The 288,358-nt window shown below is 40.3% G+C and overlaps 4 protein-coding genes and 1 pseudogene across 8 annotated transcripts; 4 read left to right on the forward strand and 1 right to left on the reverse strand.

The window, feature by feature from the left end:
* Positions 1–27,403: 27,403 nt before the first annotated feature.
* On the reverse strand, positions 27,404–32,586 carry LOC112615282 (annotated as a pseudogene). The gene is made up of 2 exons (XR_003117313.1): positions 32,500–32,586; positions 27,404–29,444 (listed from the first exon to the last, which is right to left on the reverse strand). The product of XR_003117313.1 is annotated as a serine/threonine-protein kinase 24 pseudogene (transcript).
* ADGRG4 (adhesion G protein-coupled receptor G4) lies at positions 31,067–142,653 on the forward strand. Of its 2 annotated transcripts, XM_025373020.1 has the most exons (25): positions 31,067–31,141; positions 31,771–31,938; positions 35,678–35,756; positions 49,785–50,399; positions 69,538–75,612; positions 76,952–77,046; positions 78,870–78,934; positions 81,663–81,702; positions 83,263–83,315; positions 84,855–85,018; positions 87,015–87,147; positions 89,035–89,153; positions 96,947–97,163; positions 98,535–98,697; positions 113,846–113,980; positions 118,347–118,466; positions 119,634–119,679; positions 121,534–121,637; positions 124,233–124,354; positions 126,205–126,473; positions 129,608–129,686; positions 132,078–132,358; positions 138,849–138,950; positions 139,921–140,088; positions 142,215–142,653. In XM_025373020.1, the coding sequence occupies exons 3-25, from the start codon at positions 35,687–35,689 to the stop codon at positions 142,250–142,252; spliced, it is 9,273 nt and encodes a 3,090-aa protein (XP_025228805.1). In that variant the 5' UTR covers positions 31,067–31,141; positions 31,771–31,938; positions 35,678–35,686; the 3' UTR covers positions 142,253–142,653. The 2 variants fall into 2 exon arrangements, with proteins under 2 accessions (XP_025228805.1, XP_025228806.1); XM_025373021.1 differs by lacking the exons at positions 31,067–31,141; positions 31,771–31,938; positions 49,785–50,399 and adding an exon at positions 32,935–33,075 and having other exon boundaries at positions 142,215–142,426.
* Positions 142,654–205,162: 62,509 nt separating this feature from the next.
* Positions 205,163–209,575, forward strand: BRS3 (bombesin receptor subtype 3). The gene is made up of 3 exons (XM_025373366.1): positions 205,163–205,745; positions 207,305–207,656; positions 209,098–209,575. The coding sequence occupies exons 1-3, from the start codon at positions 205,312–205,314 to the stop codon at positions 209,509–209,511; spliced, it is 1,200 nt and encodes a 399-aa protein (XP_025229151.1). The 5' UTR covers positions 205,163–205,311; the 3' UTR covers positions 209,512–209,575.
* Positions 209,576–214,103: 4,528 nt separating this feature from the next.
* HTATSF1 (HIV-1 Tat specific factor 1) lies at positions 214,104–229,837 on the forward strand. The gene is made up of 10 exons (XM_025372959.1): positions 214,104–214,597; positions 214,782–215,028; positions 216,755–216,935; positions 217,315–217,362; positions 217,821–217,975; positions 219,943–220,106; positions 221,551–221,650; positions 226,584–226,673; positions 227,579–227,716; positions 228,302–229,837. The coding sequence occupies exons 2-10, from the start codon at positions 214,843–214,845 to the stop codon at positions 229,502–229,504; spliced, it is 2,265 nt and encodes a 754-aa protein (XP_025228744.1). The 5' UTR covers positions 214,104–214,597; positions 214,782–214,842; the 3' UTR covers positions 229,505–229,837.
* An 18,235-nt stretch (positions 229,838–248,072) lies between these two features.
* On the forward strand, positions 248,073–280,336 carry VGLL1 (vestigial like family member 1). 3 transcript variants are annotated; one of them, XM_025372448.1, is made up of 6 exons: positions 248,073–248,083; positions 248,856–248,882; positions 252,542–252,780; positions 265,338–265,757; positions 267,508–267,561; positions 269,807–270,163. In XM_025372448.1, the coding sequence occupies exons 3-6, from the start codon at positions 252,567–252,569 to the stop codon at positions 269,893–269,895; spliced, it is 777 nt and encodes a 258-aa protein (XP_025228233.1). In that variant the 5' UTR covers positions 248,073–248,083; positions 248,856–248,882; positions 252,542–252,566; the 3' UTR covers positions 269,896–270,163. The 3 variants fall into 3 exon arrangements, with proteins under 3 accessions (XP_025228233.1, XP_025228232.1, XP_025228231.1); XM_025372446.1 differs by lacking the exons at positions 248,073–248,083; positions 269,807–270,163 and adding exons at positions 278,528–278,655; positions 280,228–280,336 and having other exon boundaries at positions 248,738–248,882; XM_025372447.1 differs by lacking the exon at positions 248,073–248,083 and having other exon boundaries at positions 248,732–248,882.
* The last annotated feature ends 8,022 nt before the right edge of the window (positions 280,337–288,358 follow it).

A 288,358-nucleotide genomic window follows, 5' to 3' on the forward strand; every position in this document is an offset into this window, starting at 1 on the left:
ATCTCTTGAGGTCAGGAGTCTGAGAACAGCCTGGCCAAGATGGCAAAATCCCATCTCCACTAAAAATACAAAAATTAGCTTGCCCTGGTGGCGCACACCTGTAGTCTCAGCTACTTGGGAGGCTGAGGTGGAATAATTACTTCAACCTGGGAGATGGAGTTTGCAGTAAGCCAAGATGGCACCACTGTATTCCAGCCTGGGTGCCAGAGTGAGACTCTGTCTCAAAAAAAAAAAAAAAAAAAAAAAGATTTCTGAGAAGTGGGTCCCTGATTATGGTTACACTATGATATTTGCAAATGCAATGCTTACTTGTATGAGACTCACTTGTATTGATGTTTCTGTTCATGATGGTCTTGGGCATATTTTAAGGGAGCCAAAGTACCAGGTATGGTACTCAGAGACTGTCCTAGAATACTCAGAGAAAATCAGGGAAAGCTGACTATTCTACCTCAGGTCTTTGTTGTAGGTGGGCTATTGAGGCAATGTGATAGCAACTGATGGAGGCACTTTCTCTCCCACTTCCTCTGCTAAGAGAGAAACCTGGAGTTAGACACATTGCATTCAGAGACTGTTAACATTGAAAGAGACCTTGAACATCCTCTCATTGGACATCAGTCCCCCTTTCTCATTTCTTATTTTTGGAATATAGCTTAAATGTGTTTGTTAAAAATGCATGCACTGTCCTGTATGTAGAAAAAAGAAGGCAAACTGTGGGCGGAGGGGTGTTGTATGAGACTCTCTCAAAGAAAGCTGTGGTCCAAAATGCCATCAGGCGTCCCTGTGTATGCTGCCCGTTCCTGTGTGTGACACACCTGCCTGAGTATGACATGCCTTCCTGCCCCTTGCAGGCATAGTCTCATTTAATTCTCATAAAATCCTATGATGTAGCTAGTATCATTGTCCCCATATTACAGACAAAGAACTCGAGGCCTAGAGAGGTTAACGAATCTGCTCCAGGGTCCATAATTACTCCATGAAACTATTGGGTGTATTCACCTTCCAAAAGAAAAAAATGGGCAAGAGATTGGGGTTGACAGTTGAGACAGATTTCTAGTTCTCACTCTTCTACTAACTACCTGTATGACTTTGGACAAGTCATTCCAGTTCTATTTCATCATCCATTCATCAGTTACTGTGCTGGTTGTTTCCTGGTTTTACATTCAATTCCTTTTCCTGAAATCTGTACAGTTATTTGTGATTACTTGTAACTGGAATTAAACTTTAGTTGTCCATCAAAATAAAAATAGAAATACAAAATATCGAGGTGCTCCCAAATCAAAGATACAGATGACAGAGATCATCACAGAAATGACAATAAGGACCTTTTTTTCCTATTTGGCAAAACTGAGTGTTGCTGCCACCTAGTGAGTAAAAGGAAGATGGCTATCATGCAAGGTCAGGTCCTTCTGTGGAGGCCCAGGGAAAAAGACCAGAAATCATCCAGTTTACCAAATATTAATAACTTATGAGATTTCGCTAATACGTTAAATTTGAAACGTTTGCTTCGGTATCTGCAAGCCAATATCTCTTCCTTTGAGAAAAATGGGATCAGGAGAAGAGCTACTCTGGGCAGTGTTAAGTAGGAGTTATTAAAGAGGAGGTCTTTAAGTAGGAGGTCTTTAAAGTGCTAAGTAGGAAGTTTTTGGTTTCCTCCAAACATCTGCTTACTCTGTGTCCTTTCCTACTGATCCTCTTCCTCTCCCAGCTGGAATCCCAGAACCCTAAGTCTGAGCAGGAAGGAACCATCATCAGAGAATTTCTAAGGCAGCCCGGGTCATAGCACAGAAAAAAACGGATTTGACCATTTCACAAAGATAGTTGACATAGGCAAGACTGACAGGAGACTAGTCTCAGAACTCTGAAATGTGATCTGATCAAATCCATCCGGAATGGATGAGATTAGATATTTGCAAAATCACCTTCAGTCTGGAGCAAGATTAGGAGATACCATCAATGATATGAACACATATAAAGGAAGCCAAGTCGTTCTGGTAGGGAGAGATGGGTGGTCTGGCTGGAAACCTGGAGAAACTGAAGCTGATGGGAGGGGCAGGCACTAGAAAATGCTCTCTACCAGGATGAGGGAAGGAATCTCTCATCAGGACTCATAGAGGTCAGGCTGAGTATAAAGGCCCCCCAGTCAACAGATCTCAATCTTCATCAAATACATTCCCACCCATCAGAGAGTGCCCAGGGCTCCCAGTGCACCAGATCTAATCTTACGGTTTCCTCTGCTATCAGGAAAGAATATCAGAAGTGAGGTGAGAAGCAAAGCTTATTGCAGGATAACTTGAATCTACTAGAATGTATTTTTAAAAATCAAAATATTTCATTATTATTATTATTATTGTTAATCATTTGCAGCAAACTCACAGCTCCTAGTTTGGATGGCCCACATTCTTGCTTCTTTTTTTTTTTTTGAGACAGATTCTGGCTCTGTCGCCCAGGCTGGAGTGCAGTGGCACAATTATGGCTCACTGCAACCTCCTCTGCCTCCCGGGTTCAAGCGAGAGGCTCATGCCTCAGCTTCCCAAGTAGCTGGGATTACAGGTGCATGACACCATACCCAGCTAATTTTTAAAAACACTTTTAGTAGGGATGGGTTTTCACCATATTGGCCAGGCTGGTCTCAAACTCCTGACCTCAAGTGATCTGCCTCCCTCGGCCTCCCAAAGTGCTGGGATTACAGGCTTGAGCCACTGTGCCCGGCCTGGAATGACTCTTTGCACTGTCAACAACCTTAGTAAAAACAATAATGATGATAATAATAGCTGATATCACCAAGGGCATTCATTGTGTTAGGGGCTTTTCAGTAGTTGTCTCATATATCTGACAATAGCTCAATGAAGTCATAATTATTATGACCCCTATTTTATAGCTGAGTAAGTTGAGGCTCAGAAAGCAGTTTGCCCAAGGTCACATAGCTCTCCCTGATCATCTCGGCTCTTAATCACTGCCCTATACCACTTCCTTCCTGAAGGCTTGGCTTCTGAGATGCACTAATACCAGGAGGCAGGAGGTGAGTATATCCTCTAACTAGTGGACATGTATATTTCTAACTCTAGGAAGAGATTCCGTCCTTACCATCCCTAGACTTTGTCGTAAATTAACACATAGGCATTCCAGGATTACAGCCTCTCCTCAGGAAACTGATGGATCGCTTGGTAGGCTAGTTGCCTGTAGGGGGAGAGATTACCTCTGGAAAACATTTTCCCTAATGTACAGAAAATTGTTTGCTGGGTGGGAGACAGACTCCCTCTTTGTAGAGAGGGAGACAAACTGTAGGAGGATAGGTGACTAATTAAGGGGAAGAATTTTTGATTATCTGTTGTTTCAGATGATCAGAGTAATCACTTCTATTAACATGGATAATTAAGAATTGACTGTGTAGTTAAGTAATTCAAACCTTCCTTTCTCACACACAAAATTCTCTTCAGTAATAAACAAGCATGCACAGAATTATTCACTGAAATAAATGGACTTCCTTCTAGCATTTGTCAAATACAATCCCCTCTTCCTCTCACTGAATTACCAATTTAGATGAAGAGGTTCCTTAAACAAGAATCTATGTATGTATGTGTGTATGTATGTATTCATCTATCATCTGTTCTATATCTATGTAATATGAACAGGATATGCACTACAATGATTTTACTCTTGCTCTCACTGCCCCCCCGCCTTTTTTTTTTGATACAGAGTCTCGCTCTATTGCCCAGACTGGAGTGCGGTGGCACGATCTCGGCTCACTGCAAACTCTGCCTCCTGGGTTCAAGCAATTCTCCTGCCTCAGCCTCCCAAGCAGCTGGGGTTACAGGCATGTACCACCACACCCGGCTAATCTTTTTTTTTTTTTTTTTGTATTTTCAGTAGAGACAGGGTTTCACCATGTTAGCCAGGCTGGTCTTGAACTCTTGGCGTCAAGTAATCCACCCACCGTGGCCTCCCAAAGTGCTGGGATTACAAGCATGAGCCACTGTGCCTAGACCTCTCACAACCCTCTTTTGACATTTTTTTTTTTTGGTTCCTTAGGCAGATAATATATGCTAAATCAAGTATAATATTTTATGTTTTTACTCTATGGTTTTTCTTAAGGCAGAGAATAATAAACAGGGCAGTTAGAAAATGTGAACAGGAAATAGTTGAACACAAGCTGAGAATGTTGTTAAAAAAGAGGAAGTGAGTTGGAGACTAAAGGAAGCTTTGTGTTTGGAGGGTCATTAAAGGAGAAAAGGTCTCTTAAAAAATAAAATAGAGGACTCACCTCATGCCTAGACTCCATGTACTAAGTCTGGAGTAGAAGCAGAATTTTCAGCTGTTTCCGGAAACAAGCCTGAGGGGCACATAGACCACAAGTTCCTCTCCAGGAGTTGAGAGAATGTCTTATTTATCATGAAATTCTCCCATGTTTTCTAGCCTAGTGCTTGGCATGTTTTAGGTACCCAGCAAATATTTGGTAAGTCAAAATGAACTTTGTAATCGAGTTCCAGACTTTGAGAATCAAGTTGGTGATTAAAAAGCAAATCAAAACAAAACAAAACAACAGCAAAAGAAATGAGAAATGATGGAGACTTCATTTTAGAGTGTGAAGGGAAAATTGCAAGGATAGTAAATGTTTTCATTTTATATGAATCATAACTGTAATAATGCAGGACATGTGGGCAGGTTTTCAGCGACTTGCTACAGCTCCCCTACAATCTAGCTATCTGCCTTTACTGTACAATTCACTCAAAAACAATTATTTAATTTAAAAAAGCTGCCTCTGATCATGTGCGTGTGTGTGCATGCATGTGTGTGTGTGTGTATTTGTATATGTAATTCAGAGAAGCTAGTACTAAAAGTAATTTTTAGAATTAGAGCAATTAAAAATTTATTTATTTATTTATTTATTTATTTACTTTGAGACAGGGTGTCACTCTGTCGCCCAGGCTGGAGTGCAGTGGTGCAATAATAGCTCACTGCAGCCTCAAACTCCTAGGCACAAGTGATCCTCCCGCCTCAGCCTCTAGATTAGCTGGAACTACAAGTGTGTGCCACCACGCCCAGGTAGTCTTTTAAGTTATTTTGCAGAGACAGGGTCTCTCTATGTTGTTCAGGCTGGTCTCAAACTCCCGGCCTCAAACAATCCTCCTGTCTCAGCCTCCTGAGTAGCTGGGATTATAGGCATGAGCCACTACACCCAGCTAGAATTAGGACAATTGTTCCCACCAGAAGTCTGTGGTCACTACACAGTGTGCTGTGTGAGAAGTTTCAGGAGAACTTCTCTTCTCTCTAGCTCCCCCATGCCTTTCTCCCCAAACACGCAACTGGAACTTAAAATCCTTGTCTCTAGATGGCCCCTGTTGAAATTATATATTTGGGAAGCAGTGGGTAGAAACCACCCAAAATCTTGGAAGGGAGCATTTATTATGTGCCAAGCATAGTGCTGGCAAATAAGCACAGGAAAAGATGCTCAACATCATTAGTCATTCGGGAAATGCAAATTAAAGCCACAGTGAGATACCACTGCATACCTATTAGGATGGCTACAACTAAAACAAAGACAAAACTGTTCACATGAAACGCTGGCAAAGACGCAGGGTATTTGGACCTCTCATTTATTTCTGATGAGAAGTGAAGTCTTCAAGGAAAGTAGGATGAAAATGTGTAATAATTTGGTCTCTTGTCTAGAAGGGAGCTTTTCTCATCAAGAGTTTTTTAAAAAAAAGTGATATGCTGGGCGCAGTGGCTCACGTCTGTAATCCCAGTAGATTTGGAAGGCTTTGGAAGGCTTTGGAAGGCTGAGGCAGGTGGATCACTTGAGGTCAGGAGTTCGAGAGCAGCCTGGCCAACATGGCGAAACCCTGTCTCTACTAAAAATACAAAAATTAGCAGGGTGTGGAAACGGGTGCCTGTAAACTCAGCTACTCAGGAGGCTGAGGCCCGAGAATCTCCAAGTGAGAATCGCTTGAACCCGGGAGGTAGAGATTGCAGTGAGGCGAAATTGTGCCACTGCACTCCAGCCTGGGCAACAGAGTGAGACTTCATCTCAAAGAAAAAAAAAGTGTTATAGAAGCAAGTCCTGACAGGGCCAGTAGCTAAAAACAGTAGTGGCCACGTGTTGTGTGGTGACTAAGTCATTCCAGAGTAAAATAAAGAACCCTGGAGAAAGACAAGTTCATGATCTCAGCCTGAAGCCTGGTCTAAAGAGAGAAGTTTATTTGATATTATTTCTATTAAAATTAGATACTTCTGGGAACAATTTCTACTAGTAAGAGAATATCCATTTTCTCCAATTTGAAGAAATTGATTACTTCTTTAGATCTCTCCTAGTAGAGAGGAATTTGTAGAATAAGAGGGTGAGAGAGAGAGAGAGAGTGTGTGTGTGTGTGTGTGAGAGAGAGAGAGAGAGACACCTTGGTGGCCATTTAGTGTAACACATTTCCTTTTGCAGGTGAACCTAGTGAGGGCAGAGGAAAGGAAGGTCTTGCCTAAGGTTACACAGTGTGGAGTGAAGACAACACCCTGGCCTTCTGGTGCCCAGATTAATTCAATGACTATATCATGCTGCTTTTTAGCTAATAAGTTTATGTACAAATTTGCTGTGCTCCAAATTAGTCACAACCATCTGAATTTCCCAGGATTGGTGACTCCTGGAGAATATTTCCTGATAATGGGATACATATGGTCATAAGATTTACTGTACCTTTCATAATCAATACTGATTACTCTCCCTCATTAATGACTTCTGCTTTCAGCAAGAGTAGGGCACCTCCCCAGTTCTGTCAGTTCCCTGACAACTATAAATGACAGTCAAGGTACTCTCTTATCTCCACATGACTTGCATCACTCTCCAGCCTTGGGAGCTCTGGGCAGCTTACTACACAGATGTTGCTATGGTTGTGTTTGCCTGACTACCTGTCAATTTGGTTAATATAGGCAAATAAACTTAGGCTCTCTGCCTTTTGCTCTGGGAGGGATTTGTCTAGAGTTAATTGAAATCAAGAGTATTGAGTAGTCTGAATAAACATATATTATATACATGGGGCAATTAAATCAACATGAAAAGTAATCTAAAGTGATGGCTACTACATATTAATATAAGCAAGAGTCTGTGTTGTTATCACATGTCTGAAGTGCTCATTGGAAGGCCATTTTTTTGGACTCTAAAATGATCCATGTTTGTAAAATCAATGGGATTGCCATCTGGTTGATTTCATTCTGGTTAGTTGGCCAAATACCATTAACCAGAAAACAATCCATCTGACTGGGGTCATTTCTAATTGCTCTGACAGAATTGATTGATTGAGGACTTTTCCAGCCATAGAAATAGAGTTGTTTTGTATGGTTTGGTATTTAGGAATTTGGAAGACTTTTTCCTCTATAAGGGATTCAAAAGTTCAATTTTCTAAAAAAAAAAAAAAAAGAAAAAGAAAACCCACAAATCTGCCTAAAGGCAGAAGGTTTATAATATAACATGTCACCTATTACTTGTATAATGAAACCACTAAACACTCTGAAAATGATCTTCCCCGTCTTCTCAAGTCCTGCATCATCTTGGGGGTGACTTTGATATCTGCATCCCTTTCCACCTAGAACATTCTGTGACTCCCAGCACTTACAGGGGCCTATTCAAATGAGGGGCCCTGAAATCTACCTGAAATGGAGCAGGTACTCTTTTTTTTTTTTTTTCCTAACATAGTGCCCGATGGGACTCACTGCTGAGGTGAATGAAACAGTTAAAGAGAGTAAAAATGTCCTACCCTTCCCAAATTTCTATAGGCACAATGCCAACTTCTAAACAATCAATGTAAACACAAGTGTCTGAGCATGCTTATGTGACTGGAGGAATGGGAAATGAAGCAAACAGCATGCTTAGATTGGCTGAGACTGTGAAGTCCAGGGTATTAGAATGAGTGTTTAAGGCTAGCCACACTTTCGTGGCTACCATGACCCCTCTGAACTTTGCAGAGAGTGGGCAGGAGGCTGCACATAACTGCAAATAGAAGAGAAAAGGAGGAGGGAATCAGAAAACAATCAGTAAATAGCATTAGAATGAACTAGAAACAATTGTAATAACTGCCACTCACTAAGTTTCAGTCCATGTGCTCAGTACTTTCCCATACGTTATCTGATTTCCTCCTCGTAATATGTCTGTGAGAGAGATGTTATCTCCATTTTATGCTGTGAAAACCAGGGCTCAAGTTGGTACAGAACTTGGCAATGTTCGCACAGTAGTACAAGGCACCCAAACCCTGCTTTCTCTGTGTTCAGAGTGAGAACTCCCTTTTAACCACTACACTGTTAGCTAGAAGAAGAGTCTAGAAACATACAGAGCCACCTGTGAGGGGTCAGGGCCAAAGTAACTTCCAGGATGCACTTTGGTCTGTTCCTAGGGAACTGGAGAGAAGATTTATTTACCTATTGGGCAGGAGACCTGTGGGAGCAGGATTAGCTTGGGCTATGACTAGGGTGGGACCAGGCCAATAATGAACAGAAACAGCTAGCACAGAGGAGAGCTCCAGGCTTGCTTCTCCTCAATGGGGCAAAGCTGAACTTTGCAAAGCTGTTGGCTTTCTCATTTGCTGAAAGAGACTCCCCAAGTCAAGCAGTCTATTCTGCAGCGTGGCTGGGTGCTATGTGCTGCTGCTCCTGCTAGAACCTCAGAAGTGTGAGCAGTGTGTCAAGGAGATGAGGGACCAGGCTTCTAAGTTATAGCCCAGCTAAGCCCCCCAGTGCCAATCCGCCCTTAATTCTTGAGCAGTGGAAACAGCAGTGGCAGTTATGAAAACAAGCAGCCTTTCTTGCTCATCTTGGCATTGAGTTACAGAACACATCATTATTATAGACAGAATCAGTAACATCTGTCTTTCCTGGCCCTTATTTAACCTATTCTAGTTATGAAGCCTCTCCATGTTTCCCTCTCTGTAACTACTGTAAACGAAGCAAACGAGGAATGAGAGATAGAGACAGAGAGAAAGAGGGAAGGAGAATTAATTTACCACTGGGTAAAATGAAAATGTACTGAAGTGTAATGGAATTTCATTAACTTCGGAAATGATGATGAATGCTGTCCAAATAATTCTTACTAATGCATAATTCACAGCTGAAAATAGAGCCAAATTCTCCTAAAAAGCACATCCATTTATGCCCCCAAATTAATTTGGTATGTTATTCAGGATGGTTGACAGGATAAAAGATCTACTATGAAATGTAATCATCTATTAAGATAGGGAATCTATGAGTCTTTCTGGTTTAGTAGATGATGGTAGCTGATAACAAGTGGCATCTTGAGAGGCAGACACCCACAGTCCTCATCCTCATAATTTGAATCTCCCCAAAGACATCATTTCAGACATAACCACAGAGAAGTTTGGATGATCTTTGAGATCTCCATAGCAACCATGGCCCAATTCATATATATATCCCAAAAGCAAATTAAAATCAGTTTCAAAAGATTCAACTGGGGTCAGGAAAAGGCCCATACTTTTGCTAACTGACAATATCATTATTAATTAATTGATCATTATTATATATTTATGTAGCATATAAATAATATAGACCAGATATTATATACATTTACATATAATCAGGTTATAATCAGGTTGAGAGATTTTAAAATATCTTTCCCACTTTGTGTAAAATAGTCTATCCTACTCCACAAACTGAAGTGACATTCATCACTTAATGTCTCAAGACTATGAGCTTTTAAATAATCTCTTCATAAAAACTCATATATGCTTTTTGTATACTCTGGAGAGTGGTAATGGGAGAGAGACCTTTTTACCTTTAGATCTGACACAAACCCCATCTGTGGTTGGCAGAGAGAGAAGACTACTATTAAGTAGGAGGCTAGCCATTGGCCCAGCTTCCACCAATGAGAATCTGTAGATTGAGAGGTCAGTCAACACCATACAAGCATCATGGCTCTTCCCACCCATGGGCCCATTCAGCCATTAGAGAGGACTTTGGTCAGACATGTGAATAGTGCAGTCAGGGGTGACTTCTGCAACCTACTGAACTCCTTCCCTAGGGCAGGATAATTGGGTTAAAGTAGAAGTGGTATGAGGAAGCAGAGATATTCCAGGGTAACCCTTATTGCTTCTAGTGCCCTATGACATGAGGCACTTTGGTGAAATTCAAGCATGCTGACTGCTGATATAGAGGCTGTGATTAAGTAGGAGGGCAGCCATTAACCAAGTTTCACCAGTGGGAAACTTTAGTAGCAAGGACATCAATGCCTCACAGTGGAGGCATCATGGCTCCTCCCTCCCAAAGGTCCCTTTAGCCACTCAGAGAGCACTTTCTGCAGACATGTGAATAGTAATGTTAAGAATGAGTTCTGCAACCCTCTGATCTCCTTCCCCTGGGTAGAGGGCAGGGTATGGATGTGGAGGTGTCATGTGGGGAGTTTTACTTTCTAGGAACAACCCTGTTCCTCTTAATGGCTCTACCCTATTGATTGGAGTCCTGGGGTGTGAACAAGCACATTGATTGCTAACACAGAAACTGTGATTAAGTAGGAGGGCTGCCATTGGTCATCTTCTACCAATATGAAACCTTAGAGGAGCCATCGATGCCTCTATTGAATCCCCTCTCATGAATCCCCTCAACTGGTTAGAGAGAATCTTGCACTGAAATGTGAATAGTAATATATAGGTAATGTATTAATAATAGTATTGGTAATAGAAATGATGGCCTCTGCAACACTCCAAAGTCCTTCCCTTAGGGAGGGTACTATGTGTGGAAGTGCAGATATCATAGGGGGAGCATTAACTTCTGGGCCACCCCTAATACTTTTGAAAGGTTCAACCTTATGATTTGGGGTTCTAGGAGTCAAATGCATTGGCTAGTCATACAGTGGCTTTGAGTAAATAGGAGTGCAGCCACTGGACTGCCTCCACTAATGGGCAACCTTAGTAGAGAGGACGTCAGGACCTCATGATGGAGGCATCGTGACTCCTTTCTCCCAAGGGGCCCTTCAATTACTCAGAGAACAGGTTCTTTAGATGTGTAAATAGTAATGTCAGGGATGAGTTTTGCAACCCCCTGACCTCCTTCCCCTAGGAACGGGGCAGTGTATGGATGTAGAGAAGTCATGGGAGGGAGAGAACACTAATTTCTAGGGCCACCCATGTTTCTTTTAATGGTTCAACCCTATATTTTGGAATCTGGGGTGTTAATCACTTTGTGCTGTTACAGAGGATGTCATTAAGAAGGACCGCAGGAATTGGCCCACCTTCCACCAATGGGAAGCTTTAGCTAGAGACGATATTCTGGCTCACAATGGAGACATCATAGCTTTTCCCTTCCTTGGGCCCCCTCAGCCTCTGACAGAAACTTGTGCTGAAATGTCCTTAGGAGAAGAACTTGAGAGGGCTCCAGAAGTTGTCACTTCTATTACTAGTAGTATTACTAATACATTATTATTTACATTTCAGCAGAAGGTTCTCTCAGAGGCTGAGGGGACCCAAGGAAGGGAGGAGCCATGATGTCTCTATTGTGAGGTATAATGTCCCCTCTAGCTAAAGCTTCCCATTGGTGAAAGGTGGGCCAATGGCTGCCCTTCTTAATGACATCCTCTGTACCAGTAGCCAATGTGCTTCTTTAACACCCCAGAACCCCAAATCATAGTGTCAGGTCTTTAAAAACAATAGGGTTGGCCCTATAAAGTAGTGCTCCCCCCATGACACCTCTACATTCATACACTGCACTCTACCAAGGAGGAGGAGATCAGAAGGTTACAGAACTCATCCTTGGCATTATTATTAGAATATCTGCAAAAGGTGCTCTCTGAGTGGCTGAAGGGAGCCTGGAGGGAGGAGCCATGATATCTCCATTATGAGGTATTGATGTCCTCTCTACTAAGATTTCTCATTGGTGAACGCTAGCCAATTGTTGCCTTCCTACTTTTCCAAGGTCACCGTATAAGCAGACAATGTGCTTGACTTCCCCCTCCCAGAACTCCAAATCATAGGGTTGGACCATTCAAAGGTATGGGGTGGCCCCAGAAAGTAGTACTCTCCGTATGATATCTGCATCGCAAAACACTGCAAAGTCCTTCCTAGGGGAAGGACTTGAGAGTGTTGCAGAGTTTATCATTTCTATTACTAATACTGTCACTACTACAGCACCAATATATTACTATTCAAATGTCATCACAAAGTACTTTTTGAGTGGCTGAAGACACCCTTTGGAGGGAGGAGCCATGATGCCTCTATTATGAGGCATTGATGTTCTTCTCTCTACTAAGGATTCCCATTGGTGGAAGCTGGCCAATGGCAACCCTCCTGCTTCATCATAGCCTCTGTGTCAGCAGCCAATGTGCTTGTGTTACCACCCTAGGACCCCAAATCATAGGATAGAGCCATTAAGAGGAATAGAGGTGACCCTAGAATGCAATCATTTCCCTATGACACCTCCACATTCATACCCTGCACTCTACCCTAGGGGAAGGAGATCAGATGGTTGCAGAACTCATTCTTAACATGACAATTCACACATCTGCACAAGGTGCTCTCTGCGTAGCTGAAGGCACTCTTAGGAGGGAAGAACTATGCTGCCTCCATTGTGAGGCATTGGTATCCTCTCTACTAAGGTTTCCCCATTAGTGAGAGCTGTCCAGTGTCTGCACTTCCACTTAACCAAGGCATCTGTGCCAGCAGCCAGTGTGCTCAATTCCCACCCCAGAACCCCAAGTCATAGGGTCAGGTCGCTAAAAAGTATTGAGATGGCCTTAAAATATGGTGCTCCCCATATAATATCTTAATAAAGGGGACATCAATGCCTCACAATGGAGGCATTGTGGCTCCTCCCTCCAGTGGGTCCCCTTAGCCTTTCATTGACAATATTGTGCTGAAATGTGAATAGTATTGTGTTAGTAATAGAAGTGATCACTTTTGCAACCCTCTCAAGTACTTTTCTTAGGTGAGTGCAGTGTGTGGAGGTGCAGATGGCATATAAGGCCACTCCTCTAGCTTTACTGGTCTTGCCCTATGACCTAGAGTTCTGTGGTAAAAATCAAGCACATTGGCTAGTCAGAAAAAAACCTTGGTTAAACAGGAGGATGGCTATTGGCCATCTTCCACTAATGGGAAACCTCAGTAAAGAGGACATCAATGCTTCACAGTGGGGGCATCATGGCTCCTCCCTACAGACGATCCCTTCAGTCACTCAGAGAGCACATTGTGCAGACAAGTAACTAGTAATGTCAGTGATGACTTCTGAAACCCTCTGATGTCCTTTTCCTGGGTACAATACTGTGTGTGTAGGTCAAGGTGTCATGTAGAGAGAATTACTTTTAGGGCTACCTCGTTAAAAAAAAAAAAAGAAAAAAAGACTTGACCCTATCGTGTGAGGTGCTGGGGGATAAGCCAGCACATTGATTGCTGTTACGGAGGATGTCATTAAGAAGGAAGTCAGCCATTGGGCCACCTTTCACCAATGAGAAACCTTAATTAGATGCTCCACAGGGGAGGCATCATGTCTTCTCCCTCCTATAGGTCCCTTCAGCCAGTTAGAGAGCTGAAATGTGAATAGTAATATAGTAGTAATATAAGTAATGGCTTCTGCAATCATCTCAGGACCTTCCCCCAGGGCATGGTGCAGTGTGTGGAGACAGAGATGTCATTGAGGGAGTAGTAGCTTCAGCCAGCTAGAGAGAATATTGTAATAACATGTGAGTAGTAATGTCAGGAAATGTGTGCCTCCCTCTGAACAGCTTCCCTTAGGGCAGAAGTGCCCCTACAGAAGGCTGTTTTCACCAGGAGTTCCCTAAAGTCTCTCTTGATCCCATTTTCTCTCTCTCATCCCCAACTGTTCCCACCTAGTCTTGTGGTGTCACAGACTCCTCACATCACATTAACCTGGTAACTTTTGTTAAACACTCATCCCTGCCCCTCTTCCCAGACTTAGACATTCATGTGTAGTCACCTTGAGACACATCATTTACCCTATTATCCTGCATATTTTTCTAAGGCATATCTCTGATTAAGTTTTCCATTCTTCAGAACTTGTGAGAAGTGCTGAGTGATTGCAAAGGAGCCCAACCCAGCTCCTTAGCAGGCATTCAGGACCTTGTAAGATTTGTCACTTGTTCCCCTCCAGTCTCATTCACCTACCATGGCTCCTCCCCATCATTTCAGTTCCAGGCACTTTACTCAGGCCTCAGTGGAGGAACTACAGTTCTTCCTCTACCGGAGGTGTTGATTCCTTCATCTCCACCCAGACAAATGCCACTTACCTTTCAAATTTGGGTCCATTATCATTTTTGAAGCCTTCTTTCACCCTCTAGTTTTTTTTTTTATTTTCAAAAACAACTTTATTCATGACACGTATTAAAAGAAATTCCCACCCCCTGGAAATGAGTTAAAAAAATAAACAAAATCCACCTCCCACTTCCCTGTTCCCACTTTCTCCCATTCCCTCCAAATAAAAGCAAAAAAAAAAAAAAAAAGGCAAAGAAACAAAACAACAACAACAAAAAACTGAAAAAGAAAAAAGACCCCTAAGCCCCGCAAAACAAGCTAGTGCATTTCCCCAGGGGGAAGGGGAATTTACACTGGAGCCACTGGGAGTGGAATGCAGATCTTCTGGCTACAGAAACCTGCAAAGAAAGACACTCAAAACAGAAAAAGAAGACAGGGCTCTGTGGCTCACGCCTGTAATCCCAGCACTTTGGGAGGCCAACGTAGGCAAATCACCTGAAGTCAGGAGTTTGAGACCAGCCAGACCAACTTGCTGAAACCCCATCTCTACTTAAAAATACCAAAAATTAGACAGGCATGGTGACACGCACCTATAGTCCCAGCTACTGAGGAGGCTGAGGCAGGAGAATCACTTGAACCCAGGAGGTGGAGGTTGCAGTGAGCCGAGATGGAGCCCTGCACTCTGGCCTTGGTGACAGAGCGAGACTCTGTCTCAAAAAACGGAACAAAACAAAACAAAACAGAAAAGGAAACACAAAGGAAAACAAAATAGATCACCAGGCAATCTGGAGAGTCGGAGCTGGAAAAGAGGGATGCAGTGAGTGGTAGACCTGGCTTGACAGGAGCAGGCAGGATCACCCCCTAGTTTAAATGATCCCTTTTGCTGGTAATCTGAATTGAGACCCTGAGGCAAAGCTGGATCTTTGTCTTACTGCTGGACTAGGTTACTTGCTTAGTAACTTTATCCTTTGCCTTTTTTTAAAAAAAAAACTTTATTTAAAATATGTTTGGATTGGATGAATCCTTGGAAGCTGTCTCCAATTCTCTTTGGAGGAAAAACAATCAATAGTAAAGAAATAATCTTTCTTGGAGAGTTCTACCCTTAAGCCTTAGCTTGGTGACTCTACCCTGCTGCTTGTCCTATGTGCGCCATCGACTGCATCTCCCATCACCTTGTTCTCTTCCTGCTGCTTCTTATGGGCCTTGATTGACATGAGATGTAGCTGCTTGCCTAGTCAGTGGGTGGTAATCTTCTGGAATGAGCCTAACTACAGATGTGGGATTCTGATGTTTTCATCAGGCTCTTCTTCAGTGCCTGAGCTGTCCCAGGGAGTGAGTTTGCATTTATTCTGTGGTCCCGCTTGCACTACAATATTGTGTCCTACTCGACCAACTATGACCTGGTCTGAACTATAACATTAAGTGGAGCACAGCTAGGTTGTATATGAATATATTTCAGTCATTGAATACTTTACAAAGTAGAAGAAGCATGTTCATGTATAAGCACAAAAACTGATGCAATAATTGTTCACCACAAAATTTTTCCAGGATTTTAGATTCACAAACTCACTTACCCTTTTGTTCACAAAAGGTCTGAACAGGAACTAGGGAATACTGCCTCTGTTTCATGGAATCATTAGAGGCCTATTGTTTATTTCGGTCTTTCATTAGGCTCAGTGGCCAACACATATCCCTCTTATTTAAGAGGTGTAACAGCAATAGAAAAACATGTGAAGACTTCAGTTAGTTTAATTTCTGACTAAAGTTGATGTTTCTCCATGCTGTGAAAACTCTTGTGTTTTTTTTTAAAAAATACTCACTACTTTTGTTTTTTATTTCTTTTTTAGAGGCAGGGTCTTTCTCTGTCACCCAGGCTGGAGTGCAGTGGTGCATAGCTCACTGCAACCTCAAACTTCTGGGCATGAGCGATCCTCCTGCCTCAGCCTCCAGAGTAGCTAGGACTCTAGGCACATGCCACCATTAATGGCTAATATTTTTAGTTTTCTGTAGAGACAGCATCTCACTATATTGCCCAGGCTGGTCTCAAACTCCTGACCTCAAGTGATCCTTCTACCTTGGCCTGTCAAAGCACTGGGATTACAGGCATGAGTCGTTGAACCCAGCCAATACCCACCACTTTTTACCTCCTTACCTAACATACAAAGCATTGTTGCTTTCTCTTTCACACATCACTGCCCATTGCTGCAACTCTATAAACCCAGCCTTTTTTCCTCAACCTGAAAAAGGAAAACCCTTTAATTGCTTACCTCTTAAAAACAAAAACAATAACAAAAAATGATCCATACAGTGCACAGACCTTCTAGAGACTCCCTTGGGTAATGCTAATTTTATTTTGTTTGTTAATTGTTCACACATAAAGAGTAAGACCAAAAATTGTCAAATAGGATATGCTGTCACACTCCTAAATTTCCTTTAAGGTTGGGTGTGGTGGCCCACACCTGTAATCCCAGCACTTTGGGAGGCTGAGGCGGGTGGACCACTTGAGGTCAGGAGTTCCAGACCAGCCTGGCCAACATGGTGAAACCTCGTCTCTACTAAAATACAAAAATTAACTGGGCGTGCTGGCCTGTGCCTGTAGTTCCAGCTACTTGGGAGGCTGAGGCAGGAGAATTGTTTGAACCTGGGAGGTGGAGGTTGCAGTGAGCTGAGATCATGCCACTGCACTCTAGCCTAGGTGACAGAGCGAGACTCCGTCTCAAAAGAAAAAAAAAACTCTTAAAAGGAAAACTTCTCGCAGACATTAAGTCAGTTTAGATGGTTTAATTGATTACCTAGACTTACTAACTGGCAAAAATTAAAAGAATAAATACTTATGCTGATACTAAGTACATGGTTTTAGGTTAGTCTGACTTCAAAATACCTTGAAACCAAGAGGTTTTCTGACCTTGACAGAAACACCTATAACAATTGACAAATTGAAGAAGTCTTGGATGTTTTCAGATGCTGTTAACTTAATTGCTATAGTAAAAGTGGAGCATCATTCAAAGCACAAGGACCCAGAAGCTTGTGATAAAACCTTAGCTGACTACTAAACTAAATAAGCAGTTTTCACCGAGAAAATTAGCCCTGTAACCACTCAGAAAAGAGACTCTTCGGAGGAATTCAATGAAATTGTTATTAACTGTCAGAGATTGGCCTCATTTTGAAAACAAAGATTTTGGAAAAATCTTTGAAGGCTCATTGCACAAAAATAATATTGAAGATCTTAAGATGGCCAACCGGCAGCACCAAATCTATTAAAAATGGAATTCATTAGCCAGGCCTGGTGGCACGCACGTGTAGTACCAGCTAATCAGGAGGCTGAGGCAGGAGAATCGCTCGAACCTGGAGCGATTGCCGTGAGCCGAGATCGCCTGGTAACAGTGAGACTCCGTCTCAAAAAAAAAAAAAAAGGAATTCAGCAAAAATTCTTCATGGCATTATACAAAATAGGAGAGATAAGTTGATAAGTTGGCCACAATATTAAACTGATATTGGTGGGGTGATTTTAGGGGTATTGTCAAAGGTGTTTCTGAAACATGTCCTATCTGCTAACAACATGTTCCTGCATAACTTGTAAAGATGGGGCACAGACAGGAACCAAAGCCTTGATGGCCCTTTGAACACCTCCAGATGGACTTCATACAAACGTCCCCTCAAAGGGCTGATACATATGCCTGGTTATTGTTTATTTTCAGAATGCGTTTAAACTTTTCCTGTCAGAGAACCATGGTCCTGTATTTGTTTGCTAGGGCTGCCAGAATCTAGCATCACAAACTGGAGGGTGGGAGGGGGAAGTTTTAAAACTACCATCCTTGGCCAGGCGTGGTGGTGGACGCCTATAATCCCAGCTACTCCAGAGGCTGAGCCAGGAGAATTGCTTGGACTCAGGATGGGAGGTTGCAGTGAGCCCAGATCATGCCTCCGCATTCCCACCTGGGCGACAGAGTGAGACTCCATCTCAAAAAATAAAATAAAATAAAATAAAATAAAATAAAATAAAATAAAAATAAAACTACCATCCTTTAAGTGGCTCATGTCTCCTTGAGAAGGATGCTCAGAAGTGTTCAAAATGACGCAAACACAGATTATTCGAGAGAACTTGTTTAAACAACAGAGATCAATTGCCTCACAGTTCTGGAGCATGGAAGTCTGAAATCAAGGTGTTGGCAGGGTTAGTCCTTTCTGTTCTAGGCCCCTCTACCCTGGGCTTGTAGATGGCTGTCCTCTGCATTTCTTCACATCAATTTCCCTTTATGTGTGCCTGTCTTTGTGCCCAAATTTCCACTTTTTATAAGAATTAGGGACCACCCTAATGACCTCATTTTAACTAATTACCTCTACAAAGACCAGAACTCTAAATAAGGTCACATTCTCAGGTACTAGGATTAGGCTTCAACATATACATTTTGAAAGGATGCAATTCAACCCATAACAGGCCATTGCCAAAGCAAAAAATGAAATCTTGATCTCATTTTTCCAACCTGGGGAATTCCATCTTCTCTCTTTAGTGACAGGGAACTCAATTTTTACTGGGACTGTTATTAAGGAGCTCTGTAAAGTTCTGTCTTTTACCCAGAAACAGCACTGTTCTTATTGCCTACAGGCCTCATAAAGAGAAGAGAACTAATGCAATTCTAAAACTAAAACTAAAACTAGCAAAGCTCCAGAAACCCTACAACTTCCATGGCCTAAAGCAGGGGTGTCCAATCTTTTGGCTTCCCTGTGCCACACTGGAAGAAGAACTGCCTAGGGCCACATATAAAATACACTGACACCAACAATAGCTGATAAGTTAAAAAAAAATCACAAAAAAACTCATACTATTTTAAGAAAGTTTATGAATTTGTGTTAGACCTCTGTATTAGTCCGTTTTCATGCTGCTGATAAAGACATACCCAAGACTGGGCAATTTGCAAAAGAAAGAGGTTTAATGGCCTTACAGTTCCATGTGACTGGGGTGGCTTCACAATCATGGGGAAGGCAAGGAGGAGCAGTCATGTCTTACATGGATGACAGCAGGCAAAGAGAGAGCATGCGTGCAGGGAAATCCCCCTTATAAAACCATCAGATCTCGTGAGACATATTCACTGTCAAGAGAACAGCATGGGACAGACTGGCTCTCATGATTCAATTACCTCCCCCTGGGTCCCTCCCACAACATGTGGGAATTCAAGATGAGATCTGGGTGGGGACACAGTCAAACCACATTAGCTGCATTCAAAGCTGTCCTGGGCCACATGTAACCCACAGATCAGAGGCTGAACAAACTTGGCCTAAAGTGTTAGATTAGCTTTAATGTCTACAAGATCACCCCCATCTGGGACAGACACACAAGTTATCTAATGAATTAATAACAAGTCACCCTATGTATTTGGTAATTTCATCCTCAGTCTTAGAGTCTGTTTGATTGTAAGTAGACATGACCAATTAACGTAAGTGACCCATACCATAACTCCAGCTCTATTACCAAGCCTCTGTATGATCTGCAACCTGGAGGTTTAGTCTTCTGGAGAAGACACTAGAGAAAAACTGCTCTTGAACCTTGAAGGCGAGGACCTTATCAGGTACTGTTAACAATTGACACAGCAGTAAAACTCCAAGGTGTTGGTGCTTGAATTCATGTTTCCCAGTTCAAAGGGTATGCATAGTCTCATCCTGATTACTGGATATCCATTCTATCTGGAGACCTTAAACTTTGGATTCTTAGAAATCTTCCAGAAATTGGCTGGGTGTGGTGGCTCATGCTTGGAGGCCGAGGCAGGTGGATCATGAGGTCAGGAGTTCAAGACCAGCCTAGCCAGGATGATGAAACCCCATCTCTACTAAAAATACAAAAATTAGCCAGGCGTTGTGGCAGGCACCTGTAATCCCAGCTACTCGGGAGGCAGAGGCAGGGAATTGCTTGAACCCGGGAGGCAGAGGTTGCAGTGAGCCTAGATCTCACCACTGCACTCTAGCTTGGGTGACAGAGCAAGACTCTGTTTCAAAAAAAAAAAAAGAAAAAATTGTAACAATAATAAAAAAAAAATCCTCCAGAAATTGCTGGCTTCAGAGGGTGAGTAGCTCCCACCCAATATGACAGAACAAGATTAATTTTATGATTCTTCATCTCCCTTTTCAGTTCCTTTACTCTTCTACTAACTTTGCTTATTATTCTACTTAGACGTCTTCTAGAACAGTAATGCAATGATCCCTTATTCATCCTATTATTATTACTATTGTTATTATTTTGAGATGGGATCTTGCTGTGTCACCCAGGCTGAAGTGCAGTGATGCAATCATGGCTCATTGCAACCTTGACCTCCTGGGCTCAAGCAATCCTCCCGCCTCAGCCTCCTGAATAGATGGGACCACAGGTGTGTGCCATCACACCCAGCTAATTTTTAAAAAATTATTTGTAGAGATGGGGTCTCACTTTGTTGCCCAGGCTGCATCCTATTATTTTTGTCTCCTTATGGTCTCCCACCACTTAACTTTTTCCCATAACTATGGCTCTGAAGTTAACTGATTGCTACTTATGTCACCCCCACTCCTGCCTAATCCTGCTGACAAAAATGTAATAGCTCTTCCTTTAAAAACTTCAGGAGGTAGATTCCCTTTTACAGGTCTCTTCTGGTACTCGTTTCCCTCACAGCATTAATCCCAATTTTTAGTTTTGTAAAAATTGGATCTGACCTCACATCAACAAAATGCTTCTACTGAAGTCATTATAATCCTATCAGCAAGGTGTAGTCAATCAGGAGTGGACACTAACATTGGGAATATCTGGGTGCAATGATCAGTTTGTTCTCTTCAACCTTCTTTGCAGGAGCTGTTTAATTATACTAAAATTATACTAAAGGGACTTGTCTATCTCAGAAGCCACAAATTGGCTCACTTCTATTGCAGTAAATGATAGTTATACTCCAAATATAATCTGTGCTCCACTCAGGTCTTACTGCTTATATATCTCCTTATATACCTTTTTAATATAAGAAGACCTTATACCTCCTGCCACATACCACCTTATCCTGTGTTTTCAGGGTAATCATTAAAGGTTTAAAACTACCATCCTTTCTGTGACTGTGTCTCCCAGAGAACACCCAGAAGCCTCCAAACTGAGGCAAACACAGGTTATTGAAGAGAATTTCCAAGGGGATAATGGATTCCCTTTTTTTTTTTTTTTTTTTTTTTTTTTTTGAGACTGAGTCTCACTCTATCACCCGGTCTGGAGTGCAGTGGTGCGATCTCAACTCACTGCAACCTCTGCCTCCTGGGTTCAAGCGATTCTCCTGCCTCAGCCTCCCAAGTAGCTGGGATTACAGGCATGAGCCACCACACCTGGCTAATTTTTGTGTTTTTAGTAGAGACAGGGTTTCTCCATGTTGGCCAGGCTGATCTCGAACTTCTGACCTCAAGTGATCCACCCACTTTGGTCTACCAAAGGACTGGAATTACAGGCGTGAACCACCGCCCCTGACCTGGATTCCCTCTTTATGCTTGCACTGGAAACTGCAAATCCCATAGTGGGCGTAATACAACTAGAACGGTGGTCTGAAACTTGTCTCTAACACTAGTAAAAGTCATAAATGACACACTCCTGCTCTGAAAGCCCAAGAAACTACTCAGAATTCATTAACTAGAGTTGTCATGGGCAATCACATAGCCCTTACTTTCCTCTTCCAGCCAAGAGGAGTTTGTGTTGTAGCAAATATTACTCGTTTCACCTATGTAAGTACTACAGGGAAAGCAGAACTGTTTGTGAGTGTGCTAAAAGAAAAAGCCATCTGGTTGTCTCAAATAGACCTGGTTGCATTCTGGGATATATTTTCATTGCCTGGGTTTCATAATCTAGGTCCATAACTTCGAGACCTTTTACCGATTATTTTATTTTATTTTATTTTATTTTATTTTATTTTAAGGCGGACTCTCCCTCTGTTGCCTAGACTGGAGTGCAGTGGCGCCATCTCGGCTCACTGCAACCTTCACTTCCCGGGTTCAAGGGATTCTCCTACCTCAGTCTCTCTAATAGCTGGGATTACAGGAGCCCACCACCACGCCTGGCTAATTTATTATTATTATTATTATTTTTATGTTTAGTGGAGACAGGGTCTTGCCATGTTGGTCAGTCTTATCTCAAACTCCTGACCTCAAGTGATTGACCTGTCTCGGCCTCCCAAAGTGCTGGGATTACAGGTGTGAGCCACCATGCCTGGCCACAATATCCATTTCTGATAGCTGCTTTTCTTAATTACAATTAAGATTGCTGATACTATCTTCCCAGAGTCCTTTTATATTGAATTTTTACCATACAGCCATTTTCATATCAGGGAATGCAACAACTCATCCTGCAGCAAGCTGGAGGGACTAACCTCAGTCCAAGTACAGACTACATTCTCTAAACCAGCTCCTGATCAGCAATGGGGAAAATCTGGGTATCATGGAGTAACATCCTGCAGCCTGACTTTGTCTGCCTTTGACCAAAAGAAGCAGAAAGAAACAGCCCCTCACATCTGGGAACTAGTGAGATGTTCACAGCTAGGCCTCAGCATTGGTACAAGCTGGCCTGGCACTCAAAGCTAGACTCAAGTTATTCTCCTACTGGACATTAAGGATCTTACAAAATATCGGTGCCAGATAAGTTGACTCTAAGATCGTGATAAAGTAATACAAAACAAGGCCATTTCATAATTATGTCTAAGCACAGACAAGAACAAGATCACTGTGCAGACCACAAAATGCCAAACATTTCCTTCTCCTTGATAAGACGAGTGACTGCTGCTTCCTTTCCAATTACCGCTTCAGTCTTGCTCAGTTTTCCCTCCCTAGAGGTAGGACTTTCGGATATACCCAATGATAAACTTGTCCTCACTTTCTGACAGCACTAAATCTAAAGCAAACCCTTGCTGCTGCTGCTGCTGCTGCTTTTTTTTTTTTTTTTTTTCCGAGGCAGAGTCTCGTTCTGTTGCCCAGGCTGGAGTGCAGTGGCATCATCTCGGCTCACCACAACCTCTGCCTCCTGGGTTCAAGTGATTCTCCTGCCTCAGCCTCCTGAGTAGCTGGGACTACAGGCACGCACCACCATGTCTGGCTAATTTTTGTATTTTTAGTAGAGACATGGTTTCACCCTGTTGGCCAGGCTGGTCTCAAACTCCTCACCTTGTGATCCGCTGGCCTCAGCCTCCCAAAGTGCTGGAATTACAGGCATGAGCCACTGCACCCGGCCAGAACCCTTGCTTCTTTAAACCCTCCTGAATCACCCAACCAAAGCCCAAATCCTGTAATATGTCTTTTCTAACTTCCTCTTACTGAGGTGCCCCATGGTGTGTGTTTTGCCCTGTTGCAACAAGTAATAAGCCCAACTTGTTCAACTACAGGTGTGTTCCTGGTAGTCTTTGGCTAGAGGGCAGTGACACTAGAGAACTTTGATGGGTGCCAAGGGCTGCTAATCAGATTCATCTCCAAGACAGTGAAGGAAATGTTTCAGAAAGCTAGACCTCTTCAAGAGGACTAACTTAAGGCACCTTACAGTTTTCTAGCTGCCTTGAAGGGTGTGACCTACTTGGATGACCTTAGTCCACTGGCAGATAACAAGAGGAAGAAGTCTATTGTTGGGTTTGATAAGATTTGGAGGTCACTAAGGGAAGGATAATGTTATTTTTTGTTTGTTTGTTTGTTTTGTTTTGTTGAGACAGACTCTCGCTCTGTCACCCAGGCAGTGGCGTGACCTTGATTCACTGCAACCTCTGTCTTCTGGGTTAAAGTGATTCTCCTGCCTTAGCCTCCCAAGCAGCTGGGAATATAGGCGCCCACTACCATGCCCAGCTGTTTTGTTTTTTTTTTTTTTAATTTTTCGTAGAGACAGAGTTTCACTGTTTTGGCCAGGTTGGTCTCGAACTCCCGACCTCAGGTGATCCGCCTGCCTCAGCCTCCCAAAGTGATGGGACCGCGCCCAGCCAGGGAAGGTGAATGTTCTTATAGAAGTCTCAAAACTCAACTGAGTTATGTCTTCTAGTCAGACAAGCCTGCCTCTCTCTTCCCTCTGTCCCATGTGCCTTTGAAGTCTGGCCTACCCATATCTCCAGGGTTATCTGAGCAGGCCTCTGCCCTCCTGGAAGCCCTGCTACTCCTGTTTTGTGTCAAGGACTCCAGCCCTCCAGCCTTGGGGTTTCACTTGTGTTATGGGGCGAGGCTGTAGTGAATCAGAACTTCCTTGGGCCTCATGCCAACAGAACCAATCATCCTTGATATATCAGGATAAAAAGAACCTCGGAAGGTAATTTTTTCTCTCCTAGGATTCCAGAAAGGTGACTGAAGGAGAGGCAGTATGTTTCCATGATGAAGTGTGTAATAACACAGTGACCTGAATAATAATTTATACCTGGGATGGGATGCAAATGGAGAGAATTGTTCGAGGAAGGCTTTACAAAGGAAAAAGAGTATCGTGTTGAGTCACGAAGGATGAGGTGGTCAAGGGGTTGGGGGGCAAGCAAAAGGAGCAGCATTTGCAAAGAATTGCTTGAACCTGGGAGGTGGAGGTTGCAGTGAGCCAAGATGGTGCTATTGCACTCCAGTCTGGGTGACAGAGTGAGACTCAATCTTAAAAGAAGAAAGAAAGAAAGGAAGAAAGGAAGGGTGAAAGTCCAAAAGGGACCGGATCACAGAAGAGCTTTTCTTGCAGTGCCACAGGGTTTTAACTTTATAAGTGGTATCATCTGTCAAATAATTTTGACGGAAAGGCCACATGGTCAGATTTGCATTGCAGAGAAAGAAATCTACTCTGTTAACACAGATACATCTTCCTGCTTTTTCCTTTGTCCCCTTAGAGTCAATTTTTAGCATAGAAGCCTAAGTGATCTTTTTAAAACATGTCTTATCATGTTATTCTTTTGCTCAGAACTCTGGCTTTACTCAAATCTTGGTTTCTAGACATGATTTTCTTCTAAAAGGAACCAGAGTCCTTAGATAAATGGTGGATTCTAGGTATGAGGCAAGGAAAAATGCAAGATTCAACATGGAACATCTTGTGCAAGAGTGTAAGAAAGTGCTCAGAAAATCATAGGTATATATATGTCAAAAGGACACAAAAGCCAGTTTGAAAGGGCTCCCATTAAACAAATCGGGAACAAATTCAACATGAACATAATAATAGTAGTAGATTGTAACTCACTAATTAAAATAGAAATACGTGAGTCCATACTGATAAAAATGAATGAATGAATAAATATGAGAGAAGAAAAAACTCTCCCTTTCAGTAGAAAGCTGACTAATACATGTACAAAAATGGCGGAGTAGAAAACCACCATTTGACAACCATCAGGTAAAAAGTAACAATGAATACTAAAACAATTGGTTGAAGCTTTTTTTTTTTTTTTTGACACAGAGTCTCGCTGTCACCTAGGCTGAAGTGCAGTGGCGTGATCCTGACTCACTGCAGCCTTGACAACTCAGGTCAAGCAATCCTCCTACCTCGCCTCCCAAGTAGCTGGGCCACAGGTGTGTGCCACCACACCTGGTTAATTTTTTCTAGAAATGAGGTTTCATGATGTTGCTTAGGCTGGTTTCAAACTCCCGAGCTTAAGTGATCCACCCGTCTTAGCCTCCCAAAGTGCTGGAATTGTAGGTGTGAGCCACTGTGCCCAGCAGGTTGAAGTTTTGAGGAGGAACAGGATATTTACACAGGCTTAAAGCATTTCTCCACAAATCACTTATAAATTGCAAATGGGAAAATAACTTTACAGTGGAGACATGTGGTCAACATTACCTTAACCAAGTAATCAAAGTTAATATCCTCAATGATGGGACAAAGTGACATCGTGCAGGTGCCGATGTGATGCACTGAGAATGATGGAACATCACTTCTGTGCTGCCAAAAAAGTATAACCTGAGTGACGAGGAAAGCTTAGACAAACCCAAATTGAGGGATATTCTATAAAATAGCCAGCCTGTATGCTTCAAAAATGTCAATGTTATTTAAGTCAAAGAAAGGCTTAGGAACATTTCTAGATTAAAGGAGACTGAAAAACTGTGACAACTAAAAGCAGGATCTACATTAGATTCTGGATCAGAGGGAAACATGCAATAAAGGACATTAGTGAGACAGCTGTCTAAATATGAATGTGGACTGTATATGAAGTAGTAATGCATTAATGTAAATTTCCTTATTTTGTTAGTTGTTACGTAAGAAACTACTCTTGTTCTCAGGAAAATGCCTGCTGAAGTATTTGGAATGAAGGGACAGGATGTCTCCAATTTACACTCAAATGCTTCAAAAATATATGTAAGGAGAAATAAGGCAAATGTGGCAAAATGTTAACAATTTGCAGAATCTGGATGAAGGATAAATGAGAATTCTTTGTACTATTCTTACACCACTTCTGTAAGTTTGATGCTATTTCAAAATAAGTTTTTTAAAACCCTGCAATGGCTCCCTGTTCTCCAGAGTAAAACCAAAGTTCTTAAAACAGCCTGCAAGCCCCTGTGTTATTTGGCTTTTTATCACCTCTCTCACCTCTTCACTCTGCTTCTGGCACATTGACCTCAATACTGCCCTTAGAAAGGCTCCAAGCACCCTGCAGAGTTCAGGTTATATCCTCCCGCCCAGAACACTTTCTTCAACTATCCCCGTGGCTTATTCCCTCATTTCCTTCAGGTCTTTGTTCAAACGTCACTTTTCAGTGAGGACATCACAGATCACCCTATTTAAAATTACATTCCCGGCTGGATGCAGTGGCTCATGCCTGTAATCCCAGCACCTTGGGAGGATGAGGCGGGTAGATCACCTGAGGTCAGGAGTTCAAGACCAGCCAGGCCAACATGGTGAAACCCCGTCTCTATTAAAAAATACAAAAATTAGCCAGGTGTAGTGGTGCATGCCTGTAATCCCAGCTACTCGGGAGGCTGAGGCAGGAAAATCACTTGAACCCGGGAGGCAGAGGTTGCAATGAGCTGAGATTATGCCGCTGCACTCCAGCTTGGGCCATAGAGCGAAAATAAAAATAAAAATGCATTCCCCACCCTCCTTCCAGAAATCCCTATACCCCTTTCCCACTTTGCTTTCCTCTATGGCTTTTTTTCACCTTCTAATATGTTATATGCTTTATCTATTTTTTTTTGTTTGTTTATTGTCTGTCTACATCCAGTAGAACATAACTTCTAAAAATTGGTTAATTAGTTTTAATTTTATGAACCAAAACTAAATAGAAACACAAAACAAACAAAAACCCCAAAACTGTTAGAGACTTTACATTTTTTTTTTTTGGCCTGTCGAATATTTACTCCACTGACATTATCTACAGAAGCACTTGGCCAGTTTGTACACAGTGATTCCTTATGCACACTGAAATGGTCTCTGCAAAAATGACATTATATGCAAATCTGTACACCCATCCTCCCGAAAATTCTCCAGCTCCCACAGGAAGTTATCAACTCAAAGCAGGATACTTGAGTTTTCATGTCTTTAGTTGCCTTATCATGATCCCAAATATACATTTCAGGGTTTGTTTTAGTTTTTAAAGACACTTTCCTTGAATATGTGCACTATGGTTAAAATTAAAAAACAAAAGTAATAAAATAAAATGATCGCTGGAAGGAGCTGACCCTCCCCACCCATGTGGGAGACTTCATCTGGCTGCGGCACAGCGAGGACTGTGTGTGTCCCTGGACAGGCGTCCGGCATTGGTGTGGCCCCCGGTGGCGCACCTCTTCAGTGGAGTCAGCGAAGGCTCTTGTTGACTTTTAAAAAGGAGGAGGATGAAGAAGAAAAAAAGGAAAAACAAAACCCCAAATGCCAAAGGAATTTCAGTGGGATGAAGTTTCTCCACCACTTAGAGAATATCTGTGGAGCTGCTGCACAAGCTGGGCCACCATGGTGTCGGAGATGCCGGCACACGCCTCCTCCGCCAGGTAGGTGACCCCTCGCAGCTCTTCAGTGGACCCCAAGTTCCCTCCGCACGCCTGGCTCTTCTTTTTCGACTCTGCAAACAGAGGAGAAATAATTGTAGATAAACACTGAGAGAAAGTCCTCTTTGGGATGTCTTTCATCTTATTTCTGTCTACGTCCGATGGCTGCAGAGCTCCATTCTCAAGCTTCTTGGGATATTTTTCTCAGATTGTGAAGATCCAGTCCCCAGAATCGCTGCCCCCCTGAGGCTTGGCCATCTGTTTCCGAGTTGGAATCCTTAGAGCTGGAGTCTTCGTGGCTCTGCTCTGCCTTCCATCTCTTATACCTGTCGATGAGCTCAGTCAAGTAGGAAGTTTTCTTTGCATTGCGTAGTATAAACTTGTGCTTAAATAACTCCTTAGCAGTGGATCTAAAGCTCCGCTCCTTATTCAAACAGGCCTCCACAAACTCCTTGAGGGGTTTACTGTAGTTTTCTTCCAACATTGGTAGGTTGTTCTTTGGAATGAGGAATAAAACTTTCGTGGGATGCAGCTTGGAATGAGGTGGTTCCCCTTTTGCAAGTTAAATAGCTGTTATGACCAAGGACCAGATGTCTGCCTTTGAGTCGTAGGCCGACTATTTGATGACCTCGGATGCCATCTAGAACCAGGTGCCCACGAAGGTGTTCCTTTTGATCTGGGTGTCTGTTAGCTGGCCGGCCATGCCAAAGTCCGCCAGCTTCACCTCGCAGTGCTCAGACAGCAGGACGCTGGCCGATTTAATGTCTCTATGGATTTTCTTCTCCCAATGGAGGTAATCAAGTCCTTTCAGTATTTATCTTAATATAGTAGCGATCTGGGTTTCATCTAACGGGCCAGGTTCTAACAGATCTAGTGCGGAGCCTCTATCAGGATGTTCCATTATTATCCATACTTTTGTATCCTTCATACATCCGTCATGTATCCATAATATTTGGTTACGTATGGACTGTCACACTGACTCAACACTGTGATTTATTGTTGAATGTCCTCTCTCTCATCTTCAGCTTCTTTCGGATTAATGATGTTTATGGCAACCACTTTCTGAGTCCGACTGTCAATGCCTTTGAACACCTCGCCAAAGGAGCCTTTCCCAATGTTCTCTAGTTTTGCAAAAAGGCTTTCTGGATCTGCCTTTAACTTCTGTGTGCCGGGCAGGCCCGACTGCACAGGGAGTGAGCCGTGGCGCTCAGGATGACCACTTCCTGGACAGGACGGCTGGGTCACGGATCCGCGAGAGCCGCGAGGCCCGCGGGCCGCGCACAGCCCTGGGGCGGCCGGGCCGGCTGGAGTCAAAGGCCACCCCGGGCTCAGCTGTGGGCGGGCGGCTGCGTCTCCCCGCACCACGCCGGGGAGGGGCTGCAGGGGGCGCAGGGCCTCGAGCAAACTGCCGCCGCCAGTGCAGCTGCTGCTGGGCTGGAGCTGCTAGGCCTGGGCCCGCCTAGAGCCTTTTCTAACTCCCCCAGGTGCAACATTAAATGCAGAATCTTTGCCTACTGGGCTCATATCTATTAATCTGACCTGTTCCAACCTTAAAACAGAAACTTTTTGAGGGGAGATAGAGTTATCTGTTTTGTTCGCTGCTGAATCCCTAGCATCTCAGAATGTTGCCTGTACACAGTGGGCACTCAAATGATTGCGGACTGTATGGATACTGTTTTGCTTGAAATATAAGTTGCAGAAGAATAGGTAATAATAGCTAATACTTAATAAAGCATTTATTATGTACCGGGTAGTGTTTTAAGTGCTTTACATATATTATCTCATTGATTTTATACAAATAATAGAGGTGGATATCATCATCACCATTAACTCCTCCTCCTCCTCCTCATCATCATCATTTCCATGTTGCAGATGAGGAAGCTGAGGCAGTGAGACATTAGGAAAACCAAGTAGTCTGGCTTCAGAGTCTGTTTTATTAGCTACTGTGGTGTCCTGTCTCTCTTGTGATATGACCCCTTTTATAGTATGTTTAAAAGCCTGAGCCCGCTGCAGTGGCTCACATCTGTTATTCTGGCACTTTGGGAGGCCAAGGTGAGAGGGTTGCTTGAGGCCAGGAATTTGAGACCATATGGGCAATATAGCAAGATGCTATCTCTACAAAACATACAAACATTATCCAGGCGTGGTGGTGGATGCCTATGGTCCCAGCTACTCTGGAGGCTGAGGTGGGGGGATTGCTTGAGCCTGGGAGGTAGAGGCTGCAGTGAACCTTGATTGTGCCAATGTATTCCAGCATGGGCAACAGCCAGACCCTTTCTCGAAGGAAAGACAGAAGAAAGAAAGAAAGAAAGAAAGAAAGAAAGAAAGAAAGAAAGAAAGAAAGAAAGAAAGAAAGAAAGAAAGAAAGACAGGCAGGCAAATTTATGTGATGTTTAAAAACATGTAGTATCACTATGCAAAATAATACTACGCACTGTTAAGGAATGCCCACATATGTAGTGAAAGTATAAAGGAATGCATGGGAATGACAATGAGCAGGTAATCATTCGTAGTTGGGTGGTAGTTTTTAAGTTGGCAATCAAATATAATTAAAATTGTCCTTCAAAATCTCTTAAGGAGTTGTCAGCACAGATGATTTTTCCTCCAGCATTGGACCCTTTTGCTGTTTCTACGGTTAAGCTCCAAATTCAATAGCTGGCTTGCTATTCCCCACCAATTGGCCTGGTGGGATGCTCATACCAGGAAAGGGAGAGGGAATGAAGACAGCTTGGACCTTCAACAGATTAAGGGTCTTTTAGTGTTAGAAACAGGGACAGAGCTGCAACAAGTCAATCAGCTCAGCCCTCTCTGTGGGAGGACAAGTAAATCAGCAGAGCCATATGGCTACCTAGGCCTTTGAGTTTCCAGGCATGGATGGCTCATAACATCCCGTGATAGCCTTTTCTGGCGCTTATCAATTCCTATTGTCAATAATGACTTATTTATATCTAACTTACATCTCCCACTGCGATTTCAGTCAATTTCCTACTTCTCTGTAGATATGGAGAGCAGATGGTCAACATTCTCCTTATAACCTTCCAGGGAATGAAAGATACCCATTGAAGCCTTCCCAGGTGACAAATGTTTTCCTGACAAAAGAGTCCCAATTTAATTTTCTAGTCAGTTATTTCATTTGTGCTATGTTGGATTTTTAATAAAACATACAGTGCTTTTCTTTGAAAAAAATAACACATGCAGATGATTATAATTCTTACAGTACAAAAGCCTGTTCAGTGAAAACTGAGGTTCCCTCCCACCCAAAACCCCTCAGTTTCCCTCTCTAGAAGCAGCTAGTCTTACCAGGATCCTTTCCCAGAGATATTTGATGACATCTCTAAGTATATGTGAATAACTCTCCTCTAAATTATTTTCTTCATTTCAGCAAACATTAATTAAGCACCTACTATGTGTCAGGCACCGTACTAACTCCTGGGTCAGGGGACAGAAAGAACAAGATGTGTTTCCCTGTCCTCAGGAAGTTTACACTTTAGTAGGGGAGAAAGGTAGAGTTTATGAAGTATTGATTGAGCACCCTCTATGTGCCAGACAGCATGTGAACCACTGGAGAACATGGAGTTCTTGCCTTACCAGAGCTTAGTGTTGTGAGGGAGACAGATCAATGAGCAGGCATGGTGTGAAATATGAACACATGCCAGGGAAGTGTCAATATGTTTCTTGGTAATGGCTCTACATCTTCTTGTAGGCTGTGTGACCCCACGTTGGGGATGGGTCACAAAACCTAAGCCTTGTGCCTACTGGAAGGAGAAGTGGTAGAGTCCTAGATAGGAGCAGTGGTGCTGGAACCTGGTGCTAGGCGCTGGCCCAAGCACTTTACATACGGTGTGTTATGTAATATTCACAGCAATATGAAGTGAGTTCCATGATCAGTATTTTACAAATGAAGACACTGGGGGCTCCAGAGATGTTAGGGAACTGGCTACAAGTCACACAGGTGGGACTCAAACTCAAGCCTGTCTTTCCACAAAGCCTGGGTTCTTATTCACTACACTGATCACAGTTTGTGGGTTTTGGGGTGAATCATGGATGATTCCAATACACCTCCTCCTTCTCTGTTCCCCTGTGAAGAATCCTGGCCTTAAGCTGGGTCGACTCAGCCTCCTATGAGACTGAATTTTCCATTGAAGATATGAGATGAAGAGGAAAATGCACTGGTTTGGTAGTCAAAACACCTTGGTTCTAGCTACTGCTTTACCTTTCACAAGCTCTATGACTTTGGACGAGTCATTCTACCCTTGGAACCTCAGGGGCCTCACCTGTGAAGTTCAGAGGCTGACAGGGATCATCTCTGAATCCTCCATGGGATTTGATGGTATTTCTGTCACCCCTAAGGGGCTGTAATGACACCTTCTGGGACAAAAACCACATCCCCTTCTTGAGATGAACATAAAGCCAGTTCAGTAAATCTATTTACTTTCGAGGTGACTTGAAGAATGAATGTCCGGTGCGGGTAAATAGCTGGCTTCACCTTACTGATGGAGTAAGATGTGAACAAGTTCATGCCTCCTTGGCCTCTGCTTTCTGCTCATAGTTCTGAACACTACCCCTCCTCCTCCCCACTTTCTCAATAAAGTGAAATGAGCCTTAGTCAAGTAAGCAAGTACCGTTTTAATATATCCAATTTAATTAAAGCAATAATCAACTAGGAACTGAAGATAATCCTTAGTGAAAACTGGGTCAGAGCCCTCAAATTAATGGGTTATTGCAGGGTTGTAATAACCTGAGAACTTTGCCCATGCTGATTTTATGCTCAGGAGAGCAGCCCCATGACGTGCTACAAGCCACAAAAAGAGGATCTACCTGGATCAATAAGCCCCATAAAGCTAAGAGCAGAGAGGCTGGTTTGATGCAGAAAAGAAGGTGACTGAGGCATGGACAGCAGAAAATGAGTCTCCTGTTTTGTGCTTCTTTCATTTCACATCAAACCTAGGAATTTAGAAGCAAGATCTGGTCATTTGGGGTTGGGAAGTTAAAAGAGTCCAGTTCTCAGGTAAGTGTCTCTCTCGCTCCCTTCCTCCTTCCCTCCCTCTTTCCTTTCCTTCCTTCTTTCTCTCTTCCCCCCACTTCTTTCCCTTAAATTTTTCTGAACCACAAAATTAAGAAATATGCATCATAAAATAACCAAATTGCTTGAAATTGTGTGAGGTATAAAATTCAGGTCTTTAATCCTCAACCTTTCTTTCTCTTTTCCTCTTTCTTTACTTTTCCTCCTTCCTTCCTTTTATGTTTTTTCAAAATTATGAAAGTAACGTATGCTCATTGTAAAAACAAACAGTACACAATCATAGGAAGTATAAAGGAAACATTTAATTCCCATTTTTCCTTCCTGTCTCTTTCCTCCCCTTCCTATCTTCCTTACCTTCCTCTCTCTTGCTTTCTTCCTTTCTCCTGTCCTTTGATTTTTAAAATTATGTAACTAATTTATAATCTTTGTAAAATAACCAAACAGTACAGAACAGTATGGAAAAATTATCAAGCCCCACCCCCTTTCTTCAACCCACATTTTCATGCCTTATATATAGACTTACCTTATTCCTTTTTTTTTGGAGACAGTCTTGCTCTGTCACCTCGGCTGGAGTGCAGTGGCGTGAACACGGCTCAATGCATCGTCTGTCTTCCAGGTTCAAGTGATTCTCGTACCTCAGCCTCTCAAGTAGCTGGAATTATAGGCATGTGCCACCATGCCCGACTAATTTTGTATTTTTAGTAGAGACAGGGTTTCACCATGTTGCCCAGGCTGGTTTCGAACTCCTGGTCTCAAGTGACCCGGCCGCCTGGGCCTTCGAAAGTGCTGTGGTTACAGGCATGAGCCACCATGCCCGGCCTTTATTCCTTTTAATGGTTGCATAGTATTCTGTTGTGTAAATGTCCCATGATTTATTTATTGGGCACCAGGTAAGTTTCTGAAACATACCTTGAAGTTGTTATAAAAGTTTAGAGGAAATGTAAGAAAAATATAAATTGGATTATTTGCTGCTGAAAATTCCATTTTATAGATAGCAATCATATCCATTTCTATAGCACTTTATGCTTTGAAAATTGCCTTCGGAGCATAGTCTCATTTGATCCTCTTCGAGAGCAGCTCTGGGAAATAGGCAGATTATTATCTCCATTTTTACAGATAAGGAAACTGAGGCCCAGGGAAATTAAGGAAGAGAAATATGTATGGCCTCACAGCCAGTTACTGAATCTCAGCCTAGTCCTCTTATAGCACTATAAATTTAAGCTGCATTTCATTTTGCAAGTCATAAAAGATTTAGACACCCCCTTACTTCTAAGTTCATAGTTTAGAAAACCCATCCAACTCATACAAATTCCCTTATTATTCTAATGAGAATGGCAGTAGAATCCTTGGTAAATATGAAGAGCCTGATTAATGGCTGGTGTTCATAGCAAGCCCAAGATTCATTTGACTTCCTAATTGGCTTCTGTTACATTAAATGTAAAGTGGGTCTATTCACTCTAAATCCCACTTGGAGGTAGAAAGAAATACAATATGTTGCATTATCCTATAGAAAAGGAAGTGTTCAAATCAGTAGTAAATCATTCAGAAGCATATTTTATTTAAAATCATAAATGCCCATCAGCACCCTACCGCCAATTTTCTGTAACATGTTTCAGTAGGATTTGCAGTTTTAACACCGTTTTGTTTGGAGAAAAGGGGGTTTTCAGTGCATTTTCCACATAAGACACTATAGTTACAATTAATTAATGAGAGAAGCTGGGTGAATGTAATGAAATGGTGATTAGATTTCTCTAAACGGATCTGCTTTAAAAATACAAATGATTTGATGAGTTACTTTTGTCAACAAGGTCTTCTTGCATAACAGTCCTTCAAGAAATTTAGGATCATTACAACTACAAGTAGTTGAATTGAAGTTTGTGCATTAGGGTTGAAAGTATCACACTTTGGTTTTTTGTTTGTTTGTTTGTTTGTTTTTGAGACAGAGTTTTGCGTTTGTTGCCCAGGCTGGAGTGCAGTGGTGCAATCTTGGCTCACTGCAACCTCCGCCTCCCGGGTCCAAGCAATTCTCCTGCCTCAGCCTCCCGAGTAGCTGGGATTACAGGTGTCCGCCACTATGCCCAGCTAATTATTGTTTGTTTTTTTGTATTTTTAGTAGAGATGGTGTTTCACCATGTTGGCCAGGCTGGTCGCAAACTCCTGACTTCAGGTGATCCACCCGCTTCAGCCTCCCAAAGTGCTGGGATTACAGGTGTGAGTCACCACTCCTGGCCTCACATTTTGTAATTATGCATTTAATGTCTCTCCTCCCCACAGGGCTAACTGTCCTATGATGGCAGATATCTGTGTCTTGTCTTCTCAGCACTGTATTCCCAGGGAGCAACACAGTGTCCGGCACACAGAAGGGATTCAATAAAATTTGTTGAGCTAGTATATAGATAAATCCATCAGTGAGGTTTCAGCCAGGCTGGGTATCTCAGGTAAATGCCTATCATGTGGTTGGCTGACATGACTTTAAGCAATAGGAAAAAACCTTAGGTGGAATGCAAAGGAGAATTGTGGTCACATACACTTAGAAATTGTCTTTTCTGAATCTGAGCTGGGCATATTTTTGACTTTTTAAACACAGACTTAGACAATGAAAGAGCGCATCATATATCAGAAGCTTTATGGATTGATTCTCATGTCGAGTTTTATCTTTCTCTCAGGTAAGAAAACATATTCTTATTATCTCTTTCAATGTCTCATGTATAGTAGGTTATAGAAATAAACCATTTGAAAAATACTACCAGTGGAGATTTGCTGGGCTGCCTCTTAATGGTCACCTTTCGGTCAGTATGGCTACAGAAGAAGCTGAAGTGTCAGTAAGTGAATTCATTCATTCAGTATTCTGTACTACTGGTAGAGAACTGGCCTCAAGCAGGCAGTAACTTGGACTACTGCCTTTGACATTTCTTAAAGCAACTCTGAAATGCCATTTGGCAGCTAATGCACACGTAACAGAAGATTTGGGTTTTCTTTTGGGCTGTTTCCTCTCCTCCATAATGCTTTATTTAAAGCTGTCTGAAGCATTGTGATACCATCTTTCTATCTCCATTATATGCACATGGCAAGAATCATAGAATACAGATGGGGAAACTGAGGCATGCAAACAGCTGGTAACAGATTCATAAAGCAATGGGCATATATTCTGGAAGCACCCAGACCTTCCCTAGACTCTATGACAGGAATGAATATAATTTATCTCTATTTTGCAGTAGATAATTAAGACAATTCCCTCAAGTAGCTGATAATTTAGAGACTTCAGGAGAAGGTCTTGGTAAACTGAAATCTTGTCCATATTAAGTAAATTCGGTTGATAACTTTGCTCATTTAGCACATAAGTACTTAGCTAAAATGTCATAAATGCCAGTGAGTGACAATGCCTGATGAAATTGACCTGGGGTTTAATTTGAATGGTCCTCAGGTGTAAGAGCTAATCTGCAAAAATACCAAATCATCATCGCCATCAAGAGCAAACACTGGCTTCTTGCTGCATGCTGAGCCTGATGGGGAACCATGTTTCTTATAATAGAGATTGAAATGGGGCCTACGGGGTACAGTGGCAACTTTGTCATCTGGCCTGACCTACCTGCTAAGAAGTTGATTTATTTTTCCTCTGCCTGTTTCCTCAAGGGCAAGAAACTGTATTTTCCCAATTTCTTTATCCAAAGCATCCAACACAGGCCTTGACATAGTTTAGGCACTTGGTTCATATGTGCTGATTTAATGAATTCATGCAATTTTAAATGATGAAAACTTTCAACACCTGTATGGTGGTGGGGTATATGACACAAACTCCATTGGGTTTTTGTGAAGGGCTACAGGGCATGGTATAGAGCAATCTAGAATAGTGGAATATAGGAATCTAGTGCAGTCATGGAATAAAAAGTGAAGAGTGTGTGGTACTGAAAAGTTTGCATGGGTTTGCGAGGAATATCACTGGTCAATGAAAATTATTATTATTATTATTGTTACTTTGAGACAAAGCCTCGCTTTGTTGCCCAGGCTGGAATGCAGTGACACGATCTTGGCTCACTGCAACTTCTGCCTCCCAGATTCAAGCAATTCTCCTGCCTCACCCTCCTGAGTAGCTGAGATTACAGGCATCTGCCACCATGCCCGGCTAATTTTTGCAATGGTCAGTGAAACTTATGATAGATGTGCAGGTCCTCAACCTGAAGAGGTCAATTTAAAGCAGTCACGAGGTTTTCCAGACTGTTTAAGTCTCAAATTCATGAGTCCAACAAGTTTTTTTTTGTAGGTTCTCAAACACTCAATTATAATTGTTCTTTGATTACCAAGAAATTCATTACTTTCTTCTTGGAAAAAAAAAAACCAAAAAACACCTGTCCTTGGAAACAACAGCATAACTAAGGTTCAGTTCCCTTCAGGCTCCAGATGAGTCACCAGCCTCCCAACTGTGAGGGTCATTATTGGGGAGAGATTAAGGCCAGATTAAGCAGAGGGTGACTCAGAGATGCTCTAACTGGGAGGAGCCAGAGTGTGGAGCAAAACTGTCTCCATAGAAGAATATCAAGGGTTGAGAAGGAGAAACCAAATCTGTATTAAGGTCTATGGGGTGAGAGCAGAGCCAGAAAGAAGAGATGAAGACTGAGGTCAAGAGCTGAATAGTTGCAGAATGGAGCAGGAGATAAAAAATAAGGCATAAATGAGAGAAGAGGGCCTAGGACTTAGGCTGTACAAGGGACTCAGTTTCCTAGTGCTCTGTCTTAGTCTGCTCAGGTTGCCAAAACAAAATATCATAGATTGGATGGTTTAAACCATGGGCATTTATTTCTCATGGTTCTGGAAGCTGAGGGTTCAAGATCAAGGTGCCAGATGATTCAATTCTTGGTGAGGGCCCTCTTCCTGGTTTGTAGACAGCTGCCTTCTCTCTGTGTCCTCACAAGGCTGAGACAGAGAGAGAGCTCTGCTTTCTTCCTCTTCTATAATGGCACTAATCCCATCATAGGGGCTCCACCTTCATGCCCTCATGTAAACCTAATTACTTTCCAAAGGCCACACCTCCAAATACCAACACATTAGAGGTTGGGGCTTCAGCATAGGATTTAAGGGGAGGGGGAAACAAACATTCAGTCCATAACATGATTTTCCTCTTAATGGTGCTGGCTATTGGCTATGTAATGGGTATGGATAGGTTTGGGTTGAAGACATAGGGCTATAGTAGTTGTCCTAAGGTCTTGCTCATACCATGTATACACACACACACACACACACACACATAGGCACACACACACACACACACTCACATCTCAAGTGGAGTAGGACAGGCTTTGCTGGCTGAAAGAGTGTAACATGTGTTCTGGAGCATTCTTGAGTTGGGAGACTGGGGTTTTGTGACATTCTTGAGGTGGGAGGCTGGGTTTTTGAGGCACCTAGCCTCTAGAGTCAGTAACTTTTTCTCCTATATTGGATAGTCAATTAGTCAATCTGGGCTGGAATGAACTTTCCTGAGTTGTCACATATGCAGAGACAACCTGACCAGGAATCCTTTTGACACAGGATAGCCCCAGAGCCATGTCAGAAAATCAGTCTTTATGCTATAGAGACAAACTAGGTTGGGGGAGTCAGGACACAGTAGGAGTGTAGAGGTAAAGAAGTTCTTCTGAAAGGTGTTTGTGTAGCCAGGGTTCAGAAAAAGCCTTATCTTTTTTTTTTTTAAATTTTATTTTTTAAATTTTAAATAGACACAGGATCTCGCTATGTTGCCCGGACTGGTCTTGAACTCCTGAGCTCAAGTGATCCTCCCACTTCAGCCTCCCAAAGTGCTGGGATTACAGGCGTGTGCCACCCTGCCTCGTCTATCTTTTCTTGAGAAACTGATTCCAAGAGAAAGGAGAAGTGGAGGATAAACTTTGAGTAGAAACTCTAAATTTCTGTATGAATTCAAGAGTTGAGTTGTCCAATATGGTAATTACTTGCAACATGTGGCTAGGTTTTAATTAATTAAAATTAAGCTAAATTAAAAATTCAGTTCTTAGGAACACAAGCCAGATTTTAAGTGCTCAATAGCTACAAGTGGCTGGTTGCTACCATATTAGGCAGTGCAGATACAGAATATTTCCGTATCACAGAAAGTTTTATTAGACAGCACTGTTCTAGAAGGTTGTAGAGACTGGCATTTGAGAAAAAACATTTGTTTTAAACAGCTTTATTGGGCTGGGTGTGGTGCCTGTAATCCCAGCATTTTGGGAAGCCAAGGCAGGTGGATCACTTGAGCTCAGGAGTTTGAGACAGCCTTGGCAATATGGCAAAACTCCGTCTCTACTAAAAATACAAAAATGAGCCGGGCGTGGTGGCATGCACCTGTAATCCCAGTTACTCGGGAGACTGAGGCACAAGAATTGTTTGAACCCAGGAGGTGGAGGTTGCAGTGAGTCAAGATCGCGTCATTGCACTCCAGCCTGGGCAACGGGAGTGAAACCCTGTCCCCAAAACAAAACAAAACAAAACAAAACAAAACAAAATAAAATAAACCCGTTTATTGAAATATAATTTACATACCATACAATTCACCCATTAAAAGTATACAATTCAATGGTTTTCCGTATATTTACAGTGGTGCAACCACCACTACTATCTAATTCCAGAACATTTTTATAATCCCCAAAAGAAATACCATACTCTCCGTTCCTCCCACAGCACTCCAGGCCTTGGCAATCAGTAATCTCTTTTCTGCCTCTATGAATTTGCCTATTCTGGACATTTCAAATAAATGGAATCATACAATATGCAGCCTTTTGTGACTGGCTTCTTCCACTTTACACAATGTTTTCAAGGTTCATCCATGTGGAGCATGCATCAGCAGTTCATTTATTTTTATTGCTGAACAATATTCAATGGTATGGATATACCTCATATTTTTTTCCATTCACCAGTTAATGGACATTTGAGTTGTTTCTACATTTTGACTATTATGAATAATGCTGTATGAACATTTGTGTGCAAGTTTTGTGTGGACATATGCTTTCATTTCTTTTGTGAATATACCTAGGAGTGGAATTGCAGAGTCATATATAACTTTATGATTAACATTTTGAGGAGCTTGCAGACCATTTTCCAAAGAGGCTGCATCATTTTACATCCCCACTAGCAGTGTATGAAGGTTCTGATTTCTCCACATCCTTGTCAACACTTGCTATTGTCTGTCTTTTTGATCATAGCCATCCTATTGGAAATGAAGTGATACTCCACTGTGGTTTTGATGTGCATTTCCCTATGACTATTAAGCATTTTTTCATGTGTAAAAACAGATATTTTGTCTAACAATACTCAAAGCATTTCACCTGGGAAATTATGCCTTCTGGACTCTGAAGCATACGTTCTTTCTTTTTTATTTTTTCAGATACATATTTCCTTGAGTTGGCACAGGCATAGCACATTTGTCCAGCATAGGACAGATGAAAAAGGCTCATATGATAGCCTGTTTGAGTTTGAGCATGTCATGTAGGAGGGTGACTGACCACCATACTCTGTCTCAGGCTAGCAAGTTTTACAGATTTCCTTCATCAACAGTAAAAATATTGATAGGGAATTGCATAGGCTGAAAAGTAGGTCTGAAATACTGTTTTCCCCATGTTGTTCATCGCCCAGAGGTGGATGGGCTTCTAGGATCCTTGGCTTGGATTTTTGTTACCTAGGTACTTTTGAGTTGGTCTATCAAGGTAGGGCTTATGGGAGCTGTTAGCATCACAACATAGAGACCTCAGTAGAGGGCCCTGTAATTCCACTGCCAGGTAATAATCAGCAGTCTTTCCTCTTCTGGAAATGGCTCCTCTGCACACAGCTTTATGCAAACTTAGGTGCCGTCTTTCGTTCTTCCCTTTCTCTCACCCTCCACATCTAATCCATTGAGTCTTGTTCATGCCACCTCAAAAATACGTCCCAAATCTGACTGCTTTCTTTTCTTTTCTTCTCTCTCTTTTTAAACCATTTTAACTGCCTCCGCCATGGGCTGAGCCACCATCATTTTCTGTTGGCTGACTTCAGTAGCCTCCTAATGGTCTCCCTGCTTTCACTCTTGCTCTACTACAGTCTATTCTCCACACAGCAGCCAGAGTGATCCTTTAATATATCAAGTCAGATCATACCACTGTTTTACTCAAAACTTGCCAATAAGTTCCTATCAAAATTAGAATATAATTCAAACTTTTTAATGAGACCTAAAAAGCACTACATGATCTGATCTCCCACTGCCTCTTGCACTTCACTTACTACCATGCTTCCTCTTTCTCCCTCTGCTCCAGACACACTGGCTTCCTACTATTCCATAAACACACCAAGCACAGTCCCACCAAAAGGCCTTTGCACATACTGTTACCCATGTCTGGGTCACTCTTATTCCACATTTATGTATCCTGTCTCTTTTTTCATCCCTTGGGACTGAGCTAAAATGACTCTCAGAGAGGCCTTTCTTAACTATACTATATAATGTAGACATTTCCTTTCCCCTCATCTCTGCTTTTACCATTAACTAACTCATCAACCTGTCAACTTCCTTCAGAGTACTGTATGTAATTTGTGTTTTTTCCTTTACTTGTTTATTGACTGCATCAGTCCCTGGAATGTAAGCTGACGAGGTCAAGGACCTTGTGTGTTATGTCTGCTCTATTACTGCACTCTAACACTGACACATAGTCAATGCTCAATGACCATCACTGTTGAGTAAATAAATTTCTTCAGGGAGCTTCTGGCTTTATGAGTAAGGACATCTATTTTTTTTTGGGTGAGACGTGGGCCTTGAATCCAAGATTTGAAGGAACAATCACATGACCTATGTGAGGATAATTCCTCTGTCTCCTATGCCAAGAACTCTTGGCAGACCACATATGGAGTCAGCAGCCTAGGTACTAGAGGAAGGGATGTGTTGGACAACTCTGGCTGGCGATTGGTGGTAGAAATGAGGATCAGGGTTGGACACTTCTATATCTGGTAGGCCTGGTTTATCTAAGGATTAGCCTGGTTACAAGACCAGTGGAAAATGTGGGCAGTGGGTGGCAGATAGTAACTCTGATTCTCTGTGGTTGTTCACACTATGGCCACGGTGATGTGGGTAATGGAGCTCCCCAGTGTCAGGTGCCTATTGATTATATCTACTCAGACAGCCATGGGGCTGCCAGACCAGGGCCTGGTCTACAAAGTTTTTCAGTGCTGCAGAATGTTGAATTCCAAGGACTTATGATTCTAAGAGCCAGAAGACTCCCTGCTCAAGTGAGTATCTGCTCACCTGCCCTTTTATGAGTGGGTAGTGACACTTCCCAGATGAGGCAGGCATGGAGTAGCCTTGGTAGAATGCTCACTCTCAGAGTGGCCAGATTCTTCAAAGTATAAACACAACTGATGCCTCTGGTGGGCCCTTTTTCTCAAATCTGCTCTGCCTCCTCACCTTGCTCTCATAGGTATTACCAGGTGCTTAGCTGTGTTCTGAGCCTTACACAGTGTTGAGTCAAGTTGTGTCTTCCCAACATTCATATGTTGAAGTCCTAACCCTCAGTACCTCAGAATGTGATCTTCTTTGGAAATAGGGTTATTGAAGATATAATTAGTTAAGATAAAGTCATACTGCAGTAGAGTGGGCCCCTAATCCAATATTATTGGTATCTTTATAAGAAGAAAAAGTGTGGACATAGATATGCACACAGGGATATCACCATGTAAAGATGAAGGCAGATATCGGGGTCATGTGCTTACAGGCCAAATAATACCAAATATTGCCACAAAACCACCAGAAACTAGGAAAGAGGCATAGAACAGATTCTCTCTCACAGCTCTCAGAAGGAACCAACCCTGCTGACACCTTGACCTTGGACTTCTAGCCTCCATAACTGTGAGATGATACATTTCTGTTGTTTAAACCACGCAGTATGTGGTATGTTGTTAGGGCAGCCCTGGCAAACTAATGACATAGACACTGATGCTCTGGCAAGCTCATTGGGTTAGAATTAAAAAGAGGAAAGTAGGTTACCTCATGGGGAAGAAACAGTGACCAGATCATGCCCAGAGTACCTAACCATGGAAGAACCTCATTTGTCCTTTTCCCTGAAGGTAGTAGAGGACAGTGGACCTGGAATCACAGTCCCCCAAACTTTGAAACACTTGAACATTTTAAGGAGAAACTTTGCCTTCTAAGAAAGGGTAGAAAAAACTGTATAGGATATATCTGATGTTACTTAATGCTGTCATAAGCAGAAAACAAAGGGATTTTTCCTGGAAAAAACCATTCAGATTGTCTGTCTCTTAGAGTTTTAAATCTTTTCTCTCTGACTTTTTATTTTATTTGGTTATTTATTTTTGAGACAGAGTTTTGATCTTGTTGCCCAGGCTGGAGTACAGTGGCGAGATCTCGGCTCACTGCAACCACTGCCTCCTGGGTTCAAGTGATTCTCCTGCCTCAGCCTCCCAAGTAGCTGGGATTAAAGGTGTCTGCCACCACACCTGGCTACTTTTTTATTTTTAGGAGAGATGGGGTTTTGCCATGTTGGCCAGGTTGGTCTCAAACTCCTGAACTCAGGTGATACGCCCGCCTCTGCCTCCCAAAGTGCTGCGATTACAGGCGTGAGCCTCCACACCTGGCCTTACTCACTGACTTTTAAAATGAATGTATTTATTACTTTTAGGGTCTGACAGGCAGAGAGAATTCTCCCTTGATCTTTTGCTAATAGTTCCCTAAAACAGAGGGCAGAGCACGAGTTCAGTATACAGTTCAGAACTTCTCATTCTATGCCAGATGCTTCATCCCTGATACCTTTGCACAAGGGACAGCACTCCATTTGCCCACCCATTAGCCTCCAACTCAGTGCCCTAATACAGGATACAATTATTTATTCAGTAAACAGCTACAAAGGACCTACTCTGTGCCAATGAAGTTGAACCTCCCCATCTCACACTGTACATGAAAATTAACTCTAAATGAATGAAAGACTTAAATGTAAGAACTGAAACTATAACATTAGTAGAGGAAAGCATAAGGGAGAATCTTCACAACCTTTGGTTTGGCAATGGATTCTTAGAAATGACACCAAAAGCGGCCGGGCACGGTGTCTCATGCCTGTAATCCCAGCACTTTGGGAGGCCAAGGCGGGTGGATCATGAGGTCAGGAGATTGAGACCATCCTGGCTAACACGGTGAAACCCCGTCTCTACTAAAAATACAAAAAATTATCCTGGTGTGGTGGCACATGCCTGTAGTCCCAGCTACTCGGGAGGCTGAGGCAGGAGAATCGCTTGAACCCAGGAGGCGGAGGTTGCAGTGAGCCAAGATTGCGCCACTGCACCCCAGCCTGGGTGACAGAGTGAGACTCTATCTCAAAAAAAAAAAAAAAAAAGAAAAAAAGAAAAAAAAAAGAAGAAGAAATTACACCAAAAGCATGAGCAATAAAAGAAAAATTCAATACTTTGAATTTCATTAAAATTAAAAACTTTTACACATCAAAAGACACTATCAAGAAAGTGAAAAGACAATACAGAATGGGAGAAAATATTTGCAGGTCATATATCTGATAAGGTTCTAGTATTCAGAATATACGAAGAATGCTTACAACTCAAGGAGAAAAAGACAAGCCACCCAACTAAAAATGAGCAAAAGACTTGAACATGTATTTCTCCAAAGAGTCTATGCAAATGGCAACAAACATATTTAAAAAAATGCTCAATGTCATCAGCCATTAGGGAAACACAAATCAAAACCACAATGAGATACTACTCCATAATCTCTAGGATGACAATAACAATAATAAGTAGAAAACAACAAGTGTTGGCTAAGATGTGGAGAAATTGGAGCCCTCATACATTGCTGGTAGGAATATATAATGGTACAGCTGCTGTGAAAAACAGTTTGACTGTTACTCAATAAGTGAAACGTAGAGTTACTATATAGCCTAGCAATTCTACTCTTACATTTATACCCCAAATAAATGAAAACATGTGTTCAAACAAAATAAATGGCATGCATGTTCATAGCAGCACTATTCATAGTAACCAAAAGATAGAAACAATCCAAATGTCTATTAATGTGAATCAATAAACAGAATGTGCTATATCCATATAATGGAATCTTAATAAGCCGTGGAAAAGGATGAAGTACTGATACATGGTACAACATGGATGAACATTATGCTAAATGAAAGAAGCCAGATACGAAAGGACACATATTGTCTAACTCTCTTTATATAAAATGTCCAGAACAGGCAAATCCAGAGACAAAAAGCAGATTAGTGGTTGCCAGGGGCTGGAGGGGAGGGGCAAATTGAGAGTGAGTGCTTAATGGGTACAGGGTTTCCTTTTTGGACGATGAAAATGTTCTGGAATTAGATAATGGTGATAGTTGTACAACATTATGAATATGCTAAATACCACTGAATTTTAGACTTTAAAATGGTTAAAATGGTAAATTTTATGTTATATGAAATTTCCCAGTACAAATAAAATGGTGCTTGGCACTCCTAGGGCAGTAACAGTAATTTAAGTGAGATTTATGATGAGTTTTTCCTAACATGGAAAACACTTATGCTATGAGTGAGAAAAGCAGGGGACCCAATTTTCCTTACAATATGATCTCAGCCTCACAAAAACAAGCAAAGTCTGTGCACAGAAAAAAACTGAGGAAATATACCAAAATGTTAATGGTGATTATCTCTGGGTGGTGGGACTCTCTGGCTGGCTTTGTTTTCATCTTTTTACTTTCTAATACTTTTCAGTTTTTCTTTAAGAAAACATATACACTATCACTTTTATAATGGAAAAAACACCTAAAAAAAAAAGTAAGGAAGACAATAAATGTCATTTAAAATAAAAGGAAACAGTGGATAGAGGCGAAGAGACACAGAGGAGCCAAATCAAGAGAGAACACGCTTCAGGGGAGCAATCATGCAATTTGGACTTGAAAATTGCCAGGGAACAGATGGCAGCATCTAAGCAGACATCTGCAATGGATAGCGAAATCATATGCAAAGACACAAGTGGCCTTTGAAGCAGGCCCTTGAGAGGCCCGGCAGAGAACGCTGCTTGCCTGGCCAAACAGAAGGGCAAAGCCCTTCTCCGTCTTGTCACAGTCTGGCCTCCTCGGAGTCCTGCTAGAGGCCCAGAGGCTGCGGTGGGGTTCAGCTCAGGTGGGCTTCCACGTGTGAGGGTGCAAAAGAGGTTGTGGAGGAAGGAAGAGGCTTCTAATAGTGACCTAGGCAAACATTGCGACTGAAATTTACATGGGGTTTCACAGTTTATAAACATTCTCACACACATAATCTAAATGTTAGTTATGATTGCATCACCTTTTACCACGGCCCTATGAGGTAGGCAGTTATTATTCCCATCTTGCTATGGAAGAATGAGGCACGGAGAAGTGATATGAGCTATTTATTTAACTTTTATATAGTGCTCTCTATGTGCCAGACACTGTGCTGAGAGCTTTCACAGGCATCTGTTACCTACGTTCACACAGCTAGTAAGAGGCAGAACTGGGACTCAAATTTGGCTTTTTAGACTGCACTACACCACACTTCTGTTTATGTCTAAGCAGAATTTACCTATATCTGCAGAATCTTAAGTAAGGCCACAGTGATTCTATCTATCTATCTATCTATCTATCTATCTATCTATCTATCTATCTNCCACAGTGATTCTATCTATCTATCTATCTATCTATCTATCTATCTATCTATCTATCTATCATCTTCCATCTGTCTACCTATCCACTCATCCATACCTCTCTCCATCCATTCATCTATCTATCCATCCACCCATCCATCTTTATTTTTCTGATTATAAGTGTAATACATGATTTTTTAAAACACGCAAATATGCTGAAATAAGTAACATAAGAAGTAAAAAATTTCCCTAAATCTCACACCTAAAAATAAGCATTCTTAACTGTTTAATATGTGCTCTTCCAGACTTTTTTCTGTGGGCATACTACCTGCATATTTTTCTTTCACTTTTTAATAGGATAATACTGCACCTGCACTTAATGTAACTCCCATTTCACACAATAGTAAGCCTTGAAAAGCTCTCCATGACTATAGAGGCCTATCTTGTTTGTTTCACTATTCCATTGTATAGAGGTAGCAATTTTCCTAAATAGTCACTTATTGATAGACATGCAGGTTTGTCAATTGTTCTTGATTATAAACAATGCTGCAATAAATATCATTGTACTCTCATCTTTGTCTATCTGTATATTTGTCTAAAATGAATTGGTAGAAATGAAATTGCTGGGTCAAAGGATACACACAATTATATACAATTAAGATTGCCATAGATAATGGCAAATTGCCCTTCAGAAAAAAAATACTTAATTGGCAATCCCACTAGCAGTGTGTAAGAGTGACTCATTTTCCCACAGGCTTGCCAACGCTGGATATTCTGTCTTCTAAAATTCTATCAACCAAGTAGGCAAAAATGGTGTCTCCTTATTGTTTTAATTTGTGCTTAAAAATAGTAAGGTGGCATCTTTTTATAGTATTGGCCTTTATATTTCTGCTTTTGTAAATTGCTTTTTCCCATCTTTTGGCAACTGGTTTTAAATTAGTATACTGCAGGCTAGGCATGGTGTCTCACACTTGTAATCTCAGCACTTTGGGAGACCAAGGTGGGAGGATTGCTTGAGCCCAGGAGTTCGAGACCAGACCAACCTAGGCAACATAATGAGACATCGTCTCTAAAAAGAATTTAAAAATTTGCCAGGCGTGGTGGCATGCACCTGTGGTTCCAGCTAATTGGAAGGCTGAGGTGGGAGGATTGCTTGAGCCTGGAAGGTCAAGGCTGCAGTGAACCATGTTCATGCCACTGCATTCCAACCTGGGCAAGAGACTGAGACCCCCTCTTAAAACAAAAAATCAAAAACTAAATTAGTATACTTCAGAGAGGAGAGGCCCTTGTAGACCATGTGAGATTATGATACATTTTCTTTTAAGGTGCAACTAAGTCCTGGAGATTTATGCTCACCATAAAACCAGTTCTTAAATGTATTTGACGTCATTTCGGAGGGCTGAACAGAAAGGCAGTTAACCAACAACAATTGAGATTTGGGTTTCAGATCGCTTATTGTCTTGTGGGATCAACTCTTGATTTATTAGTCACACGAAAGATGATAAAGTAATATAATCACATAAGCCAGGGACAGAAATAAGCATTTGCTCATTCATCACTGGATAGTTCAGAAATAACTCCCTGGCAGGTGGATAGTATGAGTTCCTGCACATGGGAGTGTGTGATGCAGGTGAAATGTATATGAGTGTGTATGGGGGCAGGCATATGCATGTTATTGTTTGCTTTTGGAGAATGTCCACTAGAGGAATGGAGGGAGAGAATACTATATGGTCAGAGAATATCTGGAAGCTTTCGTTTGGCGGCATCTCCCAGAAGCAGGGAAGTATTTACTTCCTGCTAGCCTCTGTAGTGCTCTGTTATGGCTGTCACTGTTTTAGAGTGGTGGTCCCAACGTTACAACTCTAATTCAGGGACTGGTTACAATTCCAATTCTGCCACAAAGCTCTTTATCTTCTGGCTTAGGCTGTACTGGCACTGGAATTAGGTTGATAATTAGATAATCCTCAGATATTTACCTAGTAGACTGGGGGTGTAAGGTTTGTAGTGGTGATAGTATCATCACTCATCTGTAGCTTCTTGTGAGACAAAGGGCATGTCCAATGTAAAGTTTCATAGATACTGCCAAATTACTTACCAAAAGACTGTACCCAATGGACACGTCCTTCAGCAATGTTTGACAAGGTTTTGCATATATCATCTCACTTAATCTTCAAATAATCTTGTAAAGTCATTAGGGAGAGGCTATTATCTGGCATAGACTATAATGTGAATGGCAGCCCTTAAAGTTGAATGGGCATACAACGCTGTGGCCCCAAATCTCCATTTTACTGAAGCAAACATTGAGGTATCAGGAGGATACGTTACTTGCTCAAAGTTCCACAGCTGATGAGTGTTAGGGTATGAATTTCAACCCAGGCTGTCTGACTCCAGAGCCAATGGTAACTGGAGTCTATGGCCATCTTGAAACCACTGCAGTGCCCTTGGTGAGGAGACAGAAGGAGGCCATCAGGATGCACTCAGGGCAGTGCCATGTCTTCCATTCCCGAGTACAAACAAGTCCCAGAGTTTCAGTATCGTCCAGCTGGTCATTCTTCAGGCCTTTGTCAGTGCCTTTCAGTGAGAAGCAGTCCCCAGAGACAGAATAAATTAGATCATTTGGCTCAGGAAAAGGCATTGGAGAAACAAATTGCTGTTGCACCCTGAATACAATAAGGCAGTTAGGTGGGCGGAAATAGCTCTCTTTTGATTATATGAGTGAGGATTATGTGTAGCAAATTTGAATTCCAAGCTGCCTTTTCGTTGGCCTCTTCCCCACCCTTTCACTAGCCATACACTTCTAACTGCCTCTCCAAGCTGTCCAGCTGGTATGTGCTCTGGGAACACTAATCTAACTTTTCATATTAGTCCAGGCAAAATATAATTAGGAAGAAACTCTTCTGCCAAAACAAAAATCACATGCTAATGTCAAATAGAGATGATTTTTTACATCTACTATTTTTGTTTATTTGGATCAGTATTGACTCATAATTATATTGTATAATCCAGATTTGACCATATTACCAAATATAATAAAACAATTTTTAACAGAAATTTCATTTGTTTTCTCTTTCCCCTCCCCCAAATTTGGACAGATACACTTTCATTAAAAGGAAAAAAGCTGGATTTTTTTGGAAGAGGTGACACATATGTAAGCCTGATAGATACCATTCCTGAACTCAGCCGATTCACAGCATGCATTGATCTGGTATTCATGGATGACAACTCAAGGTATTGGATGGCCTTCTCCTATATTACAAATAACGCCCTCCTGGGCAGAGAAGACATAGACCTTGGACTTGCAGGAGACCATCAACAGCTAATACTATACAAATTGGGAAAGACCTTTTCTATCCGTCACCACCTGGCTTCATTTCAATGGCATACAATATGCTTGATATGGGATGGTGTGAAGGGCAGATTAGAACTTTTCCTGAATAAAAAAAGGATACTGGAAGTAACGGATCAACCACACAACCTGACACCTCATGGGACTCTAATCCTAGGGCACTTTCTCAAGAATGGGAGCAGCGAGGTTAAAAGCATGATGCGTAGCTTTCCTGGCAGCTTGTACTACTTTCAACTCTGGGACCACATCCTGGATAACGAAGAGTTTATGAAGTGTTTAGATGGAAATGTAGTTAGTTGGGAAGAAGACGTTTGGCTTGTCAACAAGATCATCCCAACTGTTGACAGGACACTGCGCTGCTGTGAGTAACTTATCAACTTTTTTCCTTAGCAAGGGTAGTGTTGCAGTGGCCCCAGGTTGCTAGTTTTGTCATCACTTTTTAATGAGGAGCACATACTGTTTTCTTTTATCTTTATTTTGATAAGATTTCAAACTTATAGAAAGATTGGAAGAATAGGATAGAAGAACACACACACACACACACACACACACACACACACACCACTTATTTGTTTCTAAGTCATTTGAGAGTAAGTTGCAGGCAAAATTCTTTGTTACCCCTAAATATCTCAGTGTGTATTTCCTAAGAATAAGGAATTCTCTTACTTAACCACTCTATAATGATCAAAATCAGAAAATTTGATGTTGATACAATACTAATATCTAATTCACATTTCACATTCATATTTAGCTCATTATCCCAGTAATTTCTTTTGTAACTATTTTTTGCTTGCCCCAGGATCCAACTCAGGATCACACATTACATTTAGTTGTCATGTCTCTTTAGACTACTTTGGAATAGATTCTCTGCCTTTCCTTGTCTTTCATGACCTAGAAATTTTTAGCATACAGTCCAGTTATTTTGTCTCTCAATTTATGTTTGTCTAATAGTTCCTTATAATTAGATTCAGGCTTTGAATTTTTGGTAAGAATACCACAGAAATGATGTTATATTCTTCTCAGTGCATCACATCAGTAGACACATGGTGACAATTTGTCTCATTATTCATAATAACTTTGATCACATGATTTCAGTGATCTCTGTCAGATTTCTCTACCATAAAGTTATTATTTTTTCCTTTTTAATTGTTGAGTAATTTCTGGGGAGATATTTGGAGGTTATGTAAATATCCCCTTCTTAACATAATTTCACCCAATAGGTTTTACATCTATTCATGATTCTTGCCTGATTCACTAATCACTATGATGTTTGCAAAATAATGATTTTTAAAATTCCATTTTTTTACATTTATTAATTGGCATTCTACTGTAAGAAAGAGCTTTTTCTTCTTCCATAGTTATGTGTTTATTTATTTAAGACAAAGGGTCTCACTCTGTTGCCAAGGCTAGAGTGAAGTGGCATGATCATAGCTAACTGTAACCTCTAACTTCTGGGTGGGCTCAAGTGGTTTTCCTGCCTCAGCCTCCCAAAGTGCTGGGATAACAGGTGTAAGCCACCACACCCAACCTTATTTATGTGTTTATTTATTTGAACATGAACTCACAGATTCTTATTTTATTCAATGGGTTGCAATCTGTTACTATCATTTATTTTGATGTTCAAATTTGTCCAGGGCTGGTCAGTGAGAGTTCTTCAATCTGGTTCTTGTGTCCTTTTGACACGTTCCCCATCATTCTTTGAGCATTTTCTTACTCTCTGGCACAACAAGATGTTCCAGGCTCTTCTTGTATGTTTTCTGCTCAGCCCAAGGAGCCATCATTTTACTAAGGCATCCCTGTTCCTTTTAGTGGGGAATGATATTTATAAACCAATTTACTTTTTCTTCTGAGAGCAATTATGATATTGGAGAACTGTTTGGAATGAAGTTCTTGTAAGGAAACTGGCTTCTTGGAATTGCACCTGTATTTGTCTCCTCTCGAGTTTGGGGAAGGAAGGATGAGATTGCTTTTCTCTACATAATCCCACTCTGCTCTCAAATCCAGTCCTCTCCACTATCAGCAGCAGCAGTCTTCAGCATGGGATAATAGCATCAAGACAAGATTTTTTTGCATTTCCCGAAATATTCACTTATTCTTGAAGGAGTGTTATTGGCTGTTCTTATGGGTTTTATTTCTTTCCAGGAGGAAGCTGTTAGGAAAGGAATAGGGGCTAGATCCATGCCTAAAAGGGCTCTCTCAGACTAAGGGCATATGTTTTCACCAACAGTCTGGATGCTGTTTGAGTTAACAGCAGAGGCACATTCCAGGGGATTTCTGTTTCTCTGAGATTAGACCAATGCAAAGGAACAGGAAAGCTATTCCTTTGTGCTACTACCCAAAGGTATTTGGTTTTTCTCTTTTCTGAGGCCTTAAAAATAAAAGAGAATATTCCTAGCTGGCTCTGATTACAAAACTGAGCTACAGACTAGTAGATTAAGCCTGAACAGCTCACCCAAAGCAGTTTAAAGTAATTTTATTTTTGATCTAAGGAACCAGAAGTATGGCCTTATATCCATGTGCTCAGCAGTGGTCTTTTAAAACCAAATCTGGCCAGTTAATGGCCATGAGTTTTTCTACCACTTTGTGAGCAGATAGCTAAATCTAACTGCTGTGTTAAAGTACTAGACAACCCTCTTTTATTTTGCTCTTTTGTACACTTTTTTTAAATTTTTATTTTTATTTATTTATTTATTATTTTGAGACGGAGTCTTGCTGCAACACCCAGGCTGGAGTGCAATGCTGCCATCTCATCTCACTGCAACTTCTGCTTCCCGGGTTCAAGTGATTCTCCTACCTCAGCCTCCCGAGTAGCTGGGACTACAGGCACGTGCAACCATGCCTGGCTAATTTTTGTGTTTTTAGTAGAGACAGGGTTTCACCATATTGGCCAGGCTGGTCTTGAACTCCTGACCTCAAGTGGTCTGCCTGCCTTGCCCTCCCAGAGTGTTGGGATTACAGGCGTGAGCCACTGCACCCGGCCTCTTTCATACACTTTTTAATGGACCACCATCCTCTGGGTCTGATTGAATCATGGTGGGCATAATGCACAATCTAACATAAGAAACAAGGAAATTATCACCTCAAACAAACAAAAAAGGTAGTAAATGTTCCTCTACTATTCAGATCTCTTTGAGTGTTCTTTCCAAACCTTGGACCAGGAGTTTCTAATCTGGGGGCCAGAATGGCCTTGAAGGAGTTGACAAAGCCCCTGAAATTACAACACCCTAAAAATACAGGGCAGATTTTTTTTTTCAGAGGGTGCAGTCTATAGTTTCCATCACATGCTAACATATTATGGTAACTGGTGCCTTTTACTAAGTTCTTACCGTGTGCCAGGCATTTTATGGAGGAGGAAATAGGGGCTCAGAGAGGTTGAGTAAATTGCTTAATGTCACCAATCAAATAAGTAGTATAACTGGGGTTTGAACAGACTGGTCTGGTTGCAAAGCACATGTTCTTTTCACTTCCCACCATACAGGACTATCTCAAGTGAGCCTGTGGCCCCCAAAATGTTATGCTATATTACTATGTCTTAGAAGCTTCCTTTGGAGGTAATGGCTGGTCTGATAATTCACCTGGGGAAATTAGGCTACTAGCTGGAGTCATTGCCTGCCTCACCACTGAAGGATCTGTAAAATACCATAGAATTTCACCTATTTCGATTTTGGCTATATGACATCTGGGACAAAGGGGGCAATATATGAATAAATATGAGTGATTACAACATGTCTAGCTTCAGCTTTTGCCTAATAAATTGATATTTATGGCCCATAAAAGGATTATGACCTTTAAAAAATAAGTTTTAATGAGCACATTGCTAGGTTACAAATCTCAATAAATCTATTTACACATAAATTATATATATATATTTATATATTCATGAGAACAAGGCTTTTGGGGAACATTGCCTGAAAAACATGAACCCTACCTGGGTTTAATAAACAAGTATTCACTATAGTTGGAAATGTCTTGGAATATTAAACAACATGGTGATAAATAATAGCAGTGAAATTTCTAGTCATTAGAAATTTTGCTTTCAAGTAGTTTTTAAGCATCTTTTCCTTATTTTTAAAAATTACAAATGTAATACATGTGTTTGTGGATAAAATATATTTAAACAATACAAAAGCATATGAAATATCAAGTAAAACCTACCCTTCACTATCCTCTTCACAGAAGTGTCTATTAAAAAATTTTTTTCCGTGGGTTTATAATAAGTGTGTGCATGTATGTGCATGAGTGTATACAGTTTTAAAATAAAAAATAATATATACATACATGTTCTGCAACTTGATTTATTTTAACTTAATACTGTCATGGACAGACACATAAGTATATTTAGAGCTGTTTTTAGGGCCACATATATTCCATGTAACATAATTTACATGTAACATAATTTATTTAACCCATCATTGATGGCCATTTAAGTTGCTTTCAATTTTTTGCAATTACAAATAATGCTACGGTAAATTTCCTCATACATACCTCTTGGTACATTTAGGTTTGCAATTTTATAGGACACGTTCCTAAGGGTAAAATTTCTCAGTAAAAGCCTATAAGCTGTTACAATTTAAATAGAGTTATCATTTTTACTAGTTATTTTATTAATGTAACTATTCATTAAAAATTAATTGATCTCTTAAAGTAAAATTACTAGATATATACAGTAAAAGATTTTAAAATACATGAAAGTATAAATCTAAAGTCTCCTTTCACTTCAGTCTTTTACTCGATGTGTCTCTCCCCAAAAGCAATGATTGTTAACAATTTCTTATATATCCTTGCAGAAAAAATGTAAAACTTGAATTTACAGGTAAATATTTTTTTTCTTTTTCACAGTTGGGTTCATCATTATATGCATCCTTTTCTGCATCTTTTTAAAATTTAATAATATTTTTGGAGGCATTTTCATATCAGAAAATACAGAGCTATCTGATTCTTTTTGGGGGAGGCTGCTGAATAGTATGAAAGAAAAGGGGTATGCTATAATTTATTCAACAAGCTCTGCTTGAAGGACTTTTAAGTTGTTTCTTGTTTCTAGCTATGACAAAAGTCTACAGGGCTTTTAAAAGTAATGGGTGGTGACAGAAATATCTTGAAGCAACCATAAATAAATTATCACAAGCTAAAGTTCCTCTCAACGTATGGCAAGCATAATTTCCTAATCTCAACTCAGACACATGATCAAACAAAGGAATTTTTTTGACCTGTGAATGTGTGAAGAGAGTCTTCCAAAGACATGCAGATTAAATTCCTCTTAGTTCTACATTTAAGAAATCCCTTCTATTGAAAAGAATGAAATAACTTGAATTGAGTTAATCCTGGGAAATCTACACTGTATCAAAGCATAGCATCCCTATATCTGCGGGGTCATTGATTTGCTGAGGTTTGTTAATTGTTCTAATGCTCCAACTTCTTTGAATTAGTTTATGAATTGACTATTCTTAAAATATGCAGAGATGGATTATATGGTCTATGTCCTTTATAAAGGCCTTTGTTCGGCTCACTATTAATTCCTCTATCCAATTATCAGCTCTGATAGGAAAGGTTCCATGGGGATGGGCTCTACCAGCTAAAAGGCAATTTGGTCTTGTCCTCGTACATCAATTCTCTGTGCTACCCTCGTTTCTCATCACGAAAGGTAAGCATGAGCTGTTGGTAGTTCACTCAAAGCCTTCTTATTTGTATTCTCCTTCACAGGATGACATTCTCCTATAGACTCAGAGATAGAGGCTCTAGCCTGTCTCTCTATTGCAGCATTCGTTTTTCATGCTTTTGTCTGGAAACTGAATGCAGACACCACTTTGAAAAAAAAAAGTTTCCTTTTCACCTTAAAGATACTCATTTCATATTTTTTCTACCCAACAGGCAGATCTGTCTGTGGCATTTTCTGGTCACCATTATCTCTCACAAATCTAATCAACATGCTGAATCATATTTATAGAGGTCCTGATTGAAAGAAAAACCAGATGTGATATGTGGGCTAGAACGACACGTAGATTTAATATGAGGTGATATACCCAAATCACAACCAGAATTTGGTACCTTAGAAAATGTTCTACTTAACATTCTGTTGGCAGGTACATCTGCAACAAAATGCCTCATAAATATTCAGCTACTCTATACCTCTGTTCTCCAGCTCCCAATGATTACAATAATACAATTTTGTGTAGAGTGAAAGAGCAAATGGCAATTAAGCCCACAGACCCCTGTGAATTAGCATGGATTATCTCCACTTTAAAATACAGAGACAGCAAGGCTTATGCAAATTATTTGTGCAAGTGATCACTTGTTCACAAACAGGAACAAAGTGAATATGGCAAATCATGTTTGTGAGCGCTCCAAAGATGGAGGCCTGACCTCACGGCTTCTGTTCAATGTGAATAGATGGAAATTCAGCCATTGCTCAAGCACAGTACCGGCTGTTGCATTTGATTTTTTTTTTTTTTTTTTTTTTTTGAGATAAGGTCTCACTCTGCCGCCCAGGATGTAATGCAGCTGTGCGATCAGAGCTCACTGCAGCCTTGACCTCCTAGGCTCGAACCATCCCCCTGCTTCAGCCCCCCACCGCCCGCCCCACCGAGTAGCTAGGACTACAGACATGTACCGCCATACCTGGCTAATTTTTATTTATTTATTCATTTATTTTATTTTATTTTATTTTATTGGTAGAGATGGGATCTTGCTGTGTTGCCTAGGCTAGGCATCTGCTTTTTCTTAACTGAATTTTTTATTGAGAGATAATTGTAGATTCACATGCAGTTGGAAATTCTTGTACACTTTGTCTAGTTTCCTCTAATGGTGACATTTTGCAAAGCTATAGTATAACAAACAGAACATTGACATTGATACAACCCACCAATCCTATTCAGATTTCTCTAGTTTTTCTTATATTCATTTATGTCTGTGTATTAAGTTCTATACAATTTTATCACCTGGGTAAACTTGTGTATCTACTGGCATACTGATGCTGAACAGTTCTAATACTAGTAGGATCCCTCATGCTGACCTTTTATAACCATACCCACTTCCTTCCCACCCTTTTCCCCTACCCCGCTTCATACCTAACCCGTGACAACACTAATCTGTTCCCCATTTCTAAAATTGTGTCATTTCAACAATATTATATAAATGGAATCACACAGTGTGTAAACTTTTAGCATTGCCTTTTTTTTTTAACTCAGCATAATTCTCTGAAGAGCCATCCGGGTTGTTGAGTGTGTCAATAGTTTACTCATTTTCATTGCTGAGTAGTATTCCATGGTATGGATATGTTACAGTTTATTCAATTATTCACCTGTTGAAAGACATTTGGGCTGATTCCAACTTTTTGCTGTTATAAAAAATAACCCTGCTATGGATATCTGTGTACAGGTTTTTTTGGTGTGTGTGTGAACGTAAGTTTTTATTTCTCTGGGAAAAATGCCACGGCTTGGCTGTATGGTAGTTGCATGTTTAGAATTTTTCTTAATTTAAAAAATAATTAAATCTCTGTGGGTACATATTAGGTGTACATATTTGTGTAGTATATGAGAAGTTTTGACACAGGCATGGAATGTGAAATAATCATATCATAGTACCCATCCCCTCAAGTATTTATCCTTTGTGTTATAAACAATCCAATTATACTCTTTTAGTTATTTTTAAATGTACAATTAAATTATTATTGACTATAGTCACCCTGTTGTGCAGTCTAACAGTAGGTCTTATTCTTTCTAACCTTTTTTTGTTCACATTAATCCCCTCCTGCCCCTCCCCCAAGGCCCCTCTACCCTTCCCAGCCTCTCGTAACCATCCTTCTAGTCTCCATATCCATGAGTTCAATTGTTTTGATTTTTGTAGCCCACAAACAAATGAGAACATGCCATGTTTGTTTTTCTGTGCCTGGCTTATTTCACTCAACATAATGACTCCAAGTTCCATCCATGTCGTTGCAAATGACTGAATCTCATTTTTTGTGGCTGAATAGTACTCCGTTGTGTATATGTACCACATATTTTTTATCTGTTCATCTGTTGATGGACACTTAGGTTGCTTCCAAATCTTAGCCATTGTGAACAGTGCTGCAATAAATATACGAATGCAGATATCTCTTTGAAATACTTATTTCCTCTCTTTTGGGTATATACCCACAAGTGGGATTGCTGGATCATATGGTAGTTCTATTTTTAGTTTTTTGAGGAACCTCCAAACTGTTTGCACATTTAGCTTTATAAGAAACTGTCAGACTGTTTACAAACTGTCAGACTGTTTACAAACTGTCAGACTGTTTTACAAAACTGTTTTACAGTTTTACAAAGTAGCTCTATCACTTCATATTCCACCAGCAATGCATAAGGGATCAGTTTCTCAGCATCTTTGCCAGCATTTGGTGTTGCCACTGCTTTTCATTTTAGTCATTCTTGTAAATTTGTAGTGATATCTTATTGTGCTTTCAATTTGCATTTCCCTGATGCTTCATGACATTGAACATTTTTTCCTGTGCTTATGTGTCATCTTCATGTCTTCATCAGTGAAATGTCTATTCATGTCTTTTGCCCTTTTTAAAAAACTGTATTGTTTGTTCATTTTATTGTTGAGTTTTAAAAGTTAAAAATTATATTCTATTTTTTGTTGGGTATATCTTTTGCAAATATGTCCTTCTAGTCTGTAGATTTTAAAAAATTATTTATTTATTTATTTGTTTATTTATTTATTTATTTGAGATGGAGTCTTGCTCCATCGCCCAGGCTGTAGTGCACTGGCATGATCTCAGCTCACTGCAACCTCCACCTCCTGGATTCAAGTGTTTCATGTGCCTCAGCCTCCTGAGTAGCTGGGACTACAGGTACATGCCACCACGCCTGGCTAATTTTTGTATTTTGAGTAGAGATGAGGTTTCCCCATGCTGACCAGGCTGGTTTTGAACTCCTGACCTCAAATGATCCACCTACCTCGGCCTCCCAAAGTGCTGGAATTGCAGCATGAGCCACCATACTCAGTCTAAAAATTCATTTATATGGGCTTTCACAGAACAAAAGCTTTTAATTTTGTTAAAATCTAGTTTATTAATTAATTTTTTTAATGAGTCATGCTTTTGGTGTTCAAGTTTAAGAACTCCTTGCTTAGCCCTAGATCCCAAAGATTTTCTCCTATATTTTTTCTAAATATTCCATAGCTTTGTACTTTACATTTAAGTCTGTGGTCCATTCTGAGTCAATTTTTGCATAAGATGTGTGAGGTGTAGGTTGAGGTTCATTTTCTTTCTTTCTGTTTTTTTTTTTTTTGGTCTATTGATGTCCGATTGCTTCAGTATTATTTGTTGAAAAGGTTATCCTTGCTTTATTGAGTTGATTTTGTACCTTTGTCAAAAATCAGTTGAGCATATTTATATGTGTCTGTTTCTGAGTTTTCTGTCTGTTCCAATCATCTATATATCTATCCCTCTGCCAATACCACACTATCTTGATTGCTGTAACTTTACATCAAGCCTTAATATTGGGTAGAGTGATTCCTCTAACCTTATTCTTCTTTTCAAAATTTGGTTTAGTTATTTTAGGGATTGTGCATTTCCATAAAAATTTTAGACTAAGCTTGTCTGTTTGCATATAACCTTGATGGAATATTGACAGGAATTGGATTATATCTGTATATCAATTTGAAGAGAACTGACGTCTTTACTATATCGAATCTTCCAATCGGTGAACACAGCGTGCCTCTCCATTTTTTAAGGTTTTCCTTGATTTCTTTCATTAGCATTTTGTGATTTTCAGCATACACATGCTTTAAGTGTATACCTAAGTATTTCATTTTCATTGGAGCAATTGTGAAATAGCATTGTGCTTTTGATTTCAGTTTCTGCGTGTTCATTTTTAGGACATAGAAATGTGATTGCTTTTTGTGTGTTGATTTTGTATGCTGAACTCATTTATGAGTTCTGATAAATTTTTTTTCTTGAAGATTCCTTGAGATTTTGTATCTGGACTACTGCATAATCTGCAGTGTCCTCAAAATTTTTTTTTTTTTTTTTTTTCCTTGTTGGAGTGCCTCTAACTTCCAGTACCACGTTGAATCATACTGGTGAGAGTGGACATCCTCGCCTTGTTCCTGATCTTAGCTGGAAAACATTCAATCTTTCACCATTACAGTTGATGTTAGCTGTAGGTTTCTTGATGATGCCCTTTACCATGTTGCTAAAAATCCCCTCTATTCTTAACTTGCCCAGAGATTGTATTGTGAAGGGATATGAGTTTTTGTCAAATGCCTTTTTTTGGATCAGTTGATATGATTTTTCTTCTTTATCTTGTTGATATTGTGGGTTATGTTGATAGATTTTCAAAGGTTTAGCCAACTTTGCATATTTGGAATAGATCCCACTTGGTCGTGGTATATGATTATTTTTATACATTGTTTCATTTAGTTTGCTCATATATTGTTGAGGATTTTTGTATTTAATTTCAGGAGAGATATTGGTCTGTAGTTTCTTTTTTTTACTGTCTCTGTCTGATTTCAGTATCAGGATGACACTGGCCTCATAAAATGTGTTGGAAAGCGTTTGTTCCTCTTTTCTGGAAGAGATTCTATAAAATTGGTGTTAATTCTTCCTTGGCAGTAAACTCCATTGAAATCATCTGGGCCTGGAGATTCTTTTGTGAAGGCTTTTAAATTACTAGTTCAATTTCGTTAATAGCTATAGGGCTATTCATATTGTCTATTTCCTCTTGATGGCACTTTGGTAATTTATGGGTTTTGAGGAGTTGTCTATTTCTTCTAACTTGTTGAATTTGTGAACATAAAGTTATTCATAATACTCTCTTATTATCTTTTTAATTGCTGCAGAATAAGTAGTGATATTCTCTGTTTCATTTATGATATTGGTGACTGACTTGTGCTTTTCTCTTTTTACTTTTATCAGTCTTGCTATAGGTTTATCAATTTTATTGACTTTAAAAAATCATCTTTGTTCCATTGATTTTTCTCTATTGTTTTCTTATTTTTAATTTCATTGAGTTCTTTTATGGTCTTGATTATTTTTTCTTCTGCCTGCTTTGGATTTATCTTGGGATTTTTTTTAGACTCTTGAGGTGGGAGCTGAGATTATTGTTTTGAGATCTTTCCTCCTTTTAAAGGTATGCATTTAGTGCTATAATCTCCCTTCTCAGCACTGTTTTAGTTGCATCTCCCAAATTTTTTAAATTAAATTTAATTTGATTAAAATAATTTTATTTAATTCAATGTTTTACTTTTTTTTTCTTAAAATGTCTTCTTTGATTCATGGGTTATGCAGAAGTGTGTTGTTTAGAACTTTTCTATGGTCTTTCTGTAATTGGTTTCTAGTTTGATTTCATAATAATCAGAGAGGGCAGTCTTATAAATTCACTTCTTTTAAATGAAGTTTGTTTTATGGCCCTGTATATGGTCTATGTTGGTGAATATTTCATGAGTGCTTCAAAAATATATATATTCTGCCACTGTTGACTGGAGTGCTCTATGTCAACTAAAGTCTGTTGATTGTGTTGTTCAGAACTTCTATATACTTGCTGATTTTCTGTTTAGTAGCTTTATCACTTGTTGAGACAGGAGTATTAAAATTCCTAACTATAATTATGGATTTACTATTTTTCCTTTCAGCTCCATCAGTTTTGCTTCATGTATTTTGAGACTCTGTTGTTTGATATGTATGCATTTAGGATCACCATGTCTTCCTGGTGGAGCAATGCATTTAGTATTATGTAGTGTCTTTTCTTGAGTCCAGTAATTTTCCTTGCTCTGTACTCTAGTGAATATTATTATACCATTTTTACTTTCCTTAAACTTACTGCTTGCATGGTATAATTTTTCCATTCTTCTACTTTCAACCTACCTATATGATGGTATTCGAAGTATATTCTTTTGTAAACAGCAACCTATGGGTTACTCGAGCATACTTGATTTATTTATGGGGTTTTGAGTTTTTCTTTGTATGGTTTTCCTAGTGGTTGGTCTTGGTATTACAATATGAAAATGTGACCTACCGTAGCCTACTGTTGTCAACATTTTACCAGTTTGAGTGAAGTATGGAAACCTCACTTCCATTTTGGTCCTTTGACCTTCCTCACTGTTCAGATTTTTTTTGAGAAGGGATCTCACTCTGTCATCCAGACTGGAGAGAAGTGGAGTGCAGTGGCATGATCACAGCTCACTGCAACCTCAAACTCCTGGGCTCAAGCAATCCTCCTGTCTCAGTTTCCCAAGTAGCTGGGACTATAGGTGTGCACCACCACATCCAGCTATTTTGTTTTTTAATTTTTGGTAGAGTTAGGGTCTCACTTTGTTGCCCAGGTTGGTCTTGAACTCCTGGCTTCAAGCAATCCTCCTGCTTTGACCTCCCAAAGTTCTGAGATTATAGGCAAGAGCTGCCATATCCAGCCACTTTTAAATTTTGTTGTTTTAAATATCAGATGATGTTACAATTTTTGTCTCAATCATCAAATATGATTTATAAAGCTCATGAGGAAAAGGATCATCTATTTTATATACCCATATTTTTGGTCTTTCCTTTGCTCATTTTTTCTTTCTGATTCTCCAAGATTCTTAAAAAAAAATTCTTTCTGTTTAAAGTAATTCCTTTAGCTAATCTTTTAAAGATAGGTCTGCTAGTGACAAGGTATCTTAATTTTCCTTCATCAGAGAATGTTTTCATTTCCATTTTATTTCTGTAAGATAGCTTTGCTGGATATAGAATTCATGGTTAAGAATTCTTTTCTATCAGTTTTTGAAAAATTTTATGACAGCTTCTTCTGGTCTCCTTAGTTCTGAATGAGAAATCTATCATTTAAGTTGTTGCTCTTCTATAAGTAATGTTTGTTTCTTTCTGTCTACTTTCAAAATCTTTTGTCTTTTAGTTTTCAAAAGTTCAATTATGATGTGCCTTGCCACAGATTTCTTTGGCTTTTATCCTTCTTGGAATTTGTTTAGCTTTTGGAATCTCTAGGTTTGTGTCTTTTGTCAAATTTGGGAAGCTTTTAGCCTTTTTTTTTTTTTTTTAATATACGTTCAGCCCCATTGTCTTTCTCCTCTCTTTTAAGGTTATGGTAATATGAATGTTGGATATTTTGTTATTGTTCCACAGGTCCTTGAGGCTATCTTCATTTTTCTTTTCAATGCATTTTCTCTATTGTTTAGATCAGGTGAATTCTATTATTTTATCATTATGTTTACCTGTTCTATCTTCTGTCATCTCTACTCTACTATTAAGTCCATCCAACTGGTCTTAAAAATTTGCCTTTGTATTCTTTCATTCTATAATTTCCATTTGGTTCCTTTTTTTTGTTGTTGTTGTTTCTTTGTTTTTTTCAATACAGAGTCTCATTCTGTCGCCCAGGCTGGAGTGCAGTGGCGTGATCTCGGCTCACTGGAACCTCCATCTCCCAGGTTCAAGGGATTCTCATGTCTCAGCCTCCTGAGTATCTGGCATCCACCACCATGTCTGGCTAATTTTTGTATTTTTAGTAGAAATGGGGTTTCATCATATTGGCCAGGCTGGTCTCAAACTCCTGGACTCACATGATCCATCCGCCTTTCCTCCCAAAGTGCTGGGATTACAGGCATGAGTCACCGTGCCTGGTCCCATTTTATTTTTTTCAAATAATTTCAAAAAGTTTAAGTTCAGGATTTTCAGGTTTGTTACCTAGGTAAATGTATGCCATGGTGGTTTGCTGCACCTATGAACCCATCGCCTTGATTCTTTCTTAACAATTTTTATTTTTCTGAGATTCTTTTTTTTTTTCATTTCAAGAGAATTTGTAATTGCTTGCAGAATTATTTATATGATGATTGCTTTAATATCATTGTCAGATAATTCCAGTGACTGATTCATCTAGGTTTTAGCATCAGTTGATTATCTTTTCTTACTCAAGTTGTGATTTTGTTGCTTCTAAATATGACAGGTAATTTTAAAAAAATTGTATCCTGGACATTTTGTCAATTATGTTAGGAGATTCTGTGTCTTCTTTAAATCTTTTATTTTAGCAGTCAGTCATTCTGGTTGGGCTTAGCACACAGGTCATGGTCCATTTTTGTGGGCTGTGCTTCCAAATACAACTTAATTTTTAGAGTCTTTGTGATGTTATTTCATCTTGCTTGATTTATCTGGTACCCCTGAGACTTCCACCTGTCTCTGCTGGTGCTTCTTGGGTGGAGAGCAGAAGGCATCTCCTCAGGCCAGGCCTCCAACTGTCTCTCAGAGGGAGATGGATGTGGGGGCATCCCCCTACCAATGCCTCTTGGCTTCCGCTAGTCTCTGGACAGGAAAGGAAAATATTGGGCTAGTTTTCGTAGACTTGGCCACCTGCTGCTGGAGATCCCCTTTTTCTTGTTTCCCCTGCCTGCCTTGGTGTCTCTGGGTGAGGGAGGAGAATCTCAGTACTGCAGGGATAAAGAGACTTCCTGGATCAGGCCACTTGCTATTACTGGCTCCTTTTTTACTCTTATGCCTGCCTGCCTTGGTTTTTCTGAGTGGGTGAGGAGAAACTTGGGTTGGCAAAAACAAATAGTCTTCCTAGACTGGGTTCTGTTCAGCCAGTGTTTTTTGGTGGAGAGGGGAGATTCAGGCCTGATAGGGAAGGAGAATGCTTCTCTTGGTTGCTTATTGTTAGCAAGGTGCCCAGTCAGTCTCCCTTGCTGGAGTATCCGACTTGCCTGAGGTTGTCAGAGGGACTCCCATTTGATCCAGAAGGGGAATGAACCTACTTGGACTGACTTCTGTTGCTAAGTTGGGGATTGGGAAGCATAGGTCCTGGGCCACATTTTTATGTTGGGTTTGGTGAGGGGGAGAAGATAACTGCCACTATGTTGTTCCTTTACTCTTGGGGTCCCAAACCAGTTTGTTTTATTCTTAGCACATTTTGTAGTTCTTTGGTTGTCTCTTACACCATTTCCAGGATTTGTAGTTGTACCTTTTGGGGAGGAGCAGAGAAAAGTGGATCTATGCCATCTTGTTCAGTTGAGAAGTCTGCATTTGCTTTTAACATCAGTTCTTGGGCAGTAAAAGCTCTTGAGTGTATATGCGTAGACAGATAGGGTGCAACAAAATGACGGAGATAATATCACTGGCATTGTAACTACCTTACTCACTTACAACATTTTCTTTTCCGAGAAGGACAGGCATTAAATTCAATGGAGATAAGTGTGCCATTTAGGATAAAAAAAATCCCCACCACATATAGGGAAAAGAGAAAGATTGATGAAGCAGAAGTAAAGTGAACCTCACTCATTAGAAATGATAGGTGCACAGAAAGTCTGAATTACTGAATTTAAGAAAAACAAAAGTATGTACAGATTAAGACAATAAGGTCACCAATAAACAAATTAAGTTATAAAAGAAATTTATATTCAGTATCAGTCTACATTATACAAAATGATCTTGAATGTTCAATCATTTTCAATGCCAACCCATTGTAATTAATTTCTAGATGTGAGGTTTATAGGAATCTTTAATTCCAATGGATCCTGATTCTAAAAAGCTACTGATCGTTTGACTGAATTGTCTTTATCTAGGATATGAATGATTATTCAAGGCAGATATTATATCAGAGAATGTCCATAATTTGGGATCCCCACTGAGTTTTGATTCCTGGGCCAGCAAAGTCACCTTGATGTTTTAGTTTAGCATTGCAATGCTGTCCTCTAAAGTTTGTTTCACTGTTTTGGGTGACTGCTGTTTCTTGCACTGTTCAGCACTTGCAGAACTTGGCATTTAGTATTTAACTTTGTTTCTCCTTGGTACCTTCCGATAGAGTCTCTTTCTTTCTTTCTCCTTGGATTGGGGCGTTTCCATTTAAATCGAGGGCATACATTTATGAGTGTTGGATAATTGAAGCATTGCTACATGCTGTCTAATTTCTTCTCTAAATCTTTCATCTGTGAAAATCTCATCTCAACACTGCACTTCTCTGAGCCTCATCTCTAAATGAAAGCATTGAATATAATCTCCAAGTCCTGGCTCTAAAATTCTGGGATTTTAATGAATGAAGATTTCAGTCTTTATTAATACAGACTTTAGAAGAAAAATTTGATACAGCAGTCCCTCTGGAAGAAACCTTGCATCTGAAAGATTTAATGGAAGGTTTGCTGAAATATACAAAGCCAGACCTAAAGTTAAAATGGAGCAATGTAAGACGCATTATTTCTTGAGGTCTCTGCTACTTAAAATGCCACCTGCTTGGCAATTTAGCTCAACTCATTTGTTTTTATCTTTCTAAATCTTATATTCCTTCTTGAGGTGCTTACTGGAAGTGTTAATAACAATTGCTACATCTATGACTTACCCCTCTCTGATAAAAATACCGTGTCTAACTCCCATTTCCCGTCTTCTAAAAGAGTTTTCCACTACTTATGGATTACTCCAATAGTACTCTTTGAATGCTGCATCAAAGAAGATAACTTAGGCTTTTATGGTATTTAGTGTTTTATTGTTTTCCTAAAAAGTGAATGCAGTTAAATCATTAATGTTTTGTAAAGGAGAGGGAATTGTGAGCTCTGCTCTCAACAATTAGTGTATTCATAGAGTGATTTCAGGCTGTAGGATGCCACACTCCTCAAATGTGCTAGAAGTGACACTTTCACAGAGGTTTGCTAAACCAGTTGGCTGGTGTAAACCCATCTACAAAATTGGAAACAAGATCCCGACAATTCTCCTTTCACATGAAGTTATGGACAAATTTGAAAACATAAAGCTTGAAATACACGTTTGGCTGCTGAAGTATACCAGTTTCTTGATAAGGCCTAACATAATGTGGATCTGTGATAATTGGAAAAATGTCATAAAATTAAGTGAAAAAGTACTTTTTGTATAGCTTCGACTTTTCCCCTTATAAACGTGTGTACTTTTATCAACTCATCTAATATGGTCAGTTACAGGATTGTTACTCATTGTACCTGCTAATGACCACAAAATCCTAAAGAACATCCTACACACACCTCAAAATTTCTGGATATGCAAATTATAAGTAATTTTAATGCCCAAGACAGTGAAACAAATCAGTAGATTGTCTACTACCACAGTTATTCCTACATCATAGGTAATATGCTTCTCAGGTGGATGAATTCAAAATACTAATTTCCCTAAGTTAAACATGAATGATTTCATTTTGGGTGATTTGAATTGGAGAAAGATCGTGACTCAGCCTTGAATTTTGCTATGTACCATTTTCACCTGGATATTCACTATTATCCTAAATTCCACTTGCCCACATCTGAACTGGGTGTTTTTCTTCTGAGTGAGGCTGCCTTCCCAATTTTTCTGTTTTTATGAATATTACCACTATTCTCCAAGTTGCCCAGAAGCAAAATTTGATTTCTCTGAGATTTCTCTCTCTTCTTTATCTCTTAAACCTCTTTGTTGTCATACCCTGTCAATTCTTACTTTCCAGTAGATATGGGGATAGGAATCTTCACACTGCTCTCACATTGTTCCAAGCCTTATTCAGTTATTCAGTTAGCTTACAAATAGATACTAAACATCTACCACGTGCGAGGCACTGGGATAGACACTAAAGATACAATGGTGGGCAACAAAAGATGAGGACTCTGTCCACGTGGTCTAGCGAGGAAGAGAGACATTAAAAATCACATAAATCTCCAGCTATGACACATTACATGAAGAAGAGGTATGAGGTGTCATAAGAATCTAGAATAGATTGGTGTGAGCTAGTCATGAAAGTCAGGGAAGGTAGTCTTCCCTGAAGAGGTGATGCATGAGATGAGAACTGAAGGACTGGCAGAAGTTAATCAGATGGGGAAGGATGGGAAGAACATTCTAAGTAGAGGTTACAGCAAATACAATGGTCTTGTGGTGGGAAAGAGCATGCCAAGTATTATAGAACTAAAAAGAGGAAGACTAAAAAAAAAAAAAAAACACACACACAGAGAGAACTTAGCACAAATTGAGACTGAAGAGATAGGGAGGGACCAAATCATGCATAGCTTCATATGCTTTATTAAGAAAAAATTTTCTTTTTATCCTATGAGCAATAGAAAGCAACTAAAGAGAGCTCAGTGCGTGTGTGTGTGTGTGTGTGTGTGACAGAGAGAGAGAGAGGAGGGGGATCAGATATTGGCATTAAAAAAATCACTTTGGTTGTATTATTGAACAGATTAGATGGGGTCCAAGATTAGTGGCAGACAGTTCAATTGGGAGGCTACCGCAGTAGTCCAAGTGAAAGATGATGGTGACTGGTTAGGTTGGTAAGTGATGGAGATAGAGATAAACTGGGGGGAGCCAAGAGATATTTAGGAGCTACAATCAATAGGACAAGATTATGGATTGGCTATGGCAGGTGAGAGAGAGAATGAAGGAGACAGAGGGAGAGAGAGAGTTGGAGCTTGCATAATTTAATGTAGGATAGTGTAGGGCCAGTCACTGAAGGAATACCAGAAGAGGGCCCAGTTTGGGAAGAAGTTAATGAGTTCAAGCTGGAGCATGTTGAGTTTGAGGTGTTAATGAGATATCCAAGAAATGATATCAAGTAAACAATATAAATATGGGGCTCAAAATAGAGATCTGGTCAAGAGATATAACTTTGAGATTTGACTGTGTATAGGTGTAAATTGAAATCCTAGGTATAGAGAAACTATACAGCCAAATGAGAAGACGTCCTGGGACAAAGCCTTGGTCAGGTAAAATAGGATGCGTCCAGAAATGAGTGGACAGAGATGTAGGAGAAAACACAGGAGTGTGTTGTGCAATGGAAAGCAATGAAAAGAGTATTTTCAACTCATTAGTGCTACGAAATAAATGCTAATTTGGGAGTTTCAGGTTAAAACATTTTCAATCTAGTGTTTAAATGAGTGACAGAAGTTTGACCAAGTGAAAGTCAACTGTTTTTTGAGCACTTACTCTGTATGAGAAGCTATGCTAAGTGTTTGATGCACATTAACTCATTCTCATAACAATTTTGTAGGATAGGTGTTATTATAATCCTCATATTATAGAGGAGGAAATTGAAGCACAGAGAGGTTAAGCAACTAGTCCAAGGTTATGTAATGAGTGTGAAAGTGATGGTGCCAGTATTTAAAACTAATCCATTTGAATCTAAGGCTGAATTTTCTTTTTGGAATATTTTAAATGACACAATTCAATTTCTTTAATAGATATAGGAATATTCAAGTTATCTGTTTCTTCTTAAGTGAGTTCTTATAGCTGTGTCTTTCAAGGAATTGGATCATTTCCCAAAGCTAATCATCTTAATTAATGCACTACTGTGGCATGCATCCCTCTTTCAGGAATGTTTATATATTTTATGAAGATACTACAAAATGGATGTCCTCCTACCAGTTACTTAACCAGGGTGTTATGAGTGCCATATAGAGATCTTAGAGAGTAGAAAATTGTCTTAAGGAAAATCAAGTGATCAAGTGATTTGATTATATCTGTGGTACTTTCTTACAAGATGAAAATAAATTATAGAGCTCTTTCTTAAAGAATTGTCTCTAATTTCCAAAGCTGAATCCAAAATACCACTTTCTTTCTGATTTTTTAGTTGTTCCTGAAAATATGACAATTCAAGGAAAAAGTACAACTGTTTCACAACAAATAGATATGACCACTCCATCCCAAATTACTGGAGTAAAACCACAAAAGACTGCACATTCCTCTGCAGTGTTGTCTCAAAGCATACCTATATTTGCAACTGATTACACAACCATATCATATTCCAATACAACATCTCCACCTCTGGAAACAATGACTGCACAAAAGATCTTAAAGACACCGGTAGATGAGACAGCTACATTTGCAGTAGATGTTTTATCAACTTCATCAGCCATCTCTCTGCCTACCCAGAGTATATCCATAGACACTACTACCAATTCCATGAAAAAAACGAAATCCCCATCTTCAGAAAGCACAAAGACAACAAAAATGACTGAAGCCATGGCTACTAAAATCTTGCAACCACCTACACCTTCTAATTTCCTATCCACAGCCAGATTTACCAAGAATTCAGTTGCATCTACAACTTCAGCAATGAAATCTCAGTCTGCTGTTGTGAAGACAACATCTTTATTTTCAATTATTGAGTCAACATCTATGTCTACAACACCTTGTCTCAAACAAAAATCCACAAATATTGGGGCACTCCCTATCTCCACAGCTGACCAGGAGTTCATTGAATCTATAGCTGCTGAAACTGTACCTTGGTTTACAATGGAAAAGACTTCACCTGCAGCTACTCATGTTGGGACTGCATCAGCATTCCCACCTGAGTCTGTGCTCATCTCCACAGCTGCTCCAGTAGATTCTGTATTTCCTAGAAACCAGACAGCATCTCCATTGGCAACAACTGATATGAAAATAGCATTTACAGTCCATTCATTAACTCTCCCAACTAGGTTTATTGAGACCACGCCTGCCCCAAGGACAGCTGAAACAGAATTGACATCTACAAATTTTCAGGATGTGTCTTTATCCAGAGTGGAAGATGCCATGTCTACCTCCATGTCTAAAGAGACCTCCTCTAAGACCCTTTCTTCCTTAAGATCCTTTTCATTTACTGGGACTGAGAGTGTACAGACAGTTATTGATGCTGAAGCTACACATACAGCCTTGACTCCTGAAATCACACTTGCGCCTACAGTGGCTGAAACTATGCTTTCCTCCACAATCACAGGACGAGTTTGTACCCAGAATACACCTACAGCTGATGGACACATGCTTACTTTGATTTCCACTAGATCAGCTTCCACATCCAAGGCACCTGAGTCAGGTGCAACATCCACAACTGATGAAGCTGCCCATCTGTTCTCCAGCAATGAGATCATTTGGACTTCCAGGCCAGACCAGACCCTGCTGACATCTATGAACACAACCACCATACTCACATTTGTGCCTAATGAAAATTTTACATCAGCATTTCATGAGAGTGCTACTCATACAGAACATTTATCTACAACTACCAATATCACCCCACTGAAAGCATCTCCAGAGGGCGAAGGTACCACTACCACTGATGCTACTACCGCCAGATATACAACAGCTGTATCCAAATTGGCATCACCATGGTTTTCTAATTTCTCCATAGTTTCTGGAACCACATCCATAACCAGTATGCCTGAATTTAAACTTACCACCTTACCACTAAAAACAATCCCTATGTCTGCAAAACCTGCAAATGAACTTCCTTTGACACCAAGGGAGACTATTGTTCCATCAGTAGATATAATATCTACTCTTGCTTACATTCAACCAAATTTTTCTACTGAGGAAAGTGCTTCTGAAACCACACAAACAGAAATAAATGGTGCAATTGCATTTGAAGATACAACGACCCCTGTACCAAGGTCAGCAACAACACAAAGATTTAATGCCACTATGACAAGAAAAGAAGCAACTTCCCATTATCTTATGGGAAAATCAACTATAGAAGCAGTGGCTGAGGTTTCTCCATTTTCAACAATGCTGGAAGTGACAAATGAATCAGCACAAATGGTGACAGCTTCTGTCGCTGTTTCCTCTTTTCCTGAGATAGAAAAGCTAAGTACCCCATTGGATAATAAAACTGCAACAAGTGAGGTGAGAGAAAGTTGGCTTTTGACAAAATTGGTGAAAACTACACCTAGGAGTTCATACAATGAAACGACAGAAATGTTTAATTTTAACCACACCTATGTAGCACATTCGACTTCAGAGACATCTGAGGGAATTTCAGCTGGATCTCCCACTTCTGGGAGCACACATATATTTGGTGAACCCCTGGGTGCTTCTACCACAAGGATATCAGAAACCAGTTTCCCCACAACCCCTACAGACAGGACAGCTACGTCCTTGTCTGATGGTATCTTACCTCCACAGCCTCCAGCTGCTCATTCCTCAGCAACCCCTATGCCTGTTACTCATATGTTCTCATTGCCAGTTAATGGCAGCTCTGTAGTGTCTGAGGAGACTGAGGTTACCGTGTCTGAGGAGACTGAGGTTACCATGTCTGAGCCTTTTACACTGGTCAGGGCTTTTTCTACATCTGTGCTTTCAGATGTCTCAAATCTATCGTCAACTACAATGACCACAGCATTGGTACCACCTTTGGATCAGACTGCTTCCACAACCAGTGATATTGTGCCTACCCACGGAGACTCGATTCATACCACTTCAGAGGCCACAGTAATCTCTGTCAGGAAGACATCCATGGCAGTTCCTTCTCTGACAGAAACACCATTTCCTTCACTGAGACTCTCCACTCCTGTGACAGCTAAGGCTGAAACCACCCTTTTCTCCACCTCAGTTGATATAGTTACCCCATCTACAAACACTCTTGTCTGCTCAAAACCTCCCCCTGACAACATTCCTCCTGCGTCCTCCACTCATGTGATCTCAACTACATCTACACCAGAAGCAACTCAACCCATATCTCTAGTAGAAGAGACTTCTACCTATGCTGTCAGCTTCCCATATACTTACAGTGGTGGTGCAAATGTTGCCAACTTGGCTACTGGCACCGCAGAGACCTCTGTTGTTGATGAGACCGCACCCTCACACATCTCTGCCAATAAGCTTACTACTTCAGTAAACAGTCACATTTCTCCACCTGTCACACATCGTGTACACACACCAGTGTCCACCCACTTGGTGACTAGCACCTCTATCTTATCTTCTGATGAAGACCAGATGACCATATCCCTGGGAAAAACCCCTAGAACTACGGAGGTGACAGAAATGTCCCCATCAAAGAATTTTTTTATTTCATACTCCCGGGGTACTCCATTTTTGGAAATGACAGATACAGGATTTCCTGAGACCACAATAATTTCCAGTCACCAAACACATTTGCCTTCAGAGATTCCACTTGGGACTCCCTCTGATGGAAATTCGGCTTCATCTCCCACTTCTGGAAGTACACAGATTACACCTACCTTGACCTCAAGGAACACAGTAGACGTTCACATTCCAGAAATGTCTACCAGTCTTGGGAAAACAGCTCTCCCCTCACAAGCTCTGACAATCACCACTTTTTTGTCTCCTGAAAAGGAAAGCACTAGTGTTTTTCCAGCATATACTCCCAGGACCGTGGAAATGATAGTAAACTCCACCTATGTGACTCACTCTGTCTCATATGGCCAGGATACTTCATTTGTAAATACCACAACTTCCAGCTCAGCCAGAATATCAAATCCTATGGACATCAACACAACTTTTTCACACTTGCATTCACTTAGGACACAACCTGAGGTGACTTCAGTTGCCTCTTTCATTTCTGAAAGCACACAGACTTTCCCTGAGTCCTTGTCTCTTTCCACAGCTGGACTATACAATGACAGTTTTACAGTTCTCTCCGACAGGATCACTACAGCCTTTTCCGTTCCAAATGTACCTACAATGCTTCTTAGAGAATCCTCTATGGCAACCTTCACTCCTATTTACCAGATGTCCTCATTGCCAGTTAGTGTAACTGCCTTCACCTCCAAAAAGGTTTCTGACACTCCCCCAATACTGATCACTACATCTTCTAAAACAATGCATCCAGGTTGTTTGGAAAGTCCCTGTACAGCCACTTCTGGGCCTATGTCTGAGATGTCCTCAATGTCAGCTAATAACTCTGCTTTCACACCTGCAACAGTCTCTTCTGACACTTCCACAACAGTTGGGTTATTCTCTACTTTATTGTCTTTGGTTACCCCCAGGATTACTATGACCATGCAAACATCTACATTGGATGTCACACCTGTGACATATGCTGGGCCTACTTCAAAAAGCAAAATGGCTTCCTCTGCTTTCACTAGAGAAATGATAGAGGTACCTTCCAGGATCACACCTACAACCATTCTCTCTCCAACAGAGCCAACTTTCCCCTTTGTAAAAACCGTTCCCACCACTATTATGGCTGGGATAGTGACTCCATTTGTAGGTACCACTGCCTTTTCTCTACTCAGTTCTAAGAACACTGGAGCTATTTCCTCCATTCCAAAGACCACATTTTCACCATTTCTATCAGCAACTCAACAGTCATCACAAGCAGATGAGGCTACAACTTTGGGCATATTATCTGGAATTACTAAGAGGTCCCTATCTACTGTGAACAGTGGTATGGGGGTAGCTCACACAAATACATATTCCAGAACCACTGCTCCTGAAAATATGCTTTCACCTACTCATGCCGATAGTCTCCATACTTCCTTCAATATTCAGGTTTCCCCATCTCTGACTAGCTTTAAGAATACTTCTGGAGCCACAAAAAATGTTAAAACAACCACCACTTACCTTTCTTCTAATACTAGAAAGATGACTTCCTTGTTAGAAAAGACTTCCTTAACAAATCATGCCACATCTTTGAATACCCCTGTTTCATACACTCCATGGACCCCATCCAGTGCAACTCCACCCTCTTTGGCATCATTTCTTTATTCACCTCATAGTAGTGAAGCTGAGTTCTCTACTCCGGAGACCTCTCCTCCTCCCACATCCCAAATGGTTGAATTTCCAGTTCTGGGAACAAGAATCACATCTAGTAATACCCAACCTCTGCTTATGACTTCCTGGAGCATACCCACAGCTGAAGGTTCTCAGTTTCCAATTTCCACCACTATTCATGTACCTACATCCAATGGGATGGAAACAGAGACTCTACACCTTGTTCCTGGGCCTTTGTCAACATTCACAGCCTCTCAGACTGGTCTAGTATCTAAAGATGTCATGGCAATATCATCAATTCCTATGTCAGGAATTCTTCCTACCTATAGGCTTTCTGAGAACCCTTCATTATCAACACCCTTAAGAGCTATCACTCCCACATTGGCTGACGTTAAGCACACATTTGAGAAAATAACCACATCTGTAACTCCTGGGACCACACTCCCATCAATTCTTTCTGGTGCCATTTCAGGATCTGTAATTTCAAAGGCTACTACTTCACCCATTCTGACAAGGCTCTTATCTAGTCTCCCTTCTGGCTCCCCTCTGGCAACTGTATCTAATGCCCCTCATGTTATGACTTCCTCTACAGTAGAGGAGTCAAAATCAACATTTCTGACATCTGACATGATATCAGTGCACCCATTCACTAACTTGACAACACTACCCTCTGCTACTATGAGCACCATACTCACCCAAACCATTCCTACACCTACACTGGGTGGTATCACTACTGGCTTCCCAACTTCTCTCCCTATGTCTATAAAAGTCACAGATGACATTGTGTACATTTCCACACACCCTGAGGCATCCTCCGGAACCACAGTAACTGCCAACCCCAGGACTGTGCCTCATCCTTCATCCTTTAGCAGAAAGACTATGTCACGTTCTACAACTGACCACACTCTATCTGTTGGTTCCATGCCTCTGCCTAGCTCTACAATAACATCTTCATGGAGCAGAATTCCAGCAGCAGCATCACCCTCTACCTTAATTATTCCTAAGCCCACACTGGACTCCCTTCTAAATATAATGACTACTAAAACCACTGTTCCTGGAGCCTCATTTCCACTAATATCCGCTGGGGTGACACATCCTTCTACAGCAACTGTGTCTTCACCAATATCGTCCTTTTTTGAGACAACTTGGCTGGACTCCACACCTTCCTTTCTATCTATGGAAGCATCACCTTCGCCTATTGCCACCAAGTTCACAGGTACTACTCCATAATGCATGTGGTGTAGCCCCAACAGAATTCGTGCACTATGGGTCATGTGTTTTCCGAAGTGGCCCATTCTTGGAAGGCAGAAAAGAATGAAGAAGGGAGCAGGTGTTTTTTATCTCCTTCAGACAATGGGTACAGTGAGTACCTTGTCCAAATACAAAATTCTCTGGCCATCTTTTTTGTCTCTGCTTTATTGGCATGTAATGTAAATGTATCTTTTCACTCAGCATGACAATATCTAAGCCTACTTTCCACCTGTTTCGTTCTTGACGGTCTGACTCTGATTCTGCCAATGTGCACACGGACTAGGAACATCACCCCTTCCCAGTAAGAGGATCATATGGCCTTAGGTCTGAGCATGCTGACTACCCACCGGAAAACACCAGAAAAAACACCAGAAGATATCCTATCTTACCTTTTGGATTCCTTTTATGCAGGTCTCAGCCTTCTCCAATCCCTACCTGCAGCTGGCTAGGAGTGCTTGTCCAAGGCCAGGGAATACTTGGCTTCCATATTGTTCAAATTTTGAATGCTTCTGCAACTTTTTTTTTTTTTTTTTTTTTTTTCCGAGACAGAGTCTCACTCTGTCACGCAGGCTGGAGCGCAGTGGCACCTTCTTGGCTCACTACAAGCGCCATCTCCCGAGCTCACCCCATTCTCCTGCCTCAGCCTCCCGAGTAGCTGGGACTACAGGCACCCACCACCATACCCAGCTAATTTTTTGTATTTTTAGTAGAGATGGGGTTTCACAGTGTTAGCCAGGATGGTCTCGATCTCCTGACCTTATGATCCGCCCTCCTCGGCCTCCCAAAGTGCTGGGATTACAGGCGTGAGCCACCGCCTCCGGCTTGTTCCTGCAACTTTTAACATTCTACAATAGAAATTTGATAGGATACACAAGAGCAAGAGGGAAAAAAGGAGAGAAAAATCTAAAGCAGAAAACAAGGCACAGGAAGAAAAAAAACAACAGTTATTTTCTCAGGGAAAGTGATCTTCTGAGATAATGTTCAGCTTGGCCGTTGAGTGGACTGAAAGTCTGTTGGTCAATGAGAGTGGAGAATTGGTGGGATTTGTGGAGTGTCTGTCAACTAGAAATCAAGGAAGTGTCCAAATAATTAAAGCAAAACTGGGATGGTAACATCCCAGTTCTGCTTTTTGATATGGAGTCAAAGTGTTGGTTCTTGACCTTGGAGTTAAATTAAGCTAAGTTTAGGCAGTAGACATTATTATTTGGTTTACTTTAAAACAGAGAACACTTTTCACCAAATTTACAGAAGTCAAATTTCTTGAACTAAATGAATAAAATTAACCTCCTTATTTTTAATTACAGTTTCCTTCTACAATGTTGAAATGAGCTTCTCTGTCTTTGTTGAAGAGCCAAGGATCCCTATTACCAGTGTTATAAACGAATTTACAGAAAATTGGGTAAAATAATCTTTTGCATATTTATGGTATATATAAATATATGTCAATATATACATGTATATATATGACAGAGTATATTAAAACTAGGCTTTACTTTTTTCTACCAATAATAAATTTCACAGCTAAGAAGTTTGATTTTTTTTTTTTTTTTGCTGCAAATCTGTCTATTCTGTAAGCAACATCATGAGAATATATGCAATCTCTCTTTCATAGTACCAATGCTAAAAGCTTTTATGGAATGTTATTATTTTCATTTGTTGAGATCTGTACATTTCCCTTTAGTGACACAAATTCTGAGTCTTTGCCAAATTTTCCTATTTGGGGAAAGTGGGAGAGCAGTGATAACAAAATGTATACTTAAATACAATGGTATTTAAGTATTATTGTTTTCTGAATTTTATTTTTTTCTCTTTCGAACACAGTGAATGTTTTACTTATCCTTAATTTTTTCTTGATATGACTAATACATACTCTCTGTAACAAAATCAGACATTGACATCGAAAACCCAGAAAGTAAATGTCCTCTCTAATACTGCTCTGTGCATTAACTCCTCTTAACAGTTTAAGGTACATTCTTTCAGATTTTTTTTTCTGTGCATATTATAATGTTGATGCATGTGTGTTCTTTTACAAAATAAATGTAATTGTACTAGTTATGCTATTTTTCAACTTGCTCCCCCTCCTCTGCACGTAACCATGTATCTTTGCACATATTCATGCTGGTAAATATAAATCGTATACTTTAACAGATGCATAGGATTTCACTACGTGGTTGTATTACAGGTTTTTTTTTTTTTTTTTTTTTAATCCATTGGTGACATTTACGTTGTTTCTATCTTTTTCTCTATTTAGAAACAATGCTGGGCTGGGCACTGTGGCTCATGCCTGTAATCCTAGCACTTTGAGAGGCTGAGGCAAAAGGATTGCGTGAGCCAAGGAGTTCGAGACTAGCCTGGGCAACATGGCGAGATCTTGTTTTCTTTTTTTAAAAAAAAAAAAAGTTTAAGAAAAAAACAATGCCGAAAACAATTCCCTAGAAATAAATTTTGGGGCACTTTAGTATTTTTATAGGATAAATTCCTAGAATTGGAATCAGTAGATGAAAAGATGTGAACCTTTCACATTTAAATAGCTGTTACTAAAAGACCCCCCAGATAGGTGACATCAACTTGCACCATCTCCCAACAGCAAAAAATCATATCTGTTTCCATTCTTTCCCTGTCAGCACTTATTTTCAAGTGTCTATGGCATGGTTATAAATCCTTGAAAATGGGTGGGTGCATTAGTCTGCTCAGACTACCATAACAAGATACCACAGACTGGGTGGCTTAAACAACAGACATTTATTTTCTCATAGTTCTGGAATCTGGAAGCCTAAGATTAAGGTGCTGGCAGAGTTGGTTTCTGGTGAAGCCTCTCTCCTTGGTTTGCAGATGGCCATCTTCTCACCTGTGTCCTCACATGGTCTTTCCTCTGTGCACACGCATCCCTGGTCTTTCTTTTTCTTCTTATAAGGACACTGGTCCTATTGGAGTAGGGCTCCACTTTTATGATCTTGTTTAACCTTAATTCCATCCTCAAAGACCTTATCTCTGAATATAACCACATTCAGGTTAGGGCTTCAACATTTGAGTTTTGGAAAGACACAATTCAGCCCATAACAGTAGGTAATATGTAATTTGAAAAACTTAGTGGAGCAAATGGAAATGTTGAGCCAGCTGAAATAATGAGTGCAGCTTAATGATCACATCATCCCAGGTGACTTTGCTGAGTTGAACTAGAGGAGCAGAATAATGAAACTGATTTTTTTTTGTCTTGTACAGTTGAATTCTATATTTCAGAACAGTGAATTTTCTCTTGCTAATCTGGAAACCCAAATTAAAAGCAGGTACGTGAATGACATTTACTGTGGGTCAAAGGGCAATTTGAGGGCATTTTGGGTCTGTTCCTATCTGGAGGGGATGTCCTGTGTTTATGTCTGAGATTTAGGGCTGCCACATTTTTAGTTGCATCTTCCTTCCTGAGTAGGTTCGTTTTGGCATGAGGAAAAAATTTGTATTACTATTGTAAGGTATAAAGCCAATGCAAGAACAAAACAAAAGAAAACCAATAGGGGAAGTCATGCAGTTAGACTGAGTTACCTCTAATGCCCCTTTCATCTCTAAGATTCTATGAATCTGTGACTTATACAAAAATCATACCTTGAAGTGCTATGTATGGACAATGTGCGAGGATTTATAAGGCCTTTTATTTTGGAATGATTCACTTTCAGAAATGAGAAATTCCAAAGTGAACTTGAAATGTCTAAAGCAAGAATGTTGACTAGTCCAACATTTGCTTGGGGCACAAATTTCGAATGGTGATTGCAGTGAAATGGGCAGTATCGTGAAAACTATGGCAAAGGCAATTGCTCACCTGGCAAGTATTTCCTGTATTCTTTCCCTGCACACATACTAATCCTCTGTAAAGGGACACCCCACAGAAGTTCTTTGAAAAATAGGCATGGCTCTGTTAAGCCATGGCGACTGATTTTTAAAACATAAAATGTTACTGCCTGTCTTCTGTACACTGGGATTTTGGTTTCTCTTACATATTCAAGTATTAATTATTAATCACATATTAATTCATATAAGTATTAATAGGGTCAAGAAAATTCATATAAATAAATGGAGGTAAATCTATGGTAGGTTATTGTCTTAGTCAGTTTTGAGTTACTATAACAAATGCTATAGACTAGGTGGCTTAAGCCACAGAAATTTATTGCTCACAGTTCCAGAGGCTGGGAAGTCCAGGATCAAGGTGTTGGCAGGTTCAATGTCTGGTGATGGCCCTCTTCTTGCTGTGTCCTCAAGTGACAGAGAGCAGAGAGACAGAAAGCTCTCCTGTCTCTTCTTATAAGGGTACTGTTTCAAAAAAATTCAAACTGTTTTTGTTCCTCTGTTGTCATACCAACACAACAATCAATATAGAAGATTTCTACCACCAAATGTGTGGGGATTTCCCCCCAACACACCAAGCAGCTGACACCACTGGTTGTTCTCTACTTCAATTCTATTCTGGTGCTATCCTCTCAAAAATAGCTTCAGATCTCACAGGTCTCCAAGACTGCCCCTCACCCCAGACACTAGTCAAAAGTCCAGGCCTCCAGAACTTCTCACTAACTGACTTCAACTTGGGATTCCCATGACCCCCTCTTTGAGCTTGATTAATTTGCTAGAGCGGCTCACAGAACTCAGGGAAACACTTATGTGTATTGGTTTATTATAAAGGACACTGCAGAAGACACCAATGAAGAGATGTGTAAGGAGAGGTAAGCGACAAGGGGAATGGAGCTTCTCTGATCTCCCTGGGTGCACCACCCTCCAGGAACCTCCATGTGTTCAGCTATTGGGAGGCTCTCCAAACCCAGTCTTCTCGGGATTTTATGGAAACATCATTATGTCAGCATTCCTTTCCCAAGTCTCATAAGAGGCAAGACTCTTTCTGGAGAGGGTCTTAAGACTCACAATCAGAAAAGTGAAGAAAGATTAGAGTTCTGCCTTGGGGCAGGTGAAAGGAGAGTGGGAGAAGATCAGAGAGATTCTGTTTGCTGAAGCTAGCTTCTGAGGCCTAGCACGCCCGACATTATAACAAGACTGTAACAAGGGCTATGGGAGTTATAAGCCAAGAACTGTGAATGAAAACATGTGCGCGCACGCGCGCGCGCACACACACACACACACACACACACACATATAACACCCCAGGCACCGATCCCATTCATGAGAGTTCCACCTTCATGATCTAATTACCCCTCAAAGGCCCCACCTCCTAATATCATCACACTGGGGATTGGACTTCAACATTGAATTTTGGCAGGACACAAACATTCACAACATTTAACTCACTAAAACAAAACTAGAGATGTCTGGGGGTAAACAACATTCTTTTTAAATACCGTGTCTATTATTTTTCCTTATTACAAAAGTAATATGTGACCACTGCAAAATCTTAGAGCTTTATAGAAATATATATGTGTGTGTGTGTGTATATATATATATATAAAACCTGGATAGTAAAAATCTCTGAATGCTTGCCTTCCCCTACTCCTCCAAGAACTCCTGTTAACAGCTTATTTTATTGATTTCTCTAGATTTGTTTTCACACATTTACTAAGAGAATAAGATCCTCCTCTACATACTGTTGGACAACTTTCTTTTCATGCCTTATAATACATCACGTATGCCTTTTCAGGCCAATATATGCAGATATAGCTCATTTGTTTTAATAATTGTAGAGGATTCTTTTATATGGTGTGCCATGATGTTTTCCTCCAATTATCTAATGATGGAAACTTGAGTCATTTCCACTTGTATGTCTATTTTTATGCATTTTTGCTGGTACCATTATGGAATAGATTCCTGGATTCAAGGTTAATAAGTCAAAGGCTTGCCACCGTTGTGGTATGCATGTAGTAAGCAAGCCCATTGGAAGTGTTTCTCTGGAGCTTCAGCATTATTTGAATTCCAGGCTGGGAGAAGTCTATTGTTCTAGTGTTGCCTTTCTCCTGATCTCGTGCCCTGCATACTTGGTACTATATTTCATTTTCCTATAATTTTGTAATGCTTTTGATACAGGGACATTTCAGAGGAAAAGATGGTCATGGATCGAGCTATTGTAAGTAATTTTTCAAAATGAATCTACCTGTGACCTATCCTATGCCTGATTAGATGTAAGTCAATAGCTCTTCCACCCAAGTGTATATTATCAGGCGAGGCTCTGTTGTGACAATTGGGGGTCAAATTATGTTACTTCCTTTGGGATTGGCACAAAAAGCCATCAAGAAAACATCCCCTGCTTTTCTGAACTATCCATGTGGCAGCTTTTTGAGGCACATTTTCTGGTCTATAGGAGTGTGGAATGACTCAGGGATTGTAAATGGTAAGTGAATTTCTTGGTTATAGATGTCTTGCAAGAAAGCCTAGCTCTTCCAAGAGTGACACAATTATTTGCAAAACTTGGATTCACACAATAAATCCACCCTCTATTTGTCCAGATTTGAAGCCAGAGTGTGATAAAACTATCTCCCATCATCCTTGCCCCAATTCTCAGTTCTTTTTCAATTGCCTCAAAGCTTTACAACAGCCCACTGTAAAATGAGTAGCAGACACACAGCTTTCCAGGTATTTAAGTATGAGGTAAATACTTGATGATACACAGTACAGTCAAGTCCACGGTACAGGGGCCAGGTGCAGTGACTCACACCTGTAATCCCAGAGGTTTGGGAGGCTGAGGTGGGAGGATTGCTTGAGGCCAGAAGTTCACGACCAGTCTGAGCAACATGGGGAGACTCCATCTCTACAAAAAATAATTTAAAAATATTAGCTGGGCACGGTGGTGCATTCCTGTAGTCCCAGTTGCTGAAGAGGCTGAGGTGGGGAGAATCATATGAGCCCAGATTTCAAGACTGCACTAAATTATGATTGTGCCACTGCACTCCAGCCTAGGTGATAGAGCAAGGTTCTGTCTCAAAAAAAAAAAAAAAACAAAAAAACCAAAAAACACTATGGTGCATTCCAAATTATCCACTATCATTAAAAGTATTTTCTGTAAATAGCTGAGTCATAAGTTTTGATGTATACACATTAAAGCATGATATAACTAAAAGTCCTGTCAATAATGGGTATAAAATCCTTTTGGTGATAATGTGGTCAAGCTGCCTGGGTTGGAACCCCTGCTTTTTCACTTCCTGACTATGAGACCTTGGGCAACTTAATTAACCTCTCTGTGCCCTGTTTCCTCATCTGTAAGATGAGGGCTGTTGGAAGGATAAAATGAGATAATCTATGTTAAATGTTTAGCACTGGGCTTAGAACATAGAAAATGTTAGATAGTGTTTACAATTGTCAATAGCATGTTAATATCTAGACCCAGAAGGCTTGGATTCTGCTCCTAGTTCTGTGACTTGTCAACTGCGTGATACTAGGCAGACCATTTAACTTCTCTGTGACTCAGATTCCTCATGTAGCAAACAGGGTGACAATTCTTGCATTGTTCACCCTACACGGTTGGTGTGAGGAGTAAATGCATTGATGTTTTTGAGGCTAGTTTGTAGATGGCAATGGGTTACATAAATGTAAAGCATAATTATATAATTGTTGCTAACAATAAGCCCTGTACTCAGTTATGACATTTGTTTAAAGATTTCAGTGACTATGTACTTTTCTTTTGCATTAGTTGGAACAGAGAGAAGGACAAGAAATGGCTACAATTTCCTATGTACCATACAGGTAGGAAGTAGGAACTGAGTTTATTAATAGCTGGTACACTTAGTTCTGATTTTCCTTCCATTTAATTCCGTGTGTGTGGCCAGTTGGCCAGAGTTTTCAGAAGGAGATCAAAGTACCCAGGGATTATTTCACATATGCTGTAATTAGGCCCTTGCCTTCATGAAGTATGTTGTTTCGGTTGGTCATGGCTCAGGCTAGCAGCCAGCCTGCTGCCCCTTTGTAGTGAAGAGAAAATGGGGTGGTCATAATCTGGGATGGGGGAGTGAAGTGTTTGTTGTGGTCAAAAAGGTCCACGAAATACTTGGCAGGGAAATTGGAAACAACAACAACAACATGGAAAGTAGCTTCGGTTCTGTTCAGACTCTTGGTCCAGCTCCTCCCGGAATGCTGGCTATTGTTGATCTGTTTGATGCACATCAGGAAGAACATATAGACAGAAAAGGCCCATGAAGAGGTCTTTAGAATGGAGTAGAGGGTCTGTTACAAGCAGGAGGAGAGGTTTAAAATGAAGACTCCTCTTTGGACTGGAAAGATGAAAGCTGAGAAGAGCTAGACTCCAAAGGAAGGAGGTAGGATGAGCAGGGACCTCACCAAATATAATTCAGGGGAGGGGCGGACATCACTCAGATTAGACATGGAGATAAGTTTTGAGTAAGTACAGGTATGCCTAACTTGCAACAGCTGGCAGGAGACTTAGCAAATATGTTCTTCAAAAAGCCATATCTACAAATGGAAATGGAAAAAAGATATAGGTAAGTTTTTGTATCTGAAATGTGCTTCCTAATGGAATATTAGAGGCATTCAGAATATTTGAGGATCTTGCTGTAGAGGATAGAGGATGAAGTCAAGGATGGCCCTATCCTTTCGTCAGTGATCTTTTAGTGGACATAAATACTGAGTGAGTCTTTGTGACCATGGGAAACGTTATTTCTCTGAGGCTGAGTTCCATCATCTGTATTATGGGAATAATAATAGCATTACCTCATACGGTTGTTGTGAGAAAAAAGCGAATCAGAACATGTGGAGGAAGGGCTTCACAAATGTTAGCTACTATCATTATCATTATCATCATTATTACTTATTATAGAAATGAGCCTTCTTCAGAACACTTCTTTATAGACTAATTGAGCATCATATGCCTATTTGCCTGATTTCAGTAATGATGGGTAAATTGGAGACCAGAAGAATAAAAGGTTCTCTCTGAAATAATAAATCCTGAAAACTCCATCTTCTCTATTAATTATTACAAACTCTTAGAGAAATCTCAAGGCTAGCAATTTCAACACAATGTGTATGTTACTGACCATTCTTTTGAAAATAGGTTTTGCATTGTCTGTTTTGGATAAGAGAAAATTTATCAGAATATTTCAGTATGCTGTCTTCCATCACTTCTTAAAATTGGCCACGTAATAGCTGTAAAATGTTTGACATTTATGAACTACCAATTAAATCAGCTGTACAAAAATTTCAGCATTGCAGTCCAAGTTGCACTCCCTTGACATAACTGCAACAATCTTTCTTTTTTATTCTGCTTTGTAGCTGTGTTTGTCAGGTCATCATAAAAGCCAGCTCTTCCTTAGCATCCTCGGAATTGATGAGCAAAATCAAAAGTAAAATACATGGCAACTTCACGCATGGAAACTTCACACAAGATCAATTGACGTTATTAGTAAACTCTGAGCATGTTGCAGTGAAAAAACTAGGTAATTTTTTTGGGGGGGTGGATATTGCAGTATGAACTTACTTCCTTTATTATAAAACTCATAATGCATACCTGGTTAAGAATTCTGAGTTCGAAAAGGAGAGAAGTCACCTTTATGCTTTTTCCATATTCTTGGTACCCACTTGATCTGATGACCTTTCTACCTTTAAGAACCTATGGAAGAACAGACTGCTGGAGGAGTTACCAGAGACTGCTGGTCGGCTCTGGATATTAGCAATGGTCAGTCCGTCAATGGAATGGGAGGATTTTCCCTCTTGCATAAATACCCAGAGACCTGAAGAGCTTCCTCATTAACACACAGTAGATGCCCAATAGATAATTGCTAATTTATTGATTGACTCAGCCATCTTATTCATCTTGGCAAGTGATCTGGGAACTGTCCCAGATTTCTCTCATGGACATTCTCTGATTAGCAAAGCTTTATTGGTAAAAGTGCGAGGTTACCAGGCCACTCCACCTCCTTCCCAGTTCAGCTTTATTCCTTTTCCCCAATAGACTGCTGTAGAAATCATTGAGCTCACACAGCTCTAATGCCAGATAACACACACAGGCATTAGAACGCAAAATCCTTGGCAACATACTGATTAAGCATCAGAGGGCAGCCTGTGACAGTGCAGGGGTGTCAGTGAAATGGAGGGCAGAAACATGTTGAAGCCACAGGCAGAGCCCACCATGTAAATGACACTAATGAATGTGTCGTAAGAGTGAGAGGAAGGCACCTTTCACTCTCACTCAGGGTGGAGACTGGGATAGCTGAGCAAAGCTGGCTGGGCCACTTCTCACACCATTCTCTCAACACCTGAGGGAAATATTTCCAGAATCAGGGCCATGAAACCCAGTGAGTGCTCAGTAAAAACCGGGAACTTATCATATAGACTTAGCCCAGGTCACATCTCCCTTCATGTGACAGCAAAACCTTGCCTTAACAGCCCTCTGTGGAAGTTTACCCTGTCCCTCAGCACCAACAACGAAAACAGAGCCCTAGACTGTGTGCAGTGGCTTACACCTATAATCCCAGAACTTTGGGAGGGTGAGGCAGGAGGATCACTTAAAGTCAAGAGTTTGAGACCAGCCTGGGCAACAAAGCAAGACTCTGTCTCTACAAAAAATAAATAAAAAAAAAAATAGCGGGACATGGTGATGCATGCCTGTAGTGCCAGCTATTCAAGAGGCTGAAGCAGGAGGATAACTTGAGACCAGGAGGTTGAGGCTGCAGCGAGCCATGATCACGCCATTGCGCTCCAGACTGGGTGACAGAGTAAGACCTCAAATAACAAACAAACAAAACAGAGCTCCCCTGTCTATATTGATCATGTCAGATACACTGAGTTTACTAAAACAAAATCCATCTCACAGTCCGTTAAGAAGGGGGCCATCCCAGAGAGAGAAGTTGGCCTACAGTCTCCTATCTTTGGACATAAAACTGATAACAGTGGGTACCTCAGAAGCTGGGCAATTGGTAGGTGGGAACTTTTGACTCTACACTCCACCGTGTGGCTTGAATTTTTTCAATGCATGTGTATTGTTTTAAAAACAAGACAAAACAATGTCAGGTGAGGTGGCTAATGCTTATAATCCCAGATCTTTGGGTGGCTGAGGCGGGAGGATTGCTTGAGGCCAGGAATTTGAGACCGGCCTCTATAACATAGCAATACACTGTCTCTACAAAAAATTTTAGAAAAACGTATCTCATAAACTGGTTGTTTTAATGAAAAGGACTAAATATGTCGTTATACTGGGTGGTTTGTTATTTAAAAAAAACCACTCCATATAATGATATTTTCAGTAAGGCCTGGTCCAAATGGCTAGATAGAAAAAGTTTTCTTTTTTATTTGCTGATCTTTACGTGCAGCGTAATAGTGACGTTCATAATAACATATAATATTATATTATTATACAGTAATAATAATAATGGATGTTCGTAATACTTTTAAGTGCCTCTTGCCCTTTAAAGTGTGCATACATTTTCTCTGTAGAGCCTGGAAATTGCAAAGCCGATGAAACAGCCTCCAAATACAAAGGGACTTATAAGTGGCTATTAACCAACCCTACGGAGACAGCCCAAACTAGATGCATAAAAAATGAGGATGGAAACGCCACAAGAGTCTGGTATGTACAGGCCAAGTTCTAATTGCTGATCCAGATATACAAAGATCTGCTTAATTGGGGACATGTTTCTATGTCATTTTTCTGAGCATGCACCCTTCCTCCACCTCTAGTGCCGGTCTTTCTTTCTATTACCTTTTGGACCTGTTTAAACATATGCGTGCAACATAATAAGAAAAATTTTCAAGGAGACAAAAGATAAAAGTTATCCATCATCCCAGAAGAAAATTCAAGAAGACAAAAGAGAAAAACGTCACCCATAACCCTACTGCCTGAACATAGCTGTTTTTAAGTTGACATATTTTTTTCATCTAGCCTTTCTCTGTATGCCTTTAAGTTTTATGTAGCAGTAATCACTGTCCTTGTATCAATAATGTAATTTACCATTTCATTCAATGGTTTATCAAACATTTTCCATGTTTTACATTTATGATCTTAATGTTCATTTCGAAAAACGACCTTGGAAACTGGTCTATAGTTGATGGGCTAGAGTAATTTACTAAATCACTCTTCTATTGTTGACTTTATCATTTTCCTTTTTAAAATCATCAACCCTCTTTTCTTACTCTCTGCTGTTCATGCTTTATGCCATTAACTTAAGTGGGCAAAACCGGAGGGGCAGCAGGTTTTGACAGAGGCTTAAAAGCACTCTTTTAGAAAGCAACATTACGGGCTTTCCGTTTCCTCCCTGTGTCTAATCAGTCAGCAAGTCCTGCAGCTTTGACAGTCATAGTCAGAGCCTACATCGAGCCTTTCCTTTCCAACCCCACTGCCAGTACCCTGGTGCAAGCCGTTATCGCCCACTATTAGAGCTGTCTCCTTGCCATCTAGCTTAACGGTACGCCTTACCCACCTCCGCCAACTATATTCTACACTGCTGCCAGCATAATTTTCCTGAAGTATGGCTGCTGTCATGCCACCGTCCTGCTCCAGCTCCACATTGCCTCAAGAATTAAGTCGAAACCTCTAAATATAGTCCTTCAGACCGTGGGCTTCCTCTCCTGATGTCTCACTCAGCATTCTCCCTCCCTTTACCATACGCTCCAATCAAAATGACCCTTTGCTGTTCTGGGCTCAATGGGCGCTTCCCGGGTCTCTTTCTCTGCTTGTGCTGTCTGCTCTTGGGGTTGGGGGAAGAGATTTTTCTCTACCTCTGTCCTTTCAGCGCACAGCTCAGCTCAAATGCTGAAAGTAACGTCTCTTTCCTTGGTGGTTTGATAGATTCAGTTTTGTTTATACAGCTTTTCATCTTATATTTGCCCTAAGTTTCAAGTAGTTACATTTAGAGTTTTAAACCCCCTATTTACAAGTTCCTTGAGGGAGCGATGAAGCCCTGCCCTGTTTGCCTGTGCTACCTATTACCTTCCTAGAATGGAGTGGTGCCCAATAAATGTGTTAGCTGACTTGAAATGAACTGCTTTGAATTGGGTGAGACACAGGGGAGGGTGGATGATGAGGGCCAGTGAGCTATCGAGGGCTCTATATTAATTGTTTTAAGTTAATATGCTGGATAGAGACCACGTTCCAACAGGAATTTCCCCTTAAAAGAGGGGTAAGAAGGGACAGTGAGAGTAAAGAGTTATGTCTAGAGGGCCGGAATCTCTGTCTTGACACTTGGTCAGCAGGACATTCCCACACCCCATTCCCAGCTCCCTCGCCTGTTTATCCACTCCCCTTTCCCCTTCCCACATGTTGACCCTAGATTCACTTGCTCCCTAAGAGCAAAATTTCTTCATTTCACAAAGAAGTACTGGGCTCCCACCTTTGCTATCTATGTCAGGGGGCTGGGGGCAGGTGAGGAGAAGGCATGCTAGGGATACTCCCACTATTTGCTTTAAGATTATCCTTGCCTCATCCTCTGATGAGAAAGCTCTTTCCTCTTTTTTTCAGTTCAATCAGCATCAACACGGGCAAATCTCAGTGGGAAAAGCCAAAGTTTAAACAATGCAAATTGCTTCAGGAACTTCCTGACAAGATTGTGGATCTTGCTAATATTACCATAAGTGACGGTAAGATTGTTTTGTACATATAAGACAAATTATGGAACTTCGATTACTTTGCCTACTTGACCTCAAACCAGAGAGAGTATAGGCAAATCCCACTTAGGAAAATCTACCTTACGACAATCCAATTTCAGAACAAAGGTAATTAATGTTGGTGGAGGTGGTGGTGGGGCATGAGATGTTAGGACTATCAGTGTTTCAGTGATTTTTGTTTGGTTTTGCTATATACATATTTTTTTCTTTTCTTTCTTTCATTTTTTTTTTTTTTTTTTTTTTAGACAGAGTTTCACTGTTGTCACCCAGGCTGGCGTGCAATGGTGCGATCTCAGCTCACTGCAACCTCTGCCTCCTGGGTTAATGCAATTCTCCTGCCTCAGCCTCCCGAGTAGCTGGGATTACAGGCGCCTGCCACCACACCTGGATGTTTTCTTGTATTTTTAGCAGAGGTGGGTTTCACCATGTTGGCCAGGCTGGTCTCAAACTCCTAACCTCAAGTGATCCACTTGCCTCAGTCTCCCAAAGTACTGGGATTACAGGTGTTAACCACTGCAGCCGGCCTTATTTTACTTTTTTGGCTAATTGTTGTTTTTATTTTATTTTAATTTTTAAAAAGTTTTAATAAGTAATACTTCACCAACTTCAATATTCAAAAAACAAAAAGGGTATATGTAAAACATCTCCATCCCACTGCAGACCTTAGCCATTCAGTTACTATCCACAGAGATATTTTGTGGATCCATTTTATAGATCCATAATGAAATGTGTATATATATATACACACACACATATATATATACACACACACACACATACTCCCCCTCACTTTTTGTACACAAAGTGGAACATGCTATACACACTATTCTTCACGTTGCTTTTTTCTGTTAACAATATATTGCAGAGATTATTATATCAGCATATAAAGAGTTTTCTCATTATTTTTTCCCCCTCTGCACTGTATTATATATACCACAGTAAATGTGCCACAATTTATTTAACCTGTTTCCTATGGATGAGTATTTAGGTTGTCAGTAACATTTTTCTATGAAAACATGACTGTACAACTATTTTTGTGTTTTTTTCATTGTAGGGAAAATAGTATAACATACTTTAAAAAATACTCACATTTTTGATAGTGTATAAGATGTTTTAGAGTTAGCATTGTCTAAGCAGCTGATATAGAAGGTTGCATTTCTTTCAAAAATACATTTGTAGACCATGTTAGCTTTTATTTTCGTTTGTGACGCTGTTAGCATAATTCATATTATTACGTAAAAGAGATTCAAAATAAAGAGTATCTCTTTAAAAAAAAAACCACCGCTTTGATGAATATTACACATATGTCACAATTTTGAGAAGGTAGGGGTATACCTAAAGGATAAGTCCTTGAATGTGGAATTGCTGGGTCAATCACACTTTTGATGGTGTCAAAATGCTCTCTGTAATAGTTATAGCAATTTAGATTCCTACTTGCAAGGTATGAAAAGTGCCTTTTTTCACAACTCCTTCATCAACACAGCATGTTTGTTATCAGACTTCTGGATCTTTTTGCGATATGATAAGCAGAAATTGATATCTCAATGTAGTTTACAAACTTTTTAATGGAGATATTCGCATATCATAAAATTCACTTATTTAATGTGTACAATTTAGTGGGTTTTTAAAAGCATATTCACTAGATTGTGCAACCATCATCACTGATTCCAAAATATTTCATCACCCCAAAAAGAAACCCTGTACCCATTAGCAGTCTCTCCATTTCTCCCCCATCCCAGCTCCTGGCAGCCACGAATCTACTTTTTTATCTATGAATTTTGCCAGTTTGGGGCATTTCATGTTTCTGAGGTTCATCCAATGTTGTAGCGTGTATCATTGCTTCATTCCTTTTTATGAATGCATTATATTCCATTATATAGATATACCACATTTTGCTTATTAACTCATCAGCTGACGGACATTTCTTTTCCACCTTTTGGCTATTATTAAAAATCTGGCTATACACATTTATGTACAGATTTTATGTAGACATATGTTTTCAATTTTCTTGGGTATACATCGACGAGTAGAATTGCTAGGTCATATGGTAACCCTATGATTAGTTTTTGAGGAACTTCAAAACTGTTTTCCATAGCAGTTGTGCCATTCTACATCCCTGCCGACTCTGTATGAAGGTTCCAATTTCTTCACATCCTTGTAAACACTTATTACTATTGTCTGTCTTTTAGATTATGACTGATAGTAATGCCCCCCAACGCACCTTTATTCTTGGTGTTAGTAATTTGTGTCTTCACTTTTTTATATCCTGGTCAGTCTAGCTAAAAGTTTTTAAATTTTATTAATTTTTATAGACTTTATTTTTTAGAGGAGTTTTAGATTCCCAGCAAAACTGAGTGGAAAGTACAGAGCTCCAGCATATGCCCTCCCCCAACCACATGCACAGACTCCCCCACCATCAACATCCCCCACTAGAGTGGTACGTTTGTTACAATTGAATGTACACTGACACATGGTTATCACCAATAGTTCATAGTTTTACATTAGCGTTTACGTTTGCTGTGGTACATTGTGTGGGTTTGGACAAATGTATAATGACACGAATCCACCATTACAATATCATATGGGATATTTTCACTGCTGTAAAAGTCCTCTATAGTCCACTTATTCATCCCTCCTTCTTCTCAACCCCTGGCAATCACTGATCTTTTTACTATCTCTCTGTTTTTGCTTTTTCCAAAAGGCCATATAGTTAGAATCTTACAATATGCAGCCTTTTCCGATTGGCTTCTTTCACTTAGTTATGTGCATTTAAATTTCTTCCATGTGTCTTTTCTTGGCGTGGCAGCTCATTTCTTTTTGGCACTGAATAATATTCCATTGTCTGGATGTACCACAGTTTATTTACTCATTCACCTACTGAAGGACATCTTGGTTTCTTCCAAGTTCTGTTAACTATGAATACAGCTACTAGTAACATCTGTGTGCAGGTTTTTATATAGATGTTAAGTGTTCAACTCATTTGATTAAAGAACAAAGGGTGTGGTTGTTGGATTGTGTGATAAGAGTATGTTTAGTTTTGTAAGAAGCTGCCAAATTGCCTTCCAAAGTGGCTGTACCATTTTGCATTCTCATCAGCAATGAGAGTTCCCGTTGTTTCACATTCTTTCCAGCATTTAGTGTTGTCAGTGTTTTAGATTTTGGCTATTCTCATAGGTGTGTAGTGGTATCTCATTGTTGTTTTAATTGGCAATTCCTTAACGACATATGGTGTTGAATAGCTTTTCATATGCATATTTGCCATATTTATGTCTCTTATGGTGAAATGTACTCTATAGGTTGAATGTTTGTGTGCCCCAAAAATTCATATGTTGAAATTCTAACCCCAATGTGATGGTATTTGGAGATAAGGCCTTTGGGAGGGGATTAGGTCATGAGGGTGGAGCCTTCATGAATGAGATTAGTGCCCTTATAAAAGAGGCCCCAGAGAGCTTCTTTGACCCTTTCACCATGTGAGGTTACAGCGAAAAAATGACGGTCTATGAGCCAGGAAATGAGCTCTCACGAGACATTGAATCTGTTCTTCATAGACAACTTGCCAGACATGGTTCTACTGCATAAAATGGGTCCCTCCCATAGTGAAATGTCAGAAATTGAGGCACAGGCATTCCAGTGCCTCTCAGAAGGACCAGGGAATTGGCCTTGAAGCAGTGAACTTCTCAGACTTGTTTTCCTTGCAGAGGATGCAAGTTTGAGATCCTTGCTGAGGACTATGTAGAAGAATTAGGAAAGCAAGCACAGCTCTGATTATTTCTAGATCAGAAACCAAGAGTCAGGGCAATAGGAAATGTTATAGCTTGAAGTGAGTGGGAGGAAAGTTAGAGGGTTTATGTTTCACGCTGACCTCCCTCCTTCTGAGTGACACATTTTCTTTAGAAATGCTAATAGAATTTTCTCTTGTGGAAAAAAAAGTTAATAAACAGTCATAACAACAACAAAAACACTGCACTGGGTTGGGATTTTTAGAAAATTGACTGTGAGAAGTCATTTTATATATATAAAAAAACTACCGCGGAGTAAAGGAACAGTTGGATGATGACTGTAATGTATATAACTGAAAAGTAAACTATCAAATTTATTATCTTTGGAAGAATCCTTCTATTCTACTTGTAAATTAGGGGCTTAATGAACAATGAATACAATATAAAGGAAAGAAAAACGTATTCATGCTGAAACAATTTATTTTCTTTTGCTTTCAATCTTGCTGACAAGCATTAGATATCTTGGTTGAAGAAAAACTCTTCAGCTCTCTCACTTAAATGCTCCTTTTTCTTAACTCTTTAATATCACAGAATTAGAAAAGGTACCTTTATTTCAAAGTTCTTTGGATTCTCTTCTGTGCTCAATGTTTGTTACCTCCATGATATTAAAGATGCATCAGGCTCTAGTGAAGTTGACTGGAACTTTTCACAAAACTATTTTCTGTCTGTGTCCATTCCACCATCACGGTAGGATAGTGAGTGCTTAAGAGAAAACAGTGGGATTTCCAGGAGGTCAGGTAGAAAGACTGCAAAGCACAGCTGTCCCAACCCCCAACACAGTGGAGAAAAGGGCCAAAGGCACAGATGTTGTAAAAAGTGATATTGAAGAGCTCAACTTTGGAGTCAGCACTGGATTAGAATATTTCAATGTTTTAACTTCTTCATCTATATAAAGGGGATAATGTGAGTACTTTCGTGACTAATACAAAGGTTATTGTGATGAATAGATTAGAAAATGCATGTATAATGCCTTGCTGTTGTATCCTATCTCCAAAATGCCCACCAACTCATTCCCTCTTTGTCAATTGGGAGTTGAATCAGGGCTGGCTTGTGACTGCTTAGCCCAGGAGAATTTGGGAGAAGCGGCTTTGCCAATGATGGGACTAATTTTTAAGGGGACTGGAAGTTTCTGCATCCTTTCTCTTGGTACACTCTCATTTGAGATGCTTCCTCAGAGCCAGACACCATGCTGTAAGAAGCCCAAACAGTGACGTGCTGAAAAATATTTAACAACCAAGTCTACCCAAAGAAGGTGCTGATTTGTAGCTTTTGCCAGTTTTCATGATATAATACCCTCTCCTCCATGGCTGAATACAACCTACAATGCAATGTATAGTGACTGAACTATAAAGTTGGTAAGAGATGGATGCGCAGATACAGTAGATATGTAAATAATCACAAGAGCTTAGATTAGTAAAATGTAGCAAAATAATTAGAAAGTGAAGATGTTTCAGCATCATTTTAAATATAATTTATGCAATTGTAAGTTTATATAATTTAATTTTTAATAATGGCCATGTTTAACAACTAGTTCACAGAATTCCTGAAAATTTAACAATTGGTTCTCACCAGCTGGTACAAGTTAGCTCCAGTACATCACAAGCCGGATCCACACACTACTGAGCCCACACCACTGGGGGAGGCCATGTGTAGGGAGTACGGCCAACAGCCCCAACTGAACAGTCAGCATCAATTGCCTGCCATGTGAGTGAGCCCTGTTGGACATCCAGCCCAGATTAGCCTTCTGATGTATTCAGCCTCAGCTGCTATCTGACTTCAACTGTATGAGACACTCCAAGTGAGAACACTCAACTGAGCCTAGTTAACACACAGAATCATGAAGGATAATAATACATTATTGCTTTAAGCCATTAAGTTTTAGGGTGATTTGTTATGCAGCAATAGATAACCTGGAACACTGGCTCACAGAAATTGCTCAGTAAATAGCAGATATTATTATTCTGAATGTTGCAATTACTGGCAGATTAACTGTAACAGTATTTCAAGGAATGAGGATCAATTTATTTTGCAACAAATAAAGGAGTCCCTTTATTACTTTTGCTTGAGGACCAGGAATTTTTACACGATGAGTGTAATTTAGCTTGAATTTTCCTTAAAAACTATACAACTCCAGAGAAAAGGTCTATAATTACTTTCCACAGTATAGCTAGTCTCCCATTGGCCTGCTGTTTACGTTCATTCTGCCACAGCAGGGACTATGTGAAAGTGAAATTGCACCACTGAAGCCCAAAGAATCATGACTAGGCAGCTCTTGCTATTCCATTTTCAACAAAGTCTGAGCAATTTAATAAGAGCAGTAGAAAGACCCGTGAATGAGCTCACTATCTTTTTCTGTCATGCCTAGTCTTAATATTTTCTCAGCTTTTTTAACTTACCAGAAGATAGATGTTAACTGGGACAAAATATTAATTCAGAAACAATTACAACCTTGTTTAATCTCCTTTCTGCCTCCCATCTCCTCAGGGAGAACTCTGTCTTTGCTAGTTCAGTTCCCATGTGAGGCATTGTTGGACAAATTGGGGTAATGGTTGGGGAGGAATTGAGAGGATCTCAGTTATGATTGCTGAATTTACATTGATGAGAACAGAAAGTTGTTTGCAGAAAAAAAAGAGAATAAAGAAAGAAAATAAAGAAGAAAAGGAGAAAGCAAAAAGTAGCCTGTGTAGGCTTTTGAAGGTGTTAAGTTGTGGGGAACTTGGGATAGGAGAGAGATTTGAGGAGACACTGATAACTATGGAGGTCATTGAAAGAGAGAGAGGAAGAGAAATACAGACAGAAAGAGAGAGGATGAATTTTATGCTGAATTATTTTGTTTTCTGAAACAGAATTGACTATTTGTAATATAACCTGGGTTAAGTGTGTTATGAGTGTTGGCTCTCTCGGGAATTTTTCTTAACAAATTGTATTTTTTATTATTTTCCTTTATATTTTGGTTACTGGACTTGAATGTGAGTGCTTTAAGCTAGGAAGACACCACAAGAAAGCTCAGCTTTATTTGTGTTATATTTAACTAAAATCGAATTTGTGCTGTATTCGTTTAACAAAGCTCTTCACTTTAAAAGTGAGTCATAATTCAAACAAAACAATTATTTAGAAGAAGCGTTTATGAGACAAGAACTTTCGGGCACTGACAGGATATTTGATGATTTTGAATATTATTGCTAATTTTAAAATTTAATTTGTTATTGTCGTTGTGACATGTAAAAATCATTTATTTTAGAGATACATACTAAAGTGTGGATAAAATGATATCATATCCAGGACTCGCTTTGAAACAATATGGGGTTGGGGAAAAGATGAGTGGAAGTGTAGAGAAAATGAGATTAGCCATTCATTGACACTTGTTGAAGTTGAGTTATTCATGAGGAACATGGAGATTCATTACACAATTCTTTCTACTTTTGTGTATGCTTGCAAATTTCCATAATAAAAAGTGAAGAAAAAAGTGGGCGAGTTCATATCTATTGTTCTTACTCTCTGGAAAATCTAAATTAACTGCTTTTTATTATGACATAGTCCATATTTGCTTTTTTTTTTTCCTGTGGTTTGATGGTTCTTGACAGGAAAATGTAACCATCACCCTTAGTTATGAAAACATAGACTGAGTGTTTGCTGATATTTGAGTATAAGGTGGGATCTACTTAACACAATCCAATACTCAAAAGTCTCAATTTAATGAGAATCAAATGTCAAGATAATTCTTCAGGGACAAAACGATTTCCCTGGTGCGTATGAAAAATGATTTAATGAATGAAAACTTTTTAATGAATAAAAACGTGACTTATGTTCTACTTTCTGGGACTACACCTATTGTAGAAACAAAGGGCCGATATTTTCCTTCCGTAAACATGTTACCTTGGCAGGTATTCTCATCTCACCCTCTTTACTCTTTAAAGGGAAGGAAGCACACCAGAATGGCAGAAGACTAAGTCATGAAGCTTTTATGTCTCAACTTTCTTTCCCCAGAGAATGCTCAGGATGTTGCAGAGCATATTTTAAATTTGATAAATGAATCCCCAGTCCTGGATAAAGAAGAGACAAAGATTATTGTTTCTAAAATATCAGATATTTCACAATGTGATGAGATAAGTATGAACCTAACCCATATTGTATTACAAATAATCAACGTTGTTTTGGAAAAGCAAAACAATTCAGCCTCTGATCTGCATGAAGTAAGCAATGAGTAAGTACTAATACTTTGGTGAAAGACATTATTTTTAAAAAATTTAAAATACAGTCGGCCCTCCGTATCTGTGCGTTCTGCATTTGTGAATTCAAACCACCACAGATTGAAAATATCCTTAAAAAAATCTTGTGTCGATACTGAATAAGTATGAATTTTTTCTCGTCATCATTCCCTAAACAATACAGCATAACAACTATTTACATAGCATTTACATTATATTAGGCATTATAAGTAATCTAGAGATAATTTAAAATATACAATGATGTGCATAGGCTATACGAAAATACGACCCTTTTTTTATATCAGGGACTTGAGCATCTGTGGATTTTTGTATCCATGGGAGTCCCGGAACAGATCCCTCAAGGATACGAACGAACGACTGTATATATTATCAATTTATTGGCATACAGTCATCATAGATTTTAAAAGTCAGGTAGTTACACATTGAAAGCTCAGTAGCTCAGTTAGTACAATGCAATGGGGTCACTTTACTCGAACGTTCGTTCTGAAAGGATGTATTCGAATTCTAATTGAATCTTAGTGACAACAAGTTTTCAAGTAAACAGTTACCCCAAACCAAACCCCCAGTCCATTCCCCCAACTTTTGTGCTCCCTCAGTGTTCTTAATGTCTATAAAATGTATCCAACCAGTGCTAAAGTGGAAAACTTGAGAATAGTACTAGTTACCTCCCTCTAACTCACACCCAATTAATAACCAACTCTTGTATTTGTCACTGTACATCTATTTTTAAAATCCCTTAAATATTCCGGTGGAATTCATTTACTTCTCTCCATCTCCGCCACCACCACCCTATTCCTAGTCCCATTTCTCTCACCAGACTGTCTATAATAACCTCCTAAATGGTCTCTCTGCCTCCATTCTTGACCCTCTATGGGTCATCTTCTACATAGCACCCAGAGTAATCTTTTAATGTATGTATCAGATCATGTCCTTACTTTGCTTTTAAAACCACTAGGTGGCTTTCCATTACACGTAGAATAAAATCCAAACTTCTTATAAAGTCCCACGAGGCCCTGCAGGGTCTGGCTTACATGTAACAATTTCATTAATTTTCACAACAATCTTTTGAGATGATTGTAATATTAATTCTAACTTTGCAGGTGAGGAAAATGAAGCTAAGTGAGATTATTTTATCTGTCCACACAGTTAGAAATTAGAGGAACTAAGATTTAGATGTCAACTTGTCTGATTCCAAAGCCAATGCTCTTATTTAATAATTCCTAAATGATATAAAGATAGCGATTAAAACTCAAAGAAAAGTCTTGCAATGAGGAAATCTTGCAAGGAGGATGGGTTTTTTACTTTTAAAGGGTAGGATGCTCTTCTCCATCTGTGGTTTCTTGCAGAATTCTGAGGATAATTGAGCGTACTGGTCACAAGATGGAGTTTTCTGGGCAGATAGCAAATCTGACGGTGGCCGGGCTGGCTTTGGCTGTGCTGCGGGTGGACCACACGTTTGATGGCATGGCCTTCAGCATTCACTCCTATGAAGAAGGCACAGACCCTGAGGTGAGTGCAGCTCAGGGAACTGAGAGCCAATCAGCCAAGCACTGTTTCAAGTCTTCATTCATTTACTCCTTGGGAGAGAGAGAGGGCACTCTGTTAAGGTTTTATCTTCAGGGGACCTTATGGAAATACAGACATCCCAGGTAAGATTCATATATAATCTTTAGTAGGCTAACACCTTGGTTGAAGTGGTGTCTGGGAATTGTGCAGTGATACCACCTTTGGCCCTGTGACCTCAAATTATCTCAAATGTCAGTTTATTATTGGCCACCATTTAAGGAACACATTATATGTTGGACATTGTGCTACCACCTCCTTTGTGCAGATAAGGAAACAGAGAAGTAATTTGCCCAAGAACACATAGCCTAATGGTTAAGCCAGGATTGAAACCTATGCCTGTCTGGCTTTAAAGCCTGGGCCCTTTCCACCGTATGATACTACCTTAGCCTTTGGCATGTTATAGGCTGCCAACCCTACTCAAAACAATTTCAGAGGTTAGATTTTTTTTTTTTACAATTAAAAAAGTAATAAAGTGTACATATAAGAAAATGAACAAATCCTAAGTATACACCCTCTGAATTTTGACAAATGCATACATTTGTGTAATCCAAACCCCTATTAAGATATAGAATGTTGGCCAGGTGCAGTGCCACTCCTGTAATCCCAGCACTTTGGGAGGTCAATGTGGGAGGATCACTTGAACCGAGGAGTTTGAGACCAGCCTGGGCAATATAGTGAAACCCCATCTCTACAAAAAACTAAAAAATTAGCCAGGCATGGTATTATGTACCTGGGGTCCAGCTACATGAGAGGCTTAGGTGGGAGGATCGCTTGAGACCAGAAGATCAAGGATGCAGTGAGCCATGACTACACCACTGCATTTCAGCCTAGGCAACAGAGCGAGAGTCTATATTTTTAAAAATGATATAGAATATTACTATCACCTCTGAAAACCCCTTTGTGCCCTTTCCAAGTGAAGCTCTGAAACTACTACCTGAAGCGGCAATCACTGTTCTTATATTTTTCTGACATAGTTTTTCCTGTTCTACAACACTATATAAATGAAATCTTATAATATGTACTGTCTTGTATAAGGCTTCTTTCATGTAGCATAATTTTTTTAGTCATCCTTTTGTTTCAGTAGTTTGTTCCTTTTTATTGCTGAATAATATTCGAACGCATGGGTGTACAACAGATTCCTTGTCTATTCTCCTCTTGATGGACATTTGGATTGTTTCCAGTTTGGCTATTATGAATAATCCTGCTATGAACCTTTGTGTATAAGTTTTTATGTGATCATATGTTTTTGTATGTCTTGGATAAACACCTAGGAATGGAATTGCTGGCTCATAGGTATATGTTTATTATTTATTATTTCTTTTTATTTTTTGAGATGGAGTCTCACGCTGCTGCCCAGGCTGGATTGCAGTGGCACTATCTCTGCTCACTGCAACCTCTGCCTCCCAGATTCAAGCGATTCTCCCGCCTCAGCCTCCCATGTAGCTGGGATTACAGGCACTTGCCACCTTGTCCAGCTAATTTTTGTATTTTTAGTAGAGACGGGGTTTAGCCATGCTGGCCAGGCTAGTCTCAAACTCCTGGCCTCAAGTTATCCACCCACTTTGTCCTCCCAAAGTGCTAGGATTACAGGCATGAGCCACCTCACCCAGCCTGTAGGTATATGTTTAAATGTAGTAGAAACTGTCATAGTGTTTTCTAGAGTGGCAAATGATGTGGAGTAATTTTCCCTGTTAATATTGGTTATTTGTATGTCTTTGGTGAAATATCTGTTAAAATCTTTTGCCCATTTTTAAATTGGGTAGTTTTCTTTTTTTATTGCAATAGTTTTTGGGATACAGGTGGTTTGGGGTTACATGGATAAGTTGTTTAGTAGTGATTTCTGAGATTTTTAGTGAACTCATCACCTCAGCAGTGTACACTCCGTGCCCAATATGCAGTCTTTTATCCTTCACCCTCTACCACCCTTTCCCTTGAGTCCCCAAAGTCCATTATATCATTCTTATGCCTTTGTGTCCCCATAGCTTAGCTCCTATTTGTAAGTGAGAACATATGATATTTGGTTTTCCATTCCTGAGTTACTTCACTTAGAATAACAGCCTCTAGTTCCATCCAAGTTACTGCAAAAGACATGATTTCATTCCTTTTTACGGCTGAGTAGTATTCCATGGTGTATATATACCACATTTTCTTTATCCACTTGTTTGGTTGATGGACACTTAGGTTGGTTCCATATCTTTGCAACTGTGAATTGTGTGCTTTAAACATGTGTGTGCATGTGCCTTTTTCATATAATGACTTCTTTTCCTTTGGGTAGATACCCAGTAGTGGGATTGCTAGATGGAATGGTAGTTCTAAGTTTAGTTCTTTAAGGAATCTCCGTACTGTCTTCCACAGTGGTTGCAATAATTTACATTTCCACCAGCTGTATACAAATGTTTCCTTTTCACCACATCCACGCCAACATCTATTGTTTATTGACTTTTTAATTATGGCCATTCTTGCAGGAGTAAGGTGGTATCTCATGGTGGTTTTAATTTACATTTCCCTGATGATTAGTGATGTTGAATATTTTTTCATATGTTTGTTGGGTGTTGGTCTATCTTCTTTTGAGAATTGTCTATGTATGTCCTTTGCCCACTTTTTGATAGGATCATTTGATTTTTTCTTGCTGATTTGTTTGAGTTCCTTGTAGATTCTGGATACTAGTCCTTTGTTGGATGCATAGTTTGCAAATGTTTTCTCCCACTCTGTGGATGGCCCGTTGACTCTGCTGATTATTTCTTTTGTTGTGCAGAAGCTTTTTAGTTTAATTTGATCCCTTTTATTTGTTTCTGTTTGTGCATTTGCTTTTGGGGTCTTAGTCATGAATTCTTTGCCTATGCCAATGTTCAGAAGGGTTTTTTTCTGATGTTATCTTCTACAATTTTTATGGTTTCAGGTCTTAGATTTAAGACTGATCCATCTTGTGTAGATATTTGTATAATGCGAGGGATGCGGATCCAGTTTCATTTTTCTCCGTGTGGGTTACCAATTATCCCAGCACCATTTGTGGAGCAGGGTGTCCCTTCTCCACTTTATGTTTTCACTTGCTTTGTCAAAGATCAGTTAGCTGTAAGTATTTGGCTTTATTTCTGGGTTTTCTATTATGTTGTATTGGTCTATGTACCTTTTTTTTTTTTTTTTTGAGATGGAATCTCGCTCTGTCACCCAGGCTGGAGTGTAGTGGCCGGATCTCAGCTCACTGCAAGCTCTGCCTCCCGGGTTTACACTATTCTCCTGCCTCAGCCTCCCGAGTAGCTGGGACTACAGGTGCCCGCCACCACACCTGGCTAGTTTTTTGTATTTTTTTAGTAGAGATGGGGTTTCACCGTGTTAGCCAGGATGTTCTCGATCTCCTGACCTCGTGATCCACCCATCTCAGCCTCCCAAAGTGCTGGGATTACAGGCTTGAGCCACTGCGCCCGGCCTGTGTACCTATTTTTATACCAGTATCATGCTGTTTTGGTAACTATAGCCTTGTAGTATAATTTGAAGTTGGGTAATACGATGCCTCCAGATTTGTTCTTTTTGCTTTGAATTGCTTTGGCTATGTGGGCCTTTTTTGATTCCATATGAACTTTAGAATTTTTTTTCTAGTTCCGTAAGAATGATGATGGTATTTTGGTGGGAACTGTATTATCTATAGATTGTTTTTGGCAGTATGGTCATTTTCACAGTATTGATTCTTTCCATCATGAGCAAGGGATGTGTTTCCATTTGTTTGTGTCATCTATGATTTCTTTAAACAGTGTTTTGTAGTTTTCCTTGTAGAAATCTTTCACCTCCTTGATTAAGTATATTCCTGGGTATTTTATTTTAGTTATTTTGCAGCTGTTGTAAAAAAGATTGAGCTCTTTATTTGATTCTCAGCTTAGTTGCTGTTGGTGTATAGCAGTGCTGCTGATTTGTGTACATTGATTTTGTAACCTGAGACTTTACTGAATTCATTTATCAGATATAGGAGCTTTTTGAATGAGTTGTTATGGTTTTCTAGGTATACATTCACATCATTGGTGAATGGCAACAACTTGACTTCCTCTTTTCCAATTTGGATGCCCTTTATTTCTTACTCGTGTCTGATTGCTATGACTAGGACTTCCAGTACTATATTGAATAGAAATGGTAAAAGTGGGCATCCCTCTTATTACTGAGTTGTAAGTGTTCTCTACACATTCTGGATACAAGCAATTTATCAGATGTATGTTTTGAAAATGTTTTCCTTATGGCTTGCCTATGTATTGTCTTAATAATGTATTTTGATGAGCAGTTTTTCACTTCCTTATTTTCTTTTTTCTTTCTTTCTTTCTTTTTTCTTTCTTTCTTTTTTTTTTTTTTTTTTTTTTGTTGTTGTTGTTGTATGAGAGTGGGTCTCACTCTTTTACCCAGGCTGGAATGCTGTGGCTTGAACACAGATCACTGCAGCCTTGACCTCCTGGGCTCAAGCAATCCTCCTGCCTCAGCCTCACATGTAGCTGGGATCACAGGCATGCACCACCATGCCTGACTAATTTTTTGATTTTTTGTAGAGATGGGGCTTCGTTGCCCAGGCTGGTCTCGAACTCCTGGGCTCAGGCAATCCTCCCACCTTGGCCTACCAAAGTGCTGGGATTACAGGTGTGTGCCATTGTGCTCACCAAAAGTTTTTAATTTTCATGAAGTCTAATTTATACTTCTGTTTTCTTTTATGAATAACCATATATGACTTGTCTAGGATACTTTTGTCTATCAGGAAGCCATGAAAACATTCTCTTATGCTTTTCTTTAAAAGCTTTATGATTTTAGCTTTCACGTTTAAAACTCAATTAATTGATTTATGTATTCCGTGAGGTAGGAGTTGAGGATCATTTTGTTTTACGTAGATATCCAGTATTTCCAGCACCATTTATTGAAAAGACTTTTCCTTCCCCATTGGCTTGCTTTGGTACCTTTGACGAAAAATCAAATAGTTGTGTAAATGTAAGGCTATTTCTGGGCTTTCCTATTCCGTTCTGTTTTGTTTTGTTTTGTTTTAACTCTTATGTTATTACCAGGTCGTCTTGGTTCCTAAAGTGTTGAAGTCAGGTAATATAAATACTTCAACATTGTTGCTTTTCAAGGTTGCTTTGGTTATTCTAAGCCTTTTGCATGTCCATATAAATTTTTGAATCTGCTGATCAATTTATATAAAAAGCTTGCTGAGATTATGATTTGGATTGAGTTGAAGTTATTGGTCAATTTGGGGAGAATTTGTTTCTTACTAATATCGAGTCTTCTAATCTAGGAACATTTATTTAGTTCTATTTACATTTCTCTCAGCAATGTTTTGTAGTTTAGGTAGGGAGATATTGCATGTCTTTTGATAAATTTATTCCTAAGTATTTTGTTTTTTGATACTGTTGAAAATGGAATAGTTTTAAAACTAGATATTCCAATCATTTGCCGTTAGTATATAAAAATGGAATTGGTTACATATGAAATATTATTTATATTATATGCTATAATATATATACACACATTTTGTTTCTTACGCACTTGCTAAATTCACTTATTGCTGCTAATAATTGTTTTAGAGATTCCTTAGAACTTTCCATGTGAGCCAACATCATCTGACAATAGAGAGTTTTATGTATTCTTTACTGATCTTTATTCCTTTTATTTCTTTCTGGGGGCCTATTCTGATGTTTAGTACTTCCAACAAAATGTTGAATAGAAGTGGTTAAAGTGGGCATCCTTGTCTTATTTTTAATATTAGAAGAAAAGTATTCACTGTTTTTCCATTACTGTGATGTTACCCATGTTTTTGTTTTGTTTTTTTAAAAAGATGTTCTTTATTTGATTGAGGCAGTTACTACTACTCCTGGTTTCCTGAAAAAATTTATCACAAATTGTTGTTGAATTTTGTCAAAAGCTTTTTCTGTATCTCTAAGTAATCATTTGGCTTTCCTCTTTATTCTCTTAATATGGTAAATTATATTGATTTTAAAATGTTAAGCCAATCTTGCATTCCTGGAAGAAACCCTACTGGTCATGATGTATCATCATGTTTATGTATTGCTATTTTCTAAGTGTTTATCTTATGTTTTGTGAAGTATTTTTGCCCTTACATTCATGAAGAGTATTGGTCTGAAATTTTCTTTTTTTGTGATTTATTAGTCAGGCTTTAGAAAGATTTTGGCAACATTCTCAAAGTGAGTAGGGAAATGGTCCCTCTTCTACTTTCAGAAAGAGTTTGTGTAACATTGCTATCATTTCATTAAATGCTTGATAGGGTTCACTAGGAAACGCTCTGGGTCTGAAATTTCTTTGTGGGAAGTTTTTTGATATCAAACTAGATTTATATAGTGGATAGAGAGCCATTCAGATTTTCTGATTCATCTTGTGTCAGTTTTTGGATAGTTGTATTTTTCTTGCAGAGTTGTATTTTTCTAAGAGTTTATTTCATCTAACTTGTCAAGCTTATTGGCAATAATTTATGATATTTTCCTCTTTTTTTAACGTCTGTAGGATTTATAGCAGGAGTCAGCAAACTTTCTGTAAAGGGCAGATAATAAATATTTTAGGCTTTGCAAGCCACAGGTGGTCTCTGTCTGCTGAATGTTCTTATATTTTTGTTTTTGTTCTGCTCTCCGTTCCTCTCGCCTCCTGCCCTCTCCTCTCCTTCTTTCTCTTCTCCTCTCTTCTTCTCTCCCTTCTCCTGTCTTCTCCTTCCCTCTCTTCTCCTCTCTTCTCGCTCTCTCTCTTCTCCTCTCCTCTCCTTCCCTTGCTTTCCTCTCTTTTCCTTCCCTCTCGTTCTCTCCTCTCCCTCTGCTTCTTTCTTTGTGCAACCTTTTAAAAATGAAATGTATGTTGTGCAACTGTCACCATCTTATGTCTGCAGAACATTGTTCGTCTTCCCAAAACTACTAGGGAGGTCAGCCTCCCCAGTAGCTGACCCATTGAATAACAAGTCCCCATTCGTCCCTCTCCTAGCCCTTGACAACCACAATTCTTCCAGATCGTGTGATTTTGACTACTCTAGGTACCTCATGTATATGGAATCATACAATATTTGTTCTTTGTGACTGGCTTTTTTCACTTTGCAAAATGTCTTCAGGGTTCATCTATGTTGTAGCATGTTAGAATTTGCTAATTTTTTAAGGCTGAATAATGTTCCATTGTATGTATTTACCACATTTTGTTCATCCATTCATACAGGGGTTCTTTTTGAAGTGACAGAAATAGTCTAAAATTGATTGTAGTGATAGTTGCACAACTCTGAATGTGATGAAAGCCAATGAACTGTATACATTAAATGGATAAAGTATATGGTATGTGAGTAAAGTCTCAATAAAGCTATTAACAACAACAACAACAACAAAACCTAAAAATGGCATGTAAAATCTATTCTTAGCTCAGAGCAATACGAAAACAAGCCTTAGGAAGGATTTGGCTTGCTGGTTCATTTGTCAACCTCTGATTTATAGTAATAAACCTTCTTTCATTTCTGATGTTGGTAATTTCTTTTTTTGTTCCTTTATTTTTGATAGTATAGGGATTTTTCCATTTTGTTGATCCTTTTAAACAACTTTTGGCCTTGTTAATTTTCCCTATTACTTGTTTTCTACTTTTTGATATCTGATTTTATATTTATTACTTCCTTTCTTATACTTACTTTGGCTTTATTTTTGTCTTCTTTACATAGCTGCTGCTGCTGTTTCTCCTTCTCCTCCTCCTCCTCCTCCTCCTCCTCCTCCTGCTTCTTCTTCTTCTTCTTCTTCTTCTTCTTCTTCTTCTTCTTCTTCTTCTTCTTCTTCTTCTTCTTCTTCTTCTTCTTTTCCTTTTCTCCTTCTCCTTCTTCTCCTTCTTCTCCTTCTCCTTCTTCTCCTTCTTCTCCTTCTTCTTCTTCTGCTTCTTCTGCTTCTTCCTCTTCTTCTTCTGCTTCTTCTTCTTCCTCTTCTTCCTCTTCTTTTTAATGAAATCTCTCTGTCACCCAGGCTGGAGTACAGTGGTGTGACCATAGCTCACAGCAACTTTCAACTTCTGTACTCAAGCAATCCTCCCACCTCAGCCTCCCCAGTAACTGGGACTACAGGCACATACCACCGCACCCGGCTAATTTTTAGATTTTTTTATTTTGTAAAGACAGGGTCTTTCTTTGTTGTCTGCTGTGATCTCGAACTCCTAGCTTCAAGCAATCCTCCTGCCTCAGCCTCCCAAAGTGCTGGGGCTACAGGTGTGAGCTACAACTCCTGGCCTGTCTAGCTTCTTAATGTGGATCTGTAGATCATTCATTTTAGACCTTTCTTCTTTTGTAACATAATCCTAAAAAGCTGTAAATATCTTTCTAAGCACTGCTTTAGCTGTAGTTCACAAATTTTTATATGTTGTATTTTTATTATGTCAGTTCAAAATATTTTCTATTTTTTTCTTTAGTCTGTGGATTATTTAGGAGTGTATTATTTCAATTACAAGTATTTGGAGCTATCTAAGATATTGTATTATTATTTTTTGAGACAAGGTCTCACTCTGTCACCTAGGCTGGAGCACAGTGGCATAATCACGACTCACTGTAGCCTCAGCCTCCTGGGCTCAGGTGATCCTCCCACCTCAGCCTCCCGAGTAGCTGGGACCACAAGTGCATGTCACCACACCTGGCTACTTTTAAAAAAATTATTTGTAGAGATGAGATCTCTCCATGTTGCCCAGGCTGGTCTCAAACTCAACTTCTCAAAGTGTTAGGATGGCAAGCATGAGCCACCCCACCCAGCCTAAGATATCTTATTGTTATTGATTTCTTGTTTATTCCATTTTGGTCACAGAATATACTTAGTATAATTTCAATCCATTTACATTGGTTGAAGCTTATTGTATTAGTCAGAGTTATCTAGAGGGACAGAACTAGTAGGATATATGTGTGTGTGTGTGTGTGTGTGTATATATATAATGTAAATACACACACACACATATATATATGAGTTTACTGAGTATTAACTTACATGATCATAAGGTCCCACAATAGGCTGTCTGCAAGCTTGAGGAGCAAGGAGAGTCAGTCCGAGTCTCAAAATTGAAGAATTTGGAGTCTGATGTTCAAAGGCAGGAAGCGTCTAGCACAGGAGAAAGATGTAGGCTGGGAGGCTAAGCCAGTCTCTCCTTTTCACGTTTTTCTGCCTGCTTTACATTTGCTGGAAGCTGATTAGATGGTGCCCACCCAATTAATGGTGGGTCTGCCTTTCCCAGCCCACTGACTCAAATGTTAATCTCCTTTGGCAACACCCCCACAGACACACCCAGGATCAATCCTTTGTATCCTTCAATCCAATCAAGTTGACACTCAGTATTAACCATCACAAATCCATCCCTTTCCAAGTTGAACCCATATACATCTCCTGAGATCATACATAATCTTCAAATAAAGACAATAATAAGGTCATAATTATGTTTAACAGAATACGACTATCCTTTGTACAACTGGAAATGCACAAATCCCCAACACAAATACTATTACATAAAATTAACAATACTTAAATGCTGATATGAAGTCAGTAAATCCTATGTCACATGATAAAGGAAAAAAGAAATAAAATGAAGACATTTTCTTAGTACAAGTGTATACATGCACAAACATGTTTTTAACAAAAGAAGGAGGAAATACTCATGACAATTACAGTCTCTGTTTCTGTAGCTGGTCACGTGGTCATAGCTGGTATTGATGACTACCTTCTTCTGCTACCCATTCTGTATTCCCTTTGCCTTCAGCAAGCACCTCCGCAGGTCGTGGTTTTTTTCCTGGTGGAGTGACCCAAGCCTTCATTCTTGAAAAGTCTGGGCCATTTGTAGTCCTGCCTGGTTGGGCTGTTGTAGTTTCCCATTGACCTTAATCACAGGGCATGGTAACTCTAAGAGATGCCCTAATGGATCTCCTGTATTCCATGCGTACCTTACCTCCGTTGTGGAGTAGGAGACTGATTTCATCTTGATAGTCCGAGTCAATCACCCCAGCCAACACTGTAACGCCCTTCTTAGCCTATTGACTTAAAAGTAGGAGGAGCCCAAAGTGTCCAGGTGGCAATCTTAACTTCCAGTTTAAGGGGATCGATGTTGTGTCTCCTGGTGGCAGCATTCCTCCCTCGGGAACTAAGACCTCTAGGCCAGCCGAATGTAATATTGTGGGAATAGGAAGCAAAAATTTTGCTAGTGGATCATTAGGGGTGATGGTGAGTAGTGTCACTTCCACTTCCAACTCTTGATTCCTGGAACTGTGAATCCTGGCTATGGGAAAAACAGTACCATATATTGGACACTGATTCAGAGCACTTATTTTGTATCCCAGTGTGTGATTTATTTTGGTGAATGTTTCACATGGAATTAAAAAAAAATATGCATTCTACAGTTGTTGGATATAGGTCAAGGTGCCAGCAGTGTTGTTCCAATCATCTTTGTTTTATCCTAGTTGTTCTCTAGTTGAAAAGGGTGTTAAAATCTCTAATTTTGTGCAACTGTCTATTTCTCCATTTATTCCTTTCAAGTTTTGCTTTGTTTATTTTGGGGCTCTTTTATTAAGCACATATACATTTGTGTTGGTTTGTCTTTCTAATACTAATCCTACCCCCAAACCTATTTATCATTATTAAATATCCCTCTTTATCTTTCATAATACTGTCTTGAAATTATTTTATCTGGTTTCAATATAAAAAACCAAGTCATCCAAGCCTTCTTATGGTTACTCTAAAAGGTACAAATGTATATTTTATATTCATTTGCTTTCTAGCTGTCTTTATATTTAAAGTGTACCTCTTGTAGATAGCATATAGTTTGTGTTTCATTTTTTATCCATCCTGATAATATCTGACTTTTAATTGGAGTGTGTAGTTTTTTTAACATTTAAATTACATTTAATGTAATTATTTATGTGGTTAGATTTTAATTTCTGTCTATCCCTCTGGCTTTTGTTCCTCTGTTCTTTCTTTCCTGTTGTCTCTTGCTTTATTTTAACATTTATTATAGTTGAATTTTAATTGTTTACCGACTCTTTAATTGTATATATTTGCCTTTCTTTCTTTCTTTCTTTCTTTCTTTCTTTCTTTCTTTCTTTCTTTCTTTCTTTCTTTCTTTCTTTCTTTCTTTCTTTCTTTCTTTCTTTCTTTCTTCCCTTCTTTCTTTCTTTCTCTTTCTTTCTTTCTTCTGTCTTTCTTTCTTTCTTTCTCTTTCTTTCTTTCTTTTTTCCTTCCTTCCTTCCTTCCTTCCTTCCTTCCTTCCTTCCTTCCTTCCTTTCTCCCTTCCTTTCCTTTCTTTTTGGAGTCTCCCTCTGTTACCCAGGCTGGAGTGCAGTGGCACGATCTGGGCTCAGTGCAACCTCCGCCTCCTGGGTTCAAGTGATTCTTGTGCCTCAGCCTCCAGAGTAGAGGGGACTACAGGCATGTGCCACTACGCACGGCTTTTTTTTTTTTAAGTAGAGACAGGGTTTCACCATGTTGGTCAGGCTGGTTTCAAACTCCAGACGTGAAGTGATCCACCTGCCTCAGCCTCCCAAAGTGCTGGGATTACAGGCGTGAGCCACCATGCCTGGCCTGCATTTTTTTCTTAATGGTTGCTCTAGAGATTATAATATACACTTGTATATTTTTTACAATCTACTTAGAGTTAATATTGTACTGCTTCATGTAAAATGTAGAAACTTTAAACTAGACGTATCAATTTATGCCCCCTGTTTTTTATGCTATAATTGTCACACACACATTTTACACAAAAAAATTATAAACTTCACAAGACAATGTTATAGTCATTACTTTAAAAAGTCCTATGTTATTTTTAAAAATTGAGAGAAAAAATGGTTTTTTACATTTACTTAGTAAATGCTCTTATTATTTTTTATGCTCTTCATTCCTTCCTGAAGGTCAGAGTTCTATTTGGTATCATTTCCCTTCAGCTCAAAAAATATTCACTTAGGATTTATTGTAATGCCGGTCTGATGATGATAAATTTTCTTAGTTTTTAATTTATCTGAAAATGTCTTTATTTTATCTTTATGCTTGAAGGATATTTTTGTTTGCTATAGGATTCGGGATTGGCAAGTCCTTCCCCCAGTCCCCAGCATTTTAAAGATATCATTTCACTCTCTTCTGGCCTCTATGTTTTCTGAAGAGAAATCAGTAATCATTTGAGTTCTTGTTTCTCTGTATATAATGTATAAATTTTCTCTGGCTTTTTAAAATATTTTCTTTGATAGTCTGCAGTTTGACTATTATATGCCTGGGCATTTTTTTTCTTTGTTCTTATCGTGCCAAGGATTTGCTGAGCTTCTTGAATATGTAAATTTATACCTTTTACTGAATTTGGGGAAATTTTCACTGTTATTCCTTCAAATACTGTTTCCTCACCATTTTCTCTTTCCTCTTCTTTTGAGACTCCAATTACTTGTATGTAAGACCTTTTGATACTTCCCCACATATCCCTGAGACTGTTCATGTTTTTAATTATTTCACTATCTATTCTTCTAAAGGGATCATTTCTGCTGATCTACCTTTAAATTTGCAGACATCTGTTGTTTTTGTGTTACTATTGGACCCATCCTGTGCAATTTTAAAAATTGTACTGTTTTTGGAATTCATGCTAAATGAATAGATTTTAGCTACTCTTGCCATAAAAACAACAAAAAAAGAGGTAACTATGTGAGATCATGGATATGTTAATTTGCTTTACTATAGTAACCTTTTTACTCTCTATATGTATCCCATAATATCATGTTATATACCTTAAATACAAACAATAAAATTTACTTTTTTAAAAATTCCAATATTATGCTTAAAGTTTAGAATTTCTATTTTGTATGTTTCCATATTTTTTTTTTGCTATTATTTCCTCTCTCCATTAATTGCAAACATATTTTATTTTAAATACCTCAGCATAGTTATCCTAGCTGCTTTAAAATCCTTGTCTGCTAATTCTAATATCTGGATCATCTCAAGGTTTAACTCCATTGGTTGTCTTTTAAAAATGGGTCACATTTTTTCTTCATATATTGAGTAATTTTGGATTATGTCCTGGGTATTATAAATGTTATATATGAACACTCTAGATTCTACTCTATTCTTTTGTAGATTATAGATTTTTGTCATAACAGGCAATTAACTTGGTTGGTCTATACTGTAGACACCATCTCTTCAGTGGCAGTTCAAATCTCAGTTAACTTCCTTCATTCTTAGTGGAAATCTGTCCTGTACATATGTGGTCCAGAGGTAAGGCAGATATTTGGGCAGAATTTATACTCAGAATTTTGGATCCCGCTTTCCATTCCAGATGTCCCCCCACAACCCCCATCACCTCCCAGTGGCTATGGTTGCCCTGACTTTTGTTTCTGGTTCTTCATTCCACAAAGACTGCAATTTAGAAAAAAAAAAAATCAAAGTTTTAGATGTCCTTCACAGCATTAGTTTCAGCCTGCCATCAGGCTGCAAGCTGTAAAAACGGGTACCCCACCTTGTGATGTTACCTTTTTCCAAGTGTTTACTCTTCTCCAGAAACTGTCTGGTAATTTTCCAGTGCCTTCAAGTCGTTGTTACTTTGTATTGTTGTTACATGCAGGAGGGTTGAGTTTATTAGGAGCTACTTAGCCATACTGAAACAGATGTTGAATTCCCAGTGTATTTTGTTTACAATGGGGTTTTCTATCATGAATCTTGGTGGAGAGACAAAACAAACAACACCGGTTGTATTCTTGGTACCAAATTGCTTACATGTAGAAGCTAAATCATGTCCTCTCCATGGTACTTGACTGCCCCAGCAGAGTTCATTTCTGCTTAGCAAAGAGCCATATGGCTTTTGAGACTACAAGTCATTTTTAGAAATATTATTCACTTTTAACCCCCGTTATACACCCAGCTAGATAATAGCAACTTGAGAGGCAACAGATAAATTTTAAAAGTGGGCCAAAATCGTATATATCTTTGTTCAACCACATCTCAGTTGTGTGACCCTAAGCAAGTCACTTAACCTTTCTAAGCCATTTCCTGTTGCCATAATACAACTTACCTCTCAGAGTTGATAGATTAAATGGGAGAATGCAAGTAAGTGTGTCCACATATCCTGTTTTGTCTGGCAGAGTCCCGATTTATGGCTGTGGACTTAGTGTAATTATTAACAAAGCCTTTTTGACTCTCAAAAATGTTCCAGTACTTGTCAAATACTATTACCAATCAACTCAGCAAATACTTCTAATAGTGAATGTCTTATTCCATTTTGTGCGGCTATAACAGAATACCACAGAATGGGTAATTTCTGATGAAGAGAAATTTATTGGTTCACAGTTCTGACGACTGGGAAGTCGAAGATCGAGGGGCCACCTGCGGTGAGAGCCTTCTTGCTGTGTCATCCAATGGCAGATGTGCAAAGAGAGGGAGAGAGAGAACAAAAGATTTAACTCACAGCCTCAAGCCCTTTTATAATTGGCATTGATCCATTCAACAGGGTGGAGCCTTCATGACCTGAACATATCCCATTGTGCCCCAGCCCCCATTATTATCACATTGGGGATTAAGTTTCTAGTACATGCTTTTGGGGGGACATATTCAAACCATAGCTGTGACATGCAGCAGAATTGCTAAGCGCTAATGCCTCACTTTACTGCTTCACTTTTTAACCAAAACATTGCTCCATAAACTATGAGGAAAGTGCCTAATACCATTGTATTGTGTTTTTTGTTGTTGTTTTGTTTTTTCCTTTTATCATATGGAGGACGGTATCCTGATTTCCAAGACTGGTCTTTATTTCTAATAATCAGGGCAAATGACCTAATTTGTCATTTCCCTTTCATCTCTATTATTACCCAGGTGAAAGGAGATCAAAGGGAGAGAACCTCAGAGGGAGAGAACCTCAGGAATAGGCTTAGAAAGGAAAAGATGATGTGTGTTCGTGTCTATGTCTATGTGTACCAGGATCATGTCTTGGCCTGTGATTGTATCTGTGTGTGTGTGTGTGTGTGTGTGTGTGAAAAGTATATCATAGCTTATGGAGCTAGTTCCCACCTTTCAGCCCTTTGAGTGATATTCTGAGGCTGAACTGGGGTGGGAGGTGGGCAAGACTTCACTATGATGAATGAAGACTCCAATTTTCATTTTTTGGCTTTTCTTGACAGATTTTCCTAGGCAATGTCCCTGTGGGAGGGATTTTGGCTTCCATATATTTGCCTAAATCACTGACGGAGAGAATTCCTCTTAGCAACTTACAAACGATCTTGTTTAATTTCTTTGGCCAAACTTCACTCTTTAAGGTAAATTCTTGCCTGTGGTGACTGTGATGAACTGGCATATGATGACTCATTGTAATTATGAACTCTTGCTATTTTCATGATATTCTGTTTATTTTAGAATATGCTGATTGATTCCACAAGTCTTCCAGCACAACCCTTGCCCCTTAACATGAATCAACGTCTACTTTAATGATGTTCTACAGTTTTTAATTTTCACAACATCTCAGCTTTGGAAGGGACCTTAAGGATTATCTGGTGGCTAAACAGAGGTCTCAAGATGTTTCAAAGCCAGAAAAGAACAGCGAGTTCTCCTGATGAAATAATGTTTCGGCTTGTCAGTGCTTTCCTCCCAAATCTCCCCTGGCTCCTCAAAGCCAACATGTCCACTATTTTGGGCCAATTCCTTTGAAGCTGGGTGGTATCCAGAAGGACATTTGCTTGCAGGCATTTGTTGCTACTTCCCACAGCCCCCACAGAACTTTCCCTGAAGGCTGCAGTCCTCACCCACTAGAAAACAGAGGCAGCCTGATGTGATGCTGAAGAGTGTGGACTCAGGGGCAGCCTGGTTGAATTTAAAGCTGGCAATGCCGTATTCTGCCTGTGTGTCCTCAAGCAAGTTACTCAACCTTCATGTGCCTTAGTTTCCTTCTCTGTAGCATAGGGTAATATGAATACCTTATAGAGCTATTGAAGGATTAAAGGAGTTAGTGTATTTAAAGTGCTTACAATACTGCTTGGCACATAAGTACCGTGTTAACTGTTTGCTCTACTATTATTATTATTATCCTGTCTTAGGTCTCTGCCTAACAAAAGGCTCATTCATTTAGACCACTCTGTCTCATCTATTTATTGGGAAGACAGTAATCAGAGTTTGCATGAATTTGAAGATAATGAACACTATTAATTGTTAATATTTACATTTATTATTTCATCTACTTCTCATGAGAAGTCAAGACTTAAAAAGTTTAAGTAATTTTTCCCAAGGCCACATACTTAAAAAGTGGCGCAGCTAGGAATCAAACTCAGGCTATCTGACTTGAAAGTTCATGTATTTAAGAAGTCAATACATTAATTTTCCTAGATGTGTTTGTATTTCTAAAGAGGTTATCCAAAGTAATGAATTTCTAATGGTCAAATATTCACATTTCTTTTCTGGGAGATTGCACTGGGTCAACTCAAAATATAGCACATACCCATACCACACACCACCTCAACTATACCATGTCACCTCCAGCTATGTCTGTAAGACTTTCTGTTCCCCTGGAGTTCTCTAGCCACTCTTTTCTCTATCTAAATTCTATTTGTTCCTGTGGGCTTAGTTCAAATCCCACCCAGGATGGCTGCTTGGAGTAAGTGAGCCTCTGCTCTCCTTCCTGCCTCCTGGGCAAAATATTTAGTGGGCAAAACATTTTAATAAAAATTAAAAATGTGATCCATAACACTCTGACTCTTTTGGAAGGCTTACAATTTCTCTGTGTCACCTGAGATGCCATTATTTTGGTCTTAATTTCTCTCCTTTCTTCAGAGGGCTGTGCTTGCCTCATAGAATAAAGATAAACTTGTTTTGCATAGATTTCACACTTAATAAGTCATTTTTATTCACTAACACTTTCTTCTGAAAAAGATTAAAGATCTTTGCCAAAATTAGCCTGCAAACGTCATAGTACCAGATGAAGAAGGATTAGAACTAGCCTGCCGTCAAATTCAGTGCTGAAAGGGCCCTCCTAACTCATATCATCCCATCTATTCAGTTTACCATTGGTAAAAGTAAAATGGATATTGAGGACATTGAGACTCAGAGAGGGGAAGGAATCTGCTGAAGGTGCCACAATTTATTCATTTATTCACTCAATCATTTATTCATTCAGCAAATATTTATTTAATTCCTACTGTGTGTCTTACATGGTGCTGAATGCTGAGGATGCAATGCTGAGCAAGAGACATAGTGCCTGCCCTCACGGAACTTCCAGTCTGCTGCAGGAGAAAAGAGACCTAAACGTTCTAACATTGAAGGGGTGACCCAAGGCTGGGATCTGTGCCACTGGTTATTGGGGAATGAGTACTTACAAAAGATGCTGCTCTTTAATTCTGTTTTTCTTGAATCCCCGAGTATCACAGCCTTGCTTTCACACTACTTCCTCTAACATTTTTTTGATCAAAATCTTAAGTCATTATGACATATAACTTTAGACATTTGTTTGTTTGTTTGTTTGTGTCTTTTAAAGACAGAATCTCGCTCTGCCACCCAGGCTGGAGTGTAGTGGTGCAATCACAGCTCACTGCAACCTCGAACTCCTGGGTTTAAGTGATCCTCTTGACTCAGCCTCCCAAGAAGCTGGGAATATAGGTGCTTACCACCGTGCCTGGCTAATTTTCGTTTTTTTTTTTTTGTTTTGTTTTGTAGAGACAGGGTCTCACTTTGTTGCCCAAGCTAGTCTCAAACACCTGGCCTCAAGCCATCCTCCTGTCTCTGCCTCCCAAAGTGCTAGGATTACAAGTGTGAGCCACTATGCCTGGTCCACAGAAATTGTTGATAAGGCACCACTCTTGGATAATATGTGTCTCCTCCTCCATGCCTCCACTAGCTGTGATTCTCAAGGAGAGGGACAGGCACTAGACGGTTACAATACGGCACGGAGACTCTGGGTGCATAGAAGAGGAGATCTACCACTCATCTGGGAGATCAGGAAAGTGCAGTGAGCGAAAGGTCTCAGCGGAGTCCTGAAGTTGAATAGGAGCTCAAAGATGAAACAGGGCAAAGAGAAGGAGGGAAGAGAGTTTCAGATAGAGGGAATAGCTTGTCTAAAAGTTCAGAGGTATACCAGATAAAACTTGAGCCTACAGTGCAAAGGGTGGAAGGATGGGAAGGCTCTGTTCCTTTCCTGGCATGGCTACCATTTTGTAGTAAGGGAAATGAGACCAGAGAAAAGGCTAATTAAGCCTTGGGTCATAGCATGTGTCTCCTCATTTGGCCTTTTCACTACAGAAAACTGTGTCTCTTAGACTAACTTGGGAGGATCATTAAATAACATCTAGTCTGCCATCTTTCCTAGTGTCACCAACAGACCAAGAAGGGGTAATAAGGCTTAGGAGGAACAAGGGAGCTAGGGTTAGCACTTGGCCTTTTGAATGTCAGCAGGGCCCTTCCCATTATATCTTGCTGCTGGCCATCTCTAAATCAGGTTGCCCCAGACTGGCTTTGAATGAACAGAACAGGTCAGAAACAGGAAGTAAGTAGAGTCTTAGTGGAGCCCCAGGCTGAATTCGCAACTACCCAGGCTGCAGGGCTCAGGTGTGTAGGGTAGGTAGTAGGGACTGCACACTGTTTCTTCAGAAATATGAAACCTTGGCATCTTCTGAAAGTGGCCCAGCAGGGTCTCCAAGGAATATCTGGGTTCATGTCCTCTAGGCTTTTTTGGGGAAGTCCTCGGAGATTTTTCTTCCTCTCCCTCTTGTCTGGTATCACCAGGCCTATCTCTGGCCTCTTCACATGTGCCTGTGCCCCAGAAAAGGCAGCCTCTCAGCTGGCTTGCATCCTGAAGCCTTGGCCTGGGGTACTTTGGCACTGTTAGTTAGCAAGCCCTGCTTCTCAGCAGATACATTCTAGTTTGTTGCCTTTAAACCGACATTTATTAAGCATCCCTGCCCTGTCATTCACTAGCCTTGTGACCTTTATCCATATAGGCACTGAGCCACCCAAGCCTCAGTTTATCTGAAAAATGCTTATATGGTTTTAGTGAGGACTGCAAATGGCATGTGCATTAAAAGCACATAATAAGTGGCTCACTGTGGGCACAAGACACCTGCTGTGTGCTAGGATATGTGAGGAACACCAGGCTATACAATGCCTGGGCTCTGCCCTCAGAGCTCACAGTCCCCTAAGAAGGCGATGACTGTCCTCTGAGATTTGTTTCAAACTGGGTGTTCATCAACCTGCTTCCATCTCTGTCAGAATAGAACAAGAAGTGGTTTATAACTTACACATGATAGATTTAGGTTTCTTATAGAGGAGCTCCCTAAAAGTAAGCAAGGATGGTTGAGAGTTAGAACTGGGTTAAGTTGTGAAATGTCAAGGTCCAGAAAGTTATCAAAATAGAGAATAGTTTCATTTTGTTGCTAGTGCAGTACTGAGTAGCAGATGCAAAACCAATGCATGCTAGATAGACATTTGGATGGATAGATGGATTAATGAATTCTTCTAGCTTGGTATAATGGAGACCTTATGTGAAGACAGGAGATGAGCTGAATAACCTTTGACCTTAGCTTGCAATTTTATTTTCCACATTTCTGTACCTAATGTTATGTGTAGCACTTCAAAATTCCAGATTGATTATTAATATGTAATTAGAAATTTAGGTCCTGAACTCCTCTTTTGTTTCATCTGCAGACCAAAAACGTCACTAAAGCATTAACCACATATGTTGTGAGTGCCAGCATTTCAGATGTGTTTATTCAAAACTTAGCTGACCCAGTGGTTATCACTCTGCAGCATATTGGAGGAAACCAGGTAATATATCCATTTTCAGTTCTGAATCAAATGGCCTCAGGAACTCTTCACGATGTTTCTGTTAAAAGTAATTTGTTAATTAACAGATGTGATTCTAACACTTAATGAAGAATGTCCTATTCCAGGTAGCAAAGGTGTGTTATAATTGGAACCTTCTAGAAATAATGCCTTATCCTAAAGTGATCGGCATTCTAGCACTGTGACAGATTGGTGGGGCAGTGACTGGATCTTTTGGATGTCCCATCACACTAAATGACATGTGATTCCATTTATTTTTGAGTGAGGCAAGCAACTTCACTCAAAATAATTGAATATTTGTATTACTTGAATTTCCATAAAGAACATTAAAATGTGTATGAATTATCACCAAAGAACTAAAAGCATAGTCGTATGGCATAAAATAAGGTATATATTACTAAATAATCAAATTTAGCCTAAGTACAAGTATGAATGACTATTCCATTATTTGACATTAATGTATGGCCAGTGTGAAGTCTCAATATATTACTCCGTTCCCAGTCTAAAAGACCATATGGTTCAGCATACTTTTCACTGGTCTTGCTTCTGGAAGGGAAGGAGAGAAGGAAGAGAGGGAGAGGAAATTTAAAGAAGCAAATACCAAATGAAACATGTTAGATAGGTAAGATCTCTCAATTTGGTCTGGGCTACAGCACTTCTATTATCCCCCGTAACTAATTGCTCCTTGCCTGCAGTTTCCTGAAGACTATAGGAGCTGGTGAGATCTTAGGAATGTTCTGTAGGCCTAATGAGGGAACAGATCAAATTTGTGTTCATAAGGCTTGATCTCAGCAGTGAGGCCCGAATTCCAAAGCTGCGGAAGGAACACATCAGCCCAGCATTGACTATCCATAGCCTTGTACCAGAAGGGCATGGCAATTTTTAATACTACCAAATATTTTAAAGGACATATCAGATCACCATCCAGTGACATGCTGTTTTCTCACTTGTAAATCCAGAGTTAGATGGAGTTAGTCTAACAGCCAATTCACAAATGGCCCAAATGTGTATGTGTATATGTGTGTGCATATGAGTGTGTTCATGTCTACCATGGGAAAACGTATTGAGAAGAAAACACTTGTGTGTATATGTTACTATACGGTAAATATCACAAAGCAAGGTGTTTACCTCTGATTTCCTTTTTTCCAGAATTATGGTCAAGTTCACTGTGCCTTTTGGGATTTTGAGAATAATAGTAAGTATTTTTGTTAGCAACTTTGACTTTGCCCCAGACCATTTTCCCACTTGGCAGTTAAATGGGAAGGAGTTGTGCTCAGACTACTGTCTTATCAGACCCTACAGAGCATTCTGAATGACCAAGATACAGGATATGATTTTTATATCAAATTAGGGCATGGGAATTAAGACAACTTTCCTTTTTGATAGGTAAGATCTCTCAATTTGTGCTGGGACTACAGCGCTCCAATCATGCCCAATAACTAATTGCTCCTTACCCGCAGTTTCCTGAAGAGTATAGGAGCTTATGATAAGTATCTTAGGCCCCAAAGATAATTATTTGGGAAATCAGAAAAATGACACAACTCGAGGGTAAGCAAAGTTGGAAGAAAGAAATTTGGAAGGCCCAGCGCAGAATAACCTTGAGTTGTTTGAAGAAAGTTGAGGAAGGAATACCTGGTTCTTTATGTGGGCTTTCCCACAGAGTTTTGCGAGATCTACAACCTCCTTCCCTTTTTTTTTTCTCCTCACCTCTTTTAGACTGACTGTGTGACCTTGGGTAAGCAATTTACCCCCTCTGAGCCCCAGTCTTTTTATCTTTTCATTGAGGAGATGAAAATTCTTGGTTGGTCTCTAAGGATCCTAATTGCTGGAATAAGCATGAGTCTTTGGAGACAGATTGTAAAAGAGACTGGGAATGGTCATTGCTGACTGATTTGCTCTTAGGCCTGCCATCTTCACTGGAAATATCCAGGGTTATCACCGAATCTCAGACAATTTCCAAACAGAATCAATTTCCCTAAGAACGCCAGGAGTGGCTAAGTGAGGAGTCCTTCTGCCTGTGGAAACTCTGCCTAGGACCTTTCCCTTTTTCACTATCCTTGGAATTCTGGGACAAAATGGAAATTCTCTTCCCATTTGGCTCCCTAGGGTATAAGAATACTACTTCTTTCTGACAGACAAAAATAACACTGCCTGCCCTTTCCTGATTCCTTCCAAGTCTCTCAGGATAAAACTCCTATAAAGTGATGAGCTTTGTCCCCTACAACCTCAATAAGTTGATCTCTGTGTTCATTAATGCAAATTACTGGGCTAATCTCAGGTCACCCTTTGCCCCTGCACCTCTGTCCCATGCATCTAGAACCTCTGGAACCTTTGGCATTATCCCAGATGGACAAATGTTGACCACACTTAGCTGCCTGCCCTGGGATAACCCCTTTGGTCTAGTGCCACTCGTGTAGTTCTACTCTCAATCCGGTCTAGTACCTGAGATCTACAGGTTATGGAAGTATAAGTGTTAGTTCTAAACCCTGAGTGTGCTCAGAAGAAACTAGCCAGGTGTCCAGTAGAGCAGAGGCTCTAATTGGCCCTGCAGAGTTCTAGACCATGATCTGACTTTGGTTCAAAGCACTTGAGACCCTTTGAATTGCGGGTTCAGCTGGGTTTTCAGATGTCTATTCCAGTCCCTCTGAGTAAGCTCAAGTGCCAGCCTATATTACATATGTCCATGTCCTTAAAAAGATTCCAGATCTGCCTGCTTCCTATTTATTGGCCACTTTTAAAAAAAGTCTTTATCACTGTAGTGTGGTGGCAGGACTTTTGTTCATGGTTAGAGTCTGTCCTAATTTATAGAGGTATGGTACAAGAACTGGAAAAGTGAGAGCTGAAGAAGTTATGCCATTTACGAAGTCCCCAAAAAGTCAGTTTAGTCTATTAGACTTAATTTAATTTCAGTGTTCAATTATACCCCTAATCTTGCTGTCTTAGCAAATAATACTAATTATAACATACGTTTAAATAGTGCATATAATGAAAAGTTAAACATTTCTGAGAAAAACAAAATTGCTTTGAAATTTCCTTCTGTCTCCTACAGATGGGCTGGGTGGATGGAATTCATCAGGCTGTAAAGTAAAGGAAACAAACGTAAATTACACAATCTGTCAGTGTGACCATCTCACCCATTTTGGAGTCTTAATGGTGAGTTGTCTCTTAGTCACTCCTTGATGGAAGTTTGAGAATTTTTATTAGACCAGTAATATATGTGTGAATTGTTATTTAAAAATGGTATGCATTTGGAAAAGAAAAGCCCCCCTCCAATTTGTTCATCCAAAGTAGAGCAGATTGAGACAAATATTTATTTATTTTTTCTCCTTATAAAATTAATGCTTGCTTCTCAAATTTCAAACAGTATAGAAAAGGTCCCTGTAGCCTCCCTCCCAAGTGATCACCACCTTTAACAGTCTAACGTGTATATTAATTTAGGTTTTTTTCCTGTGTATATATTAATGTATGTTTTTGCTTTGTTTTATAAACATGGCATCAAATTATTCATACTGTTTTTACCAATTGCTTTTTTCACTTAACAACATATATTGCACAACTTTCAGGCAAATGTGTATCTATCTATTATACTTCAATTTTTAAAATACCTTTATAGTATACCATTGTTTGGGTTTAACACAATAAATTTAACTAATTCCTGACTGGTGGACATTATAGCTGTTGCTGTTTTTCTCATTACAAACATTTCTGTAATACACATTCTTACTCATGTGTCCTCGAACACTGGTGTAAGTATTTTTGCAGGATAAGTTGACAGAAGTAGAATTGCTGGATTAAAGGGTCTGGTCATTAAAATATTTAAATGTAAGAAGGATCATAGGTATTTGTTGAGTTTTTCTTCCAAAGGACTATCAAATGTATTCCTTCTTCTCTACCCACATCAGAATACTTTCCTGGATTTCTTAGGTGACTTTATTATATACTGTTATCTGAATGTGTCATATGTTACTTGTTCCCACAAAGAATGGTTAGCTTTTTGAGGGCTGTGGGTCTGTTTTATATTTATTTTTAAACCATATCTATTCAACAAGTAAGTGGTACTCAATTGATACTTGTTGAATTGTAATAATTTTGTTCAACTCCCTCCAAATTGGCTGGAACACTACAGTGGGAGTCAAAAGACTGGGGTTGGCTGGGCATCATGGCTCACACCTGTAATCCCAGCACTTTGGGGGCTGAGGTGAATGGATTGCTTGGGCCCAGGATTTCAAGGCCAGCCTGGGCAACATGGCAAAATCCTGTCTCTACAAAAAATAAAAATTAAAAAAGTAGCCGGGCATGATGGCATGTGTCTGTAGTCCAAGGTACTCGGGAGGCTGAGGTGGGAAGAATCACCTGAGTCCAGGGAGGTTGAGGCTGCAGTGGGCCATGATCAGGCCACTGCACTCCAGTCTGGGCAACAGAGTGAGACCCTGTCTCAAAAAAAAAAAAAAAAAAAAAACAGAGAGAGAGAGAGAGACCAGGTTCTTGTTCCAGCTCTGTCTATAACTAGCTATGTGATCTTGGTCAGGTTGTTTCCCTCTTTTGGATCTTAGATTTTTCTTCTGAAATGTGAATGACTGGAGTACACCAGGGTTTCTCAATCTTGGCACTATTGATATTCTGGCCAAATAGTTCTTTTTCTTTTCTTTCTTTCTTTTCTTTTCTTTTTTTTTTTTTTTTTTTTGACAGAGTCTTGCTCTGTTACCAGGCTGGAGTGCAGTGGCACAATCTCGGGTCACTGCAACCTCTGCCTCCTGGGTTCAAGCGATTCTCCTGCCTCAGCCTCCCCAGTAGCTGGGATTACAGGTGCCTGCCACCACACCCAACTAATTTTGGTATTTTTTTAGTAGAGATGGGGTTTCACCATTTTGGCCAGGATGGTCTCGATCTCCTGACCTCATGATCCATCCACCTCAACCTTCCAAGGTGCTGAGATTACAGGCGTGAACCACCCCGCTGGGCCCCAAATAATTCTTTGTCGTGGGGGGTTGTTCTGTGCTTTGTGAGATGTTTAGCAGCATCCCTGGTCTTTCCCCACTAGATGCCAGTAGCACCCTCCCCAGTTGTGACAACCAAAAATGCCTCCAGATACCGCAAAATGTCCCTGGGAGAGGAGTAAAATCACTCCTGGTTGAGGACTACCAAAGTAAATACTGCTTCTTAACCTTTTATGAGTCATGAATCTCTAATCATCTGATGAAAGCTTTGGACCTTCTTCTTAGACCAGTGCACACATATATTCAAATAATTTTGCATGTCATTTCAGATCTTTAGTGGTACTTAATTAATAAATTACTGAACTTTGTGGTCTCTAAGGTCCATTTTATTTGTTAATTTTGTGAAAGCTATTTAAGGTCTAAGGAAAAGGATCTTTTTTTTTTTTTCTGTTCTGTGTAGTGTTTTGAGATGCTTAGTTCAGATAATTATTCACTTTGCATCCCAAATTCACATCTATTAGTTTCGTTATATTTTAAATGTAGAACATGTTAATGATGATGAAGCCAAGGACTAAATGCTCTTCGAATGCTATTGATGGCTCCCCATGCTCTGTACACAGTCAGTTGAACTAGGCATACTCAACAAATAATATTAGGTCTTATCATATATCCATTCACATAATCTGGTTTTAGAAGAGCTATGGCAGAAATGTTATACATCCTGGGAACTTACCGTTAGTGAACACTGGAAGCATTTTGCCATAAACTTGCTCTGGTGAATGTGTAAAACACAACACATTGTGTTCCTTAGGATTTATCCAGATCTACAGTGGATACAGTGAATGAACAGATATTAGCACTTATAACATACACCGGATGTGGAATCTCCTCCATTTTCCTGGGTGTTGCAGTGGTGACATACATAGCTTTTCAGTAAGTTGATACAGCCTTGCTCTGAGTACGTTTAATTTGGTTTGATGGATGCTATTACCATTGTAACTTTGTTAATTTCATGAACACATCACAATAGGAAGAAGTTGGATCCATTAGATTATGAAGTGGACAGGTTAAAAACAAAACATCAAGGCTCCTCTAAAAATATTTTGATTGGATTTTTGTAAAACAAGAGAGTTGGGATAGGAAAATATTTCTCTGTAGGATATAAGAACACCAACCCTGAAAGAAAATTTGATAAAGTAGACTTTATTAAGAACTTCTTTAATCAAAAGACACAATTCAGATAGTGAAAGGCAAACCTTACATAGAAGATAATCACAATGCATATATCAGATAAAAGACGTGTATGCAGAATGTGTAAATAACTCTCACAAATCAAAAAGCAAAAGACAATAAAGTTTATAGATGGACAAAAGACTTGAACAGGCACCTCACAAAAGAGAATATCCGTGCCTAAGCCTAACCTTTACCAGATGGCGCCAATAAGCATATGACAAAGTTCTTTACATCATTACTCATCAGAGAAATCCTAATTACAACCACAGTTATATACTTCTCTGCACCCACCAGAATGGCTAAAATTAAAAATAAGGACAATAGCAAGTGTCAACAAGCATGTTGAACAACTGGAACTCGTACATTTGCTAGTGGGAATGTAAAATGGATCAGACACTTTGGAAAATTCTTTGGCAATACCTGTTAAATATAAATATACATCTCGCTGTTGACCCAGAAATTTCGCTCTTAGATATATACTCAAGACAAATGAGTACATATGTCCACTGAAAGATATGTACAAGAATATTTATAGCAGCTTCAGTCACAGTAGCTTCAAATTAGAAACAACCCCAATTTACATTAACAGTTGATTGGATGAATAAATTGTGATATATTTGTAAAATGGAATGCTACACAGCAGTAAGAAATGAATTACTTCTATACAATACAACATAATATCTAAATTTCAGAGACACAGAATTGAGCAAAGGAAGCCAGAAAAATAAGACAACATACTGTGTGGTTCCATTTACAAAAAGTTCCAAACGCAGGTGAAATCTATGGGGATAGAAGTGAGAGTATTGGTTACCTGTGGTGGGTGATATTGAATGGGAGAAGCATGAAAGAGCTTTCTAAGATGTTGAAAATATTCTGCCTCTTGATCTGTGTCGAAGTTCCACAGGTATATACATATGTAAAGATCCATCAAGTTATATAGTTAACACTTGTGCACTTTACTATAACCTCAGGAAAAAAATTCACACTAAATGAAAACAGCAAAATTTAAATCAATAAATAATTAATAAGAGTGTAAAATAATCAAAGGGGGTAATACATATTTTTTATTCTGAAAAATATTGGGTGAGTTTCTGCAAAGTACAGTTGCAATCACTTAATAAAACTTAAGGCCATATTTCCATGAGGCCATATGTTGGGATCTTTAGAACTATCCAAGTAGCTCTACTTGGAATGGTTTCCATAGTCATCCTGCTATTTGGTAATATGTAGCTCCAGCCTGCTGAAGCAGTGGTGATAGAATCATAATACCTAGGAAACTCCTTCTTTCTTTCTAAAAGATAAAAAGAAAAATAATAGCCTCTCTCAAGTGTGTAGTTGAGAGAGGCTATTATTATTTCTGTTAGTTAAGGTCACTATGTTTATTATACTTTGACTCTACCTGGAAAGAGAATGGGGGACTTCAAAGTATAAGCAAAGATGAGTAATTCTTTTATTCTTTCACTTATTATGTAGATAAGATGTGGCAATGTTTAATTAAAAAAAAAAAAAAACAGACTTTACCTAACTTAACCTTGTACTTTCTCTTTTAGCAAACTTCGAAAAGATTATCCTGCCAAAATTCTGATCAACCTGTGCATAGCACTACTGATGCTAAACCTGGTATTTCTGGTCAATTCTTGGTTGTCATCATTTCAGAAGGCGGGAGTTTGTATCACAGCTGCAGTGGCACTTCATTACTTCCTGCTTGTTTCTTTTACTTGGATGGGCCTGGAGGCAGTCCACATGTATTTGGCTCTAGTCAAAGTCTTCAACATATATATTCCAAATTATATACTTAAATTTTGTCTAGTTGGTTGGGGTAAGTATATCTGCCATTGTTTTTGATGTTTATGTCTTAAGTTTGTCTTTCTAATTCTAGCTCTGTTAGATTCTGTTAATATCACAGGTAAAAAATTAAGGATGGCCTTGCTGGTGTTTGGGCATGCATCTTTTTTTTCTGCCTGTATTGCTCTATTAATTCAATTTTTAACCTTTATGGCGAGGAGTTGGTGCACAAATATTTATTGAGCACTTACTTATTGTATGTTGTGCTAAGTGCTGGCTCTACAGTAGTGAATAGATTTTATCTCTTCCTTTGCAGAAGTTACAGTCACAACAAATACTGATAAAACAGCTAACACTTAGGTAGCACTTACATGTGCCAGATGCTATTCTAAGTGCTTTACATATGCATTTAATCCTCATAATATCTCTATGGGATAGATTCCATCATTATTCCTATTTAATAGATGAGGAGACTGAGGCACAGAAAAATTAGGTAATTTGCCAAAACTCACACAGTTAGTAAGCAAGAGAGCTGGGATTTGAGCCAGGGAGTTTGTCTCCATAGTTTGGACTTCTAACCTCTATGGTCTTGCCATATTGTTTAAGGAACAGGGAAAAGACTTGAAATGGGTGAAAGAGTGCTGGGTCAGCCAGAACCTGATTCTCATCACACCTCATGACTGTGATGATCACTGCTGGCCTTGGAAGAAGCCAGGAATGGTCCTCAGCATAGATCTTTCTGAACACAAATGTCATTTCATTGGCTTGTTTCCTGCATTTCTAACTGTCATGGTCAGCTCAGCTCCTTTCCTCTCTCTCTTGTGTATTCAAGGCAGATTTTGGGTTCAGACAATGTGTTAGATGCGTAGGAGATATACATTAAGTAGCATACCTAGGGTACATAGGAACACAGATTTTATCTTCCACTGCCTTTGTGAAGACAATACCCTCCTAATTAGCTACTCATCCCTTTAATGAGTTCATTAACATAGTACATGCTTTCACTGGATACACAGTCAGTGCTATTATCTATGCTAATGTGGGGAGCAGAGACAGGCAAATACTGAACAGATCATAATCTAAAAGCTTGTTTTAGTACACTTTGGAATCCATCAGAAACACAGAGCCAAAAGCAGTCGATACACTCCCCTTAGAGCCTTGTGTCCCTCATCTTGATTCAATCAGAGGATTGAAAAATGTGGGAGAGCCTTCATGAATAATCCAAAAAGCAGATGATATGGCCAACTGTGAAAAGGCTGTAAATGTCACTCCATCCTGGCTTTACTTCTGCCTGATCGTCACTCATTCCCAGCTTCTTTTTTAAGCCCTTCCTCCAGGACTCACTTCTTATCTCTTTGATCTTCTAATTTCATATACATTTCTTGGGTTACAAGGAGAGGCAGGAAAGGCTAAAGTTTGGTACTTGGAAGCAGGAAAACTTTAGTTACACACACAAGCTGAGAAGTCTGACTGGCTCAATCAGTAAAGAAAGATACAATAAGCCACTATTAGGTTCAGTTTACTACTTACATAAACTGTGAAAGGAAGGGTACCTAAAAGTGCCAGCTTTCATGTTCTTGTCCCCCACACTAAAAAGAACGACACCAAAACAAAGGGAATGGATGACTGTCACATGACTTGTAGGATTCCCGGTGGCTGAGGAGCTGGTTTTAAATGGAAGTGATGCTGTTTCCTATTCTGCTGCCCTATTCTGAGGGGGCAGGGTACAAAGGCCCACACCTCTGCAGAGCCCTGGGAGATGATGAGAAGCTGTCTCCTGACAGCCTCCTGGAGGAGACAGGGAGGTGAATAGGAGATGGCCTTGGAGCACCTCCCCACAGGCCTCCCATCTTCTTGAATTTGTGGAGGTCCGCAGGGCACACCGCCCAAATTCAGATAAGCCTTTACCTGCGTGGTCTATGTGCATACATGCAAGGTCACCAGGAAGCCACAGCTGAGCTGTCCCACTACAGGGAGTTTTGGAGCATTTCAATATTAGACAAAAGCAATCAACTGTAAGGAAAATAGATATTAACATCTGTTTATGTTTGGAGTTCTGCCTTATGAATGCCAAAGCAACCTGTTGGAAAGGTTTATTTTAATGACAAAAACCACAATTACTTTTGCACCAACCTAATGAATCCCTGTCCAAGACAGTAGATTTGTTTATATTTTTAAAATAACAACCGAAGGGATCTTTTTTTTTAAAAAAAAAAATTCAATATGTAAACACAGCTTGAAGACTGCCACACAACTTCCATCCTAAAGATGAGGCCTTCCTCTGTCTCTCCCTTCCAGCCTTCGGGGGTATTTTTAAAAACATCTGCAGCATTCTAGGTGCTGTGCTTGGGGTGGGCTCTACAGATTTGAAGGGACTATCCTGTTTATCACAGAATGGGACAGTGGAGGATTTTTCAAGATACTTGGCATCCTGGGCTTTGGAACAGCTTTGGAAAGCATGTAACAAAACCCCTAAAATGTATGTAGGTGTATGCTCTTAGTCTAGGAGAAATGCAATTGAGAGATAAAGAAATCATTTAAGTTTTGCAAATGTACATGAAATTGGATTTTTAAACCCTGTGTCTATACTCTCCTCACGTTTGACCATTTCGACTGAACTGATTGCTTTATTATAGTCTGACTGAATTGAGTGGTTGTTAACTGGTCGATCTAGTCAAAATGTCAAACTAGTAATGAGTGTGGAAACAGTTTCCCTGTCAAAAAAGCACTGAAGGCTGCAGCTGATTGCCTGTGCCCTTCCCCTAAGGTGACCTAGACAAAAAGCTATTGGGAAAGAAGGGGCGATGTGGAAAGGGAGTAAAAATTAGAGGCTTATCATCTAAGAAGAAATGCTTGATGCGAACTTGCATTCCAATCAACTAGATACTTCTTTTGCCAAGTTGATTTTTTGGCACTTGAGCTATTTTTAATAACTGGTGGGTGTTGTATTGGAGCCATTGGCATGCTGTCTAGTTTAGCAGATTGGAGAACTCCTAGAAATGTTTAACTCGGAAGAATTCACAAACATTTTGCAAACAATAGTATTTTGATGCCCACACATCTGTGGCTCATTTAAACAGTGTCTTAATGTATCATCACCCACAGTCATTGATTAGGATGCCTCCCTGCTACCTGAAGAAATGCCTCTGACTTGCTTTCCCACTGCAGGAATCCCAGCAATCATGGTGGCAATCACAGTCAGTGTGAAAAAAGATCTGTATGGAACTCTGAGCCCAACAACTCCATTGTAAGTACCAGCATCTCTTTCTCTAGTGGTGGGGCTCTGGCCCAGCAAGGTATGGTAAAGCGTTCTTGCCTGGGATTGGTCTTGACTCTGGCTTCAGGAAGAAATCAGCCTAAGCCCTTTTGCCCTAAGCATAGTCAAGGCTACATTTATGTAATGGTTAGTTGCCTGGGTCCTCTATGACCTTAGGCAAGTTACTTTACTTTTTAGTTCAATTTCCTCCTCTGGAAAATGGGAATAATAATGTTTCCTGTTAACGTCCTGTGCAAATTAAAATGATATCATGTATGTAATGTGCTCAGCATATTGCCTGTTCTATGGCAAATGCTGTGTAACTGGCAGGTATTGTGATTACAAAGCTCACACATTGCAAAGGTCATTGCAAAGAGTTAGTGGCCACTACAAGGAAATTCTGAGATGATTTGGAAAACATTTTTTACCTTTCAGCAACAAAGGTCTTCCCTGAAGAATGCTAAACAGCTTTCCTTTGTAAACGGCCTCAGCTTTGTTGTTTTCTTGTTTCTTTTCATTTTTTTCTTTTTATCCCATTTGATGTATAAGCTCATCTCTTTAGTTCTGTCAACCACAATCACATGAGAGTAGCAATTCACTTCACCCCACCTCTCCAAAACCTTCTTTTACAGGCGTGTAGGCGTGTAGACAGTTGCCCTGCGGTCCTTTAGGCTGCACAATCTCATTTTACACTTCTGATTATTCCATTCTTTTTATCATTGCCTCTCAAGTTCTTCCACTATAGATTTCCTCTCCCACTGGACTGGAATCAAATGTAGGAGGTCCTGCTCCAAGACTCCCCCGTCTTTCATATTGAGATGACAGTTTCCAGCGGGTCAAAATTATTTTGCCCTTTATAGCAGATGCTTTCTAATTAAAATTCCTTGTTATCTTTTCTTTCTCTTCCATTTTCTCTTGCCTTCCTTCTTATCTCCCGCTCCAACCTCCCCCCTTGCCTGTTTTGTGACTTAAAAGGTCCCCAGTGTCTACCTAATGGTGACTCTTCTTGAACCATCAAAAGCAAGAGCTAAAGCAAAACCAGAACAAAATCAACTCCACTTTTTCCCAAAAGAGACTTTTCAGATGTGACTTGGTTAATAAGAGGCAGACTGCTCTAATAGTTTTTTTTTTCAAATTATATTTTGAAGAAGTAATTCATGCACATGGAACAAAATCCAAATGTACAACAGGGTAGAGGATGAAAAATAAGCCCCACTTCCAAACTCCAGCTACCCAGTTTCCCTCCTGAGGTAACTCTTATTACCAATTTATTACCAAAGATCATATTTATGGATATTCTCTTGCACACTTTGTTACCCAAGTGGTAGATATACACCATTTGGCACCTTGGTCTTTCCACTTAACAATATATCTTGAAGGTGATTCTCTACCCAAACATATAACACTATCTCATTTTAACAGTTTTCTATAGCATCCTTTAAGGATGCTGATAATATTCAGGGAACTCTAGGTATCAGAATCTATTAGGAAAATTAAATGTTTTTTAACACGTTTGCAACACACACACAGAGACAAACTCACACATAAGTGAAAGTATCCATGCCAACATAAACAACATGACCAAAAGAGATTTTCCTGGTTTTAGAAAAGAGAGCTCAGTTGACACACAGTTAAATTAGTCAATCTTCTCCATGTTCAAAAATCAGGGAAAATGCCTCCAGTAATTGCAAATGTTATTAACTGGAATATTTGTTCATATGAATCACTGCATATTTTTTTCTTTAATAAAAACTATAGAGTCATTAATCAATCCAGTGGCCAGTGTTGCCTTTGTCATCCAAATACATCATATTTTAAAGCAGTACACCTAGAGCTGTTCTCTTTTTGTAGCATTTTCATTAACTTTCATAATTTCACCATTGTTTGATATAGCTTTCAGAAAAGCCACTCATTGCTCACATCCTTTCACTGTGATATTTATCATGTAAAGTAGAATTCATCCTGCAAATAAGAGCTTAGGTGTAAGGTGTTGGGAGGAAGGGCATGCAGGGGCGGTGTGAGGAGCGCGGCGACAGAGAGCCACTTCGGGGGAAAATGTATCATTCGTTTTTCTGCTATTAATGAATAGAACCATTTCCTAGGGAATTGGACTGACGGGTTCCGCATAATCCTAGAGGATGGTAGAAACCATCCTCTAGGATTTCTGACTTAGTGTTGGAGAGAACCCTGAAGTGGGGTTCAGGAGATTGAGGTTCTTGTCCCAGCTCTGCCTGCAGTTGGTGTGAGTGAACTCTGTCCAATTCATTTCTCTAGGGCTAGATGCCCTTAGGGTGAAATAAAATTGACTAGATGATCTTCAGTCTCTGAGAAATAGGACTTTATGTTTCCCTATCTCATGATAGTCTTCTTTGTTTCTTACAGTTGTTGGATTAAAGATGATTCTATCTTTTACATCTCAGTGGTGGCTTATTTTTGCCTCATATTTCTCATGAATCTCTCCATGTTCTGCACTGTTCTTGTTCAACTGAATTCTGTGAAATCCCAAAGCCAGAAGACTCGTCGGAAGATGATCCTGCATGACCTCAAAGGCACAACGAGCCTGACATTCTTACTTGGCCTCACCTGGGGGTTTGCCTTTTTTGCCTGGGGACCTGTGAGAATCTTTTGCTTGTATCTTTTTGCCATTTTTAACACTTTGCAAGGTAACTGCTGCTTTTTTGCCTTTTCCGTGGCCAGCTACAGCTCCAGCAAAGCTTTTGTTGCTGTGGAAAATAATCTCACCTGTTGGAAACATTAACTAGATGTTAGTCTTCATTAAATGCACACACAGCCCACTCTCTCTTACTCAGTGGTATAGGGAGAAGCCCAGATAGGTAACTCAACTTTAGGTAGTTGGAAATGCCTATATCAAACACTGATTGGCAATACTTCATACAGTGTTCATTGTATCAACACATTGTGCTAAAAAATGTACAGATTCACACTCATGTTGATATTTTGAAGTGCACAATCCAGCTAAACATAGCAATTAACTGGAAAGCAGAAACATTAAAGTTTTGGCCCCATAGACTCTATCTGCATCAGATATCCTAATATTTTGGGAAAGAGCCAGGCTAGACTATCATAGAATCATACAGGAATGAAGGTTAAAAGCAAAGGGCTATGGGAAAGGCCAAGGTTGTAGCCTTGATTTTGCTATAAGGCAACCTTTAAAAAGTTACCACAATTGGTTGAATTAGATGATCCTAAGCTAAAGGCCCTAGATCGAGTTCTTTTAATTATTTTCCTTTATTCTGATGAAATGAACAAATAGTCAATGAAGTGATGAAATGGTCGACAAAAGATGGCATGAGAAGTAAAAGCTAGGGGCTGGGTGCAATGGCTCATGCCTGCAATTCCAGCACTTTGGGAAGTTGAGGCGGGCGGATCACCTGAGGTCAGGAGTTTGAGACCAGCCTGACCCACATGGTGAAACCCCGTCTCTACTAAAAAATATAAAAATTAGCCGGGCATGGTGGTATGCGCCTGTAATCCTAGCTACTTGGGAGGCTGAGGCAGGAGAATCGCTTGAACTCCGGGAGACAGAGGTTGCAGTGAGCTATGATCGTGCCACTGCACTCCAACCTGGGTAACAGAGAGAGACTCTGTCAAAGAAAGAAAGAAAGAAAGAAAGAAAGAAAGAAAGAAAGAAAGAAAGAAAGAAAGAAAGAAAGAAAGAAAGAAAGAAAGAAAGAGAAAGAAAGAAAAGAAAAGAAAAACAGAAAAGAAAAGAAAGCTAGGGATCTGGTTCATGTAACTCTGAGTAATTGCTGATGTTCATTTTAACCTGATTTTGCCTATTAAAAATACTGAGGGGAAGAGGCCTGCAAAATTATTTTGTGTGAGTCTCTAATTCTACCCCATACTTTTATCCTCAAGTTTGGTCCGGTCCATCTGGGCTACTCCAGTAGGGACAGGCTGAGGGTCAACTTGGCATTTCATTGAGTTAGACTCTCCCTTCGTGCTCTCCGCTATTTTTTTTTTTTTCATTCAATAAACCCTTCTTTTCCATACTGAAGCCCACTGATGATCCCATGGGATGCTCCTGCAAGGAAAAAGTTCTATGGTCAAATAACTTTGGGAAATGTGGCAAATTACATTCCCCCTTTCTTGGAATAGCACTATGTACATTAGCATGGTAAAAGTTCTATTACAAAAAAAAAATTGTCTTTAAAAACTTGTTTTAATGTAGTGTCTTAAAAACCTCTGAACCTTTTATTGTGGTCATTGTTAATCCCTGAGGAACCTTGAGAAAAATAAATTGGCATGCAGTTATTATATTCCAGGCACTTGCAAAGTGCTGCGGGGAGTGGGGGGAAGCAATGTAGCAGAAGGCATGGTTTTTGCATTTATGTTTTATGACTCAAGAAACCATCTTATTTTAAGCAATGAGGTGGATCAGTGGAAACTTTCTGTCCCACCAGATCCTGCCAACCATATACAGCCATGTTCTAATTGGAATATAAGAAGTCACAAAATGTGTTGTTCTTCCTTCACATGCCATTTTTATTGCCTCTGGTAGTAGGAATGGAATTTTTAGAAACTCTCAATACCACCCTCTCTTGGTTCCCTTTGAGGCTACTGGCACTTGGTTGAATTCTAGTGTAGAACTGAAGGTTGTATTCTAGTGTAGGCCCTGGTGATGGTTCTACACTTTTTCTGTGGATAGAACTGCCTGGCCCACACTACAGTACTCTAACCTGATGCTCTAACCTCAAGAACTAACCAGTCATGGTGTAGAATGTCCATGGAAACGGATTAGAACCCAAGTGCCTGTGAAGACTTCCTCCACAGTGGTAACTCCAGGCTTCTCTTTGGCTCAGTGATTCTGAGGAAAAATGCACTCACTCTGTGGAAAGAGGGGTTAAAGGAAAGCTGGCAAAAGATCAAGAAAGCCAGGCAGTTCTGATTTTAAAAAGGAGGGGCAGGGGTGTTTTCAAAACCACGCTTATGGTGGAAAGTAGCATCTAAGGAAGGAAACTGCATGGATAGAAGCAGAATTTAATAGGATATTTCTTTTCTTTTCAACTTTTATTTCAGATTCAGAGGGTAGATGTGCAGGTTTGTTAGCTGGGTATATTCTGTCATGCTGAGGTTTTGGGTGTGAATGATCCCATCATCTAGGTAGTAAGCATAGAACCCAATAGTTACCTTTTCAATCCTTACTTTCTCCCTCCTCTCCCCTCTAATAGTCCCCAGTTGTCTACCGTTGCCATCTTTATGTCCATGGGTACCCCATGTTTAGTTTTCACTTTTAAGTGAGAACATGCAGTACTTGGTTTTCGTTCCTTCATTAATTCACTTAGCATAATAGCCCCTAGCTGCATCCATGCTGCTGCAAATGACATGATCTCATTCTTTTTTTATAGCTGAGTAGTATTCCATGGTGGCTATGTAGACACTTTCTTTATCCAATCCACCATTAATGGACACCTAGTTTGATTCCGTGTCTTTACCATTGTGAATATTGTTGCAATGAACATAAGGGTGCATGTGTCTTTTTGGTAGAGTGATCTGTTTTCTTTTGGATATATACCCAATAATGGGATTGCTGAGTCAAATAGTAGCTCTGTTTTACTTTATTTGAGAAATCTTCAAACTGCTTTCCACAGTGACAGAACTAATTTACATTCCCACCAACAGTATATAAGTGTTCTAACTGGGTATTTCTTGAAAACTAAAATCAAAGTCCCATAGATCCAGCACCAAAAGAGCCAAGCTGTTTCTGTCTGTCAGATATGCCTTATGTCCATCAAGCACAAAGTCTTGCCAGTCCTGCCTGAAATGACTACAAGATAGCATGTACCATCTTGTAGCAAGGGAATTTTCAGAGCTCAGAGTTTCAAATTCAAGACACACACACACACATGACCCGAATAACCTCCAAAACAAATGGTGGAACAAGTGAACAAAGTAGTCATTTAAAAGACAAATGACAAGCTTGCAATGCTGGCTGAAGGGGATGGGGGTGACCTGTGGTCAAGTGGGAAAAATTATGCTCATGATGAGCTATTTGTGAAGGAGGAATGCACAAATAAAACTGCAGGTGACAAAAACCTGACATCTTCCCTCATGCCTGTGTTTTCCTAGTGAGTAAGCAGATCAATCTGTTATGGGAAAGGAAAAGGAAAGCTGTCAGGCAGAGGGGGAGAGTTGGCAGGCAGCTCATTGGAATTCACAGAATAACCTTTAAGTCTGAAAAATAAACTCCATGCAAGAAATCAGAGTAGTAATAGGTGCTTGATGTCACTGTCACCCCTTGTACATGCTGAAGTTGGAGGAGTTTTGCCTGCTCTGAGACTGTGGTTTGCTCTCTCTTGGGGTGCTGCGCCGCCTTCCAGGTGGCTGCTGCTCAGAAAAACAGCAAACACTGCTGAATTCATCCCCGCAGTTGTTTGGTTACACATGGGGATAAAGCTTTTGGGAGAGTTAGAGAGACATGCCATTCCGTTTACATGCCATTCCATTTAGCCTCCCATCTGGAATCAGAGTCTCAGGGCTGGGGCTAGGGAGCCAAGATCTTCCCAATCAAACTTCCCATCGAGTGACAAGAAGTCACTTGCCTCTGCCTGAAACTTTCCATAGACTGAGAGCTCACCATTCTGTAAAGCAAAGCATTTATCAGCTCTGATGTGGTACCGATTTTCCTTACCTGAGGTTAGTATAGTACAGTAGTTAAGGCCTTGGGCTCTATAGTCAGACTGCCTGTATTCGGAACTGGTGCTGCCAGCTCAATGTTAGCTCTGTGACCTGGGTCAAGTTTACTAGACTTCTTGGACTCCAAGTTTCCTCAACTATAAAAATGAGACTAATAGTACAATGCCTATCATATACTTATTGCCAAATAAACACTAGCTGTGATTTGTTAGTACGTGGTTGCTCTGGAACATTCTTCCATTTCTCCTGGTTCTAACTGGGCAACTGTACAGATACAAGCCTAATTTGTCCTTTTCATGGCAGCCCTTTCAGATCTGTGGCTAAGTTACCATCTCTTCTCACTCTATGTTTTCCACTCCAAGTTTTTTTTTTTTTTTTTGGTCTGGATACAACATCCCAGCTCTTTCAGCTTTTCTTCACTATCCTTCTTCACTGTATTCTTGAATACTTCTGTTTGTCATCTTGCTCTTAAAACAAAGCCTCCCAAACTGAACATGGTGCTGGTGGGAGGTATGGTCAAACAAGGACAGAATATGGCAGGAGACTGTCACTCGCCTCCATCAAGATTCTTTTTATTTATTTATTTTTATTATACTTTAAGTTCTAGGGTACATGTGCACAATGTGCAGGTTTGTTATCTTTACTTCCAGCAGTGCTCTAGCTGAAATTTGCTTTGGGGCATTTACAATAGACTGGTGCTCAGTTTACAATGGGTTAAGACCTCTTTGATACTAATTTACCTTCAGGACAACTGGCCAATTTAGAGGCAAGCTGAACCTGTATAGAGAATAAAGGTTTCCAAACTGCACTTGGATCAGAATAAATATTTTGAGGCTCAAGCAGTTATCACTATGTTGTAGGTGGATGTGAGAGTTTGTGTATCAAGTGCCTTGGAGTTCAAATCAACATACATTTATTGAGCTGCAGCAGTTAGTGCATTAAAGATGAAGGGCAAAATGGCATAAATATGAAAAGGAAACATATCTCAGCCCTCAAAGACTCAACAGCTAGGTGGAGAAATGGGAAACAGATGAATAATTGTATGGCTACATATAACAATACAAGAAACAAAATGTTATGAGAGTTCAGAAGTGGGAAAAATGAGTTTCAGTTTGAGGCATCTGGAAAGGTTTTGTGGATAAAGACTTTTTGTAATGGACCATAAATATAAGTCGGGCTATTGACAGGAGTTATTTCTGCCAATTCTACCCCCAACTACAGGAAATCTAATTGGTCCTCCAGGGAATTTGCAATGAAGATAATTTTTTTTTTTTTAAAGACATAATCTTGCTCTATCGCCCAGGCTGGAGTGTAGTGGCTCGATTCCGGCTCACTGCAACCTCTGCCTCCTGGGTTCAAGTGATTCTCGTGCCTCAGCCTTCCATGTAGATGGGACTACAGGCATGTGCCACCACACCCAGCTAATTTTTGTATTTTTAATAGAGACGGGGTTTCTCTATGTTGACCAAGTTGGTCTTGAACTACTGGCTTCAAGTGATCCACCTGCCTCTGCCTCCCAAAGTGCTGGGATTACAGGTGTGAGCCACCATGCCTGGCCAAGATAATCTTAAGTCATACTTTTATCTTCCAAGGAGATATTTTAGAGGGTGAGAAAGAGAAATGGCCAGCACTGCTGACAAAGACTTTCAGCCCCTCCCTCCCCCTTGCAGGACAAAATCAGGGCTGGCATTGGAAGTTGAGGGTCAAATCCATGGTTTCCACATGGTGTCATTATGCCAAACAGCATGTGTAATAGCTATTTATTGCTATGTAATACATTACCCCCAAATTTTACCAGCCTAAAACAACAAAAATTTATTATCTCACACAGTGTCTGAGGATCAGGAATTCAGGAGCAGCTTAGCTGGGTGTTTCTGACGCAGAGACTGTCGTAAAGTTGTAGTCAAGCTGTCATCCGGGCCTGCAATGATCTAAAAACTTGACTGGGACTGGGGAATGTGCTTCCAGGAAGGCTCATCCACATGGTCGTGGACTGGAAGCCTCAGTTCCTCACCATGTGGGCCTCTCCACAGAGATGCCAGGATGTCCTCAGGACAAAATACTTGGCTTCCTTCAGAGTGATGAGAGAGAGAGAGAGAGAGAGAGAGAGAGAGAGATCTTTTATAACCTAATCTTGAAAGCGACATGCCATCCCTTCTGCTATATTCTATTGGTCCAATGTGGAAGGAAACTACACAAGGATGCCAATGCCAGGTTGTGGGGATGATTGAAAGCAATCTCAGAGAGGGGCTACCTTACCTCTCATGCTCTAGGATGAACAGCAGCCCCGGGACAAAATAGCGGTTGACATGAAGTCTTGATATAGACATTTTTGCCTTTGGGAGGGAGGCTACAAAGACAAGTTCAGAAAGCCAGTAGTGGTCCTGGGGTTCCTTGAAAGTAGTATCTCTCATGACAGGAGCAGACCTGAGTCAGGGCATTGGTGACAGCTGGTGAAAGAAACCGAAAAAGACTGACCTTCTTCTCCTGGCTTAGGATTCTTCATTTTTGTGTTTCACTGTGTGATGAAGGAGAGTGTGCGGGAGCAGTGGCAGATACACCTCTGTTGTGGGTGGTTGCGATTGGATAACTCTTCTGGTAAGATGTCAGTTTGGATGAAGTTTTGAATTTTACATGTTTTACAAAACTGATCAGATTAATTTGTCTCCTAACTTGAGTACATACAGCATATCAGCATCAAAACACAGGCTGTTTCCATGTCGTGAAAATGATTTGTGCTTTTGAGCTGAGATGAATGAAGTCAAATGAAGAATGTGACTTGGGCCATATTTTAAACTAGGGATGCTTTTGTTTTGGCCCAGATTCCTTGGATTGCTTACCCTCACTGTCACATCAGTCTCAATTCAATTAAAAGAACATTGAATGCATGTCTACTGTGTTCCAGGCACTGGGTCTCAGGGGCTTCTGGCTAGTAGCCAACAGTGGGTTGAGTGGATATAGGAAGCAAGGAGTGGTGGTGGAGATAGAGAGAACTTATAAGCATTCCTAAGATGCCTGGCCAGTGGGCTGCACAGGTGTACTGATGGCCCACAAACTGGGGGATGTAGTGAACTCAGATGTTGCCTCTTAACGCTGATGCTTCCCTTAAGAATGTTTCCAGTGCAGGCAAACTGATGTTCTATGTATCAAAAGGATCTTCCATCCAATTCAGGCAGCTTCTCTCAGTCTCAATACAAAGCCTAATCAATTTTCTTTAGTGAAGGCAGCATTTGAACTCTAAGATTCTACAAGTAGCGCTGAGATTCCCCCCATTCCCCACTTTATGCTGACCATATCAGCAATCTGCTGGTCCTTGTGCTCTCGGAAAAGCAGGCATCCTAGGTATGTGAATTGTCTCTTCTTACACCACACATTATAGTACAAACCTACTTCTTACAACTTCATAGAAAAGCTGACTCCTTCAGGTACGCAGAATGAACACTGTGCATCAAGCTTTGTGTTTTTAAACCAGATTATTGAAGTGTAATTTATATACCATAAAATTCACCACTTTAAGTATAGAATTTGATGAGTTTTATGTTTTTAACTTTTCTTGGTATCATTTCAGATGCGAGCAGCCGGTGTCAGATAAAAGTTGGATATAAACAGGAGGGACTAAAGAAAACCTTTGAGCACAAACTGTTGACACCATTCCTCAAGTCAACTGCAACTAGCTCCACTTTCAAATCTTTAGGCTCTGCACAAGGCACACCTTCAGAAATAAGCTTTCCAAATGGTAAGAAAAAAGGGCTGTGTTGTCTACATTTATATTGCATATTGAATTAACGTGAGACCACATACTGGGTCTTGGATGATACTTCCTCTTCAAAACTAAGTGCACATGTGCATGTGTATACCTTGACTCATTCTTGGCTGAGAAAGTGTGTATAGAAGCATAGAAATGTGTACAGAAGTGTGTATAGGTGTGTCTGTACCTAGCAAATTTAGTATGAATGTGTTATTAGACTAATAGAGGAAAGAAGAGATGGGAGGTTAGAAAATTCATGAGTAATTAAAAACAATTGTCACAGACCGTTAAAACCAGAAGGAACCTTAGACATTGTCTAGTCCAATCCCTTCATTTTACAGTTGAGGAACCTCAATCAGGGAAAAGGAAAATGCCTTGTTGACAGTCACTGAGTCCATCCTTACCATCCAGTAAAACTGGGGCCAGTCACTCAGCCCTTAGCCATCCAGCAGAACTGGAGCCAGAACTCAGGTCTTCTGGCTCTCAGGGCTAGTACACCTATCAAGAAAACTCTCAGAGATACACATCCATCTTAGATGCTGAGCTTCTTCCATAGGAAGCCATATTTATAAGAAGAGACAGATGTTCAGTTGGGAATGGGGTGTTGTACCTAATTATGTAAAAAGGGAAACTGTAGGAAAAGGATTGGCCTACAGGCTTAAAGTAAAGAGAAAGGCAAAGTGAGCAAGAACTTAAGAACTTCAGGTTGATATTGTGATGATTCTGCATTGTGTGCTTCTAGTTAGATGATAGCGCAGTGGTCTTTGATTGCGTTTCTTTAAGACCAAAGTATACTCCAGTTCACACACACTTTGGTGGCCTGGCTGTTGTCATTCTCCTGCCTTCTCAGTGCTGGAGGCAGGACTGCCTCATTCTCTAGTGTTTTTCTTTATATTGGCTCCAAAAACCAGTTCTATGTCCAAGGGCTGAAGGCAATCTGGACGCAGCAAGGTGGGTTAAAAAAGCATCAAACTTGGAGTTGGAAGGCTTTGGTTCAGGTTCCAGCTCTGTCAGTCACTCTGTGACCTTGATCACATCACTTCTCTGCTTGGAGATACATTCTTTCTACCTTTAATATGAGGGGGCTAGAATGGATAATCTCTTAAGTGCCTGCCAGTTTCAGGGCTGTATATGACACAACACTGTTTTCCAGTTTAGGCTGGTTGACTACTGTATAGAGTCTCAGTCTCCCATTTTTGTGTGGGAAAGTTAGTGATGCACAGGAAAAAAACCTCTCCCTGGCCACAAGCATTTATCAAACTCTGGCCAGCTAACCTGTGGATATGTCTTGGTGCTCATATAAAGGCACTGGGGTGCCATGACATAGACAAGCCATGGGTTGTGGAAGCACCTTAGTACATAATAGTTGGGGCTGGTTAGGAAATAACATTTTCCAAGAGGGTTATTTAGCACTGGATTTCTTGATGTCCCTGGGGACTGTTTAATTAGCAAATATACAGCCTGATGTGTACATATTTTGCTTCAGAGGATCACTAGCAAATACCATATCCAGGATATTGATGTTGCCTTACCAAGCAATCGACCTGGAAAACCAACATTAAAGTGCTCATCGGTTGAGACAAACTGAGCCGGTGGGGCAGGTAGATCTGCCACAGGTTCTGAAACTGAAATCTGGGTGCTACCATTGTACTGGTGGCAGCCAGAAGCTTGATTCTATTAGCAGAGAGTGAAAAATCATGCCTTCTGTACCACCAGGCATTCTCAAGCTTGAGAAATAGCCAAACTTTCAGTGCAAGAATATCAAATCCATAAGGGATATAAATGTGTATGTTCACATTTTACGTCATCTTCTCTTGAAGGCCTCCAAGGTTTGTACATAAACATCCTCTCCTAGGTTAAGGCTAAGGTCAATAATGCTGCCTCTTATTCACAATGTAGGGAGAACATATGCACTGGTTGCCCAAACAGTGCTGTCTGGATGAATTAATTCACCCCAGATTTTATATAAAATGGTCCAAAGAAAGCACCACATTCTTCCCTTCTCTTCTAATTTCTTTATTTTTTCCTTCATTTGATAAAATTTTCTTATGCTTCTACTATGTGCAAAGTCCCTGATGCCACAGCTGAAAATGTTCTTTTTTTCTTTACTGCAGATGATTTTGACAAAGATCCTTACTGTTCCTCTCCTTGAGTTGTGAAGTTGTGCCTAATTATGTAAAAAGAATATAATACCTGTGGAAATAAAAATGAATTCCAAGTGTATACTTGCTCAGCTGATGGGCGCACCAAAATCTCACAAATCACCACTAACGAATGTACTCATGTAACCAAATACTACCTGTTCTACCAAAACCTATGGAAATTTTAAAAATTAAAAATAAAAATAAAAACAAAAATCCCAAAATGAATTCCATTCACAAACAGAATTTTTCAATAAATCCCAGTAGAGATACTTGCCTCCTCCCAACCCCTGATTGGGGAAAATGTTGAATTTGTGAAACAATCTGCTCCAACCTTGTATTTCAAATATTATTTTGTATGGGGAAGAATAAGATAACATTTGGTAAATATTGAAGTCAGAATAATTCTCCTATTTGGCGTTATAGTTGTTTCTTTTTTGGATGAGACTTCAGGCTATCGTTATGATATGTTACCTAATATATCGTTAAGATATATTAGGGGAGAAATGTCTACGGCATTGGAAATTTTGTTTCAAAAGCTTTAAGTGTACATCAGCTTTGCCTTCTGTGACTTCCCGGTCAGGTGTGCTGCTCACATTTGTCCTTGGATAGAAATAAGTAAAGAGAGGAACATTCTGGAAGGATACGCAAGCAACTGGTATCAGTGGTTGCCTTCAGGAAGGGTAACTGAGTATCCGGGGTCAAAGGAGGAAGAGACATTTACTTTTCACCCTATACCTCTTTGTATCTTTTGAATCTTGTATTGAGAGAATATATTACTGCTTGGAGCAATAAATAAATGAATACATAAATAAATAAAGATAACCAGACGCTTCCAGTGAGAAAGATAAATGCCTACATTTCAATATCAAAAATCAAGTTCCCCAGGACCCTTATGAAAATGTACGATGCAGTGGGCTGTGGAGACAGCAGAGTTGGGTTCAAATCCCAGCTCTGTCGCTTTCTAGATGCGTGTGACCTCGTGATGTAATAATGATCATACGTGCATCCTAAAATTGAAGTGAAACTGAAATAAGATGAGGTCTGAAAATGTTCTAGCACAGTGTAACACAGTACATCTTCATTCCTTTTTCTTTCAAACTCCTATCAGCTTACCACTCATTGCCTCATGGCCCCAACCTACCATGTCTACCCCATTAAAGGTATCACATTGATCTTCTCAACAAAATTTAATGCTGACTACCAAACAGACTACAGCACTGGTGCCAGTCACTGGTATAAAGCTCCTAGGTCTCCATTGTTCCCCCATCACCTCGCATAATATAAAAATTAGATTGGCCCTTAGGCCCCTGAATATCTGCCATCAGAGTCAAATCCATTGTTCCCCATGTGGTTTCATGTATACTTTTTTGATAGGGGAAGGTGAGTGTGTGTGTGTGTGTGTGTGTGTATGTGTGTGTGTGTGTGTGTCTGTCTGTCCATGTGTGTGAAGGGGGACTAACATGAATAATGATCAAAGTGTCTTGAATGTTACATGTCTTTGAACTGAAATATTGTCACCTTCACTCAAAAATAGATTTAAGGACAAGACTCATATTTGTCACATGCCTGAGTGCATAAATGGTCTAAAATACATGAGCATAGGAAAGCAATGGCTGACTTTTCCTAATCTAAGGTTTGTTATCTTAGTGCTGAGTAGACCTAAGCTTTCCATTATTACATAAACTCCATTAGGGCAAGAACCTTGTTTGTCTTGTTTACCACTGTACTCTCAGTACCTAGCACAATGTTTCACTCTAGGTTCTTTGGTTACCAGCCACATGAACCAAATGTCTTTGAGCTGACATTATTGTCAATTCTGACTAACCAAGGGATCTTATTGAAAGTGTTTTGGGAATTCAAAACGTTTATGGGAAAGTTAAAGAACAGGGCTAGACATTGTGGAAGACAGTGTGACGATTCCTCAAAGACTTAAAGACAGAGCTACCATTTGACCCAGCAAGCCCATTACTGGGTATATACCCAAAGAAATATAAATCATTCTATTATAAAGATCCATGCATGCATATGTCCATTGCAGCACTCTTCACAATAGCAAAGACAGGAATCAACCTAAATGCCCATCAATGATAGACTGGATAAAGAAAATGTGGCACATATACACCATGGAATACTATGCAGCTGCAAAAAAGAAGGAGATCATGCCCTCTGCAGGGACATGGGTGAAGTTGGAGGACATTATCCTTAGCAAACTATTGCACAAAACAGAAAACCAAATACTGCATGTTCTCACTTATAAGTGAGAGCTAAATGGTGAGAACACATGGACACATAGAGAGGGACAAAACACACTGGGGCCTTGCAGAAGGTGGAGGGTCGGTGGAGGGAGAGGATCACGAAAAACAACTAATGGGTACTAGGCTTAATATCTGGCTGATGAAATAATCTGTACAACAAATCCCCATGACACAAAGTTACCTATGTAACAAGCCTGCACTTGTACCACTGAACTTAAAAGTTTTTAAAAAAGAAAGAAGAGAAAAGAGCAGGGCTTGAAAAAGGACAGGGGTCTACAAAGTAGGAACCATAGTGATTGTCTCCTAGCAGGGAAGTAGACTCATACGGGCGCCATTACTGGGAAGAATAAACAGTAATTTCTTCTGTGCTCATGCTACTAGCTTAAGACTCAAAGTCCTGTGAGCCTATATCTAATCAGGTGAGCTTAAATTTTGTGCTATACTGAGCAGTGAGAGGAGGGATGTGGCAGAAGAAGTCTTCAGGAGCACTTTGGTTTTGACAGTAGTAGAAGTATGAATTTACCATCCCACCAAGAATATCCACAATGGGGGAGAAGTCATTCTACGAAAACAAAGTAGGGTGTTAGGAACGAATGAGTAGGTAGGAAAAAAATCCCACATATGTTCACCTCACACAATATAGGAGTGGATATACTTTGCTTGAATGAATGACTAATTCAGTAGCATCCTTCTCCAGTGAGGGTGCGATAGTGCTAAGAAGAGTAGATTTCTCCCTTACCCTGAGGCCTCATTCAGGTATTCACTAGTTACGTTGTAAGGCTAAGATGAATCAGCATGTGGTGAGAGAGCTGAAGAGTTCAAGATAAGCATCCCAGAATGATAGATAAAAGTGCTGTTAGAAAAGGTGGTCTTTAGAGATATTGGGTACACAAGTTGGCCTCACTCTAAGGAAAGCCAATATATGAAAATGAGCTTCATTGTTTGTCTACGTTGTCACCTTGCCATGTCTCTCCAGACAAGCACCTTTTCAGCCCCAGTACTAGGAAATATTCCCCCAACCTCCATTCTGCAACCTAACTGCTTAGGTCCGGATCATGCAGGTTGAGAAAGTGTGATTTATTATAAAGTATACCTTTATGTCTCTACACTTGAAAGGGCGTTTTTTATTACACTTTTTGAAGGTGCTTCACCATAAAGCTTTTTATTTTATTTCAAAATATTTGAAAATATATTTTGATCCCAACTTCCAGGACCCTTCAGCTCTGATTAAGGAGTGCTCTGTTGTCTGAGAAGGAAAGCTAGGAGGAGTGTTACTTCCATTCTCCACCTTACCAGGCTAATGGCATGATATTCACAAAGTGAGATTCCTAAAAAGGGAGAGGCAGAAGAAATCAATAATAAGTAGTAACTTCAAATATTGAAAAAACTTCATCTCATCTAAATGCATAAGAAAAGTACAGATGTTTCCTTAATATATGCAGTCCTATGCAAATGATTATGTAAATTAAACAAAAACTTGGGACTGGCAAATTCCCAAGTTTGCAAGACTTACTTATGTTAACCTAGTATTCGTCATAGAAACAAGGGTAAGGATTGTTGTTTACATCTCCTTCACTTAGATGTGAGAGGAGGCAAGACTGAAGGATATGCTACCTTAATAAAGTGAAGACACTCAAATCCGGGGATATGCTAGATAGATGGTTAGATGAACAGATAGACAGTTTTCACTTTAAAAATGTCAGCCAACTCATTCATCATGCTCAGTTGGTTGTGGGCAGCAATGGGACTAGAAATGGAAATGAATCTGAGTTGGAGTGAATTTTGATGAAGGCCTAGTTCATGCAAGAAACATTTTTTTCTTTTTTACATCCTCAGCTCACAAATTCCCAGAGGAATGGAGAACTTTACAGACAGTTACACGGGAAGACTAAAGACCTAGTGTAACGGGCTATATCACATCTTCATGCACTGGACCTTTCACAAGGAAAGACATAAAGATGTATGTTATCAAGGATCGCTCTTTCCTACCCTGCATGATCTGGGTCTTTAGTGGACCTCATAAATCAGGTTTCTTAGGTTTCCAACTATAGATAGTTAGTAACAAACTATAGATAGGCTTCTAATTGTCTATAGCTAGATAGATGAATGAGCTGGCTAACATTTTGAAGGTGAAAACTATCTATCTATAGTTAAAAACCTAAGAAACTGGGGCTGGTGACAGTGTAGACAGTGAGGGATAGAAGAGAATTTTTCTCTTCTGTCTGTCTCCTTTAGACCTCAGTCTAGAAATATGAGTAGGTAAAGGTTTCAGAGAGGCTTGGCAGTCTTTGAATCTGGTAGCTCACTAAGTCCAGCATGCTAGTCATTACAGCACTTCCTCTGTGCCCATTTCTGTGCTAAGCTCCATAGAGGATACAATAAAGTAAAGGCCACAGTCCTATACACAAAAAAATGGGCTTTCCTTTGTGTAATAAAACATCCATACGTACAACAGTTTGTCCACAGTAACGTATGTTAATTCTTCAAATTGTGTGGTAGAGACCTTGAAGCATAACAAATAGTAACTGCTCAATTACTAGTCTAATTCCACAAATATTTATTGAGAATCCCACTATATTTGAGGTACTGAACAAGACAGTTCCTAAAATTGTCTGGGGAGACAATTAAGTGTACAGTAACAATACAGTATTTGATACTTTCATATGCTAGGAGTTTTCAACTTATACAACTGGTGGAAGGGCAAACAGGTTTAGCCTGTTTGGAAAACTGTTCTGTAGTTTCTAAGAAAGTTAAACACACCCTATAACCCAGCAATTCTACTCCTAGGCATATACACCCTAGACAAATGCAAACGTGTCCACCAAAATATTTGCACACAAATGTTCACAGCCACATTCTTCATAACAGCCAACATGGTGGAAACAACCAAACATCCATCAACAGGTGAATGGATAAACAAATTGTGGGACATTCATCCAATAGAATACTATATAACAGTAAAAAGTGAACTATGCACACACACGACAACATGGATAAATATAAAACCTGTTGAGTCAAAGAAGCCAGACTCATTTGTGTCTATACAATTTCATTTATATGAGCAGACAAAAAGAATCGACGATTATAGAAATTGGAATAGTGGTGATCTCTCAGGGAGAGGTCTGTACTGGGAAGGTTTAAAGACAGCCTTCTGGCTGTGCGCAGTGGCTCACGCCTGTAATCCCAGCACTCTGGGAAGCTGAGGTGGGCAGATCACGAGGTCAGGAGTCCGAGACCAGCCTGGCCAACACAGTGAAACCCCATCTCTATTAAAAATACAAAAAATTAGCCTGCCGTGGTGGTGGGTGCCTGTAATCACCACTACTCAGGAGGCTGAGGCAGGAGAATTGCTTGAACCCAGGAGGCGGAGGTTGCAGTGAGCCGAGATCACGCCATTGCACTCCAGCCTGGGCAACAGTGCGAGACTCCATCTCAAAAAAAAAAAAAAAGAAAGAAAGAAAAAAGAAAAAAAGGCTGGGGGGAGCCTTCTGGGAGGCTGGAAATGGTGCTTTCATAGCTAAATACACATATAAACGTTCATTCAGTTGCACACTTAAAATAATATACTTTATGCATCTTATTGTAGTATGCTGTCTCTCAATTGAAAAGTAGAGGGAAAACCCCATTCAAGCTATTGAGCACACTTTAGCAATGTCTATCCAAACTTCAATGTATATAAACTTAGCTCAGAAATTCCACTTATAGCATTCTATCATAGCTCAACAATTCAAAAATTTATCAGCAAGGTTATTCAGTGCAACCCTGAAATAGTGAAAACTGGAAATAAGCTAAAGCTTTTCAGTATCAGAAGGGTTAAATAAATGTGGGCTATATATAGTATGGAATAATATGCAGCTAAGAAGAAGCTATACCAATTTGATTAATAATTCAAATATATCCACAATATATTTTTCTGCTATAAAGAAATTTGCATGACAGTACATGTAGCATGATAAAGTATGTGAAAACAAAACTTCGTGTGTGCGTGCATGTCCATAGTTATACAGAAAAAAGTAAGGACACATTCTTCATTGTTAATAGTGGTTTACCTCTGGGAAGAAGTATTGATGAGGCTTTCACTTTGTATTTTACATACTTTTGTATATTTTTAATTTTTATAGAGTATCTATAACTTTTGTAATTTAAAAGTTTAGTAATGATAAGAATATATGCAGTGTGATGAATTTCCCTGAGATGTAACAGTGAAAATGATCAAAGGGTGTTTGTTGAGAAAGATGATAAATTCAGTCTTGGACATCTGGTTTTGAGATGCCTGTGGGACACTCAGGTGGAGATGTCTAGAAGGGAGTTGGATATGTAAGTCTGGAGGAGAGAAGAGTGGTTAGGGATGGAGATGGAGATTTTGGCAATATCAATGGTAACTGAAGCCACCTTAGGAGTGAATGCGATTCCCAGGGGGAGTACACAGAGGAAGAATGGAAGTAAGTAGGCCCAGAAATGAGGAGCACTGAGGGCCAGGCATAGGCGGATCATCTTGCAAAGGACATCCTAAAGGAATGGTTGGAGATGTAGGAAGGAAACCAGAAATATGAGGTCCCATATAAGCCAAAGAAACTCTGGTGAGATCCAAGAGGTTGAGCAGTGAGGAAGGAGAAGAGGGCAATGTAGCTCTTTGAATAAATGTAGCCACTAAGTTGCAAAAGTTGGTGGAGGGGTGGAGGTCACTGGAAGAGACTGAGGTTGAGAAAGGTTTTTAAAATGTAGTATTAAGAGAGAGACGAACACATTTACATGGTTAAGGGAAGTAGCTAGCAGAAATATAAAGGTTGAAATATTGAGGGGGGACATAATTTAGCCAATAGAACAAGGAAGGAAGGGATAGGATCCACAGCACAGATGGAAGGATTCCTCTTAGACAGAAGGTGAAGCACCCCATTGTAACAGAAAGGATGGTGGCAGGGGTGGGTGTGGACGCAGGCAAATATATGGATTTGGTAATTAGGATTTAAGGGAGCTCTCATCTGATAGCTTCTATTTTCTCTATGAAGTAGGAGGTAAGGCAACCTGCTGAAAGTGAGAAGAGACTGATAAGATGGAGAAAGTTTAAAATAGCTGTTATAGAGAACAGGAGGAAGAGCTAAGTAGCAAAACAGAAAAATGTGTAGGTCTCCTTAAAGATCCACTTGAGATCAGAGACTATGGTCTGCATAATTTGGGGGGATTGTGTGGGATCATCCCCTGGGAGAGAGGGCAGAGGTGGAGCGTCTACACAGTGTCAGTATCCCTCATCAAATGGGTTAACTAATTCAAATAACTAGTCAATTCAGTGAAGAAAATATAGTAGCACAGTTACTTGACACAAGAGCCCAACTTCTGATTACTGCCCCAGTTGAAGCATTTGGATTTAATTCCATTACCCAAGGTTCTACAGCATGCTGGAGAAAAGGAAACCCTAACAGTAGCACTTCATCCTTCTAGTCACAGCTCAGAAGCAGCTCCCTATTCGCATCTTCACCTACAATACTTTTTAAAATGGAATGCTTCTCATTGCAGCATTATTTATGGTGACAGAAAGTTGAAGACAATCCGGCATCCATCACCAAGAGAGCGGAGAGACAAATGTGGTGGACACACATTCTCGAGTAGTTTGCAGCAATTGGAAATAAGAGATTAGTTGTACATAGAGAAACATGTATAGATTTTTTAAAACACAGTGCTGGGTTAAAAAAAAAAAAGAATAGCAAGAAGCAGAATAATATATATAACACAATACCACAATATGCAATTTACAGAAATTTCAAAAGACATTCATTCAAACTGATAATACACGTTTTGTAAGAACACATGCAAACAAAAATATCTTAATTAAGCAGAAGACAATAGTTGCTAATGAGGGAGGGAGGAGAATTTGAGTGAAGTGTGGGGATGACAGGGAATAAATAAATCAAGCAAGTTACCAATGACGATAAATGTGCCATGAGCTGAGTTTGATTAACTCAACCTCTGCACCTAAGGCACTAACTAAATAAAGAAATAAATAAATGAATTGAAATGCTTTTCTAATCTCTTGTACATTTTATTTCAAGCAACATCTTTATCTTCCACCCATAACAATTGGCCCACATAGGATCAGTGTTGGAGGACAGTGTGCAGGTTATCTAGGGCTGCCCCTCACCTCATTTGTGGGTTTTCTTTGCAACTTTATTGAGGTATAATTGATAAATCAAAATTGTATATATTCAAGGTATGCAATGTGATGTGTTGATATATGTATACATTGTAAAATGATCTCCACAATCAAGCCAATTAACATACCCGTCATCTTACACAGCTAACTTTTTTGTGTGGCGAGAATAGTTAAGATCTACTCTTAAAGTCTACTCTCTTATCAAATTTCAAGTATACAATATGGTATTCTTAACTATAGTCACCATGCTGTACAACAGATCCTCAGAACTGATTTATCTTATAACTGAAAATGTATATCCTTTAACCAACATCTCCCCATTTCTCCAACCCAGTCTACCCCTAGATTACCCCCAGGTAGCCACCCTTTTACTTGTTAGATCCTACATATAAGTGATATCATGCAATATTTGTCTTTCTGTGTCTGGCTCATTTCACTTACCTAAATATTAGTCTCCAGGTTCATCCGTGCTGTCACAAATGGCAGTTTTTTTTTCTTTTTAAGGCCTAATAATATCCCACTGTGTATATATACTAAGTTTTCTTTATCCATTTATCCGTTGATGAATGCTTAGGGTGATCCCATATCTTGGCTATTGTGAATGCTGCTGCAGTGAACATGGGAGTGCAGGTATCTCTTCAACATACTGATTTCATTTCTAGTGGATATATACCCAGCAGTGGAATTGCTGGATCATATGCCAGTTCTATTTTTTGTTTTTACCCCACCACTTATTTTATGAATGAGGAAACTGAGACCCTGAGAAGGAAAATGACCTGGCTAAAGTCACATATTTAGTTGCAAAGCCTGGACTAGACCCAGGTCTCCTGGGCATCTACTACTCTTTCCCCTGTGTACCATGCATACCCACTCACGGAAATTCTCATTGTTTTTGTGGTTGTGTCATTGTTGTTGTTTGCTTCTTAAATGAATTAAACTCTATTCTATGGTTTCTGCTTCATTCATTTTTTTTTTTTTTAATTTAGAAATAAAAGCAGGAAAAAGGTGTGTTGTCCTGCCTGGCCTACATGGCGGAAGGGTGGTTAAAGTCAGTAAAGCTTAACTGATGCCAAGGGTGCTCAACAACTTTTTAAACCTATGACATTGGCCAGGCCCAGTGGCTCATGCCTGTAATCCCAGCATTTTGGGAGGCTGAGGTGGGTTGACCACTTGAGGTCGGGAGTTCGAGACCAGCCTGGCCAACATGGTGAAACCTCGTCTCTACTAAAAATACAAAAAAAAGATTTAGCCAGACCTGGCGGCACATGCCTGTAACCCCAGCTACTCGGGAGGCTGAGGCAGGAGAATCGCTTGAACTCCGGTGGTGGAGGTTGCGGTGAGCCGAGATGGCACCACTGCACCCCAGCCTGGGTAACAGAGTGAGACTCCAACTCAAAAAAAAAAAAAAAAATCCAAAAAACAAAAACAAAAACAAAACCTATGACACAATGTTGAGTACTAGACTTTTTGTTATTACACTTCAATGGATTTTAAAAATCTAATAAGCAAGTCAGTAATAATAATAATAATGTTATCTCTATTGTACTCTAACAATGCCTCACAGGACCTGGCAAAGAATTACTGTTTATCAATATGCCTCAGCCTTGTGCCATAGTTCAAATAGAACAGTTGCTTAACCTAACCATACTCACTTATACGCCCATGAGGCAAGAGAACAGGCAGTCTTTCTGCATACCTGTGTGATAGTGTTCTGTTACATTTGATTTTTTAAAATTAAAAAAAACCCCACCAGTTTAAGAGCTTTAATGAGGTATAATTGATATACAAATAACTGCACATATTTAAGGTGTAAATGTGATGAATTGGAACATATGCACACACCTATTCGACCATCACCACAATCAAGGTAATAGACATATCCAATACCTGCCAAGTTTTTGTGTTCTTTCTTTTTTGTGGTAAGAACACATATCGTAAGATCTACCCACTTAAGATATTTTGAAGTGCACAATACCGTATTGGTAACTATAGGCACTATGTTATACAGCAGATCTCTAGAACATATTCATCTAGCATAACTGACATGTTATACCCATTGAACAACAAATCCCCAGTCCACCTCCCTGCCCCTGCCCCTGGATACTTATTTGATGTTGCTGCACACCTCTTCCCCCTTACATCGAGTTGAACGTCAGTGTATATTGTATTGAGTGACATGTTCAACTCAATATTCTCTCTGAGAGTCATCATAATACTTTGTATGCTTGGCTATAGCAAGAATATATTGCTTCCTTGGCTTCCAAGAAGGGCTCAGAGCACCCCTGCTGAGAACCACTGCTCCATGCTGCCATAGGATGAAGTTGTCAAGGGTATTGACTTTGGTATCAGAGAGGATGGAGTTTGAATACCAGACCTGTCACTGTGTAAGCAGCCTTTGGCAAGATACTTAAGCTTTCTAATTCAATCCCACAAACACGTATCGGATCTACTCTATGCTAAGTACTGTTCCAGGCGCTTAGGCAGTACAGTAGTGGACAGAATAGATAGAAATCCCTGCCTTTATGATGCTTATGTTCTAAGAGGGGGCGATAAATGACAAACAATTAACATAAATAAGTAGACTATGATGTGCTAGGAGGTGATAAGTGTCACAGATTAAAGAAAAGGTCAAGCGGGGTCTTCAGACATGGGAATGCTGGGGAGAGGGTACAGACTGCAAAATCAAACAGGGTGGTCAGGGTATGCCTTGCTGAGAAGGTGACACCTAAGCACAGAATGAAAGGGAACTAGCCACATGGCTATCTGTGATAGGTAGAAGCAGTACTGATGAGATCAAGCAATGGGGAGGTAGCAGAGGATGTGGTGAGGAATGGTTGACTTGCCGATTTTTGAAGGTGGATTCATCCTAATTTCATGATAGATTGTGTACGGTGAATGAAAAAGAAAGATGTCAAGAATATCCACAAGGATTAAGATACTACCTATATCTGAAAAAGGGTATAGTTTGGAGAAGGTTTTCTTTTGTTCTTACTCTTTTAAAAAACTGTAAATTGGCAAATTATAATTGTTATATTTATGGGGCACAAAGTGATGTTATGATATATGCATAAAATTATTTCTTACATTTTCATTATGGGGAAAGATCAGGAGCAGTGTTTTGGACATACCAAGATGCCTATTTGAAATCCTCATGGAGGCCAGGTGTGGTGGCTCACACCTGTAACCCCAGCACTTTGGGAGGCCAAGGCAGGCAGACCACTTGAGGTCAGTTCAAGACCAACGTGGCCAACATGGCGAAATCCCATCTCTACTGAAAATACAAAAATTAGCTAGGCATGAGCTAGGCGTGGTGGTGCACACCTGTAATCCCAGCTAGTCCGGAGGCTGAGGCACGAGAATCTCTTGAACCCAGGAGGCGGAGGTTGCAGTGAGCCGAGATCATGCCACTGCACTCCAGTCTAGGTGACAGAGTAAAGACTCTGTCTCAAAAAATAAAATAAAATAAAATAAAATAAAAAATAAAATAAAGAAATTCAAGTGGAGATGATATTGAGTAGCAAGTTGGATACACAAGTCTGAAGTTCGAGGGAAAAGTTCAAGCTGGAGATATAAATTTGGGAGTCATAGGTATAGAGATGGCCTACAAAGTCATGAGCTCAGATGAGACCACCTGGGAAGTAATAGAGATAGAGAAGAAATCCAGTGACTGAGTCCCGAGGCCCCACAATATTAAGAAGTCAGAGAAGAGGCACAACTGGCAAAGGAGACTAAGGAGTGTTTGGTGAAGTTAGAGGAAAATCAAGAGATTATGATGTCCTGGAAACTAAGTGAAGAAAGCATATTAAGGAGGAGGGAGTAATCCACTGTCTTAAATGCTGCTTCTGGGTCAAGGAAGATTATTACCCCCAAGCACTTAGAACAGCACCTGACATATAGCAGCCCTCATAAATGTTTGTTGGATAAAATTAAGAAATGTAAATATCTTGCCAAAAGTTAGGTACATAGTGACAGGTCTGGCATTCAAACTCCAGCCTCTCTCATACCAAAGCCCATGCCCTTGATGACTCCATCATCTGGCAGCATGGAGCAGTGGTTCTCAGTAGGGGTGCCCTGAGCCCTTCTTGGAAGCCGACTTACAGATTGAGAATGAGGAGGTTATTGGTGACTTAACCGGAGCAGTTTTTATGGACTAGTACAGGCAAGAGCCTAACTAGAGTGGGTCTAAGAAAGAATTGGAGACAGAGTAGAGATAATGCTTTAGTAATGTTTGCTGTGAATAAGAACAAAGAAATGGGGTAATAACTGGTGGATGAAGCCTCAATTGTCTCCTACATAAAAAATGTATTGGTAGGATTGCTTATCTCTTAGGATTACTAAAAGAATTAAGAAGAGAGTCAATAAAAAGTTTTTGAATACTGTGCTAATACATGTATCATATCTATCACATAGTAGGCACTCAATATATGGTAGCCATTATTTTAATAATGTTTATGATAGAATTAAAAGCATATTCTGATACCATTTAAAACCATACAGATTTTCATGTCTCAGACAAAGAGATGAGTCATTGTGTGGGGGAGCAAAACAAATCACAGAATAAGTTTTGCTGTAGTGCACATCAAACCACTTCTCACACGATGACCTCCGAAGAACACATCTGCTGAGCTTTCTTCGCATTTGTGTTCCCTAGGATGCAGTAATTATATGTAACTACCAGAGGCCTAGGGAAAAAAAACTTCTTTCAAAAACACAATCTTCTCTCAAAATGAGACAAGCATCTCCATGAACAAGCATATCTCTTGAATGTGACAGGGCCATAAAGTTTCCTTTTCTGTTTCTTGTATACACATTTTTTTTTCTCTCTCATTCCTCTAATTGCCAAGTTAAATGTCATAGAAGTAAACTGACATGCGAGAATTTTCTCCTGCCCAAACCAATCTCCTTAAATCTTTTATAGATGGTGAACAAACAATATTACATAAGCTACAAGTTATGAAAACTGAGCAAACTTAAGGAGAGTTTAGTTGTGAAACAAAACTTAAAATGAAGTTATTCTGACAAGTATATATTGATATGCATAGTTGTTAGGGTGCCATATGTTAATCAGGTGTCAGTGGTAAGAGGCTGGCATGAGAAACTGGAATTATTCTTTTACACAACTGAGCCTGATTGCGTCCCTCCTCTTTGTTAATTATTCAAGGGCTAATATTTCTATTGACAAAGATGTTTTCCAAACAACACATTCTTAAAAATAAAATTTATTTCAATAGCTTTTGGGGTACAAATGGATTTGATTACATGGATAAATTGTATAGTGGTGAAGTCTGAGATTTTAGTGCATTTGTCATCCAAGTAGTGTACATTGTACCCAATGTATAGTTTTTTTATCCTTCATCCTGCTCTCACCCTTCCCCCTTCTGAGTCTCCAAAATCCATTATACCATTCTGTATGCCTTTGTGTACCCATAGCTTAGCTCCCACTTATAAGTGAGAACATACAGTATTTGGTTTTCCATTCCTGTGTTACTTCACTTAGAATAATGACCTCCAGCTCCATCTAAGTTGCTGCAAAAGACATTATTTCATTCTTTTTTATGGCTGAGTAGTATTCTATGGTGTATATGTATATATATACACACCACATTTTCTTTATATACTCGTCAGTCAAGGGCACTTGTGTTGGTTCCATATCTTAGCAATCATAAATTGTGCTGCTATAAACATATATGTGCATGTGTCTTTTTCATATAATGACCTATTTTCCTTTGGGTAGATACCCAGTAGTGGAGTTTGTTGGGTCAAATAGTAGATCTACTTTTAGTTCTTCAAGAAATCCTCATACTGTTTTCCATAGAGTTTGTGCTAATTTACATTCCCATCAGCGGTGTATAAGCGTCCCCTTTTCCCCACATCCACAGTAACATCTTTGGGTTTTGACTTTTTAATAATGGCCATTCTTGTGGGAAAAAGGTGGTATCTCACTGTGGTTTTAATTTGCATTTCCCTGATGATTAGTGATGTTGAGCATTTTTCATATGTTTGTTGGCCATTTGTATATCTACTTTTGAGAAATGTCTATTCATGTCATTTGTTAACTTTTTGATGAGTTTTTTTTCTTGCTGATTTGTTTGAGAAAAACAACACTTTCTATTCTGCTTGTTTCTTTGCTTATTTGTTAATTCCTTCCTGCTTCAAAGGAAAGGTGTCCTTCCTTTCTAAGACACATCCTTACCTCACCTCCCCAGGGACCTACCTCCATTAATGCCATTTTTTTCTCCCATCACCCAAATCTGTCCTGCTCTGGTCAGCATGCCCAAGCTTTTGGCATACTAAAAGTCCTTGCTGAGAATCTGTCTCCTCCTCAAGACACCAACTCATTTTTCTTTCTTCTATCACCAAACCCCTCGTCGTCTCCAGTGTTTCATTTTGCAGCCATTCTTTGTTTTCCTAAAACCAGATCTTTCCTCCCCTGTGCCACTGAAAGTGCTCTGGTGAAGATCACCAAGGACCTAGTAACTGACTAATCTGCTGATTTCCTTTCAGCCTTTATCCTCTGCAATCTCTTGTAGCATCCCAAACTGTTGACAACCCACTCCATCCTGAACTCTGTCCTTTCTCAGCTTTCTTGATACCACTCTGTCCTGGCTCTTGTTGGCCTTTCCCAGGGTCCGCTTCTCAGTCTTCTCCTCTCCTTTCTCTGTGTTCTCCCTGGGAGACGTAATTCACTTCTGTGGCTTTCAGTATAATATGCTCATAATTTCCACATCTATATCTCCATCCCAAACCCCTCCACTGAACTCCAGCCCTATATTTCCAACTCCTATTGAACATCAGCACCTATATTATTCATAAGCACCTCCAACTCAACATGTTCATATTCAAACTAATTATCTTCATCCCCTCAGCCCCAGCCAGTGCCCAAACTAGAGATCTGGGAGTCATTCTCAATTCTCCCCAATCTCTGGCCACCCATGTTTAATTTGTTCCTCAATTCTGAAATACCTCTGAAATCCTTCCTTTCCTCTTCTCCATGTTCCATGGACTTGGTTCAGGACCTCTGCATCTTTTATATGAAATCTCCCCTCCCCTTCCCGGCCCCTACCACTTGTACTGATTTTAACCACACTGAGCTCCTTAGCCTTCCCTGAATGCCCAGTAACTTTTTTTACACTAAAGAACAGAGTCTAACCTACTTTTCTGAAATGTATTTCTTATATTGCAGAAAATGTCATCTGCATTCAACTTAGAGTATATGCAGACTCCCAGCCAATTATGTGCTATGACTGAATATTCAGTGCATGGAGGCTCTGGGGCAGATGGGTTACAATGTACTTTGTTGCACTAACAGGGCCCAGATGAGCCTTTTCAGGTACCTGGCTCACCTCTTGTGACCCCCTCCCTCTGCCCCTCTTTGGAAGTATTATGCAGATTATATAAGAGGGAGACTAATGACTGGATTTCATTTGGGGAACTCTTGTCTTGTTCTGTGCAATGGAAATTTGTAAAAAGAAAATGTCCATTCTCTTGCCCAAAGCAAAATGGAACCCCACGGTGAGCTGGAGAAAGCAGGCTTAATTCCCTGGCAGCAGCCTTTCCCGGTGCCCTCCACTCGCCCTATTTGGAGAGAATAGATCTGATTGCAGGCTCTCTCAGCTCATTGTTAAGAATTATTTAGATTTAACAAAAGTGTATTTTTTTTACAGTCTCTGTCTCATTGTTACATTTTTCTTTCAGACAAGAAACCCTAGCACAATACACTATTTCTTAGCTCTTTCCCTCATTTCTCCAGCCAGATCACAACTGTAGATCTTAACCACGTAATTCCCAGGAGATTATAAGGTCTTTTCACCTCCCATGGTAGTCTGTGGGACTCCTCTTTCCAAAGCCGTTCATTCACTTTTTTTTTTTTTTTCCAGTCAGTCTGTCAGTTCATCAGTGAGTTAGCAAGGATTAACAGCTGTGCATTGGCCACTATGGTAGTCCCTGAGACAGGCGAAGGGGAGGGAGATATAAATGAAACCAGACCCCCTTTAAAAGGTCCACAATTCACTGAGGGAGATAGACACCTCTGCCTGGAGAGACAATGCTTGTCCTCTGTGTGGGCAATTCCTCATCTTTCAACACCTAACTCAAATATCATAGGCAGAGTTGTTTGCTGCTACTCTGTGCTCCCCCAGGTGTTTTGTGTACATCTTCATTGGCGTGCTTGCTGCGTTGGATTGAATGTTCTCTGTTATCTCTAGACAGTGACCTCCTTGAGAACAGGGACTGTGACATACTGAGCTTTAGATGTGTCGGGTTTAGTGCATCAGAGATGGCTCAAACCATGTCTGTTGAATCAAGTAACATAAGAACAGTAAAAGGTGGCCGAGCTCAGTGGCTCACGTCTGTAATCTCAGCATTTTGGGAGACCGACATGGCGGGGGGGGGGGTATCGCTTTGAGGTCAGGAGTTCAAGACCAGCCTGGCCAACATGGTGAAACTCTGTCTATCAAAAAATACAAAAATTAGCCGGGCATGGTGGCACGCACCTGTAGTCCCAGCTACTCGGGAGGCTGAGGCAGGAGAATTGCTTGAACCCAGGAGGCAGACGTTGTAGTGAGCTGAGATTCCACCACTGCACTCCAGCTTGGGCGACAGAGGGAGACCCTGTCTCAAAAAAATACAAAAGAAAGAAAGAAAAAGAGAGAGAGAGAGAAGAAAAGAAAAGAGAGAAAGAAGAAAAGCAAAAGGTAATGTTAGACTGTAGACTGAGTTCCAATCAGATTGCCGTTGCAGGGCAGAGGCTCACCTGTGCTCTGAGTGCCCTCTTCTCCAGCCAGGCAAACCTGCTTGCCATTCCACAGCTAATCAGGGATTCACATTGCTCCAACTCCCAGAGATCTTGCTCTTCGCTTATCTCTCCTTTGGAGCCCAGATCTCTCAAATCATGTGGGTGATCTTATTATAACACAGATTCTGAGTCAGTAGGTTTGGAAGTGAGGCCTGGGATTCTGTGTATCTAACGTGCTCCCGGGTAAAAGCCGATGCTACTAGTCCAAGAACCACACTTCCAGTAGCAAAGACTCCAGCTAGCTTTTCCTAGTCTTGGGTCTTCTAGTCACCTAAGTCAGGACCACCATGTATGGTTATGTAGAAATGCTTTGTGCCAAAGCACCCAGCCAAGGAGACCAGTGCTGGTTGAAATCTAAACCATGCTTACCCCAGCCCTGCACTCTGGTACTGGCCACATCCAATGGGTGGAAGGGGCACATTTCCCCATTTTTTTCCAGTTCCCACAAAGGTTCTGTAAGTTACTTGCACCCTCAGGACTATATCCATTAGAAGTAAGCACATTTTCTAATTCATACAAAGGTGCCATACGGTCCAGCAGCCTTGGCCATGGATGACACCCTAACCCACCTCACCATTTATCCTTTGCTCCTTTCTGACTGATCCCTCAGGCGGATGGTTTTATATGTGATTTGACTCAGCTGTCTCTTTTATGTGCACACCTGCATTTGCTGATATGTGAAAAGTAACAGGATGTAAAAGAGCACTGTACTCTTCATCAAAAGCCTTCCTTTTTTTAAACTAACTTCATGACTACAGGCAAAGCACATAAACCCTCTGAGCCTTGGTTTCCTCATTTATCAAATGAGTATTGGTAAGATCTACTTTACTGGCTTCTCTAGGTTATTGTAAGGATCAAAATCAGTAACCTAGGGGAAAGCTCTTTGTAAACTGTAAGGTTCTGTACAAAGTTAAGGATTATTACAAAGGGGCTAGATGGCATATCTTTAAATCCCTTTGTAATTCTCCCCAGCTCCGGAGCTCAGTGCCCTGCATGTGGTGGCTTCAGAGCCCACTACTGGTTGACTAACCCAGGCATGAGGACTCTCTGAATTCTTTCTAACAAAACCCAGCTTACCTTGGTGAATGGTGCTGTGTGCTAACTTTTGTAGGAACTGTGACCCAACTCCATCAGCCTGCATAGTCAGCAAGAAGATAACATCTACAATGTGATCACAACAGTTTAATGGGAATTAGGCAGTATAGAAACACCAAGGTAAAGACACCAAATTCCAAATAGATGGTTTCAAGAGTAATCTTTCACTGATATTTTTTTTTCAGATTTGGAGGATTGACTCACCTGTTTATATGCTAAAAAGAACCCCCTTATTTTGATTTCTGAATACTTTTATTCCTAGTAGTCAAACTTATTATGGAATAAAACATTTTGATAATTGCTTTTTAATATGATGAGAGGTTGGAACCTTTCCCAATGACAAGGAAATGAGGGAATATAATGGAATGATGTCTTGTAATTTTTATAACTTCCAAATAGCAAATGAGAGAGTTGTTCATTTATTCACTGAAGTTTCCTTCCAGAATCACAGAATTACTCCTACACAGCAATTAGAAGAGGAAGATGAATGTTTAAGTGTTAGCTGTAACTTGTCTTTCTGGGGAGGAGGGGACTAGGGTTTAAGTTATTGGTAATAGGAAAAGTTAATTAACAAATAGAAAGTTTTGGATATTACTTATCTGTATTCTGCAAAGGTTTTCTAAATTGAGAAACTGAATAAACTTTGACTGTAATTCTCAAAGGATTTCTTTTCAAAATGAAGCCAAGGTAAATAATCTAGATGTTTGTACGTTAAGTGTTAATATTAGCTTTAAAAAATATGGTTCTTTTGGAATGGGGAGCTTTCCTACTTATCACTTTTCAGAGTCTACATCTAGGCAGCTCAGTAGGTAGGAGCCACATGTTCAGTCCCCTGTGGACCTCTCAGCTTCTGTTCATTCTAACGTTACAGCCAACCTTGCCAGTGTGTGTCATGGCTAACAGAGGTACTGGCCAAGAGAGTGGGGGGGGCTTCAAACAGAAACCATTCTCACTTCTAAAGAAACAGCTCAAGAGTTGATGACCGGGCCGGGCGCGGTGGTTCAAGCCTGTAATCCCAGCACTTTGGGAGGCCGAGACGGGCGGATCACAAGGTCAGGAGATCGAGACCATCCTGGCTAACCCGGTGAAACCCCGTCTCTACTAAAAAATACAAAAAACTAGCCGGGCGAGGTGGCGGGCGCCTGTAGTCCCAGCTACTCGGGAGGCTGAGGCAGGAGAATGGCGTGAACCCGGGAGGCGGAGCTTGCAGTGAGCTGAGATCCGGCCACTGCACTCCAGCCTGGGCGGCAGAGCGGGACTCCGTCTCAAAAAAAAAAAAAAAAAAAAAAAAGAGTTGATGACCTACTCCCAGTGCCACATTTTCTTTACACAAGGAGAGATTTGTAATCCATCATGAATTATTTCCTTGATTGTCAGAAAGGCCAGAACGAATTTCAACATTCAGTTGCAGTGACTTCTTTATCTTTAGTTCCTAGTCCATTCATGTTTCTCCTTTTCTGATGGAGTTGCAGATATTTTTCCTATCTTTACTTTAACCCACCTGGCTATATTCCTATATTCTCTCTCTCTCTCTCTCTCTCTCTCTCTCTCTCCCCCTTTCTCTCTCTCTCTCTCTCTCCCTCCCCACCCTTCACTGTAAGCCCCTTCAATTCCTCTTTAGAAGTTGGTAGCTGTTAGATTTAAGGACAGATGACTCACTTGATAGTGTATCTCAGTGGGCAAAGGTTACTTCATCTTTCACTTTGAAGTTTTATTTCTTTTTGACACATCTGTTCATCTCTACTTGACATTTTTTTCTCACCTGTGTCCTTTATCAGTTAGCTCTGAGAAAGGAGTAACAAAAAATTAATGAAAAAGGACAACATGTCTGTCAATATCCTGTGTTTTTAGCTCCTTTGAGAGCATCACTGTTTTGTTGAAGGTTGTGTATTTCTGCCTAGAGTGAAAAAACAAAACAAAAAGAATGAGCTTATTTCTTATTGCTCTAAACCAAAAGATTAGTTATCACAACAAAGTCACTCATTTGCTGTCTTCTTCAAACACCTCCCTAATCCAAATATACATGATTTTCAAGCCACACAATTTTTTTTTTTTTCTGGAAAAAGATGGTGTCTAAATAAAAGAGATTTTTTCCCCCTCTCTGCTGTTTTAGTGTTTTACATGCTATGGTTTGTCTGCATCATTTATTCATAAACTCATCCGTCAATAATCATTCATCCATTCAACAAACATTTATCAAGAGCCTCACTTTGTGCTAGGTCCTTGCCAGGCCCTGAGCACACAAAGATAAATAGGACGGAGATTAAAAGTCCCTATCCTCAAGGAACTGGGTATAAGGAAGAAACAAAACTGTCCTCAAAGAGCTTACACATCAGTAAGAGATACAGACACAGACACAAATAACTGCAATGCAACATATAATGTATGTGCTGTGAAGGATATAAGTAAAGTTTATGACAACACAGTGATGCAATGACTAATGCTGAGTTGGGGAAGATGAGGAAGGCTTCACAGAGGAAGCAGTTTTTAAGTTGATTCTTGAAAGATGAGTTCATCATCAAAGTCCGAAGGTGTGGGAGAAAGGCATTCCAGGCTGAGGGGGCAGCATAAGGAAAACCTTAGAGGTATGGAAGTGCTTGCTGTGTTCGTGTTGTTAGATGAGGGGAGGATGGTGAGAGAGGAGGCTGGGAAGGAAATTGAAGCATTCAGAAGGCCAAGCTAAGGTTTCTAAGGATCAGTCAGCACTCGGAGACCTTCTCAATTGGCTTTCAAACTTCTTTCCATCCTATTCCAGTTGTTGTCTCCCATTTTCCATGCCACTGCTGTTGGTGGGTATAGTGAATGAACTGGATTCCACGGCTTGATTTTCAATACTCATTAAGGACTTGTACCTTGGCTTCTTTTTGCTTCTTGCTGCCTCGGATCATAACTCACTTTCGCCTCCAGCCCTTGGGATCCAAAGCCAACCACCTTTGGCCTGTATCCTGGTTAATTCTCTGCTCCTATCCCCAGTTTTCCTGTATTCCTAAGAAAGGGCATGGAGCAATGTGGTCAGACAAAGTCTGTGCTAGTAGTATGGTGCTATGGAACGCTGACTAGTACAGTCTAACTTGCTGTTGCTAGAGGCTGGGTGTGTTCTTGATCACCCCAAAAGGCAGAATAAAAGTGAAATGAACTTCATATTTTAGAAAATTGGGTTTTGAAACCTCAAGATTCTATTCATAAGGACAAATATCACAGTATCATGGCACCAGTTGCTTCTTGGAAAATGTGAATGATTGAGCTGCAATAAAGATGGGCTGATTTTCATCTGAAATATATTTCTTTTATCTGCATTTTTCATTATATAGGGTGCATGGAAAAGTTTAAAGGTATGTGTCTGTTCAGTATGATAAAGATATATATCAATTCAGCATTAAAAAAAGTATACATCATTGATATCTTCAGGCATTTTAGTGTAGTAGCTTATATTTTATCTTTTTTTTTAACATTCTTTTCCTTGGTGTGGGTTTGAGTAAGACAGATCTAGATTTGAATTCAGGTTTTGCCACATACTAGTCATGTGACCTAAAGCAAGTCACTTAATTTTTCGAAGTCCTAATTTCTTCTGTAATATGGAGATAATAAGTAGTACTTCATTATAGGGATATTGAGAAGATTATATAAGACAATGCATATAAGGCATTCAGCACAGTGCCTGATACATAGTGAGTATTCAGCAAGTTTTTATTATTGCTGTTGTTATAATTATCATTATCATTTTATTGTGTTTCATCTGATATCTTCATTCCCAACTCTGTTCTTAAAATGTTGTCTCTTCAGCATCCCCAAGGCGACCAATATTAGGGAGGCTGAGGGATTCAGAAACTTCATAGATTGAAGTAAGTATAAGGGTCATCAGTCATCTATACTTAGAAGTTCAATACAGTAACTGACATCAGTGAGAGAACAACCATGGATCATCAAGTTCACATTAATTTCTCTGATGTTACCCCAAAGAAATAATCAAGAAATACTGGATACCCAAAGACATCAAATAATATGTCCTCAAACTTTTCCCCACCCCCTGTACACCTAAGAAGCTTAGGAAAAATATATTCCAGACTTAAACCAGAAAGACTTATTTCATTGGCCAGAGTTACTTAAATAACCTTGCAAGGCCCCATAGTTTCAAGGGAGCTGTTGCTACACCCTGGGATTCCTGCCCCAAATGTACCCTGACTATTGAGCTCTTACCTAAGAGCACTGGAACTAACTTGTGTCAGACAGAATTGTTGCTTTGTCCAGGAAAGAATATTTGTGTGACCCAGGTAACTGGTCTTTTGATAAAAGTATAGGACTCTCCCATACTCAAAAACATCCCATCCATTTTTAAAATCCCAACCCACTGTTAATGGAGCAAATAAAGGGTCACACATATTTAGTGTGCTTATTTAGTTATTTCTGGGTTATTTGAAAGCCTTGTAAACTAATGGAGCACATATACTGACTCATAATCATTTTTTACCAATTGACTTTCCCCCATTATATTTCCCCAAGTAAACAATTATTGTAAAGGAATTATTTTCTTATTAGTAGTAATGTTGGGCAAGTAGTGAGAGGTGCTTTTGCAAAATAGACAGGTTTTCTCTCCACCACTTACGTCAACATCCCAAAAAGCATCAGATATAAAATATGATGACTAGGATAATATCCTGTGTTTCTCCAGCCTTACTAGTATGAATGGACTCACATTGTCAGTAATAAACCGGATTTATTCCTTGGGACCTTGGGACCTTGGGATTCCTTAGGAGATGCCTCACATGTACTCACAAGTAATTCTATTGCCTTCTTGGCATCTTCTGGGTATCTATCTCTTTATCTACTGAGCACCTACTAGTCATGGCTATCTCCTGTTGCCTCTGGCTTATGGAAGCTACACAGTACTGTTTTTTCAGTAGGAAATGAAGTCTCACCCAGAGAGGAACTTAAGCAGAGATGGTGGATCCCAATGCCTCCAACTGGGCTCTTACTGCCATATAGATGGTCCTTAAAGCAATGGGACCAGGTAATATCACCTAGTAAGAGAGTGTAGATAGAGAGAAGGGGCCTAGGTCCAAACCTTAAGGAATTGCAACATTTAGAAGTCTAGTAGAATGAGAAGAGCCTACAAAGAACACTGGAAAGGAAAGGCCAGTGAGGTAGAAGGAAAATCAGAAAGGCATAGACACCAAGAGTAGAAAGAGTTTCAAGAGACAAGTAGTCAATGGTCTTTAATGCTACTGATAGATCAAGTAATTTGAGGGCCCTAAAGTGTCCACTGGATTTGTCAAAATGAAGATTGCTGGTGAGATTATTCATAACTGCCTCAGTGGAGTGATGAGTAAAGAAGCCAGATCTAAGACAGCCAAAGAATGAATAGCAGGTAAAGAAGTGGAGATGGCACAATATTTGAAGGTATCTATGAAGGAGTTTTACTGTGAAGGGGAGCAGGGAAATCTTGGAGGGGATATGAGTTTACAGGATTTTTTTTTAAGATGGGAGATAATAGAGTAAGTTCAAATGCTGATGGGAATGTTCTAGTAGGGATGGAGTAACTGAACATGTAAAAGAGGATAAGCAAAGGAATAAATGCCTTGGGTGGATGAGAAGTTTTGGGATACAGGTCACAAGTGGTGAGGTTGCTCTTCAAGAGGGAAGAGAGGTGTATTAGTCTGTTCTCATGCTGCTAATAAAGACATACCTGAGACTGGGTAATTTATAAAGGAAAGAGGTTTAATTGACTCACAGTTTCACATGGCTGGGGAGGCCTCACAGTCATGGTGGAAGATGAATGAGGAGCAAAGTCACGTCTTACATGGCAGCGGGCAAGAGAGCATGTGCAAGGGAACTCCCCTTTATAAAACCATCAGATCTTGTGAGACTTATTCACTATCACTAGAACACCATGGGAAAGACCCACCCCCATGATTCAGTTACCTCTCACCAGGTCCCTCCCATGACACTTGGGAATTATGGAAGCTACAATCCAAGATGAGATTTGGGTAAGGACACAACCAAACCCTATCAAGAGGGCTGGTGCAGATTAAGATAGAATCAGGGATTTGGAAATGAAAATATGTATTCATTCAATGAACACATACTAGGCACCATTTTAGGCTATATCTGAGGATTCTGTGAAATAGACCAGTCCCCATTCTCATGTCATGGAGTTTTCAATTTAAGGGAGAATACATATGAAAATTTTAAAACATGTAGTATATCATAGAATTTCAGAGAGAGAGAGAGAGAGAGAAGTGTTATGAAGAAGCATAAAACAGGCTAAGGGATTAGTGAGAAATTGAGTGTATGGGAAGATGAAGTGGTTATTTTTAAAAGGGTAGCCAGAGAAGGACTCTCTGAGGAGTAGAGACCTAAAAGAATATGAGGAAAGAATGTTTCAGGGAGAGGGAACAGTGAGCAAAAATCCTCTGGGAAAGGAACACATTAGAAGAATTTGTGGAAGAAGGCAAGTGTGACTGGAACCTAGTGAAGAAGACTTGGGCTGGAAAAGTGGGTGTGGGAAATTTATGAACATCCTGGCAGGCCATGGCAAAGACTTTAGATTATATTCACAAGCAGTGAGAAGCACTGGAGGATATTAAGTAGAGGAGTGACATAATCTGATTTACTCTTTAAAATGATCACTCTGGCTACTCTATAGGGAATGAATTGTAGAAGAGCAAGAGAAAAAGCAGGGAAACACTAGAACCTTTGGCAAAAATAAGTGAGACCAGTCAGCGTGGCTATGTGCTTTCCTCCAGAGAGGTTTATATGCTTAGGAGGTGGCACAGAGTAGATGGAAAGTTGGGCTTAAAACCACTATCGGGGTTTTGCAAGACAAGTCTGATGGAGGGAGACAGGGATAAGTCATTTGAAAATATATGCAAGGGGGTGCTCATAATATTGGATCGTGAAGTCTAAGTTGGGTAAGGAAGGAAGCGAAGACATGAGTGTTTCAATTGGTCCTTGAAAAAGTGATAAGTTTAATGGATTGAAGGTCTAAGTAAGAGTTGAAGAATAGTTGGAGTGGGAGAACTGTAGGAAACGAGCTGGAATGGTTGGAGGTGGTAGTGTGCAGCATTCTTGAAGTTAAAATTTTGCAGGTGGTGCATTACATTTTTTCAATAACGTAAAGGTCTAAGGTATGACTATGGGAGTAAATGGCTGCCGTGGGATGAGGGGATGAGGGGGAAAAGAGATGAAGAAAAAAGGAGAAAATTACGGATCTGAGTGGCCAGAATGTTAGCTGAATTCTATACTTTGATGTTGAAGTCACCACAAATACCAGTAGTTTTGGCTGAGAAGACACTAAGGCAGGTATTGAAATCTTCAATGAATAACTAGGAATGACTGGTGGAGGTGGAGGGTGATGATAGATAACTTCAGTAAGGAGAGGATTCTTCTGTTATGTCAAGGAAATATAAAATGAGGACATCAGCTGAGAATGAGGGGTGTATGAAGCTTAAGGAGACAGACGATAAGGTATGAAATAAATGTTTTGGATAATGAGAAAATGAACTTACCAGGGAAATGTACCAGGATTGACTTGTGGTATTAAGTGTCATTCGATATCCATGATCATGAATTTAAAGTGAAGGCAGGTATTCCAGTTCTGTGATTGTCTCTAGAAACATGTTGGCTCAGGGGCTGGGTTCAATCAGAGTTGAGCTTTTGCCAGGTGAATACTATAGGGGAGAGGAGAGAGACAGAACCACAGACCAGGGTCGGGGGAGAAGAGCACAGATCAGGGAGCTGCAATGAAGTGATTATAATAATGGCTCATGGAACCTAAGCTGGACAAGGAAGAGAGGACAGGAGGAAGCTGAAATTTGAGAAAAAGTGATGAATCACTGGATTGGAGGTCATGATGCAGTCAAAATATTTACATGTTTCTGAATCCTAGCTTAGATTAAAACCTGAATGACTCTCCCTCCGCATACCCCATTGACAGAGGGAAATCCTAGCATCTACCCAGCTAACTGGATCCATTGTGCAGCAGTTGGTTGTTAAAATATTTGTATAGGCTGGGCCCGGTGGCTCACACCTGTAATCCCAGCACTTTGGGAGGCCAAGGCGGGCGGATCACCTGAGGTTGGGAGTTTGAGACCAGCCTGACCAACATAGAGAAACCCCGTCTCTACTAAAAATACAAAATTAGCATGGCATGGTGGCGCATGCCTGTAATCCCAGCTACTCGGGAGGCTGAGGTAGGAGAATCGCTTGAGCCCAGGAGGCAGAGGTTGTGGTGAGCCAAGATGGCGCCATGGCACTCTAGCCTGGCAACAAGAGTGAAACTCTGTCTCAAAAAAAAGAAAAAGAAAAAGAAAAACATTTGTACAATGGTTGACACAACGGAATATATATATATACACATATATATACACACACACACATATATATGTGTGTGTGTGTATATGTGTGTGTATATATACATATTTTGGAAGGGGGACAGAGTCTCTCTCTGTCACCCAGGCTGGAGTGCAGTGGTGCGATCTTGCCTCATTGCAACTTCCGCCTTCTGGGTTCAAGTGATTCTCCTGCCTCAGCCTCCCTAGTAGCTGGGACTACAGACATGTACCACTACGTCCAGATAATTTTTGTATTTTTGTCAAGACAGGGTTTCACCATGCTGGTCAGGCTGGTCTTGAACTCCTGACCTCAGATGATCCACCCGCCTCAGCCCCCCAAAGTGCTGGGATTACAGGTGTAAGCCACCGCGCCCGGCCCAATGAAATATCTTAAATTACTGGATAGTTATATATAGCCTTTGGCTTTACTTTAGCTATATAAACACAAGTCCTAATGAGCTCCTAAAGTCTATTGAGAGTGCCCTTTGGGATGGTCAAGCCCATTCAGGTTTTGTAAACACCCTTTTCTGAGGTCCATCAAACTTTAGGAAATTCACAAATTTTGGTGATAATCACAAAGAAATTTGACTCTGAATCCTTGCATAATTTTGCTACTGAAACTGCAAAATCTTAATTTCCTGCTTTACAGTACACTCTGTGGAAGAACATGTTCTTCCAGGATCTGGGTTAGAGAGCATTTGGTTGAGATCACTTGAGTAACAAATGCATTCATTGATGACTTCGAAGACAAGACCCAAGACACAAGGTTTTGTAGTTGCTGTTGTTTGTTTTTGCTCTTTTCTTTTTTAGGGTGAGCCCTCTGTCATCCTAGGGGATGACCCCACTTCCCCAGAGAGAGGTTAGGCCAGTCTTTGGGATATATTTTTTTTAATCCCAGAATTGTAACCCTACTATCTCGGAAGACTACCCGTCTCTAAATCCCTTTTGTGATTCCTCTCAAAAGGGGCCCAGGGCTCATCGTATAGATGATCTTGTGTTCTGTCAGTTCAGAGTTTCTGATGTTCTGGAAGTTTCTGGACTTCTTATGTTCTGGCCTGTCAGCTCAGAGTTTCTGATGTTCTGGAAGCTTCTGGACTTCTTGTTTCTGGCCTGTTAGCTCAGTTTCTGGTGTCACTTTGCAGATCAGGTTCCTACCATACCTTTGCTTCTCTTAAAAAGAAACTATCAAAATACTGTGAGTTTTTTTTTTTTTTTAAGTCATTTCACTCTAACTGTATGCTAGCTAGCCAGTCAATTAGTTAGAAAGTCCTTATAAGGGAAGTAGTGTAACATGAGTTAGCACAGGAACTCTACAAGTAAACTGATTGAGTCCCCACCACTTACTAATTGTGACCTTTGTACCTAACTGGTAAGTCTCAGTTTTCTTATCTGTACAACACGGTTAATAATAGCTGGGAAGATTAAAAGAGATAAATCCTGTAAATTACATAGTGCAACCTATGGCTTATTGTAAGTGCTCTAGAAATGTTTGTCATTATTATTATTGCATTACACTAGAATGCAAGCACTACAAGAGCAAGAATTTTTGTCTGTTTTGCCCTTTGCTGTATCCTCAGTGCCTGGAATACAGCTTGGCACACTACAGGCACTAAGTGATTACTTGTTGAATAAATTAATAATAAGTGTCTTGTTTCTTGTAATTCCCACAGTTTGGTATATCTAAATAATTATTAAAAACCCTGAATCCTAAAATATTATGGTTGGAAAAACCCGAGAAATCATGGCCAACATTTTCATTTTATGTTCCAAATCAGAGAATAGTTAAAGGCAATACGGGTAGTTAAGAGCCCAGACTCCAAAGCCAAACTACATAGATTCAAATTTCGAATCTCCCACTTACTAGCTGTGTGACATGGGCAAAGTTACTTGACCACTCTGTATCTCAGTTTCCTCATGTGTACAATGGAAATGATGATAACAGCCTCTAACTCATTGGGTTTTTATGAGCATTTCACAAGTTAATATATGTGCCTGGCATATAATCAATACTGTATGTATTAGCTACTAGTAATAGTAGTAGTTACCGAGTTAGGGATCTTCTTACCTTCAGCCCAACATATATCAATTGATTGAGTTAGGTACTTCTCAGCTGGAATGAATGACACTTTTCCAGGTTTCTGGAACTATGTAATTGCTTCTGTGAAAGACAGCGGATTTATGTGCCTCAAATCTCTGTGCTATATCCAGTAGCTTTTCGCTGTAACATTTAGATTTCAAATTCAGCATTGTTTACTTTGTCATCAAAATGAGAATATGTACTTTACTTGGCGCTGGAAGTATGTTCTGTACCAACATTATTCAGAGTCTTCATCATCTTTTAATTTCCAGTGCTTGGCATATATTAAAGTTCAGTTAAATACTAGTTATTTGTTGAGGGAATGTACCTTTCTTTCTATCTTTGCCATATGATTTTACAGAGATAGCAAGAGTCAGCAAACATTTCCTTTAAAGGGTCAGAAAGTAAACATTTTAGGCCTGGGGGCCAGACAGTCTCTGCCACAGCTATTCAACCTGTGCTGTGAAAGTAGCCACAGACAATGTATAAACAAATGGCTGTGGCTGTGTTCCCATTAAAACTTTATTTACAAAAACAGGTGGCCAGCTCGTGGGCCATCGTTTGCCAACTCCTGGTTTATAGGGTGACAAGAAGCTTAGAGGCAAAAATAAATAAGAGTAGTAATTCTAGTTAAAAACATGTACTCAAATGGGTTGTAAGCATTAAATTTCCACTTAAACTGTTCAGTGGGGGTTTAAGTCATAGACAATTTCACCTGAATTCTAAGTTTTTCTATTGGATGTTGTTTGGATCTGTTTTACCTATATGGGTAAATGAATCAAACAGCAAAGACCAAAATAAAATCAACTATCCATAAATGAGTTTGAAGGCCAAGAGCACAGTAGTTCAGACTTAGTGCTTATTTATTCTCTTGGGTTGTTATACATACTTGATTCTTTTTGTGTACCAATAATTGTGCATCATATGACTTAGGGTGCGGTTGGTTAGTAGTTCACAGGTACGGTAAAGGACTCCTGGGGAATCTTACTTTTTTTTTCGTTAAACTATTTCTTCTACCCTCAAACCTACACTATAAAGTCTCTACATACTCTTCCTTTTTCAAATGTGGCAGAAAATAACAGGAAAAAATACTTATTTATTCATTCATTCAATAACCTACTAAGCACCTAGTCTATGTCAATGTTTATAGAAACTAGAGGAGGAAGATAAAAGGATGGAAAAAATGCACCACCTATTCCTGCTCTCATAGCTCACAAGCTAGTAGGGAAGACAGACTGGAAAAGAGGCAGTAACACTTACAATTCAGGGTGGTATTGTTAATGTCATTGGAAAGCACTGGCTAGTCCCAGAATTTTAAAATCATACGGTATATTATTTGGATGCTAGAGACTTACGTTGGAACTCCGGGAAGTTTAGAGCTGGTAGCTGGTGTAAGTAAAATTAATCACTGTTATAGCAGTTAATTTTATATGCATATGGGTGTGCTTTAAACTAAATCTTATCCCTAGAAAGAATCCACTCAGAGAATAAAGAATTTTTCTAATTTGATTAGCTTATGAAGCAGCCATTAATGATCCGAATTTGTTTGACATTTGTGGGGAAAGGTTGTCTGAAGAAGATGACAAACCCAAAGGGACTTGGAGTCAGTGGCCTTCATTCTCTCATGATCAATACCAGACTGCACAGAACAGAGTGCAGAAAATCAGGGGAAACTGTCACTTGTTATAAATATGTGCCATGACTAACTGATGTATTTGGCGTAGAAGAATAATTGGAAATTCTATTTATGGTCATATTTACACTTCTATTGTCAAAATTAATGATTCACTATGAGTGAGAATTTTTGCCTATATTCATTACCAACAGTGCCTGTGACTAAATTAAAATGTGTTTGTATTTCCACAAATCTTGATTTTCATGGCAAAGCTCCAGACTCAGTCAATTTTTATGTGCTAAGATTTCTGCCCAGTAGCCTACAGTCTTCCTTAAATTAAGAAATCCTTACCCTTCAAAAGAGACATTTATTTTTAATAGGTTTTATTAACTACTGAATAGACACAAAAGAAATGTATACCATAGGTACAGAGAATGACAATAGCACAAACTCTGAAGTAGCCACCATTAAGGAACAAGAAGTAAGCTCATATTTTAAAAATTAAAATGGTTTTTGTAAGGCTAATGCATCACATGGTACAAATTCAAAATGTACAAAATGTACAAAAAAACTGCCATTTTTCCTGTCTCCAGTATGTAAAGCATTTCCTCATTCTTTTTGTTAACAGCTGCATAGTGTTGTATATTCAGCATCACTTATTTAACCAGTCACCTACTGGTTTATATTTAGGCTTTTTCTGATATTTTGCTGTTACCAAAAAATTCTGCAATGACTAACTTTGTATGTAAATCACACATATATGAGTACATCTGTAGAATAAATTTCTAGAAGTTGATCTGTTAAGACAAAAGGCATGTGAATTTTCATAGAAAGACAATTTATACTTCTACTACCAATGTACGAGGTGTGCTTGTTTTCCCATACTTCTGTCCTCAAAATGTGTCATTAAACTTTGTCACTGTTGTACATAAAAATGGTATCGTGGCGGAGTTTAAATTTGCATTTATTATTATTACTGAAGCTGAGACTCTTTTTATATGTCAACAGCCATTTGTATTTGCTCTTCCACGAGCTGTTTGTTCATCTTCACTTATTTTTCTATAAGGCTTATTGGTCTTTTACTGATTTGTAAATACAATTTATTTAGGGAAATTTGCTCCTTGATAATAATACTCTTTACTCTCAGTTTACTTGTATTTTCATTTTGTTTAGGTGTTTTTGTCATGCAGAAATCTTTTTTTTTTTTTTTTTTTTTTTTTTTTTGAGATAACGTGCTGCTCTGTCACCCAGGCTGGAGTGCAGTGGTGTCATGTTTCACTGCTGTCTCAAAGTCCAGGGCTCAAGCAATCCTCCCACCTCAGCCTCTAGAGTAGCTGTGACTACAGGTGCATGCCACCATGCCTGGCTAATTTTTGTTGTTATGATGAGGTCTTACTATATTGCTCAGACTGGTCTCAAACTCTGGCCTCAAGTGATCCTCCTGCATTGGCCTCCTGAAGTGCTGGGATTGCAGGTGTGAGCCACCACACCCGGCCAGAAATTCTTTATTATTATGTAATCAAGTGTATCAATCTTTTTTAAAAAAATGTTTTCTGGGTTTAGTGATGTATCTAGAAAGGTCTTTTTTACTCTGAGGGTAAAAACAACAGACATTTAAACAGAATTGTGATTCATGAGTTTTCCCGCTTCAGAGCTAAAATACTATTTTGCAAGTAGTATCTTTATATGTGACCTCCAGCACTGAATGGAATGAACTGGGTAGAAAGGATTTTGCACAGTGAACCTCTACTCATGAAACCCAGTTGCTATGGAAATTTGATCCAGCTATGTTGCTTAAAAAACACTTATTATTTGTCTATTATGAGTAAAATACTGTGATAGGAACCTTGTGAGATACCAATATGAAACAGAAAAAAATAGACCTTGTCCTCCAAAGAACTTGTACTGTAGTGTGGGAGATAGGTATATTTATACAACAAGGAGGGAGCGAAGAGGGCAGTGTTGTGAGTGGTATATAGGGGTGAGTGGTTGGGCTCAATGTAGGTTGAGTATAGACCTAGTTATTACTGATGAGTGATGTTCTTACGTCGAGAAGGGGTTAACAAGCTTTATCTGTACAGAGCCAGATAAATATCTTTACAACTGCTTAATCTGCATGAACAATGAAAGTGGCTGTATCCCCGTGAAACTTGGTTTATGAACTGAAATGTGAATTTCATGTAATTTTCATGTGTCGTAAAATATTATTTTTTACATGTTTTCAAGCATTAAAAAAATGTGAAAAACACTCTTGGTTCATTGGCCATACAAAAACAGACAGCAGGCCAGATTTGGTCCACAGGTCATCGTTTGCCAACCTCTGATGTAGAGGAATAATTGTGAAATCTTATCGCAGGGAGAAATGATTTCAGAGAGACCTATCAATTACTGAAAACCTCAAAACTGACTTGAAATTCATCCCTTTATTTAACTTGTGCAACAAGAATCTGGAAGCAATGAATGGGGAAGCCATGAGTATGTGACCTACTGTTGCTCAGCTCAACACTGCTTCGAGGTGGAGAGGATGGAGTTCTTTGAGTCAAATTCACCGATTCCTTCTGTTAAACTGCCTTTCACCTAATATTTCTGTCAGAGGATCTAGAAACTATGGTGATTGATGCCATAGAAACACACAGCAAGAGAGCAAGGTGATGAGTTTGTGGATTGTGGCATGGCTGAGAGGCAGAAAGCTTTTTAGCTGCCAATCTTGAGGTAAAATAATGGAACAAAATGCAATGCAGCTAGCATGCAGGGAGCTTTTCTGTTTACAGAGCACTTTTACATATATTATCGACTTTAATTTTACTCAAAACTCATGATAACTCTGTGGGGTAGATATTTTTATGATTTTATAGATAAGGATCTGAGCTTTTTCTTATGGTACTATTCACACTGCCTTAAGTATAAGGACCAGATACCCTTCAATGCTAAGGCTAAGACCACAATTAATAAATGATAGTGAGAAACATGATGATAATAAAAGCGTGCTATTCATTGGATGTTGGCTGTATTTCAAACACTGAGCTAGGCAATTGACATGTGATGCCTCATTTTGGCCTCACAGCTGCTCAATTATGGGATCATTACGCCATTGTGCTTAGGATCACAAGCGTTGGAGTCAGAAAGACCTAGGTTCAAGCCTTAGTTCTGCCACTTACAGCTTTGTGACCTGGGAAAATTTAGTGAACGTCTTGGAATTTCAGTTTTAGGATCTGTAAAAGATGGGTGACATAATATTACCTACTTCTAACTATAGTGGGAGATAATGAATGTAAAATGCTTAGCATGGTGTCTCACGCCTTCTTAGTGCTCAGTAAATCTTCATTACTACTACACAGAGCTTAAAATAAGTGAGTGATTAAAATAATTTAATAGAATACAGACACTTGGCATTCAGACCTTTTTAATGTAGTCAAGTGTATCGACTAAGTTTGCAACTTTCTGGAAGTTGCAAAATAGTAGAAAGAGTCCTACGTCCCAGCTTTCCCCAGTGGTGACATCTTATATAGTTGTAGCACAATATCAAAACCAGAAATTAGACATTGGTATAATACTGTTAGGTAAACTAAAGACCTTATTCAGTTGTCCACTTTTTAACCTGCATGCCCATGTGTGTGTATAGTTCTGTACAATTTTACCTCAAGTATAGATTCATGCAACTACCACCACAATCAAGGTACATAACTGTTTCCATTACCACAAAATAACTCCCCTTTGCTAACTCTTTGAATTTGCATGTAACCCCCCACAATCCTTTTTCCATGGAAACCACTAATCTGTTGTTTTTGTCATTTCAAGAATATAAAATAAATGGAATCATACAATGTATCAACTTTTGATACTGATTTTTTTCACTAAGCATAATGCCATTGAGGTCTATCCAAGTCATTGCATGTTATGAATTGTTCATTCTTTTTTATTGCTGAGTAACTAGAGTTTCTACAACTGTCACCCATTGAATGAAATTTGGTCTGTGTCCAGTAATTTGCTATTACAAATAAAGATGCTATGAATAATAGTGTTCAATTTTTTGTGTGGACATACGTTTCCATTTCTTTATGCTCTGGAAAATGATTGCAGAGTCATATGGTAAGTGTATGTTTAAATTTATGAGAAACTGTGAAACTGTTTTCCAGAGAATTTGCAACCATTTTATATTCCCAACAGCAATGTTTGAGTGATCCAGTTTCTCCACATCTGTACAAACATTTAGCATTATCATAAGTTCTATTTTAGCTGTTCTAATAGTTATGTTGTGATATCCCTTTGTAGTTTTAGTTTGCATTTTTCTAAAGGCTAGCGATGTTGAATATTTATTCTTGTGCTTACGTGATACCTATGTCTCCTCTCTGGTAAAATATATTGTGATGTCTTTTGCCCATTTTAAAACTGGATTAATTCTTCTTTTTACTGTTGAGTTTTGAGAGTTTTTTATATTATAGATATAAGGCCTTTGTTGAATATATGGTTTACGTTGTAGGCTTGTGTACCCCAAGAAGATATGCTCAGGTCAAAACCCTCAGTACTTGTGAATGTGACCTTATTTGGAAATAAGGTCTTTGCAGATATAATCAAGTTAAAATGAGGTCCTACTGGATTAGGGTGAGCCCTAATCCAATGATTGGTGCCCTTATAAGAAGAAAGAAATTTAGGCATAGGCACAGAGGGAGAAGACCATGTGACAAAAGAGGCAGAGTGATGCATCTACAGCCAAGGAATGCCAAATATTGCCACCAGCGATCAAAGGTTAGAAAGAGGCAAGGAAGAATCCTTCTCCAGCCATCAGATAGAGCACAGCCCTGCTGACACCTTCATATTGCACTTACAGTTCCCAGTACTGTGAGAGAATACATTTCTGTTCTTTTGAGCCACCAAGTTTGTGGTAATTTGTTATGGCAGCCTTGGGAAACTAAAATTTCTCATTTGTAAGTATTTTCTCCCAGTCTCTAGTGGGTCTTTTCAATTTCTTAACAGGATATTTCCAGAGAAACATTTTAATTTTAATGAAGTCCAATTTATTCAGTTATTTCTTACATGCATTATGCTTCTAGGGTCATGTCTAAGAACTCTTTTCTTAGCTCTGGATCACAAAAATTTTCTTCTATGTTTTCTTCTAAATTTTAAAAATAATTTTATGATTTTATTTAAACCTATTATCCATTTTGAATTAAGTTTTAAATATGGTGTGAGGTTTTGGTTACAGTTTATTTTCTTTTTATGTATGGATGTCCAATTGTTCTAACACCATTTGTTGAAAGCATTATGCTTCCTCCATTGAATTGCTTTTGTACCTTTGTCAAAAATGAAGTGAGGCTGGGCACAGTGGCTTATGCCTGTAATCCCAGCATTTTGGGAGGCCAAGGCAGGTGGATCACTTGAGGTCAGGAGTTTGAAACCAGCCTGGCCAACATGGTGAAGCCCTGTCTCTACTAAAAATAAAAAAATTAGCTCGGCGTGGTGGCAGTCACCTGCAATCCCAGCTACTCAGGAGGCTGAGGCAAGAGAATCGCTCAAACCCAGGAGGCAGAGGTTGCACTGAGATCATGCCACTGCACTCCATCTTGGGCGACAGATCACGATTCCGTCTCAAAAAAAAAAAAAAAAAAAAAAAACCCAGCACTATGGGAGGCCAAGGTGCTTGGATCACCTGAGGTCAGGAGTTTGAGACCAGCCTGGCCAACATGGTAAAACCCTGTCTCTACTAAAAATACAAAAAAAGTTGCTGAGCATGGTATTGTGCACCTGTAATCCCAGCTACTTGGGAGGCTGAGGCAGGAGAATCGCTTGAACCTGGGAGGCGGAGGTTGCAGTGAGCCAAAATCACATCATTGCACCCCAGCCTGAGCAACAAGAGAGAGACTCCGTCTCAAAAAGCAATAATAATAATAATAACAATAATAATTGAACACATTTCTGTTCATCTATACTAGGATTCTCATTCTGTTACCTTGATTTACATATCTATTTATTTGCCAATACCACCTTGTCTTGGTTCCTATAGCTATATAGTAAGTCTTAACATTAGGTAGAGTGATTCCTTGTAATTTATTCTTTTTAGCAACTGATTTAACTATTCTAGTTCTTTTCCCTTTCCATGTATATTTTGAAATAATCTTGTCTATATCCACAAAACATCTTTTTAAGATTTTGATAGAGAATGCATTAAACGTATAGATCAACTTGGGGAGAATTGACATCTTTACTATATTGAGTCTCCCAATCCATGAACAAGGCATATCTCCCTATTTATTTACAACTTTGATTTTTTACACCAGCATTTTATAATTTCCAGCATAGAGATCCTATTACATTTTGTTTTATTTGTATCTAAGTAATATATTTTCTTTAGCGTGATTGAAAATAGTATTGTTTTAAATTTTCATTTCTGTTTGTTTGTTTCTAGTACAGTAGTCCCCCAATCTATCAACCACAGTCTGAACAGTACTTTGAGAGACAATCTCTTACTGTGCCTAATTTATAAATTGAATTTTATCATATGTATGTATGTATATATAGGAAAAAACATAGTATATATAGAGCTCAGTGCTGAGGTTTTAAGTGTCCACTGGGGGATGTTGGAATGTATTTCCTATGGATAAGGAGGTACTACTATATATAAGAGTGTGAGGTAATTTTGCATGTTGATCTTGTATCCCAACACCTTGCTAACTCACCAATTTTATAAGCTTTTTAAAGATTTCTTGATATTTTCTACATAGACATTCACGTCATCTCCAACAGAGACATTTTTCATTATTTCTTTCTTTCCAATCTCAATGCCTTTATTTCTATTCTTGCTTTATTGCAGGGGCTAGAACTTCTAGGACTATGCTGAATAAGAATGATAAGATGAAACTTTTTTTTAACTTGTATTTTGGTTTTCTTTTTGTTTTTGTTTTTGATGGGGGACAGAGTTTCACTCTTATTGCCCAGGCTGGAATGCAATAGCGTGATCTCGGCTCACTGCAACCTCCACCTCCTGGGTTCAAACAATTCTCCTGCTTTAGCCTCCTGAGTAGCTGGGATTACAGGCGCCCACCACCACGCCCAGCTAATTTTTTGTGTCTTTAGTAGAGATAGGGTTTCACCATGTTGGCCAACTGGTCTTGAACTCCCCTTGTCTCAGCCTCCCAAAGTGCTGGGATTACAGGTGTGAGCCACCACTCCCAGCCTTAACTTTTATTTTAAGTTCAGGAGTACATGTGCAGGTTTGTTATATAGGTAAACCTGTGTCATGGGGGTTTGTTGTACAAATTATCTAGTCACCATGTATTAAGCCTAGTACCCATTAGTTGTTTTTCCTGATACTCTTCCTCCTCCCACCCTCTACCCTTCAATAGGTCCTAGTGTGCATTGTTCCTTTCTATTAATCCATGTGTTCTCATCATTTAGCTCCCACTTATAAGTAAGAACATGCAGTATTTGGTTTTCTGTTCCAGCATTAGTTTGCTTAGGATAATGGCCTCCAGCTACATTCATGTTCCTGCAAAGGACATGATCTCATTCTTTTTTATGGTTGCATAGTATTTCATAGTGTATATATACCACATTTTCTTTATTTTGTCTACAATTGATGAGCATTTAGGTTGATTCCATGTCTTTGCTATCGTGAATAGTGAACTTTCTTGCCTTGTTGCTGATCCTTGAGGTAAAGCATTCAGTCTGTCACCATTATATATGATGTTAGCTGTGAGGTTTTTGTAAATGTTCTTTACTAAGTTGAAGAACTGCCCCCTCTATTTTCAATTTTCTTTTTTTTTTAACCATGAATGCATGTTGTATTGTATCAAATAATTTTGTGCATCGATTGGTTTGATCATGTGATTTTTCTTTTTTAGCATGTTAATATGGTGGATTACACTGAGTGATTTTCAAATATCAAATTTATCTTGGATCTCTGGAATAATACATGCTTGATCATGATGTGTATGATTTGTTTTATATGTTGCTCGGTTCTATTTGTTAATATTTTGTTGAAGATTTTTGCATCAAGGTTCATAAGAGAGACTGGTCTCAAGTTTTCTCTCTCTCTTTTTCTTCTTTTTTTTTTTTTTTTCTTGGTACTGTCTCTGTTTTTCACATTAAGGATCATAAAATGAGTTGGGAAGTGTTCCCTCTTCTTTTATTTTCTGTAAGAGATTGAGTAGTGGCAGGGTGCAGTGGCTCATGCCTGTAATTCTAGCACTTTGGGAGGCCGAGGTGGGTGGATCACTTGAGGTCAGGAGATCGAGACCAGCCTGGCCAACATGACGAAACCCCGTCTCTACTAAAAATACAAAAATAGCCAGGTGTGGTGGCACATGCCTGTAGTCCCAGCTACGCGGTAGGCTGGGGCATGAAAATCGCTTGAACCTAGGAGGTGGATGTTGCAGTGAGCCAAAATCACACCACGGCACTCTAGCCTGGGCGACAGAGACTCTGTCTCAAAAAAAAAAAAAAAAAAAGAGAGAGAGAGAGAGATTGGGTAGACAGAACTGGTGTTAATTCTTCTTTAGATATTTAATAGCATTTACCAGTAAAATTATCTAGGCATGGAGATTTCTTTTCCAGAAGGTTTTAAATTATGGATTTGATTTTGTTAACAGTTATCGAAAGATTCAGATTATCTTGTTATTATTGGGTAAGTTTTAGTATTTTGTGCTTTTTCAGGAATTGAACTATTTCTTCTAAATTCGCAGATTTATATGTGTATATTGTCTGCAGTAGCCCCTTATTATTTTCCTTATGGCTGCAGGATCTGTAGTAATATCTTGTTCCATTCCTGATATTGGTGTTTTGTCATCTCTTTCTCTTTGTCAGTCTTTCTAGAGGTTTACCAGTCTTGAAGAACCAGCTTCCCCAGAACTACTTCCTTCTGACTTTCATGCTTCCAGGTGACAAATACACTGTCATTTGAATTGTTGTTCCTCTGTGAGTAATGTCTCATTTCTCTCTGTCTGCTTTCAAGATTTTGTTCCTTGCCTTTAGTCTTCAGGGGTTTCATTATGATGTGTCTTTTCATGTATTTCTGTAGGTCTATTCGGATTTGCTTAGCTCCTTGAATCTGTAAGACTATGTCTTTCTATAAATTTGGGGATTTTTCAGACATCATTTCTTCAAATATTTTTTAAGTCCCATACTGTTTCTTCCCATCTCCTGGAATTCCAGTGATACAAGTGTTAGATCCTTTTTGTTATCCCACAGGTCCCCGATTCACTTTTCCTCCAATTTTCTCTCTGTTGTTTGGATTGGGTAATTGCTATTGATTTATCTTTGATTTCACTGAATCTTTCCTCTATTATCTTCAATCTGTTGTCGAGTTTGTCCAGTGAGTTATTTATTTTTTCATTCATTTTTTTCAGTTCTATAATTTCCATTTGGCTCTCAGAATGGCTTCTATTTCCTTATTGAATTTTTTCCTCTTTTTTATTTGTTTCAAGAGAATTCATAATTGCTTGTTCAAGCATTTTTATGATTTATGTTTTAAAACAATTGTCAGATAATTCCAACATCTGGGTCATCTCAGTGTTGGTATTTGTTGATTGTTCTCATTCAAATGTGATTGTCTTGACTCTTGGTGTAATGAGTGACTTTCTATTGTATCCTGGACATTTGGGGTATTGTGGCAAAAGATCTGGTTCCTATTTAATCCTCCTTATTAGCAGGTAGCCATCCTGTTTAGGTGTAGTGCTAGTGCATGCGTCCCTGGGAAGGTGGGCCCTGCTGACACCACCCCAGCGAAAGTGATTGATAACTCACACTTCCTCATTGCAGATGAGAGGGGTAGAAGTCCAGCTCCTTCCCAACCTTGATTCTGTGGCAAAGGCAGATCACTGTCTCTCACTGCCTTATTCTACCTTGTTGACACTGGGTGAAGGTGGAGACTAATTTCCTCATTGGGGTCCCACTGACCCAAGGTTGGGCAGCAAATCAGAATGCAGACCAGACCCACTACAGCCCTACCTTGTTTTGTCTCATTGATGCCTAGTTGCAGGTGGAGGCTCACCTGTCTGCTGGGCTCTGCTGACCTGACCCTGGCAGAGAGATCAGAACACTGCCTACTTCCTCTGGGTCTGGGGTGGAAGATGAATTCATTACTCAGCCTTGCTAAAACCACAGGGGTTGGTGCAATTTTTCAACTGGTGTTTGGCTGCACTAAGGCAAGTATTTTCAGCTTCTTTTCTATTCTGTCAGGTCACCCTTTTCCCAGTCTTTTGACTAGGGGTAGCAGGCTTCTCTTGGAGCCCTTTTTGTCTCTTTCTGTTGGCAGTGCTGGGTTACAGCACCTTTCTCCGGCACCCTGTCCAGTATACATGGGAGGCAATGAGGAAATCCAGGGGACTCACCACCATGAAAGCCTCAAGTCCCGAGGTCCTAAGATAGTCTACCTTCTTTCCAACTTTCAGAATCTTCCTACGCTTGTTTGTTGTGTTAATTTCAGTTTGTGTGTGTGTGTTTTTAAGAGACAGAGTCTCTCTCTGTCACCCAGATTGGAGTGCAGTGGCATGATTATGGCCTTCTGAGTAGCCGGGATGACAGGCACATGCCACTATGCCCAACTAATTTTAAATATTTTTTGTAGAGATGGGGTATCGCTGTATTGCCAGGGCTGGTCTTGAACTCTTGGCCTGAAGTGATCCTCCTGCCTCTGCATCCCAAAGTGTTGGGATTACAGGCTGTTCAGTAATTTTTAATTGTGAAAGGGAGGACTTGGGAGGAATGGGTTACTCCATTTTCAATCAGAAGTCAGCTCATGCCTGTAATCCTAGCACTTTGAGAGGCTGAGGCAGGTGGATCAATTGAGCCCAGGAGTTTGAAACCAGCCTGGGTGACACAGTGAGACCCTTGCCTCTCCACAAAAGAAAAAAAGAGTTTGAGCTCCCCTCATCACTCCCCACTCTTAAAAAAATAAATCAGATTTTTAAAGATTATTTTTCTATGCTCCTATATTTGAAAGTGTATTCTGTAAGTGGGTGGAGAAAATAATGTCTTTGTCCCTAGCTCTGTTGTCCTTCTTTTAAGTATGTCAGTGTGGATACACTGGTGTGGGTAATAATGACAATAACAAAACTAACAGTTACTGAATTCTTACTAAGTGCCAAGCACCGTTTCAAGCACTTTCCATTAAGAAATGCCCATCATAGTTCCATAAGCTTATATCTACAGTTCCAAAATCCAAAAAGCGCTGAAAACTGTAAGTTTTAAAAATAGATTTGATGGCAAAACCTGTCCTGAAATGACATTAGGCTATTTATGGTCTTTATTTATTCTATTTAATGTGAAGATATACACATTTCACTGCAGAAATATTAATGTGTTTTCTAATGGGATATTACCTCAGACCGCATTAGTGATGTTAACAAATATAGAGCATATATACCATATTATCTTTCTAAAAGCTAAAAATTTCTGAATTCTGAAATGCAGCTGGCCCCCAAGGGTTTTGGATAAGGGATTGTGGACTGATTCTAGCTTATGGGCCTGCCTCAAAGATTCCATTAAGGGAACATTTTCACTAATGCTTTCAAAGCTCTTTTCAAATTATAACTATGATAATAAAAGTGAACACAAAAGTAAGAAAGAGGTAAACTCAAGCAAAAAGCCTAAGCAAATGGCTATTCTAACAACAACCCAATCTCCCTCTCAGGTCATAGGGTGAATGTCTGATCACAGTCTGGTGATACTAAACACTGTGACCCAAATATCTTTTTAATAATCAAAATGCAAGCTTGTACAGGTCTAGCAGCACATATTCCAGGAGGAAGTATTAGAACAATTGATGGAGGAACTCAGAGTCATAATTCTACCTTGTCTTCACTTATTTTAGTCTTCTGAGGTGGCACACACATGAGAATTCTTAGTTACAATAAGTTATTTAAAAATTAACGTTAACCCACTGATATAAAGACAAGAGACCAGCCTTACATGCACAGGTCCCTAAACTAGAATATGTCCTGGCAACTAAGCTCGGTTCCATTGATCTGTGTGGAGAGCTATATTCATTTCATTTATTCATTCATTCAACAAGTAATTACTGAGAACCTACTCTATATGAGCCACTGGAATAGACACTGTGGGCCCAGAAATAAACAAGATAGACATATTGTCAGATGTATTTGCCAAGCAACATCTTGAGCTCAAAGTAGAAATTAAATAAAGGATGTTTGTGCTGCTTCTAATTTCCTGAAGATTGAATTATTCATTCTATTAGCCAGTGAGTTTCCAAAGTGTCTTATGATGTGGCATATCCACTGGGAAAAGCATGAAAAAGAACACTGATTACAGTTCTACTGACATAGTGCTGTATCTTCACAAGAAAAGAGAAAAGGGGAAAGGGAATAGCTACCCTCCCAGTGGTTAGATCAATATGGTCATTTATTGTCCTCTCAACCCTACTTTGAAAGCCCTGACTCATTCCTAGAGTGTATAGGCCTCCCTTCTTAACAGGCAATGTTAATTTGATGCCCAAGACAGACTTAGATACATTTATAGGCCCTACTATTGGTTCTAAACTCTTGCTGCACATTAGAAATCACCTTGAGAGATTTTTTAAAACGTGGATGCTAGAAACGCACACCAGACTAATTGATTCACAGCCTCTGGGGCTAGGCCTAGGCATAGGTGTCTCTTAAAAGGAGGACTAACAACCACTGTAAATCTAGCCCAACCTACTGATCATGGTTGCATAAACCCAGTCTTGTGAACTGCATTGTATAACCAGATTTCGTCAAGGTTTTTCCTACTATGTGCCAGGCGCTGTACTTTACACACATTGTTTTGTTTTATCCTCACAAAGTGTTAAGTCAAGGGGCAACTCGAGAGATGGGGACTTCAGCTGCCCACCCCTATCTCCATCAGATGGCTTAAAACAACTCATATATATATATTGGGAGGTGAGTAATGAAAAAAAAAAACCAACATTATACTTGCTAGGATATTCAAGATAAGCTCCCATTGGCTGTCCCCTCTAACTCACTCACTCCTATATGGAAATTCAAGAGCTGCCACTGCCTTAAAACAGTTCTGTGAGATAGGCATTACCATCCACATTTTACAGGTGAGAAACAGTTGAGTCACTGGATGGTTAAGTGATTTGTCCAAGGCCACGTAGCTAGTAGTAGAGCTGGAGCCATTTCTATTCACCAACTTTACAATCCAGTGCAACAGACTGGATAGTGTCCCTCCAAAATTCATATGTTGACGCAGTAACCCCCAATGTGACTGTATTTGGAGACAGGACCTATACGGAAGTAATTAAGGTTAAAGGTTTAATGAGTCATAAGGGTGGGCAACTCATCTGATAGGATTAGTGTCCTTATAAGAATAGACATCAGAAAGCTCATTCTCTCTCTCTCTCTCTCTCTCTCTCTCTCTCTCGCTCTCTCTCTCTCATAAGCCAGGAGGCGAGTCCTCACCAGGAACTGTCCCTGCTGGGCCTTGATCTGGGACTTCCAGCCTCTAGAACTGTGAGAAAATAAATATCTGTTGTTTAAGCCCCCAAACTATGGTGTTTTGTTATGTCTCTCTCTCTCTCTCTTTCTTTCGCAACCTTCACCTCCCAAGTTCAAGCAATTCTCCTACCTCAGCCTCCCGAGTAGCTGGGATTACAGGCATGCCCCACCACACCCAGCTAATTTTGTATTTTTAGTAGAGATGGGATTTCTCCATGTTGGTCAGGCTGGTCTCAAACTCCTGACCTCAGGTGATCCACCCAACTCAGCCTCCGAAAGTGCTGGGAATTACAGGAATGAGCCACCAGGCAGGCCCATTCTCTCTTTCTTCCTGTGCCTAAACATCAGAGAGCCGTCTTGCCCGTGGGCCCTTTCCCTCAGGGATTTTCCTTTTGCCTTGCTTTGTCTACCTTCCTGGGTGGGGAGGGGGTTGTGGGAAGAGAAAGACAGAGAGAACCAGTTCCTGGGGATATGTGTAAAGAACAGGAGCCTGCCTGCAGGATTTTCAAATAATGTCAGAGGCTAATTTCAGGCTATTATCGTGCTGTGGATAATTAGAGATCAAAAGAAGCAGGGCAGGTTGCCTCATAAGGGACTTAATGGGCGTAGTGAGTACAGCTGGTGCTTCTGATGGTTTTTTGACCTGGCAGATGTAAATAGTTTTGTCAAATGTCATTTTGCTAAGAGTGACTTGGCTCATTTTGCTAAGAGGTGCTAAGAGTTCGGCTTCATTTTTCCACAATTCATCCCCTGACATTTGGTTAATTATGCCAGGACTCTTTTAAAAATACTTACATGCAGGTGGTGCTGGTTGTCCAAACCCAGCTCAGTATGAAAAGTCCACCTGCCAGCAAGAGGGACCCTGGAACAAGGTGTACAGCCAATCATCCAAGGCTGCAGGGGATACCCAGGAGAAAAGGTCCCTGAGAGTTCAGGGAATTTTCTCGTGTAAAATTGAGTTATATTGTTAACTATTTTAATTGGTGGTGCTGGGCTATTTGTATGGCCAGTTCTAAGGTGTCCTGTAGTTCCAAGACAGTTTTTCCTTAGATTTAGTGGTTGAGGATACCTAAAATCTTGAAGTTTCTGGTACCAGTGATGAGTCTGGGGAGGTGGGGTTGTCTTGTCTGAGGAGGTGGGGTTGTTGAGTCTGGGGAGGTGGGGCTGTCTTGTCTGGGGAGATGGGGTTGAATTTGGCCCCAGGGCCCTTATCGGCACTCTTTTGTTTAAAGGGCTTATTTCGTGTTAGGGTCTGGTAGACTGTGGTATTGAGACTGACCTGATGGTTGGCCAGTAATCCCTCCAGGGCCTCTTTTACAGGGTCTGCTTGTCCAGTTAGGGGTAGTGGGGATGCCCTGAAATTTGGAGTCCTTCTCCTAATAAATAGCTGTCAGGCATGTGCATCTAGGGAGGTCTTTATAGGGCTGGTAGGGGCATTTCTGCCTTCTAGGCGTTCACCAAAATGGTGGACCTATTGGACCATACCAATTCTGTTGAGCAGTTGTCTGCCTTCTCCTAGTGAGGTCTAGTTAGTAAGGGCCCTGACACTGAGTACTACTGTGCTGGGGTGGGCTCTTAGTTGGGCCACAAAACTCCAAAGTAGGAGAGAGGGTGTCTTTTCAGGGAATATTGTATTTTGGACAGGCCCTGTTTAAGAGTTCAGTAGGAGCCTGCAATATGTTGCTAACTAACAGGTCACCTGAGATAGTTATCACTTGGCGGATCTCGGAAGGGGACAAGTTTAGCTCACAGCCATTGTTGAAGAGGTATAATAGCCAATTAGTCCCTTTTTCATTCTTCATTTGCATGTAAACTTTAATGAGATTTTGAATTTCCAATAGGGTCAGATGTTAGGTTTTATTTTGCATTCCTGTTTCTTACCCTCTAGTCGCTATTTTGTGACTGATTACGGGGTAAGCTGCTGGAACTTTTACTTCTTGTTGTTCATGGTGGTGGGCTTCCTCCTCTGAGGAGTCCCAGTTTATATCCTCTGAAGCAGTGCTGCCTTCCTCGGCTTTCAGTTTTGCCATGGCAGCCAGGGTGTGTGATTTCATGTTAGATAGAGCCAGCACCTTAGCATGCTGGAATGCTGGAGCACAGCATTAATACCCAGGCTCCTTGGCAGCCTGTTGTGCATTGCAAATAGGATGCAGTGGTGACCTGAGGCCTCTTTGGCAGTGAAGGATTTAGGCATTCAGGGCTGGATTGCATCAAAGATTTTGTCACAGGGCACCAACGATGGGTCTCTATACCTGGGCAAATTTGGGTCTTTGTGACAGAGGCAGAGGCAGCCACAATAGCAAAAGCCTTTAGGGCTTTGCAGGGTTTTCTGTGGCTACCCCACTTAAGTGGATATGGACCTCAGCATACTACAGTCACAATAGCCAAGGGGAGCCCCACCAGCAACAATTGGCGGGGAGCCAAGGCTTAGGTGGGACAATGCTACTTCACCCAGTCAGAGTGGCCTGGCTCCTTCTGCAATGCAGACTAGGTAGGACCCTACCAATTAGCAGAGTGCACTGCAACTAAGGGTGAGTGCTCGCTAGCAGTCAAGAAAGCTGTTCCAAACCTTTGGGGTCTTTGTGCTTACCCAGAGATATGGTTTGGATATTTGTCCCTGCCCAAATCTCATGTTGAAATGTAATCCCCAATGTTGGAGGTGGGGCCTGGGGGGAGGTGTTTGGATTATGGGAGTGGATCCCTCATGAATGGCTTGGGTCATCCCCTAGGTGATAAGCGAGCTCTCCCAGTTCACACTAGATCTGGTTGTTTAAAAGTTCGTGACACCTCCTCTCCCTCCCCACTCTCTCTGTTGCTCCTCCTTTTGCCATATGATGTCTCTGCTCCTCCACCTTTCACCATGATTGTAGCTTCCCGAGGCCTCCCCAGAAGCTAAGCAGATGTTGGCACCGTGCTTCCTGTACAGCCTGCAGAACCATGAGCCAATTAAGCCTCTTCTCTTTATAAATTATGCAGTCTCAGGTATTTCTTTACAGCAATGCAAGTACAGCCTAACACACCCAGCTAGTAAGCCAAGAGCAAGAAATGAATTGCAACCAGCCTGACCTCCATGTCATCCTGTCATGATCATACCACATCATTCTTGCTCTTGCTGGCTCCTCTTACTAGTCCCTATACCTGTTAACAGTTTTCTGTCAGCCTGCCTGAATTTCTCTTGTATCTCACCAGATTCTTCATTGCCCCACTAATACCCTCCACAACTCTCCCTTCACCCTTACTCCTCATCCCCCATCAGAGGGCATTTCTTTTGGCACAGATATTGATGCCACCACCCACTCACCAATTGCCTGTTGTGGTCACACTCTGCCTGCTGGGCTGGCCTTTCCTCCAGGTCTGAAGTAAAGAAGAGCAGAGGTCTTTACATCCAATGCTTCCAAGTATCACCAGCTCCTGCTTGTCTCCGGCCCTGCCTGGTCCCACTGTTTCCCCTGTGATGCCCCTCAACCACCACAGCCCAGGGCAGCTCAAGCACACCCAAGAAGTCAGTCCACCAAGACTATCCACCCCTTCTTTGGCACCAAAACTGGGAATGGAGAACTTTCTGGAAGAAGCCATACAGAGAAGGCCCCCTTTAAAGCGCAGAGGCCCCACTCACCTTCAGGATGTCTGGCTCTGGGATGATGTGACCAGACCACTGGCCATAGGCAAAAGGAGCTAAGGCAGACTGCACATGCCACTACTGCCAGGCAAAGTGAGCCACTTTCCTGGAGGTGTTCCACTGGTCCCCTGGCAAAGTGTCAGGGTACCCAATCCTGAGAGCTACTACCTGGTAATCTAAGAGCCGAGACAGCTTCACAGACATAAAAATAAGGGAAGGAAGGCAGAGAAGGAAGGAGAGTGGCAAGAAGGGAGAGAGGAAGAAGGGGAGGAATTAAGGGAGGAAGGGAGGGAGGACAAAAGGAGGAAGGGCAGGAGGAAGGGAGGGAGGAAGGAAGGGAGGGAGGGAGGAAGGAAGGAAGGAAGGAAGGAAAGAAGGAAGGAAGGAAGGAAGGAAGGAAGGAAGGAAGGAAGGAAAGAAGGAAGGGAGGGAAGGAAGGAAGGAAGGAAGGAAGGAAGGAAGGAAGGAAGGAAGGAAGGAAGGAAGGAAGGAAGGAAGGAAAGAAGGAAGGAAGGAAGGAACTGGACTCACACCACGACTTCCACTCTCCTGTCCCAAGCAGACACAGAGGGCTGCAGTCACCTTAACCTTAGTCTCTTCTAAGAACTTAGGGCTGGGCCACGTCCTACTCACCAGGTTTCCCCTGAGTGCCAGGAGGATCCCAGGGAAGGGTCAGTTTAAGTCATCCCTGCTTTGCTGCACAAAGACATGGTCAGGAACACACACTGCAAAGCAGGCCCTACAAAATTCAAGAAATCTAAGCCAAGCACCCCTGTTCATCACAAATTATCACGTGTGTATTTCTTCCCTGATACCTGCTGGCCCTTGAAAGGGACAGTCTTTCAGTGGAGCCCAGGGACCCCATGGTTAGAGATAATGCACATCCACGCTATCCAGCAGGGAAAAGTCACCCTTGACCTAAGGCATCCACTGAAGTCTGCTAAGAGATAAGGTCAAGGTCTACACTAAAAGAGCCCCAGGACACAAAGCCTGTGAGGAGAGAACAAGGGGCACTGGAGAAGGGGCCATGACTGGTCAGCCAGCGGTTGGGCAAGGCTGGTGGAGCTGTTCAACCAAGGTTCTGAAGAACAGATCTGGCACCCCACATGGGGCCTCGTTTGGCAGGGAGGAAGTGCACTGTGTGTAATTTCCTTCCTGATCTCAGGCTACGGCAGCCACAAAGGACCAGCTACATAATTTGCAGGGCCCAGGAAAAATGAAAACGTGGGACCCCTTGTTCAAAAATTATTAAGAATTTCAAGATAATGACAGCAGAACGTGAAACCAAACATAGGGCCCTTCTATGCAGTGGGCCCTGTGTAACTACCCGGGTCACATGCCCGTAACGCTGGCCCTACAGGTGGAAAAACCTAGAAATGTTCAGAAAGAGCTGCCAGAGGAAGAGAAGAGCGGAGCCCTTATTAACAGGAAGTAGGAGAGGCCCACCTATGGCGTGTGAGGTACCAACTCTTCTACCGGGTATAGCCAATAGGGGTAAGGGACTGTCTCCTTGGAAAAAGAGAGTGAATTCTAGTCCTCAAGAGCTATCCTCGCACAGAAAATGGGACCATGAAGCAAACCTGGGGTGGGAGGGCCCTAAAGGCCAGTCCCCAAGCCTGCCCCTGTGGTATCCTGCTTCCCAATGCCTTAGCATGGAGGAAGAGGGTGTGCAGGGTGAAGTGAGGGAAGGGAGATTTTGACCTTGGCATCCAGGCCAATGAGTAGGAGTAGCAAATAGTGGAAACTATTAAGAAGAAAGAGGCAAGGAGGAAGATAGGCCAAAGGCTGACCCCAGCAACCAAAGGAAATATTCCTTGTGAGCATGGGCTCATTCATTTTTACTGGTTTCGGTTTTAGAGATGTCCTTATAAAATGGGACAGGGATGAGAGCGAAGGAAAGTAAGATGAATGAGAGATGGCACAGCTACCCTTAAACATGGCTAGCATCAGAATGAGTTGTAGTCTATGCATAATTTTCAGGGCCCATTATAAATCAGTCAAACTCTTTCTCTCTGCCTGTCCCTACTTCAATTCCATCATTGCCAATTCAGTCCTAAGGTAAATAATACTCAATTATCCCAGAGGTGCTTATTTCTTTGGGCCCTTTTGAAAGCCCTAAAATAAGTCATCATTAACTAATCAATTTCCCTTATGAAGCAACACACGCTTTTCCTGGGGACAAAGATAAAGCAGAAAAATGAAGAAGAAAAAAAAAAAAAAAAAAACAAAAAAAACAAAAAAAACTTAGGTACACCCAGCCTCTGATTCTGTGTAAAAGACACAGAAGTAGCAGTAAAGGGAGAAAGGAAGGTAGGTATAGAGTGAGTGGGTCTATTAGCACAATAGAAAAGGGCTGGAAAAGACGTGCTAGAAGGGACGGGGCAACAGCTTCCCCACTATTATTTCTACCACAGAATGCTTTCAGAGGTCCCTAAACAGGGGCAGCCTTTTTGGCAAACCAACCTCTGAGCTGCCTACCAGCCCACCACACAAAGCATGGATCATTATTGATGCACAATTTTCTACCACAAATCACCACCCACACTTATGCTTCCACATAGTTAAAGATTAAGGATGATAGAAAAGCTGTAAGTAATTCCAGGCGGCTGCCTCTGTAAAGGGAAGAACACAGCTGCTGTATCCCACAAAGGGGATCTCCTACACCCTGTGTTCGGGGCTGACACATGTTCTCCAATGTTTCTGTCATACTGTGGAGAACTAATGTCAGAGCCCCCTATCCGGTCTTCACATTAAGCCTCCTCCTACATGGACAACCCCTATGAAGGGGCAGCTTGTGTGGACAGGGCAGTGACTCTGTCTCTGTGGTTCCCACTGTTCTCTTGACTAATACCAAATCTCTCCATGTGGGTCATCCAACTTATTCTCCCTCTGGGCTTCTTCCAAGCCACCTAGCAAGGGAAGGATGTCTCTTGATCCATCTCCCTTATAATCAATGCACAATTGCTCCTACTGGAAAGAAATCAGGCTCTGGGAAAATGGAAAAGCTGATGGTATTTTCAGTTCCCAGCATCACAGGAAGCCCTAAGATAACTATTCAATTTCTATCTCTCAGAGAGGAGAGGTCTTCAGAGGCACAGGTGCAAAGAAGCAGAGGCCCATGAGCTAGGTTCTAGACCTCACAAGGCAGCAACATTTCCTCCACCTCTTCCTGCTTTCTCTGGACCACAACTCCCCCTAATTCTCCTTTTGAGATGCCTTTCTGCGCATCAAGTAATGGCAGGATGATCCTTGTTCTGCCCCCCTAATAGTCAGTGCACATCTGCTTCTATTGGAAATAGATCAGGCTCTAAATGGAGCTGCCCTATTTCAATCTACCCAAGAGAGAGGTGAGGTATGGAGAACCCACAGTCTAGACTTTACAGAAGAGAGGGAAGAAAATAAAGGAGAGAGTGTAAGGAGTATTGATCCTTATGTGCAGAGAATGAATCCATTTAGGAAGAGTTTGAATCCTTATTTTCTGGCTTCTGTTTTTATGCTTCTCAAAGTCATGATCACATATCCTTCTCAAGTCACCCTCATTGTAGGCCACTGAGTCACTGCCAAAGACTCAAGGATTACTCCTGGCTTATTTGCTTTAGAAACCAAGAGAAATAGTGTTCCTTCATCCATAGTAGATACAGCAGAAAGTGTAAAATGTTACCTTAAATGCAATACCCTTGCCCTGTAAAAGCCCTAACTACAGATGCTTTCAAGAAAATGTGAGCTGAAGAAATGGAGCGAAGCAGAGAGCTTCAAGTGCCGAGGACTGTGAGAAGTGCAATCTAGACTCTAGAGGACTCTAGAGTGGCTACATTGGCAAATTGTTGTTTCAACTTCACTAACATATCCCTCTTTGGTACTCACGGTTGTTGCAATCGTATAACCTTTTCAAGATCTGCCAAGAGATCATCTTTGAGATTATGTAACTTTGCATAAACTGATGTGCAGTCAAGCATGTGGGGCATGTGAGATAAATCTCTAAAACAGTTCATTTCATTGCGCTTGTAGGAAAACTTGTTTCCCTACTCTAAAAGACAAGGAAAATTGGAAAGGGATGATGATAGAGGAGTCTTAGTTTGGAAGCCTTTTTCTCATCCCACCTCTGTTCACCAGCCTCAGGTTAATCGGGGGAAGCTCGTCCCCCAACCTCACGTCTGAGCTGGGCCCTGAGTTAGCTAAGGTCCATGAGAGTCAGAGTGGCACCTAAGTCCATGCAGCCAGCCCAGTAAATAGCCTGGAACACGGAACTGCCTCCTAGTCTCACGCCACTTCAAGCGGCAGGCCTGGCCAACTGCTCTGAGGATGTGTCAGACATACATGAATGCAAACAGGAAGGAAGATTGAAAACTTTTGCGTTTTGCTGCAGTAGGAAGCTATCTCTTGGGTGAGGTTGGCTTTGGAGTGATAAAGGCCTGTTGTGCAAGGAACTCCCAGCTTAGTCCTACCTCTTCCTAAACTCCCCCTGCTGGTGCCAAGGCAAGGTGCTCTCCACTGGGGATGGAAAGGGGCTGGCCCCTTGGCTTTTTACACGTACTAGGGGATGCAGGGAGCTCATCACCTCCTCACTCTGCTAAAAGGAAAGTGGAGAGTGTGGGAAAACAGGCATCTTAGAAGCAATAAAAGAAAGAAAGAAAAAGTGAATTGAAGCACAATAACATATTCACCATGCCACAGCAGTTTGTTTTGCTTGTCAGTAGTCTATGGTCCACTCTTATTATTACAGAATTTGTGTGCATCTCCCGAGCTTCAAACTATTTTTGTTATTCGCATCTATTAACTCAGCTCATCTACGTGTTTATTTTCCTAGAACTGATATTTAGTTTGTCTCATGGTGTGCGGTGTTTTATTATTCAGATCCTCTGTACTTCTACTAGAAATGTGTTTTAGATACCCAAATAACACTCAGTAATAAAGACATCATGGACATGGTCCCTAGAGACTGGAAGTCTGTCTTCCAAAATAGGGCTGCTTTGGGGATAAACACTGCTCAGGAAAGTCACTTGTCTCTTGTACCAGACTATAAGGGGTTTACATGGTCTGGGAGAGGGGTAGTGCAGATCCTGTTGTATCTTGGACTACGGCATCCTCCTGTCCTCACTCTTGGGAATATATGTCTCCCATCTATGCATTCAGTCCCACCCCTTAGTCCATATGACCAACCTTGGCTTTGAGGCAGAGGGGTATTTAAGGAGCTTTAGGCCAGCATTCTGACCTCAGCTTCAAGCTACCTTTCTTACTTCTGTGGCTCTGCCTCTGTGCTTAATCTAGATGACTTCAGCCCTACCTTTTGTCTACCTTTCCTAAACTTGAGCCCATGTCCTTCTCTTGATAATTTACAAGATACACTTCATCTCCCTCCTTAGATGGGGAGTTCTCTTGTTTCTTGGTGGGGTTGGAGGTGTGTGAATCGTAAGTCTGAGTATTGCTGTGAGAATCTGGAAGAATCCCCTGAAACAGCAAGGAATAACCAATCCTCATCCTCCCATTCCATATATCCCATCTTCTCTGATTTATGTACTTCCATGTCTTCCTAGAGCCAGGCAAGAAGCTCTAGCTTCTTAGCTTTATTGTCTACTACTCCCTTCATCACCCCCCACCCCACACACAAATATGAGACTGATTCATAGAAACCAGGCCAGATCCAGCTATTCAAAACTGCTCACCAAGGCCTGAGAGGTCCCAAGTCAGTGTCATAAGAATCTCAGTTGAAGATCATCCAGGTTACTAATCAGAAAAGTAGAGGGAGGGGAGGAGGAATAGAGGTTGATTCATCTGTACAAATATACAGTTAGAGAGAAGAAATAAGATCTAGTCTAGGGTGACCATAGTTAACAATAATCTAGTGTACGTTTGAAAAAAGCTAAAAGAGAATAATTCAAATGTTCTTAGCATAAAGAAAAGACAACTAGGGGCCGGGTGCGTTGGCTCATGCCTGTAATTCCAACACTTTGGGAGGCTGAGGTGGGCGGATCACTTGAGGTCAGGAGCTCGAGACCAGCCTGGCCAACATGGTAAAACCTTGTCTCTACTAAAAAAAAAAAAATACAAAAATTAGCTGGGCATGGTGGCAGGTGCCTGTAGTCCCAGCTACTCAGGAGGCTGAGGCAGGAGAATCGCTTGAGCCCGGGAGGTGGAGGCTGCAGTAAGCCAAGATTGCACCACTGTACTCCAGGCTGTGTGACAGAGCAAGACTCCGTTTCAAAAAAAAAAAATTGAAGGTGATAGATATTCCAATGACACCAATGTGATCCTTACACATTATATGAATGCAACAAATTTTCACATGTAGCCCCAAAATATGTACATCTCTTATGTATAAATTAAAAATAAGCTTAAAAAGAAAGACCAGGGTTCTAGAAAGTAGATCTTTTAAACAGCCACACCTGCCCCTATACCGTGCACCAGATACCTTCACTGAAAAACAAAAGGTGCTCCAGCACTGACTCAACTATTAACAGCCTTCATTCCACGTATCTCATTTTGCCCTGCTTCCAACTCATCCTTGTGGTTCTTCCTTTTTTGTCTGCCCTTGTAGATGAATAAAAAGAGAATGCAACTTGGTACTAGAAAGCTCTGGATTTGAACTCTGGCTCTTCCACTTACAGATGTGTGTGACCTGTCATGCCAAACCCCTATCAACTCCAGGGGGGATGGCACCAGGCTCCAGAGGCTGAAGAAGAGATCCAGAGCTAGTGAAAAAGACATAGGGTTTTACTGGGGCTTACGGATGGGGAAATAGTCCAGTGGTGGTGGGCTAGGCAGGAGAACTGCAACTACTTGCATAAAGCATGCAGTTTATATAGCATTTTCACTTAGCATCCTTTCCCTAACAACCTCCATCTGGCAACCTTTACGCAACCCAAAACTTGGGCCCCCAAGCCCCTGTATGGTCTGTGTTCCACAGGACAGGCAGGGGGCTCAGATGTTCCTCATAGACAAGGAAGGCATCCCAGGCTGGCCACTCTCTAGCTGGGAACACACACTCAGGTGCATCTGCTATACAGGGTGGTTCTCTGGGTATGCTTGCTATTGCTTTTAGGTGCGTTTACCATACATGACCTTAATCAAATTTATTTACCTTCTGAGGCTTTCTTTCTTCACCTCTAAAATGCAAAAGAATATCATCTCCCTCTCAGAGCTGTCTCAGGATTAAATGAGATAACATACATAAAGAATACCTATAGCACCCAGCATACAGTAGATGCTCAGTACATGGTGTCTGTCATTCCATCTCAGATCAAGCCATTGAGGTGGCACCTCTTCCACCTATATGCAAGGCTAGTGTGGTCTAATTAGATGACAAAGGAAAATGTGTATTTTGCTCTTCATATTTGAACCTAGCTATTATTTCTATTTGAGCTAGAACACTTCCCTCCACAACCATGTGGCTTATCTCTCCCAGAGACAGCTCCAACAAACAGATTTCTTTTGTTGACTTGGCCCCAATAAACCACCTTTTGAAGCCCCTCATTCCCAGTCCCTCACTATGCTCCAATAAGCACTGCTTGTACTGGACGGACCCAGAAGATGGGAACTGGGAAAGGAAAACAAGGTCAGGCCTTAAAACTAAGTAAGACTTAGAGGCAGTGTGGTCAAAGATGGGATGAAGGACGAGCAGGTCAAAATAATGTTCAGACGTGATTCCAGGGACACAACCACTCTGCCATGGCACACCCCTTAGGTATGGTTCAGTGCACTTCTTGAGGGACAAGGTGTGCCTCGTATGTTTTTAAAGGAGCCAAGCGAATCCAGACACCCACTTTAGTTCACTCAAGTGCACAGCCCAACCACAAGTGTAGTGTGGCTGCTACATTCCTAAATTGTCAACCAAAATATATGAGAATGCCCTGGGACCTCTTCCGAGATTGTGGAGAGGGGTGGGTCCAAACCAATCACTCTTCTGCTCAAAAATTAGAAATAACTTCTTATTGCCTGCTGAATGAACTGCAGACTCAGCCCACGGCATTCAAGTGCTTTTCACAAGTTAATGTCAACCTGCCTGGCCAGGCTTACTTCACCTTGCTTTCCTATCCACACCCACCCTTCAGCCACACAGCACTGTTCATTCCCTGAACACGCTCCCACACACTCCCACCTCTGTGTCTTTGATACTTATTTGTGACTTCTTCCCTGTCCTTCATCTCTACCTGCTTCAACCCTTTACAGTTCCTCTGAAAAAATGGACTGTCCCATGAGTCCTTTCCTGATCCCCAAGGCTCCTCCAACTGGCCTCTTTTCTCTGAACTATGATAGAATTTACTTCTATCTCACTTGTGGCATGGATTCTAGTTTGTGCCTAGACTGTGGCCCTTGCTAGGGTTCCAACATCGCAGGCAGGTCTGGTAACTTGGAGGAATAGTGGTAGGGTGGAGGGCCTCCAAAGAGATAAAGTCTCCTGAGGGAAGGCAATAGCCAAGTGCAACAGAGCTGATTCAGGCACGAATCTGCCTCCAGCCCAGAATCCTCGAACGCAGGCCAGTGTCCTATCCAGGGACTTATTTGCATCCATGAAGGAGTCTCATGACAGCAAAGGGAATGAGATCCCTAATCCGGTCCACTGAGGTCAAAGGTATAAGTGATGTCTGTCTAATGGCCTCTCTAATGGTCCCAGTGAGGCCAAACTGCAGAGAAGGAGCAACTGTTGTGCCCTGAGAGGACACCTCCATGGAGGGAGAATTGGAGTCCAGATCACTGGAGAGGGTTCTGGTTCAGGACACTCGGTGGATGCTCCTCAAAGGCAAGAGCTGCATCTAAGCCATGGGAGAGTCAAAATCCTCAGGAACCCAGGCAGGTTTTCTTTAGGACATCCAAGCCTGATAGAGTACAGATGACACCTTCGGAAACCATCTTGATGAGGATGGATCAAGTCAGCATTCTATGCTGGAACCAGTTGAAACTGGTGGCTGGGTTGAGGCCACCTCTGTCTGATGGGGTAGTGGTTATGAGTATGAACTACAGAGCCAGCTCCCTGGGTTCAGCTTGAGAATTTGATTTGCCCTATGCTTCAGCTTCCTCATAGATAAATGGGGATAACAGAATCAGTCAACTGAGAGCAGCAAGTGAGACCTCCTTGATGTCAGTAGTTGTGAAGTACATTTCAAGAGGCCCAGCAGACTGTATCAAATAAAGTAGAGGACTGATTTGTGGCTATGTGGATATGCAAAAGCAGCCTACAGATTCTTGGCTCTGTTTAAAGGGGGAAACAATAGTTCTAGATTTTTTTCTAGAAAGAATGGGGGAGGGTCTTGATGCCATTATAATTTGGCTATTAAAGGATGAGACCTTATTATTTTTTTCTTTTTTTCCTTTTGTTGTTATTGTTGTTGTTGTTGATTGTTTGTTTGTTTTGAGACAGAGTCTCACTCTGTCGCCCAGGCTGGAGTGCAATGGCTCGATCTCAGCTCACTGCAACCTCCACCTCCCGGGTTCAACTGATTCTTGTACCTCAGCCTCCTGAGTAGCTGGGACTACAGGCACTTGCCACCATGCCAGGCTAAATTTTTGTAATTTTATTAGAGATGGGGTTTCGTCATGTTGGCCAGGCTGGTCTCAAACTCCTGTCCTCAAGTGGTCTGCTTGCCTCAGCTTCCCAAAGTGCTGGGATTACAGGTGTGAGCCACTGCACCTGGCCTTCTCTTTTCTTTTTTTTTTTTAAATTATTTTTAGGCACGGGGTCTTGCTGTTGTTACCCAGGCTGGAGTGCAGTGGTGTGATCATCATTCACTACAGCCTTGAACTCCTGGGCTCAGGCGAGCCTCCTGCCTCAGCCTCCAGAGTAGCTGAGAGTATAGGCATGTGCCACCATGGCAGATTAATGAGAACGTATTTTTTATTTGCAGGCTGATCATACCTTGTCATATCGGCAATGCTCAGCAAATCAGTCATGATCATTGGAGAGGGACTGCTGTGCTTGGTGGAAAAGTGCAAAAGACTACAAGTCTTGGCAAAGTAACATAGAGACTGCAGGGCAGAGCATGGGGCACCCAGTGGAACAGCAACAGTGCCAGTGAGAACATACTGGGAGGACCCTCATTGTTAGGGGCTCCTAGAAGTGCATGAGGTGAGGGCGTTGCAGGAAGCTAAACATTATGTGTGAGAAAGGATGTGTCGCAGCCAGAGAGATTCCGATTTTCTGGCTATTTGCATCTTTGCTTTATCTCTTTCACCAAGCTCTTTCAGGACAGGTGTTAAGTCTTACTCATCTCAGTATCTCCCAAGAGCAAGAGCCCTAGTCCTCACAGAGGCTGTGGAGACTGCAGGGTGGCCTGATGCCCACTGGATCAGCAGGAGCACTAGGCAGAGCCGGCTCCATCCTGTGCACAGGTGAGACTTGCTAGAAAATGTCCCATTCATCCCTATCCCTCGATGGCATCTGGCCCTGGGCTTACTTTTATTCGCCCCATTTTTCAGCTTCATTGAGGCATAATTTATATACCATAAATTCACCCATTCTAAGTGTACAGGTTGAGTTTTAATAAATGTATACAATCATGCATCCATCATCATCACACCACATAGTTTTGGAATACTTCCATCTTTCCTAAATATTCCCTGTACTGCTTAGCAGTCATCCCTGCCCCAACCTTCAGACCCAGGCAACTATTTGTGTGTTGTCCATAATTTATGGTTTTGTCTTTTCCAGAAATTTCATATTAAGGAATCATATAGTATATCTGGTGTCTTTCATTGCATACATTTAAGATTCATCCATGTTGTAATAAGTATCAATTGTCCTTTTTTATTGCTGTGTAGTATTCCATTGCCTGGGTAAGCCACATTTTGTTAACCCACTTGCTAACATAACAGATAGACATTTGGGTTCTCATTTGTTTTTACAAAAAATGCTTCAGTGTTCATTTGCTTACTAGTCTTTGTGTAGATATATGTTTTCATTTATTTTGGGTAGAAGCCTAGAAGTGAAATTGTGGGGCTATACAGTAAATGTATAATTTTCATTGATTTGAGGCACCTGAACAGGATTAAGAAGGAGGAAGCCGAAAGTAAGCCACATGGGAATGGTACACATGGTTGAGGATACGGCAGAGAATTCCAGGAAAAGGAAGATAACTGAGAAGAAAGATAGAAATGCATTAAGAGAAAAATTCATCTACTTAATAGTTTGTACTTCAATATATGCAGGAAGCCTAAACATTTTATGTAATTACAAAATTGTCTCAATCTATTATAACAGTAGAATTTCACCTTGATTGTAGCATACACCATTAGGCATGTGTGGATGGACAAGTACAGTGATAAGGGCATCTATAAAGGCACCTAAGTCTGCCAACAGCCTACATGGTTGTCCACTTTTATGGAGCCATTAAGTTTAATCATGACAAGAATTTGCCTTTAACAAAAAATTCCATTTCAAAGATTCGATTGGAATTTCTACTCTTCGCTTCTACCTCTTGGCTTTCTACTCTACCATGTAGAGTAGAATAGTACAACTATTCCCTGGCGCAGTTGTATTTATTTTACCTGGTCTCTGCAGAGGCCATTCTGAATAGTAAGCTGCCCTTGGAATACGAAACTGTACCAATCAGGTTTTAGGACCAGAAGTAATGAAAGAGAACTCTGTGACAACAGAAATAATTATTACATAGCTCCAAACACACCTACATATCGAATTATATTATCCTATAATTGATCTAACCCAATTAATCTATAACAAAGAAATCCATCCGACTTCCTAGTGCAAAAGTATAAAAGAAGAAACTGTGGTCATTACAGACTTAAAGATTGACAGTTCTAGTCATTCAATTTTCAGTTCTTTTTTTTGTTTTTGTTTTTGTTTTTGTTTTTGTTTTTGTTTTTTTTGAGACAGAGTCTCGCTCCGTCGCCCAGGCTGGAGTGCAGTGGCCAGATCTCAGCTCACTGCAAGCTCCGCCTCCTGGGTTCATGCCATTCTCCTGCCTCAGCCTCCCGAGTAGCTGGGACTACAGGCACCCGCCACCTCGCCCGGCTAATTTTTTGTATTTTTTTAGTAGAGACGGGGTTTCACCGTGTTAGCCAGGATGGTCTCGATCTCCTGACCTTGTGATCCGCCCGTCTCGGCCTCCCAAAGTGCTGGGATTACAGGCTTGAGCCACCGCGCCCGGCCTCAATTTTCAGTTCTTAAATATACAAACAGATTTTGAAATTGAGTAAGAGGCAAAAAGTTTATGCACTTCATATTTCTCCCATTAGAGAGATCACCCAAGCACCCTGGATGATTTGGGCATAGGTGCCCAAGAGTTCAGTGAATCTGGCTTACCAGGGATTGAGATATATAGGGAGGACAGCCAGCTCCAGGAAGGTTTTTGACATATCTATCACAGCAGAGAACACCTTTTTCTTTAATGAAGACCCACAGAAATATCTGTTGCACCTCAGTATCAGGAAAAAAAAAAAAACCCATGATCCTCTTGGAAGAACTGAATTATTTCTATCCTAAGTGGTTCTCAGAGTGTGGTCCCAACCAGCAGCATCCTCATCACCTGGGACCTTGTTCAAAATGCACATACTCAGGTCCCACTCCAGACCTAGCAAATCAGCAGCTCTGGAGGCGAGACCCAGCAATCTGTGTTTTGATAAGCCTTCCTGATGATTCTGGGGGAAGCCAGAATTTGAGAACCGCTGTCCTGTTTACTGGTGGCCGAGAATCTTAGAACCAAATTGGCAGCTTCTCTCCAGCGGCTGCTTTCTAACCCCTCTCCCCACCACCTGAGAGGTAGAGGTGCTTCAGCACCCTTAGATGCCCAGCTCCTTAGAGATTTAAAAAAACATTTTCACAATACCAACTAAACTGGGCTGTGAACCAGAAAACACAACTTCAGAAAATTGGTAACTTACTCATCCAACTTCTTATACTTTTTTGAGTTAAAAAGCTGCGTTAGGATTGTATTATAATTCCTTAATCTAGAACCAGGTAGTTGTTTTGAAAATCTTGGATGATAATATTGACTACTTAAGTACTAAAAACAAAAAAGGATTTCATCATTTTGTATAGGCCAAGTGCCTAGCTAAAAATGATTAACAAGACATGGTTATCTTTTGCGAGTGAATTATAAGGTTGTAAAAGAGATATAAAAGCAAATGCATTTAAATTATCTATCATGAATCACTGGTTAGCCTGGAAATCTCTTGTTCTTCGGTTAATAGAACACGTAGAAAACCTAAGCCTACAATGCCAAATGAGCAAATATGGCTCATTGTCAGGAACTGAGTGTTTTTCATCTCTTGTCACTGATTTTTAACCTTTCAGAAGCCAAAGAGAATCTGTGTTTCATCAGTTCTGTTGAGAACTTGTGAGACTTTGGGTGGGATACTTTCCCTACTCTGGACCTCATTTCTGCCTCTGCAAAATGAGAGCATTTGATTTTGTCATGTCTGGGGTCACTTCCATCTCTGATACTTGGGGATCCTGGAATTCTAGAGCTCTAAGACCCCCACTGCTCCAGTATTACTCCAACACAACTACTCTCTCCTGACCGCTCCTGATCAGAAGGAAGAGGGAGAAGAAAAAGTATTCCAGTGGCTGCAGCCTGCTGAAAGCATGAGTGAGATCTGGGAATTCAGATAATCTCAGAAATCACATGTAAGCATTACAGAACTTACAAAACAGTGCTGCATGGAGATCGGCTGTGGTGTGAATAGTGAGACATGGTTTGCTCCTTGGTAAATGATACACAGGATTCCGAGGGAGATTTTATCACTAGTTTGCTGAGAACAAGATGTGAACCCTTTAAGGAGCCCTTTTCTGTAGAGACAATCTTAAAGAACCTGCCCAGTGTATGAAATTACTAAAGTGTATGTATCTGAAAGCTTAGGAACTTGGGTTTACGCAAACACTCCGCGCACCCCCATTCCCATCAAAGGCAGTTATTTAGCTGAGTGATTCAAGCTGTGGTGATAACTTATAAAGGGTGGGGGATAGGTGTGGTTTGGGGGACTTAAGCCACATCTGTCTTCCACCCTTCATGAAATTAAGCAAGTAATTGATTCAATTCATCCACTTCACTTTCTCTGAAGAACTGGTTGCCCCTACTAAGTATAAAGAACAACCTTTGTTGTTCCCCCTGTTCACTAGCTAGCCAAATACTTTGCTCTTTTTTATTTTACTCCCCAGACTACTTTCTAATATGGTTATATTTATGAACACCTCACTACACGGTTTCTAGCTGAGACATTATGCATTGCATTTGATAATTTCAGAGAATATTTCTTAGCAGCTTCAATTACTAACTACACTCCAACTGCTAGCCTCCTGCTCCCAGAGAGTGCCCCCCCTCCACGAACACATACATATAAAGCACATGGTTATGTTTTCTGTAAAAAGTAGCTTATCTGGCTGGTACTGAGGTGATTGCCTTAAATATGTACTTCTTTCAATTGATGTAAACATCATCTACATGCCCATCATCCCGAAGTCACCGATGGCATTTCTTCATCTGCAAATAATGATTTTCATTCTTAAAAGTTCTTTTGTGTCAGGAGCTTGAGCAGTGATGTTCTGTATTGTTTTGCTTTGGAATAAGGCAGGTTAGGTTCCCTTTAACCATTTCTAGAGAGAAAAATCCTAAACAGCCGTTTAAAAAAAAAAACAAAAAACATGGCATTAAAACAGACCATCAAACAGTAAAAGTGGTTTTATTAGGACATTTAGAGACAAAGCAACTGGTGCTGTGCCTGGATTTTTCATCTCTTAAAGGTTGTTTTGGCCAGGCGTGGTGGCTCATGCCTGTAATCCCAGCACTTTGGGAGGCCGAGGCGGGCGGATTGCCTGAGGTCAGGAGTTCAAGACCAGCCTGGCCAAAATGGTGAAACCCTGTCTCTAGTAAAAATATACAAATTAGCTGGGCATGGTGGCAGGTGCCTGTAATCCCACCTACTCAGGAGGCTGAGGCGGGAGAATTGTTTGAACCCAGGAGGCGGAGGTTGCAGTGAGCCGAGATCGAGCCACTGCACTCCAGCCTGAGTGACAGAGCGAGATCCACCTCAAAAAAAAAAAAAAAAAAAATTAAAAAGGTTGTTTTGATATTGTACAGCACAGTCTGAATAATTGCAAAGTTGGGGTTTACCATGTGACAGAGCTAGGTATTAAGCCCAAGTGACCTGAATTATCACTCTTTGGAGGTGACATCAACCCCATCAAAGTGTAAATGATTTGTTGCTTCACCATCTCTCTGATATTAAATTTTGAGGAGTGGGTTCAAGGTTGTGCTTCAGGGGACACCTACACTTATTTATCATGTAAATGAAAATGCACTAGACTACCATGTGATTGCAGGGGGATAAATGGTTTTTTTCTAAAAAAAAATTGACAAAACCTATATAGACCATCCTGGGTAGACATGAAAACACGGTGATTCTAACAATCAATAAGATGATTTAATAAGGTCTAGTTGGTCCCAAGATTCCCCAACAGGGAAGAATAAGCAACTGCAGAGCATTTCCCCAGCCCCCTCCCTCTCCTTATGACAGGACACGCCAATAAAACTCCACCTCCTACTCTTCAGTGCCAGATGGGTAAGCATTTAGCCAAGCATGCTGGGAGACACACAGAACTGAAGCAAAGGAGTATCCGGATGTCTTGGATTTTCTTTCCATTCTGTTCTGTTCTGTTCTCCTAATACCATCTCGTTACTAGACGTAGGCATTGGACGTGACAATCACTGTATTTGAACTGAGAAGAAGAAATATTAAAGACACAGTCTTCAGAAGAAATGGCTCAAAGGCAGCCTCACTCACCTAATCAGACTTTAATTTCAATCACAAATGACACAGAATCATCAAGCTCTGTGGTTTCTAACGATAACACAAATAAAGGACGGAGCGGGGACAACTCTCCAGGAATAGAAGCATTGTGTGCCATCTATATTACTTATGCTGTGATCATTTCAGTGGGCATCCTTGGAAATGCTATTCTCATCAAAGTCTTTTTCAAGACCAAATCCATGCAAACAGTTCCAAATATTTTCATCACCAGCCTGGCTTTTGGAGATCTTTTACTTCTGCTAACTTGTGTGCCAGTGGATGCAACCCACTACCTTGCAGAAGGATGGCTGTTCGGAAGAATTGGTTGTAAGGTGCTCTCTTTCATCCGGCTCACTTCTGTTGGTGTGTCAGTGTTCACGTTAACAATTCTCAGCGCTGACAGGTGAGTTTCTTTTCTCTGTTATATTTGCCAGGATGTGAAATTGGGCAAAAAGAAAGGAAAGCTTGTACTTAGCATTTACTGGCTACTATTCTGCTTTTCTCACACTCTGTAACGTGGATGTGAGATTGAAAAATCTGGTGGCATTTAAAATAAAAGTTAGTGTAAGAATGTTAAAATTTCTGTGTTAGCGTGGAGGAGAAGTTGAAATTGCATGCTTTATGGATAATTTATTCTTATTGTTTGCTCGAAAGTATACTGAACGGGGTTTTTATTTTTCTCCAGTTTATTAAGTAAAGCAAATTGTTCCAGGTGTAAAAGAAAAAAATTCATGCTTTATACATTAGTGCAGCCTAGTGGTGCAATATAGTCAACATGAAAACCAGCATAGGTGTGAAATTGACCACATATGCATTACTATATATCGGAAGAGTGGTAAAAAGACACAAGCATCTAATTTATTTGAAATTCATCAAATTAGCTAATGGCAGAAAACGGTGAGGTTTTCAGCTCCCTGGTAACTTAGTGTAATGTCATCACGTAATTCTATTTGTTTTCTCTATAGGCATTCAGTGACATTGTCATTTCCAGAGAAATAAATTAATCTTGGTTGACTTTTAGAGCTCTGTGGAGCGAGCGTGTGAGATCCTCTTGCAGTCAGGGTGTTCAGATTCTGTGTTAGGATATTTTCAGTCCAAGTACTCTGTTTTTTCTGTGTTCCTATTGTAGAATAACTGTAAAAACATGAAAAAATTTGAGGCTCCAAATGTTAAAAGTGATGCTTTAAAAAGCCTAAAAGAAGCCTGTAGGTAATCGATGTTTGGCAGTACCCGAAGGAATAGCTTCTTCAGATTCTACAATCCGAGAGGAGGAAAACCTTTCCCTGTGTCTTTTTAAGATTTTTGCTTTGACTGGTCTTATATTCTATTTGAGGGCAGACTGGCTTAATGACTGTAGATTTTAAGGTGGATTTGCTTGAATGAGGAGGCATCTCTCTGTATCAGCACAGGACTTCTGATTGCAACTTTGCCTCGCCCTAAATCTGTCCACTGATCAGCTTGGGCAACGAATTAACACTTATAAATGGGGAAGAAATTAATCCTCTCCTCTTTACCACATAAACCCTTGGAATTCTTTTCTAGGAAGGTTGGTAACTGTTCAGTCATGAAGAAAGGAAAATTAATTCAGTTTAACATCAGTCACTTATACAAAAGGAAGTCGTTTAGAACACTTAAGGTAATACCCAGGTGGTGAATCACACATGAAATCATGCTGATAAATGTTTATTTGTCCTAAATAGAGAGTATATACATAAAATTATAAAATTGCAAATCTGGAATATCTCATAGGAGTGAATAATGGAAAAGGTGATTAGCATAAATAAAAATATTGGGATGTATTATGTGCATTTAAAACCATAGCCAATTCTAGTTGGTTAATGTTGACTTTGTTATATACATATGCATGGAGGGTAGAACTGGATGACCACTAAGGTCACTTCTCACCCTAAAATTTGGTAACTTTGATTTATTTGGACCTTGCCTCTGATTATGTGTTTCTAGATACAAGGCAGTTGTGAAGCCACTTGAGCGACAGCCCTCCAATGCCATCCTGAAGACTTGTATAAAAGCTGGCTGCGTCTGGATCGTGTCTATGATATTTGCTCTACCTGAGGCTATATTTTCAAATGTATATACTTTTCGAGATCCCAACAAAAATATGACATTTGAATCGTGTACCTCTTATCCTATCTCTAAGAAGCTCTTGCAAGAAATACATTCTCTGCTGTGCTTCTTAGTGTTCTACATTATTCCACTCTCTATTATCTCTGTCTATTATTCTTTGATTGCTAGGACCCTTTATAAAAGCACCCTGAACATACCTACTGAGGAACAAGGCCATGCCCGTAAGCAGGTATGTATTAATCAGTACTCATGCAAATCTAGTTTGAATTTAGAAGTGAAGTTCCTACTTTTGCACAGTGAGTAACTCTGTATCTTCCTGTGTATAAATGCAATTGCAGTGTAGTATTTTTGTTGTGAGCATAGGCTCCAGTTTGAATCCCAGCTCTATCACATAATAGCTGAGTAATCTTGAGCAAGTTACCTAACCTTTCTGAGCCTTGGTTTCCTCATCTGTAAAATGAAGATGATTACTAGATGATATAGATGAAATGCTTAGGTGCCGAGTAAGTATTTCAATAAATGGGAGGACTACTACTATTAGAGAGGTGACAATTGAAGTTTGAGAGTAGTCAAAATTTTTTACCCTATGGAATAGTGGGGAACACTGCATAAGATGATACTATGAAGAAAAGCATCTTTTGTTTTAGAAGTGTAACAGAATAAAAACACATAGCATATAGAACTGGCAAGAATCCATAACACTATTCAATGCAAACCACTTACACACAGATGAGCAAACTGAGGTGGGGAGGAGTGAGGGGAAAGAGTGGAATGCAAGTAGCACAAGAACACGGTGACTCACAGAAGCTTGATTAAGAGCACTGCAAGAGCCAGGTGTGCCCCCCTCTCATAAATATGGACAGAATAAAAGGAATGTTGCCAAAACATAGTTCCATTTAATTAAAAATATTTTTCTAACTTCTGGGGAAGGGGGAGAGATGATTCCATTTACCCCTTGATCAGTACACAGAAAACTGCGCCTTTTTTAGAGCTAATCCATTCAGTTAGTTTAACAATAGTGCTCATGAGACTGAAGTTGCATATTTAATGCCCATGTGAACCAGTTACCTTTGCTCTATTTGTGACCACGGGCTATATATTCACCTAACTTGGCTCATTTCTCTTATTAATAGATGTAAGTAGGATTATATTTGCATACAAAGGACAGCATATTTTGGGTTTATTTCTTTGACTATATGGTTAGAATTCCTATAGAGTAAAAACAATTTTAGATACAAGCTTGGCAACTTTCGTAGACCTCAAAAGAATATTCTGACCTAGCCAGCTTCTGCTGATGCAGTGAAAGCAGTTTTGTATAGCATCTCTCTGTTTTCAATTACATTAAATTTTGGAGAATTCCACGGCATTCTTTGAGTTAACTGCAGACATCCTAGAGTATCTCGAAATTAGGGGGGAAGGTGTATCTGAATTAGAGTTAATGAGTCCAGGATCAGAGGTTACCATGCCAATTGACTTGCTGTGTTATATAGTCACAGGCTGACTTCCTGCACATCCCAGGCAGTTAGCATACAAATGCATGTTCAAAGGGAAATCAGCTGTAATTAACTGTAAATTTCTATGTAAATTTATAGAAAAACTTTTTTAAATCTCTTACTGCTAAATTATTATTATTATTATTATTATTTTTGCTATGTTTCTTCCCCCTATAGATTGAATCCCGGAAGAGAATTGCCAGAACGGTATTGGTGTTGGTGGCTCTGTTTGCCCTCTGCTGGTTGCCAAATCACCTCCTGTACCTCTACCATTCATTCACTTCTCAAACCTATGTAGACCCCTCTGCCATGCATTTCATTTTCACCATTTTCTCTCGGGTTCTGGCTTTCAGCAATTCTTGCGTAAACCCCTTTGCTCTCTACTGGCTGAGCAAAACCTTCCAGAAGCATTTTAAAGCTCAGTTGTTCTGTTGCAAGGCAGAGCAGCCTGAGCCTCCTGTTGCTGACACCTCTCTTACCACCCTGGCTGTGATGGGAAGGGTCCCGGGCACTGGGAACATACAGATGTCTGAAATTAGTGTGACCTCGTTCCCTGGGTGTAGTGTGAAGCAGGCAGAGGATAGAGTCTAGCTTTCCAATGAAAAATGCTGTTTCTCCTCCCAGCATGTGTATCCAACTCTAAGCTGTGTGTAGGTATATGATGTCCAGATTTTTGTTGTTTCAAAAGTGTGTTGAAATCTTAGGAGTGAAGGATCCCTATAAGTAAGTAAAAGACAAATCATTACTTTCTTCAAAGTACAAATAGTAATGTCATCAGGCTTTCTAAATAAAATGAAGCCCCACTAAGTGCAGAAAGACAAGTTTATATATGCCAGTGAATAGTAAGTGAAGTCGAATGGGAAGGAAGATGTAATAAACAAGATGAAACTTAAAAATCTCATTTGTTGTGTAATCACATCTGTGATGCTTCTAATTCCTCATATACTGTGATTTGCATAAAATTGTGTTTGTATTTACTGTGTGGTGTAAATCTAGAGATACTTTGTATGTGAAAAGGGGATCACAAAAGAGATAAAGCATCTCTTATGCTATTTTCTTAAAAATAAACCTTCACAGAATGGCTACCCTTTTCCATTCATCTCTATTCCATTGTAGCTGATTCTGTGCAGTTGAAATGAAAATGTTTCGGAGTCAGCGAGTACAAAGCACTGTGTAAGGATCTGGGGCACACTGCTTCCCTTACTGGGTCAACACTTACTGACTTAATGTAGTTTCAACACTTACAACTGCCATTGATTAATAACTGGGCTGTTATCATTCACAAATACTATTAAGAACTTGCCTTATTCATAGGCAGAATAAGTGGCCATGTTTATGGTGTCATTTGAGGACCCCTGTTGAAAAATCTGCAAACCTGTCACGGTGTCTGAAATTCTTCCTTTACAGAAATTCATTTCTTTCTGGTAAGCAGTGCCCTCTTTCTAAAAACATGCAGAAGTACCACATAAAATCCCTAACCCCTGGGTGTGCAATTGTGATCAGATCATTTTCCTGGTTGACTTTATTAAACCTGATGGGTGCCTAAGTCCTGTAAGTGTATGGTCTAATTAATCTCTGCCCATGGAAATCAGATGGAAAGCTCTGATTTTCTATCCTGTGCTCCTACCTGCTAACATCATTCGCTTGTTAACAATTATTGGGTTTTTTTTTTTTTTTTAAACTGTTGTCAATAGACATGTCAGATTTAAATCTGTGGTTTCAGAAAAACTTTTGGAGCAAGTTTAAACATATGTTTGGCACTATAGGTAAATTTGTATTAAAAAAAAAAAACCAATGTTTGAGTGTGCTTTTGGTAATGTTGAGCTTTCTTTAAATGGCTTGTGGAGTCGTGAACTTTTGCTAATGATGTGGCTCCAAAAGGTAATACGTATTAACATCAGACTTCAACTTTCTGTAAAACTGGTTTACTTAAAGGGGGGGGGTGTGATACTGTATTAGTATTGTTTTAAAGTGGACACTGTAATAAGTGTGGAAAAACAAATAAATATGAAATAAAGTTTTAAATGACCCTTTGTAACTTTATATTCTAAAAACAATATTTCTGACAGAATATAATGGAACCCATTTTAAACCCAAAATGTTACTTTCAAGTCACAGAGCCCTAAAACAATCTTATTATTTTCCTCACTCTGAGTAAAAATTACATCTTTACTCTCCTAAACTCTAATAACTTTTCAGATATAACTTGATAAAAGTACCAGAATACAAAAGCGAAGAGAACTTTTTGGAAGTTCATAAAACTAGAACTCAAATAACTTTTTTTTTTCATTCTCAGCAATCCTTAGGTGAGTCAGGGATATAACTCCCTAAATGGCTGTGTAGGGCATCAGCCTCCTTCCATCTGTAGCTGTAGTTGGCTTAAAATTCACAGCTTTGCTTTGATTTTTGAGAGGGCGGTCTGTTTTTCAACAGATTATCCTTGTCACAGCTAACCTTACAAGTAGTCCCTAATAGTCACAGCTTTTTTCACACTGCCTATTGTGGTTCCAGAAATGTTTCTATGGAAGATTTCATTTCTTTGGAGAGAACTCTAAATGGCAGGGAGAGGTGGGACATATGCAAAATAAAGTCTGTATACATCTCAATTTTGCTTGGGGTCTTCCCTGACCGAAGACTTAAAACATGGACCATAATAGAGTAATACTCCACAAAGCATGAAAACACAGTCAAAAAGTTAGGCATAACCAAAATATCCAGCAGGTAAGTCTTCGTCATTGAGGTGAAAGCACTACAAAACACTTACCACTGGCATTTCTGCTGAAAACAGCAAATTTGGGTTTGCAGAATTTCTGCAGTTTGAGTCAACTTAGGTCAGGAATTCATCAATCTTTTTGTCAGAAAGACAGAAGTCTTTTTATTTCCACTAAGTCTTGAGATTACAGGATGTGGGGATAGGAAAATTCCTGGACAGAGTGGGCTTGAAGGGACCATTTTTTAAAAAAATCTGATTTGGTATAGTTCAGTAATTTTTCAGAAAGAGTTCCTAGGCCAGGTAAGTGAGTCCTATCTGGAGTGCAGTCTCTGCTTTTATAGGTTAATGTATATTTATCCACCAAGAAGGGTGTGGCCTATTAGGGCAGAAATATAACACAGATCACCCCATATAAAGTCAGAGAGAAGAATGAAGCACATATTCAAAGAGAAGTCAGCTGTGTAGATTCTTCCTAGGTCCAGCATCCCTTTATGTGGCCCATCTACATGGCAGTCCTGGAGTTTCAGTAGCCACGCCTATCTTTATAACCCACCCACCCCCCTTTTTTTGTTACCTCAAGTGTTTCTATAACTTGCAAGAAAAAAAAAAAAAAACTTGAAAAAGACAGGTTACAGAGACAGAGATGCTTTCAGATTACCTCAGTCACTAGGGAGTTATTCTATGACTACACAGGGAAATGAGAAAAAATAGGAACCAGGCCTCATAAGAGACCACAGCATGGTGCAATTAGAACTGTCAGATCTCATGACCAAACAGAATGCCATTACAAGTACAATGTGTTTACTTCTCAACTCTACTGCCTAACTAATATGGTGACTCAGTGACTCTTCTTCGCTGCTTCAGCTGCTCCTCCATGGGGAACTTCTCCATAGCAGGCCTCTGTTCTGCCTTTTACCTTCCCTGGGAGTATCTCCTTGTTTCTTTGCTACTCTGACTACATCTCTGTATGTTCCATACTCAAACTCCCTGGGAGAGGCTCTTACTGGCTCAGTTAGTCAAATCCAGCCTAGAACGCAGAGCTACTCTGCCAGGTCACCACACAGGCCCTGGGCAGCCTTTGGGCCAGGATGGCTGTGTGACATGGGGCATAAGCATAAGAAACCCTTTCAGTCACCTGCTCAAAAGACGGTTGTAGTAGAGCGGCACTCAATGACATGTGCAGTAGGATGGTGTCACATATTGTCACCTATGCTGTGAACTCGGGAATGAAACGTGAGCTCAATAACACACTGCTGAAAACAGCTGTATGCTATTTTTGGATCCAGGAAAAAATATTTAGCAAAGTTTAAGTCTAATAAAACTCACATTACCTGTATCATAAAAATGCACACAAATTCAGTTCTCCGAGTTCCTACCAGGACGCGAACTTCATGAAAAAGAAATATAATTTTAAAAAACTAACCCAAACTATTAAAAACTATTGTTATCGTTGAAACCATAGATTCACACAGCTGGTACGTGGGGAGCCAGGATTTTCTAGAAGTAGTACTCAACTGCTATGTTTAGAAGTGAAGGTCACTGGAATAGTGAAATAATTTCTTCTGGGAAGGTTTTCCCCACCCTCAAGCCTGGGTTGTGATATTTATGGTTACACTAATGAGTTCCTTATTATTTTAAATGAATTAATATTTTTTAACGGCCGCTTTAATTTTTGTGCAGAAATATTGGTAAGTATAATCCACAAACAAACGTTTTTTGGGGTCTTCAATGTTTTCGTGTAAAGAGGACCTGGGACCAAAAAGTTTGAGAACTGCTGTCCTCCAGCATCTCATATCTGTCATTTGCCAACCATCCTAATTCTGTCTCCCCTGAGCTGTGCCTGTCTTGTCGACTCCTGGGTCGCCAGAGCCTCGTGCAGAACCCTGCACTTAGTAGGGGCTGGATAAATACCTGCCCAACTTAAAAATATGGACCTTTTCATTTTCAGCAATGAGTGTAATTCCTGAAAACAAAGTTCTGTTTAGAACAAAAGTATGCTGTGTCTTTCTAAAACAATGACAAAGAAGCGGAGTTTGCCGGCCAGTAAAGCTGGTGTTTACACTGGGATGTTTACATTTATGTCTAAGTTTCAAGTTCGCAGCTCGAGCGCCACTGAATCCTGCAGTACAAGAGGCAGGCAACTGCAGCCCCTCCCATCCTTCCCATGGAGTCAAACTCCAGCCAGAGGAAGGTATGAGACCGATAAAGGAGAAGGCTGACACCAGAAAAAAAAAAGTTGGCCCTTTTACCCCTCATTCGTTCATTCATTCGCTCATTCCGCATTAGACACCAGAGCCGGTGCCAGGAGCTTAGGTCACCAAGAAGAACAATATCCGGTGTCCATCCCATGGAGTCGGAAAAAAACAAGTAAAAGACACGGTTCCTGCGCGGGGGAGGGGCCTTTGGGCGAAGGAGGCGCGTCGTTTTCTCGAAGCCAGAGATATTTGTCCTGCCCGCCCCACCCACTCCCCCAAGATGGCGTCCTCGCGACACCCGCCCGGCCACCTCCGCGAGGGAATATTCCCACGCCTTCCTTCCGTCTCCCTCCCGGGCCGGCCGATTCGCCGGGAACCCCGCGGACCTCAAGGCCCTTGAGGCGTCAGGGCATCCCAGTGGCCCTCGCCCCGCCCCAAGGCCGAACCCGGTGGGCGTCGACGCGCGGCAGTAGCGCTCCCCCCTCTCCGGCGCCCCGCCTCCCCGGGTCTCGCGCCGCGTGCCGGCGTCGGCGCCTTTTGACGCCACAGTGGGCGTGTCGGCGCGACCCGCGACGTCGCGACGCGCCGACAATGGCGGCTGCGTCGGCCTGAGCAGGGCTTAGTTTACAAGTAATATCCTGACGTTGCCGAGGGAGCCGCAGTCGCCTTAGACCCGGTCGGCGGCGGCGGCGGCGGCGGCGGCGCGCCTGCGCGCTCCCGCAGCGCCCTGGACCTAGCGGCGGTGCCGAGGCCCAGCGGAGCAAGCCAGGTGGGCGGCGGCGCGGCCGAGCTACCAGCATCAGCGCGCGCGCGCGGTGGGCGGGCAGAGCAGGGGGCGGTGCGGCAGCCGAGCGGCCCCGATTTCCCGGGGACTGCTGGGGCGCCGCGGGGAGGCGGGCCGGGGGGCGGCGGGGCGCGAGCAGAGCGCGATTGACCTCCCTTTTTCTGCTCAGCTCCAGCGTCATTTCGGCCTCTTAGTTCTTCTGAACCCTTCTCCTGAGCTGAGTAGGAAACATGAGCGGCAGCAACTTGGATGGGAACGATGAGTTTGATGAGCAGTTGCGAATGCAAGAATTGTACGGAGACGGCAAGGATGGTGACACCCAGACCGATGCCGGCGGAGAAACCGATTCTCTCGGGCAGCAGCCGACGGACACCCCCTACGAGTGGGACCTGGACAAGAAGGCTTGGTTCCCCAAGGTAGGAGAGTGCCACGGGCGCCACTGCAGAGCGGGTCGCCTGGCCAGCCTCGCGGAGCACTCCTCTTAGGTTTGCTTTGCTGAGATCCTTGGTCCTTGGTCCTAGCCCCCTTGGATAGCGGCGCTTCTTTTTGTTGTGTTTGTTGGGGCACCGATGTGTGAAGGAACGTAAATCTTTAGGGTGGTGTCTTAAATGTAATTTTTAAGTCTTTTCTATGCTTTATTAATCTTGTCTGTGAAGGTCACAGTTGGTAATTACATTGATGACTGCTTTTTATTGCGAAGAGGAAAAACACCAAGAGCAAATTTAGTAGCTGTCCATTTCTGGTAGCCGGCCCCACTTGTCCTAGGAACTCAGATGTTTAGCTTATGTACTATGTGCAAAATGCAGTTTCTTGATTTTTTTAAAGTAGCTGTTTACATATCTTTACTAATTGAACTTTCTTTGCACCTTGCTTTACTTTCCTAGCAAATTTTGTCCCTAAGCATATATGTTTGAACCATATAACCACAGGAATAAGACTGGAGACGCACAGAATACAGATGGAAAATATCTGTGTATATTTGTTTGGAGTACTTGGAAATTGCTAAGTATTTTTATTTCAGCTTCGAAGTAAAATAAGTAATGTTAAACTTGGTTCTGTAAACTTTGTGGTAAAAGTGCCCTTTTAATCTGGCTCTCATGAGCAGGAAAGGGCACACTAGTAGCACGCAAATTGACTTGCAAGCCAATAATACAAAACCTGTCTCCATTGCGCGACTGGACGGCTGTTTTAAAAATTCTTTTGCAACTTTTCTTTCCCATTCTGTATTTGTATACATATTCCAATGGCTCCAGATTGTTAAAATTTACGATTTCACTTCTGTATTGGTAGTACTAGTTTTGAGTGCAGATTTGGTTTCTTCAGCATTCTGAATACTTTTAACAAAGGTGTGATAATGGATTAATGTGTGACTTTATCTTTTTATGTTATTGAAGCCCATACCTCTTCAAACTTTGGGTTTTACATTTTCCCCATTCCATGCGTGCCTAATGTTGATTGGTATGATGGTATAACTATATTTCTTTAGTTTTGCAATAACGCTTTTCCCCCAAAGGGGAGGAAGATAGATATGAGTTGGATTTGTCTTTAATTTGTTCTGTTACTAAAAGATAACGTCTTAATTTGTGATAAAGTTAAAATGAGCATTTAGTTTTACAGTTGTTAACTCCATTCTTTATATACCAAGTCAGAGTTCTGTTCTACGTGCTCTCTGCATACAGATATTTAAGTACTTATTGTACACGTATATTTGTGCATGTGTACAGTAAGAGAAAAGTGGATTCTGTGGTTAGATTATTCATTGACTGTTGGTTTTTATTGTTTTATTATCTGGTACTTCCTTTGTTGTATGTATTTGTAGCCTTAGTTAAGTAGACTGTAGAGAGGTAGTAATTTACAAATGAAACAACTAGAAAAGGTGCCAGCATCATTTAAAATGCTTTAAATCATATCTCAGACATTTGCATTGATCGTCTAAGTACTCGTGTCTTATTTTTTATCACCGCATGCACAATTTTCTATATAAGATGACTATTGCATTTATACTCTAATAACTACAACTATTATCCACAGAAACACTTCTGTTTTAAGTTGTGTAACCATGCTGTAAAAACAATTTAAACTTCTTATGGGTGGAAATAATTTTGAATTTCTCTGTCTGGGTCTGCTGAATCGCTTGTTTAGATCACTGAAGATTTCATTGCTACATATCAGGCCAATTATGGCTTCTCTAATGATGGCGCATCTAGTTCTACCGCAAATGTTGAAGATGTCCATGCTAGAACTGCAGAGGAACCTCCACAAGAAAAAGCCTCAGAACCCACTGATCCCAGAAAGAAGGGAGAAAAAAGAAAGGCTGAGTCAGGTAAGTGGTTCTGGCTTACAAATTTTAAGTGTAAAAATTAAAAATATGGGTGTGCATATGTACAGTTGCTTTTCCGAGAATTATAATAGCTTTGAAGGAATAAGGTGAGTTTTTTCTTAAAGGTAGTGTCAGAGTTATAAAGAATCAAGATAAACTGGCCATCATTTTTCCCAGATAGGGCTCTAAAACTAATTATTTGTCAAAAGATTTAAATCCTTTGAAAGCTGGGCAGTGATTTGAGTTAGTTTATCTTGGTCTTTTAAGAGTAAGAGAAAGGTCCTGGAAGTTTCAAGAAACTGCTGCTTTGTCAAGATTCCATAATATGACTCTTATCTTTTCTTGCAAGTGTTTTATTTATTTAATTAATTTTGATTTCTAGGATGGTTTCATGTTGAAGAAGACAGAAATACAAATGTATACGTGTCTGGTATGTATAACTTTTTAAACAAGTTTAAGGTAGGAAATACTCAATTTTGAGATTTTTCATGAAGTGATTTTGAGCTTTCAGTTTCTCCAGAGTCCATTTTTTATCATTGTGTCATTTTTTGTTCAGCCGTTTATATTAGTAAGGAATATGTGTGTTTATTACAGAACCAAGAAATTTAGTGTGTAACTTTGCATACCAACCTTTGGGCCTCATTAATGTAACTTATAGCAGTGTGTCCCTTCCCATTCAGTGAGGCCCTTAACAAAGCATAATTTTAATGTATATTTGAACACACAGAAATGTGAAATGTCTTCAGTTCTGTAAACGTAAGACTCTTACATATATTTAGAAAATCAACACTGCATTCACCTAAGTTATAGATTTCTAATTGATAGAATGCTAAGTAATTCACTTTCATTATCAATTATAAATGTTTTTTAATTTTTCTTAAATGACAGGTTTGCCTCCAGATATTACAGTGGATGAATTTATACAACTTATGTCCAAGTTTGGCATTATTATGAGAGATCCTCAGACAGAGGAATTTAAGGTCAAACTTTACAAAGATAATCAAGGAAATCTTAAAGGAGATGGTCTTTGCTGTTATTTGAAGGTAAGTTGTATGATCAAATAAGTTTCTTATATCTTCGTTTTTAACTCAGGAACCAGGGCTATAATTTCTGTAGATGATAACCAACACCAAGGACTACTCAAAACAGGATATGAAGAAAACTGAAATTTCAGTTAGTACCTGTGTGTATCACATTGGTAGGATTATTTACTTGTTTTAAGAAAATATATTATCAGGTTAAAGTGTTATATAAGTATGTGACTGGAGTGCTTCTTTTGTCTTGAAAAATTCTCACTGGAAAGATTTCTTTATTGATGTGTACAGTCAATTCAGACTACATTTTAAAAATTCAAGCAGAAAAAAAAGCCAGTGACATTTTAGTTGTCCATTGGAATGAATTACACCAGGGTTCAGCAAACTCCGGCTCTGTTTTGGTAAATACAGCTTTATGGAACACAGCCACACCAATTCATTTATGCATTTGTCTATGGTTGCCTTTGTGTTTCATTGATAGGGTTGAGTGATTGCAGCACAGACCTTGTGGCCTACAAAGCCTAAAATATTTACGAACTGGCCCTTTAACAAAAGGACTTTTCTAACCCTTTTATTAGACCATGAAGGAGACGATAGCTTATTCTTACTCCTTTAAAATATTTTTTTGAATGTGAGAAAAGAGAGAGTGGTATTAAGAGAAATTTGCAGAACTGCATGTAGTCATAGTACCATAAATTACACAAAGAAACCTCAGTGCCAAAAGCAGCCATCATTCCTGGAACACCTGCCACCTTAGGAGCATGTGTTGTACATTATCACAGGGTACAGAACAAATGATGACATGTACATAAGTCAAACCTGAAAATAATTACAGAGTAAAATCAAAATGGTAAAGCAAAAGTACAAACACCACAGGTGTGTTGTGAGCATGCAGTATTCCAGTGGGATCAGAAGAGGGTAGGATTAAGGTGACAGCTTTTTGGGAAATAGGTTTTTGACCTGAATCTTAAACGTGATGGTAATGGGACATGAGCATGACCATTTTAGGATGGTAGTTTTGTAATGTTCAAATGTAAGGAGATTTGAGAGTTTTATAAGTTCTTTAAGGATTATTCAAAAATCTGATAACAGATTCTTAGGGAGTTCTGTTAGATGTTTAAAATTTTTTAAAGGAAAAAAAATAGAGTTTTGAGACCCATAGAAGTACAAGATTGTCAAAACAGTCAATTGAGTTCCAGGAAAATATAGTGAATTATTCCAGGACCCATATTTATGTGAGCAGCTGAGTTCAGTTATCCATTTTTGTTTTCTACAGGTCCTCTGATCTTTGACTCTGTTTGTATAGGGCTGATAACTGTCCTTTCTGTAAGACCCGGAATCCATACATGTATTTAATATAAAGTACAAGTCATCAAATAATTGTCTTCTGCTTCTCAGTGTATTGCAGACTTACAATTTAATGGATGAACCAAAAAATTAAAGGCTGGCTATGGTGTTCCCAGTTCCTTGAGTCATCTAGTCTTTTAAGTAAGAGTATTATAGGATTTTAAAAGAAATACACCTTAGAAATCATGCAGATTTGCCCCCTTCATTCTGCAGATAAGAAATTGCGGCCTCAAGAGACAGAATTACCCAATAATAACATAATTTACTGAACACCTACCATATGCTAGTCCTTATCCTTTCTATGCATTATTTCATTTAATTTTGTCAAGAACCTTGTGATGAAGGTATTAACTATTTCCATTTTACATATGACGATACTGGGGCTCAGGAAGCTTGAATAATTTACCCAAGTTCACACAGCCAGTTAGGGACAGCTGTGTCTCAAATGCAGGTGTCCTGGTTCGGATTCTAGAGTTCTTTATCTCAAAGAGAGAAAAAGATCTCATATATTAGTACTATATAAATATAAGAATTTAAATTATTTTGTGTATAATCATCATTCATCTAAAAAACTCCTGAACTTTTATTTTGTTGTATAACTGACTATATTTTATCTTACCTTTATAAAGAGAGAATCTGTGGAACTTGCATTAAAACTTTTGGATGAAGATGAAATTAGAGGCTACAAGTTACATGTTGAGGTGGCAAAGTTTCAACTGAAGGGAGAATATGATGCCTCAAAGAAGAAGAAGAAGTGCAAAGACTATAAGAAGAAGCTGTCTATGCAACAAAAGTTTGTAATTTTTTTCCCTTTTGAAAAGTTCTATATATTCTAGAGTATATTTTTGGTAATAGCCATCTAGTTTTATTCTGTCAAATGTGCCTACACATTATTTTAAAATAATTTCATTAGATCATCTGGTACTTCTAGCAATCTATACAATAGGATAATTTAGCAGTAGTGGGCATTTTAATTTTCCAGGGTGTTTATTTGTAATATAATAAGGGCTTCAGTGAGCTAAGAGAAGCCATCTGTTTGGAAAACGTTGAACATCAAATTAAATAAGATAGTTAGGCTTCTGTACCAGAACCATTAGTTTACCTTCTGTGTGGATTTAAATCACTTGTACCGGGGCTAAATTTTTATGTACAGGTTTGTTATAGGAATTAGAAATGACAGGATTTTATAATTGTATTTACTGTAGTTGTATGTAGTATATACTTAATGTCATCAAGTTTCTGTTATTATTCTGTTTGTTTAATGTACTTTGCAATATACTAGTTTTAAGAAATTAGTCAAAATGATAAATACTTTTATCAGAGTAAATTCTAGTGACACTTCTAACACCATGCTTAAACTAATGAAATATCATAAAAGCATTTAGTTGTGATGTCTCATCGTTTTTACAAGAGTAGGTAAAATTGCTAACCACATATTTTTTAAACAGTATCAGTAAAATTTATGATTGTAACAGAGTGAGTAGTTTTACATAAAAAGTGCAGTTTGTTTTTTATAATGATAAAGTACCTAAAAACCAATACAATTTAAAAGTATTTTTTAGCCTCAAAGTGTATCCTTCTGAACTCATAAATACTAGGAATTAGAGATTTTTCAAGGGTCTCATTGGAATGTTTGTATAATCAGACAACAGTTGCCCTGAAAAACATTAAATCTGGGGATTTCAGATACTGGGGCCATTTTGCGTCTGCCTTTTATTTTATTTTATTCTATTTTATTTTATTTTATTTTATTTTATTTTATTTTATTTATTTGAGGCAAGAGTCTTGCTCTGTCACACAGGCTGGAGTGCAGTGGTGCAATGTTGGCTCATTGCAACCTACACCTCTGGGGTTCAAGCTATACTCATGCCTCAGTCTTCCCAGTAGCTGGGATTACAGATGTGCACCACCACGCCTGGCTAATTTTTGTATTTTTAGTAGAGACGGGGTTTCACCATGTTGGCCAGGCTGGTCTTGAACTCCTGACCTCAAGTGATCTACCCGCCTCAGCCTCCCAAAGTGCTGGGATTATAGGTGTGAGCCACCGCACATGGCCCCCTGCCCATTATTTTTATTTCAGAAAGTTTTCGGACTGGAACTGTGACTGAAATACAGTTTGTTGTAAAATCCAGTAATTATTAAATATTCAATAAAGTACTGTATGAACAACTCATTTTTTTCTCTCTCCAAGTCTGAAGCAAAATTTACAGTTTGTTGTTACTGCTTCATTGCCTCAGGCAGTTGGATTGGAGACCTGAGAGGCGAGCCGGACCATCCCGGATGCGCCATGAGCGAGTTGTCATCATCAAGAATATGTTTCATCCTATGGATTTTGAGGTAGGAAGTGGTGTGCTTACTGATATAAATGCTGATAGGCTTTCTTTCTCTCAAGGGAGCCTGGAGCTTGCTTGCCCCATCTTTGTTACGTCACCTCCTACGTGTTTGTGCAGTGAGTAGTAAAGGAAGATGGAGCCAAGAAGCTACTTAAGTCTTTTGATTTCCCTTCCCTTTGTTTAGCCCAGTATTGTTTTAAAGTATATCTCAGATAAGACTGTTTAATAACCATACTGCGCCCCAAACAGCAGCTACTTGGTATGAGAAACCATTGAAACTTATCATCATTAAAAGATTTATGGGAACTGCTTGTGGATTTTGAGTGCAGGCCAACAAGTATGGGCTGATTTTGGTGGGGAGTACCAGCTTCACAATTGTAAATGCAAACTTCAGCTTGGTACTAAAAGTTACAATGCTTAATGTCCGTGGAAAAGTCCAAGAACAGCAAGTAAAAGTGAATAAGTACATCTGTTATATATCAACTTTTTAAAATGATTAAAAAAAAAATAAAGTGAATGGAACTGTCCTTCCTCCCCTCAAAAAAGTGAATAAAGGAGGAGCAAAGAACAAGGAGTTCTAAGGAATATTGTCATCAAAGTACCTTGTGTTACTTTCTGCCTCTATTCTTATCTCTGTCTACTGGTGTAGACTGATTTTATTGTTAGTGGAGAAACAACTCTTTATTCTCTCCCTGGTTCTGAAATTAGTGATAGCAAGTTATACAGAAAGCAGATTATACAGATAGCAAATTATACAGAGAAAAATGTTCATAATGTAAACTTCCAGGTTTACAAATGATCTAGTTGTCATCAGTGCCCATTCCTGACCCTTTTGTGCATTTAAGCAGTCAAAATGATAATATAATTGTAGCTCCCTTAGCGAGGGCTCCACAACGGACAGTTCAGCTCTATCTCAATGAATAGTGTTGTGATTACTGTGTACCTATGGAGTTTGGGCATCTTTTGAGGTCATTGGAAAGATACGTGTGGTTTATTTATGAGATTGATTGATTGATGTCTCTTCTGACCAGAAATCTGGAAGAATTTTGAAATATAACAGTTTACAGTTTTACAGTTGCAGTGATAATGAAATATGGTTTAAAAACACATGCACACCAGTTGCATTTTGAAATACTGTTTTTGCCAGCAATAACTTTAAAATAAACGCATAGAATTACAAAACCATTAGCTGGGCATGGTGGCGCATGCCTATAATCCCAGCTACTCAGAAGGCTGATTCAGGAGAACCACTTGAACCTGGTAGGCGGAGGTTACGGTAAAATTGCGCCACTGCACTCCAGCCTGGGCAACAGAGCGAGACTCCATCTCAAAAAAAAAGAACCATAAACAAAACAAAACAAAACAAAACCAGATCATAGTCATTAAAGCAGCATATAAAATAAATGCATAGATTGATCACAATAGTTTGTCTGCTAAATACAACTCCGAGATTTCTATTATTTATTACATTTTATCCCCCTGCTAAATAAGTGATTTGTTGAACAGAAAATCAAACACCGCATGTTCTCACTCATCGGTGGGAATTGAACAATGAGAACACTTGGACACAGGAAGGGGAACATCACACACCGGGGCCTGTTGTGGGGTCGGGGGAAGGGGGAGGGATAACATTAGGAGATATACCCAATGTAAACGACGAGTTAATGGGTGCAGCACAGCAACGTGGCACATGTATACATATGTAACAAACCTGCGCGTTGTGCACACGTACGCTAGAACATAAAGTATAATAATAATAAAAAAAATAAGTGATTTATTAGGTGACATATTTATTTCTGTGACTTGAGGTCTTTGATTCACACATTTCATACTCCTGCCACTCGAGTGTGAATGTAAATGCAAACCTAATTCAAAGTATCTGGAACCTCTGCAAGTAGAAATCTGTTGTGTAATTTTATCTATTCTTGTTTCTGCCTCCTGCCTTGCTCATTGAAACACCTTATTTGAGTCTAAGGATCACCCTGGGCAGCCTTAGCTTTTCCTAGCTTAACAAATATTCTTTCCCCAAGACCACATTTACTCTACCTTGACCCCTGTATATTCCCTCCAGTGAATATTCTTAAAGATAGAAGTTTCATGCTTGCAAATTCCTGATTTTTTTTTTAATCTTCTTGGTTTAGTATAAACATTACTTTGGAGTTACAGAGCCTTTATGCTACCCTATTTTGTTGCCTTCATAGCATTTATTATTATCTGAAGTAATTTTGACTCGTCTACTAGAATGTGAGCTCCATGACACCCAGTATTTTGTCTACCTTGTTTGCTGCTGTATTCTCAGTACATAGAATTGTGCCTGGCACACAGTTGGCCCTTAATATTTATGTGATGAAGAATTGAAAGAATTATTAAATGAAACCCTTGTTATTTACAAGCCAGAGTCTTTTCATTCATCCGGTGGATAAAACATTTTCTCTTCAGCATCTTTGCAAATGAAAGCAAATTTTCTTTTTAGATGCTTATGCCACAAAGGATGGTAGGACATTGTTTTGGCAGTGGTGGAATTAGTTCACAAAGAAATGCTTGGTGATGCTATCCTTGTTTGCCCACCTTCATGGTCTCACATGGTCCAACTAGCTTGCTGAAAGCGTGTCAGCAAGAAGAGTGACAGTCTTGCTTTTGTTCACTGTCTCTGAGCACCTGAACCTCAGTGTAGACCTGTGCTGTCAGATATGGTAGCCTTGTGTGGTTAAATGTAAATTAATTAAAATGAAATAAAATTCAGTTCATCACTTGTACTAGGCACATGTAGCTAGTAGCTACCATGTTGGATAATGCAGATATACAACATTTTCATCATCACAGAACCTTCTATTGGACAACACTGGTATAGACATTGTATAACTTTTGACAGAAGTGTCCAACAGGAAAACCTGCTTTTATTGCATGTTTTTTTGGTGGGGGGGGGTGGTGTTTGATTTGACTGAAGACTCCATATGAGCCTAAAGAACACACAGCAGCGTTGAGCTTTTTACTGGAAAACAAAAACTGAATTGTCAGGTTATCCTGAAGTATCTGAAAGGAGTCAGATTTTGGGTGGAGGGGTATATTTTGATTCCAAACAGTTAGAAGCAACATACCTAAGAATACTGTCTGATATCAGGGTAAATAGTGAAGGCTAGCTAACATTTTTAATGTAACTTCAGAGGGTCTTCAGTATTTAATTCAAATCCGTATTTTAAAATGCATTGCCTGGCAAATTTGAATACCAAGACATGAAGAGTCAAAACTCAGATGCATAAGCCGGGCGTGGTAGCACGCACCTGTAATCCCAGCTACTCAGGAGGCTGAGGCACGAGGATCACTTGAATCCGGGAGGCAGAGGCTGCAGTGAGCCAAGATCGCGCCACTGCCCCTCCAGCCTGGGCGACAGAGTAAGACTCTGTCTTCAAAATAAAAAAAAAAAAAAAACAAAGCAGTGAGACATTGGTATAGAAATAAAGGTGATGCCTACCCCCACCATGGAATCACACTTCAATTTAAAAGTTGTTAAACATGTTGAAACAGTTTTTTTTAAATATAATCCTGATTTTCCTTGGTGAATAAAAGAGAGGTATTAGAAACAGTTTGTCAAATTCTTAAAAAGATTTTCTTGAATATTGGCTTTGTACAAAAGTCTGTGCTATTTTCTGTGAGGTATCTGAAACTCAATAAAACAAAGTTCCTGCCTTCTGAAAGCACTCACTCTAATAGGAGTTAAACACACACACACACACACACACACACACCCCAAAAGCCATAACTTTTAGTCTCTACTCCTATTCTTCTCAGGTCTGATAATTTTATATACAGCAGATTGGCTGCTTCTCCAAAACTGGGATTTATAAGTGGAGAAATCCAGAGTTCTGCCAACTGTAGTTTTAGAAGCCTCAGATTTATGCAAATGAGTACGATTTTATATTTTTTATTTTAAATCAGATTTCAGTAACTCCCTGCCAGCTTATTTTTGCTTTTTGAAGAACCTTATGGGAGGAAAGCCACAATTCTCTATAGTTCCTCTAGCTGATGAGAAAAATGAAAGCGTGTAAGAAAGATAGATGCACTTAAATGTTTCCTAGAAAGTATAAGTCACCTTCAATAGAAATTTATAGATAGGATATTTTCATTTATATTTGTATGTAGTTGAAATTCAAGCTGATAATGTAGCTTTTCCTGAGCCCCTTTTATGCATTGGTGCTTTGAGAGAGAGTTGTTAATTCCCAGAGGGAATCTTAAATCATTTTGTTGTTATAGGGAGATTTCCACCTGAACTCTAGGCTACTAGAAACAGCAGTACTTGAATGTTCTTAATGGGGTCATAGTTACAAGAAAGCAACAGCTAAGAATGTATTTTATTGCATGCTTAATAACAGCTCCTTATTTGTATGGTTCTATTACAGTGTGGTAGGAGACAAGACAAACAGTAATCCTTATCATGTTTACTCTGTGAGTTAAAATAGCATCTTGGAAGCACAAAAATCAATCTTAGGACACTTAGTCAATAAAAGGGATGTATTACTCTCTCTCTCCATTACAACATTTCTGTAAATAGGAATGTATCCAAAACACAAAGCAAAGGGTTCTCATCAGCGTGATGTTGATGCCCATGCAGAACATAGGAATTAGCAGTCTGACTGAATATGCACCACAGGACTTCCGCCTTCTTCTCCTGCTCTGCCACTGTAGGCCCCTTCTGCTGCCTGCCATACTTGTCCATTTCCTTTGTTTAAAGCAGGGCAAACCTATAGGAGTAGCAGTGGATTTAGTAGTCTAATTTTATTTGATTTTGAGTTTTAAAAAAATTTTATAGACTGAAAAACACAGCTCACCTTAAGCGAAACCTTTTTGTGTCTGTTGATTTATCAGAACAAGAAATTGGATTCTCAGGATTTATAGTTAAAGAAGGGAGCACACCCATTTTCATCATGCGTATTTTTCAGGATGATCCGTTGGTGCTGAATGAGATCAGAGAAGACCTTCGAGTAGAGTGTTCGAAGTTTGGACAAATTAGGAAGCTCCTTCTCTTTGATGTAAGTTCATGGCTTGGACATACGGATCCTGAAGCAGTCATTCCTCCACCTTATAAGTTCTTCCCAGATGTTAGTATACCCCTGGATTTTAGATTAATGTTTTCATAGAGTAGTCCACTATCTTGTGATAATCATCTATTAGCAATAATGAGATGAACATGGATTACAAGCCAAGGATTTGATGGATTTGGTATGCCTTGCTTATTTTCCGTCATCATTACCCTAAAGTACATGATCAGGTGAAAGAGGGTACAAGAAAAATGTTTGAGATCTCTGGTTCCCTATTAGTCACATTTTCTCCTCTTTGTGAATTGTTCTCATCCTCCATATTTGGAACAATCAGGGAAAATATTCTCCTGTGTATTTCCTCTTCTCACCCTCTTTTTACTTCTAAAATTGACACCCAGTAATTAAGAGTCACCATTTATTGCTTGTGTATTACAAGCTACTTTACATGTTATCTTACTTAATTCTCAAAACCCTTTGAGGCAGGTTAGCACTATTATACCCATTTTACAGATGGGGAAGCTAACACTTTAGAAATTGAGCACCTGGCCCAAGGTTGTTCATCTGGTAACTGACAGAGCCAGGATTTAATCCCAGGGCAATATGACTTCAGAGTTTACACTCTTAACAATTATACTGTCCTACTTCTCATTAGACAGGGATGTCAGCAGAAACATTTCCAAGGACATTGTGCTTGGTTCTTGCTAGGTAAGATTAAGGTAAAGAAGCAGCTCACTGCATGTGACTGGCTGGGATAAAAGGGAAGAAAGACTTCATACATAAAGTCTTTTACTTCAGAGTATCAGAGAGAACACTACTACTTACCTACTTTGTGAAATGTATGTGTTTTATTTTTAATCTTACCGTTCATTCCTTTTTTTTCTTTCTTGTCTTTCTAGAGGCACCCAGATGGTGTGGCCTCTGTGTCCTTTCGGGATCCAGAGGAAGCTGATTATTGTATTCAAACTCTGGATGGAAGATGGTTTGGTGGCCGTCAAATCACTGCCCAGGCATGGGATGGGACTACAGATTATCAGGTAAATTCTGCAGCTTGTCAGGGACACACACATTGTTTCATTACCAACAAATACTGATCCTTCAGATCTAAATTTTGGGTTTGGTTTAACCTATTTAATGTAACAATGCTTCTTTTCTTTTTATTTATTTATATGTTTTAATTTTTTACTCTTCCTCTTTATTATTTACAATGCTTCTTTTAAATAATATTTTGCATTCAGAAGATAAAGAACTATTTGAGTTTTTCAGTTTATAAGTCTGAAAGTTTGAGGCTTGTTCAGAATAGTGATAAGAAAAGAACACATTCAACCAAATGTTACTCTTCCTTTGTATGCTGTGAAGTATGGACAGAGCTCAAATATTAACTTTTTAAGAGATGAGACATTTCTGCAGTACTGTGATACTTGGCCTTTATTCAAGTGATCTTATTTAAGGTCAACTCTAGTAAATCAAGATGTAAAGTTTTGAAAACTGAAGACAGGGAATTGCTTTCCTAAGAAGAGATGCTTTATAAAATTAAGGTTGTTTCATCAATATTAGATATGTTCAGAAAAGTAACCTTTTGCCTAAAACTTATTTTAATGGCAGTCTCCATTTATCCACAGGTGGAGGAAACCTCAAGAGAAAGGGAGGAAAGGCTGAGAGGATGGGAGGCTTTCCTCAATGCTCCGGAGGCCAACAGAGGCCTTAGGCGTTCAGATTCTGTCTCTGCTTCCGAAAGGGCAGGGCCTTCTAGAGCAAGGCATTTTTCAGAGCACCCCAGCACATCTAAAATGAATGCTCAAGAAACTGCAACTGGAATGGCGTTTGAAGAACCTATAGATGAGAAGAAGTTTGAAAAGACAGAAGATGGGGGAGAATTTGAAGAAGGTGCTTTTGAAAACAATGCTAAAGAAAGTAGCCCCGAAAAAGAAGCCGAAGAAGGCGTCCCTGCAAAAGAATCTGAAGAGGGCTGCCCCAAAAGACGGTTCGAAGGTGGCTGCCCCCAAAAAGAGTCTGAAGAAGGCAATCCCGCAAGAGGATCTGAAGAGGGTAGTCCTAAAAAAGAGTCTAAAAAGAAGGCACTCAAAAATGATTGTGAAGAGAATGGCCTCGCAAAGGAATCTGAAGATGACCCCAACAAGGAATCTGAAGAGGAGGCTGGCCCCACAAAAGAGTCCGAAGAAGATGACTCAGAGAAAGAATCTGACGAAGACTGCTCTGAAAAACAGTCTGAAGATGGCTCCGAAAGAGAATTTGAAGAAAATGGTCTCGAGAAAGATTTGGACGAGGAAGGCTCTGAAAAAGAGCTTCATGAAAATGTTCTTGACAACGAGTTAGAGGAAAATGACTCCGAAAACTCTGAATTTGAAGATGACGGCTCTGAAAAAGTGTTAGATGAGGAAGGCTCTGAGAGAGAGTTTGACGAAGATTCAGATGAAAAGGAAGAAGAGGAGGATACATATGAAAAAGTATTTGATGATGAGTCCGATGAGAAAGAGGATGAAGAATATGCAGATGAAAAGGGGCTTGAAGCTGCTGGTAAAAAGGAGGAAGAAGGTGATGCAGATGAAAAGCTGTTTGAAGAGTCAGATGAAAAGGAAGATGAAGATGCAGACGGAAAGGAAGTTGAAGATGCTGACGAAAAGTTGTTCGAAGATGATGATTCCAATGAGAAGTTGTTTGATGAGGAGGAAGATTCCAATGAGAAGTTGTTTGATGATTCTGATGAGAGGGGGACTTTGGGTGGTTTTGGGAGTGTTGAAGAAGGGCCCCTATCCACTGGCAGCAGCTTTATTCTCAGTAGCGATGATGATGATGATATTTAATCCCTTCAACTTGCTTTTTAGGGAGAGTCCTCCATCTACATTTGCCTGTGCTTCAGGGTAATTACTAGTAGTGTTACATGAACATGTGCATAGTGGTAGGATGCCATCAGATTAAAGCATTGAAGTTTTTCATTGTTACCTGTACCTAATGGTTTTAAATATATGTTAATTGATTGTTTAGTTAAAATGTCATAGTTACAATGCAAGTAAACTGGATACTTGTTCTTTTGTCAGATTTGTTAAATGCATGCAGAATAATATTTTTAAAAGCATTGATTGAAGTTTGTGATATTCATCAATAAAAATAAGTTGATAATACGCAGAAACTGAAAATTGGACTTGAGGTAAATTGCATTGTAAATTCTTGATACCGCTTTATTTATACTGACGGTTGGCTTTTCTGAGGACTTGAAGAATCCCTTTGTAGTCTCCTTGCTTCCCGCTGGTAGTAGCACATACGTCTCCATTTCCTCTCTATAAACCAGAACATGTTCCTAAACTCAGAAAACAACCCTCTGGATTTGCTTTTTCTGCCCAGCCCTTGCAAATTAACTCTTGTTTGTTTTCTACCCTCTTTCCATTAAAATTGACTCTCAGATGTGCAAAAGTGAATTTCCTGTGGTCTACAGCTCCCATTATTATTAAAAATCTAGAGAACCAGATTAGAATTCTGCCTTGTACTGTTAGCCTCCTTGGGCCCCTTTAGAAGTTAATTCAAGTTAGAGGACCTCTTCCCAGAAAAAAATGGGGAGGTTCGTGGATGCCCTGAAGTCGAAGAACTTCATGCATGCTTCAGTTGTTCGTTTTTTTAGAATCTTAGTGCCTAGCACTGTGCAAAGTTGTGTAGTCCCAATAAAATTGTGGGTCTTTCTTGATTATGCTTTCCAAATTCAGTATTAATTTACTTTTGATGTAGCATTAAGAAGCTGTTCTCAGAAATTAGAAGCATTAAAATAAACTGCATTGGTGCTCTTTCATTACAGTATCTGTAAGTGTAACCCTATAGATAGAGAAGAGTTCCTATACTTCAAGTCTGTTTTTATTTTGAGAATTTTTTAGTTGATGTCTGGGATTTCGTAAAATCTTCAGGATTTTCACCAGGGATAAGTCAGTAAATGGGGTGAAGAAAGTTAAGTATAGAAAAATTGCAAACCAAAATAGTATTTCCTTTAAAGATAAGCCAGAAGCATTTCAACTTGAATTTATTGGAAAATTGTTTTTTTAAATGAAAGGAAAAGAATGCTTTACCTTCCATATACAGTGGTTAGAACGGATTACCCTACAACATAAATTAGCTCTGAGACCATTAGGAGAATTTATTTCATTCTTTACGTTAAAATTTATAATTTTGGAAATCCAGAATCTCTCAAAAGAATATACTATCCATCTAGTCTGTTGTTTTAGATACTAACCATTGCTTAGTAAAGACTCCCTGCCACAATTTTGGGATGGGAAATACATTAAAAATAGAGCAAACTTTCACTATTTGGTGGGTTTTGTCTAAAGTCATTGCCACCCCTGGCAGGTTAACCGTCTTCTGTGTGAACTGAAGTGTGTGTGTGTGTTCACAAGTGTGTGTTAATGGATTTCAGTTATGCGATACTGTCCTGAATATTTTGACTTCAATTTGGTTGATACCACATACACAGGTTCTTTTCATATAAACACACTGGAAGTGAAAATCACAAACAGATGTAAAATGGTAAATAATTTATAAGGTGATATAAACAACAGAAATTAGAGTCATAAAGCACACATAGCTACCTGTTTACTAAGTAATCAGATTGTATTAGTCCTGAAAACTGAATTTAATGTGAGGCAAGAATACACCCTATTATCAAAAGAAAAATGGGAGCGGGGTGGATTTTAAGCCCAGCAATGCTCCACAATCACCTGACAACTACTAAGTTTAATGCTCCTTACAGCTATAATTTACACAAACTATTGGTACATTCTGTCCTAAATGCATAAACCAGAAGTGGCTTCAGGCGTAACTTTGAATGGCTTGAATGCCCTGCTGTCTGAGTCCACAAGTACCTTGTACAAGAACAAACATGAAACTTCATGTTAGAAAAAACTATTTCTGGTCTTTGCAATATTAATGAAATACTGAAATTATTACTGCTTTCTATAAAAGAAATGTAATAAGGGCAACATTGGAGTAACTCAAGTACTTCCTTCTCAAGTAGTAATAGCTCTGGGCTCTTTGTGAAGCCCTGAGGAGCCAAATCCAGTTCATTTGGAAGCCACTACTTCCTTTTCAGAGTATAATCTGTTTTCTTGATGTAAATTATTTGGTCATTTCTGAGGCTTGGCAAGAAGGTAGGGATTAGCTAATATTCTGATTATGCCTTTCTCAATCATGTGAGTGATTTTTTGAAAAGTAAACCAAGTATTTCTATGTAATGCAGAGAAGTGCTCTTAATTAGTTTGAACAAAGCCATGGCCTGGAGAACAGTAGAAGGCTTATAAATTTGCCCTTTGTGAATATTTGTCAATTTTCTTATAGATTTTTCCTTACTGAATCTCTTTCAGATACAAGCTGTATGCCTTTCTTTGGATGGTAACTTCATTTAAAATGAGTTTGCTCAAATGATTTTTGCCTCTTACCACACCTCATTTACATGATGGGCTTTGTGTATATCTTCCTAGTACTTCCCTGATGGAAGAAAAACATGTTAAAATTATTCCCTTCTAAAATCACAAATTGATACTGCAGATAGCCTAAATTCGTGGATGCCAGTTATTACAGGGGACGATTGCTTGAGAAAAAGACTTCATAGTATAAAGTTGACTTTTAGCTATTCAGAGCCCCACAGGTCTGTTTTACTTTCCATTTGAAACCAAGAAGATACTGCTCTTATGGTATGCCAGATGTATTACACTCAAATATCACAAACAGGTTGGCTTAGAAACATATTTGAGTTATCTATGAAACTTCAAGTCTGTGCTATTAAGATGCGCTGGTCGTCCCAGGCTAAATAAAGAAAGCTAGGCCAGCAGTGGAGCACAAAGGTGGCTTTTTTTGCTTCCAGTGTTCTACTTTTTGCACCACTTCTTAATGTTAAATAGTAGTGATAGTATTAGAAGAGTCAAGCTCTAAGAACAAAAGACCTTTTGATTTGCCCTTTTCCAGGTTTATAATAGAAATTAGGCTTAAATAATGATAAACCTGCAACATCTTCATGTAAACATTTCTAGACTCAACTATGTGACTTTACAGTTTGAAAATGTGATTCTCTTGACCCTTCTTTCTTTTTTCGTATTTTTACAATACCTTTTAAGTAAACAGCATAAACTTTGTTTTTTAGGCGATTCTTAAGAAATTAGAGAATAGGTTAATAAAAATGTGTACAGCACTTGGATGCTTTTAATGTCACATTTCACTGGGAATATATTGATTATCATATTAAAATACTAGTAGTGTTAGGCTACTGATTTAGGCTACTGATTTACACTTACTATAGAATCTATTTAATGTGGTTCAATTAGCAAGTTATGTATTTGGCTAGTATGTACCCAATAATATGCTAGATGAAATGAGGCAGTGAAGAAGAAAGACAGCATTAGACATGGGCCCTCCTCAACTGGCCGTTGTAATGTCTAGATTGAGACAAGACAGCCCCCCCCCCAAAAAAAAAACCCCAAAAAACAAAAGCCATCAATCCAGCAATAGTGCTTCTAGAGCCTAGAACAGTACCTGGCACATAGTAGAGGCTCCATAAATATTTGTTAAATGAATTAATTTATCCCATGGATAGACTTACACACTCATTCATTTGACGAGGTTCATCACTACCACCTTGTCATTATTGTTGATTTCAATATCAAGGTAGTTGATTCTATTCTTCCACTAGTCTTTCCACCTCAGCAGCCCAACTCTTCAAACCAGAAATCTAGGAATCGTCTTTGATTTTTTCTCTCTTTCACCTCCCCATCCCACATTCATTTCCTGTTGGCTCAAACTCCAAATATATCCCAAATCTGAACACTTCCCATCTCTACTCCCACCACATTAGTACGAACCACCATCATCTCTCACCTGCTTGCTTAAAAAAGCCTCCAAGATGGACTCCCCCTTTATATTCTTGTCCTCTTCCAAATAATTTATACAACAGCCACTGAGATTTAAAAAAATCACTGCCCCAAATGCCCTGATGTTTTTCTATCACAATGCTTTAACAGTACTTGAAATCCAAACTCCCTCCTATGGCCTTGCAACAAGGCCCTGAATGATTTTGGTCCTGCCTGCCTCTCCAGACTCATCTCAAAACTTTGCCTAGTCCACCACTCTTCAGTCACACAGGCATTATTTCAGTCTCTCATGCCTACCTCAGGACCTTTGCACATACCTCCACCTGGGATGCTCTTTTCCCAGCCAAGGTGGGTCTTTCTCATCTTTCAGACTGCTGAATTATTGCTTACTTAGAAATCCTCACTGTGGTAACCCATCACTCCTCCCCACCCAAATCTCCCTTGATGCTATTACTGATGAACCTTCTTAGAGCAATTATTACACTCTCAGATTATCTTGTTTGTTCACTTGTCTTCCTCTTGCTCCTCCTTCCACCACCCTAGCGGCATGCCAGTTCAAACAGGGCTTTGTCCCAGTCTCTGCTGTAACTCCAGTGCCTGGAATAGTGACTGGCACATAATCGACAACCATTTTTTTTAAAAAGGTTGAGAATAGTCATCATGAAAGTGTTGTATTATTTTAGGGGCTCCATGTTTTTAGAAGAATGTGAAGAACTTTGAGTAGGTTAAGGAAAAGGGAACATTCACAGTTATTTCTAACATAAAACCAATGAGATAAGATTTTGAAAACACGAGGCTCACAAGTAGAGTTAGTCACTGAGGACAAAAAAATTCTATTATTAAAGATTTTTTCTTCACAGGGAACTGGATTTGAATAATAGCAAAATGTCTTGGCAAGATGTATTAAGCTTTTGGATAGCTAATCACTAGGGCTTCTCAGTGGGGAGCTTATGGAGTTCCTCATTTCTCTTACTAGATGTAAAAATGTCTTTCTTAAATGAACTATGTGAAATTTCTTTTGGAAAACCCCTTGGTTTGATTTCTAAAATGATTTGATTCTCTGATTTCCCTACACTCTTCTTCCCTGCCATCTTATTCTCTCTATCTGCTCTGTAGACAACAAGAAATTTTACCAAAATCATGCTATCTACAAACTTGTTTAGATCCCTTACAGCCTGACATTTATTATCTCTAATCATTAGAAAAGTATCTACATGTTTAATTAAAATGAAGGAATAGGAGCTCAATTCAAATGCAAATGTTCTATTACTGCAGGAGAGTAGGGAGTTGGGTCAATTGGCAATAAGACTATATTTCACTTATTTATTTACCAATATTTCTGTGACAAACTTGGTGTTCACAACACCAAGGTACTGAGCTTCATTCTCCATTCCACTTGGTATTGAAATCACCAAGAATGATGACAAGAACAATGGTGAAGTCAACAAGCCACTTCCAATGAATGACTGGGAGTGCGCATGAATATCCGTGGAGTACAAGAACAGGCCTGCAAATCTTAGAACTGTAGCCTGTTTATATCTGAGTTCTTGGGAGTTTGTTTATGAAACTTTCAGAAGTGCTAGTTAGACTGTTCATTGATACAATGGATACAGGCTGTGAGCCAGGCATTGTTCTAGGTCTGGGCATACCAGAATCAATAAGGGGGAACTGAGAAAAGATAGACAATATGCATATATTTTTAAAAGATAAATTCAGATGGTAAATGCTGGGAACAAATTCAATCACAATGATGCACTAGAGACAACTTGGGGGGAGAAAATTCTTAAGCTGGGGAGATAGAGTGAAGGTTGCTGAGGAGGTGACATTTAAGCCAATACCCAAATGATGAGAAAGAACTTGCCTGGTGAAGAGCTGGGGGAAAATGATCCTAAGCAGAGAAAACAAATGAAAAGACCCCGAGGCAGGAAGAAGCTTGGTGTGTCCAAGATCCAAAACAGGCCAGTGTGGCTGGAGCAGAGTGAGTGATGGATAGAGTGGTGGAAGATGAGGTTTAAGAGGTAATGTAGGCCAGACTGGGAAGAAGAGGGACTTGAAAGCCACAGAAAGAGGATGGTTTTTATTTGGAGTGTAATGGAAAGCCAACAGAGGGTCTATTTTTAAACAAAGCAGTGATGCAATCTGATTTATGTTTTAAAGGGATCTTTTTAACTGCTGTGTGGAGAATGAGCTAGAAGAAGGAGATTAGAAAGGAGACTATTTCAGAAGTCCAGGCAAGCAAAGATGGTGGCTTCAATGAGGATGGTAGCTATGAAAGTAGAGAGAAGGGATTAGATTCAGGACATATTTTAGAAGTAGATATAACATGAGGGGATGAGGATGTTAAGAAGTTTGGATATTACAATAAGTACAGATGTTTCTATTATAATGATACCTCTGAAAGACTTTATAGTATGCAAAAGTGTGTGCTAAAAATAATAGGGCTTATGGGAAATGTAGGGTTAGGGCAAACCCTCAAAACCCATGGAAATTTGTAATAGAGCATTAAGAAGAACAATAGCAATTGCAATAATTGTAAAAATGAAGTTTTCTCTCTGATGACATTTGCACCCCACATCCCAGCCAGTTAACCCATCATAGACTTAATCTCTGGGTCAGCTTCCTTCTCCAAGATGTGAGTCCTAGAGGACATTCACTTCTACTAGAGACCATTTTCATCAAAGTTAAGAAAGTGATCTGGGACATCGCCTCTTTCATTGTTCATGGTTTAACAAGGGGTTTTAAATGTTAACATCATTTAGCATTTATGGCTTTGCAGCATCTTCATCTGTACTCGCAGCCTTGTCAGATAGCTTAACATAGAAAAAACTATAGCCAATACTTAAACCATTTAATTAGCCACACTAGTACTAAAGAAAGGTCTCCGTAAATTTCCTTTTTGCTCAAGGTCTCCATATATTACTAAGACCTTCTTTTTAATGGTGTGAAAGTTTGCCACAGATCATCTCAAAATGTTAACGTGCTAGAAAAATGATGTGTAAACCAACACTTCCTGTGTTATACCAATATTATTTCCCTAACGCTTATTAAGTAAAAAGAAAAGTCTTTGGACCTGGTAAGCAGAGGAGTAGTATGATCTGATCTGTGCTTCAGAAAGATCATTCTGACCGCTGAGAGGAGGACAAACAGTGAAGGGCTGGTGGGAAAAGGTGGCCGCAAGGGGTTGCTGCAGTAGTCCAGTTGAGAGGTGATGGTTAATAGATGGTTAGGCTAGGCTAAGAGTGGAGATGGTGAGAAATGACTGTATTCATTCTGGATATATTTTGGAGGTAGTGGTGATAGTATGTGCTAATGGAGTTAAAGTAGAAAGTAAGGGAGAGAGATTAAGGGAAAGGATTAAGGGTAAGAGATCAAGAATGACTTTCCAGGATTTTGTCCCAGGCAACTGAGTGACTGACGGGTGGTTTTAGTAACTGTGGTAGGGAAGACTGGGGAAAGAATAGGTTTAAGAAGTGGAGCAGCTGAAGGCTTCTGTCTTGGCTCTGTGAAGTTTGGGATGTCTATATGACATCTAAGGGAGATGCCAAATAGACAAGCAGACACACAAGTCTAAAGCTCAAGGATGAAGTCAGAGCTGGAGATATAAACTTGGTGATGGTAGCATGTTGCTCATATTTAAAGCAAGGGACTGAGGAGCTGTCCTCAGGAGAGAATATATAGAGAGAAGAGGAGAGGACTACACCACCCCTCACACACTTGAGCATTTAGAGGTAAGACATAGGAGAAAGGGCCAGAAAAAGAGATTGAGAAGGAGTGCTCAGTGATGCAGGAGAAAATGAGGAGAGGGTGAGTTTCTGGAAGGCTAGAGAAGAAAATATTTCAAGAAGGAATGGTTAAAAAAAAAAAAAAAAAAGGAAGGGTCAGCTGTGCCAAATGCTGCTAGAAGGTGAGACTGAGGACAGAAAGCTGGCCATTGCCTTTGTCAAGTGGGAGGTTGTTGGTGATCTTTGTTAAAAGTCATTTCAGATTGAGCGTGGTGGCTCATGCTTGTAATCCCAGCACTTTGGGAGGGCAAGGCGAGCAGATCACTTGAGGTCAGGAGTTCAAGACCAGCCTGGCCAACATGGTGAAACCCAGTCTCTACTAAAAATATGAAAAACTAGCCAAGTGTGGTGGCATGTGCCTGTAATCCCAGCTACTCGGGAGGCTGAGGCAAGAGAATCACTTGAACCTGGGAGGCAAAGGTTGTAGTGAGTCAAGCTTGCACCACTGCACTCCATCCTAGGTATCGGAGTGATTCTGTCTCAAAAAAAGAAAAAAAAAAAGTCATTTCAGCAGAGTGCTGGGGATTCAGCCCAAATGGAGGGAGTGGAGAAGAGAATGGGAGGCAAGGATGTAGAGGCAGCAACCATGGGCACCTATTTTGAGGAGTTTTGTTGTGAAAGAGAATAGAGAATAGGGCAGATTCTGGAAGAGAATGTAAGGTTATGGGAAGGGTTTTATTTTAAATGGGTATTTATTATTGAATCCGGTTGCATAATGATGGGATACTGCAGAATAGAGAAAGGGCTGTGCAAGAGAGGAGAGGACGATTACAGGGTTGGAGCCCTGGAGTAGACTGTTTCCACTGGAGAGATGCAACCAAATTGCTTTTGGTTGGGCAATTCAATTGATCAATGCAACTAATAGGGTGGCTAACGTCATGTTTAACCTTGTATTGTGTCCAGCAGTTTCTGCATCTCACTCCATCAAGCCATCACACATTCTGTACTTCTGTTCCATTGCAGAACTGGACTAACTTTTAAGGGGATTCGTGCAGAACTGTCTGCTTAAGTCACCTGTTGAACAGCAGTGGAGACTAGGCACAGCAGAGGTGAGGAGAAGCCCTCATCAATTCAGGAGCATGTGTGAACACACCCTAGGTACTTCTAAAAATACTTTTCAGGAAGAAAATAGACCTTGAAAGGATTTGGAAGTCTTACAAATGTAGGTGATTAAGGGATCTAGTGGAATTTGCATGCTGATGTAGAGGTGACCTCATTTGTACCCAGAGATTCAGAGGCTCTGGTAAAGTGAAGTACCCTCAGGTCAGTGCTTCCTAAACTTTAGCATGCAAAATCCAAGGGGATATTAAAACACTGGGCTCACCCACAGAAGTTTTGACTTAGTAAGTTTGAGGTAGGGCCTGAGATTCTGTATTTCTCACAAGCTCCCAGGTTCTGCTGCTGCTGCAGGGCCAGAGACCACACTTTAAGAGCCATTGGCACAAAGAAGGGACTGATCCCTTCTTGATGGGGAAAGTGAGGAAAAGCTTCATAAGACAGGCAAGTGAGCTGCAAAGATGCATATATGTTGGACAAGCCAAGCACGGGAGGAGAGGAGGCTCTTATTTGTTCACTTTGGTGGCAGCTTAAGCTAAGTTGATCATGTGGTGATCAATGTTGATTGTTAGCAAAACTAATGAACACATCTGCTGTGCTACCAACCATGACCTCACAAGGTTTCCTCTTGTCCCCTTTATTATTATTATTTGTTGTAGGAACACTTAACATCTACTCTTTTAGTGGATAGAACATGAGCTAAATTTTCTCAGCACACACACACAGGTAACTGTGTAGATGTTAACAGATATGTTAATTAGTTTGATTGTGGTTATCATGTCTACCTATATCAAAACAGCAAGTTGTTGGCCCGGTGTGGTGGCTCATGCCTGTAATCCCAGCACTTTGGGAGGCTGGAGCAGCCAGATCACCTGAGGTCAGGAGTTCAAGACCAGCCTGGCCAACATGGTGAAACCCCATCTCTACTTCAAATACAAAAAATTAGCTGGGCGTGGTGGTACGCACCTGTAATCCCAGCTACTCAGGAGGCTGAGGCAGGAGAATTGCTTGAACCTGAGAGGCGGAGGTTGCAGTGAGCCGAGGTCGCGCTATTGCACTCCAGACTGGGGGACAAGAGCGAGACTTCGTCTTAAAAAAAAAAAAAGCAAAAAAACCAAAAGCAAAAACAAAAAGCAACAATAACAAAACACCAAGTTGTACACCTTTTAAAAAATTTTATTTTAACAGAGATAGCCTATGACTTTCAAGACATCACGAAGAGTCACACCAACTTCTCAATACCAAAAACTAAAGGGAGATGTCCTCCCTGAACAAGGAACTAATAGATTTGATGTTCTAAGTTAGAAAATGAAAATGAAACAAAACTTCAGAGGACTCCATCTTCTTCTCCTAGCCATTACCAACTCAGGGTTGTAAATACCCTCTTTAAATAAAACTCAAAACTACAACTTAAAAAAAGATCTACCCTTTTAGCAGATTTTAAGTATACAATACAGTATCATTAGCTACGGGCACTACGCTGTATAATAGATCTCCAGAACTTACTTATCTTACATAACTGAAATTGTCTATTCTTTAATCATCAATGCTCAGGTGTTCTTAACCAAAGATTTGCCTTAATCTCTCTTGAGTGTGCAGCTTGGTATTTGCCCATTATTGTGAGGAGTGAAGATTATGAAATACTGATTTTAAGTAATGCAGTCTTAATGGAGATGTTAGTTTTACCAATTAACTATGATGTAAAAAGATTTGAAATATGCTCGGCTAATTCTGTACCGCAAATTTAGATTCTGTGAATCTCAATTGATTTATAAAGGAGGAAAGAAGGGAGGACAGCCGGGAGCGGTGCCTCACGCCTGTAATCCCAGAACTTTGGGAGGCCGAGGCGGGCGGATCACGAGGACAGGAGATCGAGACCATCCTGGCTAACACGGTGAAACCTTGTCTCTACTAAAAATACAAAAAAAATTAGCCAGGTGTGGTGGCGGGTGCCTGTAGTCCCAGCTACTCGGGAGGCTCAGGCAGGAGAATGGCGTGAACCAGGGAGGTGGAGCTTGCAGTGAGCCGAGGTCTCGCCACTGCACTGGGCAACAAGGCGAGACTCCGCCTAAAAAAAAAAAAAAAAGGGAGGGACACATGTGTTTCATTTCCTACCATAAAATATAATAGATGATTAATAAACATTTCAGAAAAATCGCCACTGTTCCCTTCCTCTTACTCCAGAAAACCCTTGCTTATTTAATAGCTTAAGGGTCTACCCATCCTATGAAGACACAGTTTTACTGTCCCTTGCTATAGACTGATATTCTTTTGTTTGGTTTAGTTAAGTTTAGTTTTTAAATTAAGCAAAGACCAGTAGCATTATTAGTGTCTTTGGAGGTTTACACAGATGAACACTGTTCATGCTGAAACATCCTAGTTGACTTGTAGTTATCTTATTACAAATCAGAATTTTTTTTATTAAATGCAAGTTTCTCTTAAAATATCTTTTAATATATTTAAAGAAATGGTATTTCTTTAAAATAGGTTTCATAAAGTGGGTTTGCCACATCATAAATCAAAATTTATGTATTTATGTAAAATTTATGTAAACAAAATTTAATTTATTTTAAATTTTGATAGATTTTGCCAAATTGCCTTCCAGAAATGTTGAACTAATTTACACTCACAAGTGTATGAGAATGTTCTATTCCCATATTTTTGTTAATACTAGGTATTACTGACCTTCCAAGCTTTTGCCAATCTAATAGTTGAAAATGGTATCTTATTTTAATTTGTACTTTCCTGATAAGTAGTTAAGTATTGTTTTAAATGTTTGTTGACTCTGTATTTCTTCCTTTTTGATTTGGTTGTTCATATCTTTTGCTCAGTTTTTTGATTTGGTTGTTCATATCTTTTGCTCAGTTTTTTGATTTGGTTGTTCATATCTTTTGCTCAGTTTTTTGATTTGGTTGTTCATATCTTTTGCTCAGTTTTCTATTGGCTTATTTCCCTTTTTTAATGGTTCATAGAAGTTTTTTATATTATGGATAGAAACCATATGGATAGGTACTGCAAGTAGATTCTCTCAGTCCGCCCTTTGTCTTGTAACTTTATATTGGTTTTAGGTACACAGAAGCTCACCTTGTGTCAATTGGTAAATCTTTCTCTTTATGACACCTGAGCTTCATGTCAGAGTTGGAAAGACGTTCCCCAAATCGATATTATATTTATTGTAATGTATTTCCCATGTATACATTTCTATATATTATTTTAGCAGTTTAATAGTTTAATTTTTAATGTTTACATCTTTAACCTTATGGTATTTCCTTTCATGTGAAGTATGAGAAACAAATTTGGGTGCGGAGAATTAAGAGCTCAGTTTTAGACATATTAAGTTTGAGATGCCTGGGCCAGGAGCAGTGGCTCACGCCTGTAATCCCAGCACTTTGGGAGGCTGAGGCGGGTGGATCACCTGAGGTCGGGAGTTCGAGACCAGCCTGACCAACATGGAGAAACCCCGTCTCTACTAAAAATACAAAATTAGCTGGGTGTGGTGGTGCATGCCTGTAATGCCAGCTACTCGGGAGGCTGAGGCAGGAGAATCGCTTGAACCTGGGAGGCAGAGGCTGTGGTGAGCCATGATCGTGCCATTGCACTCCAGCCTGGGCAAAAAGAGCGAAACTCCGTCTCAAAGTAAAAAAAAGTTTGAGATGCCTATTAGAGGAGACGTCTGGGCTGGAGATGTAAATTTGTGAGCCATAGTTACATAGAAGATACTTAAAACTTTGGGCTGGGATTGTCAAAAGAGAGATTACAGAATCAGAGGAGAGATCCCAGAACCAAACAATCCCTGAGTTAATCTGAGATTTAGGGTTTGAGCAAAGGAGACTGAGAAGAAAGAACTAGTGAGGTCAGAGAAAAACAGTACAAGGTGGTGCCATAATGTGAATAAGAGAATGTTTGAAGAAGAAAGGAAAGTGATCAACTCTGTTGAATGCCTCTAAGAGACTGAGTAGGAAGACAAAGAAGTAGGAATGGATTTAGTAACAGTGAGATGATTGGTGACTTTGACAAAAGTAGATACACTGGAAAATGGAAGTTTAATGGAGTGGGATTAGGCATGAACGGAAGTGAGAAGTAGAGATAGTGACCAACCATGGACAAGTTCAAGAAGTTTTACTGTAAAGGGGATCAGAGAAATAAAAATAGAGGTGTGGGAGGGATGTAAGAAGTGGGAGATACATGGGCATATTTGAATGAAGATGGGAATGATCCAGTAGAGATGGAAAAATTGAGGCAGGAGAGAAAGGGGATAATCGAGTTTTAAGATAGGCCTTAAAACTGATGTTTTTCCCCAATGAATAGCCAGCTGTCTCGATATCATCAGTTGATTAATCTATCTGTTCCTTGGTAATTTGAAACCTCTAAAAATATGAAATTCCCATATATATTTGTACTCTATAGTCTGTTCCACTGATCTTCCACGACTTGGTCTTCCAAACTGCTAAGACAGTTTTCAATTTATTTCCATTGCTATTTATCTATTTTACTGACTTATTTTATTTCAGCAATTATGTTTTCAATTTGTAAGAACTCTGTCTTATTCTCTGATTACTTCTTTTTCATAGCACACCAATTTTGTCCTATGAATGCAATATTATTTTTGACATCTCTCAAGATGCTAATTAGAATTTTTCAAACATATTTGCTTCTGTGTTCCACATTCACTTTTCCCTCAGAAGTCTACTGTTTTGCCTTGTCATCTTAGTGTTTCTGTATCATGCTGTAGGTTTTTCTTAAATGTCTGGTGACTTGCCATTGATACAGAGGTCTAGATTGCTATATTTTGGTAACTGGTTTGGGGTCCTCAGCAGTTATGGAGGTTACCATTCACCTGACAGACCTCCTCTCTGAATGTGACAGAATTGTGCAGGTGAATGGTTGGAGGTGAGCCAACAGGAGGGCTCCTATTTATGAAATGTGGATAGACACATTTGGGTTGCAGTTTGGGTAGCTAGTAGCTTAGAGGTTGGGAAAGCATCTTATTGGATGTATACTGCTTTAGAGGACTTAACTGCTAGACCTAGATGGCTTTTGTCTCCATGTCCTTATGATGGCCTCTAAATTACCTGGGCAGTCCCACTTCACTCTCCAACCACAAAGTCCATGCTCGGCTCCCTCTCTATGCAAAAGAAGAGCTTTATTTAGAAAGCTATTCTCACTGGCTATAGTCAGGGGTGAATACTACAGCAAGACACTGTGCACAGAGTTGGAACATGGCCCAGGAGCTTGGCAGACCTTCGACTCACTTCTCTGCTTTCTGCTCCATGACTCACTCTAGCTTCTAGCCCCTGCTAACTCTGAGCTTTTTCTGGTGCTTCATTTGGAAGATATATGATCATTTCTCCAATGCGCTTCTCCTATTTCTATGTTAGCAGGGCATGGGTTCCACATTATAATTTTTAAACATTTCCTACTGTTTCAGTGAGGTCATATAACATAATGCAGACCCTAGAGGCCAGACTGCCTGGCTTGGACAAGCTATGTTACTTCTCTGTGGCTCTGTTTACTCAATTTTTAAAAAGGGGATAATAATAGAACGATTAAAATGCTTTAATACATGTCAATTGCTTAGTGTAGCACCTAGCCCACTGTGTTTTTCTGGTCTGCTGGTAATACCTTTTCTGGCTTTCTGGCACTGCTCTAGATTGTTTTCTTCTTATTTTTATATTTATTTTGGCATTTTAGTGAGATTTTGGAATGAAGATGAGACTAAATACAGTGGCTTCATTTATCTCCTTGAACTGGAAGCAAGCACTTGTATCTGAAAAAATAATGAAATGAACATTTTAAGTTAGTTTTCTAATATTTTGGACTTGCCCCTCTCTTGATTTACTTACAGTAGCTCTAAGAAACCTTAGAGATCATCTAACAGAGCACCTTCACTTAAAAAAAAAGGGCAAAGGAATGAGAAATAACTTCCCCAAGGTTGAAAATCTATTTAGGAAAAGATCCCAGACTAGAGTCAAGATCTCTCACCTCGTAGTGCAATTCCCCTACCACTAAAAATAAGTAAATATTTTTATATTTACTTATAAATAAGTAAATACATAAATAAGTAAATAAATAATGGTTAGCACATGTACCAAGATTAGAAACTCCATTATATCTGTGTGCATCCTATGTCTTTTCTCCTCTTAGAACAGTGCCTCCTACTATGGAAGGAGGCCTCCTACTATGGAAGAAGGGTAAAGCCAATTCTTCCACCTGAACTTTGATCCCATCCTCTCCACCTGCTTTCTCCAGAATTTTATATTATTAATAACACCTTATTTCTGTGGTATATTCAACCTCTTGCTCTCAACTGGATCCTTTCCATTGGCCTTTAATGATGTCAATACCTATACCTTTAAGAAAAAGAAACAAAAACCTTATTTAGCACCTCCTAATCCCATCCCCAGATTCTCTTCTGTCTCTCCACTCTTCCACCTCCAAACTCCTGCAAAGTACTCTCCATATTGTCAGTATCAGCTGTTCCTCTCCACTTCTCTCATCCCACTTGAATCTGCCTTTGGCCTCAACACTCCAGCAAAGACTTCTCACTAACGTCACTTATGACCTCCATGCTGCTAAATCCAACAGACATTTTTAGTAGACTGTTCTACTTTTCAGCAGCACTTAGTACAGGTGATCAGTTCCTCTATCTTCAAATACATTCTTCTTTGGGCTTTAGGATTCTAGCATCCCTCTGGTTTTCTTCCTACCTCCTGGCCCATTCTTTATCTTTAATGTTTGCTGGCTCATCACTTCCTTGTGGCCAGTAAATGTTGTCAGCCTACTCACATTCACTGACTCCTTCAATCCTTTCTCTCCACTGCAGCCAGACTGGTGTTTTTCAAAATGCACATCTGATTATGTCATCATTCCCACTCCCACCGCTTCCCCACACTCCTCAGTACATGTATCCTTAAACCCCTTTAATAGCTTTATATTGTTATTAGGAATAAGACAAAATTCTTCAACATGGCCTCAAAGCCCTGCTTGCTCTGGCTCCTGCCTGCCTTCCCAGCTCTTCTCCCACTGGTTCCCTCTCATTGCCTACACTCCAATCACATAGCTTCCTCTGCTCCTGTCACTCAGGTTTGCCACGCCCCTCCTATTACACTCCTCTCTCCCCTCTTTGCTTGGCTAACTCCTCGTCTTATCAGATCTGAGTTCAAGCGTTACTTCCTCAGAGAGGGTACCCTGTCTTCCCTGATGAAGTCAGGGATCCTTATCACAGGCTCTTCTTTTACCAGGCATTGAGTCCTCACCATTGCGGTTGTACATTTACTTGTGTGAATACTGGAATAATTTTTCTCCCCCTGCCACTTCTCATGTGTCCATTCAACAAATATTTACTGAGTCCTCACTACTTACCAGGCATTATTTTGGAAGGGGTGACAAACTGAAAACAAATAAATGTGCAATATGATACCAAGAGGTGAAAAGTGCTGTGAAGAAACACAAAATGGAGCAACAGGCCAGAGACTTTGAAAGGCTGCTACTTTGGATACGATAGAGAAGGGGAGCTAAACACTGAGTACACATGGACACAAAGAAAGGGACAACAGGCCGGGCGTGGTGGCTCACGCCTGTAATCCTAGCACTTTGGGATGCTGAGGTGGGCAGATCACGAGGTCAGGAGTTCGAGACCAACCTAGCCAATATGGTGGAACATTGTCTCTACTAAAAATACAAAAATTAGCTGGGTGTGGTGGCGTGTGCCTGTAGTCCCAGCTACTCGGGAGGCTGAGGCAGAGGAATCACTTGAACCCAGGAGGCGGATGTTGCATTGAGCCGAGATCACACCACTGCACTCCAGCCTGGGTGACAGAGCAAGACTGTCTCAAAAAACAAAAAACAAACAAACAAAAAAAGGGGACAGCAGACACCGGGACCTACTTGAGGGTGGAAGGAGGGAGATGATAGAAAAACTACCTATCAGGTACTCTGCTGATTACCTGAGTGGTGAAATAATCCATACACCAAACCCGCATGACACACAGCTTACCTATATAACAAACCTGCACATGTAGCTAAAGTAAAAGTTTTAAAAGAAAGGATAATTAAAGAAGGAAGACATGACTGAGCAGAGATTTGAATGGAGTGAGAGAACTCATCACAGGGATGCCTGGGGGGCGGGCATTCTAGGAAGAGCAAATAGTGAGGGTAAAGACTAGAGGGTGTTTAGCCTGTTCAAGGAGGAGCCAGGAAGTCAGGGAAGGGGAGTGGAGTGAAGGGGAGAGTGGTAAGAGATAAGAACAGAGATGGAGGCAGGGACCGGGTCAGGGAGGGCCTCGTAGGTCATGCTGTGGGAAGAGAAGCCACTAGAAGCTTTTTCTAACTGATACATAATATTTGTATGTATTTATGGTGTATATGTGATATTTTGCTACATGTATAGACTATGTAGTGATCAAGTCAGGATATTTGGGATGTCAGTCACCTTGAGTATTTTTGTTTGTTTGCTTTGGGGTGTGTGTGTGTGTGTGTGTGTGTGTGTGTGTGTTTGAGACAGGATCTTGCTCTGTCACTCAGGCTGGAGTGCAGTGGCATGATCTAGGCTCACTGCAGCCTTGACCACCTGAACTCAAGCGATCCTCCCCAATAGCTGGGACCACAGGCATGTGCCACCACACCCAGCTAATTTTTTTTGTTATTTGTAGAGACGAGGTTTTGCTGTATTGCCCAGGCTTGTCTCAAACTCCTGGGCTCATGCGATCCTCCCACCTCAGCCTTCCAAAGTGCTGGAATTATAGGTGGGAACCACTGCACCCAGCCTCTACCTTGAGTATTTAGGTGTTGGGAACATTTCAAGTCTTCTCTTCTAGCTATTTTGAAATACATAATACATTGTTGCTAACTATAGACACTCTATTCTGCTATCAAACAGTAGAAGGTTTGTTTGAATACAGAAGAATACCTTCTATTTAACTGTAGTTTAGAGCTTCTGTTCTTCCCCTCGCTCCCACCCACACACGCTTCCCAGTGTTTGGTATCTATTCTCTACCCCCATGAGGTCAACTTTTTTCATTATAATCTTTTAAACAAGGAGTGACTGCATTCCGTGTTCTAAAATGGTCACTATGACTGTCTTGGGTTGAATGGTTTAGAAAAGGGTAAAGGTGGAAGTCAGGAGTCCAGTTAGGAGGCTGTGGTGGTGATGGTCCGGGGGAAAATGATGAGGGCTTGGACTACAGTGAATGTTGGAGAGGTAGTGAGAAAGGAGAGATTGGAAAGCATCTGGAAGGTAGAACTCTCAGGATTTGTGGATGTGTTCCTCCAACCCCTCCAGTGGGTTTCCTTCTCACTTACAGGAAAAGCCAAAAGCTGTAGCGTGGCCAATGAGGTCCCATGTGACCTGGTCCTCATCTTCTTTTCCCCTCACTCCCTCTCCTCTAGTCACACTGGCCTGCCTTTCTGTGAACAGATTAAGCACGATCTCACCTTTTGAATTTGATGTTCCCTCAGGTATCAGGAAAGCAGGTATCCATGTGGTTTTTTTCCCCCTCAGGGTTCTGCTGAAGTGTCACCTTATCAGAAAATCCTTTTTCTGGCCACCCTCTATAAATTAGCACCTAGCCTATCACTCCCTGTTCTTCTACCCTGCTTAATATCTCTTTATAGTACTTATCACCATCAGGCATTGTACACATAATGTACGTATGTGTATATATACACTAACATATAACATGTGTATGTATTTATTCCATGAGGACAGGTATTTGGTGTGTTTTGTTCACTATAAAACACAACCCCCAGAATAGTGCCTGGCACACAGTTGGCATTCAATAAATATTTGTTGAATTAATATTGATGAAATAGACAAAGAGAGGAGCGAAGAATGGCTCTAGGATTTGGAGCCTGAATAATGGTGCCACTTACTGAGGTAATATTGAGGGGTTTTTAAAATGAGGATTGGGATCCCCTCCTCCAAACCTCCTACCCTGAATTGCTTTGCGTATTGCGGATTGAGAGAAGTCCTTTCTCCCTCTTTGGCCAATGGAAGCCTGTGACAAGTCCAGACTCCTAGGGGTCTGAGCTCTCCTTTTCTTCCCATGGAGAGAGAGGGAAAAACTAGAGATAAACCAAACTGACTCTCAGTTCCTGAGACTGATGTGACATCGGTTTGATCTAAACCCCAAAACTGATGTTTGATTTGTTGTTGACTCTGTGTATGGTTTTGGACAAACAACTGGCCTCCCAGTTTAAGAGACAATCCCACAAAATGCTTTTTTTAGTGCAAAAAGAAAGAAAAAAAAAAAGAGCTACCATTTTCCTCATTCCTGCAGGTGCCCAACCAGGTTGACTTGTTGGAGTACATTTTCTGCATTCTTAATAGATAGCTAGCAGGAAACGCCTTGTACAGTCCCAGCTAGAGGGGCGGAAAGTAACAAGGAGGTGGGGGTACAAATTCTCAGCTCCTGCTTCCGCAAGCACTAAGCTGCTCTGAAGTGAGCCAGGCAGCTCTGGCCATCTTTTCCCAGCCATAGAATCAGGTGATGGTCCAGAATTAAGAGGTAAGAGAATCTGGGGATTTTTTCTGGGGAGGAGGAAAGAAACTTAACTGGGAAGAAATGGGGTAGTCATCAAATACTTTGCTCAATGAGATGTAATCTGGTCCCCTTGGGGATTTTGTTCCAAGTTATTGATTTGACAAACCAACCCCTCTGACTTCCCACCCCACCCCAGAGTGCTAGGTACCATTTTGGAGAAGTGCGGTAAGTCCGTCCATGCAGGCAGATTATGGTAGAGTTCTGGCCAAAATGCTGGTTTGGGATTCTGTGCTCACAGATCTTTTCTTTCTTTCTTTCTTTCTTTCTTTCTTTCTTTCTTTCTTTCTTTCTTTCTTTCTTTCTTTCTTTCGTTCGTTTGTTCGTTCATTCTTTTTTTTTTTCCAGAAGTGTGGGCAATATTTGAGGGAGCACTTTCTGTCTTTGTATCTTGTGAGATGGGAAAGTTGCAAACTGCCCGTTGTTTAGTAATTATGCTGTTCTGGCAGTACCACTGGTAAAACTTGACCTTGGGGTTTTGTCTACTACGAGATGCTTTTGCTATAAGCCAGGCATTGATATGGGAACATCTTCTCTGGGAGACAGCCACCCTTTCTTTAGCCTCACTGACATCCCCTTCAATCCAACTGTGCAGCATCTCTTTCTCCTAAGCAAGACACACCCCAGCAATTAATTCATGAATGAAGAGACCTCTTATGGAGGGCTTATTTGAGGATGAAGCTTCTCATGTTTCTCCAGAGGTAGAGTGAGATGCAGTTCTTCATAGGACTATGCCAATGACAGTTCTCAGAATTTTAATATTCCTCAAATACAGTTTCTCTCCACTGTGGTCCAAGCGCAGCCCAGGGAGTTGCTTGTGAGTCGATCCAGAGAAGTAGCCTATGACTTTCTTTTTGATTGTGTGAGGTGTGGTTGGGGAGGAAAAGAAGGGCATAGGTAGTACTTATTCAGTGAATACTGAATTTATTATTCAGGATGCCCAATTTCCCACGGACTGAGCTCTCCAAGGTGAAGGGGCTGAAACACCACCTCTGACTTTCTCCATCTCTAATATTTCCTGACTGTAGCCAGTTGGCCCGGGTCATCTGTGGATTCTACCCAAGGAGATTAAGCACGTGCTTCAGGGCCCTAATGTCCTTAGGGTCCTACCAGCTCCTTCCCATGTGGCTTCAAGGGGAGTTAGCAAAGAGAGATTGCAAGCTGTGTCAAGCCTGAACCTTGAGCAGTGGCCACTGGAAATTCTGAGAATGAGAGGGTGAATCCTCCAAAGGTGCTCACTGGCCCCTCCAGCAGCAGGCAGAGGCTTCAAGGAGAAGCCCCGAGGGAGCAGACGGAGTTGGGAGTTGCTGCCTGCGTTATCTGAAGGAAACCAGATGACTGGTTTAGGGTTCTGGCATGAGGCCCCCTAGGGATTAGGAGATAGATGGAAAGACTGAGGCCCATAGAGGAGAAGGTATTATTAAATCCAATGGATAGTCAATAAGGAATGGTGAAGGTAGGACAGACATTAACGCCAGAAAGACCTGGGTTGAAATCCCAGCTCTGCCACTCCCTAGTTGTGTAGCCTAGGCAGTCTATTTCACCTTCTTTAAGCCCCAGATTGCTCATCTGTAAAATGGGGATAACAATACCTAATTTGAGGATTATGGAGATTGGAGAAGATAGATGTGTAGTTTCTGGCACAGAGTAGGTGTTCTGTAAACTGTAGCTTTAAAAAAGTACTGCCTCCATGCTTCTCATTGCTTTATAATTCATAACACCTTGGTTTTTATTTCTATCCCTTCAAGTATCGGAATAGATCATGTACTTTTTTTTTAAATAAAGGAATAATTTACCTACAGTGAAATGCATATGTCTTACGTGTAAAATTTGATGAGTTTTAACAAATTTATCCATTCATGTAGTAACCATCTCCCTCATCAAGATGCAGAACCTTTCCAACACCCCTGAGGGCTCCCTCATGCCCTTTCCTAGTCAATCTCTCAATCTCTACCCCACAGGCAACCACAGTTCTGAATTTCATCACTGCAGATTATTTGTGCTTGTTTCATGTATGTGAAATTGTACAATATGTGACCTTTAGTGTCTGGATTCTTTCACTCAACATGTTTTTGAGATTCATACATGCTGTTGTGTAGATTGGTAGTTTGTTTGTTCTTTGCTGAGTAACATTCCATTGTATAAATATGTCACAGCTAGTTTATATATTCTCCTGGTGATAAACATGTGGGTATTTTCCATTTTTGGTTACTATGAAGAAAGCTGCTGTGAACATTCATGTACATGTCTTTGTGTGGACATAGTTTTTGTTTCTCTTGGCTGTGTGTACCTAGAAGTGAGATTGCTGGGTCACACGATAAGAATATGTTTAACTTTATAAGAATCTACCAGTTTTTCAAAGCGTTTGTTCGCATGTTTTTGGAAAGTAAGGGTGCAATGGATTCGTTTTTGAGCTAGTACCTGGTTATGCTTAGCATGACTGTCAACCAGGGGAAACACTGGTTACTTAACACCTACATTATGCTAGGTGCTAGGAATAAAGAAATGAATATGAAATTTTGTTCTCAAGGTCTCATAAACTAGAGAGAGAAAGAGACAGTCTATTAAACTCTAGTCATTTTCATTAAATTTACAAGAATGAATAGATCAAATCCATCTTTAGCCAGAGCACATGGCAAGTCAGATTCGTTGGTCAAAGGTAAAGAAGCATCCTGACAGGCTACTTCCCTAGTAAAGGAAGGCCACAGCATGTCTTGAAGGCCCACTGCATGCCAGGACCTGACCTGGATGTAAATAGACAGCCTCTGCCCACAAGGAACTCTCAGGGTAGGATATGATGATACCAATGATGGAACCCAAGTTTAGGGTAGTTCAATACACAGCTATTGAGCATCTACTCTATTCCAGGCCCTGTTCTAGATACAAAAGATGTGCTGGGGAACAGAGCTGACAACCTTACAACCTTTCAGGAGGTTTCCACCAATGGTGACAACATTGGTGTAAAAATGTTTTTTTGTACCTCTGCATTTTGTTCAGAATATATCTGTTGGAGGCCTTATAGATGGTGTTGTTTGTAATTGCTAGTTTCTAAGATGGAATGCGGGTAGGCGCAGGACACAGGCTTACATAGATTAAGGCATCAGGGGAGTAGGAGAATTTGATGTGTTTACTTTGTGTGCAAGTGGTCAAGATGGAAAGCAATGCCTACTATTGAAATTGTCAAGCACCCACTGGATTGCCTGGTCAAGCTTTCCATGGGAGCCCATGCCTACAGGCAGTTCTGGGCCAACTTTGGCTCATTCGTTTAGGAGAAAGGCGCTTCCCCAGGAGGCAAGTTACTCTGCTATTTGGCCTCAGTGTCCTCCCACCTCCCCATTTCCTGATGCTCTCTTTAGTCAGGTTGTCTGATCATTCTCATTTGTAAGAGAAGGCTCCTTCTCAGCACTTCATGGAGATTTGTTGTGTTGTCCCTTGAAGACTGATTAGACAAGGCTTCCCAACAGCATTGTCATTGACCTTTAGAAGCTATGTGGCTCCCTGAGGCCCCAGTGAGCATGTGTACTTGGTGGGAGCAAATCGCTTGCCCCTGAGGATACTGCTCACCCAAACCACAGCCAAGCCACTTGGTAAAATAGTGCCAGTGACATTTTGCCTTTGATCCACAGCTATCACCTGTGTCACTCACTCACAATGGAAGAAATGAAGAAGACTGACATCCGGATGCCCAAAGGCAAGCAGAAGCCTATAAAGACAGAATGGAATTCCCGGTGTGTCCTTTTCACCTACTTCCAAGGGGACATCAGCAGTGTTGTGGATGAGCACTTCTCCAGAGCTCTGAGCAATATCAAGAGCCCCCAGGAACTGACCCCCTCGAGTCAGAGTGAAAGTGTGATGCTGAAGAACGGTGAGCATGTCGGGAGGGAGGAAGTTGGGATTCCCTATCAAGGCTGCCACGGACACACCAGTTCTTTGATGTACTTGACACACTTGAACACATATATGTTTGCTAAAGGCAAGTTGCTCTGACTAGTGAGAAGCCACACCCCTTCCTAGAAGTTTAACGTCAAAATGGGGCTGCCATCTACTGCTCCAACCTCACCTCCCCAGCACTGTCCTCCAGAAACCGGCTTCCTTCTGTCCTTCATGTTTGCTCTGATTTCTTTCTGGCCTTTGCACAAACTGTTCCTTTTCTGCAAAACTCTTCCTTCCCTTCTCCTAATTAACCCACATTCATCCTAAGATCACTTCTTTAGGGCAGCTTTCCCTGACCACCCACACCCCCAAGCATTCAAATATCCTATTACAGATTCTCCTGCCATTCTTTACGCACTTGTCACAGTTGCAATTTTCACACCTGTATAATTATTTGACTATTGCATACTCCTCCATTAAATGAAAGTTCTGTGAGGGCAAGGACCATTGCAGATTTTGCTCAATATCGTGTTTCCAGCATCTAGAAACAGTGACTGTGATATATGGGACAACCAACAAGGATTTGTTGAATGAGTAAATGAACATACAAATATGCAAATTTGTGAGCACTTTATCTAGGTACAAAGAACCTTGAAATTTCCATAAAATACTAAAACATAGATTAGAATCTTGCTGAATAAGCCATTAGAACAGAAGTATGTTGTGATAGTTTTTAAATGTTGATAATATTTGCATTTTATATAATTTATTTCTATAAATGGAGTGTTCCCAGTTGTAGACAGGTGGTTTTGAAAAGTTTTGAAATCAAAGCTAGCTGAGCGTGATGGTTCACACCTGTAATTCCAGCACTTTGGGAGGCCAAGGCAGGAGGATCACTTGAGGTCAGGAGTTTGAGACCAACCTGGCCAACATAGTGAGACCCTGTCTCTACAAAAAAATTTAAAGAAATTATTCAGGTGTGGTGGTTCATACCTGTATCTCCAGCTACTAAGAAGGGTGATGCAGGAGAATCACTTGAGCCTGGGAGGTTGAGGCTGCAGTGGGCCATGATTGCACAACTGTACTCCAGCCTGAGTGACAAAGCAAGACCCTGTCTCAAAAGAAAAAAAAAAAAATTAAAGCTACTGGAAAAAAAAAAGTGAAGTTTAATGTAAAAATGGGTGCTGTTTAATCAAATTAGTTCACCTATTTTATTATTTCCTCAGTCATGTTAAATGCTGGGTTTACTGCTCAGCACACAATGAAGCTCCACAGCTATTTACTGTTATCATTATCAGTATTTTTCTTCTTGTTCTGTTTTTTAGAGACAGGTTCTCACTCTGTTGCCCAGGCTGGAATGTGGTGGCGTGATCACAACTCACTGCAGCCATGAATGCCTGGGCTCATGAAATTTTCCCGCCTTAGCCTCGCAAATAGCTAGAATTACAGGTATGCGCCACCACACCCAGCTAATTTTTTAAATTTTTTTTTGTAGAGACAGGATCTCGCTATGTTGCCCAGGCAGGTCTCAGATTCCTGACCTCGAGCGATCCTCCCACTTCAGCCTTCCAAAGTGCTGGTATTACAGGTGTGAACCACCACACCCAGCTACTATTATTATCACTATTATTATTACTATGGCCTGATGCGGCAGTAACACCAATGCATCCATGAAAAGAAAACACATGTCCCATGTAGGTGCTCCCAGCCTCTTCTCAACTAATAGTGGATGGTTTGGTGAGCAAGGGCAGGGGCCAGAGGGAAGCAGATGAATAATCTTGCCACATCCCTTTCCCACCTTTCACAGGGCCAGGTGTGTCTATTTGGTAATTGTTAAGAAATAAACAGTCGTACATCTCAAAGCAGTTACTTGAAGAGAACTAAGTCAAAATGTGCATAACAAAATACCCAGGTTTGAAGGAAGCCTTAAACATCACACTAGCAGGGGCTGTAGTATGACTTTCATGGGCCCTGGACACTTTTGTCTTCATGGACCTCCTTCCTCCTCAAAAACATTAAAAGTTATATTTTATGACTGCATTGGTATAAAGATGAATATAATCCAGGCTGGGTTCGTGTTTTAAATATATTCAGTATCATTGTCATATTCATTTTTTCTTCCAATTTTAAAACATTTTTGTGGGCCCCTAAAACTATTAATGGGCCCTAGGCACTGTACCTCCTGTGCCTAATGGAGAAGTCACCTTTGCCAGCTGGATGCGACTCAAAATGGATCCCTTTACCTTTTTGAAAAGTGAGCAAATAGATCAGGGTCTGGTGGATTTCAAGATCTCTTTATTGGTGTTGCTGACTGCACATGTTGAATGACTTGCTCCCATTGGAAGACATATGTACCTCCAAGTGAGGGCCTTTGTGTAAAGTGGACAAGTGGGGCCTCTGCCTGTAGGCAAAGAGCTCCCCTGTTTCCAGATGCCATCATTCTGGCTTTGCTTTTTGGGACTGGAGAGGGAGTTGATGTGTACCTGATGTATTCATCTTTGCAGAATTTACTTCTCTCTTAGAAATTACTTTTGCAGTCAATCAATGCGGTTTTCTCACAGAATCTTGTGCGTTAAATAAACATGTGGAAGGGCAGGAGGTAGCAGCAGATACTAAAGGAAATGATGTGGACCTTGCTGTTAAAATGGGCAGGAGGGGGTGGGTGGGAAGTGAGGAGGTGATGTCTAAGAGTGTGCTGAATAATCACAGCAGGAGCCAAGAATGACCGTGGTCTTGACTCACATGGGGGATTGACATGTGGTAAGAGCTGAGAAATGTGGTGTGTGGGAATCAGAAGATCTAACTGGCTCCTTGAAAGTGTCAAAATCCCAGGCAGTTAATACACAGGCAAGTATACTGACTGGCTATTTGACTCTGATTTATTTCTGAACACATTGGCTTGGATTCATTATAATCATTCCCTTGTAAGCACCACCAAGCCATGGTCTCACTTCCTCTATTCTACTTGCCTGGTAAAACCCAAGCTGGGATAAAACCAGCTCTTGGCCTATTGCACCATTTCTTCGCTTCATTTTGCAGCAAAACTCAAAAGTGGTATTTATGTGTACTCTGTCCTTTCCTCCCATGCTCTCTAGACTCCATTCCCCTCATGCTTTCAACCTCATCACTCCTTGAAATCGCTCTTATCAAGGTTACCCCATGACCTCCACTTTCCAAATCCAGTGGTCCCTATCTGTCCTCATCTGATTTGACCTATCACAACATTTGCTGCAGAAGATTGCTCTCTCCTCCTGAAAATACCTACTTCGCTTACAGTCAGCCCATAACATTATGCTTTCTTGGTTTTCTTCCTGCCTCCCTGGTTACTATTTCTTCTCAGTCTCCTTTGCTATATGTCCTTCTCTCTCCAACTTCTAAACATTTCAGGGCCCCAGTACTCAGGTCCCAGACAACTCCTTTCTCTATCTATACTTACTCTCTTGGTCCTAAATGCCATCTATATGTTGATCAATTCCAAATGCATATCTGCAACCCAGAATAGATTTCAGACCTGCCTCTCTAACTGCCTACTTGATCTTCACTTAACATGTCTAATAGGAAACTCAAACAAAATAGCTTCCAAACTGAATAAACTCTTAATTTCCCCCTCAACCTGCTCTGCCCACAGTTTTTCCCATCTCAATAAATGGGAGCTCCATCCTTCCAATTCCTTGAAGTCATGCTTAACACCTCTCTGTCTCACACCCCACATCCAATCCTTTTGGAAATTGTGTAAGTTCTATCTTCAAAATATCCAAGGTCTGACCGCGTCCCCTCACCTCCGCTATCACCTGGGTCCTAGAAGCTATCATCGCCCCCCACTGAATTGCTGCAGTCCCCTCCTAATTGGTCTCACTGCTTCTTCCTTTCCTCTCCTTCAGTCTATTCTTAGGAGGGCAGTCAGAATGGTAGCATTAAAATGAAAGTCACACCCTAGCACTCTTCTGTTTAAAACCCTCTGACAGCTTCCCATGTCACTTGGAATCATATCCAAAGTCTATAATGGGGCCCTGCCTCATCTGGGCCCCCGTTGTCTTTCTGATCTCATATCTTACCACTTTCTGCCTCACCCGCTCCAGTCGAGGCTCCTTGGTATTCATAAACTATGCCAGCGACAATCCTGCCTCAGGCCTGCCCTTTGCACATGGTCTCTCCTATCCCTGGAATGCTCTTTCCCCAGATACCTGCATGGCTTCACCTTTCTCCATTCAAGTCTCCACCTGGATGTCACCACTTCAAACAATCCTTGTCTGAGCAATCTATTTAAAAAATGAAAGCCCCCACCGTCTCATGTCTGTCTTCTTACCCTGCTTCATTTTTCTTCTTAGCATTTGTCACTTGTCAAGTGACAAATGCTAAGAAGAAATATATATAAATACACATTATATGTTGTATTTCTTTTCTCGACTCCTCTCTCCCCTTACCCTCTGAGCTCCGTGGCAGTAGGGAGTCAATCTGTTAACTGCTGCTTTGTAAGTACCTAGTACAATGCCTGACACATGGAGGCGCTCAATACATACGGCTTGAACGAATGAAATTATGATTTTGATCACAAAGTGTTGATCCTACAGATGGGAGTCACCGTACAGAGGGGATATGGTGTGGTATACAGCTTTAGAATCACTCAGCGTGGGCCCAAGCCAGCTCCATCACTTACTAACAGTGTGATCTCCAGACATATCACTTTACCTCTCTGTGCCTCAGTTTCCTCATCTCTAAAATGGAATATTATTGAATTATAGGACAGTGCTTGCAAGGAGTCAAGGAGATAATGCATGTCAAGTGGCACATAGTAAGTGTAATGTAGTCCAAGGCTTGAGTTGAGTTTTTGAACAACTAAGATAGATATGAGGACCTGTGTTCAAAACACCAGGTTCACAGAGCAGCAGGCCTCTCCCATAAGCCTCCAGGTTTTCAGGGGGTTCTGTTGCATGGCTGCCGTAGAGTTTCCTGTGCCTTCTGACTTCACCTTGTATCCTTCTGTGAAGCCCCTGCCCGCTAAGGGAAGTTGGGCATGGCCCTGTTTCTTGCCCTAGCCAGCCTTCACAGGCCAGATAGAGAGGTGGCTTGCTTCTCCATCTTCCTTCTTGGTTGTTACATTTTCCCTATAAGAACCCCACAAATCCCTTGACTGGAGATGTTGTCTCCCTCACAGAGTGTGGTGTGGGCTAGGCAAATATTTGTCCACTGATTGAGCAAATGAAGGAAAAACTGCCTCCCTCAAAGCCTCTCTTATCACCACTAGGAGTCAAGTTTCTCATAAGCTCTGCTGCCTCAGGGGAGGGCCCCATGAAAGGCTTCCAGTCCCACAGAGGTTCTCACTGGAGGTGTTATATGACATACATATGGCTTTGAAAATGGTGGGAAATCTTTCAAGTGGCCTTTCATTACTGACTGTTAGTATCCTCTCAACCCCTACAGGCCAGCACCAGGCCGTCCAGCCCAGCTAGGCCATTCCAAAGAGAACAGGCTCCCATTCATGGGCTCCCATGGCCAACTCGCCCACATTCTAAGGGCTGTCTGTTGAGCCAAATGTGCAAAGCCCAAACACAGAGACCCGTGTGGCTAGGAAATGCCGTCGAATTTCCTAGCTTCTCTTCGCCAATCAATGTTATGTTTTTGTTTACTTATGTATAATTTATACTGGCTGTACTTCAGAAAAGAAAACACAAATTGAAGGTATCTTTGAATTATCTCCCTATTAAAAGGACATTGGGAATTTTAGAATCAGTAACTAGAGAAGCTTCAGTAACTATAGTTTGTAGGGGGCATGGTCCTGGTACGTATGCTACCCTGTGTTCTTTCTGTCCTGTCCCCAGCCCCAGTCCTGAGGCCAGCCTCAGGCCTGGCAACATTGCTCCAGGGCTGCTGAGAGAAGGTGAGAGGGTATATACGTGGGCACTCAGAGGTCTTTTATAGCCAGTCTCAAAGGATCCAGCCTCCTTCTCTCTCCCCTCCCATCTGCTATAATCAGTGAGGGTAGGGAAGAAATGCTGGCTTAAAAAAAAAAAAAAAAAAAAAAGTGTAAATATCTATGTGAGAAATAGTCATGCTAGTTGTTTATGGCCCTTGTGAATATTGACAGTTTCCTGTCTTCCATTCTCGTAAGGAAAAGGAATCTATCTGCACAAACATACATGGAGCTCCCAGCAAATACCAGACACCACACTAAAATTAGTGCATTTTACTTCAGTCCACAAAATCTACTGTGATTTATAAAGTGCAAAGACAAGCAAATTGAACCTATGGTGTTAGAACACAGGATATGGTTACCTTTTGGGGGTGTTGTGACTGAAAGGGGGTACAGTGTGCTTCTGGGGTGGTAGTCAGGTTCTGTTACTCTAGCTGGGTGCTCATTACCTAGTTTATGAAAATTCCCCCAGCTGCACACTTCCATTTGTGCATTTTTCTGCATGTTGGTTGTGCTTCACAAATCCGTTTTGCAATGGATATTATTATCCTTATTTTACAGAGCAGGAAACTGCAGCCCAGAGAAGGTAAGTGCCTAGAGATGGGTCACACAGCCAGTGAGTGATAAAGATTGAAACCCAAGTCCATCGATCTCCAGAGTCAGTCTCTTGACTACCCCATTTTCTTGCCTTTGTACACTCTGACAATGCCCCAGCAAGAGGATTTAATACTTATAAGGACTATCGCTAATAATGTGTATAATGGCTAACACTTTTTGAACACTGTCTGTTGCTAGGGTCTGTCACGTGGATTATCTCATTGAATCTTCACACCAACTCTACTGGTTAACTCTATGTCCATTTTCCTGATGAGGAAACTGAGGCTCAGACAGTCAAGTGACTCGCCCAAGATCTCACAGCTAATATGGGGAGTCTATAGTATTTGCCGGCAGATGGAATTGATTTCAGATCTTAGCCACTCAATATTTCAAATATTAGCTCATATTCTGTATTTGATCTCTATTTTCAGTTGGGAAAAGGAACCTGGATATTCATCCAAAGACTAGGTACCCTAGGGAGGCAGCTCTGAAAGAGGGGGAGGAACTGAGAGGCCCCCCTGGTGCCCTGGAACAGGACAATCTCCTTGAAGCTGTCCTTCCACCTCCGGTGTTATTTTGACCTCAGTTAATGCAAACAATATGCTTTTTGTGCCTGGGGGTGAATGAATGAAGTGCAAGTGCCACCAGCAAAGAGAGCAGAGAGGGAAAGTCAATGTATACAGATCATGCAGGTCAAAGGTTGGATTTTCATAGTGCAAAATGTGCATGTGTTCAGAGGACTCTTGGTTTCAACTTCATCATAAGATGAGATTTGTAGCCCATGCGTGGTGGCTCACCCCTGTAATCCCAGCACTTTGGGAGGGCCAGGCATTCAAAACCAGCCTGGGCAACACAGAGAGACCCCGTCTCTACAAAAAAATTTAAAAATTGTATAGGTGTGGTGGCTCACACCTGTATTTCCAGCTACTCAGGAGGCTGAGGCCAAGGCAGGAGGATCGCTTGAGCCTGGGGAAACTGAGGCTGCAGTGAGCTATGATCTTGTCAGTACACTCCAACCTGGGAGACAGTGAGACCCTGTCAAAAAAAAAAAAAAAACCCGCAGAATTTGCATTAAAAGATACAGAAAGAGGGAGAAGAGAAGGAAGGAAAGAAGAAAGGATAGACAGAAGGAAATCAGGCAATCATGGATTAGTCATTCACAGCTGTGACTTGTGTTTTGGGCGCTTCATGGGTCAAGTGGTTTAAGTTTTTGCTTAAAACATAATTTTTACTATTTACAAACATAAAATATACAAAATATACTCATTTTTGGAAATTTAGAAAACATAGATAAGCATTCAGGAAACAAAAACCACATGTGTATCCATGTACGTGTACTAATTTTTACAACATGACATCATTTTGCACATAATGGGTTGTAACTTGCTTTTTAAAAAAATTCAACAATGTCATATCCACTTCTCCATGCCATTAAATGTTCTACTACAACATCATTTTAATGGTTCAAGAGTATCGTTTTATAGATGTACCAAATTTATTAAAATTTTTGAATATTTGGGTTGTTGCTAATTTTTCGCTATATTATACAAATCACTTTGAACATCCTTGTAGGTTCATTTTTACATGCATCATTGACTATATCCTTAAAATAAATTGCTACAAGTGGAATGCTTGGGTCAAAGAGTATACAAAAATTTTAGGATTTTGATATATACCGACAAATTTCCTCCTAGAAGTGTTATGCCAATCTGCCAGACCTCCAACCCAAGGAATATGTGAAAGTACCCAGCTCATTGCATTCTTTGCAATATTGGGGAGGCATAGTTGGTAGGAGCATGAGGTTTGGAATCAGACACCTCTACCATTTGCTAGCTGTGTGGCCTTAGACAAGTCACTTTAACCATTCTGGGTCTCGATTTTCTCATCTGGGTTGCTGTGGCGATCACGTGAGATCATGTATGCAGAGTGCTAAGTAAAGTGCCTGGCCCACAGTGCGTACTCAATAAACAAAAACTATTCTATATTTACAAATTGTTCCTGCCCATCTCTGATGTGTTATTCCCTGGGAATGGCCACAGACTGAGCAAAGACTTCTGAAATCCCTCTTTTATAACCAGTATCTTCTCCAGCCTCCAAACCGGCCCTGAAGTGCTGCTGCTGCCTCTGCTGCTGTTATGGGCCCCTTGGCTCAGTCCTTTCTGCCCCTCCCTTCTCCAGCACTAAGTGACTGTTGGCAGGGAGGATTCTCAGGCCTCATACAATAATGACCGTCTTGCTTTTTTTCATGTTGATTATGCTGAGTGTTGCAAACCAGTAAAGAAACCCAGAGTGGGTTTCTAAACTGAAATGATTAATAATAACAGCAGCAACAGCTACCACTTATTGAGTGCCAAATGTGTACCAGGTACTGTGCTAAACCTTTTACGTGGATTGTCTCATTCAATCTCATAACGGTCTCAGAGGTGGGAAGGGACTTGCTCAGTGTCACACAGCTAGGAAGTGGCAGATCTGGGATTGGATTCCAAGCCTCTCCGACTTCAAAGTCTGTGCTTTTAACCACTTTCATCCTGCTCTCTTCGATTTAGAAAGGTTCAGTGGGGAAGGGGGTGTGTGTGGGGGGGGTGTGTGTGTGTGTGCATGTTTGTGTTTATGAGTGTGTACATGTTTGCAATTGTGCATATATATGTGTGTTTGTGTGTAAACATGCGTGTGCACTCATTAGAATAATACTTTTTCAGGGCCACTATGTGCTAGGCACTGTGCAAGTTCTTGGGGACATAGTGGTGAACAAAAGAGAAATGATCTCAGCTCTCGCCAAGCTTACTAAATGATAAAGAAGACCAATAGTGAATGAATGAATGTAAGAATTAAGAAATAAATAAATTACTATATTACTGCCATGAAGGAAATAGGGTGCAGTCACAGAAAGTAACAGGGTCACAAACTTTAGATTGGAGGTTGAGGGAAGGCCTTTCTGAAAGGGCGACATTTAAGTTTGTATGTTGAAAAACTAATCTGGAATAGGAAGCCAGGGCCTCCATGCAAGGACAAAGTGGAGGGAAGGTACTCTGGAATGGAGGCAAATTCATAAATGCCTGAAGATGTTTTCTAGAGTGTTCTGGAGATCCCAAAAGTGTATATGGGTGGAAATGTGTGGTGCCTCTGGGTATGCTTGGAAGGCAGGGGGAATGGCCTGCCAGTTTCACCCAAAAAGGGCAGTGTAGGAAATGGAGACCAGCTCTCTCTGGATAGGTCTTGTCTCAGGATCAACAGCATCAGGAATTCTAGAGGGATGAATGGGACTAAGAGGTAGGGTCTAGATGCCCAGGGTTGAAGTAAGTGGAGTGGAAGCCATTTGTATTCCTGCTGAAAGAAAAATCCTAGCCTGCCCCATGTATCCCTGCGTCAGGGTGTTGCTCAGCTGCTCTCCACTCATTTGTGTGGTCAGGGGTTTGCGAAGGCAGCAAATTCTGCCCTGGGGCTCCCTCTCTCACTTCTAGAGGTAACTAATAGGGAGCACATGGATTAAAAAAAGTCACCAGGGTCACTTCTAGTAGCAGCAGCAGCCTTGAGTCAGTGCACGTTTGTAGTTTAAGAGGACTTTACCCATCCACAGGGTAGGTGGGAGTGGCTGCTGGAGCAGTTGGCCCAAGAGGCCCGAGAAAGAGAGGCCCACTCAAATCCAGGGTCTCCACTCCGTGGGCCACTGACTTCCAAGACTAATCTGGAATGATGGGTTTCCCCAGGCCACCCAAGGCCCTCTGATGGGTCACTGTGAACTTGGGGTTAAGACACCCGGTGCATGCCCACAAGCTCCCATCCAAACTGTGCTCTGGGGCACCCAGTGACCATATAGGACTTTGGACTGTGGCACACCAACCCACTTCCCTTAACATTTCAGAGAATTCTAGAAAGGAAGCAGTTAAGGGAAATAGTCAAAACATTCTGGGGCTCTGCTTTCCACATTTCAAGCATTCAGCCCCTAAGTCATATGTATGAGATCTGTAAGGCCTGTTCAGATGGAAACTACCTAGTTGTCAGGGGCTAGGCTTTGTTTCTAATTTGTGCTTAGGACATGAAGTACCCTCATTCAATATGAAACACAGACTGTGATTACACCAAATTAGCTTAATCACTCTCTTTGTGCACTGAATTGCTTCTGGCCTGGAGATACCAATTTTCAGAAGTAGCATTCACCCTCACCAAAACAAATCTTAATATATTGTCTTGCCTTTGGTTTCATAAGAAGGGCCAACCATCCCCCATCACTCACTGTGAATGGTGTGAGATGTTGGGGAGAATGTCTGTGCCGTGAGGACTTGGACTTCTGTTCCTATCCTTTGTGTTACACTGAGTGATGGCACTCCAGTAACACTGTGCAGGCCTCTCAGAATTTTTTATCTTGTACACAATCCATTCAAACTAAACATTCAAGAGAGCTAGGAGAGGTTTGTATGGGAAATAGGACCAGTGTCCCAGACAGCCTCTCCAGCTGGCCAATCTTCCTTTGTCTCCACACCCACCCTCTCTCCATTATCTTGGATAGATGATAGGCTCCAGGGTTTAAGAACTGTCTGGAAGAGCTCTTTCCCTCCTCCCTTCTTGCCTGAGTAGGTGTTGAGAATGGGGAAAACATTCATCCTTGTCCTGAGCTATCCTGGACATTTGAGATCTCAGATTCGGCGGCTATTATAGGCACAATAAGAATAGTGTGTATGGAACCAAAGGACACTCCATCCCTCTTAACCAATCCACATGAACTTTGCAAGAAGAAACTAAGTCACCTCTTGACCCTCAGAATTCTGCTTTTGCAAAATGGGGTCCAGGCAACTACTTCCCTCCCCATTACTTATCGCTCCAGCTCACTTCCCTACTTGGCTAATCTGTTTTTGCTACCTTGGCTCAGTCTCTTAACATCCCTGTGCCTCATATTACTCTGGAAAATGTGGTTTTAACTCCTAGAGTTGTGTGAGTGACCAGCACAGTTCTGTGGAGTCCCCCTATTTGGTGTATTTAAAACACCAGCTATAAAATAAAGCTAGATGATAGCAGCAACCAAACACAAATCAAGCACGTTTACTTCTAGAAAAGTATCCTTAAGGAGCGAATTGGATCCGGGAGCAAAGGTATCTATACAAAGATGCTCATTGTAATGCTGTTAACATAATAGAAAACAATGGAAATAACCAAGCAGTGCACAAATATGACATTTGTTAGTTATATTACTGCTTTACCATGGACTACTTACTGTACAGCACTTTAAAAAGCTGGGGTTTGGCCCTTCTTCCTTCCTTCCTTCCTTCCTTCTTTCCCTTCCTCCCTTCTTTCTCTTTCTTTCTTTTCTTTCTTTCTGTCTCTTCCTTTCTTTCCTTTCTTTCCCTTCTTTCCCTTCTTTTCTTTCTTTCTTTCTTTCTTTCTTTCTTTCTTTCTTTCTTTCTTTCTTTCTTTCTTTCTTTCTTTCTTTCTCTCTCTCTCTCTCTCTTTCTTTCTCTCTTTTTCTTTTTTTCTTTCTTACTGAGTCTCACTCTGTTGCCCAGACTGGAGTACAGTGGTGCAATCTCGGCTCACTGCAGCATCTGCCTCCTGGGCACCAGCAACTCTCCTGCCTTAGTCTCCCAAGTAGCTGGGACTACAGGTGTGCACTACCACACCCAGCTAAGTTTTGTATTTTTAGTAGAGTTGTAGTTTCACCATATTGGCCAGGCTGGTCTTGAACTCCTGGCTTCAAGTGATCCGCCCACCTCAGCCTCCCAAAGAGCTGGGATTACAGGCATGAGCCACAATGCCTGGCCTATTCATTTCTATAGGAGGCTTTTCATGATATTTTAATGAAACAAAAATGGCTTGAATAACAATATATGTTGAGAAAACAATGCATACATGAATAGAAACCAGTCCTAGAAACAGTACACCTACGGAGGACAATGGCTGTTTCTGGATATTATCATTAGGATGATTTTATTTTAGCTTTTCTTATTTCCTTCAAGTTAAAAATAAATAGAGTATTTATTAAAAAAAAATCTACATCCATTTTGAAAACAATAAACACCTAACATGTCTTCTAAATCTTTCCTTCTCAGATGACAGCATGTCTCCAAATCAGTGGCGTTACTCTTCTCCGTGGACAAAGCCACAGCCAGAAGTACCTGTCACAAACCGTGCCGCCAACTGCAACTTGCATGTGCCTAGTCCCATGGCTGTGAATCAGTTCTCACCATCCCTGGCTAGGAGGGCCTCTGTTCGGCCTGGGGAGCTGTGGCATTTCTCCTCCCTGGCCGGCACCAGCTCCTTAGAGCCTGGCTACTCTCATGCTTTCCCTGCTCGGCACCTGGTTCCAGAGCCCCAGCCTGATGGGAAACGTGAGCCTCTCCTAAGTCTCCTCCAGCAAGACAGATGCCTAGCCCGTCCTCAGGAACCTGTCGCCAGGGAGAATGGCAACCCTGGCCAGGCAGCTGGAAGCACAGGGTTGCTCTTCAACATGCCTCCCGGCTCAGTTCACTGTAAGGAAATGCCTACAGATACTTGGAGGGGTGCCCCTGATTGGTTGTGGTTGAGAGTGAGTTGGCATGAGATCAGGTGCCAAGACTAATTGCTGCCACTCTGGACATAGGGCTGCTGAGGGATGGAATGTTCTGCTTAAATGTTCCATATATCTTCACTAGGCTTCATTGACATTCACAGTTTAATAGCTAAAGGGTTACATAGATAGCTAGCCAGATGGACTTGGCCCGAAGTACTCACCCTAGCCCGTCAACTTGGCCTTACCTTAGAAAAATGATGGGCTGCTGTCTAATATCGTAGGGTCCTATGTTTACCTCATTGGGAGCAATTAAATAAGCCATTTGCAAAACAGAACTCTGTGACGTACCTTGTAGCCTCCAAACAGGTTGGCAACTTGCAGTGATGTCAGGCTCCAGGCAAACAACAAGGGCAAGCTATACCAACCATCTGCTGCACACATTAAAATTCAAAGCGACTGTAGAGGCAGCCTCATTGCTGCTTGGAGACCTAACAGTGCCTGGCTGTCCTCAGCTTGCTCCTGCACTCTGGGATCCTCCTGCTTGGTATCCCTTGAGTTCCTACTCCCTGACCACCACCCCTCCCCTGAACTAAAAACACCCTTAAGGCTCACTCACTTTTTCATTCACTCATTCACCCAGCAAATATTTAATTAGCGCCTACCAGATGCAAAATATCCATCAGAAAACAAGACTCCCTTCTTTGTAAAAGAACGGGGAAGAATTGGCATTAATTATACTTCCACCAAAAAATCAACCTACTCTGTTGCAAGATTTGCCTTTCATATGAAACACTTATAAATATATATATTTTATAGTTTCATGGAACCAAGTCTGCAACCTCTGTCATTCTGTACTCTGGACGAATTTTCTTTTGCAGCTTCCTTGTCCATACATAGTGTGGTTCTAGTGTTCCATGCCTGAAAGAAATTACTAGAAGCTGTCTTTACACTGAACTAAGCATATAGCAAACAAAGGGCCTGTTCAGCATAGCCTACCTAAGTCAGGCACTGTGTTCTATTCTAATGTGGCAAACAAATTTCCCATTAAAATACCACTCTGTCATTTCCAGAATTTGATTAGGAATGTACTTAAGGAGTAAATCATAGAAGTGTCATGCTTGGGAAACCTGTGAAATTTCCTACCCCTCTACTCTTTTTCAAAAGTCCTTTCCTACTGGATTCACAGGGAAAATTAGGCCAACTGTGCTTGTGTATATGCTGTGCATACACACAGCAGAGCCCTGTTTCAACAGTTGGTTAGAACACAGATGGCTGAAATCATCACCTTCCAAACATAGCAACTCTTTACAGTTCAAATCCGATTCAGCAAATATTTAGTGAGCATCTACTGTAAGCCAGGCACATCATGGTGAAACTATAATGCAGGCAATTGTCCTATTCCTGAAATCTCAAGACACGTTCACCAACAAATGGTTATCACCAAAGTCTTCATGCTCTACTCATGTTGACATCAGTTGTATTAATTGGTGACTGGCAGTCCAGGATCTGTTGAGGAAGTCAGTGACCCTTAATCAGGAACACTGCCTTGGAAGATGGTGGACCTTAAAAACAGAAGCTTCTCTGTTTTTGTAGCATCTGATAAGAGAGAATATGCCAGATATTCATAAACTTAGGACCAGGCAATGTGAGGCCCCTGGGATGCTACTGGGCACTTTCTAACCTAGTCCTAGAAATTTCAGTTCCAATAATGTTTTTTTCTTCTTTTCTAGATAAGAAACTGTATGTGTCTCGTGGATCTGCCAGTACCAGCCTTCCAAATGAAAGTAGGTATCTGGTCCAGCCTTTGATGGTGTGTGTCTGTATCCTGAGAACGAACTTGAGGAATAAGGCTTCTGTCTACTACTGGAGACACTGATAGTGTAAAACCCAGAGTCTTCGGTAATGGACGGGAGCCTTATTTCTATCACTCAGTATTTTCATAGATAGAATTTGTTTCATTTTAGCCTCAAAAAAAGAGTGTATGCGCTTCTTATCTTGTAAAATTTTATTTTGCTATAGAAGTAACTGCCCTTAGTTTCTTTTTTCTTTTCTTTATTTCTTTTTTTTTTTTTTTTTTTAACCTGAGCTGGACTTAACTGAAGTAGCCAAGGTGACTCAGAAAAACTAAGAAATTCATGAGGATGAGGATTTGCTTGCTGTGTCCCAGATGTTCAGTTGTCAGCCTAGTACACAGGGCCATCCCAGAACTCTGCAGTCAGGGAAAATGTCAACTGAGGCGTGAGCGCAGGACTCTGAGCTCCACACTCAATTTGAAAGTGGTGTCAGTAGGAACTTACAAAAGAGGACAATCTGGGTGGAATGACATGAGGATCTTCATGACCTGGGTTCAGGGTTCAAATGTCAGCTTTATTATTTACTTGCTTCAGGAACCTGGTCACATGTCTTAACCGCTTCATGCCTCAGTTGCTTCATTTGTCAAATAAGCATAAAATAGTGCCCACCTCATAGGGTGAGGTGTGAGGAGTAAATGAAATAATGTATACCAATGCTTAGAATAATGGCTGGCACATTATTCTAAGCATTGGCATACATTAAACCATCAAGAAGTCTTTTTTGGAGGGCATCCTGTGTGCCCCAAGCTGTGCTCTGTGTGCTGTGTTTAAGAGAGGACTCAAGCTGGATGTGGTGCCTCACACATGTAATCCCAGCACTTTGTGAGGCCAAGACGGGAGGACCACTTGAGCCCAGGAGTTAGAGACCAGCCTGGGCAACATAGCAACACCCCCATCTCCATAAAATATAAAAATAGAGAGGATCCAAAGGAAAAGCCACTACCACAACCCCTGATCTCAGGCATTTGACAGTCTGGTGTGAAGTAGGGGTGAGGGCAATCTATAGACCCCACTAGAATGTCAACCCCATGAGGACAGAGACTTTGAGAGGTATACCACTGTATCCCTAGCACCTGGCACAGACGTATACAAATTTGTTGAATAAATGAATGAGTGAATGCTGGAAACAATAAAAGAGCATTTAACAAGGAAACGGTAAGAAAATGTAGTAATGCAGTAAAAATTATTCCAATGTAGTAAAAATTATTCTGTTTGATGCCCTTGTGTAAGAGACAAACAAACAAAACAAAAACCAACCCTGGTGATTCATTGGCCATGCCTCCGTGAGGAGATTCATTTAGAGCTGGTTCAAAAGCCTTAGCATGGCCAAGGCAGACATCACGTAAGTCCCTGCCCAAGGAAATGAGCTCTGCTGGCCTCCTAACTTATGAAAGGCAAGGACTGCGGTGTTTCTTGAGTACTTGTTAATAGTTTCTACATTTATTTATTGTGAGTCTCAGAATTACTGATAACTTGATGCTTAAAATTGTTCATAGACTAAAACTAACAGCAACAACAACATGTACTGGGTGTTGACCATGAGCCACATACCACATACTCCATCTTGCTTAGTCCCCACCATGACCTTGTGAGGTGTATATGAATATGTCCTAGGTGCTTTACTCAACTGATATTCAGCAAATAGTGATTGAATGAATGAATATCCCCATTTTATAGATGAGGAAACTGGATCTCAAAAAGGTGAAAGGACTTACCTTAAGTCACAGCAGCAAGTGGCAGATGCAGTATTATCTCTTTGCTCTCACAGTGTCATAAAATTATCAAAAACAATTCCAAGTTAAATGAAGTGTACAACAGTGAAAATTAGTCACTGGTGAGATTATTTTACCACAAATGAGTTCACTGTCTATCTGGGGCAAGGGTACTATCCTAAAATAAAGGAAGGGGGATGCAGAAGGCTCAGAAAGCAAGCAAAAGAGCAAAGAAAAATATGTAAACTGCTCATCACAAGTTGGGCCTGTGGCTGGAACAGAACTTATTCTGCATCCAGAGCATTTTTTGGATGCAGTTCCATGAGTTTCTGCCTTCCCTTCCTCTGAGGTTGAGGACTCTGGTATCTGACATCCCACAGGTGTTCATCTGCACCCTGGAGGAGACTCACAGCCTTCCATAGGGGCCTAACTGGCTTTCATTAACTATGTAACTTCTCCTTTAGCTCTTTCAGAGTTAGAGACACCTGGGAAATACTCGCTTACACCACCAAACCACTGGGGCCACCCACATCGATACCTGCAGCATCTTTAGTCAAGTTGGAGGAGAAAGACAACACTTGGTCTAAGACACGGCAGCAGGACATCCCTGCAGATTGTTCCAGATAAAAATGAAAGCTGCTCAAACCCACTTGCCTCCCCAATCTGTTAAACAGCTTCGTGTTTAGTATGAGCTCAGTACTTGCCCTGTGAAAATCCCAGAAGCCCCCGCTATCAATGTTCCCCAGCCACACCCTGCTTGCTCCTGTGTAACAGCTCAGCTGATGAATAATAATAAAACTGTACTTTTTTGGATGGTGCTATTCTGGGTTCTAATTTCTTTCACATCCGTCATTTCATTCAAATTTTCCAGCAACCCTAATATTGGTATTATTATCTTCATTTAATATATGTGGACACTGAGGCTTAGAGAAGCTAAATGACCTGCCTAAGATCACATGGCCAGTAGCAGAGCCAACACTGAAATCCAGGCCTCTGAACTCAGTGCTCTTTTCTCACCACTGCAATATTTAATATCAGGATATTAAGTTAATATCAGGATGGCTCTTAGATATTTTCCCCTCCCATCTGCTATATAAATAAAGAGAACAAATCTTCCAGTGTATTACATATGTTTCCTAGATTCAGTAAGAGGAAAAAAGGCTTAAGGAGTACATTTTCTTTCAAAGTTATTTACTTTCAAAATCCATGTTCTTCTTTAGGTGATGGCTGGAAAAATTCAGGGTAGAGGCTGATTCTAGAGTACTTGTAGCACATAATTATAGAAGTGTGTGTTTATCTTGGCTGACTCTAGAAAGATTCATCTGTGTTAGAAGATAATACAATCAGAAGTGAACTCTTAACATACAGTTTAGGGAAAAGAAAAAATGATTCCAATAGAGTTGGCATATTATGTAGGTTGGGTGATCTGATAACATTTCCCTACAAACCTCTGGAAGCTCTCTCTTGAATAAAACTGAAAGCAGTAACAATTTTTCTACTTTAATAAAGAGGAAAGAAAAGACTCCCTGTTCCTAAGAGACAAATGGTCGCTTCTCTGATATAAGCAGGTAAATTCCTGCTCACGTCAACTGATACTAACCACAGACTCAGATTTCTGGCTTTTCATATCTATCTTGTTTTTCCTTTCCCACCTTACTTACAAAGAGCTAACAGGAAAATTATTTCTTTGTCTCACTTTGGCATTTTACTCTTGCAATTAAAAAAATACTCCCTCCTTTTGCATACAAGGTGTATACCACCCTTTACACACAAAGGTGGGGTAATTGACCTCTATGTGTTTTCTGTGTGGCTTCATCTACATGCTAGTTGATAATCTTGTGAGATGCTAACTTGGGCAGAGAGTAGGGGAGGTGGGATTTTTTTTTTTCCACCAGGTCAATCAAAGCCTTGAAACTGTGGAAAGTCAGGGCCCCATAGGGCTAGAGCCCATAAACCTCATTCACATCTTTCTCTATCGTTTTGAGAAATTTACAAGTGGCCTGATTGGTGGCTTTGACTTAGCAGCTGCCTCTGACCTCCATAGCCTCCTCCTATCACACCCCCAACACGCACGCATTCCTGACTTTACAATCTGGAAGAATTGAAACTGCTTCAAATGGACTGGACACTCACATACTCAAATGATGCCTGTCTCTGAAAAAGCAAAAAGGAGGCAATTCCCTTTTTCTGTTAGCAAAGATTATCTTTTAAAAATCTCAGCTAAGACTGTTGTTTGCAGATCCAATTGAGACTTGTGTTTAAGAACATTTCCATTCTATAAATCAATCATCACGTACAACACCGAAAATAAAATCACTCCTCCACAAATAAATGCTAACTAGAATATAAGTTATTTTTCTCCTATGTAAACAATAAACATTGACCTTTCCCTAATTATTTCCCTAGCTTAACATAATTAATTGAAAATAATTTTGTAACCCATTTGTGTATACAATGGTTTCTTTCAATTCTTTTAATGTGTAAGATTTTAAAATAGCATGTTACTATGAATTTTTATGGATTAGTGATTATAGAAATGAACTAGGCTACAGCATTCTCATAAGGATTACAGTTTTATCACTATTTTTATTTTTATTTGTTGTGGGCACATAGTGGATGTATATATTTATGGGTTACATGAGATATTTTGATACAGGCATGCAATGCATAATAATAACATTAGGGTAAATGGGGTGTCCATTACGTCAAGCATTTCTCCTTTGTGTTACAAACAATCCTATTACACTCTTTTAGTTATGTTAAATTATTTTTGACTATAGTCACCTTGTTGTGCTAGCAAATACTGGGTTTTTCTCATTCTTTCTAACTATTTTGTGTACTCATTAACCATCCCCATTCCCTCCCACCCACCACCAACTCTCCACTATCCTTCCCAGGCTCTGGTAACCATCCTTCTATTCTCTGACTCCATGAGTTCAATTGTTTTGATTTTTAAATTCCACAAATAAGTGAGAACATATGACGTATGTCTTTCTGTGCCTGGCTCATTTCACTTAACATAATAATCTCCAGTTCCACCCATATTGCTGTAAATGACAGGATCTCATTCTTTTTATGGCCGAATAGTACTCTATTGTGTATATATATACATTTTCCATTTTCTTTATCCGTTCATCTGTTGATGGACACTTAGGTTGCTTCCAAATATTGACTATTGTGACTAGTGCTGCAATAAACATGGGAGTGCAGATATCTCATCGATAGACTGATTCCTTTTCTGTGGGGTATATACCCAGAAGTGGGAATGCTGGATTTTATGGTAGCTCCATTTTTAGTTTATTGAGGAACCACCAAACTGTTATCCATAGCAATTGTACTGATTTACATTCCTGCCAACAGTGTATGAGGGTTCCCTTTTCTCCACATCCTCACCAGCATTTGTTACCTGACTTTTTGATAAAAACCATTTTAACTGGAGTGAGATGATATCTCATTGTAGTTTTGATTTGCATTTCTCTGATGATCAATGTTGAGCACCTTTTCATATACCTGTTTGCCATTTGTATTTCTTCTTTTGATAAATGTCTATTCAGGTCTTTTGCCCATTTTTAATCAGCTTATTAGATTTTTTCCTATACAGTCGTTTGAACTCCTTGTATATTCTGGTTATTAATCCCTTATCAGATGGTGGTTTGGAAACATTTTCTCCCATTCTGTGTGTTGCCGCTTCACTTTGTTGATTGTTTCCTTTGTTATGCAGATGCTTTTAAATTTAATATGATCATATTTGTCCATTTTTGCTTTGGTTGGCTATGCTTATGGGGTATTACTTAAGAAACGTCTCAGAGAGTTTCCCCAATGTTTTCTTTAGTAGTTCCATAGTTTGAGGTCTTAGATTTAAGTCTTTATTTTGATTTGATTTTTGTATATGGGTTGGGGGGTCTAGTTTCATTCTTTTGCATATGGATATCCAGTTTTCCCAGCACCATGTATTGAAGAGACTGTCCTTTCCCCAGTGTAAGTTCTTAGCACCTTTGTAAAAACTAAGTTCACTGTAGATGTAGAGATGATCTCTGGGTTCTCTATTCTGTACCGTTGGTCTATGTGTCTGTTTTTATCTCAGTATCATGCCATTTTTTTGTTACTATAACTCTGTAGTATAATTTAAAGTCAGGTAATGTGATTTTTCCAGTTTTGTTCTTTTTGCTTAGGATAGCTTTGGCTATTCTGGATCTTTTGTGGTTCCATATAAATTTTAGGATTGTCTTTTCTATTTCTGAGAAGAATGTCCTTAGTATTTTTATAGGGATTGCATTGAATCTGTAGATTGCTTTGGGTAGTATGGACATTTTAACAATATTGATTCTTCCAATCCATAAACATGGAATATCTTTCCATTTTTTGTGTGTCTTCTTCAACTTCTTGCATCAGTGTTTTATAGCTTTCATTGGAGAGATCTTTCAATTCTTTGGTTAATTCCTAGGTATTTTATTTTATTTGTACCTATTGTAAATGGGATTACTTTCTTGATTTCTTTTTCATATTGTTTGCTGTTGGCATATAGAAATGCTACTGATTTTTGTATGTTGATATTATATCCTACAACTTTACTGAATATGCTTATCAGTTTTAATAGTTTTTTGATGGAGTCTTTAGGTTTTTCCAAATATAAGATCATACCATCTGCAAACAAAGATAGTTTGACTTCTTTCTTTCCAATTTGGATGTTCTTTACTTCTTTCTCTTATTTGATTGCTCTAGCTAGGACGTACAGTACCATGTTGAAGAACACTGGTGAAAGTGGACACTCTTGTCATGTTCCTTCCTAAAGGAAAGGTTTTCAGTTTTTCCCCATTCGGTATTATACTATCTATGGATCTGTCATATATGACGTTATTGTGTCAAGTTATGTTCCTTCTATACCCAACTTTTTAGGGTTTTACCATGAAGGGATGCTAAATTTCATCAAATGCTTTCTCAGCATTTGAAATGATTGTATGGTTTTTGTCCTTCATTCTGTTGATATGAGATATTACATTAATTGATTTGTATGCATTGAACCATTCTTGCATCCCTGGGATAAATCCCACTTGCTCATGATGAAAGATTTTCTAACGTGTTGTTGAATTTGGTTTGATAGTATTTTGTTTAGAATTTTTGCATCAGTATTCATCAGTGATATTGGCCTGTAGTTTTCTTTTTTGTTGTGTCTTTGTTTGGTTTTGGTATCAGGGTAACACTGATCTCACAGAATAAGTTTGTAAGTATTCCGTCCTCCTCTATTGGAATAGTTTGTGTATAATTGGTATTAGCTCTTTTTTAAATGTTTGGTCAAATTTAGCAGTGAAACCATCAGGTTCCAGGCTTTTCTTTGCTGGGAGACTTTTTATTATGGCTTCAGTCTCAGTACTTGCTATTGGTCTACTAAGGTTTTGGATTTTTTCCTGGTTCAATCTTAGTAGATTGTATGTGTCTAGGAATTTATACATTTCTTCTAGATTTTCCTGTTTAGTAATAGATAGTTGCTTATAATAGCCACTAATGATCCTTTGAATTTCTGCAGTATCATTTGTAATGTCTCCTTGTTCATGTCTGATTTTATTTATTTAGGTCTTACTTCTTGTTTTCTTAGTCTGGCTAAGGGTTTATCAATTTTGTTTATCTTCTCAAAAAGTTGACTTTTTGTTTCTTTGGTCTTTTGTATTATTTTCTCCATTTCAAATTCCTTTATTTCTGCTCTGATCTTTATTGTTTATTTTCTTCTACTAATTTGGGTTTGGTTTGCTCTTGCTTTTCTAGTTCTTTAAGATGCACCTTTAGGTTATTTGAAGTTTTTCTTCTTTTTTGATGTAGGCACTTACAGCTATAAGCTTTCCTCTTAGTAGTGCTTCTACTGGATCTCATTGGTTTTGTTATTTTGTGTTTCCATCATCATTTGTTTCAAGAATTTTAAAATTTCCTTCTTAAGTTCCTCATTTGCCATTTTGTTATTTGTTTTCTGGCTGTTTTGTGGCTTTCTCTCCCTTCTTTCCTTCCTTCTTGTCTTCCTTTCCATGAAAGGTGATTTTCTCTGGTGCTATGATTTAGTTTCTTGCTTTGATTTTTTGTGTATCTCTTGTATGTTTTTTGATTTGAGGTTACCATGAGGCTTGCAAATGGTATCTTATAACCCTTTATTTTAAGCTAATAACAACGTTCTTTGCATAAACACACAAACAAGCAAAATGAAAACTAATAAAAACTCTACACCTTAACTTCGTCCCCCCTGTTCCCCTGACCTTTAAACATTTTGTTGTTTCTATTTATATCTTATTGTATGGTCTATGTTTTGAAATATTGTTTTAGTTATTATTTTTGTTTGGTTCATTTTTTAGTCTTTCTACTTAAGCTAAGAGTAGTTTGCACACCACAATTACAGTGTTACCATACTCTGTGTTTTTCTGTGTACTATTACCAGTGACTTTTGTACCTTCAGATTTCTTATTGCTCATTAATGTCTTTTACTTTCTGGTTGAAGTACTCCCTTTAGCATTTCTTGTAGGACAGGTCTGCTGTTGATGAAATTCCTCAGGTTTTGTTTGCCTGGGAAAGTATTTCTCCTTCGTGTTTGAAGGATATTTTCACTGAATATCCTATTCTAGGGTAAAGGTTTTTTCCTTCAGCACTTTAAATATGCCATACTACTCTCTCCGGGCCTGTGAAGTTTCCACTGAAAAGTCTGCTGCCAGACATATTTTGGAGCTCCATTGTATATTATTTTCTTCTTTTCTCTTGCTGCTTTTAGGATCCTCTCTTTATCCTTTACCTTTGGGAGTCTGATTACTACATGCCTTGAGGTAGTCTTCTTTGTGTTAAATCTGCTTGGTGTTCTACAATCTTCTTGTATTTGAATATTGTTACCTTTCTTGAGGTTTGGGAAGTTCTCTGTTATTATTCCTTTAAACAAACTTTCTACCCCATCTCCCTTTCTACCTCCTCTTTAAGGCCAATAACTCTTAGATTCGCCCTTTTGGGGCAATTTCCTAGAACTTGTAAGTATGCTTTATTGTTTTTTATTCTTTTTTCTATCTGATTGTGTATTTTCAAAAAGCCTGTCTTCAAGTGCATTAATTCTTTCTTCTGATTGATCAGTTCTGCTATTAAAAGATTCTGATGCATTCTTCAGTATGCCAATTACATTTTTCCACTCCAAAATTTCTGCTTGATTCTTTTTAATTATTTTAATCTCTTTGTTAATTTGTCTGATAGAATTCTGAATTTCTTCTCTGTGTTATCTTTAATTTATTTGAGCTTCCTCAAAACAGCTATTTTGAATTCTCTGTCTGAAAGGTCACATATCTCTGTTTCTGTAGGATTGATCCCTGGCACCTTATTTAGTTCATTTGGTGAGGTCATGTTTTCGTGGATGGTCTTGGTACTTGTAGATATTCATCTGTGTCTGGGCATTGAAGAGTTAGGCACTTATTGTAGTCTTAACAGTATGGACTTGTTTATATCCATCCGTCTTGGGAAGGCTTTCCAGGTATTATACCACAATTGGTATTGTGTTATGTATGATCTTGGTGTTGTGATCTGGGCCATATCTGCATTGGGGGCAACTCAAGACCAGTAACACTGTGGTTCTTGCAGACTCATAGAGGTATCACCTTGATGATCTTGGATAAAATCCAGAAGAATTGTCTGGATTACCAGGCAGAGACTCTTGTTCTCTTTCCTTACTTTCTCTCAAACAAATGGAGTCTCTCTGGTTCTGAGCTGGCTGAGGCTGGAGGTGGAATGACACAAGAACCTCTGTGGCCACCGCCATTGGGACGGCACTAGTTCAGACCTGTAGCCAGTGCTGCACTGGGTCTTGCCCAAGGCCTGCTGTAACTACTACCTGGCTACTGCCTATGTTCACTCAAAGCCCTGGGGCTCTACAGTCAGCAGGTAGAGAAGCTAGCCAGGCTTGTATCCTTCCCTTCAAGGTAGTAAGTTTCCCTAGGCCCTTGGCAGGTCCAGAGGTGCCATCTGGGAACCAGGAACTTGAATCACAAACCTTAAAAGTCTCCCTGGTGTTCTATTGTACTGTGGCTAAGCTGGTACTTGCACTATGAGATGTAGTCTTTCCCACTCTTCCCTCCCCTTTCTACATGCAAAGGACCCACACCCCATGGCTGCCACCAGCACAGGCCCATGGGGAATACTGCCAGGTTACCACCGATGTCCTCTTAAGGCCCAAAGGCTCTTCAGTCATCTTGTGGTAAATGCTTCCTGGCCTGGGACTCATTCTTCAGGACAATGGGCTCTCCTCTGGCCCAGGGCAGGTCCTGTAATGCCGCCCAAGAGCTAAGGCATAGAATTAGGGACCCCAAGATCTCACTTGGCGCTCTATGCCCTTGTGGCTGAGCTGTTACCTAAGGTTCAGGACAAAGTCTCCTATACTTTTCCCTCTGCTTTTCTGAAGCAGAAGGAGTCTTACAACATAGCCACCACAGCTTGGAATGTGCTGAGTCTCATCTGAGGCCAGCTAGTTTCAGAGTGTCACCCAAGGCCATGGCATCCTACCTGGGTATTGCTGCTGATTATTCAGGGCCCAAGGACATTTTAGTCAGCAGGTGATTGGTCCTGCCAGGACTGGGTCCTTCCCTTCAAGGCAGTGGGTTCTCTTCTGGCCCAGGGTGTATCTAGAAATGCTGTCTGGGAGCTAGGGCCTGAAAAGAGAGCCTCACGACGCTGAGTGGTGCTCTAGCCTGCTGTGGCTGAGTTGGTATCCAAAATGCAAGACAAAGCTCTCTTTACTCTTCCCTCTTCTCTCAAGTGGAAGGAACGTGTCTCTTATGGAGCCATGGGCTATGCAGCCTGGGGTTAGGAGAGGAGTAATGCCAGCACTACCTTAGCCACCCCAGGTGGTGTTTCAGTAGATCATGTGTCCTTCACATCCACTGGATTTGAGCCCAGTTCAGCACTAGGACTTGCCTAGGAGTTGCAGTCCTTTTGGCCTAGGCTGCCTTTCTTCAAATTTATTTAGGGTTCCAGAGCCCTTGAGCCTATGGTGGCGAGGCTTGCCAGAACTCAAGTTCCAGTTGCTGGGATAGGTGATTGTCCTCCAACTAGGGCTGGTTAAATACACCCTCCATGGGCAGTTGTCAGTTGACTTCAGTCTGGTTTTGCTTTCTGCTGTGACAGGGCAGCACAGAGCTCAATCCAATGTCTCACAATCCCCATGCTCTTCCTCTGTCAAGTGCACAGATTCTCTCTCCACACCACACAGCTGCTCCATGGGGATGGGGAAGGGGTAGCATCAGTGATTCAAGACTGTCTTCCTTACCGTCTTCCAGTGCCTTTTTCAGTGATATAAAGTTAAAACCAGGTACGGTGAGTGCTCGCTTCATTTTCGGTTCTTATGAAGATTTGCATGTGTGTGTATATAGATAGCTGTTAAATTGGTGTCCTTGCAGGGGGTGGGAACGATTGGTGGAGCCTTCTATTCAGCCATCTTCCTCCTCCCTCTATCACTATTTTTTTTTCTGTTTTTATTTAGATTCAGTGGGTACATGTCTAGGTTTGTTACATGGGTATATTGCATGATTTTGCTCAAGTAGTGAACATAGCCCCTGATAGGTAGTTTTTCAACCCTTGTCCCTCTTCCTCTTTTCCCTTCTTTGGAATACTCAGTTTTTATTGTTCCTACATTTGTGTCTGTGTGTAGCCAATATTTAGTTCCCAGTTATAAGTGAGAACATGCCATATTTGGTTTTCTGTTCCTGAGTTAATTTGCTTGGGATAATGGTTTCCAGCTGCATTCATGTTGCTGCATAAGACATGATTTCATTACTTTTTATGACTGTGTAGTATTCCATGGTTTATATGTACCACATTTTCTTTATCTAATCCACTGCTGATGGGTACCTGGATTGATTTCATGTCTTTGGTATTGTTAATAGTGTTTGGATGAACATATGGGTGCATGTGTCTTTTTGGTAAAACGATTTGTTTTCCTTTGGGTGTGTATCCAGTACTGGGATTGCTGTGTCGAATGGTAGTTCAACCCTTGGTTCTTTGAGAAATCTCCAAACTGCTCTCCACAGTGGCTGACCTAATTTACATTCCCACAAACAGTAAAGACATACACAAACAGTGTATGTCTTTATGTATTTATAAATTAAGTCTTAAAGATCTACTCAGGTACATTTAGTTACATTATTCATCATTTTAATGATTCTGTATGCTTAGAAGTCAATGAGCCTATTTATTATATTTACAGCAGTTATATTTACCTTTTAGTTGAAAGCTGTGACCTTCCACTAATCTTTAAAGATGAGAAGCCTTTTCCTAATGCTACTGCGAACCTGGACTGAGAGTTAGGACAGCTGGGTTCTGGCTCTGGCTCTTCCACTAGCTAGCTGTGTCATCTTGAATCAGTCACAGCCCCTCTTCCCTGCTTCTCCAAGTCTCAGTTTCTGTATGTGTAAAATAAGTTGATCCCTAAGGTCATTTTCAACTATGTGAGCCTGTATTTTGAAATAAATGTTGTAGCTATGACAAAACCTATCAACAGTTGCCATATTGTGTCTCAAAGAAGAAGACGGGGTCTGGATAACTGAAGAGCAGAAGAGAGAACTGTGGCAGCCATGGAGTGTGCTGCCAGGAACTCCCTTCAAGAAAGAATTTGCCATTCAGTTGCAAGAATTGTGGTTAGTTGAGTACTTCCACCTATTAGCACCTTAGGATCTGTTTCAGCTATGCTCTTTGTGGGTGTCCCCAGCCAATGGTTGAGCATTATATGGGTACTAGGGCCTGGCCATTTCTGCCCCAATGTAGGACTCCTCTAAGGGGCAATATTTGTTCCAGAGCCCCTACTAAGTTGGCTGAACTTTTGTCAGATCTGCATCTTGGTCTGAGTCTCTCCCTGCTCAATTCTTCTTCCTTTTCTCTTTGGCAGGTGTTACTTACCAGGCCCCATAAATCCCTCACACCTTTAACTCCTCAGCTCCTGCTTTCTGGAGGACCCACTGATACAAGGATATAGCAGTATTTTAAGTGAAAATATAAAGGGAGAATTCCCAAGACTTATTGAATAGATGGTGATTAGATTAGTCTGGTTTAAGCGGAGTATTTGGGTTGATGAACAGTTGAAAATTAAGCTGGCAAGATAGATTAAGGTCAGATTGATGGGTTGAATGACAGTGTCACTTAGGAGGTAGAGTTAAGACTGGTGCCAGATTGGAGCCCTGGGCCAGCCCCAGACACATCTTTAATCACCTACCAAGATCATCTTCCAGGCCAGCAAGTGACTGTCTCCATATCAAGAGATGGTTACTTTTGCAGACCTATGTGGTCTATATCAGTGGTTCCCCAAATCCCCACTAGACACATCAGTATCACCTGGGGAGCTTGTTGAAAATACATGCCCCCTGGTTCTTCCCTAGACTACTGAATCAGCATCTCTGTGACCACCCCCCCTACTCCTGCCACTAGTCACACGTGCAACCAGGTATGTCAGTTTTCTAACCTGCTGTAACAAATTACCACAACCTTGGTGGCTTAAAGCAACACATATTTATTATCTTACAATTCTGGAGATCAGAAATCCTTCTACATGAATCTCACTGAGCTAAAATCAAGGTGACCTCAAGGCTGCATTTCTTCTGGAGCCTCTAGGGAGGATTTGTTTCATTACCTTTTCCAGCTTCTAGAGGCTGCCCACATTCCTTGTCTCATGGCCTCCGGCCTCCATCTTCAAAGCCAGAAATGTGCATCTCTTTGATCATTCTTCCATAATCACACCTTCCTAGGACTCACTTATTTTGCCTTCCTTGTCCATTTTTTAAAAATCCCTGTAATTACATTGGGCCCCAGGTGATCCTTCTGTTTTAAAGTCAGCAACCTTAATTCCATTTGCACTCTTGGTTCCTCTTGCTATGTAACATAAACATATTCACAGGTTTTGGGGGGATTAGGATATAGAAATCATTTGGGCTATTCTGTCTACCATATCAGGTTTGGAAACCAGCAATCTATGTGATATAAATGTTTCTCCCCAAGGCTATCATATCTGAAGACCTTTGTTCAGCCAATCTGCATAAATGTATTGACAACCTTTTCCTTTAAATGATGTGACTACTCTTAAAAGTACACATGCCCTTTGAGCTGACAACTTCACCTCTACGGATGTATCTAAAGAAAATAAATTTGACAAATGCACAAAGATTTAAATACACAGATGCTGAACACGGCAGTGTTTATAATAGTGAAAAATCAAGAACAACGTGAATGTCTAACGGCAGGGCATTCATTAAACAAACTACGTTTCATCCCTTCGATATAATATACAGCCATTAAAAATGATGCTATAGATCTATATTTATTCATTAAAATGCAGATTAAGTATAAAAAGTTATATACACATATACTGCACACACACATGCACTTTAAGCTCATTGTAAAATATACATATATAATTTGAATACGTATAATTATTTATTACAGCATTGTTAGTAGTAGCAAAAAACACTGTAAATGACTCCAATTTTTATCAAAAACAAATTGTCTAAATAAATTATGATACATCTATACAACTGAACACTATGGAGCAGGTAAAAAAATCAGGTAGATTTGTATACACTGATATGGAAAAACATCTAAGATATATCATTAATTGAGAAAAGCAAGTTACGAAAGTCTATATAGTATTATTGCATTTGTGTTTTTTTAAAGGGAGATGTTAATGTGTGTGTGTTTGTGTGTGTGTGGAGTTGTTGTTTTGTGCAATGCTGCACAATTCCAAGGGAGACCATTCACATTCTATCACATGATAGTCTGTGTGATAAAGACTTTATGAAACACAGGGTGTATGTATGCATATGCATGCATGTACATATGTTTATGTGTGTATACATACACACCATATGTGTATACAGTATGTGTGTATAGGAAACTCATAGCTAATTCCAAAAAGTCTGTTCACAGTGGTTTCCTTTGGGGAATGTGATTGGGGAGACTGTGTGTGTGTATGTATGTGTGTGTTTGTGTGGTGGTATTGGTCAGGAAAATTTTACTTTCACATTATATCCTTCTGTGCTGTTTAAATTTTTTTACAAGCCTGTGTCACTTTTATGAAAAAATAAAAAAATATATAGATAGATAGATAGATAGATATAGATATAGATATAGATATTTTTTGAGACAGAGTCTTGCTCTGTCACCCAGGCTGGAGTGAAGTGGCACGATCTCAGCTTACTGCAACCTCCGTCTCCTGGGTTCAAGAGATTCTCATCTCAGCCTCTGCAGTAGTTGGGATTACAGGCGCCCACCACCACGCCCAGCTAATTTTGTGTAGTTTTAGTAGAGATGGGGTTTCTTTCGTATGTTGCTCAGGCTGGTCTCAAACTCCTGAGCTCAGGCAATCTACCCGCCTCAGCCTCCCAAAGTGTTAGGATTAACAGGTGGGAGCCACTGCTCCCAGAAGAGAAAATCATTTAAATATGTATCTTATTCAGAAAATTTTTAGAAAAATGAGCAGTGGCCATCTCTAAGTAGTTGTAATAATTGTGAGGCAGTAAAATATGCTCTGCTCTCTCCAAGTTTCTCTGATAACCCAGACCACTTCATTTGTCCTGTCTTGTTCCTTTTGTAAGACTGGAAGAGAATCATACGCTCCTGGGGGCAGCTACACCCTCAAGAGATTACCTAGGCCAAGCTGCTTCCTTCCTACAGATAAATTATTTAAATGATCCAGGAAAAGTCATTGCCTATCAGGAAAATGTCAATAACTTTCTTTGGGAAATACTAATCAAATACTAATTACCTGTATTCAGTGATTATTTTCTTTCTTGATTAGTTATAACTTTTGTAGAAATAAACTTGAATTTAAAAAATTTATTGAGTGTCCATTATGAAGTTATTTTCACATACATTGTCACAATTTAAACCTCACAGTGACCCTGTGCAATTGGCTGATGAGGAAACTGAGGGCCAGGCCTCAAGGAGATGTGTATATACTGCTAAACTGGGGAGAGAAGATGGAACCAACATTTATTTAGCACCTACTATATACTAGTTAAAGTATAAAACTTACTTCATTTTCTCTTAATAGCATATAGAAGTTATTGCTCCCATCTTGCTGATGAGGAAACCGAAGTTGTGAGAGGCTCAGTAATTTCCCCCAAGGTCACACAGCTTGAAACTTGGCAGAGCCAGAATTCCAAGCCAGCTCTTTCCTACACTCCCTACCCCGTTTTTTTTTTGTTTTGTTTTTTTGTTTTTTTTAAAGACAGGTTCTTGCTCTGTCACCCCAGGTTGGAGTGCAGTGGTGCAATCACGGCTCACTGCAGCCTCAATCTCCTGGGCTCAAGTGATCCTCCTGCCTCAGCCTCCGAGTAGCTGGTTCCAATAGGTGCATGCTACTATGCCCAGCTATTTAAAAAAAAAAAAAAATTCTGTAGAGACAAGGTCTCACTATATTGCACAGGCTCGTCTAGAACTCCTGGACTCAAGCAATCCTCCTACCTCTGCCTCCTAAAATGTTGGGATTACAGACGTGAGCCACTGCGCCTGGCCCAGCTTTTCCTCTTCTGAGAAAAGTGTTCTCCCCATTAGCTTGCTGGGATATCTCTGCAACTTTCCCCTGATGGGTCTTGAATCCCCTTGATATAATCCTGCAATCTTAAAAAAAAAAAATCAGTTTTTAAATTTCACAGATTACAGAATCCTGCATTTGAGGATCTCAAAATGATGGTTACAAAAATAAACTCAACTCTGAGATTTAGTTAACAAAAGATAAGAGCATTACTATTTCAAAATCATTTTTTGTCCCTGAGGTGGTGGGCAGGGAAAAGGAAAAAGCTGTTTATATTTGTGGTAATTACTGCTTTGGGTAAAAATACTGACCCGTATAGGAATGCCTGTGAGTGATCCCTTGATATAACCATCAGAGTTGGGAAAGCAAAATGAGGAGCTGCTGTTTAGTAAATATAGAGTTTCGATTTTGCAAGATGAAAACGTTCTGGAGATCTGTTGCATAATAATGTGAATATCCTTAACACTACTCAACTTGACACTTAAAAATAGTTAAGATTGTAAAATGTATTTTTTTTAATTTTTTTTTTTTTTTTTAGAAACAGGGTCTTTTCTGTCACCCAGGCTAGAGTGCAGTGATGTGATCATGGCTTACTACAGCCTTGAACTCCTGGGCTCAAGCCATCTTCCTGCCTCAGCCTCTTGAGTTGCTGAGACTACAGGCATGTGTTACCACATCTGGCTAATTTTTTATTTTTCTGTAAAGACGGGGTCTCACTATGTTGCCCAGACTGGTCTCAAATTCCTGGACTCAAGTGAACCTCCACCTTGGTTTCCCATAGCGATGGAATTACAGGCATGATTTTTTTTTTTTTTAAAGACTAGTCAAGTGCAGTAGTGAGAAGGGGTGGGAGGAAGTAGAACAAGTTCGATCTGTAACTGTGAACAATCAATTGAGATAACCCGCTACCTTCGGACAAGCCAAAATGGTAAATTTTATGTTATGTGTTTGTTACCTCAATTTAAAATTAAAAACAAAATCTATTAGAGATTTCTGGGAACTTTTAAACAATGTCCAAGAAAAAGAAAAACGAGAAAGAGAGGTGATAAGCATGTTATTTTCTTCACTTTAACAGTCTAAGTTTATTGCTTGCCCTTACCCTTGTAATAAATGAAGATCTAGAATCTTCAAATTTCAGACCTAAATCTATGTCAAGGTGAGGAATCAAGACACAGAGCTCATGGTTATAGCGAAGAGTAAGGGAGCTGACTATTTCTTTGCACCTATAATCTATATGTGAAACAATCCACAATGACCTGAGCCCTCAAGGATTCTCTTAAAGAATTATTAACTTAAAAAATATTTACATGTCAGCTATATTTTGCCGTACCACTAGATGGTACAAAAACCTAGTTTTCTGGTAATGATTTGCTCACGTTGTGAAGGTAATGGCAGAGTATTTAATTTGAAATACTCTGAATATGTTCTTTGTGATATTGGAAAGTATAACACGTTGGAGTAACACCTGGAAAAAATAGCATTACACTCTCATTTTCTGTTAGGTTGCTTCCAGCTTGCTAATGACAGAAAAGGCACATTCAGGAAGATAGTTTATACATGTCTTTTAAATTTCCCAACCCTTTGACTGGGATTTTGTGTCTCAGATCTAGTTTTGATGGTGATATGTCTACTCTGTCTGGCTTAATCTCAGTAACTTCTAGAATCATTAAAATTATCATAGAAACATCTCCAATTTTAGGTCAGAAGTGCTTCATACTAGGCTTAGCATAGTATCTTTCACAGAGCAGTCACTCAATAAATGTGGAATTGCCTTTAATGGCTATGTATATTTCACCATTGAACCTGACATTATTGGAATGTGAGGCCATAGATAATGAGAGTAATAGTAATGGTTTAAACACCTACAGCACTTTATAATTCAGAGCTCTGAATCCCTGATTTTCATGTAAGTGGAACAGGTTGCCTATATCCGTTAATTACGTGGATCAGATGTACATGTGGAGGTCTCCTGACCTGGAAATGGTGGCTATTCTGGTAATAACGACAAAGTAGGGTAACAACGTACTTATACTCATCTAGGTTGACCACCCATTCTGGTTTGCATGGGACTACCCTGTTTTTAGCATTAAAAGTCCCATGTCCCAGGAAATTCCTCATTCCCAGGCAAACCAGGACAGTTGGTCACATTATATCACTTTACGTTCATGATCTCATTAGCATTCACAATAACCTTATCAGGGAGGGATTTTATTATTTTTATTTTACTGATGAGAGACTGGAGGGTCAGAGGGGTGAAGTCACCTGTGTAAGGTCACGCAGCTAGAAAGTAGTGGAGTCTCGACTTTAGCCCTTGTTGAACTGAATCCAAAGTCAACATTCTTTCCACTGTCCTGTAGCTGCAGAGAGCCAAAACAGGCGACCTCAGTCAGTGGGGACTGAATTACTGAAGTTCTCCTATTGGAAAGGACATTCTTCAACTTGTCCAGAGAATGACAGAGAGAATTCAAGACCAGTTGGGAGAAGTTCAAATTGGGATAGCTCCCTTGGCCCAGAGCCAAAAGCTGTGGTTTAGTGCAGTCATTCTGGACAACGGGTTGATTAAAACCTTCAAATATGAACAAATTTTGCAGAGTTCTCCCTAGGTAGAGAAGCAAATCCCAATGACCTATTAAATTCATTAGCAAAGAGCTAAATTCCCCGAGGACTTGGAGCAGCTCCTCCGAGTACAGTTTCTAGATAACTTACCAAGCAGGGTGGTCAACTCCACCCAGAGTGGAAATTCAGAATCACAGTTATGGTTTGAGCTAATTGATGTCGATTTTTCCGAAATGACCCACAAAGACTGTTTTCTGATCTTTCAAGTTCATTAAGTCCAGGCTCCTATTATAGATTCAAAGATTCAGGAGGAAATGCAGGGTTGGACGCTCCAGGATGGAACTTTCAGGAAGCACCTGGACAGAAATAGCGAAAGATGAACATGATAAAATAAACAGAGGGCACAGAAGCAGCAATGCCTTCCCAAACCAGTGAAAGAGCATAGAAAATTACATTCAAGAGGTGCCCTGGTGGGATAGTCTGAAGTGTGCAATAAGCACATCATTTGAACCTCATTAGTTTCCCAGAAGCACAGCTGGGAATGTCTCAACTCTCCATTAATGCAATTTAGCACGTCCTACCTAAGTGCTCTGCCCCCTGGCAGGTGGAGCAGACTTCAGTATTAACATGCCTGTTCATATCACTGACATTAAGTTTCATTTCATCCTCAAAAGCCAAAGGACGACCAGTCTTCAAGATTCCGTTAGCTAATCCCATAACATATAATCATGCAGAAGGTTTCAGAAATTCAGGTGTGCTTTCCTGCTTATAAGCCAACACACTTTGTGACACAAATAATAACAAATAATCAACAGATATTTTAACCAGGCAGAAATCCATCTAGTGGATTATTCAGCCTTGGTTATTATTATCTGTTACCTGAAGCTGATGGAGTTGGTAATTCTGAATAAACTGAAGAGCATCATTATCATCCACTTCCTAAAGGAAAGTACTAACTTTCAGAAGGACAATGCCCATGTCTGAGCCATCTCTGTATTTTATCATGCCTAGCACAGCAACCTAGTTCAGTAAATTTTTTCCCCAAAAATAAATGAATGAAATAACATTGTGTCACTGACCAGTTGATATTACTCTTGGCCAAAAAATAAAACAAATAAACTTTACAGATTCTTTTTGGACCTTCTCAAGACTAGAATAGCTAACCTCCTCTGATCTCCCATGGCTCCCTGGGCTTCACCTATCTCCTTGACACCAAGTCACAGCACGGGTCACACTGTGTTTATCCCAGGTGACTGTTTCTTTGCCTGTCTTCCTTGCTAGACTGTGAGCTAGGTCTGCCATGAGCATCACTGCATCCCCAATGCTATGTTTGTGAATGACTGGTTGCGTGAAATACTAATTCTATTCTATGTTCCAGAAGCACTAGCTTGAGGCTAAGGAATAATCAATTTACCACTCTTTCTCCAGGTGCCCTTGCTCATCCAACTGTGTGACCTTGGGTAAACAGCTCAGCTTCCTGGGAGCCAGCCTCAGTTAGAGTAGTGGGCTCAGGGATGGACCTTCAAGGGGTTGCAGGGCATTCCCTGATACTGGGGCTCTGAGGGGGGACCTAAGGCTGGAGGCAAGGGTAGATTGCTCCTCCTGAACAAAGTTGACAGAGGGAGGCTTGGTTTTCTGGTGATAAGGTATAGAGCCTTTGGCTTCAGATAGACGAAGGCTTAAGGTATATCTCCAGCACTTGTGACTAACTTTGGACAATTTCTCCATCCCTCTGAGCTTCATTTCTTTATCACAGCTCATTTTGGCATCTTATCCTTACCATTGTGTATCCTCAAGGTGAATTCATAATTTTGTGTGGATGCGTATTTGGAATTTTAAAATAGTGTTTGAATAATAAAAGCTACCATTTACTGAGCACTCAACGTGTAGTGGGCTCTGGGCTAAGTGCCTTATGATGCATCATCTCATTATGTCAGCA

The sequence above is a fragment of the Theropithecus gelada genome, chromosome X, assembly GCF_003255815.1.
Source record: "Theropithecus gelada isolate Dixy chromosome X, Tgel_1.0, whole genome shotgun sequence".
NCBI classification, from domain to species: Eukaryota; Metazoa; Chordata; class Mammalia; order Primates; family Cercopithecidae; genus Theropithecus; species Theropithecus gelada.

Excerpts from the sequence above, each read along its gene's own strand:
- ADGRG4 (XM_025373020.1), top strand. The coding sequence starts at position 35,687 with ATGAAAGAGCGCATCATATATCAGAAGCTTTATGGATTGATTCTCATG. Across the intron at positions 77,047-78,869 it reads ACGAATTTACAGAAAATTGG|TTGAATTCTATATTTCAGAA; the intron begins GTAAAATAATCT and ends TGTCTTGTACAG. Across the intron at positions 138,951-139,920 it reads GCGATTGGATAACTCTTCTG|ATGCGAGCAGCCGGTGTCAG; the intron begins GTAAGATGTCAG and ends GTATCATTTCAG.
- HTATSF1 (XM_025372959.1), top strand. The coding sequence starts at position 214,843 with ATGAGCGGCAGCAACTTGGATGGGAACGATGAGTTTGATGAGCAGTTG. Across the intron at positions 215,029-216,754 it reads AGAAGGCTTGGTTCCCCAAG|ATCACTGAAGATTTCATTGC; the intron begins GTAGGAGAGTGC and ends TCGCTTGTTTAG. Across the intron at positions 217,363-217,820 it reads TACAAATGTATACGTGTCTG|GTTTGCCTCCAGATATTACA; the intron begins GTATGTATAACT and ends CTTAAATGACAG.
- BRS3 (XM_025373366.1), top strand. The coding sequence starts at position 205,312 with ATGGCTCAAAGGCAGCCTCACTCACCTAATCAGACTTTAATTTCAATC. Across the intron at positions 205,746-207,304 it reads ACAATTCTCAGCGCTGACAG|ATACAAGGCAGTTGTGAAGC; the intron begins GTGAGTTTCTTT and ends ATGTGTTTCTAG. Across the intron at positions 207,657-209,097 it reads AAGGCCATGCCCGTAAGCAG|ATTGAATCCCGGAAGAGAAT; the intron begins GTATGTATTAAT and ends TTCCCCCTATAG.
- VGLL1 (XM_025372446.1), top strand. The coding sequence starts at position 252,567 with ATGGAAGAAATGAAGAAGACTGACATCCGGATGCCCAAAGGCAAGCAG. Across the intron at positions 252,781-265,337 it reads AAGTGTGATGCTGAAGAACG|ATGACAGCATGTCTCCAAAT; the intron begins GTGAGCATGTCG and ends TTTCCTTCTCAG. Across the intron at positions 265,758-267,507 it reads GCCTCCCGGCTCAGTTCACT|ATAAGAAACTGTATGTGTCT; the intron begins GTAAGGAAATGC and ends CTTCTTTTCTAG.